The sequence below is a fragment of the Pelophylax lessonae genome, assembly GCF_965119305.1.
Source record: "Pelophylax lessonae genome assembly, chromosome: 8".
Lineage (NCBI taxonomy): Eukaryota > Metazoa > Chordata > Amphibia > Anura > Ranidae > Pelophylax > Pelophylax lessonae.
Window position 1 is genome coordinate 163698248 of NC_138775.1, and position 288358 is coordinate 163986605.

Here is a 288358-nt window from a genome sequence, read left to right on the forward strand (position 1 = left end):
ATCTGACTACATTGTCAGGATTCGGATGCACAGCCAGGGGTGGCAGTAAATCCATTGCTCAGCCGCCCATGTAAAAGAGTCCTTAGGCTGCATTAACACTTTGCATTTCCTGAACAAAGTGCATGGGAAACTCACATACTGCTTGTGGTGCCATTAATTGTTAATGGCACTCCAAAAAAAAGTTAGCAGACCCACGGTTTGTCATGTGGCAAACTTGCAAAGCTGCATGCCTGAAAATGTTCTAGACCTTCTATGGTGTGTTTGTCAAATGTAGGGCAGCCAATTCAAGTGAATGGGCTTCCCTATGTGTAAAACAACAAGCTAAAAAAAAAATGTGAGCAGGCACATGCATTCCTGCAATGGTGTGAATGGGACCTCAGGGTGGCTTATAGAAATGGCTTGGTGGAGATGTGCATCAGCTGGAATTCTGAACTTTATTCACCCCCCCCCCCCCCTCTTTCTCACCTCGTTTCAGCAGAAGCACTACAACATTAAAACTCTGCAGCCACTGCAGGACAGGTTACAGTACTCACAGATCATGGTGAGGTCAGGAGAGCAGAGTTCAGGATTCAGAAAGGAGGAGGAGCAGGCAAAAAAATATCTTACCTCACTCAATCTTTCCTCGTTGCAGGAGAACACCAACGATCACAAGGGGAGGGGAGGGGGAGTTTCAGGACCCAGCAGTGTAATGATTTCAAGGCAAAAGAAGAGAGAGACAGCTGTCCCTGCTGCTCCAAAATCGGGATGCAGCCCGAGAACAAAGCCAGCATGGGACAGCTTGTTAAATAAGGGGACTGGAGTACATGGGCCATGAGTAATGTATAGAGTACAGCAAGGGCCATGAGTAATGTAGAGAGTACAGGGACCATGAGTAATGTATAGATTACAGGGGCCATGAGTAATGTATAGATTACAGGGGCCATGAGTAATCCATAGAGTACAGGGGCCATGAGTAGTGTATAGAGTATAGGGGCCATGAGTAATGTATAGAGTACAGCAGGGGCCATGAGTAATGTATAGAGTACAGGGGCCATGAGTAATGTAGAGAGTACAGGGGCCATGAGTAATGTAGAGAGTACAGGGACCATGAGTAATGTATAGATTACAGGGGCCATGAGTAATCCATAGAGTACAGGGGCCATGAGTAGTGTATAGAGTATAGGGGCCATGAGTAATGTATAGAGTACAGCAGGGGCCATGAGTAATGTATAGAGTACAGGGGCCATGAGTAATGTAGAGAGTACAGGGGCCATGGGTAATGTATAGAGTACATGGGCCATGAGTAATGTATAGAGTACAGGGGCCATGAGTAATGTATAGAGTACAGGGGCCATGAGTAATGTATAGAGTACAGGGGCCATGAGTAATGTATAGAGTACAGGGGCCATGAGTAGTGTATAGAGTACAGGGGCAATGAGTAGTGTACAGAGTACAGGGGCCATGAGTAGTGTACTGGGTTCAGTGTATTGGGTGTTATTCATGATGACAACATTGCCACCCTTGTCCGCCTGTTTAATTGTGATCGATTGATTTTCTGATCATTTATTCATAGCCTGTCTTTGTTGAAATGTAATATTTGGCTTGGGGGATGGCCGAACATTGAGTTTTTCAACCTCCTTCGAAACCAACTTTACAAAGGCGGCAATGTTGGCATTCAACGTTTTAGGGTACTTGTCTGATTTCTTCTTTAATAGTGATGTCTGAAAAGTGGGGGTTGGTTGGTTAGAGTCGATCCCTGCTAGTAGTGATGGTAAATCTACACGATCAAGTAGATCGTCGTTTTCTTCGAGTAACGATATGAGAGTATCAAGGATGGGATCTTTTTTGGTCTTAGATGTCTCAGTGAGACTTTCTTTGTCAAATATGGGTTTGAAGTTTCATTTACAGGCAAACAGGTGTAGATCTTTAATAAAATCAAATTTATCCAACTTGGTGCTTGGACAGAAGCTGAGGCCTTTAGAAAGAACCTCAACTTCGTCCATGGATAATTTGTAACTTGAAAGATTAATAATTGACAAATCAAGATCGGATGTATTGGTGGAAGGGGTGAGCAGCAAGTTCAATTGTGTGGCATTTGAGGAGATGGTAAGGTGGTTGGAGTGAAGTTTGGGGCTTGCTGGTGAATTAACTCTAAAGACTTATGCCTTAGGCTTACTAATGCACCTAGAGAAGGTGGAGTCAGATGCAGGAAAGCTTTTATGAGAGCCCCAGGCAGAACAAACAGGGTATCCAAGGTGTGGATCGACGCAGTGGCTGCAAGATAACTTCACACTGTGTGTACTACATCAATCAATGTACAGAGATCTTTTTGGGGTGCTTTGAAACATGACAAAGAAGGCAGGATGATGTGTTTATTAAAGTGGAAGGAAGAGACCACCTTAGAGAGAAATGAGGCTCAGGCCTCAAAACTACCTTATACTAAAAAGAACCCTTGCTTGTTCTTAAAGACAAGGTTGCCAGATCTGGGACCTATCTCACGTATCAACGTGATTGCCACAAGATAAATGACCTTACGAGTAAGCTTGGCCAAGGTAATATACTAAATGAGCTCATAAGAGAGGCTTCCATAGAGCCGACAGGACCAAATAAATATCCCAAGGTGAGGCAGGTGTACAGTCGGAGTGTGTTGCCTCTGAACAAAGACCTTTACCAGGGAACATGTGATCAGCAGTTTCTGAAAGATAACGGTCAATAGATAGAATTGACCCTTCAGGATGCGCAAGTTTAAATGTTGCTTCAGCCCTGACTAAAAGGACAGGACACCTCCCATGAAGTATCTAGAGTGAAGCTTCTGTGGCTCACAGCATTTAAAGTAAGCCTTTCAAGTGTGAAACATAGAAACATAGAATGTGTCGGCAGATAAGAACCATTTGGCCCATCTAGTCTGCCCAATATATCTGAATCCTATGAATAGTCCCTGGCCCTATCTTATATGAAGGATACCCTTATGCCTATCCCATGCATGCTTAAACTCCTTCACTGTATTTGCAGCTACCACTTCTGCAGGAAGGTTATTCCATGCATCCACTACTTTCTCAGTAAAGTAATACTTCCTCATATTACTTTTAAACCTTTGCCCCTCTAATTTAAAACTGTGTCCTCTTGTGGTAGTTTTTCTTCTTTTAAATATGCTCTCCTCCTTTACCGAGTTGATTCCCTTTATGTATTTAAAAGTTTCTATCATATCCCCTCTGTCTCTTCTTTCTTCCAAGCTATACATGTTAAGGTCCTTTAACCTTTCCTGGTAAGTTTTTTCCTGCAATCCATGTACTAGTTTAGTAGCTCTTCTCTGAACTCTCTCTAGAGTATCTATATCCTTCTGGAGATATGGCCTCCAGTACTGCGCACAATACTCCAAGTGAGGTCTCACCAGTGTTCTGTACAGCGGCATAAGCACTTCTCTCTTTCTACTGCTTATACCTCTCCCTATACATCCAAGCATTCTGCTGGCATTTCGTGCTGCTCTATTACATTGTCTTCCCACCTTTAAGTCTTCTGAAATAATTACTCCTAAATCCCTTTCCTCAGATACTGAGGTCAGGACTGTGTCAAATATTCTATATTCTGCCCTTGGGTTTTTACGCCCCAGGTGCATTATCTTGCACTTATCCACATTAAATTTCAGTTGCCAGAGTTCTAACCATTCTTCTAGTTTTCCTAAATCCTTTTCCATTTGGCGTTTCCCTCCAGGAACATCAACCCTGTTACATATCTTTGTGTCATCAGCAAAAAGACAAAACTTACCATCGAGGCCTTTTGCAATATCACTTATGAAGATATTAAACAAAATTGGTCCCAGTACAGATCCCTGAGGTACCCCACTGGTAACATGACCTTGTTCTGAATGTTCTCCATTGACTACAACCCTCTGTTGTCTGTCACTCAGCCACTGCCTAATCCACTCAACAATATGGGAGTCCATGCTCAATGACTGCAGTTTATTGATAAGTCTTCTATGTGGGACAGTGTCTCATCAGGACCCTGTGACTTATTTGTCTTCACTTTAGACAGCAATCTTAGAACGTCTTCCTCTGTAAAGACACATGCATCAAACGATTCATTAGTCATCCTTTCAAGTGGAGGTCCTTCTCCTTCTTTTTCTTCTGTAAAAACTGAACAGAAGTATTCATTAAGGCAGTCGGCTAGCCCTTTATTCTCTTCTACATACCTTCCATCCTTTGTTTTTAATTTAGTTATTCCTTGTTTTAATTTCCTTTTTTCATTTATATATCTGAAGAATGTCTTATCCCCCTTTTTCATAGACTGAGCTAGTTTTTCTTTTGCCTGCGCTTTAGAAGTTCTTATAACTTGCTTGGCCTCTTTCTGCCTAATCTTGTAGATTTCCTTATCTTCATTGCTCTGGGTTTTTTTATAATTACAAAATGCTAGCTTTTTATTTTTAATGATTTGGGCCACTTCTGCTGAGTACCACAGTGGTCTCTTCCTTTTTTTGCTTTTACTGACAAGTCTAATGCAATTTTCTGTTGCCTTCAATAATGCACCTTTTAAGTAGTCCCATTTCTCCTGGACTCCATGTAATCCGTTCCAGTCTGATAAGGACTCATTTATGACTAATTTCATTTTTGAAAAGTCTGTTTTTCTAAAATCTAAAACTTTTGTTTTTGTGTGGTGTGACTCTTTCACAGTTCTTATATTAAACCACACTGACTGGTGATCACTAGATCCCAAGGTTTCGCCTACAATGACATCATATACCGAATCCCCATTTGTGAATACCAAATCCAAAACGGCCTCCCTCCGGGTTGGCTGCTCAACCACTTGTTGCAGAGACAACCCCAGTAGGGAATTTAGAATATCTGTACTCCTGGTAGAACTTGCTATTTTGGTTTTCCAGTTTATATCTGGAAGATTGAAATCTCCCATAATGATAACTTCTCCTTTCATTGTCATTTTAGCTATTTCTTCAACTAGTAGATCATCTAGTTCTTTAACTTGACCAGGATCTTGCGAGAGATTAATTTCCTAGCTTTAACTCCTCCTAGGGCTTGGGCTTTTCAGCAGCAGGAGTGCGTTTCTCAGATTTACAAGGCCACCACCTGGTCTTCTGGTCCCATTTGTAAAATGTTATCAGGTGTATGTAAAGACTTCAGCTGACGCCAGCTTCGTACAAGTAATATACATATGTTCAAACATAGCCGTGTTGAAGCGTACAGAACCAAAATACATTAGGCGAGTGAGAAAGATGATTACAGTGCAGCAATATAACAATGCCAGACAGTAAAAAAAATAAACATCAGATCTACTTTCGTCATTAAAGGACATTAAAAAGCAGTACGATCCTCAGAAGCGTTCAAAGACTACAGTAGATCCACACTCAGTATGGAACATCTCACAGCAGAGCAATGCTAGATAATGAGTAATGTAAACAAGGAGATAACTGAAAATAAACTATTCTCACTAAGAAACCCAAAAAAGAAGGGGCTTACAACACATTGGGAAAAGACATGGATCACATAAGGGGAGGACAAAGGGGTCAAGAGGTGAGGGAAGGAGTATCCAGGAAAGGGGGACTAGGAAGGGCAGGGCAAGGGTCAGGGGAAGACAGTAGGAGCCAGCAGGCAAAGCCGGCCGGGCGCCTACCACAGAGCAGCAAGGGGAAAGAGGGGGGGGAGCAGGCAGAAATAGAGAGGGAAAGAGGTCCGATGGATCCCGTGCAAGGTGTCGGCCGCATAGATCGGGTGGGTCAGCAATCGGCCCCCTGCAGCGCTCTGCCATCATCCGACAGGACAAACTCATTCCAGCAGCCCCACGTAGCTGTATAGAGTTCCCTCCTGCCCTGCGAGGTCAGTACCAGGTCCTCAAAGTCGTTAATCTGCTTGATTCTAGACAACCAGAGCCGCGTGGACGGCGGAGCAGTGGACTTCCAGCATGTGCCTATGCAGGCCTTCACCGCATTAAAGAGGTGGCGTAGAATCGATTTTTTGTAGCGGTCCGGTTGAAGAGAGGAGCAGTGGAGGAGAAAGAGCGCCGGGTCATCCCGGAGAACATAGTCGGTCATCCGCTGGGATACCTCTCTCACCTGTCTCCAGAAGTCGCTCAACAAGGGGCAGCTCCAGAAAACATGGAGCATTGTCCCATGGTCTGACACCGCCAACATCTGTCCGATGCCTCCGGGAAGAAACCCGCTACTCTCGTTGGAGTATAGTACCAGTGTGTCAACACCTTATAGTTGACCTCCTGGAGGCGAGTACAGATTGAGAACTTCAGGGAGAAGTGGATAATATTCTGATGCTGAGATAGTGAGAAAGTCCTTTGCAGCTCCTTCTCCCATTTCAGGATGCCGGGCAGAACAAAGTCATCTCTGGGTCCCGAGAGCAAGGCATAGATTTGAGATAAAGCGTGTGGAAGAGGGGTATCGCATGAAAAGAGGGCTTCCAATGTAGTCAGTGGCTTCTCAAAGGAGGAGCGAGAACCCAGTTCTCGAAAGAAATGCAGGAGCTGGAGAGCCTGCCAGCGTGAGAGCATGAAGGGACCGTTAGCCGCCGTCAGCTGTATAAAGGAAGGCCAGGCCACACCAGAGCCGAAGTGGGACACCCGGAAGCGTCCCGTCTCCAGCAAGGTACGGAAACGTCCGCCACCACAGCCCGACGGGAAGGCTTGGTTCCCCAGAATCGGGAACATAGGTGAGGCCACCCTTCAGGAGTCATCTAAGGCTAGGGCCGCAGCACAGACCCTGAGGGTCGGGCCGATCAAGGAGTGTCGTCGGACCTCCATCGGTACCGAGCCGACATGCCACGGGGCGCCCGGGAGGTGCACAGGACATTGGGACATCTCAAGAGTCGTCTACAATTTCAGGGTAGAGTGTCTGCACCAGTCCACCAGTCTATTCAAATGGGTAGCCTGGTAGTACCGTCGGACATCAGGGGCCGCCACCCCACCGTAAGCCTTAGGCATCGTGAGTATCTTCCCCCGAAGCCTGGGGCGAAGGCCAGCCCAAATAAATCTGGTGAAAACTGCATTCACCTGTTTAAAGAAGGCCGCAGGGATCAACACCGGCAAGGCCTGAAACAGAAATAAATACTTCGGCAGGATAGACATTTTAAGGATACTGCAACGCCCAAACCAGGAGTGCAGGCCGGAGGACCACTTGTCCAGAAGAGCACGCGTGGCAGCTAGGAGAGGCGGAAAGTTCAGCTGGAACACATTAGCTGGGTCAGGCGGCAGAAGGGTCCCCAAGTACTTCAGGGCCGACGAAGTCCACTTAAAAGAAAAGCTGTGGCTAAGGGTGTCCAAAAGTCGGGCGGGTAGAGAGATCCCCATCGCCTCAGACTTAGTGTAGTTGATCTTGAGGTGCGAGACTGCACCGTATAGTTCAAATTCAAACAGGTTAGGTAGGGAGATCAAGGGGTTGGTCAGGGAAAAAAAGATCATCGGCGTAAGCCGAGACCTTATATGAGGTGGAGCCCACTGAGAGTCCAGAGATATCAGCATTGAGGCGGACCCTAGACAGGAAAGGCTCCAGGGAAAGGGCGAACAGTAAGGGCGGGCTCCCAGAGTTTTTACCAAGGTCCTGGCCTTCATCCTTCAGCGAGGTTATCTACATTGTGGGATATCTGGACGATCTCCTGTTGCATGCAGTCTCACATTCGGATCTGCTGGACAATGTTCCCATCACCATCCAAACCCTTCAAGAATTCGGGTGGACAATCAATGTCACCAAATCTGCCCTGACTCCGTCTGTGCAGGTCACTTATCTGGGGCTGATCCTCTACTCTGCTCTGGCAGGGGTCTTCCTTCCCTTGGACAAGCTTCAGAAGTTGCAAAGGGTGGTCTGGTTCCTGATGGAGGCCAATCAGTCCTCCTTGCGGGCTTGCATGAGGGCTCTGGGTCTGATGGTTTGGACCTTCGAAGCGGTCCTATTTGCTCAGGCTCATACGAGACAGTTGCAGAAAGAGATTCTGTCAAAATGGAACAGAGATCCTCGGTCATTGGACCAGAAGATTCGGTTGAGCCATCTCATGAGGTCGGCTCTCTCTTGGTGGCTCCAGTCACCTGTCCTGTGCCAGGGCAAGTCCTTACTGCCAGTGTTTTGGACGGTGGTTAGCACAGACGACAGCCTGTTGGCTGGGGTGAAGTGCTGGGGAAGGTCTGTGCCCAGGGGCCTTGGGTGACGGAAGAGTCTTCCTTGTCAATCAATATTCTGGAGCGGACGGCGATCAAGCTCTGCCTGCTTCCCTGGATGAGACGGTTATGCGGCTCTCCAGTTTGGGTCCAGTCGGACAATTCCACGGCCGGAGTGCCTTGGCGGCCAAAGAGGTGGCCGAGATTCTGGTGTGGGCAGAACACAATGTTTCGGCTCTCTCCGCAGTCCACGTCCCAGGTGTGGAGAATTGGCAGGCGTTTCGTCTCCTGTGTGCCCGATGGAGGACTCCGAAGGTGGATCTGTTTGCGTCTCACCTCAACAGGAAAGTTCAGAGGTTTTGTGGACAGGTCTCAGGATCCTCTAGCTGATGCCACAGACGCTCTGATGGCTCCTTGGTGTCAGTATCGCCTGATATATGCCTTCCCTCCGCTGGGTCTCCTGACGCAGAGCTAGTAAAAATGCTCGTGGATCCTCCATGGCGTCTTTCTCTGTGGGAAGATCTACTATCTCAAGGACCGATCTTCCATCCTGCTTTACGGTCCCTGATTTTAACGGCTTGGCTGTTGAAAGCAAGGTGTTGAGGGATAGAGGTCTATCTGATTTGGTAATTCCTACCCTTTTGAAGGCCAGGAAGTAGACATCTAGGAAGATCTATCATCGTATGTGGAAATCGTACATTTCTTGGTGTGAATCACTGCAGCTGCACCCTCGCTTGTTTTCTATAGCTAGGGTTTTGGCCCTTTTTACAAAAAGGGGTTGAGCAGCGCTTGGCGTTGGGTACGATCAAGAGCCAGGTTTCGGCCTTGGCCATTTACTTCCAACATCCGTTGGCTACTCATGTATTTTAGTTTGCACCTTCATTTAGGGGGTGCATCATTTGGCCCCTCCGAGGAGATCCCCGTTACCGCCGTGGGATCTTAATCTGGTTTTGTCTGTTCTTCAAAAGCCTCCTTTTGAGAATATTAGGACAATTTCTCTTCTCTCTTTGTCGCAGAAAGGTTGACTTCCTAGTGGCTATCACTTCTGCTCTCAGAGTCTCTTGAGTTGGGGGCGCTGTCCTGTCGTTCGCCTTATTTGGTGGTCCACAGGGATAAAGTGGTCCTCCGACCTAATCCGTCTTTTCTCCCTAAGGTGGTGTCGGATTTTCATCTTAATGAGGACATTGTGTTGCCTTTCTTATGTCCTAAGCCTAAACATCCCAAGGAGATTACCTTGCCCTCTCTGGATGTAGTTCGGGCAATAAGGGTTTATCTGATGGTTACGGAGTCCTTCAGGAAGTCGGACTCTCTCCATGTCCTTCCGGGCGGTCCTCGCAAAGGTTTAGCTGCGTCCACTGTGACCATTTCGAGATGAATCAGGCAGACGGTTGTTCAGGCTTATTCAGTCAAGGGTCAGGTTCCTCCATTCCCTGTGAAGGCACATTCTGCTGGAGCGCCTCTTGGGCTTTTTGCCATCAGGCCTCTGTTGTACAAGTTTGCAAGGCAGGGACTTGGGTCATCTGTGCACACCTTTACAAAATCTTACAAGGTGGATTTGTTGACATTTTCGGATGCCTCTTTTGGCTGCAAGGTTTTGCAGGCTGCTGATTCATAAGAGAATGTTTTTTTGTTATTCTCTTAGGGGTCTTTTACCTGGGTGAGCTTCTGTTTGGTTGAGCTCTATGTTGCCTGGTTGGCTAGGTTTAGCCTCTTGGAGTTGACGTTACTGTCTGGTTGCGTTTTTCCCACCCTTCATGCCTATACTGCTTTGGGACGTCCTAATCAGCTCATGAAGATGAGGCTGCATCTGTCAATGGATGATAGAGAAAATACGATTTTTGTAAGATCTTACCGTAAAAATTTTCTCTGATGTCCATGGACAGACGCAGCACTCGCCCCTCTGTTTGGGGTTGGTTCTTTTGTCTTCACTGCTTTAAAACTAAACTGATGTGCTGGGCTGTGGCAGTGGGGGATATGCCTGGAGGGACAGTCCCTAGGGCGTGTACATTCAAAATTGCCTACCTAGACTACTCCCGATGTGAGGAGCATAACCCACTCAGCTCATGGAGACAAAGCTGTGTCTGTTGATGGACAGAGAAAAAGATTTTACGGTAAGATCTTACAAAAATCGTATTTTTTTTTCTTCTTTTATTATTTTCTGTATAAACTATGGCCCTCCAGCTGTTGCAGAACTACAAGTCCCATGAGGCATTGTAAAACTCTGATATTCACAGACATGGCTAGGCATGATGGAAATTGTAGTTCCTGAACAACTGGAGGGCCATGAAGACCCCCTGTCCTAGATCGTTACGGTCTTCCCAGTCTGGCCAGCGCGCGCAACCCAACGTTAGCTCTGCGCTAGGTTGGCCACGACATAGCCCTACTGGATGGGGACTGGCCAGTGAGTGAAACACCTCATGAGGATGCATAGCCCTGGTCACGACCTGAGTCGCAGCGTACCTCTGGCCGCAGCACCCCCATTCCAAGATGGTGCGGTGGACTGCCTGGAGTGGTGAGTAGTGTCCCCCCTCTCCTCTGGGAGAAATGTTGGGGGTGGACGCGGGTCCTTTCCTCGGGTTGGTAGCCCCCCTATGTGACCTTTCTTCCCATCTGGTATCCCCCCATTAGCGGGGTTCCCCTACACGCCACCCTCACCTACCCCCCTTAGTCCCTTCTCCCCGGGGTGGCCTGGCTACTTCAGATACAGGGGCGTGCGGTGTTGGGCTTGGGGGGAGGGAGCATGCATGTCAGGGTGGGGGTTCCTGCTGTAGTCCGCCAGGGGGCCCTAAGTACCTGGAGGGCCATTGGGGGTCCTGGGTGCCGCACCACCATTTTACTGTGGATGTTCTGAAGCTTTGGTGGGCAAGTTTGTGTAGCCCAGCGGCCATGTTTTCAGAGTTTCACATTGAAATCAATATGGCTGCCATTTTCTTGTAGTCTGTAAAGCAGCGGTGGGCCTCTAGTGGCAGTGACGGCGCTTCCTCCTTCTCTCTGATTGACGCTCTGCAGCCTTCCCTAAGTTGGTGGTGGTGGCGAGTCCTTGCAGGTGTACAGCTCCCTCTTTCTGGTATAGCAGCGCCGCTGGTGCGCTGGCACTTGTAGGGACTTGCGGGTGACCACTGGGTTAACCATGGAGTCCCTCAAGCATGCGTCACCACCTGACCCACTCTTGGAAGCTGTGGGACCCTCTGGATCTCAGTCTGCCATGATAGTGGTCCTGCAGTAACTTGTGTCAAAAGTAGATATGGCCCTTCCAAAGCGGCCTAGCAAGAAGTGCCCCCACCCTCACCTGTATCCTCTGCCACTCTTTAAATTCTGAGGTGGATTTGGCCGTTGCGGACGCAAGTCAACCCACTGGGTCTGAGTCCACGCACCCTGAGTGCTCTGACAGTGAAGATGAGTCCTCTTCCACTACAGCCGCCCATGAAAAGATGCTTGTGGAGACACCGATTGTATCAGTGCAGGAAACTTTAAAATTGGAGGACACCGCTAATGCTGCATCGGTGCAATTTGGTACCCGCAGACCATCCAAGGTTACTAAGGTGTTCTCCTTTCCTGCCTATTTTGACGAGATTGTCGCAAGTCAGTGGGGATCCCCGAAACGCAAACTATGAAACCGGTCCGATACCTTTACCCGTGGCAGGTTCAGGGTTGAGGCCAGTGTTTACCATCACCTTGGTCTCCCAGACCTTAATGAAAAGGGCAAAGCCTCTGCGCCAGGATTTGAAAGGGAATTAACATCCCCCTGAGCTGGCGGATCAGTTGATATAGGGGTTACAGTATATCTGTGATGCCTCTCTGGATGCGGCCCCTTTGGCCTGTAGAGTGTCTGTGACAGCTGTGACCCTTTGCCGCATGATTTGGCTGAAATACTGGTCTGCGGACCAGACTTCCAAAAAGGTGTTGACAGATCTCTCTTTTGTAGGAGACTGCCTGTTCGGAGCTTCTATGTAAGAAATCATTCAAGGTCTTACGGGAGGTAAGAGTACTCCGCTTCCACAGGTTGCAAAGAGCCTCGTTGTAAACGTGGTCCCTTCTTCTTGGCTCACAAACAGGCCTTTTGTCCCGCGGGCTCACAGGACAAGGGACAAAAATCCACCTGTTACTTTGTGGGAGGTTCCAAGAGGTCCTGGGCTGGTAACTCAAAAGCGGGTTCCACTTGTCCCACAGACAAGCCCTCCTCTGCCTGAAGGGGCATCTTCACCCGTACCTGGGGTGGCCGGGCGTCTTTGCTTATTTCCAGACCCGTGGATCTCTTTCACTCAAGACAAATGGGTCCACGAGTTGATTCGGTCCGGTTACATGATTGAGTTTCGGGCCTTGCCTCCGGCAAGGTTCTTCCCTTCCAGCTTGCGCCTGTCCCCGGATCGGCTGCAGAGCGGTGCAGGATCTGCTATCACAGGGAGTAATTGTGCCGGTTCCAGAGTTGGAACGTTTTCAGGGATTTTATTCAAATCGGTTTACTGTTCCCAGGCAGAAAGGCAAAGTCCGTCCAATTTTGGACCTCAAGGCCCTGAATCGCTTTGTGCGGGTTCAGAAATTTCGGATGGAGTTCATTCGCACGGTGGTGGCATCCCTTCATCAAGGGGATTTTCTGGCCTCTATTGATATCAAGGACGCTTACCTTCATATCCGTAAATAAGTCGGGCACCAGCGTTTTCTTCGCTTTGCCGTGGGAGAAGAGCATTATCAATTTGTGGCGTTACCCTTTGGTCTCATCTAAGCTCCTCAGGTGTTCACCAAAGTGTTGGCCCTGGTGTTAGCCTTGCTCAGGCAGAGGGGGATCCCGGTACTGGGGTACCTGGACAATCTCCTTCTGCGAGCAGAGTTTCCATCTGTCTTAACAGACGATCTGGACATCACTGTGCGAACTCTGCAAGAGTTCGTCTGGACACTGAACTTTCAGAAATCATCTCTGTCCAACAACCTGGACTACCTGGGCCTGACTTCGGAAAAACACCCTGGCTGAGGCTGAATCCAGAGGCGAAACTACTGAAGTTGCAGCATGCGATTCGGCTCCTGTTGTCCAACTGTTGGTCGTCTCTCAGGACTTTCATACAAGTGCTGGGCTTGATGGTCTCCACCTTTGAGGCCGTTCCGTTTGCTCAGCTCCATACCTGGCATCTGCAAAAGGAGATGCTGGCCAAATGGGACAAGAATCTCTGGACAATCTGATCCTGTTGAGCCAGAGTGCGAGGAGATCCTTGATTTGGTGGCTCCGTTCCCCGATGCTTTGACAGGGGAAGTCCTTTCTTCCCCCAGTACTGGACAGTGGTTTCCATGGACACCAGCCTGTCTGGATAGGGAGGTGTCTTGGGCACAGATTCGGCTCAAGGGGTTTGGACTCGGGAGGAGTCTAGTCTGCCGATCAATATCCTGGAGATTCGGCCGATCAGGCTTTGCCTGTCCCTGTGGACAGATCGTCTGCAGGGGTGCCCAGGAAGGATTCAATCAGACAATGCCACAGCTGTGGCATATGTAAATCATCAAGGGGGCACCAAAGGTGCCCTAGCGGACAGAGAAGTAGCTGCCTTTCTAAGGTGGGCAGAACGATATGTTCCAGCCCTCTCTGCTGTGCACATTCCAGAGGTGGAAAATTGGCAGGCGGATGACCTCAGTTGACAGGCGTTGGACCTGGGCAAATGGTCTCTTCACCAGGAAGTGTTTCATCAACTGTGTCTCCGGTGGGGGATTCCTGATGTGGACCTGTTGGCCTCTCGTCTCACCTGGAAGGTTCAGAGGTTTGTGGAAAGATCTGGAGATCCTTCGGCCGATGCTCTGGTGGCCCCTTTGCGTCAGTATCATCTGATTTACGCTTTTCCTCCACTACAGCTTCTGCCGAGACTTCTGCGCAGAATCAAGGCAGAAGGGATTCCAGTCATTCTGGTGGTCTTGGTACGCAGGCCTCGTAAGGCTGGTAGCCAATGTTCCTTTGAGACTCCCTCTCAGAGATCTTTTGTCTCAAGGGCCGATCTTCCATCCTGCTTTACGGTCGCTGGTTGTCGGATTCGGTGATTCCTACACTGTTAAAAGCTATAAAATCTACTTCTAGGAAGATTTATCATCGAGTCTGGAGGGCGTATATTTCTTGGTGTGAGTCTCGGGGGGGTTTCTCCCAGTTCATTTTCGGTGTTCCGTCTGCTGGAGTTTCTACAACAGGGTGTAGATCAGCAATTGGCTCTAGGCACCATCAAGGGCCAGATTTCCACCTTGGAAATCTTTTTCCAACGGCCGTGGTTGCAAATTCTTTGGTTCACACTTTCGTCCAGGGGGCTCGCCACTTGGCTCCTCCGGTAAAGTCCCTGGTACCTTCTTGGGACCTCAAACTGGTACTGTCGGTCCTTCAAAAACTGCCTTTTTAAAATATTTGTGAACTTCCCCTGCTTACTCTGTGACAGAAGGTGGACTTCTTGGTGGCTTTTACTTCTGCAAGCAGGGTGTCAGAGGGGGCTGCATTGTCCTGTTGGTCACCTTACCTGGTGGTTCACAGGGACAAAGTGGAGCTGCGTCCCTGTCCATCGTTCCTTCCTAAGGTCATCTCGGATTTCCACTTGAATGAAGACATTGTGTTGCCTTCTTTGTGCCCTAAGCCAAAACATTTTAAAGAAATTGCTTTTTAAAGAAATTGCTTTACATTCCCTGTATGTGGTTCGGGCAATCAGGGTGTACCTGGCTGCGACTGAGTCGATTCAGAAATCGGATTCCTTGTTTGTCCTTACGGATGGATCTCGTAAGGGGCAGGCCACATCTGCTGCGACTATTTCCAGATGGATCAGGCAGACGGTGGTGCAGGCCTATTCCATTAAGGGTCAGGATCCTCCTTTCCCTTTTAAGGTGCATTCTACAAGGGCGCTTTGTGCCTCCTGGGCCTTCCATCATCAGGCATCAGTGGTCCAGGTGTGCAAGGCGGCCACATGGTCGTCTGTGCATACATTCAAACCATTTTACAAGGTGGATGTACTCGCATCTGCGGATGCTGCGTTCGGCTGCAAAGTTTTTCAGGTTGCTGTTGCAGAGGCTTCTGCCTCTTGAGGGTGTATTTTTTTTGGTTGGTGAGCTCCAGTTGTTCCTGCTTGAGCTCCTGGTTTAATTGGTTGGGTATGTTTAGCCCTTTTGGAAATTATGTGCAGTGCTGTGTTTTTCCCACCCCTCACGTTGACACTTCTTTGAGACGTCCCAAGGGTCAAAGAAGATATGGAGCTGTGTTCGTCAATGAAAAAAAAGAGAAAACTTGATTTTTTTATTACTGTAAAATCCTTTTCTCTGATGTTCATTGACGGACATCTGTTGAGTTGGGTATGTATTTTTTCTGACACTGCTTGTTATAAAACTAAAGTCCTATAGCAGGAAGTGGGGAGTATACCCTCCCCCCCAGGACTGCCATAGGGGTGTAGTTAAATTTGTTTCCTCCTAGTCCTACTCCTACGGAGAGCAGCATAACCCAAGGGTCAAAGAAGATATGGCGCAATAAAAAGAATTTTTCAAAAAAAAAAAAAAAAGAAGATATGGAGCTGTATCAGTCAACGAACATCAGAGAAAACTGGATTTTTGACTTACCGTAAAATCCTTTTCTCTTAAGCTCAGTGACAGACGCGGATTCCATATCTTGATATCCGTAGGGTATTGCTGCCCCCTACAAGAGTAGAACACTAGGCAGAAAAAAAGTTCTGGCTACACCTACGGGCAGTCCCAGGGGGTATACCCTCTCTCTCCCTGCTATAGGATGTCAGTTGTGTAACAAAGCAGTGTCCGAGAACCATACCAACCCAACTCAAAATAGAGGGGCAGGTACTGCCTCTGTCAATGAGCTTAAGAGAAAAGGATTTTACAGCAAGTCAAAATTCCAGTTTTCTCTGTCGCTCATTGACAGACGCAGATTCCATATCTTGATATCCATAGGGACGTCCCAAAGCAGTGCCATAAATGAAGGGTGGGATAACAGAAGAAACCAATCCAGAAGGCCAAAACAGAGCCAACCAGAAAGAACAGAGGACTCATCAAAACAAGATGAGACCCACCTGAAAAAAAACAGAACCCCTGAGGTAGACCAAGGGTCCCCTAGAAATCCGTTTAGGCATCCCGGGGGGGGGGGGGGGGCGTTTCGGACGGACCCACTCTTTTTTAATGATATCGTCAAAGCATGTGGGAAAAGGAAAAACCTTTGTCATCCTGGAGGGCTTGTGAGTGCCAAAGGCAACCTGCGTATCAGTCGCAACCGCATCCTCCAGCTTTAGGGTCTCCCGAACAGACACATTTAGCGCGTCCACCAGCGCCTTGTCTTGCGCGACAGCAGAGGCAGAAAGGTAATCCTCACTATCAAAGGAGACGGGGCGCGAGACAGCAGCCCCAGAGGGGAGACCTGCATCAGCAGCAACTGGCTCAGAATCTGAGGCATCAGACGAGACAGGGGTAGGCGGAGATCGTTTTTTAGCCCCCCGCCCCTGAAAGGCCACCTCCACCTGGGACACAAAGGACTCCAGGACCGCCAAAAGTGCATCAATGGTGAGCTGGGAACCGGAGGGCCCTGCGGCCACCTCGAGGGGATCAGGTGGGGACACATGTGCAGCAGGGTCCATGGTACACCAGAAGAACCCGTCAGCAAACTTTGACAAAACTGAATTTTTTTTTTAAATGTCTCCCAGCGCTACAACGCCCCCCAGTGGCCAGGCAGCGTGCCTAGAGACATTTAGGGCCTGCCCACACTCGTAGGCCGGCTGGGGTGACCACTGGATCTCAACATCCAGCCCGTCGCCCAGATCTGGCATAATTGCTTGTAGATCTCACAGGAACAAACTGGAGAAAAAAAGCTAGCTAAAAAAAGAATTATCTAAAAAAAACTTGCCAGGACCAGAGATCCCAGCAAGGAACTTGGGTCCTTACTCCTGACTAGGCAGAAAAAAACTGACATCCTATAGCAGGGAGAGAGAGGGTATACCCCCTGGGACTGCCCATAGGTGTAGCCAGAACTTTTTTTCTGCCTAGTGTCCTACTCCTGTAGGGGGCAGCAATACCCTACGGATATCAAGCTATGGAATCTGCATCTGTCAATGAGCGACAGAGAAAAGGATTTTATGGTAAGACAAAAATCCAGTTTTTCTGCTACTAGACGTGCTTAGTCTGATGACCAGCATCATTTAACCCACTTCCCCTGAGCAAAGATAGTCTTGGACCTGCTGCAGGCACATCTAACACTGCTGCTTTCTCTTCCAATCGGCATGATTCTTGTTATCGCATGAACTCACTGGCTCCTTGTGCTGCTGCTTGCCATTTCACTCCAGCCCTGCTGTACAAGAGCTCCAAAGAGGCTGATACTAGATTAAATTCAAGTACTTACACTGCTGGCTTTAACAAAATACATTTCTTAATCTTGCTTTAAAGAATACAGGATAGTATTCTGGAACCACGGGTTATGCCGCTGCCATCAGGAGTGTAGTCGATGTAAGGACAGCCCTGTATAATCCCTCCCACTGCAGCAAGTTTTTTTTTTTTTTTTTCCCTCTCATGTCCTTAGTAGAACAGATGTTTTCTCTTTATGAAATTTGCTTTCTGCTACATAGCCACTGAGGCTCATTTTTACGCCTTCCAGATTGGTTATGCCTTGGCGGACTGTACCTAGGCCCTGCTGGGAAGAATGTGGGGCTGGCCTTTAATATTGCTCCACCACGTGCGACAATATAAATGCACTTACCAGAGCCCCAAGGACCAATAAAGCCTTTTATCAATATTTAAAATGTAAAATTTCTTCAACAGTAATCAAACACTTCTCCAGTGGTGATGTTCTCCCATCAGGCAAAAAGCCCCAACTGTCAGGAAATTAACAAATAACAAGGTGATCGTGCAACACCTTTTAAGAAATGACCATAAAAACAACCAATATAAAATCTGCTTACATTAAAATCTGTCCAGACCGGCACCAGCTTAATTAGCCTGCACAATGCCACTGGCAATCTAAAATTCGATCCAGAGGACCGTTTGCCCCGCCATTACCTTTTGGTACCGGCATGCGTTTCACCAAAAACTGGATATGGAGTAAATGGGTATTCACGTCAACAGGTAGCAACCCGATCTCTATGCATTTCACCTATAAAGGCATCATCAGGAAATCCCTGATGGGAATGAAAGGAACATAGAGGAGCCTTTGAGCGCTACGCGTGAGGTGCCTGGTGACATAATCACGCTAGGACTAGGTGGAGCTGTGTATGCAGAGCATTGTATTGTGAAATGCTTGTTTTTTTGAAGTGGGAGTGGACTCTTATATGGAAATACTTTTTATTAATGATTTGCACTATGGTTCTTTCCTTTTGCCTCCTATATGATTGACGCCACGCTGAGAGCCACGGATTTGGAGTGTACAGCCAGTGGGAGCGGTGCCACTTATAACACTGCAAAGGGCATATAGACCTCCTTTAATTAGAGGTCAATTCAAGCAGGTGAGGAGACACCCATAGTGAAGGGCACTGTGGTGATCAGAGGCAATTACTGAAGAGTTTCTGGTGTATAGGACTGCAATTTTTTTTTCACGGACATTATTTATTGATGGATTGTATATCTATTTAAAAGAAGAGGGACTCACGTAAATTCATTTTATATAGATGATTTTTACACTGTTTTCAGATATTTATTTATGCACTATAATTTGAATGCACTTTATTAACCACTTAAGCCCCGGAGGATTTGGCTGCTAAACGACCAGGGGGTATTTTGCGATTCGGCACTGCGTGACTTTAACGGACAATTGCGCGGTCGTGCGACGCTGTACCTAAACGAATTTGACGTCCTTTTTTTCCCACAAACAGAGCTTTCTTTTGGTGGTATTTGATCACCTGTGCGCTTTTTACTTTTTGCGCTATAAACAAAAAAAAGGAGCGTAAATTTTGCAAAAATAACAATATTTTTCACATTTTTTTATATGAAATTCCCCCCAAAAAAAATGTAAAAATCAAAATTTTTTAACATTTTCGGCCAATTTGTTTTATCCTACCTATGTTTGGTAAAAAAAAAAAAAAAAAAAAAAAAAAAAAAATCGCAAAAAGCGTATTTTTATTGGTTTGCGCAAAAGTTATCGCGTTTACTAACAAAGGGAAAGATTTTTGTCATTTTTGTTGTTTTTTTTTTAACGCGTAATGGCGGCGATCTGCGATTTTTTTGCGGTACTGCGACATTGCGGCGGACAGATCGGACCCTTGACTGACATTGACACTTTTGGGGTTACCAGTGACATTTCTACAGTAATCAGTGCTATACATATGCACTGTTGTTAAAGATTACCAGAAAACGTCCCAAATGAACCAAAACTAGTAACAGTAGCGCAGATAGAAAAATAAAGTAATAATATTCCTCCACACACAATAGTATTGGATAAATAAAGTCTCTTTAAATATCGTGTGTAAAGTCTCTTAAAAGTAATCTCCACTGCTTTGGATAAAATCGTGAGATTAAAGGGTCACCACCACACAAATCCTTCACCCTGGTGCTCAATGGGGGGGGGGGGGGGGGGGGGTGGCAACTCACCAGATCATGTGGCCCTCCTATTCTCATAGGAAGGGCTGAAAGGCATAACACAAAATTCTCCTCCGATCAAATGACCTCCACACGATCCTGTCTCTCCCTGCAGGGACTCCTCTCTCCTCTCAATGATTCAACAATGCACCGTGTTGTAAAGGCAAAAGAGAGGGGGACACCCACTAGTGTGATATTGTTTCAACTCCACATTTATTCACACAAAAAGATCCAAATAAAATGTACTCACAAACAAACGCAATATAAAAGCCTCCAATGATAAACTCATATGGGAAGTATCTCAGTACAACCACTTGGAACTTGCAGGGATGGCTCACCCTCTCCACGCTGATGTACCAAGCTGCACTGTCCTCCGTGGTAGCTCCGATCACTTCCGGTCGCCGTAAGGTTCACTCCCTGACATGTTTCGTCATAACCGACTTGTTCACAGGGGCGTTGGGGTTACCAGTGACATTTCTACAGTAATCAGTGCTATACATATGCACTGTTACTGTAAAAATACACTGGTAGTGAAGGGGTTAACTTTATTTGGGAGGGAGGGGCTGTGTGTGTCCCTAGGGGCGTGCTTTCTACTGTGATTGGCTGTGGCTTGAGCTGTAAGGACACTGATCAACGGATCTACATAGTAGATCCGTCTGATCAGTGTTTTTACACCGAGGAGAATGACAGGTGGCTTGTTTACACAAGCCGCCTGACTTTCTCCTTCTCCCCCGACGATCGCCGAGTGACCGGCGGACATCGGGTCCGCCAGTCACACGCGCGGGGGGGGGGGGGGGGTCCGTGACCGCACGGGAGCGCGCTCGCTCCCCAGACCCTCCCAGGCTAGTGACGTTAATTAACGTCACTCTGCCTGGCCGGGGCTGACCGCCGCAGTAAATCTACTTGCGGCGGTCGGCAAGCGGTTAAAGAAGAGCGCTGCACTTTTTTTGTGACTATTTAAAAAAATCATGCTACACCAAAAACGCATGTTACTGCAGTACCATGTGTTTTAGCAGGGGCAAATGTAGGCACGTTTGTTAGATGTGTGGGGGTGTCATTAAGAATTATTGGCACCCACACTCCTCTGAAAAAGGCAGCACATTTTTTTTGCATGTGTTACCACACTGCACTTGGTGTGAACAAGCAGTAAAATGTCCAGGAGAGAAAGTTTACTGGTCTGTAAATCTCTCCGCCCCCAGCACAAACAATGCTCCCAAATCCTACCTCCTTTCTTTTCACTAGAACTGAATGGTATGATCAATCCCAGCATAGATCATACAGTCAGGTCCATAAATATTGGGACATCGACACAATTCTAATCTTTTTGGATTTGAAATTAAAAACAAGATGTGCTTTGACTGCAGACTTTCAGCTTTAATTTGAGGGTATTTACATCCAAATCAGGTACACGGTGTAGGAATTACAACAGTTTGTATATGTGCCTCCCACTTTTTAAGGGACCAAAAGTAATGGGACAACTCGGGGTGTTCGAATTGTCGGGTGTTCGCCCTGCCGTACGCCCTGCAATGCACTGCGCACTACAAAGCTTTGCCCAATCAGGGCGCAGTGAATAGCAGGTTGTTGAGGAGGGGGGCCGGGAAGCTGGCCACGGCGTCCTTAACCGATGAGTCATCAGCTGTCAATGGGCTTTCCCCTCTGACAGCAGAATAAAAAAAAAAGAAAAGTGAAAATAAAATGGCGTGGGGTCCCTCTCAGTCCAAACCAGGCCCTTCGGGTCTGGTATGGAGTTTAAGAGGAACCCCCACGCCACAATTTTAAAAACGGCATGGGATCACCCCAAATCCATCCCAGACACTTACCTGAGCACGCAGCCTGGCAGGGGCATATCCCCGGCTGGTGAAGGTGTGTCTGTGCGATCTGTCCTTCAAGGTTTTTTCAGACGTACCACTGTTCAGGGGACTTCCTGGCTACATAAACCTGGTAGATACTCCTGGCCAGTCAAAGGGTTTTAGGACCTGCTTCTCCTCCATGTTCTGACTGGGAGAAGCAGACAAAATCCTCAGTCTCTTCCATGGGCCATAATCAGTGGGTAGAAAGCTAGACCATAGTCCCCTCCAAAAGCTCTTGTCCTGTTTGGGTCTGTAACAGGGCGTCAGTGTCTTACCTGCCCACCAGGCTGGTCCCACTTCGCCTATCACAGTGGACATACGCCAGAATGGGTTTTAGGGTCTGGGTTCCACACGGAAAGACCATGGCTGTGTAAAGCACCCTGCAGCTAACTACACACATTGCACAAACTGCAGAGGTGAGCACCTGTGCAGGATCAAATGCCGAAGCAACATTACAGGCTTTTCACATAAGCTCCTGGTACCTCTCCAACTGATCCAGATCCACTGCTTCAATTGTACTAAAAGCCTGGTGAGTTGATTGGAGAATCCAAAGATAAACTAGGAAGCTAGTTAAGCTAAGAGTGATTTGACTAAGGGAGAGGAGGTCCTTTACTTTAGGACAGTAGCAAAAAAACTGAGGACTAAGAGTAGAGTAGGGTTATATGTGTTCTCAAAAGTGTGGTGTCCAATCAAAAAGCCAATGTCCAATCACCTGATAGTATAAGCCTTTAACCCAGGGTCTATAAATACTCCTTTTCCTGTATTGTACCAATTAAATATAAGCATTTTGTACTCGGTAAAAACTTTTGGGAGTCTGCTGAAGGACTTAAACTCGCCCCCCCCCCCCCCCATTTAAGATCATGCTCTCAATATGGCTTTATTTTCTATGAAACTCTAGCGTGCTCAGTGATACCTGTTAAATATGCGCTTGTTGGCGTGCACATATGCATCACAAGAGCACATATTATGTGTATGTGTGAGGGTCCTTTAGGACTTTTTGAAAATTGTTTAAAACATTTTATTTCCCTTAACTTTTTTTGCTATCCCAAAGGTGGATGACAAGCCCTATGTGATAGCATTGTGCAGTGGACAGGTTCTCTTTATTTAGACATCAAGGTTGCTCAGACCACAGATGCTTCCTCTGCACTGTCCTCAAGACAAAAATAATCTCCAGTCTCCTAGCTCATCCACAAACGGCCAGGATCTGCCGAGTCTGAATCCAGAAGTTCTCAGGGAGGAGCACTTTTAGGTTCACTGCACAGTGAAATTGGGGATCCACAGTTTCTTACTCACTTACCATTATATATGTGCTTCTAGTAGTCCCAGGCTCCCAGGAGAGATAAATAAACCACAGGAACCAAGAGTGTGCCAGAGGGCTACCACCTTTGCATGAAACAGAACTCGGGTCACTTCTACATAAAAGAACAGAGAGCAGATTGCCAAGACACACACACACACACTTGGCAGTCAAAGGGTTGAGAGCTGGTTCACACCACAGAAATGCAGTCTGGATGCGTTTTGGTGCGTTTTTGATGCATTTTTCAATGTGTTCCAGTATGATTTTCCCCCAAAGCTTCCAGTTTTGTTTTTGCTGCAATGTGGCTTGGTACATTTTTGATGCATTCTGGTGCATTTTTATTGCATTGTGCCGCATTTCAATGCAGTTCCTTGCAGAAAATAAATGAAGCTTATTTACTTTTGTTGACTGTACTGGAAAGCATGACAAAACTTTGTGGCATATCCCACACTACCTTATAGGTATATAGGTATTTGGCTTGTCTTGCAATGGTTTCGCTGCATACAACCTAATAGTGTTCCCTAATGTGAATCAAATAATGAGAGTGTGTGTTGTTGCGCCTAAGCATAGGCGCAAGAACACACACTCTCATTAACTGTACTGGAACGCACTGCAGTGTAGTGAACTTTACCAATTAAAATCCATGTAACCTACTGATACAGAAAAAAAAATGCACTGGACTGCATGTGGTGTGAACCAGCACTGAAGGTTTTAACAAAACTGCTTTAATAAGTTTTGTAGCTTGGTGTACACATATGGATGTTACAAAAGCTAAAGTCTACATGAACACTTTTTTACCTATTGCACAATTGTGATAGTTGCAGTCCCACTGTGAAGATAAAATACACAAGTACCTGAGTAGACAAAACTAATGTGTAATGCTTCATATAATAAATGGTCACACTTTTACAGAACTTGTCCATACCTAGAAACTGAAATAATGTATCTTTAACGTCTTTATTCATACTGCAGCACAATTACAAAGTAACATTTCCACATGGAACAATATGTAAAAAATATCTGCATACAGTGCACAGAGTATTTAGTATGTTAAAAGAACAGAAACAATATTTTCACTTTATATCAAATAAATAAAACATTCCTAAAATTGATTTAGGATTTTTTTTTTTTTTTTTAATTTAACAAAAATAAAAATATACAGTATGAACAGAATAGTCTAGAAATATTAGCATTTACATTAGTGAGTACAACTTTCAGATTCTTTTTCTACCATACACAAGTAGTCCTGGGGTGGTAGAAAAAGACTGTTAAACACAACACAAAGTGCAATATCCAAGTTGGTTTTTGCTCTGAAAATGAAATAAAGTGTTCCATGCTAATGTGCCATGCTGTAATACACAGAACTCTCTCTGGCACCTAAAGGGTTATATGTGTAATTTATGAACACAGTGACATTTAACCCCATCACTGCCTTTTAATATATTACTGGCCATTTAGCAAGCAGATGGAGTGCAGAGCAATCTGGTTTGTGTTGCATATATTTTTAGGTTTAAAAAACAAAACAAAAAAAAGTAAAACAACAATATAAACACTGAATAATCTAGCAGCATGTCACCCACAATAAAATGAAGCATACTGTATATTAGTGCTGAGCATCTTGATTTGCCTGGCCGGATGTTATTTGTACGTTACGGTTACGGCAATTTAACTGCTACTAGCTTAGAAGGACCTGTAAGCAGACACGGATAGCAGAGCTATAGGTCTGGATCCAGTGCATTAAAACGGATTTAGACAAACAATGTAATATTAATACCATGGTAAAAAAAAACAAAAAAAAAACAAAAAAAAAAAAAACAAGATTTTCTAGTTTTAGATCAGAGTTTTCAGTAAAATTAATTGTCCATTTTAACCCATGATTGCCATATCGTGCAACACCATGAAAGTCGCTTGTACATAAGATAACTTTACCCATCTGCAATCACACAGCATAAAACAACACATTCATAATGAAAATAGATTGCTCTTTGAGGATTGGCTCATTATTAAAGGGGACCAGCTAAAATCAGGGCAGAATTTACTTTAGGTCGACCTGTCAAAAACCCAAACAATTCAGAGCATAGAATGAAAAAAATTACATAGGCATGGGTTGCCCTCATTAGAAACTGCCAGCAAAATGCTCCATAGAAGATCAAAATTTAAGGTAGCTGAACCTCTATTTACATCTCAATTTCTCCTGTAAAAGCTGAGCTTAACCTCAACCCCATTCCTACTGGTCCTTTAACAAGACATGCGATCTTACTGAGCAATAAGAAGGCATGGGATGGGTGAAATGAAGGGTCAAGCTCAATCTTTGTAGTAAAAATATAAATTCAGCTGCCTAGAATGGTCGAATCTACTCATTATTTTGATGGCCGATCTCCACTTATGCATTTTTTCCACATGCGATCAAACTGAATTATCAAGGCTGGTGACAGGAACACTTTAAACTTTTTAACTTTGGTATTTTCAGAAGAAAAACAAAAAAAAAAAAAAACAATCCAGCAATTATGTGTGAATGCTTAGTACATTTAATAAAATAGAAGATCTTTTCTCCTTTAAAGGGCCACTAAACCTAATACATAACTTGCCTCGCATAAAGAAGCCATAATAACATTTTCAAATGTACCTAGAATCACCTAAATATGTACAGAACGTAGGATATTTCATGCTTTATTAACATGTTTTGTGTAGGTCGAAGTAGCCAATTATTAGAGATGTCAGAATGGGGAGAAGCTATTTTTAAACCCTTTATCATCGGAATTTTGTGATTTTTTTCAGCTATGACAAGTTTCTGAATGTTTTTTCAATTGTATGTTCTGTATAGTATTTTCATACGATTTTGTTTGTACTCTGCTTACTGATCTTTAAAGGGCACAAAGTGCAGGTTTTGATACACAGCGGAGAACGATCATGTCACTACTGATCAAGAGGTTCCCCTGATGGGGCACAGATGTCTTGATAACTGTGGACATTATATGGCCAGGTAGGAAACAGCTCACCATCTTTCCTTTGTTGTATTATATTATTATAAAACTTGGTAGGGTCCCAGCCTGTCCTAGGCCCAAAGGAAAGCATGTTGGTCAGCTGGAAAAAGCATTATAACAAATGATTGCCATAATATAGATTACAGCTTCACTGCTCAAACAATACGAGCCCATGCAAACTGTTGCCATGAACTGCGGTATGTTACCCTTGAATTAACGAGGTATTTTTCCATTTTAACGTGCGATGCATGAAGGCAGCAATGCCATTCACAGGCTAGCAATGCACAAATTGTAAATGAACATGCAGCATTATTTACAATGCAGCACCCACAACGAAAAGACAGTTCAGATCTCTGTGGTGCAGTATGTCTAGTGCAAGTGTGTTTTCAAATGAATGGCCCCACAAAGCTTGGTGTTTTGTTTGTTAAATTGCTTTGCAGAAACATATTTTACAGCACATTTCTGCAACACAATAATGTATATGGGCCCTAAAGGCAACCTGTACTCTGGGAAACATGGAGCATGACCTTTCCAGAAATGCATCCCATTTCTGTCCCTGGCTTCAATGCTTCTATTTACTGACTTGGAACAAGCATGCAGCAAGTAAAGTCTGAGTGAAAACAAAAATATTAATCTGCATACAGTATGGCAGCCAGGCAACTAGAATTTTTGAACAAGTGGTCAGCAATGGCAGCCTACATACTACTCTCAGCACAGGTTATCTTGTTTCATTACAGGGTATGTTCTCCACACAGGATAGGCTTTTTTTTATCCTCTAATCTCTATGAAGTTCTTTAGAAATACTAAGTGGCACCAAACCAGCAGACATACTATGCCATCAGGCGAAATATGGAAGCTGACCTCCTAAAAATGATAGCTGCTTTCATGTCTATCTTCAGAATTTTTGGGTCACTGAACTGGGACAAGCATTCAGATTAGAGAGTGTAATGTCAGAATTGCTAACCGGCATATTTGTTCTAGGTAAGTACTGAAGCCACCGGCTCAAAACAGCCTGCGAACTCTCAGAAGCAGAGGTCAACAGCAAGGTCTCTTTCAGTGCAACCCCTCTGAAAAGCAAGCTGCAGTAAGCACTTTTCAGAGGATGACTGACCGGCGATATGTCACCTTTTAGAGACTGTTTTAATCCTCAAAAGGCTGCAGAACAATGACGCAGCCAAGCACATTACGCACAGTTGTAGAGCGGTTGTACCTGGTAACATTATCTTGAATGTGTCACATATGGCAGCGGTACTGCTGCCCCCCCCCCCTAATGTGACAAGAGGGTTTCATTTTTGTCTGAGCATGCATACAACCCTGAGCAACTGCATGTCTTTGTTCAGGGGGGCAGTTGGGGGACATTATATCCACGGTTCTGGCTGTTATCTTTCCCTGTCCACACGTCTAAACGAGCCCCAACAGTCCCTATACTTCCTCAGGTACAGTTTTCCTTCAATTGTCAGCAGGTGGCAACTGTCAAATTTTAATGGAATCTGACAGGACAGAACAAAAAGAACTGGGATTTTTAAAGGTGCATGTGTGGATGCGTCATCCTTATACTTCCTTCACTACTGTGATTCACCAACCCAAAACAACAGATGTCACACATAATTGACTGCCTTCCAGTTCAGTGACTGAGCAATAAGTGAAGAAAGGATATCCGTATATGAGGGGACCATAATGTATTTAGTGCATACTAGCATTGGTCATACCTTTTACTAAAATAGATTACTATAGGGAAAATGCTACAGGACCTTCTGCAGTAAAATCAATATGACCTTTTCTGCTGCCAGAGAGGTGAGAAGGTAATACAAATGAATTAATCAACTAGATAATAGAATAATTGACAATATTTAAAATGTGATTTTGCTCTCCTTTTAAAGTAAAGAAAAATATGTTTCCTGCCACAGTGCAACCATGTCCTTTTGCAGCTTGTTTTGAGAGAGGAGCTAGAAAGTCAGCATAACATCCCATCCACCAGAATATGGAGGCTTGTGACAACATGCTTCACCTCTGCAGATCCTTCATTTCATTTCCACTAAAAGCATGCTGGTACTAAGAGTTGCTGCTGGGTACAAGCATAGAATGACACACCTCTCTGGCAGCTTCGGCGTTAAACCAATAAAAGCAAAACCATTGCAACCAGATAGGAAATGTGACATTAGCCTCTTTGAAGACAGCCATGTGATACTTTCATAAGTCTATGACTAAGGATTGTAAGTCCATAAGGATACAGTCCGATCAGCTGATGATGAAAGGAAGGAGAGATCTTGTGTATGCCAGCGGCACTGGATCACCTTGTCTTTGTGCTCCCCCACTTCAATGATTGGAAGAGGCTTCGTAAGGTCACCTGCAAAAAAATGAGGTAAAGTAAACCAAGGTAAGAAACAATAAAACATCTCAGAATTTACTCTTAAAGCAGATCTGCCACAAATCTTGGCAATTTAAATCTATAAATGAGGAAATAGGTTAAAAAAAATGTAAGTGTTACTAAACCAAGGACCCTGGATTTACACTATCTGGTCTCCCCACAGTACACAGAACATGACAATGTAATAGTTTTAGTACATATAAACTGCTAAATTCTTGTGACTATCAGTGTCTGGTTTTCATTCTCCTATGATTGTCCTATGAGGATGCAGGACCCCTGACCCTCTGTCTGGACAGTGCTGATCACATGCAGTCTCCCAAAAAAAAAAAAAAACTCTAGCTATACACACCAAACTGAGCATGTGCAGCTTGTCCCCTAGCCTCTGTACTATCCAGAGATGGTTTAGGACAGGGCTCGACAAACCCCAGGCACCAGGTCCCATTGGCGACTAGAATTAGCGGCCTGGTGCCTGAGCTACACTGCAGCAGGTGTCTTTTCCCAGACATCCCAAGTCTCCCGCATGCAGGCTGTGGCTCCTCGACACCCGGCAAGTGATATCCAAGCTCTCTGTTTCAACTGTCAAAACAGAGCCGATGCCTACTATATAGGTTCTGGCTCCGTCCTTTCACAGGCAGAGTGATATCAAATGCACTCCGCCTGTGAGGAGACTGAGATACAGGAAGCATCAGCCCTGCATGCTTCCTCCAGCGCCGCTCCTCACACTCTCTGCCAGCAATACCAGCCAGCAGTAGCCACCAGCAGTACCAGCCAACAGTAACTACCAGCAGTACCCACCAGCAGTACCAGCCACCCGTGAACCAGCCAGCAGGAAGTCACATGCGCTAGGGTTGCAACTAGCCCCCAGCACATAACTGTAAATATCCCAGCATGTGCAGTGTTTCTGACTCTTACCACCATGACCACTTCAAATCACTGAAGTGGTCATGGTGGTTGAGTGTTCCTTTAATCTCTCTCAGAAGAATTAAACCTCTGTATGCGGATTCCATTTAATTTGATCATCCTCTAGTTGTGTTAAATTGGTGGGGGGGCGCTGAGTGCCACCTCCCTGAAATGAGTTTGCCACCTCCCTAATATGAGTTTTTGCAGATTGGGATGTCTGTTGTCCCCATGCAGCCCCCACACGCAGGTGCGCAGACTAAGATGCCGCACTGGCCGGTTATTGAGGCTGCGGCTTTGCGGCCTGCTGTAGGGAGATGCTTACATTGGGGAACTGGCGCCCTCTTTGGTGGCCAGGGCTGCAACAATCAGTCACTGGCGGCGCTGAGGGTTTCCCCTGCCTGTTTTCTCTGCTCGGTGAAGAGGTTGAAGTTGTTGAGGGCTTGATCTAGCATCCGGTCCTTACCAGTGAGTGGACAGGGAGTGTGAGGCAGCTGGTCGGGACAGCCTCCGTTCCATTTACAACCCCACAAAGATGGACACAGTTCTATTATTTCATTTTTTTTTTTCCATTAAAATTCATTTTTTATTCTCTCCCTGTCATGCCACACAGCTGAAGGCCCCTTTCACATAGGCTGTCTGATAAGGTCTGCCTGTCAGTTTTTGAGGCAGACCTGATCAGACCCTCCAGTCTACTCTATAGAGTGGTGGATGTCTGCTGACAACCACTGCCATCCGATCCTGTTGGCCAAAAACAGACGGATGGTGGTCCTACTTTCCATCCGTCCGATGGATCGAATCAGATGGCATTGGATTGAAATGGACAGGCAATCCATTTCCATCTGACTGCCCCATAGAGGAAAGTGTGACTGTGTCCATGTTCGCTCTGCATAGCAAAGGGGAAAAGACCTGTCATCAACCTGCTCAGTGGGGATTAGCGGAGAAATCCCTGCTGAGCAAGCGGATTCTGCTTAGCGGAGATGCACGTGTGAAAGGGGTCTAAGGTGGTATGAGTTACTGGATCTCCTATCGCCTCCAACTTGCTGCACTGTCCTTCCCTAGTGAGCCACTGCCCATCACACCATCAAGCCAAGTACACACGGGCCGCAGGCCGGGGCAACATCAGCCGGTTCATTAAACTGGCCACTATTTGGCCCGTGTGTATGGCAGCCAGAGATTCGGCATTCGCGAAACAAAACTGGCTCCTAACTTTTTTAGCTGGCTCCTAGATTTCAAGCAAATTTGTCAAGCCCTGGTTTAGGGGCCCTGGAAGCAGGAGAGGATCAGAGGACAAAGGATCAGCCTTTTTACACAATGCACAGGATTATTCCCTTAGGTTCTGCCGTGAGTATAACAAGCGTGCTTTACTACATATACAGACTGATTTTACTGTTGTGCATTTAATAACACTTTAGCTAAGGTTACCATCAGTGAAAAACTGGAACTTGTGGTTTATATGTAAAATCATTTTCTTGGAGTACATCGCAGGAAACAGCGACTATAAATTCTTTTTGTTATTTTATAAACAGTACAAAAACAAAAATCCGACAGACATTCAAAATAGTCTGAGCATTAGGTGACTAATAATAAAATAAACAAAGCTTCAGCACAAAAGGCACAAAACCCAATACAGCTCAGAGGTTACATGAGTAAATGAACAATACATCTTTCCCATCTTTTACAGGTACGTATGATACTCTGCAATTCCTTATCCCGACCTTATTGGTCTTCTTAAAAAAAACGCCACACCAAGGAGACAACACTGGCGCTGACCATGATTGGATTGTCAGCGCCAGTGTAGGCAAGCTGCATTAAAAGGGGGAAAATTTCTGACTTGAGACAATTGGACAATGCCAGATCGAAACGCATATACAGTGAACATAACTGTAGACACATATTTATCCAGTCAAAACAATATATCTCATGAACAGAAGCAAAGACTTTCCAACTACTCCCATATTAAATAGGACATTGTAGAGGTACTCTTTGTCCATCCGCTCCATACCTTCTTGAATTTATTGGGTATACCCCTACTGGCATAGGTAGGCTTATAAAAGGGAAATGCTTTATTTACAAACCCCTTCCATGCCTGCCTAGCATAGAAAAATAACAGTCAGCAGTGTACGTACTCCTCTATTTGGAGCATCTAGCAAACCCAAGAGACACACTTCAATACTGGGCCTAATGCAGAGAGTAGAAACCTCCTCAATGCATTCTGCCACTTCCAGCCAAAACTTCTGTATGGCCACACATTCCCAGAATATATGAATGAAATGCGCTCCCAATGAGGTGCACCACCAACAACAGGATGACTGGGATGGAAAAATTCTAGCCAATCTGGCTGGGGTAAGGTAAATACGATGAAGAAATTAAAATTTAATTAGATGATCTCTAGCTGAGTCCCAGTCATCACTGTACATCTGGGGAAATACCCTTTCCCAAGCTGTTCTGCAAGGTTCAAGGATGTGCATCTCTAAACAACTGCTTATACATATTAGACAATGCCTTACCCAAAGAATGATTTCTAAGCATAGTTTAATATCACTCTCTTGCAATGTAATTGGTGAGGTACCAAATAGTGAATTGTAAGCATGTTGCAATTGTAAGTATCTAAACAGATGGGAGTTCGGTAGATTGATTGTGGATTTCATGACATAAAACTGTAGAAGTGTGCCATTCTTAACTACATCTGCTACCCTCTTAATACCATATTTGGTCCATATAATGGGATCTGGGAATTTAAACAAGTGTGGAAACTGAGGGTTATTCCACAATGGGGCATGAGGTGATATTGCCTGTGTGCTTCCAGAGCCTGCCCTGTCTGCTACCACCCAAGCTCTAATGATTCCTCTCATAGAATTAGTATGGGGTAAAGGGGCACTGAAGCCTCTGAGCAGGAGATGGGGACAGAGCCTCGTAGGAGCCCACTACGCAGCTTCCAGTGCAACTGCCGCATCATCCTCTGGGAGGGTCAGCCACCGATGTGAGAACACTAGTTGTCCTGCCAGGTAATAGCGAAAGAAGTTTGGCACCGCAAAACCCCCTTGCTTCCATGGTTGTTGGAGAACCTGTAATTTAATCCTGGGATTTCCTCTATTCCATAAAGAAAGTGGAGACCAGCCTATCAATGTTCTGGAATATATACCTCGGAATACACACCGGTGAATTACGGAATATATACAGGAATAATGGCAGGAACTTCATCTTTAATAGGTTAACTTTTCCAAAAAGTGTCAAGGGTAGATTTTGCCACATTTCAATGTCTGTATTAGAGGAGTCACGTTCAAGGTAACAAAATCGGAGACTGAATAAGAAATACGAATGCCCAGGTATTTAACTCTGTCTACCCGCTGTAAAGGACAATTAGCCACAACCCCGCCGGGCGAAGAAGGCACCTTTAAAGAAAGAATTTGAGATTTACTCCAATTCACTTTTAACCCGGAGAAGCCAAGCAAAAGAATTCAAAATGGATAACGCCACAGTCAAAGTCCCTCAAAAACAGTACCATATCGTCTGCATATAATGCTACCTTTTCTGTCAGGCTTCCAACCCTTTTCCCCCGGGTGAGGCCCCCAGTGCAATAGCCAGAGGCTCGATTAGCGGGGGGAAAAAGTCCAGGGGAATTTGGACACCCTTGTTTGGTACCCCGTCTAACCAGGAAGAACTCAGAGGTCAGACCATTGAGTTTATTGGCTGCAGTCGGGTTATGATATAAAATATATTTATCCACTGTCTGAACTTGGGACCAAACCCATAAGCCTCTAACACTGTGGACATATATTGCCAATCTATTGAATCAAAGGCTTTTTCCAGATCCAGAAAAACAAGAACCCCTCCGCTGGATACCTCCTGCCCTAGTTGCCTATGCCTAAAACCCTGCACAGATTAATATCCGTGGCTTTTTTCAGCATGAAGCCCATCTGGTCAGGGAAGATTAAATGCTTCAGGACAGGCATGAGTCTATTAGTTAGCAATTTAGTGAGGATTTTGAAATCTAGATTAAGTAAAGTGATAGGCCTATAAGAAGAGCATTTAGTAAGATCCTTGTCTGGTTTGGCCAACAACCCTATGTGTGCCTCATAAAAGGAGGAGGAGAGGGAGTTAGTTTCAAAGCACTCTGCATATAGCTTCAGTGATCTTGGAGAGAGAACTTTCGCATAATGTTTATACCATTCTATCGGTAATCCATCTGGACCAGGCGCCTTCCCCATTCGGAAAGGAACATATTGGACGCATCACCTCCTCCTCCCTAAATGGGGCTTCTAAGTGTCCCTGATCTATTTAGGTATTAAAGGTAGACTCAAGGGATTTATAACAGCCAACAGGTCCTCTATAGCATAAGGGGGAATAGGCAAGTAAAGATCTCTGTAAAAAAAGAAAAAAAAAAAAAAGACAAATGTCTGTAAAATGTCCTCTCTGTCTGTAAGTAATGAACTAGATTAAGAGGAAATTCATTAAATTACTGTCTCAGAGTTATCCTGATCTGTTAGTAATGCTAGCAACTTCCCATTTTTATCTCCCTATTCAAAATACCGTTCCACACCCCTTTTCTTGGAGCAGTGGGTTATGTCCTGGTAGTGAAGATGCAAATCTCTCCAAGCAACTTGCAATTCTGCCAGGGTATCAGGAGAAGGAGTATTGGCATGTGCCTTTGCACATTCTTGTTCCTTGTCCTGCAGGGTTGCCAGCATGTGGTTATGTTCCTCCCTTGCTGCCTTAATAGCAGATATATATTATCCCTCTGAAAGAGGCCTTGAAAGCGTACTATTCAATCTGACCCATAACTGACCCCTCACTTATCTGCCAGAACGAATCTATGTGTGGTTTAAATCTTTCCTCCACCATAGGTTCCCCCACCCATCTAGGGGACAGTCTCCAAGACCTCTTTGACCCATGGCCCCCAATCTGTAAGGTAATCTGAAGCGGGGTGTGGTCCGATACTCCCCCAGGAAGGTAAGTAGCATCCTGCACCATGCATAATAGATCCTCATTGGCAAAAGCCAAATCTATTCTGGATGAAGAGTGAAACACAGGGGGATATTTATGAGTAACCTCTGTCCATGGGGTGCTTCCACCTCCATATTTCAGTGAAGCCAGCTGTCTCTGTCCACTGAGATAAATCAACTGCAATCAACAGCCTGTAAGGGGAATGAGGTGCTAGCTTTCCCAACATTTCATATAGAATGACACTGGAAAATGGAGGAGGAATATTCATCTTCACCAGCGCCAGACGATGGGAATGAATTTCAATAATCACCATTGCATTGCGACCCTGAGGATTGGTTATCACTGTGTCTATAGAGCAAGGCAGAGACTTCTGAAGCAAAATCGAAACCCCTATGGCATACGAAGAGAATGTAGCATGTATGGCACACTGGATCCAAGGACGGCGCATAGCCAGTATTTTATTTCCTGTCAAATGAGTCTCCTGCAGAAAAATGATTTGAGGGCGGTGTGATTTTATGTATTTAAACACTAGAGGCATTTATATTTTGAGTTGAGACCCCTGACATTCCAGGAGAAAACCCTAATATTTACAGATATACCCGCAGGTCCTAAAATAACCACTAGATGGGGGCATAATACCTCCGTAGATCCTCAGAGCCATACCGTGCCACCGGTCATGCTAAAGCATTTCTCTACATAAGAAGGTAGTGTCCAGAGAAGGGTAAGAGAGTGCACAAAACGTGAATGCACCCTTCTCCAATAGAGTGTCAAAAACTGGGAAAAAAAAAATAACACAAAAACAATAGAAAAATTGCAACTTAAGTGAAAAAAAATTCCCCAACTGAAAAAGTGTCATTCCCTGTCTCACCAGCATAACAAACATGGTATATCAAAACTGGCTGGAGGCCTGAACTGTTCCGCTTCGGAGTCAGTGCATGTACGCCACAGAAGATAAATGGGAGGAATGCAAAGTTCTAGGGTCTGTTCGCTCCAAGACTCTAAAGAAGAACTCAGATCCCGCATTAGGTGTTGTAACAGAAGATTTAGGTAAGCTGCATCAAAAAGGGGGAACATTTCTGACTTGACACATAACATGGAGCTTGAGGGATAGCTCCGTTGCAGGCCCTCGCAAGACAACACCCCTCCTCTAACAGCCGTCAAAGGAGGGCCCTGACAGTAATGAGGAATATAGCTGCAAAGTGCATGAGGATCAAGCAAGGGTATCTAGCCATTTAGAGGCATCTCACGGTTTCTCAAAGAACTTCACCGATCCCATATGCTCCACACGTAACTTACTCGGGTACAGCATGCCATATGTGAGCCCCCTTCTCCCTCAGCCGTTTCCTGACATTCACAAATGTTTTCCGACACCTCTAAAGCTCGGGAGAGAAATCGGGAAAGAAATCAGGAAAGAAATGCAGGGTGGTATTTTCATATTTAAGCTGCGGTTGTTTCCCTGCTTCAGCTAGGATGAGGTCTCGATTGCGATAATTGAGGAATCGCACCAGTAACTGTCTGGGTGGTGCTCCCTTTGGCCTAGGCCCCGCCGGAACCCTGTGTGTACGCTCCACTATGTTATGAAGAAGATATTTGGGTCAGATTAAGGATGTCCTTGAAAAACCCCTCTGCAAAAACAGCAGGATTAGCCCCCTCAGAGTCCTCTGGGAGGCCCACCACTCTCACATTATTCCTGCGCAGGCGGTTTTCAGCATCCTTTGATCTCGCCATTAGGAATTTCTATGTGTTTTGTAGCTCAGATGTTGTGCCTGGAAGTGCCAGCAGCATCCTCAATTTCCTATATGCGAGCCTCTGACGCTGAAACCCTCCCTCTAAATTTGTTCTGGTCTTGTCTGATGAGGCTGCACTCAGGGTAGTTTTACTAGCCTCTATAGCAGGGGTGGGGAACCTGCGGCCTGCAAGATCATTGCGTCCGGGCCCCCCGCCCCCCCCCCCAACCTGTGCCGCTGAGCCTGTGTATGATGTCAGAACGGAGCCAATGTTTTCCTAATAGTTCTGGCTCGGTCCTGACAGTGTGAGTCACAGGCGAAGTGATATCGAGTGCACTCTGCCTGCCTGTGAGGAGACAGGAGACCATAAGCATCTGCTTTTTCTTCATCCAGCGCGGTGCTGCTCTTCTCTAGTCAGCATTTTCCGCCAGAAACGCACACACACAGCAGTACCCAGAGTATTACCACCCAGAAGTACTAGCCTGAACCAGCAGTAGCCAGAGCATTACCACCTGAAGTACCAGCCTGAGCAAGCAGTAGCCAGAGCATTACCACCTGAAGTGCTAGCCTGAGCCAGCAATACCCAGAGCATTACCACCCAGACGTACAAGCTTGAGCCAGCAGTACCCACAGCAGTGCCATCCAGCAGTACCAGCCTGAGTCAACAGTACCCATAGCAGTACCATCCAGCAGTATCAACCTGAGCCAGCAGTACCAGCCTAAGCCAGCAGTTCCCGCAGAATTAACACCCAGCAGTAGCAGCCTGAGCCAGCAGTACCCACAGCAGTACCAGCCTGAGCCAGCAGTACCCACAGCAGTACCATCCAGCAGTACCAGCCTGAGCCCCCAGTACCCACAGCAGTACCATCCAGCAGTACCCATAGCAGTACCAGCCAGCAGTACCCACAGCACAGTACCAGCAAGCAGCACTAGCCTAAGCCAGCAGTACCCACAACAGTACCAACCAGCAGTGTACCAGCCTGAGCCAGCAGTACAAGCAAGCAGTACCAGCCAGCAGTGTACCAGCCTGAGCCAGCAGTACCAGCCAGCAGTGCCCACAGCAGTACCAGCCAGTAGTACCCACAGCACAGTACCAGCCTGAGCCAGCAGTACCCACAGCTGTACCAGCCAGCAGTGTACCAGCCTTCTTTTCAAAACTTACCATTGCAAAGAGTTGACTGAGCTCCAGACTGACCGATGCAAACCTGGAAAACCAGTTGCGAGTAGCAACATCATCAATATCAGCTAACATCACACACACCTCACCAAAGAGAAGCAGTTCCAGCCATCACATTAGGGGTGAGTTAACTAAATGTTTGACCAAATAGAACAGGCAAATTTTTAAGTTGATCATTTTGTACGCCCCCTGAATGATGTTACAAAAATCCAAATGGCCCTTGGCAGAAAAAAGGTTCCCCACCCCTGCTCTATAGCATCCAGGATGACCGCAGTGGAGGAGTCACTCTCCGGAGGTCCGGAAACCGTAGACTGTTAGGGGTCTCCCATGTCAGATGCCATATCCAGAAACAGACTCCACAGATTCGCTCTCGCTGCCTCTGCCTGGTCAGCCTCAGGAAGTAAAATGGCCGCTGCACGTGTCTCTGTTGCTGAACTCCGAGACCTAGGAGGCAGCGGTTTCTTGGCGGATATCCTTTCGGATGGCATAGGGAGATCAGGGGGAATCCCCTACCTGGTTATCAGCAGCCCACATGGTAGGATATCGCTCAGGAGTGAAGGATGGATCAGGATTCTGTGGCGCAGCTCACTGGGACGTTCTACATGACCTTCTACATATGGACACGCCCCTCTACTACGTACAACTATGTTAGAATATACATCACAGGGCACAGGGTATCTTCATATCTACTTGGGATGTCACAAAACACTGAACATGATGAGTGGGAAACACAGCAACAAGGCCAACAATCCTAAGCCCAAGGCTACTTTGTCAAGAGATTTACAATATCATACCTTATTAACCATGTACGTGCAATCAGAATCACTGTAAGGACCTCCTCCCTATCCTGCCGGTGAAGAAGCTGCAGTAGAGAAAATGCATATATATCCAGGAGAACTAATTCCAAGGAATAACCAGGGAATCCACGACAAACACCCAAGGATCCCTGGTTTAGCATGCAAAACCTGTCCAACTTGTTAAATCTGAACACCACTACATCTACATCCAGCATCTCCCAAAATCTCTGCTAAAACCTCAGAGTGAAGGGCCCACTCTCCTTGGTTCAGCTGTTGAAGAGTGAGAAAGTCTCCTGCCAATTGTCCACACTAGGAATGTGTACAGCAGAAGAGGCTGGAACATGAGGTTCTGCCCAGGACAAGACCAGACCTGCTTATTTCTTTTTTCTCCCTCCTTGATGGTGGATACTGAAGGCAAATATACCAGTGTAGGAGAGCCAGACAAATAGCCCTAAGTTGTCGGATCTTGATGGGCAACTTCCACTCCTCCCACAATCATAATTTCCTGAACCAAGAGGTTCTCCAGAACACCTCCCTAACCCAACAAACTGGTATCCATCAAAACCTTTGGAACCATTGGAAGGAAAGATTTTCCAGCATCTGCATGGAAGTTCACCATTCCAGAGTCAACTTTGTCTTGGGAGTCAGATGCATTGCCAGATTCAACGACTTCTGATGCTTGTCCCATACCGACAGGATATTGAGTTGAAGAGTCCAGGAGTGAAACTCAGCATACAGGACTTCATCAAAGGCAACAATCATCTTCCCCAGCACCCTCATGCAGACATGAATCAAAAGGACTTTCCAGCGACCTCAAAGACTCCACCTGGGATCAAGGAAACAGGCATTTTTACTGCGAAACCACAGCACGTTTGCCTGTATTGTGTCGAAGACTAAGCTAGTTTAGTGTTGGGACCCTTACTTTTTTGGCCTATCTATAAATGATAAAGAGTTTAGGATTATAGGAAACCATTTCTGTGTTTGCAGATGACACAACACTATGTAGTGGAATTACGTCCTTACAGGTTATCTCCAACCTACAAGCAGACCTTAATGCACTGTTTAACTGGGCATCTATGTGGCAAATGAGGTTTAACCCTTTCGCTGCCAGGTCTGTACATCGCATGGACAGCCGGGGGGGGTCCAAAACACATTGTGTGATGACTCCTGCCTGTCAGATGGAAGCATTCGGCCGCTGCGTTGCTGCCCTGTTGCTTCCACACACTCCCGGTAATGGCACCACCATCCTGCCATGTATCTCAGGTTCCGCTTGCCCATCTGCGGGCCTGGGACCGACATAGCAGGTGGCACTGGTAAAAGGAAGGGAGCAGAATAAACACGTCCTCTCTCCTTCCTTTCTTGTTGCTGACCTGGAAAGCGACGTGTTTGACATCAATTCCGAGTCCGCCTCTCTGTGTACCCAGCCAGCAAACCCAGAAAAGAATGTAGGGCAATGCGATCGGAGTGAGAGCAATAATTCTAGCACCAGACCTCCTTTTTAACGCTACACTGATGACCTATAAAGAGCTTTTAAAGTGTCGGCTATGGAAATAATAGGGTACTGAAGTTTGTTGCTATTTCATGAGCGCACACAAATTTAAGGTTTGACATGTTGGGTATCTATTTACTTGGTGCAACTCCATTTTTTATACCCCCCACCCCCCAAAAAAAATAGGAGTAATTTATTGAATTTGTGTTAAAATTAACTTAACTGTATTTTTTACTGAAATTATTTGTTTCCCAGACCTTTGCGGTAATATTGCGTAAACAAAAAATTGGAGCTACCACTATTTTATTCTCCGAGGTGTCTGTTTTCGGAAAATATATAATGTTTTTTTTTTTTTTTAAGCATGTGTGCAAAAAAAAAAAAAATATGCAAAAACGTCTCTGGCAGCGAAAGGGTTAATGTTGATATAGGTAAAGGGGGCTAAAACATGTATGTATCATACTTTTTATGGGGAGTATATGGTCAATAAGGATTTAGGTGTTCTGGTAGATCATAAACCTAAAAGAGACGTATGGACTTATAATGCAGCCCTGCGCGCTCCCAGCACAAAAAAAGTGTTTACATAGGATTGCATATATGCAGGCCCTTGGCGTTAAAGTCCACCCACCAAGAGGTGGCATATAGGCGTAAGAAAGCTCAGTTGATTTTAAAAAAAAAAAAATCATAAAAAAGGAGATTGATGCATTCCTAAATTTATTTTTCCCCCACTGAAGCAATATGGACCATGCTTTAGGGTTTTTTTTCCCCTCTGGATCGACTGTGGGTATAGGATTCTGTATATGGAGGTTTTCTATTTATTATTTATTTGTTTGGGATGTCCTTGGATGCCTTTACCCAAAAGGTGATTGTGGATAAAACAAGGCAAAATTACCAGTTTAAGACCGACAACCCAGCCATAGGATCCACATCATATGGACAGACATGTTGCCCACCCTGAAATGCTGCCGTATGGAGTCTTTCAAGCCATCCAACTGAGAAGGTTCCCAGAAAACCCTTCAACTAGAGGATTGTGCGCCTGAAACTGAAGGATTGTGCGCCTGAAACTGAAGAAAATACCAGATAAGAGCAGGGATTCAGAACTAATCTGACCTTTAAAGGGAACCATTTCAGATCAAAGGCAAAATATGCATGGGGTTCCCCCCACTGGAAAGGGGGACTATAGAGCAGACCCTATCGTCCCCCCCTCACCTCTTTGCATGTACAGTGCCATGGGTTGCTGCAGGTTAATAGGCATGTAACACCAGGAAAGGGAACAGCTACCCAGCTGAGAAGGCTGAAAATGACTGGCACCTATGTGGAAAGTCACCCCACTTCACAAAGACAGGAATGAAAAACTGTCCAAAGGAAATCAAAATGGCCGCTGTGCAGACCCGTAAGTTGACATCATCACACATTATCTGCTAGGGCAGTGTATCACTTTGAAGTGCACACAAACAGACCAGGTGCCCCAAACACAGGAGGACACAGGGAACTGCCACACATGGTACCGCGTCACAGCCCCAGGCCCAATCTTCATCTCCCACAGTGGGCACTGCCCCACAGGGCCTTCAGGGAGCAGTCTTCCCCTCAGGGCATCACTGTATAGCACGCAGCCAGCAAGTTCACCAGAAAACCGGTACCCCAGAGATGCCCACAGGGATCTAGTGCTGAACAGCAACCTTACAGGCGATCCCTTCTCCTGCATGTGAGTTCCAGGTATTTTCCCTCTTGGCCCCAGGGCTGTAGGTGACAGATCTGCATTAAGCCTTCCCATTCCCATTCCCAGTAAGAGTGTGCAGAACAGGCAATGAAAACAGGAGAAATGAATCTTCAGAGAGATTTCACAGGTACATCCATCACCGAAGGACAAAAAACTGGCTTAGCTGAGCTTTGATGGGATGGGTGTGCCTGGGCAGGGAAACCTGCTTTTTCTTTCGGACAGTGTTCATTCACCTGATATCCAGCATATCCCAAGTAGTCAAGATTAAGACATGCATATCAAAATGATTGCTTTATCAATAGAAATAAACAGCTTAAAGCGGAGTTCCACCCATTTTTAATAGGTTGGAATACATAGCTGTATGTAATCCCCTTTAAAACGGCTTTTACCAATGGAAACTTTTTATTTTTTTTTTTGCTAGTAAGTACCTTAATTTCGGCATTATTGCTCCTCTCCTCACTTCCTGGTCCGATCGGCGATGACGTCATTCGGCGATCCGCAGTGTCTGCTGGGATGTATTCTATTCCAGAAATCTCGGAGTAGCTGTATCTGTACTGAGCCGTGCCTGCCCCGCCTCCGCCCCGCCTCCTCTCATTGAGTTGCATTGTATGAATGTATTAAGGCCGTTCTCTGCCCCGCCTCCGCCCCGCCTCCTCTTACAAATCAATGAGAGGAGGCGGGGCAGAGGCGGGGCAGAGAACAGCCTTAATACATTCATACAATGCAACTCAATGAGAGGAGGCGGGGCGGAGGCGGGGCAGAGAACAGCCTTAATACATTCATACAATGCAACTCAATTAGAGGAGGCGAGGCGGAGGCGGGGCGGAGGCGGGGCAGGCACGGCTCAGTACAGATACAGCTATTGCGAGATTTCTGGAATAGAATACATCCCAGCAGACACTGCGGATCGCCAAATGACGTCATCGCCGATCGGACCAGGAAGTGAGGTGAGGAGGAATAAAGCCGAAATTAAGGTATTTACTAGCAAAAAAAAAAAAAAAAAGTTTCCATTGGTAAAAGCCATTTTAAAGGGGATTACATAGATCTAAAGTTCCAAAAATGGGTGGAACTCCACTTTAAGATAGGTTTGTTTTTCCAATTAAAACAGAGATGCTGCCTGCCCACACCCTCTATTCAGCCATCTTACTGGTCAATAAACAACCAATCACTAAGGTGACCAGCAGGAAAAGGGTAGGGCCAAGTCTGCCTTTGTTTCAGCAAGGAAGCCTTGCTACTCCACTACAGGAAGCATACTTATCACATTGGCTGAATATACAGTACATTTCCTCTCAAATCGGATCAGGCCTGTCATGATTTGTTCACTCCAGACTCTGCATCACCTGAGGAATATACACAATGCTGGATTAGTGGACCCTCATTCTGTTTGGCAGTCCTGGAATTGTAGGCTTCTAGTCCAACCAGGATAATACTAGCATGGAGTTTGTATCCCTCACCCCTTTTTGTGTGGGTTTCCTCTGAGCGCTTCCTTACTACAAACACAAATATATTAGCATGTCAATTGGTGGAGACCAGTCAGATATTTGCAGATTGATAAGGATATTCTATGCACTTCAAGATCTGTAAACTATGTTGGTGCTACATTGATGTGGCTTGTAAATCACACTCGCCATGCAGTGGAGTACACTTAGCACCATCCTAGACGCAGCATTCAGTAATCGTGTTATGTCATTTCCGAGCACATATCAAACTTACATTATTGCCCAATAACAAATAGGACGCTGATCACATAGGCATTAAACTGCTGCAACAGGAAAATAATTATAATAAAGAGACTTGCACCTACCTTGTAAATCTGTCACTTTAATTTTCATATCATAAGAACCAGTAAGCAAATAGTGAGCTCCAGGAGAGAAGCGAACAGAGCGAACATCGCTGGAATGGGGGTGATAACTCTGTACCATACGACCTCCTCTTATATCATACAGCATACAGCTTGAGTCCTCTTGTCCTGTGGCAAGCAGTCTTCCACTAGGGTCCACAGCCACTGAGGCCACAGCACTCCCTGCCAAAAGGGACATAACCACTAATTCATTACATAGCAGCAAAGCCAAGAGACAGAAAACCCCTCAAAAAAAAACAATAACCGTTCTTTGAAATTTCTAAAAAGCATTAAAAAGCACAGAAACATATTGCATGAGTTACGAAGGAACAAACTACAGCGCTGGATTACATGTAACATCCTATTCCATATGAAACCGTGTATTTTTAGGATTAGAATGTTTTTTTTTTTTTTTAGGAAATATCAAAAGCTATTTATAGACACTGTAGAGGGAACAGAGAACTACTTTTGGCTTATTGGGAAAGTGGTTTACATGATCTATAAACTCAAACCCTAGTCCAACCTTTTATTTTGTTTTAAAATAAATAGAAGGGAATGGTTAAAGCCCCTGAATGGTTTTTACTGCTGACTGTCCCTAATGAGGAGATTTCCTTCTACTTCCTGGCAATACAGGAAGTGAGTGGAAAAGTCTCCAACAGGGACACAGATAAAAACACATTTTTTAGTAAGGTAAGGAAGGGTTACGGTTAAACTTCTGACAATGGTTTCATTGCTGCCTGTGCTTGTCCTGGTGAAAATTGAACACACACTTTTTTGTATGGGTGTCACAGGGACAGAAAGCAAGGGAAATTTTAGCAGGGGAGTCACAAACAGAAAGAAAACCAGGAATTAATTTTAAATCTTCCCCACTCTGTCAGAAACCTGAACAGAAAAAAAAATACTGTACCTGTTCCGTGGAACGTAGTTCCAATTACTCTAACACAGCTTGGTACACGCAAGTCCCAGAATCGCACAGTTTTGTCCTGGGATCCAGACGCAATCATCCACCCACTCCAAGTGTAAAGTGCCAGAATATGCCCTGAAACAAAAACAGCTCGTTTAAAGGAAACTTATTGACGAAGCATGACGAATATAGGCAAGTATGTTAAAGAGGTTTTAAAGAATAAAGATTTTTTACCTTAATGCATTCTCTGCAGGTACCCTAATGCATTCAGAGTACAGCTCCTCCCCCAGCCCCCCACTTTCCTTATACTTATCTTAGTCTGATCTCGGTTCTGCGCTGTGCACAAGAGCAGCGGCTCTCTCCCTCCTCATAGGCGCAGGGACAATGTCAATAACAGCCAGTGAGAACGGAGTGGGAGGTAGAAACAGGCAGCACTTTGTGTGTCAATGGAGTGGGCCCGCACAAGTGCCCCCATACAAGCAGCTTGCTATGGTGGGCACTGGGCAGGAAGGAGCAAAGAACGTCGGCAGGGGACCTGAGAAGAGGAGCATCTGGGATGCTCTGTGCAGTGGTTAGCATGACGCTTGTTATAAAAAAAAAAAAAAAAAAGTATATATATATATATATATATATATATATATATATATATATATATATATATACACACACACACACACACACACATATGTATATATATATATATATATATATATATATATATTGTATAATTTGTTTTAAAACAAATCCATACATGGAGCAACCATATTTGGTTGTGGCCCTAAGAAACAATGGAGAGCGTTACTCCAAGCACAGACCTGCTCACGGATATAGAAATACGGGACAACTTAGGAAACAGTGACCATAGGTCAATTGGTTTCAGTATTAATTACAGTAATAGGAAACACAAGGGTAATATAAGGACACTGAATTTCAAAAGAGCCAATTTCCCTAAACTGCGCTCGCTGCTAGAAAATATCAAATGGGATAGAACCCTGGGAACAAAGAACACGGAGGAAAAATGGGAGTGCTTCAAGAGCATACTTAACAGGGGGATTGGCCAGTGCATTCCACAGGGAAATAAATTTAAAAGAGCAAAACTAAACCCTGGGTGGCTAAACTCCAACATAAAAATGTATATTAGTGCTAAAGAAAAGGCCTTCAAAAAATACAAGATTGAGGGGTCATTGGCAGCATTTAAGCATTACAAAGAGTGCAATAAGAAATGTAAAGATGAAATCAGGGCGGCTAAAATAGAACATGAGAGACATATAGCGGAGGAGAGTAAAAAGAACCCCAAGAAGTTCTTTAAGTATATAAACAGTAGGAAAGCGAGGCCAGAACACATTGGCCCCATAAAAAATGATAAAGGAAATATGGCCACTGAGGACAGGGAAAAGGCGGAAGTGTTAAATAATTTCTTCTCTTCAGTCTTCACAAAAGAATCGGGGGGCTACACGAACCTTGCTTGTAAGGCCGAACTAAATAATACACCCCAGGAAGTGCCGCCATGGCTAACAGAAGATAGACTTAGAGCTAAACTAGAGAAACTTAACATAAATAAATCCCCGGGACCGGATGGCTTGCACCCGAGGGTTCTTAATGAGCTCAGCCAGGTGATTGCCAGACCATTATTCTTGATCTTTAAGGATAGTTTACAGACGGGTATGGTGCCAGCTGATTGGAAAAAAGCCAACGTGGTACCAATATTTAAAAAGGGGCCGAGATATATCCCGGGTAACTATAGGCCGGTCAGCCTAACATCAGTAGTCTGCAAAATTTTGGAGGGGATGTTAAGGGACCACATACAAGACGTTAGTAATGAAAACGGTATTATAAGTAGAAATCAGCATGGATTCATGAAAAATCGTTCGTGCCAAACCAATCTATTAACCTTCTACGATGAAGTGAGCTGCCACCTAGATAAAGGAAAGCCTGTGGATGTGGTGTATCTGGACTTTGCAAAGGCCTTCGACACCGTTCCCCACAAACGCTTACTGTACAAACTAAGGAAGGTAGGTATGGACCATAAGGTGAGTACCTGGATAGAGAACTGGCTCCAGGGGAGAGTACAGAAGGTGGTGATTAATGGGGAGTACTCGGATTGGGCGGGTGTGGAAAGTGGGGTCCCCCAGGGTTCTGTCCTGGGACCAATCCTGTTTAATTTATTCATAAATGATCCAGAGGAGGGGATATCTAGTACAATCTCAGTATTTGCAGATGATACTAAACTGGGCTTGCCAATATCTTCTATGCAGGATGTGGAAACCTTGCAAGCGGACCTGAAAAAAATAACGGGGTGGGCAACTACATGGCAGATGATATTTAATGTTGAAAAATGTAAAGTAATGCACTTGGGGGCCAGAAACCAGAAAGCAAGCTACTCACTAGGGGGGGAACCTCTGGGTGAGTCTAGGATGGAAAAGGACTTGGGGGTACTGGTAGACAACAAGCTTGGCAGTGGCATGCAATGCCAAGCCACCGCAAGCAAAGCCAACAGAATACTGGGATGTATAAAAAAGGGGATTCACTCCAGAAATAAATGGATTTTTGTAAAATCTTACCGTAAAATCCTTTTCTCTTAGCTCATTGACAGACGTAGTCCTCGGTGATACAGCACCTTCGGGTTATGTTGCCTCCACAGGAGTAGGACTAGACAGAAAATAAAATGCTCTGGCCACACCCTAGGGGCAGTCCCCGAGGGTATATCCTCTCTCTCTCTGCCACAGCAAATCAGTTATGTCACAAAAGCAGTGTTTAGAGAATTTAACCCAACCCAACTCAAAAACAGAGGGGCGGGTACTACGTCTGTCAATGAGCTAAGAGAAAAGGATTTTACGGTAAGATTTTACAAAAATCCATTTTTCTCTATCGCTCATTGACAGACGTAGTCCTCGGTGATACAGCACCTTCGGGACGTCCCAGAGCAGTATCACAAATGAGGGGTGGGAAAATGGAAATCAAATCCAAATCTAGAAGGCCCAACCGGTGCCAACTAGAAGTTTACAGTGCTCATCCTTAATGATGAGACTCAACAAAAAAAAAAAAATTTTCAAACAGAAAAAACCCTCGAGGTAGACCACCGGTCTCCTCAAATTGCGGCCTGCAAAACCTTGCGGCCAAATGAGGCATCCGCCGATGCCATCACATCAATTTTATAAAATTTTGTAAAAGGTATGTACTGACGACCAGGTGGCCGCCTTACATACCTGGACCACTGACGCCTGATGGCGAAAGGCCCAGGAAGTACTGAGCGCTCGAGTGGAGTGCGCCCTAACAGGGAACAGAGGACTCTGACCCTTAATAGAATAAGCCCGTACCACCGTCTGTCTAATCCATTTGGCAATAGTCGCGGCAGATGCAGGCAACCCCTTTCTGGGGCCATCCGTGATCACAAAAAGTGAATCCGTCTTACGGAACGATTCCGTAGCCTTCAGGTATACCCTGATTGCCCGAACCACATCCAAGGTATGCAACGCATGTTCCCGATGATGATTGGGCTGAGTACACAAGGAAGGTAGTACAATATCTTCATTCAGATGAAAATCTGAAACCACCTTAGGAAGAAAGGATGGCTTAGGATGGAGTACTACCTTATCCCTATGAATCACCAAGTATGGGGACTGGCATGATAAAGCAGCCAGTTCTGACACCCTGCGTGCAGAAGTGATAGCCACCAAGAAGGCCACCTTCTGGGATAAAGTAAGCAAGGGAATCTCCCTGATGTTTTCAAAAGGAGGTTTCTGTAGAACCGACAAAACCAAATTAAGATCCCAGGGCGGTAAGGGCGCGGACTGGTGGAGCCAGGTGCCGCACCCCCTGGATGAAATTCCGCACCAAGGACTTGGTAGCTAAAGGTTTCTGAAAGAAGATTGCTAATGCTGAAACTTGACCCTTGATGGTGCTCAAGGCTAGCTTCTGCTCAACCCCTTTTTGCAAAAAGGCCAATATTCGAGTCACCGAATAGGTACGTGGAGGAAATCCTAAAGATTCGCACCACGCGATATAAGTCTTCCATGTGTGATAATAGACTCTGCTGGAAGTCGCTTTCCTTGCTTTAATAAGGGTAGGAATGACTGAAGCTGACAACCCTCTGTCCTTCAGTACTTGGGTCTCAATGGCCAGGCCATTAAAACCAGCGACTGTAAAACACAATGGTAGATTGGTCCTCGAGACCGCAGATACTCCCTGAGACGCAGTTCCCACGGAACGTCCGCGACTAGCAAGTCCAAGTCGGCCAGGCCGGCTTGACGAGGCCAGCCTAGAATTTCTAGGACCACTGGCACTGACGGGATTTGAACCAGGCGTCCCTAGAGCTATCTGGCCCCGACCATCCGACAAAGTCTGGTCGTTTTCTGTTCCCACACATTTATCCGACACCTGATTCCTATCAGGAATGGTGATCTCTCCTGGTTGAATCTCAGGGACCGAAGTCACCCGGCTAGAGGCTTCTTGGTCTGTCTGGTCAACCAGATCCGATTCCTGTGGGGAATTGAGACTAATCTTAGGAAAAGGTAAAGAAAAAGATCTGTTCAGGGAACGGTGACTACCGCTCCCTGTAGTACTTAAATGTTGGAAGGGAAGAATCGCACCGGTAGTAGTAGTCGATGCTCGATCTAATGTCCTGAATACCGGTGAAAACGTCCCCCCACCCTCAACCCGGGTGGGGGCGCACCTTCAGGCTGTGTAATCCTTTGCTTCGGGTTTGGCTGAGTCGGTCCTCTGTTTGTCCGACCAGCCTTTCTTGAACCCTCCTGGAGGAGTCTTGCCTTTCCCGCTTGTTCCAGCCGGGCGTGCGAACCCTTTATGGGCGGTAAAGAAAGGTCCTCGCTTGTTGCGAGGTCCCTTAGCTTTAGCAGCCTGTGGCAAGAAAGTGCTCTTGCCCCCAGTGGCATCCTTAATGATTTCATCTAGGGTGGCCCCAAATAGGCGATTCCCCTGAAAAGGAAGATTCGTCAAGGTCTTTTTGGAACCTAGGTCAGCTGACCAGCATTTTAACCACAGCACATGTCTGAGGATTACCGCTGACATAGATGCATGCCCTAATAGGGGGGTAGCATCCAAGGCTGCGTCACAGACAAACTGTAGCCCTTGTATAATCTGTTCCATCAAATCAGATGTTCCCTGGGGAATATCTTTTCCCCTAAGGTCTTGGCGTACCAATCTCGCCCATTCCGTTAGTGTCTGGGAAACTAGACCAATAACAATTACTGGTCTAAATGCTGACCCTATCAGGGAGAAGATAGTGCGGGACTCCGCTTCCATCTTTCGATCCACCGGATCCTTAAAGGACGAAGTGTACTCCACTGGGATAACCGTGGCTTTATTCAGCCTGGAAATAAGTGGATCCACCACTGGTGGTACCGTCCATTTCTTAATGAGGGATTCCTCAAACGGATAGCGTCTAGCAATACACTTGGAAATAGTAAAGGTACGCTTAGAATGCTCCCATTCTCCTTTAATTTTATTACCAAAACACTTGGGTACAGGAAAAACCTTCACCGTTTTGATGGGCTTGTTAGTACCAAAGGGAATCTCTGTTTCAGTTGCCTCTGCCGGTAAAACCTCAAGTCTTAAGGTTTCCCGCACCGCCACAACTAGTGCGTCCACCAATGCTTCTTCCTGAATTATGGCGGCAGAATGAACGTCCTCCTCACTGTCTGAGGGAGCTTTACCTGAGATAACAGCCCTTGCAGAGGGACCTGCAGCTGAAGTGACCATCTCTGAATCTGAGTCAGAGGTGTCAGATAATATAGGGGTAGGCGGGGGTCGCTTTCTTGACCCCCGTCCCTGACAGGCCGCCTCCACCCGAGCCACCATAGACTCCAAAACTGCTGTAAATGCATCCATACTCTGTGCACCGGCGGGTCCCGTGGCCCCCTCGAGGGAAACAGGTGGGGGTACTTGTGTGGCAGGGTCCATGATTATTCCAGTAACTACCCGGAAAATACAATCCAAACTTAAATAAAAAACTTTTTTTGTTTTTTTTTTCAGACCCCCAGCGCCACAAAAGCCCCTCAGTGTTACCTGCTAGGGATCCCTATCGATCGAGAGAGAGAGAGATAGACCCCCAGGCTCACCACTTGATGCTCAGAGTTCACTGCAACAGGTTACAGCGCTGTCTTCACAAACAGGAAGTCTTTTGGCTGGCTGCCCGGGAAGAAAGGAGGCGGCTCCGCCCCTCTGCACGCCTTCCGGCGCCTCCCCTAGCTCCACGAGGTGTTTGAGTCACCTCAAACATGGCCGCCCCCATGCTGCAGACACGAGGCTACGCCAAAATGGCGGCCTCGTGCGATCTACGGTGGTCTGATACAGCATAGCGGCGTCCTGCAGAGTAACTAGGCATTGTAAAATCTTTCTCTCATGGAGATCAGTTTGACCGGCGGTACCGAACCCTGGCGGAACCGCGTGGCCGTCGGGAGACCTGCTTCAGCTGGAGGAATGACCTGGCAAGCCGCATACCTGTCCTGTGGCTTCTGACAGGTAGGATACTTTTAGTAACACAGTAAGATTCCAGTGCTGCCACATATTACAATTATTTAAACATACTTTGTAATTAGATTGTCAGCTCCCAAACCAAGCCTGCTGGCTTTTTGTACACACAAATCACACTCAATATAGGGGGATCTGTGCTATGTTATAGGATAGAGGGGAACCCATCCTTACCATTACAGAGAGGGGCCCGCGTTCACCACAAGACCCGTCAGGGGGAAAAGGGGAACATACTACTCACCATACCGGAACCAGGCGGGCGCCAACTCCTGACAGTACCCCTCTCCACCGAGGTAGGAGGGCTGTCGACCAATACGGACGCCGTGACTCATGGTCTTTGGCGTTTCAGCGAGACGTTTAACTCGCAGGGTCAGTCCCCGTCCAGTGGGACTATGTCGCGGCCGACCCAGCGCGGAGCTATGGCCTGCACGCGCTCGTAGGCTGAACTGGGGTGACCACTGGATCTCAACATCCAGCCCGTCGCCCAGTTCAGCTTTCTTGATTGAAGATCTCACAGGAACACTGGAGAAAAAAAGCTGTCTAAAAATCTTTTCTAAGAAAAAAATCCTGCCAGGACCGAAGATCCCAGCAAGGTATCTAGGTCCTTACTCCTAGCTAGACAGAAAAAAACTGATTTGCTGTGGCAGAGAGAGAGAGGATATACCCTCGGGGACTGCCCCTAGGGTGTGGCCAGAGCATTTTATTTCCTGTCTAGTCCTACTCCTGTGGAGGCAACATAACCCGAAGGTGCTGTATCACCGAGGACTACGTCTGTCAATGAGCGATAGAGAAAAAGAGATTAATCTCCCACTCTACAAGACTCTGGTCCGGCCACATCTGGAGTATGCTGTCCAGTTCTGAGCACCGGTCCTCAGGAAGGATGTGCTGGAACTGGAGAAAGTCCAGAGAAGGGCAACAAAAATAATTAGGGGAATGGAGGACATCAGCTATGAGGAAAGACTACAAGCACTGAACCTATTCTCTCTGGAGAAGAGACGATTGAGGGGGGATATGATATCAATGTACAAATACTGTACTGGTGACCCGAGCATAAGGAACAAACTATTCAGAGAAAGGAGATACAATAAGACACGTGGCCACTCACTAAAACTAGAGGAAAGGCGGTTTAACCTTAAAGTGCGTAAGGGGTTCTTCACTGTAAGAGCGGTAAGGATGTGGAATTCTCTTCCACAAGCAGTCGTATCAGCAGGGAGCATTGATAGTTTAAAAAAACTATTAGATGGACACCTTAAAGACCACAACATACAGGGGTATACAATGTACGGTTAAAAGCGGACACACACACACACACATATCATAGGTTGAACTGGATGGACTGATGTCTTTTTTCAACCTCACTAACTATGTAACTATGTAACAAACATGCAACAATTCAGCGGCTTCAATGCTGCTGGGTGCCAGCATCCAATAGGGCTTTTCCAGCCTGCCGAAAAGGATTATCAAAAAGAACAGGGAAACACACACCAGTTGCCAGCCCAATCACCAAGGGTAGAAAAACGGCTTCAGCTTGTCTTATCCCAAGCCACGTCCCCAACGTGTTTCACCCTCCCACGAGCTAATCATAGAGGGTTCATTCATACACAGCCCAGTTCAAGTACCATCTGCATAAATCATGTAAGGGTGCAGGCCAAAGGTTTTCTGTAGTGACCATTAATAACACGAACATTGAAAATTAAACATGTTAGAACATTTCTGTACAATTGTGCATTAAATGATTTCTGTGGGAAAAGGGGAAATAATATGCCAGCAAGCGTATACTGCATTGATTGAGCTGAAAATGATTGCGGTGTGATCTGCTTCCATCCTTGGCCCGGTCAGATTGCAAAAAGAAAGAAGGGGGATTGCCAGAATCACCAGGTATTTAAAGGAAAATTAAGGAATAAAATGAGAACTATGTTACTGTAACAAGGTTTTGCCTGTTAGGACAATAAGATGACACAATCATGTGCCCAGCTTATCAGTGAATTATTTCCAAACAAATCTTTGACTGCAAAAGATGTACAAATACTCTTCTGGCTAGAACTCTCAAATAATGAATTAAAAATAATGTCCTGTGTGTCACGTATACCTGTGTGTCCACTTAACGCATGCAGTCCCTGTCCCCGCTGGCAGTCTGTGGTGTAGATATTACAGTCTCCAGCTCCTGCACTGATCAGAATGGCGCCTCCACTCTCTGGACCTTCCATAAATGCCAAGTCTCTGATTGTACCATCGTGCATGCTGAATTCCAAGTCTGGACCTGAGGAAGCAAAACAGCAGAAAAGTTATGGAAAGTGTGAAGAGCTGACACTGATAAAGCACAGATTGATATTTAGTGAATATCACACAATATAGTGAGCTAAACTGTTACATTATAGCATTAATCGGGAAGGCATCAGTTTTCACAATGGTAACAGGCATACTGGTTTAAATAAGGAAAACCTGTCATGAGCTAATTTACAGTGGCTAAAATTGCTGAAAAAAATTGCGTAAGTGATTTTGCGCCAGATATGTTTCTTCCAATGAATATTGGGTGTTGTACCCAACACCTACTGACTGCTGCATTTGTGATGTGTACCAGTGATACAACTCAGTCATCCATGATATTAATAGTCAACCGCGCTAGTCTTAAAGATACACAAATTCCAATCACCTAAAAATAGATTGTGTATAAAGTGCTCAGTGCCTTTTCAATCCCACAATTGTGTAGTGCAAAAACAATAACTTATTACAACACTCTACATTAATAAAAACAAACGTAACAAGTAAATTAAAATCTCATTAAACAATTTGAAAAGTCCCAGGTAAATAACCGTCCCGCTGTGTAGGTGCTCTTTAACACAAATAACTTTGATGCTTGATCCACTTTGTGCATATAGTGCCTCGAGAGATAGTTAGTCAATAAATTCTGGTGAATGCAATTCCATGTAGAGCACTATATGCACAAAGTGGATCCAGCACTAAAATTATTTGTGTTAAAAAGCACCTGCACAACGGAACGTTTATTTACCTGGGACTTTAAATGAGATTTTAATTTACATTTTTTTTTATTATTATAGAGTGCGGTAATAATTGAATGTTTTTGCACAAAACAATTGTGGGATTGAAAAGTCACGGAGCACTTTATATGCAGTCTATTGTTCGGTGATTTGAATTTGTGTATCTTAAAGACTAGTGCAGTTGACTATTATTATCGCGCATAACATTGCTGAATACCTTTCAAAGAGGTCAATTGCTTGGCTATCATGGCAACTCTTTGGTTTCAGTTCTTGGAGCCATTAACCAGAAATGGGTATACCAATCCAAAAGAAGGGAGAAAGTCAACAATCCCTAGCTGAACACTTGTTTCAGATCAGTAATCTAAAAGGACTGAAGCCAGAGGGTTTAGCATGACAGCTAGGAAACTATATTTTCAATAGGGAAGCTCATCAGCAGTAGTCTCCATTTTTTCATGACAGCTTTCTTTTAATAGCGAAAGACCAGTAACCCACAGCAACCAATCTGATTCATCCTTCAGTTAACAGATACAGTAAATAGAAATCTGCTTGCTATAGGTTAACGCACTTCAGATTCACAATAACTTACTGAACATCTACATTTTTTTTCTGAGGCATAACTACTGAAATTCAAATGACCTTACCGGTTGCATTGCAGGTCTCTGCATTAAACGGAAGGACTTTAACATATTTGTCATTAGAACCTGTAGCAAGCAGCTGCCCACAGGGGCTCCATGCAACACAATAGATTGATCCTTTATGATGCTTGTTTCTTTTGAATCGAACAACTGGTTGTGCAGGGCCATTTGGAGGACTTGAAAGGGTAAAAAAAAGAAAGAAAAAAAAAAAAAAGACTGATTTCTGAGAAGCACCAAATTTAGTAAAAGAACAAAACAGTTCCTGTAACCAGTACTGTGCACTGCATCCTAATGCATCCCATTCTTACCTGCTGGCATCAATGACATCAGGATATGCACAGACTCTCAGTGTTTTCGCATTAGATCCAACAGCATACAGTGACCCACTAGGGTGGAAAGCTACAGCGCGAATTGCCTGTGTGTCCTCCAAAGTGTTGAGACAGAAAAACTGCTGTTTTTGTTTGCCATCCGGCTATAAAATGGAAACATAACTCTGAAGTTAGATTATGGTATCATTTAATTTAGGGATACCAAACAGCAACACAGTACTTGCAGCAAGCAAACAGATCTTACCTTCTCTCTCTCTCAGGAAAATAAAAAAGATTTCTGGTTGTTGTGAATTATTGCACATTTTGCCTTATTAAATAAAGCACACTACATACACATTTATAAGACCATGTGATAATTGAACAGCTGTCATGGGTAATAGCTGCATTCATTTTTTTTCTCAGGCTTTTTCTCCTTTATTTTCACCTGATGATCATGCCAGTAATACACTTTCAGTTCTTGGGTAACAATCCTCACTCACAGTACTGTACCTGTTGTCATCCTAAGACTACAAAACATGTGCCCTATCCTCTCCTCCAGAACACAATGTAGTCAGAAACAGCTGGGAACAATGTAACTGATACAATTCATCAGCACAATTCATCAGCACAGGCAGATAGCATAGAAATCTAACAGCTCACAAGAATTCTAACAGGATCTACAACTTGTTCAATGGTATATTTAACAGAAAAGGGAGAAAATAGGTTAATTATTAGGATTTACATACACTTTAATCTAGGACTCATTTACAATTTTGCAATGTGTTAACTTGTTATATTTTGCATCAACGGGCATTGAAATAAAGTAAGGAATGGCCTGACAATGCACAAAAAAAAAATCCTGAAAAGCAGACAAGTACAAAAATGTACTCTACAATGTGCTTTGGGCACTTCGTCACAGTGTGACCAGTGCCCACTGTCTTAATGCACTGGAGTGACATTCAAAATGAATGGCATTGCAATGCATGTAACATGCTGGCAAGAGTTACCGTAGCACAACAGTAAAAACTGACCCTTAAAGGGATGGTAAAGTCGTTTTTTTTTTTTTTTTCAAATAACAAACATGTTATACTTACCCACTCTATGCAATTGGTTTTCCTCTTCTTCTCAGGTCCCTCTTCGGGTCTCTTGGCCCCTCCCTCCTACTGAGTGCCCCCACAACAAGCAGCTTGCCCTGTGCCCTCTCCTGATTGGCTGGCTGACTTTGATTGACAGCAGCGGGAGCCAATCGTGCCACACTGCTGTCTCAGCCAATGAGAAGGGGAGTTCTGCGCAGCTGAGAAACTTCTACATCATCACTAGATAAAGATAGGCTCAGTTAAGTATTAGGGGGGCTGCAGCACACAGAAGTTTTTTTTTTTATCCTAATGCACAGAATGCATTAAAGGAGTTGTAAAGTCAGAAGGTTTTTTAATCTTAACCATTTGCCCGCCGGTCATGTTGACCGTACTGCAGCAAAGTGGCTCGATATCGCCCAGCGACGTAGACCTACGTCGCTGGACTCCTCCCCTTGTGGGCGGAGGCTCGCTCCCGCTGTATTCAGTCACAGCGGGAGTCGGGCCAGGGGAGGAGCGGCGGTGATCAAAAAAAAAAAATCGCAGATCGCCGCCATTACTAGTTAAAACAAAAAAAAAACCAACAATAAAAATGACATAAATTTCCCATAGTTAGTAGCTGCGATAACTTTTGCGGAAACCAATCAAAATACGCTTATTGCGATTTTTTTTTTTACCAAAAATATGTAGCAGAAAACAAATTGGCCTAAAATGTTAAAAAATTTAGATTTTTACATTTTTTGGGGGGGGGGGGGGGGATTTCATATAAAAAAAATGTGAAAAATATTGTTATTTTTTCAAAATTGTCGCTCTTTTTTTGTTTATAGCGCAAAAAGTAAAAAAACGCACAGGGGATCAAATACCACCAAAAGAAAGCTCTATTTGTGGGGAAAAAAAGGACATAAATTTAATTTGGATACAGCATCGCACGACCGCGCAATTGTCTGTTAAAGTAACGTAGTGACGAATCGCAAAATATGGCCTGGTCAGGAATGGGGTAAAATCTTCCGGTCTTAAAGCGGTTAAAAAAACGCTCATTGAGAATTTTTTTTGTCAAAGACATGTAGCTAAATACATTTTGGCTTAAATATATGACAAAAATTGAATATATTGGATATTTTTTAACTGTCAAAGTAGAAAAATATTGTTATTTTTTCAAAAGTGTCGCTTTTTTTTATTAATATCGCAAAAAATGAAAATCGCACAGGTGATCAAATACCACCAAAAGAAAGCTCTGTTTGTGGGAAAATAAGGACGTAAATTTTGTTTGGGTACGGCGTTGCATGACCGCGAAATTGTCAGTTAAAGTCGCACAGTGCCGAATTGCAAAAAGTGGCCTGGACGTAGGACAGCAAAATCCTCCGGTGGTAAAGTGGTTAATGCACTTTATGCATTAAGATAAAAAGCCTTCTGTGTGTAGCAGCCTCCCCAGCACCCCCTAATACTTACCTGAGGTCCCTCTCTGTCCAGCAATGTTTACGAGTCCCTCAGCCGTCCGGGACTCTCCCGCTCTCGCGGCTGTTAAAGTCAGTTAGTCAATCAGGAGAGAGAGTGGATGGGGCCGAATGGCAGCTCCTTGTCTGAATTGGCTGACTCGGATGGCTGCTTGGCTCGGGTTCCCCCATAGCAAGCTGCATGCTGTGGGGCACGCGATAGGAGGGAGGGGCCAGGAGCAGCAAAAATGGCCTGGAGAAAAGGAGGATCTGTGCTGCTCTGTGCAAAACCAACTGCACAGAGGAGGTGGGTATAACACACTTGTTGTTTTTTTTTTTTTAAAATAAGACTTTACAATCAATCACTTTAAGATAAAAAAAAAACAAAAAACATTCTGCCTTAACAATCCCTTTAAGGTTTTCGAGACCCTTCTTGCAAGTCTGTGAAGGAGTCACCAAACCTGAAGCAAACCTCATTTTGCAATTCCTTTTCCCTGTTCCTGCCAGGCCAATTATTTTGCATTTTTCTAGGACATGAAAAAACGCATATTCATAACTTGAAAACATATTTAAAAATATATTTTCTGAAAACATAGGACATATAAAATAAAAAAGGTCTTACTTTAGATTTTTTTGGTTTACAATGTTTGTATAGCCATTTCTGAAATCTTTATATTCAATTAAAAAAAATTAATACAATGTCCACATCTTCAATAAACACTCACATTGTCCCCCAGCAGGCTTTAATGCTGGGAGGTAGTGAGACTTCCCGATCATGTGATTGGCTCCTGTAGCAGTTTCATGAGCAGGAGCCCATCCCGCTAGCTCCCAATCAGAAGCTCCGACCGAGATCAGTTGATGATGGCGTGCTAGGAGCTGTAGTGACCGTACTCTCCGCACACAACCTCAGGCTGCCATGGACACAAATGTGCAGCAGCTGGATACTAAAGCCCACCTTTTCTGCTATCGCATATGTGTGTTACGCTGTATGAATACGACGCTGAGCACTTGCACTCAACTTCTTTGGTTGACCATGGCGAGGCCTGTTCTGAGTGGAACCTGTCCTGTTATACCGCTGTATGGTCTTGGCCAACGTACTGTAGCTCCATTTCAGTGTCTTGGCAATCTTCTTATAGCCTAGGCCAGTGATGGCGAACCTTGGCACCCCAGATGTTTTAGAACTACATTTCCCATTATACACAACTACACTGTAGAGTGCATGAGCATCATGGGAAATGTAGTTCCAAAACATCTGGGGTGCCAAGGTTTGCCATCACTGGCCTAGGCCATCTTTATGTAGAGCAACAATATTTTTTTTTTTTAGATCCTCAGAGAGTTCTTTGTCATGTTGAACTTTCAGTGACCAGTGTGAGAGTGAGAGTAATAATACTAGTAGTAATAACACACCTGCACTCCTTACACACCTGAGACCTTGTAACACTAATGAGTCACATGACACAGGAGGGAAAATGGCTTATTGGGCCCAAATTGGAAATTTTCACTTAGGGGTGTACTCACTTTTGTTGCCAGCAGTTTAGACATTAATGGCTGTATGTTGAGTTATTTTGAAAGGACAGCAAATTTACACTGTTATACAAGCTGTACACTCACTACTTTACATTACAAGTTTCATTTCTTCAGGGTTGTCACATTAAAAGATATAATAAAATATCCACAAAAATGTGAGGACTGTACTCCCTTTTGTGAGATACTGTATACATATATATTTTTTTCATTAGTTAGGCTTCATTCACACCTGAGCGTATCATTTTCAGGTTTTTGGGCGTTTTTCAGGCAGGCATTGACATCTAACAAAAACGCTTGTAATCTGCCAAAAAAGAAGCTCATGTACTTTGAGCTTCAGACGACAAAACGCTCATATGTGAACAGGGGCCATTGAAAAAAATGGGATTTTGCTTGTTGGGCGTTTTGAGACTTCAGAAATAAGCGTTTTAGGAGCTGAAAAACACTCAGGTGTGAACCGGGCCTTAATGTCCTCCATTTCATAGTACATGGACAGTGACAGGTACTTTTTAAGACAACAGGGGTCTATTTTATTAATACTTCGGATGCATTTACTCCACAGAAATGTAATCTGCACACTTTTATATATAACCTCCCAAGGCTGTAGCTGTAATTGCTCCTATGAGTTGTTATAGTTTAAGTATCTCACAATTCTACCCTCTTACAGATCAGTTTAAATTATGCTCCTTTCACTCCACTGCAAATGCTGCTTTATTTGCTGGACTCACTTTCAAATGGCTTGACAGTACCATTATTACATGACTACAAATACATGCATTTCGTTTTCAGTTGTTTCTAAGACATCATGCCTAAATAAGAGAACTAGGGATTTCCCAAACGTACACCAAAATAGTGCCTAGATGGTAAAACAGTACTCTGCAGTACTTTGGTAGAGGGAACAAATCAAGAAACAAAAATAGATCTGCTGCCCATATATTTCCATTGGGGTTACCATCCTTTATCTTCAAGACACCTTGGTTAGAAATATGGAAGCTACTAATGCTTGTTGTAAGATGCAAACCCTGGATCTGTCATTTGTATCCTTGCTTCAGTATTTAGTGATTCCTTTACTTGGAACAAGCTTGCAGCCAAATCAGAATCAGGACACCTCCCCAGATTACCGTTATCATTGCAGGGACTTCAAGCAAAAATAATAACAGCTGGGGAGCTTGTACCCCTAAAAGCAATGACCGCATCATTACAATAATAGGGAAAAAAAAAAACCTAACACACTTGATGTTACAAATGTGTAAAAAGCAGTTTCTAATTTACTCACAAAGACATTAAAGCCAGCCATAGATGGGTCAGTTTTTTCATTCAGACTGATCCAGTTCCCTCATCCGCATATTCGAGCTGGATGGGGGAATTTTTCCTGATGTGTCACTGTATTCTGACAGCGGAGAGAGTCATCCACAGATCAGAGCTGAAGTATATAGCCTGAAGTGCTGATTGAGAGGAAATTTTCCAGCAGAAGTTGATTAGTAGATCGACTTCTGTACAACCACAGTAACTATACATGGATCGGAATACGGCTGGTCCCTGCTGAACTGGCCGGATTTTGATACATCTATAGTTAACTTAAAGTAAAGGGAGACTAAAGTCTCTAATTTCAAAGAGCATTTCAGAATGGAATGTGCAGTTACCTCTGAACTTTTCCTTGATCCAGCACTTGCAGGTTCTTCAAATTGTCCCAGCTCTCCTGCGCTACAAAATAAATCAGTCAAAAGTTAATACAACGGGTAATCTCTAAAAAAAAAAATAATGGGATTTTTGACTTACCATAAAATCAATTTCTCTGATGTTCTTTGACGGACACAGCTCCTGTCATTCTTGACCATTGGGTTATGCTGCCCCCTACAGGAGTAGGACACAAGGCAGAAAAAACTTCTGGCTACACTCATGGGCAGTCCCAGGGGGTATACTCGCTCTCCCTGCTATAGGTCACTCAGTTTTGTTACAAGCAGTGTCAGGAGAATTATAACTCCACAGAGGGGTGGGTGCTGTGTCAATCAATGAACGTTAGAGAAATGGATTTTACGGTAAGTCCAAAATCCGTTTTTCTTCTTCGTTCATGGACGGACACAGCTCCTGATCCTGTTGACCATTGGGACGTCCCAAAGCAGTGTCAAACATGATGGGAAAAGCAAGAAAAAATTCCCAAGGTTAGAACATAGCCAACCAGTTAACAGGAGCTTAACCAAAACAACTGGAGCCCACATGAAAAACAGTAAACCCCCAAAGAGGGAAAAAGCCCTCCAAACAGCAGCCTGCAAAACCTTGCGGCCAAAAGAGGCATCCGCAGATGCCAACACATCCACTTTATAAAATGTTGTGAAAGTAAGGACTGACGACCAAGTAGCTGCCTTGCACACCTGCTTTACTGACACCTGATGACGGAAGCCTCCTGTCATTCTTATCCATTGGGATATCCCAAAGCAGTGTCAAATATGAGGGGTGAGAAATTGCAAAAAATTCCCAAGGCTACACATTAGCCAACCAGACAAACGCAACCAAAAATAACTGGAGCCCACCTTAAAAAACCAATACACCCTCAAAGAGGATCAGGTCCTCTTAAATGGCAGCCTGCAAAACCTTGCAGCCAAAAGGAAGCATCCGCAGATGCCAACACATCCACTTTATAAAACTTTGTAAAAGTGTGCATCGACGACCAGGGGGCCGCCTTGCAAACCTGCATCACTGACGCTTGATGACGGAAGGCCCAGGAGGCACTAAACGAAGCGATCTAGTAGAGTGCGCCTTGACAGGGAAAGGAGGAACCTGACCCCTGATGGAAAAAGCCTGAACCACCATCTGTCTGATCCATCTGGAAATGGTTGCAGAAGAAGCGGACAACCCTTTGCGAGGTCCATCCGTGAGCACAAATAGAGTCTGACTTCCTGAAAGACTCTGTAGCTGGCAGGTACACCCTTATTGCCCAGACCACATCCAAGGCATGCAACGCAATTTACTTAGGATGTTTAGGCCTGGGACACAGGGAAGGCAACACAATGTCTTCATTCAAATGAAAGTCAGAGACCACCTTAGGAAGGAATGAAGGTCAGGGGCGAAGCATCACGTTATCTTTGTGAATCACCAAATAAGGTGGACAGGATAACGCCACCAGTTCTGATACCCTGTGCACACAAAAATGATAGCCACCAAAAAGGCCCCTATCTGGGACAGCGTAAGCAGGGAAATCATCCGAATAATTTCAAAGGGAGACTTCTGTAGAGCTGAAAGCACCAAATTAAGATCCTAAGCCCACACTGGAGGAACCAAATGCCAGGCACCCTGAAGAAAAGTACACACCAAGGAGTGTGTGGCCAAAGGTCATTGGGAGAAAAAAAACTCCAAGGCCGATGCCTGGCCTCTGATGGTACTCAAGGCCAATTTCTGTTCAACCCCCCATTGAAGGAAGGTTAAGATCTGAGCCACCGAGAAGGAGCGAGGATGAACCCCAAGAGACTTTACACCACGCAATGCACGTCTTCCACATACAATGGTAGATCTTCCTAGAAGTAGATTTCCTAGCTTTTAACAATGTAGGAATCACTGACTCAGACAAACCTCTATCTTTTAGCACCTGGCATTCAACAGCCAAGCTGTCAAAGTCAGCGACTGTAAAGCAGGATGGAAGATCGGTCCTTGGGACAGCAGATCCTCCCTGAGAGGAAGCTTCCAAGGGACGTTGGCGACTAGCCGCGCTAGATTGGCGTACCAAGCCCAGCGAGGCCAGTCCGGAGCAACTAAGATGATCGGAATCCCTTCTGTCTCGATCCTGCGTAGGAGTCTGGGCAGAAGCTTCAGAGGAGGGAAGGCATAGATCCGATGATACTGATCCCACGGGGCAACCAGCGCTTCTGTGGCATCTGCCAGAGGATCACTTGACCGGGCCACAAACCTCTGCACCTTTCTGTTGAGCCAAGATGCCAACAGATCCACCTTGGGAGTGCCCCACTGGAGACAACTGATGAAACATTTCCGGATGAAGGGACCACTCCCCTTGGTCCAACGCCTGCTGACTGAGGTAATCCACCTGCCAATTTTCCATCCCGGGAATGTGCACAACGGAGAGGGCTGGAATGAACCTTTCTGCCAACTTTTCTGCGCTTCTCGTGCCCTCTTGGCCGTGGCCTATGTCACGCACCGTGGCATTGTCCGATTAAATGCCCACTGGGCATCCCTGGAGGCGATCCGTTCAATGACACAGACAGTCTGGTCTCATCGCTCGGAGTGCCAGGACATTGATAGTTAGTCTGGACTCTTTCAGTGTCCAGATCCCCTGAGCAGAATTCTTGCCGAGGACGCCTGCCCAGCCAGAAAGGCTGGCATGCGTGGTGACTACTGTCAAATACAAGGGGAGGAAGGATTTGTCCAGCCAAAGCCACCATATCAGGGATTCCTTCAATCCCTGGCTCAGCTGGATCTGATTGTCCAGAGACTGCGAAGTCTTGTCCCATTGGGTCAGAATCTCCCTTTGCAGGGACCTCATATGGAACTGTGCAAACAGAACCACCTCGAAGGTAGATACCATCAGGCCTAGCACCCGCATGCAAGTATAGAGGGATGACCATCTGTTGGACAGCAGGAGGCGAATTGCAGCCTGCAATTTCTGGAGTTTGTCCAGAGGAAGGAGCACTCTGGCTATGGCCGAGTCCAGAGTCGGGACCAAATAGGCCAGCTTCATGGACGGAATCAGGGCAGACTTCTGAAGATTCAGAATCCAGCCGAACTCCCGCAGAGTTCGTATTGTGATCTCCAGCTTCTCCACCAAAGCAGAGGTAGACCGCTCGCAGAAGGGCATCATGCAAGTAGCCCAGTACCGCAATCCTCCGTTGGCGTAGCAAGGTTAGCACCGGAGGCAACACTTTTGTGACCCGAGGAGGGGAGGCGGAACCAAAGGGTAATGCCATAAACTGAGAATGCTCCTCTCCTACAGCAAAGCGGAGAAAACGCTGGTGACTGGCACAAATTGGAATGTGAAGATAGGCATCCTCTATAGAGGCGAGGAAATCCCCCTGACTCAGGGATGCCACCACCATTCGAATTGATAACATTCTGAACTTCTGTACCCGCACAAAGCAGTTCAGCACCTTGAGGTCCAGGATAGGACGCACTTTGCCTTCCTTCCTGGGGACTGGGAACAGGTTTGAGTAAAAACCCTGAAAACATTCCGAAGTCAGAACCGAGACGATCAGCCCTCGAAGGAACAGATCTTGTACTGCCCCAAACAAACCCTACCACCGATCCGTGGACAGGCGCAGGTTGGAAGGAAAAAACCTTGCCAAGCAGACAAGAGCGAGACTCAATCTTGTAACCGGACTGAATGACTGTGTACCCACTTGACTTGAACCAGCGAGGTCCATGGGTCCGGAAACCAGCGAAGACATCCCCCCACCATCCCCCATACGGGTGACTGCACACCTTCATGCAGAAGGAGCCTTGTCAGTCGACCCTGAGGGACGAAAAAAATTTCCTATGAGCTGAGAAGGAAGGTCCACGTCTATGATGAGGTTCCTTTCGCTTAGTAACCTGTGGAAGAAAGGTACTCTTCTCTTCCCCCCCCCCCCCCCACTCCTGTGAGACTTTTAATGATGTCATCCAGGGTAGCACTTTTTAGAAGTGTAGTCCACAGACAAGCATTTGAGCCAAAAGACACGCCGAAAGACCACCGCCAAAACAGATGGGCTAGCCATCTTCCACCAGAATCATGGATGCCTTTTTTAATCTGGAAACTGGAGGGTCCACCACCGGTGGCACATTCCACTTCTTTGGAAGGGACTCCCCATAGGGGTAACGCTTAGTAAAGCACTTAGGAACCCCACTGGGACGTTTTGGTTGTCCCCACTCTTTAGCGAAAATTCTGTCAAAAATAGGCTGGAAAAGGGAACACCTTTGCCGCTCTAGATAGCTTGTGAGTGCCGAAAGGTAGCTTCAGCTGCGTCCTCCATCTTCAAGGTCTCACGCATAGATTCAATCAGTGCATCTACGAGCGCCCTTTTTTTTGTGCGCGGTCACAGAGGTGGAGGAATCACCTTCACTATCAGAGGATTCCAGGTGCGTGGTCGCAGACCCAATAGAGTGACCCACGTCCGCGGCAGCCAAATCGCTAAATCAGATTCAAGATTTGAAGAGACAGATGAGGCAGGGTAAAGCGAGGGGCGCTTTTTGCTAGACCGATGCCCGCAAGCCGCCTCCACCCGGTACACAAGGGACTCCAGTGAGTGCATGGATGGAAGGTTGGGACCCGGAGGGCCCCGCAGCCTCAGAGAGGGGATCAGGTGGGGAAACGTGCCCTAAAGACTCCATGAGTCACCAGGGAGACCCCACAAAAAGAGTAACACACTGCTAAGGGACTTGGCTTTGGGGGAAGGGGGGGTGTGCCTGCAGGAAGGAGGGGAACCCGGGGGTCCGACCGTCCCCAGGAGGGGCCCACATCCACCCCAAAACCCTCCAGGGGTAGTGGGGGGGACAGCTACTCACCATACCAGGTGGGCACCACTTCAAACAGATCCTCCTCTCCAAAATGGGGGGGGGGAGCTGTTGGCCAGGAGGAACGCTGCTACTCAGGCATGTGACCTTGCAAGCCATTTACCTCGCAGGGACAGCCCCCGTCTAGTTGACCTAGCGCGAGCTGAGGCCTGCGCGCGCTCGCTGGTCAGACTGGGGTGACCACTGGATCTAGATTATCCAGCCCATCACCCAGTCCAGCAGTTGATTGCAGATCTCACAGGAAAAATCCAGGAAGAAAAAAAAATTTGCCAGGTCCAAAGATCCCAGCAAGGAACTAGGTCCTATACTAGCAACTAGTGGCTATAGCAGGGAGAGGGAGTATACACCCCCCCCTGTTTTTTTTCTGCCTAGTGTAATACTCCTGTAGGGGGCAGCATAACCCAATGGTCAAGAATGATAGCTGTATATATATATATAACTGCAGTTTAAAAAAGGTTTTCCTGAGACCTGTGAAAAAAAATCTTCTCACTGCAAAATATTCAAGGTTTACACATGTGCCCTAAATGATTCCATATCTTGGAACAATATACAATGGCCTACACTGTTCTAGTTCAGTACAAGCCAATCTTTAACTATCAGGCTAATGTGAAAACAGAGAATTTTTAGGGTCACCATATACATTACAATCTGTCAAGAGAGAGGGAAAAAAATGTCAACACAGGATGACACTGTGGACACTTCAAAATAGCATCTGCCACGTCCTAATCAAAATATGTATGGGGAGAATAGAGGCAAATGGACTTTATTGGCACCAACACTCGGACACTAGTGTCATAAAATGGAATATTTTATTATGAAATAATTAAAAAACATATATATACAAATATGTGTGTCACCACAAGTGTAAAACATAAAGACGTAACAAAAATCAAATAATACAGCACGCAATTTAAAAAGCACATATATTCTAAATTGCTGAAGCCTCTATCACTGCCTTATGGACAGATATTACCATACTTTAACTTGTATAGATCAAAGATGCTAAAATGGCCCTCTGGCTATTTCCAATGTAGTAAATTAAAGCTCTTTAGGTGAATCCATCGGCGGTGAAAATTTTCACCGCCGATGGATTCACCTAAAGAGCTTTAATTTACTACATTGGAAATAGCCAGCGGGCCATTTTAGCATCTTTGATCTATACAAGTTAAAGTATGGTAATATCTGTCCATAAGGCGGTGATAGAGGCTTCGGCAATTTAGAATATATGTGCTTTTTAAATTGCGTGCTGTATTATTTGATTTTTGTTACGTCTTTATGTTTTAGACTTGTGGTGACACACATATTTGTATATATATGTTTTTTAATTATTTCATAATAAAATATTCCATTTTTTGACACTAGTGTCCGAGTGTTGGTGCCAATAAAGTCCATTTGCCTCTATTCTCCCCATACATACATTACAATCTGACCATACAATCAACTTTGGATGTATCAAACACTATGCAATATGAGGACCTGCCTAAACCATCTTGTAGTACCATACAGTATCTCACAAAAGTGAGTACACCCCTCACATTTTTGTAAATATTTTATTATATCTTTTCATGTGCTAACACTGCAGAAATGACACTTTGCCACAATGTAAAGTAGTGAGTGTACAGCTTGTATAACAGTGTAAATTTGCTGTCCCCTCAAAATAACTCAACACACAGTCATTAATGTCTAAACCGCTGGCAACAAAAGTGAGTACACCCCTAAGTGAAAATGTCCAAATTGGGCCCATTTAGCCATTTTCCCTCCCCAATGTCATGTGACTTGTTAGTGTTACAAGGTCTCAGGTGTGAATGGGGAGCAGGCGTGTTAAATTTGATGTTTTCGCTCTCACTCTCTCATGCTGGTCACTGGAAGTTCAACATGGCACCTCATGGCAGTGTGAATCTGAAAAAAAGAATTGTTGCTCTACAAAAAGACGGCCTAGGCTATAAGAAGATTACCAAGACCCTGAAACTGAGCTGCAGCATGGTGGTCAAGACCATACAGCGGTTAACAGGACAGGTTCCACACAGAACAGGTCTTGCCATGGTCAACCAAAGAAGTTGGGTGCATGTGCTCAGCGTCATATCCAGAGGTTGTCTTTGGGAAATAGATGTATGAGTGCTGCCAGCATTGCTGCAGAGATTGAAGGGGTGGGGGGTCAGCCTGTCAGTGCTCAGATCATACACCACACACTGCATCAAATTAATCTGCATGGCTGCCGTCCCAGAAGGAGGCCTCTTCTAAAGATGATGCACAAGAAAGCCCGCAAACAGCTTGCTGAAGACAAGCAGACTAAGAACATGGATTACTGGAACCATGTCCTGTGGTCTGATGAAACCAAGATGAACGTATTTGGGTCAGATGGTGTCAAGCGTGTGTGGCGGCAACCGGGTGAGGAGTACAAAGACAAGTGTGTCTTGCCTATAGTCAAGCATGGTGGTGGGAGTGTCATTGACTGGGGCTGAATGAATGCTGCCAGCACTGGGGAGCTACAGCTCATTGAGGGAGCCATGAATGCCAACATGTACTGTGACTGAAGCAGAGCATGATCCCCTCCCTTCAGAGACTGGGCCGCAGGGCAGTATTCCAGGAGTATTCCAACATGATAACGACCCCAAACACACCTCCAAGACAACCACGGCCTTGCTAAAGAAGCTGAGGGTAAAGGTGATTGACTGCCCGACTGCGCAGGTGAAGTGCAATGGAGTCCTCTCAGATTCCTTCTCGATCTCCAATGGCACTCGCCAGGGGTGCACCCTCTCCCCCCTGCTTTTCGCCCTGTCCCTGGATCCTTTTCTCTGTAGGGTGAGGGCGAATTCGGACATCACCGGACTTACAATGGGGGAGTTTGAGTGTAAGGTCTCTGCGTACGCAGACGACATGATGTTCTCCTTATCTAACCCTGTCATTTCTGCGCCTAACCTTCTTAAGGAATTGGCGCTGTATGGTACACATGCAAACCTTAAGATCAACTTCAGTAAGTCAGAGGCAATGGGAGTCGCTATCCCCCCGACCTTAATGGCCACCGTCTCTTCCTCACTGCCTTTCCGCTGGACCAGGGGGGCGCTTACCTACCTGGGCACCCGCATGGCACCGACCATCTCGAAACTTTACGACCTTAATTTTGCCCCTTTACTAGTTACGGTCCGCCAACTCCTCGAGTCCTGGTCAACCGGCCTTCATTCATGGTTTGGGAGGTGCAATCTGCTGAAGATGTCGGTCCTTCCCAAAGTGTTGTACCTGCTTCAGGCTCTCCCGATTAAACTACCGTCCGCCTTCTTTAGACAACTGCACTCCCTGTTCATACGGTTCATTTGGGCTTCGGGCTCCCCACGATTATCCCGGGCACTTTTGACGTTGCCCAAACATTGTGGTGGCCTGGCCCTGCCTGATGTACACAAGTACTACCAGGCGACGCATCTCGGCCGCCTCCTGGACTGGCGCAGGTACTCTGCCAGTAAGTTATGGGTCGGCTTGGAACTGGCGCAATCAACGATACCCCTGGGGGGCACCCCCCGGTGTAAGGGACACTGGCCGCCCGCTCTCTTGTCCCACCCTACGATTGGGGTTACCCTCTCTGTTCTGGCACCGGTCCTCCTCCACCCCATTTCTTCAGCCACTTCTCCGCTATTCCCGATTTTGGGAAATCCGGCGTTTCCACCGGGCCTGATGGGTCGAGCCTTCCAAACACTGGTGGAACGCGATAGGAGAGTGGCATCTCACTTTACATGCCCTGGCGGTTGGCCCTCCATAGCGGAGCTATCGGACCCTGCAGGGCGCTTTGCCCTCACTTTTTGGCCAGCGGTGCAACTACACCACTTCCTCCTATCCCTACCTGAACCGGACCTCTTCAACCGGGAATTGACCCCTTATGAGGTGTTATGTGAGGGTGAGGGGATGCTCCCACACACGCTGTCTCAGGCCTATCGCCTCCTAATTTCTCCGGTGGAGGATTTCACCCCTCCCTTCCTCTCCAAGTGGGAACAGGATCTCCAGATTTCCCTCTCACCAACGCAGAAGCTCAACGTCTGCACCATTGCTCTGAAGACGCCGACCTGTACCAAACTGCAGGAATCCAACTATAAGTTGCTCACCAGGTGGTACAGGGTCCCTTCCCATCTGAGCAAAATTTTTCCAGGGACCTCAGATACCTGCTGGCGCTGTCAGGAAGACAGGGGTACCCTGCTTCACGTATTCTGGTCCTGCCCGAAACTGCGAGATTTTTGGTCCGCGGTGGGCTCCCTGTTGCGGGACCTCACCGAACATACTATCCCGGACTCACCGGAGTTTTTTCTCTTGCAACGAACCAGCATCCCACTGAGGAAATATATTGTGCCCCATGTCCTTTGTGCAGCAAAGTCCTGCATCCCGCTGTACTGGAAAACCTCCCGATCGCCCACCATCAAGGACTGCATGCAGAGGTTAGTCGAGGTAAATAGAATGGAGGATCTGACTCTCACGGCACTCCACCAACGTGAGAAATATGAGAAGGTTTGGGGATACTGGAAGGTCTTCGTCCCCTCTGAGCAGGGGAAGTCTTTGTTGGGCTCCTGAACCCGGACGGGGGATCTGTCCAAGGAGGGAGCGGTACCTAGTGCGGAGCGGTTCCCCCCCACCCTTCCCTTTGCCTCCCTGTGGCTGTGCGTTTGTCCCCCCACTGCCTATCCACCCTTTTCTCTTTCTTGTTCTCCCTTCTTTTCTCTTTTGTTATCTTGGTCTTACTATCTGAGCCTTATGCTGGAAATATGCTGCGCAGACGCTGAGTCTGTACTAGTCAATACCACTTACCTAGTGTTGACGCAAAACACCATCGAGTACCTCAACGGGGGCCTAGTGCTCCGGACAATTGTTTTGAATTTGTCGATGCTTACATGATGCTCTTATTTTCTTTCTGTTGATGTTTCAGTTTATGTCTTGACCTTTGTACTGGCAGCACGCTCACGCGTGCTTACTGCCCACTTACTTGTTGTTTACCTTCGTGCTCTGCATATTTTGGTTACATTACACTGTATTGTACTGATTTTATGGTTCAACCTTTACAATAAAAATCATATTTGAAAAAAAAAAGGTGATTGACTGGCCAAGCATGTCTCCAGACCTAAACCATATCGAGCATCTGTGGGGCATCCTCAAATGGAAGGTGGCGGAGTGCAAGGTCTCGAACATCCACCAGCTCTGTGATGTCGTCATGGAGGAGTGGAAGAGGACTCCAGTGGCAACCTGTGAAGCTCTGATGAACTCCATGCCCAAGAGGGTTAAGGCAGTGCTGGAAAATAATGGTGGCCACACAAAATATTAACACATTTTTGGCCCAATTTGGACATTTTGACTTAGGGGTGTACTCACTTTTGTTAACAGCGATATAGACATTAATGGCTGCGTGTTGAGTTATTTTGAGGGGACAGCAAATGTACACTGTTATACAAGCTGAACACTCTTTACATTGTAGCAAAGTGTAATTTCTTTAGTGTTGTCACATGAAAAGATATAATAAAATATTTACAAAAATGTGAGGGGTGTACGCACTTTTGTGAAATACTGTAGTTGTTAGTATATCTGAAGGAAATTGTAAAATCAGAATAGAATGTGGGTGGTGAAATTTTTTTTATGTCACAGTATTTGCTCGGCGGTTTTTCAAACGCAAATTTATGCGAAAAAAAAAATGCACTTCAATGAATTTTAGTGCAAACAAACACAATACCCCTTTTTTGGTTAAATATAAAGGATGAAGTTATCCTGAGTAAATAGGTACTTACATGCCATGCTTTAAAACTGCGCAAGACCGTGACACGGTGCTAAACTACGGCACCTAAAAATCTCTATAGGCAACACTTTAAAAGCCTCTACAGGTTACCAGTTCAGAGTTACACAGGAGGTCTAGCACTAGCATTATTGCTCGCACGATGTTTGCGGCGATACCTCACATGTGTGGTGTGAACACCCTTTGCATATGTGTGTGGGACCTAATGATGTGCTTAAGCATTGGAGCGGATGGGTTTGGGGCGCTTTAACATTTTTTTTTTAATTTTTATACTGTCTCTTTACACTTTTTTTTTTTTTTTTTCAGTCGATTTTATCGCCATTACAAGCTATGGACAAAATCCCCTGTGATAGCATGGGCAGTGACAGGTACTCTTTACTGAGACATCTGCAGTCTATTAGCCCCCAGGTCTCTCCTCTGCCCTTAAAGGAGTTGTAAAGTCTCAAGGTTTTTCACCTTAATGCACTCTATGCATTAAGGTGAAAAACCTTCTTGGTTGCAGCTGCCCCCCAGACCCCACGTTATTCTTACCTGCACGTTCCAGCGATGAGCACGAGCCCAGCAGCTCCAGCTGCTGTCTTGGATCCCCATTGGATAGATGGATAGCAGCAGGAGCAATTTTCCTTTGCACAGAGCAGGTAGGTATAACATGTTTAAAAAAAAAAAAAAAAAAAAACCTTTACAATCACTTTAAAGGCATCTGATCAAACCAAGATTGATGCTTTCACAAGCCAGAAACAGCTGGTTTCTGGGCCAAACCAAAAAAGACAAAAATTCTTGTCGCTTCCAGTTTCCCAATTTTACCACACGTAAAATGTATCTGCTAGGGTCGGTTTTAGATTAAAGAGAATCGTTGGCCAAAAACAGATACTGGGATTTACCTTAAAACTTTCCATTTTGTAGACATTCAAAATACCAGAGACTCCTGCTGGGCACTGCCAACTTGGATAGAAAGCCAGCAGCCATAGCAGACTCAGAGGTGTCACTCAAATTACACTATACAATTCTCCTTCACTCCTTACCTGGCAACTACATAAGAGACCATGTAAAGAGTTGATGGAAAGAGCACTTGCAGAAGAGGAAAAGGATATGGCATGCAAGAAGGAAGAGGGCTGTGCTAGGAAACTGACTCTTCCAAAAGTAAACCCCCTTTTTTTTTTTTTTTGGAAGTTTAATGGCACACTGCAAATTAATAAAATAATCTATTGTGTTTATTTAGAGTACTTGATTTTACCGTGTGTTTATCCAGAATTTTTAAGTTGGTAAAAGTCTTTTAAAAACGACAAAAATCACTTTCTACAGTTGTGTACACAATTTCAAATCTGGAAACAGACTCATGATTTCACTGACCCAACACTTCCAAAAACGGGCGATTCCTCTGGGAATGGGATGTGGTTAGTGGCTCCTAGCTTGTGAGGAGTACTGGTACTGATGCTCTGTCCATCAGGCTGTAGATTTCTAAGCAAAGAAGTCGACACTGGAGGTGTGTGTCCATTGGTGGCTGAAGAGCTGCCTTCTCTGGGACCATTGTGCTGTTTAGTCTTTGGTTGAATGTCCTCACTCAGAGGCTCCATCCCCACATTCAATTCCCCTAACTTCTTGATTGATCTTAAAAAGGAATACAAAAAAAAATAAAAAGACAAAAATGTATTAGGGCACACACAAATGTTCTAAAAATTAGAGTGCTCTCTTAAACATTATATGCCATGCTATGTATACATTTCTACCTTTACATGTTTTAAAACAACCCTGTCTGACATGATTATGGTTTTGTACAGCAAAGACATAAAAAGCTGTTTTGACATTTTACATTCATGTATTACAATCAAAGCCTTGCAGTTATACCGTCAATAGGATAGCTGAAAATTGTACATAGTTAGCCCAAACATAGCTCTCTCCCTGCCAAAACATGATGACTGCACCCAATCTCAATTCTGTATTACAGTATAATATTAATCCAGACACTGGCAAACTTCATAGAAATGCTTTTTTTTTTTGTTTTATCTGATCATTAATATATGGCCAAACACAGCAACAAATGTCTAAGAACCTATGGGATGAAAACATGGCTTACTAAATACCTGAGTGTTTGGAACAATTTTATCATAAAATTACCTATTAAGAAATTGCTCTGTGAGATTCTGTGGATGCTCGGCCTCCTCTGTTTGGTTCACTCCCCCTTCAAAAAGCATTTGCTGGTACAGCTGTCTTTGTTGCTCCTTCTGCTCCAGGTGTTGCTGGTAACGTAGTTTCTGCCGGTAATATTCTTCAAACTGGTCTGTGGAATCCCGAAGCTAACATATACCAAAAAAAAAAAGTCTGAACAATCTGTCTGGCTTGTTCTTTGTAAATTGTGACCAGAGAAGTTCTGTATTCTCACAAAGATACATTTAATCTCAGGGCTAAAAGGTGTCACCTGAATGATGAACATATGCTCGGATACGGTTATTCTGACTCTAGGATCTCGGCACAGAGACTACAGGCTCAGGATGAGGGGAGAATGCAAAAAAACAGAAAGCAAGGTATAGGTGTACAGGAAGCTTACCTGAGAGTGGACAACCAAGTAGAACACTTGGGGAAGAAGCATGGTGGGGAAGTTAGAAATGTTACCAGTAAAATGGTCTAAAGTAAAATACGATTGTATATTCCATTCACCATCTCATGAAAAACTAGAGAAGGAACATACCTCATTTCTGTCTGGCCTCTTTGGCTCCTCAAGGACAGCAGCACTCTCCTGGTCTTTTTCAGAACTTGGGTTTTGGCACAAAGTCTCGCTGCTGTTCAGAATCTCTTTTTCCTGTGGGGTATCACTCCTAATAAAAAACAGAGAAAAACTCCTTAGCAGTTACTTTTCATTTCTTTTTCCAGGAATGTACAACCTTTCTCTTTTTGTCCCCAATAAAGACAGACCCCAACAGGAACACCAACACTTTACTCCTGGGACCTTATGTGGGTTCCCAAGCCCCAAATTACCTACCTGTATCATTTTTTGAAAAAATAAATAAAAACTCTGTAGAGGCATGTGGGGAATAAAGGTGGGCATCACAAAAAAACTTGACATGAAACTATTATAGTACTGGCACACAATTATACAGTTATTTTGCAGTAATGACCTGTCAAAATTGCCTGTATTATAACAGCAAATAAAAGATAATTTGGTTATTACCTGAACATCTAAGGTTAGCTCCATAACCTAGTATCAGAACTAACAGTGGACTATTGACACCTACACAATTAACCCTTTCAATGAAATCAGTCCATGTCAGCGTTTTGTGAGTGTGCACACCCAATTGTCTGGAAGTTTAGTGAAGTCACTGCTATGCGGCTTTATATTTCATGGTGACTAGAACCAACACTCCTGTGCTGATAAGGACCAAAGGCTGAAAAGGTACAACCTGCAGATCAGTGTTCCTTCTCCACCAAGGTTGTAAGATGCCTTATGCATCCAAAAAACAAGTCATTCGACCTCTAGGTTTGACATGACCAAAAAAGTTTATTCTATTATCAGTGGATGAGAAAAGTCAATATGGGCTTCTTCACACCTGTCAAACGCAGGTCTCTGTAAACCATGGGTGTCCAACCTTTTAGCTTCTCTGGGCCACATTGAGTGTAGAGAAATTTTCTCGGGTCGCATATTAAATATATATACCATAGTTAAGATATATACCGTAAGTAATAAAATGTCGCCGCCCCCCCCCCCCCCCCCACTGATTTAACACAACTAGAGGATGATCAAATGAAATGGAATCAGTATACAGAGTGTGGCAAACACAGCCACTGCATATTGTCCTTCATGTATGCATTAGGTTTATTGCATGTGTATACATTTAAGAACCAAGGGCTTGGAATGTAATGCTACAGCCCTTCTCCCCCCACCCCCCCCTCCTGTTTCGGTGTCTAAGTGTGTGGATTCATGACAGACAATGGTCTGAGTTGGAGACATCTCTCCGCAGGGGGTGTGTATTAGGACTGCCTGTTTCAAATGTACAAATGTTCAGTTCTCATTGGTTGGTCTATGTTCCCTTCCCCCCTTCTGTGGCAAGGCTAAGGGGAGTTTCCCTAACTGTATGTAAAACTGTATGTCTTGGAATGTAATAAACAGTTTAAGCTCTGCATGGTTAACCCTCAACACCTGTGTGGATTATCTCGTGATTGAGAGGTTACGGGCTGGGTATGGCTTCTGCGCAGGCTGTGGGTGTGTTTGGAGGACAGGAGACAGTTTCGGCGGATGTGCCCAGCTGGGGTACAAAGATCCGCCACATTGGTTGGCAGCGGTGCGATGTCTCCTGCAGCTCAGGACATCCAAACCACCACCAGGATTCAAGATCTGGGCAGCTGCCGAGGAGTGATACGGGCACCAGCCAGCATGAGAGCGGAGTTCGGGAGGAGGCTGCAAGGCATGCGGAAGCACCATCGGGGACCAGCGACAGAGCACACCAGGCTCGGCTGGGAGGATGTGATCCGCCGACAACTCTGGCATGAGGCGCTAAGCCACGAGCGGCACCATCAGGGGAAGATCCTTCCCTCCTCCACAGAGATGTACCGGACGCAGTACTGTGCGCGAGAGGTGTTCCTGAGGGAACGACCGCGAGATGAAGGGAAGACGGAGCTCGGCAGATTGGTCCAGGAGGAAATGAGGCTGGACGCCAGCTACAGAGCCCTCCGGTGGTTCGCGGCTCAACTGTGGCCAGGTACAGCAGATGGCAGCCCGACAGAAGGCGTTGGCTATGGCGGCGCGAGGCTGCTACATCAAAAAATGTATGGAGACCCAGACTTTGGGAGCGATGAGGAGTGGCGGCTGGAACACATTCTGGATTCCGAGATGAGGTGCTGGACCTCCCCGACGAGGCGTGTGACCTGGAGGAATTGGAGTTCCTGATTGAGCAGGAATGGGAGCTCGAGATTGCCTACAAGCGGCTGTTTGACGGTGATCAGCAGCCTGGCATGGCTTCTGTTGCCTGGGACTGTCCGAGAGAAATAGCAGACAGTCACAAAGATGAGAAGCAAATGGGGCCAGGGGTGACCCTGCGTTTTCCCGTACTAACTGCAATGGAAGAAGCAGCGATGATACAGAGGGCATTGCGAGCGCTAGAATGCCAAAACGCACCGGAGGTCCCCCAGGCAGCGAGACAAGCTAATAGCATGAAGGCCTCAGAAGGGGGAGTTGAGACCGGCGCTGGAAGGCTGGGAAATGGTGATCAGCAGCAAGTCCAGAGTATCTCATCTGGTGCCCCAGCAGAAGCACTGGCTACAGGGTGGAGTGCCCCTGGCATCTGCCCAGCATCAGAAAAAGAGTTGGATTCGGAGAGTCTGAGAGAGGATCTGCGTGAGCTGTTTTCCCAACAGCAGATATCCCCACTGGGAGTAGAGGAAGCAATTCTTCCTCCCCAACAATTGGACACTACCCCAATGTTCATCCCCCCAGCAGAAGCGCTGGCTACAGGGCAGAGTGCCGCTGGCCTCTGCCCACCCTCAGATTTAGATCCAGGGAGTCCGAGGGATGACCTCAGTGAGCCGATTCCCCAGCACTTGGACACTACCCCAGTGGTTATCCCCCCAGCAGAAGCGCTGGCTACAGGAGAGAGCGCTGATGGTCTCTGCCCAGCATCAGAACCAGAGATGAAGAATCTGGGAGACAGTCCCTGCAAGATACCTTCTCAGCGGCTGGTAACTACACCAGGAGAAAAGCAAGTAGCTTTTTCTCCCCAAATGCATAGCCCTACCAGCCTACATTCCCTACCAGCGGAAGCGTTGGCATCAGGACAGAGGATTATTCAGCTCCCCCCAATATCTGCAACCCTGCCCTGGATCAGAGGAGTGCAGACAGCTGTTCCCACTCTGCAGCAGCTGTTTTTATTCATGGGAGACCCTATGTGCAATTTTGCTCCCCAGCGCCGTACTTTTACTTTTCCTGGTTGCCTGGAGTGGAAGTTTGTGACTAACGCAGGTCCAGACCAGTTGAGGGTCAGGAACCTCGTTAGTCTGTTTTTAACAGGGGAGAAATGTGACAGAACCCACTGTCACTGTGTGTTTTGGAGGGGACTGTGCGCCAGCCTCCTACCGACAGACTATGGGCCAGAAGATACTGGAGTTTGGCGCTGCAGCCTTTTGACTTTACCATCCACTACTGCCCTGGGAAGCAAAACGCCAACGCCGACGTATTATCCAGGCAAACAGACATTGACAAATGATCCGTGAGTACACCCCGGACATCCCCAAGCCGATCCGTTAGGATCAGACTGTGTATGCCGGCTTGGTTCTGGGGGAGCAGTGTGGCAAACACAGCCACTGCATATTGTCCTTCATGTATGCATTATGTTTATTGCATGTGTATACATTTAAGAACCAAGGGTTTTGAATGTAATGCTACAGCCCTTCTCCCCCCATCCCCCCCCTCCTGTTTCTGTGTCTAAGTGTGTGGATTGATGACAGACAATGGTCTGAGTTGGAGACATCTCTCCGCAGGGGGTGTGTATTAAGACTGCCTGTTTCAAATGTACAAATGTTCAGTTCTCATTGGTTGGTCTATGTTCCCTTCCCCCCTTCTGTGGCAAGGCTAAGCGGAGTTTCCCTAACTGTATGTAAAACTGTATGTCTTGGAATGTAATAAACAGTTTAAGCTCTGCATGGTTAACCCTCAACACCTGTGTGGATTGTCTCGTGATTGAGAGGTTACGGGCTGGGTATGGCTTCTGCGCAGGCTGTGGGTGCGTTTGGAGGACAGGAGACAGTTTCGGCGGATGTGCCCAGCTGGGGTACAAAGATCCGTCACACAGAGGTTTACTTCTTCTGAGCGATAATAAAGGAACACTCTAACCACCATGACCACTTCAGTGATTTGAAGTTGTCATGGTGGTAGGAGTCAGAAACACTGCACATGTTCCCCCTCCCCCCTCTGAGGCAGCCTCTGCCTACCGTTAGTTGGAAGCTGCTTTGGCCGTGCCCCCGACCTGACTTCCCTCCTCCCCAGCAGAAAAAAAAATTGTGGGGGGGCAGTGGGCCGCATTGCCTGAGGTTCCGGGCCGCAGGTTGGACATGCCTGCTGTAAACGAACAAACAGTTCAAACCACAATGCTGGTATGTGCAATTTTTTTATTTCTTTACAGAAAATTATGTGCACTTTTTTTTATTTCTGTACAAATTACAAATGCAGCATGCAATTGGTAAGGATGAAAGGAAGAAACCGCTGTGGAAAGAAGAGAGGGATTAGGCTAAGTTAACATGTAGGCGTTTTGGGACGTTTTTGGGGAGTTTTTCTGCTCTAGGATCAGCTCAAAAAACGCCCAACAAGACAAATCCTATTCATTTCAATGGTCCCTGTTCACATCTGAGCATTTTGACGGTTTAAGCAAAACACCCAACGCTCAAAAAAAGTACGAGCTTCTTTTTGGGCAGATTACAGGAGTTTTTATTTTTTTCCATTGGTTACTAGTTAACCTAAAAACGCCTGCACAAAAACGCCTGTAAAACGCCTGTAAAACGTCTGAAAAAACGCCCATAAAAACGCCTGTAAATAGCAACGCCAAGATGTGAACGTAGGCTTCAAGAGAAGTTTGAATTCCTTGTGTAGCACAAAGGCTTTTTTTTTTTTTTTTTTTACAGGTTAAAGCTACAAACGGAAGCAAAACTTGTGAGGGACAGTAGCCAGGAGAATGTCCCTTATAAGTTTGAAGGGTGGTTACCAAGGTGGGGAACAATGTGAACACCCTGTAGAAGGGAGAGGCAAGGGGTCTTTGGAAAAAAAAAAAAAAAAAAAAATCGCTAAGGCAGAGATTTCACCCTTGATGGTACTCAAGGCCAAAAATTTTGTTTCAGACCAGACTGGAGAAACAGGATTTGTCCCATGGAATATATCTTAGTATTCCAATGTCCTTTGGAAAAAGTCACAGGAAGTTAGAAAACGCGCCATCATGGAGCATAGTGACGTCATCATGCACCAGGAATGAGCTGGCTGGATACAAGCTAATAGAGATGCTGTAGCCTTATCCTTAAGGGGGGCATGTACCTCTAAATATCTTTACTTGTTTTTAAAGTGGTGCACTACTGTTGATTAGCGCACCAGCATTTTGAGTGCATTTTAGAGTTTTAATAAATAGCTCATGTTTTTTTTTAAGAGGTAAAACACTGTAGTTTCTATTATTTTTGAGCAGTTTTGGATACTGAAGAGATTCCTTGGGTGATTCCATACCACTGACCACATTGGAGGAAACATCCGGAAGAAGCAACTACATTTCTGAGCGGGTAATGAAACCCCTAAAGGGGAATGTGCGCAGTGACCTATATTAGGTCTGGGTATTAAGGTGAGTGCAAAGAGTGATTGGTGGCAGGATCCACTGAAGAGTGATCACATTGGTGAATATTTGATCAAGATAGCAAATTATGATATATAAATTGCATACCAGATTTTTAAAATTGTAGTAGTGGTGGAAACCTCTCACTTGAACAGCGGACATACAGTAGGTATAAAAAAAGAATCCCCCACTCTTTAAAATAATCACGTTTTGTTGCTTTGCAGCCTGGAATTAAGACAGAAACTGTTTTTTGTTTTATCCAGCTGTAGTTACTCAGTTCAACTTATGACATCCAAGTGAAAGATAGAACACCAAAACATCAAAAAAAAAAAAATTCAAAAACAGAATTACTGAGTTGGAAAAAGTACCACCCCCCCCCCCCATTCTTAAAATGACTTGTAAACTTAAATTAGGTGTAGCTAATTTTCTCAATGGCACACAAAGCCATTTGACCTAACTGATCAGCGCTGTGGTCAATTTGATTAGCTTAGCATTAAAAGAGCTTTCCTGGAGAATTTCAGTCCCTGATAGTGCAACTGAAGCAAAAAATAGACTATGGGTAGCAAGGCACTGTCACGGGGATCTCCAGGATAAAGTTGTTGACAGGCATAAGTCAGACGATGGATACAAAAGAATTTCAAAGGCTTTATAAATGCCTAGAAGCACAGTGAAGTCTATTATTACTAAGTGGAAGGTATTTGGTACAACACAGACCCTCCCCGGATCAGGACGCCACTCCAAACTGGATGAAAGAGCCAGGAGGAAACTAGTAAGAAAGGCTAGCAAGAGACCTACAGCAACTCTGAAGCAGTTGCAGGAATTTATGACAGAGTAGTCATTGTGTGCATCTGACAACAATAACACAAATTCTCCACAAATGTGGGCTTGTAAGAGTTGCAAAAAAAAAAAAAAAAAGGTACCCCTTAAGAAAGGCCACATGCAATCACGACTGAGCTCTGCCAAAACGCATCTTGTAGGTTCTGGAGCCACATGGAAAAAGGTGTTATGGTCAGAGGAGAATAAAAATGAATGATTTGGCCGCAACACCAAACAATATGTTTGGCGGAAATCCAATACAGCTCACTATCTAAGTAACTGGATTTTTGTCTTACCATAAAATCCTTTTTTTTGAGGTTCACTGACCGATATAGCTCCATATCTTCAGACCACTGGGCTTTTACACTGCTCTCTCTTCAGGAGTAGGACTAGGCAGAAATCTGTTTGGTTACGCCCCTGGGACAGTCCCAGAGGGTATACCATCACTTCCTGCTATAGAATTTAAGTCTGTAACAAGCTGTGTCAGAAGAACATATAACACAACTCAACAGCTGAGGTGGAAACAGGAAGTGCACGGAAGCAGTGTGGGAGGAGCAAGCAGCAGCAGCTGCGAGGAGAGCTGTGTGGAGGAGAGCGTGGAGGAGAGCCGGGTGACACGTGCGGGGGAGCCGCACTAGGTCACTAGAAGCCGGCGCGGGTGCAGGGGACCAGGACAGAGAGCGGCGGCTGCGGGACCGGGACGGTAAGCGGCGGCTGCGGGACCGGGACAAAGAGCGGCGGGACCGGGACTTGAAAGCTGCGGCGGTGGAGGATGGACACCGCACAGTATTGAGGAGGCAAGTGTTCCCGGAAGCAGGGGAGGAGGAGCAGCGGCGACTGGTGAGTATCTCTGCAGCTGGGTCATTATTCTTTGTGACGGTGCTTGGGATTGTGACTGACTAACAGACCTGTGACTGACTGACCATAGGGATCTGTGACTGACTGACCACTTAGGGATCTGTGACTGACTAACAGACCTGTGACTGACTGACCATAGGGATCTGTGACTGACTGACCACTTAGGGATCTGTGACTGACTGACCTTGCTTGCGACCTTCAGCGACTGACAGACTGCTCTGCGACTGACAGACTGCTCTGCGACTGGCAAACTGCGACTGACTCTGCGACTGACTCTGCGAATCTTGCGACTGGTGAGTATATTTGCAACTGGTGAGTATATTTGCAACTGGTGAGTATCTTGCGACTGGTGAGTATCTTGCGACTGGTGAGTATCTTGCGACTGGTGAGTATCTTGCGACTGGTGAGTATCTTGCGGGAGAGATTCTTTGCGACTGGTGAGTATCTTTGCAACTGGTGAGTATCTTTGCGACTGGTGAGTATCTTGCGGGAGAGATTCTTTGCAACTGGTGAGTATCTTTGCAACTGGTGAGTATCTTTGCAACTGGTGAGTATCCTTGCGTCTGTGCTATCTTTGCGACTGGTGAGTATCTTTGCGTCTGTGCTATCTTTGCGACTGGTGAGTATCCTTGCTTCTGTGCTATCTTTGCGACTGGTGAGTATCTTTGAGTCTGTGCTATCTTTGCGACTGGTAAGTATCTTAGCGACTGGTTAGTTTATTAGAGACTGGTGAGTACCCCAGGTTTAGTACTAGGGAAGTTAGAGGTAGGGTAGGTAAGGAAGAGCAGGTCGTTAACATTATCCCCATAGAGTAGTGGGTAATAATGTCCGACAGGATTGGGGGTGCCACTCAGTGCACTTCTTGCGGCATGTATGCGTTCCTTGATGATCCAATCGAGGACGAATACTGCTGTGCGAGATGTGAGCAACTGGTTGCTCTGGAAGCCCACATCGTGGATCTAAAGAACACAGTGACAAGACTGCGTGGCATCTACAACCTGGAAAGGAGCTTGGACTTTACCCATCAGGCGCTGGCAGGGGTCAGCATAGAGGAGGGAGGAATGGAGGAGACGCAAGCAGCAGAGGTACGCAGCTGGGTGACTGTTAGGAATGTTAGGGGGAGGAGTGTCAGGGAGGCCAGTCCTGAGTTGATAGACCCCAACATGTTTGCCGAGTTGCAGGTTGAGGGGGATATCAACTCAGGGGTGGCAGTGCTGGAGCATGCGCCCTCCCCCAGCTGCCAGGGGGGGGTCGGCTCCAGGAAGAAGGGGGGCCGTAACTCAGGAAAGGTTAGAAAGGTTGTGGTAGTGGGGGACTCAATTATCAAGAGGACAGAGAGGGCAATCTGTAAAAAAGATCTTGTGAACCGAACAGTATGTTGTTTACCGGGCGCCCGCGTTCGGCATATCGCAGATCTGGCAGACAGATTGTTGTGCGGGGCTGGGGATGACCCAGCGGTCATGGTGCATGTGGGCACTAATGACAAAGTTAAAGGTAGGTGGAGGATCCTTAAGAACGATTTCAGGGACTTAGGTAATAGATTGAGGAAAAGGACCTCCAAGGTGGTTTTCTCTGAAATACTGCCTGTACCTCGAGCCACACAGGAGAGGCAGAAGGAGATTAGGGAACTTAACAAGTGGCTGAGGAACTGGTGTAGGAAGGAGGGGTTTGGGTTCCTGGAGAACTGGGCTGACTTCTCAGTCGGCTACCGGCTCTTTAGTAAGGATGGGCTGCACCTTAATGGGGGCGGTACAGCTCTTTTGGGGAGAAAGATGGCCACCAAGTTGGAGGAGCTTTTAAACTAGGAGACGGGGGGGAGGGCTCAGAAGTAGAGTCAGTTAGGAGGGAGCAAAGGACTGAAGGCAGTTGTAGGGTCAGCAGCGACAGTAGGTCCACAACGTCTATTGGTAGGTCTGTGCGGGAGAACCGCAGACCAAACAGGAATAAACATAACCAATCACGTTTAACTTCCGTAAAACTAAGAGGGGTATATGCTAATGCCAGGAGCCTAGCTAATAAAATGGATGAGTTGGAAATGTTAGTACATGAGGAGGACATAGACCTAGTGGGAATAACGGAGACTTGGTTCGACCCCTCACATGACTGGCTGGCAAATATCCAAGGGTATTCAGTGTACCGGAAGGATAGGGTAGGAAAAAGAGGGGGAGGGGTATGTCTCTACGTCAAGAATAATGTAAGGGTGATAGAGAGGAGTGACATTACGGAAGGGATGAGTATGGAGTTAGAATCCGTATGGGTAGAACTCCATAGGGAAGGAGAAAAGGGAAAAGTAATTGTGGGGGTTTGCTATAGGCCACCTAAACAAGGGGAGGAGGTAGAGCTGGAATTTTTAGCACTTTTGGGTAAAGTGGCAAAGCTAGGATCAGTCATCATATTGGGGGACTTCAATTATCCTGACATTGACTGGGGAGAGGGGACTACACACTCACATAAGGGCCGTCAATTCACGGAAACCTTACTGGATAATTACATGTCACAGTTGGTGGACTCCCCTACCAGAGAAAACACAATCCTGGATCTATTGATCACTAATGACCCAGACCTAATCTCGGAGGTAGGAGTCCAGGACAACCTGGGCTCTAGCGATCACAGGATGATCACATTTAGCGTAAATAACAATATAGCAAGGCAAGTGGGGAACATAAGAACCCTTAACTTCAGAAGGGCAAACTTTCCAAAATTGTACTTGTTGATGGAAAGGGTAAACTGGGACCGAACCCTGGGATCCCTGACCACAGAGGAAAAATGGGAATGCTTTAGGAACATATTAAGCAAAGGCATCTTGCAGTGCATTCCTATGGGAAATAAATTTAGAAGGGACAAAGCCAAACCTGGCTGGCTAAACCGGAGCGTTAAAAAACTTATTAGGGGAAAAAAATTGGCCTTCAGGAAATATAAATCAGAGGGCACAGTATTGGCTTTCGACCAATACAAGGAGGCAAATAGGAAGTGTAAACACAAAATCAAGATGGCTAAAATAGACTTTGAGAGACAAATAGCGGAGGATAGCAAAAAAAACCCAAATAAATTCTTTAAGTATATCAACAGCAAAAAAACTAGGGCAGAGCATATTGCACACATAATTAACAATGATGGGAGGATGGTTACAGAGGACACTGAAAAAGCAACCGTACTGAATGCTTTTTTCTCATCAGTCTTTACACAGGAATTGGAGGGGTACACTGACCATGACTGTATAGTCAGTAGTAATACACAGGACTTGCCACTATGGCTAACAGAGGGGGAAATCAGGGAAAGGCTGGATAAACTCAACACAAACAAATCACCAGGCCCGGATGGCGTACATCCGAGAGTACTCAAGGAACTCAGTAAGGTTATATCCAGACCACTGTTCCTGATCTTTGCGGACAGTATTAGGACAGGAGATGTACCAGGGGAGTGGAGGAAAGCTAACGTGATTCCGATATTCAAAAAGGGTCAGAGGCATATACCGGGAAATTATAGGCCTGTCAGTCTGACATCAGTAGTATGTAAACTTCTGGAGGGGATGATAAGGGACTATATCGTAGAGTTTGCTAAGGACAACAGCATCATCAGTAGTAACCAGCACGGGTTTACAAATGGGCGTTCTTGTCAAACCAATCTCTTAACATTCTACGAGGAGGTGAGCTGTGAGCTAGATAGGGGCAGACCAGTGGATGTGGTGTACCTAGATTTTGCTAAGGCGTTTGATACAGTTCCCCATAAGCGCTTAATTTATAAAATAAGGTCTGCAGGTATCGACAGCAGGGTTTGCTCTTGGATACGGAACTGGCTAAAAGGGCGTGTCCAAAGGGTGGTAATAAACAGCGCGTACTCAGACTGGTCTGAGGTAGTAAGCGGGGTCCCCCAAGGCTCAGTCCTAGGACCAACCTTGTTCAATTTATTCATAAACAGCATTGAGGACGGGATCAGTAGTTCAATATCAGTTTTTGCAGATGACACAAAATTAGGCAGGACAATAACAGCACAGCATGAAGCAGATATCCTACAGAATGACCTGGACAAAATAACGGAGTGGGCAAATACATGGCAAATGAGGTTTAACGTGGAGAAATGTAAGGTTTTACACTTGGGGACTAGAAACATAAAAGCACAATACACGTTAGGAGGGGAACCCTTGGGAGAATCAAAAATGGAGAAGGATCTGGGAGTCTTGGTTGATGATAGACTAGGCAACAGCATGCAATGTCAAGCGGCAGCTGCCAAGGCTAGCAGAATATTAGCATGCATAAAGAAAGGGATGTATTCCAGAGATAAGACTATAATCCTTCCACTTTATAAAACTCTGGTCCGACCTCATCTGGAGTATTCGGTCCAGTTCTGGTCACCAGTCCTCAAAAGGGATGTGTTGGAGCTGGAGAGAGTCCAGAGAAGGGCAACTAAACTAATTAGGGGATTGGAGGACCTTGATTATGAGGAGCGTCTGCAATCGCTTGATTTATTCTCCCTGGAGAAGAGACGCCTGAACAATGATAGCAATTTTTAAATATCTAAATGGGGATCTAGGCTTAGAAAAAAAGCTGTTCAGTCGAAGGGATTGCATGAGAACTCGGGGGCATACAATGCGTTTAGAGGAGAAGCGTTTTAACCTCAGGCAACGTGGGGGGTTCTTTACTGTTAGGGCTACAAGATTGTGGAATTCTCTACCACATGAGGTGGTTTCTGCGGGTAGTATGGTGGCTTTCAAAAGACTCTTAGACGTACATCTCAAGGATCAGAACATTCAGGGGTATGCAAGATGATTACAGCCACACACATCTACACAGGTTGAACTGGATGGACTTTTGTCTTTATTCAACCTCACCAACTATGTAACTATGTAACAGAGGGGGGGGGGGGGGGTGCTGTTCTGTCAGAGAAAAGGATTTTGCGATAAAGACAAAAATCCAGTTTTCTATTTCACTCCCTGACGGACACAGCTCCATATCTTCAGACCATTGGGATGTCCCAAAGCAGTGTCAATATAAGGGGTGGGGAAAAAAAACACAACAATACACAGAATTCCCAACAAGGCTAAACATATAAAACAGGAGCTCCACGTAGCAGCCTTGTAAACCTGAACCACTGACACCAGATGACGGAGGGCCCAGGAGGCCTAAGCATCCTAGTAGAATGTGCTTTAACAGGGAAAGGAGGAGCCTGACCCTTAATGCAGGGCTCGACAAATTTGCTATGAATCTAGGAGCCAGCTAAAAAAGTTAGGAGCCAGTTTTTTTTTTGGTAGCGTGGGTTGTCAGGGCAAGTAATTTGCGCCCCCTAACTCACTTACAGCAGAGTGGTCAGTCAATAACTCCAATGTAACGCATTACGTCAAGGTTATGGGCTGGCCAGAAAGAATGACATTAAAAACCTGTTATAGGGGAAACTCCTTTTTATGCTAATGCATCATGACTGCGGCATGTAAAATACCCTCATCTGCTGCCTATTGTAGCTTAAAGTGGAGTTCCACCCTATTTTTATACTTACCTCCATCTTCTCGCTCCGGGTCACCTGAAAAAGAAATGGATAATCGCATATTTTTTTTTTTTTTTACTTACCTCGTAGCGAAGAAAAAATACTTACCTTACTTCCTTCTTCCTCCTTCCTCGGCCGCGGCCCGTCGTCACTTCCTGGCTCTGCAATGATTCCTGGGAGCTGAACGTCATAGCTCCCAGGAATCATTGCGCCTGCACCGGCCCCGACGTCACTTCCGGGTCGCGCGCGTCATCCCCTTCTAAACAGCTTCTGGGCATGCCCAGAAGCTGTAGAGGGATGATGCGCGCGACCCGGAAGTGACGTCGGGGCCGGCGCAGAGCATCGTGGGACCAAAGAAGGCGGAAGAGGACGCAGAAGAGGATCTCGCTGGCTTCAAGCTGCCCACATCTGAGATGGCAGCGCTGGACAAGACGTTTGCAAGGTAAGTATTTGTCCTAACAGGTAAGTGCAACCCGGGACAGATCAGAGGCTAGCCATTGTGGAATGCACTAGCCCTGACTGTCCCGGGGGTATTAAAAAAAAAAAAAAAAAAAATCCAGGGTGGAACTCCGCTTTAAGGGTGGCTGTTGGTGGGTGGCAAAAACATGTCTTTACAGCACCCAACTGCACATCTAAATAAAGCCTTTGTGACATTTTAAATAAAACAAACACAGAAAAGGATGAAAGAAGTATTCCAGCGCTGCTGATCTTCTGTTGCCTCTTTGCAGCTACTTCCTGCCTGTGTGTCCCCCTGTGGTGATTGTTGATAATACACAGGGCTTTATCAGAGGACATAAAAAGATAATTTTAAAGCATGCCAGCCTCATCTCCCCTCCTCCACCTCACAGCACACCTTAAACAACTTTGCACTATTAGAACAGCGGCTCAGTGTGTCACAGCATGGAAACATGAACACACACACAGGCAGCCCCCGTGCTCTATCCTCCACCAGAACTCTCCCCCCCCTCCCTCATAGAAGTTACTGTGACAGTCTGCCTGCTAGGTCAGGTAAAGGGCACACAGGCTGCCGGGTCCCCCTCCTCCTCCTCACTCTTCTCCAAGGTCTGAACTCCCGCTGTGGTCCCTGGGGGGAGGAAGACCAGCCTGATAAGGACGCTACGGGCAGCAGAAGAGAGCTCAGAGAGCAGCCATTCCGGACTGTGCTCTGGCAGAGGAGAGGAGGCCCGCCCCCTCCCCTCTCATGTTACACACAGCCGGACTTCAGATTACTGCACGGCTCCAGGGAAAACACGGAGACCAGGGAGGGGGGAGAGCGAAGCATCGGCTGCCTGACACTCTGAGCTACGTGTCCGGGCAGTCAGTCAGGAGTTGCAGAGAGTGGGCTGGCCGCAAATCAGGAGCCAGGACGCGGTTTCTGGTCGCCATGGCGACCTGGCGACCGGGGTTTGTCGAACCCTGCCTTAATGGAATAGGACTGCACCACAGTCTGCCTGATCCACCTGGAAATGGTCGCAGCAGATGTGGCCTGTCCCTTACAAGGTCCATCTGAAAGAACAAATAAGGAGTTGGATTTTCAAATCGGTTCAGTCACCGCCAGGTACACCCGAATAGCCCTCACCACATCCAAGGAATGTAAGGCAATCTCTTTAGGATGTATCGGCTTAGGACAGGGACGGTAACACAATATCCTCATTTAAATGAAACCCTGAGACAACCTTGGGAAGGAACACCTGGCAGGATCGCAACACCACTTTGTCCCTATGAATCATCAGGTAAGGTGACCGACAGGACAACGCAGCCAACTCCGACACCCGACGCGTGGAAGTAATAGCTACTAAGAAAGCCACCTTCTGCGACAGAGTAAGCAGAGGAAGTTCTTGAATATTCTTAAAAGGAGGCTTTTGAAGCACTAACAGCACGAAATTAAGATCCCACGGAGGCACCAGATGGTGAACTGCACAAAAGTGTGAACCAAGGACTTGGCCGCTAATGGCCTTTGGGGAAAAAAAAAAACCAGCCAAGGTGGAAATCTCGCCCTTGATGGTGCCCAGAGCCAAACGTTGTTCTACACCTAATTGTAGAAACTCCAACAAGCAAGACACAGAAAAGGAGCGGGGAGAAACCCCCCCCCCCCCCCAGACTCACACCAAGTAATGTACGCCTTCCAAACTCTATGATAAACCTTCCTGGAAGTAGATTTCTTAGTTTTTACCAATGTAGGAATCACTGACTCAGACAGCCCTCTGTCCTTGAGCACCTGGCTTTTAAAAGCCAGGCCGTTAAAGCCAGCGACCCTAAAGCAGGATGGGTGATTGGTCCCCTAGACAGAAAATCTCCCCTGAGAGGAAGATTCCAAGGGACATCTGCTACCTGTCTTACCAGGCTTGTGTACCAAGACCGGCGAGGCCAGTCTTGTGCCACCAGAATGACTAAAACCCTTCTACCTCAATTCTGTGTAGCAGTCTTGACAGAAGATGTATTGGAGGAAAGGCATAAATCAGATGATACTGACCCCCAAGGGGCCATCAGGGCATCTGCGGCATCGACCACAGGATCCCGAGACCTTGACACAAACCTCTGCACCTTCCTATTGAGACTAGAGGCCAGCAGGTCCACATTGGGGGTCCCCCACCGAAGACACAGTTGATTAAATACTTCCGAGTGAAGAGTCCATTCTCCCGGATCCAACGTCTGCCGACTGAGATAGTCCACTTGCCAATTCTCTCCCCCTGGAATATGCACAGCAGAGAGGGCTGGAACATATAGTTCTGCCCACCTCAAGATACCAGCCACTTCCTGGGCCACCAGGGCACTCTTTGTGCACCCTTGATGATTGACATATGCCACCAGCTGTAGCATTGTCCGATTGTATCCGCACAGGACGTCCCTGTAGACGATTCGTCCACCCACAGACAAAGCCTGATCGCCGGAATTTCCAGCATGTTGATCAGCAGTCTGGACTCCTCCCGAGTCTAGACACCTCAGGCCAACACACACTCCCAAGACACCTCCCCATTCGGACACAGACTGGCATCCGTGGTGATTACAGTCCAATACAGGGGAAGGAGGGATTTTCCCCAGACGCAGGGCCGGGGGAGCGGACCCACCATAGAAGAGACTCCCTCGAACCCTGACTCAACAGAATTAGATTGTCCAATGACAGCAGATCCTTGTTCCATTTGGTCACAATTTCTCTTTGCAGAGGTCTGGTGTGGAACTGCGCAAACGGAACTGCCTCGAAGGTGGAAACCATCAGACCAAGCATTTGCATGCAAGTCCTGAGTGATGACCGAGGATTGGACAACAGGAGCTGAACCGCATTCTGTAGCTTCAGAAGTTTCGCCTGAGGAAGAAACACCCAGGCTGACACTGAGGCCAGTGTCAGACCCAAGTAGTCCAGCCTGGTGGACGAAGTCGATTTCTGAAAATTTAGTGTCCATCCAAATCTGTAGAGTTTGCACAGTAATGTCCAAGTTGGCTTCTAGAGCCGAGGAAGACTCTGCACTTAACAGCAGATCATGCAAATAACCCAGTGCCGCAATCCCTTTCTGCCATAGCAGGGCCAGAACTGGGGCCAAAACCTTTGTGAACACCAGAGGAGCTGAGGCGAGACCAAAAGGTAACGCCACAAATTGATTGTGCTTCTCGCCCACAGCAAAACAAAGAAAACGCTGATGCCCGACATATATTGGAATATGAAGGTAAGCGTTCTTGAGATCGGTAGAAGCCAGAAAATCTCCTTGATGAAGTAAAGGTACTACCATGCGGATGGATTCCATCCGAAATTTCTGAGCCCGCACAAGTGGTTCAGAGCCTTGAGATCCAAGATTGGATGAACCTTGCCTTCCTTCCTGGGAACAGGTTTGAATAAAAACCCTGAAACCGTTCCGACTCTGGAACCAGCACAATAACTCCTTGTGCTAACAGGTCCTGCTCTGTATAGGCCCTGTAGCTGTTCGTGAGACAGGCATAAGTTGGAAGGAAAGAACCTTGCTGAAGGCAAGGACCAAAACTTGATCTTGTAACTGAACTGAATCAGTTCTTGGACCCAGTTGTCCTGAATGAGCATGGTCCATGATTCCGAAAAAAGACGAAGACGTCCCCCAACCCCGGATGCGGGTGAGGGTGCCCCCCTTCAGGCTGGTGAAGGCTTGTCAGCGGAACCAGAAGTGCCCACTTTGGACTTACCATTCCAGGGTCTCATGGAGCATCCCGCAAAGTTACGGGTGGCCGCTTGTGAGCCGAGAAGAAAGGACCAAGTTTACGATGAGGTTCCTTGCCCCGAGCAACCTGTGAAAACAATGTGCTCTTACCTCACGTTAGACCCTTAATGATCTCTTCGACAGAGGCACCGAACAAACGGTCACCTACAAAAGAAAGATCAGTCAGCACCTTTTTAGAAGCCTGGTCGTCTGACCAGTACTTCAACTATATCATGCGGCAAAGAATCACCCACTTAAAGCCCTGGACATCATATGACGTCAGCTGTAAGGAAATGGTTAATCTCTATGTGGAAACCAAAAACATGGCCGCTGGACTACACAAACATGGCCACTGAAGCCAGGAATAAAGAATCCACGGCAAAATGGAGGCACGATGCAGCGCTGCACAGGACCCTGGACCTCAGGGAAAGAGACAGACCCCACGAGAGGACCCCCTCCCCACAACACCCCAGTATGGACACCTCCAAGCAACACCCACCCACTACTTCTTTGGCCCAGCACCAGACAAGCCCCCCTACCTAAATGCACCCATGCCCCCACAAAAGGACCAGGGGGAAACAGGGGGCAGATGAGGGCACCTATGCAAGGGGAACCCCACTTAGAAGAAGGGGGGAAAAGCATGAGGGGGAGGAAGGACACAGGAGGGGCGTACCATCTTCAGGGATGGCCTGCAACCACCCTAATAATTCTGTAAGAAAGGAGGGGGGACACTACTCACCATACCACGATCACCAGGCGGGCGCCACTCCCAGCAGTCCACCGCACCATCATAGAATGTGGGTGCTGCGGCCCTGAGGTACGCTGCGACTCTGATCGTGACTGCTGTCGTGACCAGAGCTATGCGACCTCGGGGGTGTTTCACTCGCCTCCATCCAGTGGGGCTATGTTGCGGCCAACCTAGCGCAGAGCTAATAGTTGGGCCGCGCTCGCAGGCCAGACTGGCAAGGCCATAAGGATGTAGAATATCCAGTGCGTTGCCCAGTCTGGCTGTTGATTATAGTTCCCACAGGAACAAGATGAGTATAGTTCCCACAGGAACAAGAGGAGTATAGTTCCCACAGGAACAAGAGGAGTATAGTTCCCACAGGAACAAGAGGAGTATAGTTCCCACAGGAACAAGAGGAGTGTAGTTCCCACAGGAACAAGATGAGTGTAGTTCACACAGGAACAAGATGAGTGTAGTTCACACAGGAACAAGATGAGTGTAGTTCACACAGGAACAAGATGAGTGTAGTTCACACAGGAACAAGATGAGTGTAGTTCACACAGGAACAAGATGAGTGTAGTTCACACAGGAACAAGATGAGTGTAGTTCACAAAGGAACAAGATGAGTGTAGTTCACACAGGAACAAGATGAGTGTAGTTCACACAGGAACAAGATGAATGTAGTTCACACAGGAACAAGATGAGTGTAGTTCACACAGGAACAAAAAATAATAAAGAAAAAGTAAAAAATTCAATATGAAAAAGGAAAAAATGCCAGGAGCACAGATCCCAGCAGGGAGCCAGGTCCTTACTCCTGACTAGGCAGAAAAAAAACTTAAGTCCTATAGCAGGAAATTATAGTTTACCCTCCGGGACTGCCCCAGGGGCATAACCAAAAAGGTTTCCGCCTAGTCCTACTCCTGAAGAGAGCAGCCTTAAAGCGGAGTTCCACCCTAAAATTAAACTTACCTCCATCTTCATGCCCGGGGTCACCTGAAAAACAAATGGATAAATCTCAATTTTTTTTTATACTTACCTGGTTTAGAAGAAAATATACTTACCTTACTTCCTCTTCCTCCCCTCGGCGGCCACGGCGATTCATCACTTCCTGGCTTGCAATGATTCCTGGGAGCTGAACGTCATCGCTCCCAGGAATCAATGCGCCTGCACCGGCTCCGACGTCAGTTCCGGTGCAGGCACCGTCATACCTTGCTAAACAGCTTCTGGGCATGCCCAGAAGCTGTGCAGGGATGACGCTGCGGCACCGGAAGTGACGGCAGAGCCGGTGCAGTGCATCGTGGGACCGAAGAAGACGGAAGAGGACGCAGAAGAGGATAGCGCAAGCTTCAAGCTGCCCACACCTGAGATGGCAGCGCTGGACAATATTTTTTCAAGGTAAGTATTTCTTCTAAAAGGTAAGTGCAACCCGGGACAGATCAGGGGCTAGCAATTGTGGAATGTACTAGCCCTGACTGTCCCAGGGGTATTTTTATTAAAAAAAGTATTCCCAGGGTAGAACTCCGCTTTAAGGCCCCTTTCACACTTGTGCGACTTCAAGGTCGCGAAATTGTACCGCGATTTTCCAGCGACTTTGATGCAAGTTTGACTGGGCTTGAATGTCTTTGGCCTTAAAACGCTTCAAAATCGTGCCAAAGTAGTGCAGGGACTACTTTGAAGTCGGTGCGACTTCAAGTCCCACAGATATGAATGGTACTCATTGGAAATAATGGAGAACGACTTGTCATGCGATTTTGCAGTCCGAAATCGCATGACAAGTCGCACAAGTGTGAAAGGAGCCTAAAGCCCAATGGTCTGAAGATATGGGGTTGTGTCAGTCAGTGAACGAAAGAGAAAACACCATTCCTACAGTAAAGCATAGAGGTGGTAGTATCCAGTTATGGGGGTGTTTCTCTGTAGCAGGGACTTGACGGGGCAAAATACTGTCAACTTATTGAGGTATTGAGGAAAATCTGCTGCCCTATGCCAGAAAGTCGTCACTGGGAAGAAGGTTTACCTTTCAACATGACAATGACCCAAAGTACACAGCAAAAATGACCACACAGTGGTTGAAGGTGAAAAAGGTGAATGTCCTTGCATGGCCTACTCAGAGTCCAGACTTATATTGGAACCATAGGCATTTTTTTTTTTCCATTTCTGATAGAGCAAGGGAGAATAACTGGATTTTTGACTTACCGTAAAATCCTTTTCTCTTAAGTTCATTGACGGACGCAGTTCTCTCGGATTCATATCAATAGGGTAATATTGCCCCCTACAGGAGTAGGACACTAGGCAGAAGTTCTGGCTACGCCTATGGGCAGTCCCGGAGGGTACATCCTCTCTCTTCCTGCATAGGATGTCAGTTTCGTATCAAAGCAGTGTCAGAAAGTAATACCAACCCAACTCAAAATAGAGGGGCGGGTACTGCGTCCGTCAATGAACTTAAGAGATTAAGGATTTTACGGTAAGTCAAAAATCCAGTTTTCTCTATCGTTCATTGACGGAGGCAGTGCTCTCTGATTCATATCAGTAGGGACGTCCCAAAGCAGTGCCATAAAATGAGGGGTGGTAACAGCAAAAAAGAACAAGTCCTCAAGGCCAAACATAGCCGACCAGGCAACATAGGACTCATCAGAACAAAAGATGAGGCCCACCTGAAAACAAACAGTAAACACCCTCAAGGAAGGCCAAAAGCCCTCTAAACAGCAGCCAGCAAAAAACCTTGCTGCCGAAAAGAGGCATCTGCAGATGCCAGCACATCCACCTTGTAAAACGTGGCAAAGGTGGGAACAAATGACCAGGTAGTCGTCTTGCAACCTGAAGCATAGATGCCTGTATGGCAAAAAGCCCAGGAAGCACTAGACGCCCAAGTAGAAAGTGACATCCTATGCAGGAAGAGAGAGGGTGTACCCTCCAGGACTGCCCATAGGCGTAGCCAGAACTTTAGTGCCTAGTGTCCTACTCCTGTAGGGGGCAGTATTACCCTTCTGATATGAATCAGAGAGAACTGTATCCATCAATGAACGAGAGAGAAAGGATTGTTGATTTAACCACTTGCCGACTGCCTAACGCAGATCTACGTCGGTAGTCAGCCCCTCACAGGCAAAGCCGCCGGAGGCCCGCTCCCGCGCGGTCACACACCCCCCTGCGCGTGTGACCGGCGGACCTGATGTCCGCCAGTCACTCTGCGATCGTCGGGGGAGAGGGAGAAAGTCAGGCGGCTTGTGTAAACAAGCTGCCTGTCATTCTCCCCTGTGTATGAAGGATGATCATACGGTTCTACTATGTAGAACCGTTGATCACTGTTCATACATCTGAAGCCACAGCCAATCACAGTAGAAAGCACGCCCTTAGGGACACACATAGCCCCTCCCTTTCAAAAAAAGTTAACCCCTTCACTGACAGTGTATTTTTACAGTAACAGTGCATATGTATAGCACTGATTACTGTAGAAATGTCACTGGTAACCCCAAAAGTGTCAAAAAAAGTCAGTCAAGGGTCCGATCTGTCCGCCGCAATGTCGCAGCACCGCAAAAAAAAAAAAAAAAAAATCGCAGATCGCCGCCATTACGCGTTAAAAAAAAAACAACAAAAATGACAAAAATCTTTCCCTTTGTTAGTAAACGCGATAACTTTTGCGCAAACCAATCAAAATACGCTTTTTGCGATTTTTTTTACCAAACATAGGTAGCATAAAACAAAATTGGCCGAAAATGTTAAAAAATGTTGATTTTTACATTTTTTTGGGGGGAATTTCATATAAAAAAAATGTGAAAAATATTGCTATTTTTGCAAAATTTATGCTCTTTTTTTGTTTATAGCGCATGATCAAAAAATCGCACAGGTGATCAAATACCACCAAAAGAAAGCTCTGTTTGTGGGGAAAAAAAGGATGCCAAATTCGTTTAGATACAGTATCGCACGACCGCGCAATTGTCCGTTAAAGTCACGCAGTGCCGAATCACAAAATACCCCCTGGTCAGGAAGGGGGTAAAATCTTCCGGGGCTTAAGTGGTTAAAAAAACAAACCAACAATTATACAGATGTCCATGTTCCTTGCACCCAAGGATCACGTTACCATTTTTGGGGGTTCATAATCATAAAAACAAAATACAGTGAATATGGGGACTGTCATGGAAATGGTTGATGAACAAAACTAAACTGCAGATCTCTAGAAAAAGCTTTCAATAAAAATATTTTATAAAGTCTTCATCAACTTAAACATTTGCTACAATGTTATTTATGCCCTATAATGCCACATCAAAAAAGTTGTTGTATACCTTTCAGATGATTCTTCATAGATGCTGTGACAGTCTGAGCTCTCCAACATTAAGCTGCGGCTGAGGTTTTGTACTCCAGGATAATGGAAGTTGGCAAACGAGTGGGACATTGGAGAGGTTTTGCTTGTAGGGTCACCTGATCTTTTATCATGACTGCTCAGTCCACATGTCAGTCCATCTAAGGCTGGGTTCAAAGAGCGAGACATATAGGCATCGGCAGATTGTGGACGTCTCATTGGTGAAGAGGGGTAAGGGGAAAGCTTGCTGATGAGCGGAGTAAGAAGGTCAGCATACCCAGCCTTGCTGGGCTTCATAAGCTTGTCAACATGGATATTCAGGGTCTTTTGTTCAAAGGCACAAGAAAACACACTAGGGGGCAAGTTCTGAAGCCAAGATAAAAGACTTAAGTCCAGATCATCACATCCATTACCACAGAGAAGGTCTATTCCAAGTAGAACCTCACTCTCCGTAATCTCTTCACCGGTGGCCTTGCTCTGGCAGAACTCCACACAACATTCATAGAGCAAGCCCTTCATAATGAGCTGAAACAAACGATTATTACTGGCTTTGAATCCAGCCTCACTTAGTTTACGATCAGCTGGGATAAACTCTGCTACCATAGCACAAGCCTCCTCAAAACAGTGCACTCGTGCCGTGCTAGGATTCCAGTCCTTGAACTCTGCGTGGTTTGTGAGCCTTGGAAGAGTTAGCAGAAGACACAATTTACTGTAATCATCTTTGGAAGGGCAATATTCTTCAAGGGCATGAAGGCATTTCACAGCTTCTTGCATTGTAAATTCAAGCTGTAACAAGAACAAAACACCAATGTTTAGGTTCTGTTCATTTACAAATATATTTGAATTCTCACAAATTCCATAAACCTACTGTACATCAGAAGACCTACATTGATAGATAAATATATTGTTTTCCTTGTGAATAAGCAACCACTTAAAATTTATATTAAAAAAGGACAAATGCACTCTATATCTTTTTAAATGATTTCTCATAACCCACAAGTAACTTGGTAAATACAAAAGAAAATGTTACTATTATTAAACAGGAATATTATACTGCAAAAGATTGGGCAGAGTTTTATAAAATAAAGGCAGACAGAACAGTTACAATATAATTCAATAAAAAAGGAATCAGAGAGGCCGGCTCATTGGAGCTTACAATCTAAGAGGGAAGGGAGGACAAGTGATACAAAAGTTATTAACTGTAGGAGATGAGCTGATGGCGAAAGCAAAAAAATATCAGAATATCAATTAGAAGCAGAAAAGGCTGTTCTAAAAAGATGGGTTTTCAGGGATCGCCTTACAGATTGGGGTACGGAGTTCCAGGGGATGAGAGAAGCTATGGAGAAGTCCTGGATGAAAAATTGTCTTTTATTAGTATCAAAAAATATAAAAAACACATGAATAAACTATTATATGGGGTACATCATATCCAATAGTGTATCTCACAGAACAATCATAATATCGGATGTGGGTCAATCTGAGGCTGGATCTACGCATTTCGCCCAAGGATGGGGGCTTCTTCAGGATCCCATAACAGACACCACTAGAAACATAAAATAGAGTCAAACAAATCTCAATATATAACATTTATATTGTTTGTTTTATTGACATCATAGAAGTATCAAAATAGTGACATATGCATATACATCAAAAACACACAATCACATTCAAGACGAAAAAAGTCAAGATTCTGGACAATCAATATACACAAAAAGAAAAAAAAAAAAACAAAAAAAAAAAAAACCACACACACACACACACACACACACACACACACACACACACACACACACACACACACACAAAATAACCCCACCCAAGGAGCGATGATCAAAAACCCAAAAGAGATAAAGACTGGAGGAGCGAGATAGACAACCAAAAAAACATCATCTGTATATAAATCCCCAATATAAGAAAGTATACAGTGCCTTGCGAAAGTATTCGGCCCCCTTGAACTTTGCGACCTTTTGCCACATGTCAGGCTTCAAACATAAAGATATAAAACTGTAATTTTTTGTGAGGAATCAACAACAAGTGGGACAAAATCATGAAGTGGAACTAAATTTATTGGATATTTCAAACTTTAACAAATAAAAAACTGAAAAATTGGGTGTGCAAAATTATTCAGCCCCTTTACTTTCAGTGCAGCAAACTCTCTCCAGAGGTTCAGTGAGGATCTCTGAATGATCCAATGTTGACCTAAATGAATAATGATGATAAATAGAATCCACCTGTGTGTAATCAAGTCTCCGTATAAATGCACCTGCACTGTGATATTCTCAGAGGTCCGTTTAAAGCGCAGAGAGCATCATGAAGAACAAGGAACACACCAGGCAGGTCCGAGATACTGTTTGGAGAAGTTTAAAGCCGGATTTGGCTACAAAAAGATTTCCCAAGCTTTAAACATCCCAAGGAGCACTGTGCAAGGGATAATATTGAAATAGAAGGAGAATCAGACCACTGCAAATCTACGAAGACCTGGCCGTCCCTCTAAACTTTCAGCTCATACAAGGAGAAGACTGATCAGAGATGCAGCAAAGAGGCCCATGATCACTCTGGATGAACTGCAGAGATCTACAGCTGAGGTGGGAGACTCTGTCCATAGGACAACAATCAGTCGTATACTGCACAAATCTGGCCTTTATGGAAGAGTGGCAAGAAGAAAGCCATTTCTTAAAGATATCCATAAAAAGTGTTGTATAAAGTTTGCCACAAGCCACCTGGGAGACACACCAAACATGTGGAAGAAGGTGCTCTGGTCAGATGAAACCAAAATCGAACTTTTTGGCAACAATGCAAAACATTATGTTTGGCGTAAAAGCAACACAGCTCATCACCCTGAACACACCATCCCCACTGTCAAACATGGTGGTGGCAGCATCATGGTTTGGGCCGGCTTTTCTTCAGCAGGGACAGGGAAGATGGTTAAAATTGATGGGAAGATGGATGGAGCCAAATACAGGACCATTCTGGAAGAAAACCTGATGGAGTCTGCAAAAGACCTGAGACTGGGACGGAGATTTGTCTTCCAACAAGACAATGATCCAAAACATAAAGCAAAATCTACAATGGAATAGTTCACAAATAAACATATCCAGGTGTTAGAATGGCCAAGTCAAAGTGCAGACCTGAATCCAAGCGCGAATCCGTGGAAAGAACTGAAAACTGCTGTTCACAAACGCTCTCCATCCAACCTCACGGAGCTTGAGCTGTTTTGCAAGGAAAAAAAAGCCACGCTAGTGACCCAAAACAAGAAACTAAAAATGATAGTCTCTAAAAAAACAATTACAAATAGGTACATAAGGTGAAGTCATTCACACATGTAGCAACACATGTACATAGGATACACCATCAGCTTAACAAATGGAGTCCATACATAAGCAGTGATAACAATAAATATGAATGTTGCAATGAAAATATATGTCATTTAGGTCAAAGACCATAAAGTTCTTAATTATGAGGTAGGTAAAGTCCCAGAAAGGAATGCCCAAAATGGTGAATAAAAGGAAATCCAATGGGTTAACACCTCAGTGCTGCACACAGGTAGCACACTTATCTCCTTACCAGATGGAAGAAATGATAAACATACAATGATATTCCACACAGCGCTCCTTAGGCAAGATCACAACAGCCAGAGCCTCCAGATAGCCAGAATGATGATGATACCAATAGCGTTCACAGAGTAGGACTCAGTGCATGTGCAAGAAAAAAGGGGGACTGGATAGTGTGATATCGTTCAGACTCTTTATTCGTTAAACATTAAAAACATACTCACATAATTAGAGAAATAAAACGCTTGTCAAACATGTAAAGCCGGCCGGCTCTCGTACAGCCCGTTCCTCCGGGCAGCGTAGTGACGTCACATGTGTTGCTACATGTGTGAATGACTTCACCTTAGGTACCTATTTGTAATTGTTTTTTTAGAGACTATCATTTTTAGTTTCTGGTTTTGAGTCACTAGCACGGCTTTTTTCCCTATTTGTCGTTTTTGGTGCTGTCTCACCTGAAGCTGCAGCTTTCCATATTGTATTAGCACGGTTATCTCCTTTACACTGTTTTACAAGGAGGAATAGGCAAAAATTTCAGTCTCTCGATGTGCAAAACTGATAGAGACATACCCCAAGCGACTTACAGCTGTAATCGCAGCAAAAGGTGGTGCTACAAAGTATTAACTTAAGGGGGCTGAATAATTTTGCACGCCCAATTTTTCAGTTTTTTATTTGTTAAAAAAGTTAGAAATATCCAATAAATTTCGTTCCACTTCATGATTGTGTCCCAATTGTTGTTGATTCTTCACAAAAAGTAACAGTTTTATATCTTTATGTTTGAAGCCTGAAATGTGGCAAAAGTTCGCAAAGTTCAAGGGGGCCGAATACTATCGCAAGGCACTGTATAATATAAACAAAAATATAATACCTTAGGTGATAGATAAGAAAGAGAATTATAGCCCTGGCCGGCAATACTTTCATCAGGTGAGAAAAAAGGATATACTACAATAAAAAAGTGGGTGTAAAAAACAGTGTTAGAGGAAAAAACACTCCGCTGACAAACAAATCACTCTATTGACACTATTGGTTGTCTATCTCGCTCCCCCAGTCTTTATCTCTTTTGGGTTTTAATCATTGCTCCTTGGGTGGGGTTATTTTGTGTGTGGGTTTTTTTTTTTTTTTGTGTATGTTGATTGTCCAGAATCTTGACTTTTTTCGTCTTGAACGTGATCGTGTGTGTTTTTGATGTATATGCATATGTCACTATTTTGATACTTATATGATGTCAATTAAATATAAATGTTCTATATTAAGATTTGTTTGACTGTATTTTATGCTTCTAGTGGTGTCTATTACATCTGATATGGGGTCCTGAAGAAGCCCCCATCCTTGGGCGAAATGCGTAGATCCAGCCTCAGATTGACCCACATCTGATATTATGATTGTTCTGTGAGATACACTATTGGATATGATGTACCCCATATCATAGTTTATTCATGTGTTTTTTTTATTTTTTGATACTAATAAAAGACAATTTTTTAATGTTGGTTTATACGCTTGTTTATGCCAGACACTATTGAAATCCCTCTTTTTTCATCCCTGACTCTCCCTCTTTGGGGTTTAAGGGTGAATGCTCCTCCCATCAGTATTTTGATCATTTTTCAGTGGGTGAGCGTAAGCCAATGGAGTGATCGGCAAAGAGGGGTTCTAGTCTAAAAAAAAAAATATCTTTATTTAGTTTTCTTTAGTTTTGAATAGAGCAGGGAGAAGTTACAATGGTAGTAATGGAGCAGCATAAAGTTTTAGCAATCAATACATTGGCCCCCCTCCCCCCGGGCATAGTTGGAATAAGTGCAGTGTATGTGCCACAGATGGCTGTTTAAGGGCAATCACCTTAGACTCAATAAGATGTGTCCCCTGGAAAAAATAATAATATGGGGTTTATATTGCTGTATATGATAAAGACTAGAGATCTCTTCATTTTTGAGTTAAGACCCCTAGCATTCCAGGAGATGATTAGAGTTTGTAGCTCCATCTTATTGGTGGTATAAACAACATGAAAAAATATAGGCGGAACCCTGAAATCAAGGTTGACAAGTGGTCATGCATGCCATTCTCTAGCAGTGCAGTCTTGCACCTATGTACCGCAAGTTCAATACGCAACACAGGCAGAAAAACAAAAAACAAAGCATAACAAAAAAATAAAAATAACCCTTCAAAAGCATACACACAATAGAACAATCCCTATCCACCTGACTTATAATCCCCAACTGATTACGAGCATAACCCCTATAAAATATTAACAAAATGGAGGAAATATTCTCTCATCCAGAGGACAAAAAACAGTTCAGTACAAGATTACTGCATAGTACTCCGCTGCCCGAGCTATGGTATGGGAGTTTCTAGCCATGGTTGCAATGTGGCAGGGTAGTTCCTGTAGTGTAACCGTTTGTAGGAGAGCATCAAAGAAGGGAAAGGAAAGAAGGATCTGGATGTAGTATGACACCCTTCATAGGCCACAAGGTTGTAAAGCAGGAAAAAACAGAGGGTTAAACCGAGAAAACAGGACACAGGACTGGATGCCAAAAGGAGTCAAGCCACTAATCCCCTTCCGCTGGGGTTGCAAAAAATAGAGCTTTGCCTTTATCAAATGAACCCTCGCGGGGTAGAACAAGCAATAGGGGAGATGTTTATCTCTCAAGCTCTTCTTTATCCCTTGAAATGGGTCTCTGTTTCAGCGTTGCAGCTGAGAAATCCAGGCAGATAGTGATGACAATAATATTGTAGGTCAAATCTGGCAAATCACGAGCCTTCCACAATGCCACATCCCAATCATAAAAATACAAAATTTTCGCCAGCAGTGGCCTTGGGGAACCCCTGGCAGGGAGGCTCTCAGAGCGATCTGATGAGCTCTCTTGAAGGAGAAGAGAGGGGAGAAGGTGGCTGCCCCCAAGGCAGTCTTCATCCACTTCGTAAGGAATTGCTCAGGGTTTTTGCCCTCTGAGCCCTACGAAATGCAGGTTATTCCCAGTCTCCTAATTTAGCTGCATGCATCTTTTTATCCTCCAGAACTTTGAATGATGCAGAAAGAGGGTATAGATCATGCTCCACCGTGTTGATTCTCTGCATTAGAAACTCTTGCGCAGCTTATGCATGTCATCCTTCAGGACTGTCTATCTAGGTGGTAAGGGAGGCCTGACAGGATTTTATGGTCGTCATGATCCGATCAACTTTGGTACATTCAACCTGCCCATGGTTCGAATCAGTTCAACAGGAACTGGCCAAGATTTGTACAGCCTATGGCTGGCTTAAGTACATGCAGACAAGAAGTGGCAGCAGGAGGTCATCAGTGAAATAAAAACAAAATAATTTTTAACATACACAATGCTTTATCAACCTAACATCCACTCAATTAGGGTTTACATGATGCACATTAAGGCCCCTTTCACACTTGTGCGACTTGTCCTGCGACTTGGGACTACAAAGTCACATGACAAGTCATACCCCATGATTTCCAATTAGTACGGTTTATATCTGTGTGACTTCAAGTCACAACGACTTCAAAGTAGTCCCTGCACTATTTTGGTCCAACCTTGATGCGTTTTGAGGTCCATAGACCTAAAAATTACACAGGCATTGCTTCAAGTCCAGTCAAGATTGCCGCAAATAGAGTGACTTCCCAAAAGACTCCGTAGCTGCCAGGTACACCCTAATTGCCTGGACCACATCCAAGACATGCAAGGCAATTTCCTTCAGAAGTTTAGGCCTGGGACATAGGGAAGGCAACACAATATCTTCATTCAAATGACAGTCAGAGACTACCTTAGGAAGAAATGAGGGACAGAGGCAAAGCATCACCTTAGCCCTGTGAAGCACCATAAGGTGAAAGACAGGATAGCACCATAAAGGTAAAAGACAGGATAACGCCAACAATGCAAACACCGTGCATGCAGAGGTGATAGCCACCAAAGAAGGCCACCTTCTAGGGCAGCGTAAGCAGGGAAACCTCCCAAATATTTTCAAAGAGAAGCTTTAGTAGAGCTGAAAGCACCACATTAAGATTTCAGGGCGGCAACGAGGCCCACACTGAAGGAACCAAATGTCGGACACCCTGAAGAAAGGGTACGCACCAGGGAGTCTGGTCAAAGGTCGTTGGAAAAAGACCGCCAAAACCCGATACCTGGCCCATGATGGTACTAAAGGCTAATTTGTGTTCAACCCCCCCCCCCCCCATTGAAGGAAGGTTAGGATATGATCCACCGAGAAGGGGCGAGGATGAACCCCAAGAGACTCACACCAGGGAATGTACGTCTTCCATGCAAGATGGTAGATCTTCCTAGAGGCAGATTTCCTAGCTTTTAACAGCGCAGGAATCATATATTCACCAAACCTCCACCCTTCAGCACCTGGTGTTCAACAACCAAGCCGTTAAAAAGCCAGCGACTGTAAAACAGGACGGAAGATTGGTTCTTGGGACAGCAGATCCTCCCTGAGAGAAAGTCCCCAAGGAGCATTGGCAACCAGCCGTACCAGACCGGCATACCAAGACCGGCGAGGTCAGCCTGGAGCCACTAGAATGAGCGGAACGGAATCCCTTCTGCCTGAATCCTGCACAGGAGTTGCGGGAGAAGTTTCAGAGGGGTGGAACAAATCAGTCAGCCCACCTTAGAATGCCAGCTATTACCGAGCTGCCAGGACACTTCATGTGCCCCCCCCCTGGTGATTGACATAGACCATGGCCGTGGCATTGTCAGAATGAATTAGTACTGGACACCCCTAAAGACGATTGTCCAATAAGCCAGACAAGTCTAATCGCTCTGAGTTCCAGTATACTAATCGGCAGTCTGGGCTCTACCACAGTCCAGACCCCCTGAGCACGTCTGCGGAGGACACCTCCCCACCCGGACGGACTGGCATCTGCAGGGCCAGCCGTCCAGTACAGGAGGAGAAGGATTTTTACTGTCGAAGTGCCAGAGAGTGAAGCCAACACTAAAGACCATGGATCCTTGACCCATTTCACCAGAATCTCTTTAGAAGAGATTTTGTGTGGAACTGTGCAAACAGACCACCACAAGGGTGGACACCATCAGGCCCAGCACACGCATCCAAGCCTGGAGGGATGACTGTTTGCTGAACAACAGAAGTTGAATTGCCTCCTGCAATGTCTGGAGTTTTTTCCAAGGAAGAAACACTCTGGCTGAGGCCGATTCCAAAGTCAGACACAGATAGGTCATTTTTTGTGAACAGAATGAAAGCAGAACTCCTGAATGTTCAGGATCCCACCGAACTCAGAATTCGCAGAGCAATCTCCAGTAGTCCATCAGAGCAGTCGGAGACTCTGCTCACAGAAGATCATCCAGGTACCCCAGTACCACGATCCCCCACTGACTCAAACAATGCCAGCACCGGGGCCAACACTCCTGTGAAGACCCGAGGTGCGGCGGGTGAGACCAAAAGGTCAGCGCCATAAACTGATAATGTTCCCATCCACGGCAAAACAGAGGAAGCGCTGGCGACCAGCACATAATAGAATGTGCAGGTAGGCGCCCTTGAGGTCGATAGATGTGACATCCCCCTGATGTAGGGACGCCACCATGTGAATCGACTCTGTACTCGCACAAAGCAGCTTAGCACCTCGAGGTGCAGAATTGGATGTACCGTGCCTTCCTTCCTGGGGACTGTAAAGAGGTTTGAGAAAAAACCCTTGAAAATGTTCCGAAGTCGGAACCGGAATAATCACCCCTTGAAATAAGTCTTGCACTGCCCCAAAGAGACCCTGTAAGTGATCTGGGGACAAGTGCAGGTTGAAAGGGAAAAAAGCTTTTCGGAGGCCAAGCCCAAACTTGATCTCGTAGCCTGATCGAATAACTTTGTGGACCCACATGTCCTTTACCAGGGAGGTCCATGGATCTGGAAATATCAGCAATGCCGTCCCCCCACCCCAGATACAGGTGAGGGCGCCCCTTCATGCAGAGGCAGCCTTGTCCACAGGTCTGGAAGAACCCGCTCATGGCTTGCCAGACCAAGTCCTCTTGGAACCTCTGGTGGAGGCCCTGACTTTTGATCCCTTGTCTTGAGAGACGAAGAGGCAGCTTAGGAGTGAGGAGAATGTCCCACGCTACTTGCCCTTGGTCTGAAGAAGAAGAGAACTCTTTCCCCCTGTAGGACCCTTAAAGTTACCCAAGGAAGCTCCAAATAGGCGATCCCCCACAAGAGGGAGATCAGATAAGGCCTTCTAAGAAGTCTAGTCCGCAGACCAGCATTTCAGCCAGACAATATGCAGAAGGACCACTGCTGATACAGACAGCCTAGAAATCAAAGGAGCCACATACAAAGAGGCATCACAGACAAATTAGCCCCTGGACCAACCAGTCCACCAGCTCCACAAAGACAGAGGGAAGCTATTCCGCCTCCAAGTCTCGGCGTATAAGCTAAGCCCACTCGGTCAGAGTTTGCGACACCAGGGCAATAGTATTTACTAGCCTAATTGCCAAACCAGCCACAGCGCACATATGGTGAGCCAGAGCATCTGCCATCTTATTAGCTGGACCTGTAAAGGTCGGGGATTCCTCATCCGGGATGAAGGTAACTCAATTTGACCTCAAAACCGGCGAGTTCACTACAGGTGGGACCAACCACCATTTACGCAGTAAATCCTCATAAGGATACCGCAAGCAAAAAAACGCCTAACCGCCACTGCATTTTGGACAACCCCACTGTTTTGTGACAATGTTGTCAAGGTAAGCGGAAAGAGGAACACCGTCGCCTTTTTGGAGGGCCTGTTGCTGCCAAAGAGAACCGGTGCCTCCGACGCCGCAACAGCCGCAACCTCCATTTTTAAAGTTTCGAAAGACCCACAGTGACTGAAATTTTAGAGGGGCTGGGGGGAAAGGAGCGGAACCCGGGGGTCCAACCATCCCAGGGAGGGGCCAACGTCCACCCCAAAACCCTCCAGGAGTAGTGGAGGGGGGGGCAGCTACTTACCACACTAGGAACAGGGCGGGCACCGCTCCGGACAGGACACCGCTCCATCGTAATGTGGGTGCTGTCAGCCAGGAGAAAACTCTGCGACTCAGGTCGAAGCCAGTTCATATGCATCCTCACAAGATGTTAGACTCACAGGCCAGCCCCGTCCAGTGGGGCTATGTCGCGGATGACCTAGCGCAGAGCTGCAGTCTGCACACGCTCGCTGGTCTGACTGGGGGGACTCTAAGGATCTAGATTATCCAGTTTGTCATCCCATCTGGCACTTGATTGTAGTTCTCACAGGAACAAAATAATAAAGAGGGGAAAAAAAAATTCCATTTATAATGAAAAAAATGCCAGGACCTGAGATCCCAGCAAGGAGCTAGGTCCTTACTCCTGACTAGGCAGAAAAAAAAAAACAAAGTGCCCATAGCTGAGAGTGGGTGTATACCCCCTTTGACTGCCCATAGCTTTTTCCTGCCTAGTGTCCCACTCCTGTAGGGGGTACTATAACCCAATGGTTAAGAAGAATCAGGAGCTCTGTCTGCCAATGAACGAAAGAGAAACTTTTTTCCATGATCACAATGTGGTTTGGGTAAGCTGACAAGTGCTCCATTGATTTATGCATCCGGAAAGTATTCACAGTACTTCCCTTTTTGCACATTTTATTATGTTACAGCCTTATTGCAAAATGGATTAAAGTCATTATTTTTCTCAAAATTCTACAAACAATACCCCATAATGGCAACATGAAAGAAGTTTATTTGAAATCTTTGCAAATTTATTAAACATAAAAACAAAAAAAAAAATCACATGTACATAAGTATTCACAGCCTTTGCTCAATACTTTGTTAAAGCACCTTTGGCACCAATTACAGCCTCAAGTATTTTTAAGTATGATGCTACAAGCTTGGCACACCTATTTTTGGGCAGTTTCTCCCATTCTTCTTTGCAGAACCTCTCAAGCTCCATCAGGTTGGATGGAGAGCATCGGTGCACAGCCATTTTAATCTGGTTCAAGTCGGGGCTCTGGCTGGGCTACTCAAGGACATTCACAGAGTTGTCCCATAGCCACTCCTTTGTTATCTTGGCTGTGTGCTTAGGGTCGTTGTCCTGTCCTTCGCCCCAGTCTGAGGTCCAGAGTTCTCTGGAGCAGATTTTCATCAAGGATGTCTCTGTACATTGCTGCATTCATCTTTCCCGTGATCCTGACTAGTCTCCCAGTTCCTGCCGCTGCAAAAACCTCCCCACTGCATGATGCTGCCACCACCATGCTTCACTGTAGGGATGGTATTGACCAGGTGTAGATATATACACACACACACACACACACACACACACACACAGTGTTTCCCCGAAAATAAGACCAGGTCTTATATTAATTTTGGCACCAAAAGACACAGGTGGGCTTATTTTTGGTCTTATCATGTAATGTGCTGTCTTCTCTCCCTGCCTGTCAGGAATCCCCTGTGTAAACATAGTAAAAGTGTTTGTAATCCACTCTATTACAGTTTTATATAATGTCCAGTGTGTTTCTGTAATATAAGTGCGTGAAATACCTTCGGTACAGCGCCACTCAGCGCTCAGCTGATCTCACTCTGCTCTCCTCATCTCCCAGCTGTCAGCAGGGGATCTCAGCCACTCCCCTCTGCAGTGTCCAGAGCTGGTCACGGAAGCGCGGAGTATATTATTGTGTGAAATACCTTTGGTACAGCGCCGCTCGGCGCTCAGCTGATCTCCATCTCTTCCCCCCCGCTGACAGCTGGGGGTCACGGAAGCGCCGAGCAGCGCTTTAACAAAGGTATTTCACACAATTATAATATAATACTCGGCGCTTCTGTGACCTGCTCTGGGCACTGCAGAGGGGAGGGGCTGAAATCCCCGCTGACAGCTGGGAGAAGAGAAGGAGAGCAGCGGGAGGATCAGCTGAGCGCCAAACCGAAGGTATTTCACACAATTATGTTACAGAAACACACTGGACATTATATAAAACAATAATAGAGTGGATTCTAGGATTTTACAAACACTAAACTAGGGGTTATTTTTGGGGTAGGGCTTATATTGCAGCCCTCCCCGAAAATAACAGTAGGTCTTATTTTCAGGGAAACACTGTATATATTCTTTATATATATATATATATATTTTTTTTTTTTTTTTTTCCCAAGTTGCAGTTCATTAAGCAAAATATAAATAGCTTACAGCCTTCTTGTACAATGACCTTAGCTAATGCTACAGTTCTATTTCAGCAAAGCAACTGTCCTGCTGGTGAAGAGATGTTAACAAGCTTTCTGAGTGTTGGTAAACATTTTTTTTTTCTGTTGCAAAGTTTCTTCAACTGGACAACCTGCTAATAAACAGCAGTTTCTGCTGCAGGCCGACAACACGACAACACTAAGCAACTGCCTCACAATCGGCAGCAATGTTTTCAGTCTGCCATTCCACTCTTTAAGTTGGCTGTTGATCTGCCTATCAGATCAGACCTGAGCGCACAAGGCAAGCTGACAACGCTGCTGCTAAACCAGTGTCTTTGCATAGTCACTCTGCACCTGGAAGCGCTGTCACTGGCAGGATCTCCGGATAATGAACTTTGCAACAGATTTACAAAAAAAAAAAAACTAGTTACCTAAGATGACTGTTTACAGGGGTCTTCAAACTATGGCTCTCCAGTTGTTTAGGAACTACAATTCCCATCATGCCTAGTCATGTCTGTGAATGCAAGACTTTTACAATGCCTCATGGGACGTGTAGTTCAGCAACAGCTGGAGGGCTGTAGTTTTGAGGATTCCTGCTGTATGCAGTGAGGCATAATGCCATACTAAAAATACACATACACCATGTGCAGCAGCTTAAATCATTTAAAATTAGATAGGCAGTAAAAAAAAAAAACAACATTCATAATACTTTCTGTAAAATATATAGTTCTAGTTTTGTTTCCTTTGAATATGTTACCTCTTTTGCTAGATTGTATTAATATTGTTGTTTTAGCCATTTTTTTCCCAGCAAATTCCACTAACTAGAGGAAATTGCAAATGAGGAGAGATTCCACTTTGAGAAACTGAACACTGCTCAATGCAGGAGAGAGACATGACAGAGGAATTTTAGATTTACAAGTATAAACAAGGGGCTTCCTTTCCTTTTCAGAGTAATCTCTTCCCTCCACTATCCAGCTTAACATTTATTCACTTCTAGGGTCTCTTCCGTCAGACAGAGTGTAGGAAAACTGACTGCAGTTGCAAATGGGAGCAATAAATCGTATCATGATTATAAGCATTAAAAAGGTAAGCATGTATTTATTAGCGCATTGTAGGTTTAGCCCTTATACTGAAGTCTCCTATAATGAGGACCTTTTTATTGTGCAGCTCTCCCAGACATAAAAAAAAGCCCTCTATAGAGAACATAATAGGACATAGCCCCCCTGAGGGGGAGGCCGCTTGCCGTGACGCGGATGCGTAGAGTACCCTTGTCAAAACAGTAATGGCCGCTACACTGTCACTAAAATTAGGCGCCACCCGGTTCAAGGGAGGCGCCAGGCTGACCATATAGGCCAGCAGGCCGTAGGCCATGGCATAAATTTCAGTGGAGGCCTAGCCACGTTTGCCCGAATTCACATTTCGGCAGATGCCCAGGGAGAGATTTGGGGGCTTCAGTTAAACGCACTGAGGCTGCCCCCCCCCCCCCCCAACGACGGTGCCCAAAGCGGCCGCGTGGCCCATTAGGCCATGACCCAGCAGGCCGCCAGCCACGGCCTAAATTTTGAGGGCGCCCAGCCACCAGGACACGAGTCCCAGCCAAGCGGACCACCCAGAGCAAAGGGGGGGGGGAGAGAAGGTAGATGGCCATCAGCAGCTGTCAGCAAAAGACCCACAGTGACTGTTTAGAGGGGCTTGGGGGGGGGGGTGGAGGGGAGCCCGGCGGCTGACCTAGTGCAGAACTGAGGTCAGTTCGCGCTCGCTGGCTGGACTGGGGAAATGGGATCTAGAATATCCAGTCTGTCACCCAGTCCAGCAGATGATTGTAGTTCTCACAGGAACAGAAAATAATAAAAGCAAAAGATTCCATTTAAAAAAAAAAAATGCTAGGAACAAAGATCCCAGCAAGGAACTAGGTCCTTACTTCTGACTAGGCAGAAAAAAACTAAAGACCTATAGCAGGAAGTGGGAGTATACCCCCTGGGACTGCCCTATGGGTGTAGTCAAACTTTTTTCCACCTAGTGTCCTATTCCTGTAGGGGGCAGCATAAACCCAAGGGTCAAGAAAATATGGAGCTGTGTCTGTCATTTAACAAAAGAGAAAACTAGTATTTCATTGCATTATAAATTATTTAAAAAAAATTCCTGCTGTTGACTTTATTTCATTTTTAGTCATGGTGGATAGCCCCGTATAAATCCTAAGCAACCCTGTGATTATGAAAAGAGGAGTCTCATAAAAACAAAATGGCACAGATGAGGGATTAAGTTTCCATAGATCATGGCATCATCGCCCTGCTTTTTTACTTAAAGCAGAAAAACAATTCTCTATAGTACAAAATCTCAGTTAAACTGGAAACTTTTCTGCAAATCTCATCAACTGTGCATTACAGTAATCTACTTTTCCTTTCTGGTGCTATTTATTTTTTTTTTTTACATGTTTCACGATGACAGAGAAATCACTAGACTCGAATAGCTGTGCTTGAACAATTTACTGCTGTTGCTGAACTTTAGAGCCTTATATTTTGTATTCATTATTTGTTTGCTTTTGCAATGCATAAAACATGAACTGAATGGGTAAAGTAGATGCAGAGGACACAAAAGAATAGAGCATTCTTTAGACAACTAAAAATAAAGCACTCCAGTTTTACTGCATCACAGGAGCACACATAATGGTGTTAACAGCACAACTTAAATGTGCTTAAATGTGCTTAAATGCACTTTTCAGATATGCAAATCCACAACAAAGCTCACTAAATCACATATAGCGTGAAATAGCTAACACATCTCTTAAAGTGTGAGTAAACTCTCCTGCTATAATAAGGCTTATCTATAGGTAAGATAAATATCTCCTGAACGAGCATCGTGATGTCACCAGCACATGCGCTCTGAAGGAACGGCATACCTGTGCTCTTTCTTCAGAGTCCTGTGCCATAAACAGCGCCCCCCTCCGACGCATGCATGGGAGTGACATCATCACGGCTCGTCCAATCAAAGGACTGGAGCCCGCCAACCTGGAAGAAAGACCAGAGGAAAATGGAAGCCCTGTCAGTGTTGACAGTGCGCCGCTGGAGGGCTTTGTTTTAAGGCAAGTTTCACGTAATGTGCTAGGACAGTGTTTCTCAACCTTTTTTCAGTCAAGGCATCCTCTAAAATTATGGACAGTCTTGAGGCAACCCATTCTAAAAACGTAAAAAACTATTCTAATAGTTTTACAAAAAACATCAAGATCCACACACGTAGGACACCCAACGTTAGCAGTAATTTATTCTTCCAAATCCTATACACTTTTGCAGACTGCTACTGACCAGTATTCCAATGTTTCTCTTCCCCCTTAGTTTTTCTCCATCACTCAGTGTTGACAGAGAGGGGCAGGGGAGGGTCAAACAAGGATGCTGTGCAGACAATCAACATCCTCCTTATTAACTGGTGACATAATTTGTCCTTAGGACGGCGGCGGCTAGAAGATCAGAATGGTGCACAATAAAAACCTGTGGCTTTGTGTAATTAAAATGCAGGCTTCATCCAACTGCTGGCTTGTACACAATTTTCAAACTCCAGCAGGGATGTAGAGAAGAATCTTGATAAAAGAAAAAAAAAAAAAAACATAGAAGAAAACAGATAACAACAAGCATTTGTTGAAAAAAAAAAAAAAAGCAAAGCTATAGAGTAGACATTAAAACTGAAACATGCAATAGTAGGAGGGGTTATTCTGAGCTGGCCCAGTTTTTTTTTATATGCTAATGTCAAATCCACCTGTAGGTGGCAAAATTCTTAATATTGTTATACAAGATTTAGATAGTATAGCGCCAACAGTTATGCAGCGTTTTACAACATAAGGGCAGACAGTGCAATTATAATACAGTTTAAGTTAATAGGAATCAGAATAGCCTGAAGCTTAAAGACTTTGTTTCCTCCAATAGATGACAAAGAAATATATTTTTTAAAATGAATTCCATATTTTACAGTTACATTGGTCCAGCTTAATAGCTGGAAGTCACTGTAGTACACTCTACTACACGGATCCCCACTATCTTCTGTGTCCTGTGCCAAGTGACTGTTTTAGTGCATTGTGAACACAGTAGGCAGCCTGCTCCAGCACGAAATGTAGTATGCCATGTGTAGTGCTTTGATAAAAATAACCCAAATCCATGTATATTATTTAGCCTGCCTGAAAGGTATTGAGTCTACAATTTATGGTGTGTATATACAGTGCCTTGCGAAAGTATTCGGCCCCCTTGAACTTTGACACCTTTTGCCACATTTCAGGCTTCAAACATAAAGATATAAAACTGTAATTTTTTGTGAAGAATCAACAAGTGGGACACAATCATTAAGTGGAACGAAATTTATTGTATATTTCAAACTTTAACAAATAAAAAGTGGAAAAATTGGGCGTGCAAAATTATTCAGCCCCCTTAAGTTAATACTTTGTAGTGCCACCTTTTGCTGCGATTACAGCTGTAAGTCACTTGGGGTATGTCTCTATCAGTTTTGCACATCGAGAGACTGACATTTTTGCCCATTCCTCCTTGCAAAACAGCTCGAGCTCAGTGAGGTTGGATGGAGAGCGTTTGTGAACAGCAGTTTTCAGTTCTTTCTACAGATTCTCGATTGGATTCAGGTCTGGACTTTGACTTGGCCATTCTAACACCTGGATATGTTTATTTGTGAACCATTCCATTGTAGATTTTGCTTTATGTTTTGGATCATTGTCTTGTTGGAAGACAAATCTCCGTCCCAGTCTCAGGTCTTTTGCAGACTCCATCAGGTTTTCTTCCAGAATGGTCCTGTATTTGGCTCCATCCATCTTCCCATCAATTTTAATCATCTTCCCTGTCCCTGCTGAAGAAAAGCAGGCCCAAACCATGATGCTGCCACCACCATGTTTGACAGTGGTGATGGTGTGTTCAGGGTGATTGGCGGTGTTGCTTTTACGCCAAACATAACGTTTTGCATTGTTGCCAAAAAATTTGATTTTGGTTTCATCTGACCAGAGCACCTTCTTCCACATGTTTGGTGTGTCTCCCAGGTGGCTTGTGGCAAACTTTAAACAACACTTTTTATGGATATCTTTAAGAAATGGCTTTCTTCTTGCCACTCTTCCATAAAGGCCAGATTTGTGCAGTATACGACTGATTGTTGTCCTATGGACAGAGTCTCGCACCTCAGCTGTAGATCTCTGCAGTTCATCCAGAGTGATCATGGGCCTCTTGGCTGCATCTCTGATCAGTCTTCTCCTTGTATGAGCTGAAAGTTTAGAGGAACGGCCAGGTCTTCGTAGATTTGCAGTGGTCTGATACTCCTTCCATTTCAATATTATCGCTTGCACAGTGCTCCTTGGGATGTTTAAAGCTTGGGAAATCTTTTTGCATCCAAATCCGGCTTTAAACTTCTCCACAACAGTATCTCGAACCTGCCTGGTGTGTTCCTTGTTCTTCATGATGCTCTCTGTGCTTTAAACGGACCTCTGAGACAATCACAGTGCAGGTGCATTTATACGGAGACTTAATTACACACAGGTGGATTCTATTTAACATCATTAGTCATTTTGGTCAACATTGGATCATTCAGAGATCCTCACTGAACTTCTGGAGAGAGTTTGCTGCACTCAAAGTAAAGGGGCTGAATAATTTTGCACGCCCAATTTTTCAGTTTTTCATTTGTTAACAAAGTTTGAAATATCCAATAAATTTCGTTCCACTTCATGATTGTGTCCCACTTGTTGTTGATTCTTCACAAAAAAATTACAGTTTTATATCTTTATGTTTGAAGCCTGAAATGTGGCAAAAGGTCACAAAGTTCAAGGGGGCTGAATACTTTCGCAAGGCACTGTGTGTGTATATATATATATATATATATATATATATATATATATATATATATATATATGCCAGGACACTACAAATATCCACCACATGACCCCTCTTTAGACAGTCCAAGGTATTTAGTAAGAGGTATGGCAAGTTTTTAGAAGTTTTAAATTTTCTCACATTTTTTTTTTTTTTTACATACTGTCCCCGGTGGAGTACATCGTCATCATATAACTAGTGTGGGAGTGATCAGGGATATGGACTGGTGAGTAAAAAAAAAATAAAACCTTTTTTGTTCAACTTTTTTTTGTTTTATCACTGTAATAGCAATCGCTTGAACGGTTATGAGTGGCTTTTATTCATAACTCATGATTTACTATTGCATTGCTGTGACTGACCACAGCTATCATATGGTACCATGTGACCACCGGAGACCAAATCACAGATCGCACACAGGAATAAACAATGATGTCATTAATAGATTCCATTCATGGATGTTGTTTACTAGGAGCAATGCAATCACAGCGACCCGATACCAAGCACCGTAATCCACTGTGTCCAGACTGGTGGACTGCACGCCCCAGGACAGGCACGCAGTGAGCATGAGCAGGACTACGTATTTGTACGTTGCATTGCCTGTTCAAGCCGTCGGCTAGCAGTAAAATCACTGTTGGCCAGTAGGCAAGTGGTTAAAGCAGTATTACACTTTTGGATTGTATTTTCTTTATTATTATTATATTTACATCCTTCCCACATTGAGAACATTTGTGTAGATGGAGTTGTAATGATGGAAATGAGATTCTTTATGAAATAACTAGTTATTCTTACCCAGATGTTTTTTTTTTTTTATATGAGAGATCTGGAGAAAATGTGACCTAACCTAATTTGAGGTCCATCGTATCTGGTGAGTGGGCCTTTCTGAAGGTGGTGGGGGGTAACACAGTTGAAGCACATTTGATGTGCAGTTTAGAAAAAACAAGTGGGGCTATGGATAATTTAGGTTAAAAGTCAGAATCTACAGTACTTGTACTGTTTTCCCATAGCTGGGTTAGGTTCTTCTTTAAGGATGAATAGCTCCGCAATAGAAGGATCTCTGTTAACTGGTCAAAAAGTGAACTTGCCCCCCATTTTATCCACCACTTTTCTGGACATCTTTTTAAGCCACCTTCTCACATTTCATATCTGCAAAATGATTCTAAATGTGCAATGAACAACCAGGCAAAAGACAGCCCTACCTGGCTACTCCAACACCCCAAAGCAGCACATCCTCAGTATCCTATGAAACTGCAACTTCCCAATCCACCTTGCTATAGAAATTCAAGGAATCAGGTTTCGTAGGATTGTGTCCCCTTTCACACAACATTCAGTTGCAGAAACACCAACTGTTTACAATCATAAAAAGACTGTGTACTTCATTGATCTCTTTTCTATATTCTATAGCATTCTAGAGTACATAGCTGTGAACCTAAGCTATGTAAAGATTATTCTTTGCGTTTATACAAGCTACAAACTAGAGCTGACAGATGCAGCCTTGCAAACTATATCATTGCTAAAAACAAGCATTGTTGCGCTTCTCTCTCTGACAGAATGCTGCATAATCTGCTAACTTCATATTTCCATGAAGGAAAACCTACTAAAGGATGTAGGGTACACCCACACACGGAATTAATATCTTACATGCTGTGGTTCCTCTTCTGCTGACATTGCATTGTTCACACAAAGTGCTTCCAAAAACTTCTGCTTCAGGACTATATATCGAAACCTGTACAGGACAATGGGAGAAGTATTAAAATGTAATCCTGGGTCTCTGATTTTATTTATGCAGTCAGGTAACATCACCCTACAACACATATTTAGACTATGTTTTATCAGTCACAATGATAAAATTCACCTTTTCTTGTCAAACTTTTCCATGCACTCCAGAGGCTGGATAAACTGAAGGACTTCATCCCACTGTCCATCAAGAATCAGCTGTCTAGAAATTAACATGAAATATACATATAAAAATCACTATTCACTGGAGAAAAAGAACACCATACACAATCAATTAAAAAATACATTTTTTATCTTGAGCAGGCCTGCATCAGAGATAAAAAAAAGAGAAATTCAGAAGTTTGTAAGAACAATTCTTATACATACAACAACCCCATACAAAAAAATGGTCACTTCCCCCACCTATAACTGGTTTTAACAGCAAGGAGCACTGGAAGGGCAAACACATGTCAAAAAAAGCCAAGGAGTTTCCAGTCACAACTTACCAACCAGCCTATGACCAACCAAACTAACCTGTCTAACAGTATAGATTAAAAACAGGGGTTTAGTTGCACACATTTGCAAATACATGCATAAGCTGCAGGCCACGGCAAGGCACCGTGATACCTGCAGACGCTAACTCTACCTTTAAAGAGTCTCCACAGTGAGAGAACATGTATTCTGATGGATAGATGGAGGACAGGTGACTGGAGGGAGCCCACCCCTCAAATTGTGACTGGAAACGCCTTGGCTTTTTTTGACATACAACAACCCCATAGCAGCAGAACCTATAAAAGTTATAAAAATCAAACACAGAAATTAGATGACATTGACACATTAGAAAATTAGTCAAATGATCCCTTGTATTCTCCCGACAGGTTCTTCATATACAATAAGGGTGTACAGTTAAATGCATTTCCAGAGTCGCGCTGAATGAATGAATATCCATATAAAACAAACCATAAGTGATAAAAAAAAATTAAAAAAACGTTCATATTAGTGAAATGATTTTCAAGGTGACAGTATTCTGGTCAGTGCATCACCACTCTCCCCCACCAGGAATGTGTAATCATTTGAAGTACCTCCATCAATACAGATAAAATGCTTGCTTACCAGCTCACACAGACCTCCTATTACGGAAGGTCAGTGACACTTGTGGCTACACACCCAGCTAGGGGAATTTTGATGCCCTCTGAGGATCCTCTCAAAACATGGATGCAAACCGTCCAGATATTATTTTCATAGGCCGTCCCCAAAATTTAAAAAGCTCCACATAGTGTAAAAAGTTAAACACTTTATTTGGAAAGCTAAAAATTACACTAATGTCAAAAATGGTTAAAATTCGTCTTAGTATCAATCTCATCAGCCAGTGATACAGCAGCAACCCGTCCTTTCAGGACTTGTGGAATGCGATGAGGTCAGAACATCACTCTGCCCTACGAGCTTCATCATATGGTGACATTGTCCAGGGCATGGGCGGCGTACTGCATCATTGCGTGCTAAATACACTAAAAATTACCTAAGCCTCGATCGGAGTCTCATACGACCAATAAAATCTTTAATGTGGGACCAGACCTCAAACAAGGCTTCAAATCTGACCCTATACAGCAGCGTAAACTAAAAAGTAAAAGTTATTGCGAATAAAACGAAACCACTCCTTTCCCAAAGGTGCCACAAGGAAAGGGATAGCGGGCACAGCCACAGCACCCACACACCATTCCAGTATACACCCAAGTTAAACTCAGAGTTTAACTTGGGTGTATACTTGAATGGTGCAAGGGTGCTGTGGCAGTGTCCGCTGTCGCTTTCCTCTGGGCACCTTTGGGAAAGGAGTGGTATAGGTTTACTCGCAATAAGAGTAAAGAGAGTAAAGACAAGAATACTCTCACTTTGAAAATGTCTTTTTTTATCACTTATGGTTTGTTTTACATGAATAATTATTCATGCAGAGCAACTCTGTAAATGTTTTTTGCTGAGAGTTGCTGCTTTGATAATTGATGTATTAATTGGTTACTTTATTTATATTAGTGCAGTTTTTCTTTTTCTAAGGATGTACAGTTGACTGCGACTAGGCGCTTGAAACATTTCAGAGGCTCGGTGCCCATTCACACTAGGGCGACTCACGAGGCGACTTGTGTCGCCCCAGGTCGCTTGACATAACCAAAGCAATGTAATTCAATCAGTGCCGTCTTAATTGCCGCTACTAAGGTCGCTCCGACTTCAGAAAAGGGTCCGGTACTACTTTGAGGCGACCAGTGATCCGACCTGTCCCATATACTTCAATGGGAGTCGCCTCCTTATCTTAATTGAAGCGACCTGTGGTCCGACTTGTCATCCGACTTTGCAAAAAAATGGTATTGAACAAGAAAAGAGCATAATTTTTATTAAAACATGAATATGTCTTCTGTCAACCTGGCCGTTTTTCTTGCAGGGATTTATCGGGCATTTTTTTAGGCAGGCATGTCATTTTTTGTATTTAGTGTCTGGGGGGTCTAAAAAGTGTACCTGTCAAGTTTCAGCTCTGTAGCATGTCCAGAACCCCTAAAAAACAGCATTTTTCTTATAATTTTTAGTAGAAAACTAATGCAGTGTCTTTCCAGCTGTCTTTTTTTCTTTCTGGCATTTATCGGGCATTTTTTTAGGCAGGCATGTCATTTTTTGTATTTAGTGTCTGGGGGGTCTAAAAAGTGTACCTGTCAAGTTTCAGCTCTGTAGCATGTCCAGAACCCCCAAAAACAGCATTTTTCTTATATTTTCAGTAATACGTCTTCTCTGCGGCTGGCTTTTTTTCTTGCAGGCATTTAGCGGGCATTTTTTTAGGCAGGCATGTCATTTTTTGTATTTAGTGTCTGGGGGGGTCTAAAAAATGTACCTGTCAAGTTTCAGCTCTGTAGCATGTCCAAAACCCCTAAAAAAAGCATTTTTCTTAAAAAGGAAATATGTAAAAAAAAAAAAAACAGGAAAAAGGAAATTAGGTCACAAAACATCATATTGTGATTGGCCAAATAAAAAGTTGCCTCGCGCTGAAGTCGCGCTGGAAGCGACACTACTTTTGTGGTCGCGGCAGTGTGAACCGGCACTCAGTGGCTCCTGTTTTCTGATATTTATATACATCTAGCCAAAACATATCATCACGCAGGCAACTTCAAACACAGGGTGCATATGTACATGGACCACAGTGTTTAAATCTGCACTGAAAGAAAAAACAAAAACAAAAGAAATATAGGGTCCTGGCTGAAATAGTTCCAGTCCAAAAGGTAATAAGCAAATTCAGATATATCATCATTTATTTTAGTTTAAATAACAGGTAACAGATGGGTATTATTGTGTATGGCTGGGGTCAAGTAGACCGTTCTCTCAATTGTCAGTGTCAGCATATCCAGCATAAACAATTAATCACTGCCTCATCTTAACAGGAAATTTAATGGGAAACGTTCTGATCCTGTCACATGAGAGGACTGCATGAGGCGAATTTTGGAGAGGATCCTCTCATCTGTAATAAATAAAATGTTAGAATATATATATTTATTCTCCACACAGTTGTGCTTAAAGGTTTGCATAACCTGGCAGAAATCATGAAATTTTGGCATCAATATTGAAAATATGACGGGAAAAAAAATAAAATGTATATATATATATATATATATATATATATATATACATACACACACATACATACATACATACATACATATACACAAAATCAATCGTTATATATAAAGTGAAGAGATTAAGGGGTAGGTGAAGACTCCTTAAATATGCAAAGAAAAGTCCAAACGTGCTGGTGAAAAAAAAAACAGTCCAAATAAATCCACACGGAAATGATAGTGATTTGAAGCTTGTCCGTGATCCAGAGACGCTGTAGAAATTACCTGCATTTGGTGTTGTGGACATCTTCACATTCAGCCTGTGTATGACCCACTTACTGTAGAGTAATTTGGGTCCATACAATCTGGTGAGAACATTTGAGTATCTGTGGTGTGGGACCTTTTTCTTCAAGTCACTATTATTTCCGTGTGGATTTATTTGGACTGTTTTTTTTCACCAGCACATTTGGACTTTTCTTTGCATATTTATTTAAGGAGTCTTCACCTACCCCTTAATCTCTTCACTTTATATATAACAATTGATTTTGTATGTGTGTGTGTATATATAAATATATATATTTTGATAATTTTGTCTTTGATAGCGCTGCGCTGTTTATTTATTTATTTTTACACCACCTAATCCTGTCCGCCTAAAACAGATGGATGGTGGTCCTATTTTCCATCCATCCAGTGAATCGGATGGAAATTGACAAGCAGTACGTTTTCATCCAATTTCCCCATAGAGGAGAGGACTGTGTCCGTGTTCACTCTGGATAGCAGAACAGACAGGTCATCCGCCTGCTCAGTGGGGATTAGCGGAAAAATCCCAGCTGAGCAAGCGGATTCCGCTTAGTGGAGGCGCCCGTATGAAAGGGGCCGAAGTTGGCATGAGTTACTGGTTCACTGGACCTCCTATCGCCCCTAACTTGCTGCACTGTCCTTGCCTAGTGAGCTGCTGCCCATGACACTATCAAGCGAAGTACACACAGGCCGAATGCCAGGCAACTTTGGCCGGTTCAATAAAAGCTTGCTGCCAATTGGCCCGTGTGTATGGCAGCCGGTATGACAGAAGCCAACCGTTAGGCATGCTGGAAGAAAAAACTGGCTCCTAACTTTTTTAGCTGGCTCCTAGATTCCGAACAAATTTGTCAAGCCCTGGGGTATCTTTTTTTTTTTTTTATATATATCCTTTTGTTAACCATCTTTATAAAAGGTCTATTACCTTGTTATGCAGGTCTTATGACGCTACTTTTCTTTCCAATCTTTTTTATTTAAATTTACGAAAGAACGTACAAAATTCCAGCTCATCAGCAGCTGTTCACAATAATGAGCAAAAGCTTTACAACAGAAAACAATATGATCAAACCGGAGTTCTGCATGGGAAATCACAATTGAAAGTCCTCAATGCAGAGATCAACAAATGCGGGAAGTCCAGTGCCAGGTGAAACCAAACAGAACTCCCATAAAGTGTCCAAGCTTAGTATAAAGCTCAATGCAGCCAATAATTGGCCCTGAAGATTTCCCAGAGACTTAAAGAGGGAGTTTAAGAAAAGAGAGGAGAGAAAGGAGGAAAAACCGGGATAGTGGAAGCGAGCATCGGAACCGATTCTGCCGGAGATCCTTGTTGGGTTAGCTAGTGGCACCCGTGTTTTATCCAAGGGTCCCATGTTTTCTCAAATATCAGCATATCATGTAATCTAGCAGACAGGTATTCACTGATCAGGATCCATGACCTCTTGGCCTTTAGTAACTCAAGAGGGATTGTGGAAATCTCCCACAATCTGGCAATAGTGATTCTCGCGGCCATAAAGATAAATGCTATTATTCTTTTTGTGGGCATCGGGGCTCACTCCACTGGATGGCCAAGTAATACCTGTTTTGCAGTTTTAACCACTTAAGCCCCGGAAGATTTGGCTGCTAAAGGACCAGGGTTTTTTTTGCGATTTTTTACTGCGTGACTTTAACGGACAATTGCGCGGTCGTGCGACGCTGTACCTAAACGAATTTGACGTCCTTTTTTTCCCACAAACAGAGCTTTCTTTTGGTGGTATTTGATCACCTGTGCGATTTTTTGATCACGCGCTATAAACAAAAAAAGAGCGTAAATTTTGCAAAAATAACAATATTTTTCACATTTTTTTATATGAAATTCCCCAAAAAAAAAGTAAAAATCAAAATTTTTTAACATTTTTCGGCCAATTTGTTTTATGCTACCTATGTTTGGTAAAAACAATCGCAAAAAGCGTATTTTGATTGGTTTGCGCAAAAGTTATCGCGTTTACTAACAAAGGGAAACATTTTTGTCATTTTTGGTGTTTTTTTTTTTTAACGCGTAATGGCGGCGATCTGCGATTTTTTTTTCGGTACTGCGACATTGCGGCGGACAGATCGGACCCTTGACTGACATTTTTGACACTTTTGGGGGTACCAGTGACATTACTGCAGTAATCAGTGCTATACATATGCACTGTTACTGCAAAAATGACACTGGCAGGGAAGGGGTTAACTTTATTGGACAGGGAGGGGTTAAGTGTGTCCTAGGGGCGTGATTCTAACTGTGTAGGGACATTCCTATTGGTGTAAAAGCAAAGATCAACCGTTCTACATAGTAGAACGGTCAGATCTTCACTTTTACACAGGGAGAACTGACAGGCAGGTGGTTTACACAAGCTGCTCTGTCTTTCTCCCTTCACAGGAGCGATCGCAGTGTGACTGGCGGACATCGAGTCCGCCGGTCACACGCACTGACTTGTCTGTAAACGAGCCGCGGCGGGCGCGCGCCTCGGCGGGCGCGCGCCCGCCCGCGATAGGCTCGCAAGTCAGTGACAGGCGAGTGACGTACCGATACGTCACTCTGCCTGGCCGGGGCTGACCGCCGCAGTATATAGTCGTGCGGCGGTCGGCAACCGGTTAAAGGGACTGACACCAGTAAGAGTAAATGGAAATTATAGGTGTAAATCCAAATCTTTGACTTTGACATGTCCACCATATGCGTTATGCCCTACCCTTCTGACCACATAGTTACATAGTAACATAGTTACATAGTTAGTGAGGTTGAAAAAAGACATCAGTCCATCCAGTTCAACCTATGATGTGTGTGTGTGTTTGTTTTTAACCGTACATTGTATACCCCTGTATGTTGTGGTCTTTAAGGTGTCCATCTAATAGTTTTTTGAAACTATCAATGCTCCCTGCTGATACGACTGCTTGTGGAAGAGAATTCCACATCCTTACCGCTCTTACAGTGAAGAACCCCTTACGCACCACAACCTCTAAAACAGTGGAGGGAGGCTTCTGGGACCCACTTGGCCACTCTAGCTCGAACCATATACCACCGTAGAAGCACCTTGTAGTTAGCTTCGATCAGTGAGGTGTTAATTATTGTTTTCGCTGTGTGTTGTGCCAGCCTGTGCCATTCTGCTAGTTCTAGTGTTTCCCTGGTATCTCGCTCTCATCGGTCCATGTAAGGAAGCTTAGCATCTGCAGAAATCAGCATATCATAAACCTTAGAAATATAACCTGAAAGTTTGTCAATGCCCTTGCATAAATATTCCATAGAAGTTGCAGTGGAAAGATCAGCCCTCTTCTTCAAAGAGGATATAAAGTGGGCTATCTGAGCATGCAGAGTCTTTTGACAGTTCTTTTCTGCTCCCCATGACTCAGTACAGGCCCGGACCAGGAACAAAAAATAGGCCCGGGCATTTTGGACTGAGCAGCCCAGGAGAGCGGGGGGGGGGGGGGTCGTGACTGGGGCGTAGCGTTCGTCGGGATGGTTGATGACAGGATTTAATGTTCCAGGATGTGTGGATTCGATTACGGTACCTTTTTTAGTCTAATCTGATAGATTGGGTCCAATTTAGATCAGAGCTGCCATATGATGCTGTTTTTTGTCTTACTTTAAATCCTGTTTTGATGGTTGATTCCTAAAAATTGTATGAAACAGCACAAGATGAGGGTTACTCTAATCAAGGGGTAGACAACCTTTTTGGGCACAGTGTGCCGAAAAATGTTTTCAAAGAAATTGGAGTGCCAGATACATAAAAAACAACTGTCAACTTCATATAAAGTAACTGCTGTAAACCACTTGAATAATAGTAAGAAATCAAGTGAGCTTTGCTGGCACTATGTGGGGGGTCCTGCCCCTCACAAACAGCTGTAGGCCCAACCCTCCCCTGTTCTCCAGCTGTTCACTCCTGGACAGGAGGAGCGGCTTTTACTAGAACCGTTCACCTTCATGTTCCTGGGATTGAGGAGATGGGACTGGAGGAGGAGGACATGGGATTGAGGAGATGGGACTGTAGGAGGAGGACATGGGATGCAGGAGGACATGGGACTGGAGGAGGAGGACATGGGACTGGAGGAGGAGGACATGGGATGCAGGAGGACATGGGATGCAGGAGGACGAGGACATGGGATGCAGGAGGACAGGGGACTGGAGGAGGAGGACATGGGATTGAGGAGGAGGACATGGGATTCAGGAGGACATGGGACTGGAGGAGGAGGACATGGGATGCAGGAGAACATGGGACTGGAGGAGGAGGACATGGGATGCAGGAGGACATGGGATGCAGGAGGACATGGGACTGGAGGAGGAGGACATGGGATGCAGGAGGACATGGGACGCAGGAGGACATGGGACTGGAGGAGGAGGACATGGGATGCAGGAGGACATGGGATGCAGGAGGACGAGGACATGGGACTGGAGGAGGACATGGGATGCAGGAGGACATGAGACTGGAGGAGGAGGACATGGGATGCAGGAGGACATGGGACTGGAGGAGGAAATGGGATGCAGGAGGACATGGGACTGGAGGAGGACATGGGACTGGAGGAGGACATGGGATGCAGGAGGACGAGGACATGGGACATAGCTATGCCTGCAACAAAGCCACTTCCAGACCAGTCTGCATGTCATTTCTCACTCAGGATGGGTTGATGTCAATGTCAATCACAGTGAAACCACCCCTGCATTATCTATGAGGACCGGTGGTGTTGTGTTTGGAAATTGTGCTGCTGGCCTGCAGTGCTGCCCTTTCCTTACCTTTTTGTTGTTGCTGTTGCAGCAGGCCTTGGCTCGTGTGGTCGTGGGTGGGTGCCTGGGTGCGGTGGTGTTGTTGTCTCATCGACAGTGACTCACTGACTCCACTCTAGAGTCCAGACTCCTCCAGTCAGCGATTCCAGTCCACTCCGAGTCCACACTCAGTCAGACAGACAGACTGTCTGTGTCACGCGGTTCGGTGCTTCTTCCAAGTTCCCGCTTGTTCCCGACAAGTTCAACAAGGCAAGCAGGGGCCCCTCTAGCTCCACCCCCGGCCTTAAGTCTCAGAGTCACCTGACGGTTCACGGTCCCACCCCCTCCTGAGCTACGCAGCTATGCTGGATGCCGCTGCGGAGCTTAGGAGTGGGGAGTCAGGGACAGCGGCGGCCGGTGGGTGGCCAGATTGCTGTAATGCGGCCCAGACTCTCCGCAGAATCGGCCGCGGAGAGGCCAGCACTGGGGAGTGGGGAGTCAGGGACAGCGGGCGGCCTAATTGTGGTAATGCGGCCCAGACTCTCCGCGGAATCGGCCGCGGAGAGGCCAGCAGCAGCAACGGCCGGAACACACACAGTGACTGACACACTGTCAGATCATGGCGGAGGCCTCGGCCCACCGGGCATATGCCCGCTCTGCCCAATGGCCAGTCCGGCCCTGGCTCAGTATCTAGCCTGCTCAGTGCCACCCATGTGAGAGCTAACAAACTCATTGACTATATATACGCAGACGCTAGTCGCAATTTAAAAAGCCAAAAATGTGTGAAAAATGGATTTTTGTAAGAACTTACCGTAAAATCCTTTTCTCTTAAGCTCATTGACAGACGTAGTCTTCTTGATTCTCAAGAGCTGGGTTATGTTGTCTCCGCAGGAGTAGGCAGAATGACAAAACGTTCTGGCTCCACCCTAGGGGCAGTCCCTGAGGGTATATCCTCCCTCTCTCTGCTACAGGGAATCAGTTCTGTTTAAAGCAGTACAGAGAATTTAACCCAACCCAACTCAATGATAGAGGGGCGGGTACTACGTCTGTCAATGAGCTTAAGAGAAAAGGATTTTACGGTAAGTTCTTACAAAAATCCATTTTTCTCTATCGCTCATTGACAGACGTAGTCTTCTTGATTCTCAAGAGCTGGGACATCCAGAAGCAGTGCCACAAATGAGGGGTGGGATTGACAAAATCAAATCCAATCTAGAAGGCCCAACCGGTGCCAAACTAGAAGTTTTAAAGGCTCATTATAAACAAAGAATGAGACTAAAGAAAAATTTTCCAACGGAAAAAAACCCTCGAGGTAGACCACTGGTCTCCTCAAATTGCGGCCTGCAAAACCTTGCGGCCAAATGAGGCATCAGACGATGCCATAACATCAACTTTATAATGTTTAGAAAAGGTATGCACCGACGACCAGGTAGCCGCCTTGCACACCTGGACCACTGACGCCTGATGGCGAAAGGCCCAAGACGCACTGAAGTGCCCGAGTGGAGTGCGCCTTAACAGGGAACGGGGGCTCCTGACCCTTAATAGAATAAGCCTGCACTACCGTCTGTCTGATCCATCTGGAAATGGTCGCGGCAGATGCAGGCAACCCCTTTTTGGGTCCATCTGGGATCACAAAAAGTGAATCCGTCTTGCGAAACGAGTCTGTCGTTTTCAAGTATACCCTGATCGCCCGGACCACATCCAAGGAGTGTAAAGCAAACTCCCGAGGATGACTGGGCTTAGGACACAGGGAAGGTAATACAATTTCTTCATTCAGATGAAATTCTGAAACCACTTTTGGTAGGAAGGATGGATTCGGACGAAGAACCACCTTATCTCTATGAACCACCAGATATGGTGAACGACAAGATAATGCGGCCAGTTCTGACACCCTGCGTGCAGAAGTAATAGCCACCAAGAAGGCCACCTTCTGGGACAACGTGGGTAGAGGAATCTCCCTAATATCTTCAAAGGGAGGTTTCTGAAGAACCGACAACACTAAATTAAGATCCCAGGGGGGTAACGGCGCGTGCACTGGCGGAGCCAGATGTCGCACCCCCTGGATGAAATTCCGCACCAAGGAATGAGTAGCCAAAGGCTTCTGAAAGAAGATGGCTAATGCTGAGACCTGACCCTTGATAGTACTCAAGGCCAGTTTCTGCTCAACCCCTTGTTGCAGAAAAGCCAATATTCGACTAATCGAATAAGACCGAGGACGGAACCCCAAAGGTTCACACCATGCAATGTAGGACTTCCATGTGCGATGATAAATCTTTCTGGAAGTCGCTTTCCTTGCTTCAACTAGAGTAGGAATAACTGAAGCTGACAAACCTTTGTCCTTCAGCACCTGGGTCTCAATAGCCAGGCCGTTAAAGCCAGCGATCGTAAAGCAGGATGGAAGATCGGTCCCTGAGACAGTAGATCCTCTCTGAGAGGAAGTCTCCATGGGACGTCCGCCACCAGTCTGACCATGTCGGCATACCAAGCTCGACGAGGCCAGTCCGGAGCTACCAGGATTACTGGGATTCCTTCCTCCTCTACCCTGCGAAGAAGTCTTGGCAGTAACGCGAGAGGAGGGAAGGCATATATTAGCTGGTATTGCCCCCACGGGGCGATCAGTGCGTCTGCGGTTTCTGCTAGAGGATCGCGGGAGCGAGCCACGAATCTCTGAACTTTCCTGTTGAATCGTGATGCCAACAGATCCACATCCGGGGTGCCCCACCGTAGGCACAACTGGTGGAAAACGTCTGGATGGAGGGACCATTCCCCCTGATCCAGGGTCTGACGGCTGAGATAATCTGCCTGCCAATTCTCCACCCCCGGAATGAACACCGCAGAGATTGCTGGAACAAATCGTTCCGCCCAGCGAAGAATGCAAGCCACTTCTTTGGCCGCTCGGACACTCTTGGTGCCCCCCTGATGATTGACATAAGCCACGGCCGTGGCATTGTCCGACTGGATCCGAACCGGGCTGCCCTGGAGCTGCTCGGTCCAGTGAATCAGACAAAGTCTGATCGCTCTCAGTTCCAATACATTTATCGGTAACCTGGATTCTTCCGGGGACCAAAGTCCCTGGACAGATAACCGACCAAGAATTCCTCCCCATCCGGATAGACTGGCATCCGTGGTCACTATCGTCCAATATATTGGCAGAAATGACTTTCCCTGGCTGAGCATTGGAGACCGAAGCCACCAAACCAGAGACTCTCTGGTCTGTTTGCTCAATCGTATCTGATTGTCCAGGGATTCCGGATTCCGATTCCATCTGAGAAGAATCTCTTGCTGAAGAATTCGGGTATGGGACTGGGCAAATGGGACTGCTTCGAATGAAGCCACCATCAACCCCAGAACCCTCATGCAAGTCCGAAGGGAAGACCAGCTGTTGGACAGTAACAACTGGACTGCTGATTGAATCTTTCGGAGTTTCCCTACCGGAAGGAAAACTCTTGTCCTGACTGTGTCTAGAATTAGACCCAGATATTCGAGCCTCTGGGTGGGAACCAGAAATGACTTTTGCTGGTTCACTAGCCACCCCGAATTCCTGTAAAGAAATCATAGTAATTTCTATGTTTTGTAGCAAGGTCTGAGGAGACTCTGCATGAAGCAGAAGATCGTCTAGGTAACCTAGAATCGATATACCTCTTTGGCGCAGAAGTGCCAACATTGGGGCCAACACCTTTGTGAAGACCCGCGGAGCCGTGGCGAGACCGAAAGGTAACGCCACAAACTGATAGTGGTTCTCCTCTACGGAAAAGCGTAGAAAACGCTGATGTCCTGCGAAAATGGGAATGTGAAGATAGGCGTCCTTGATGTCTATGGACGCTAGGACATCCCCTGGATGCAGGAAGGCTGCTACCGTGCGAATGGACTCCATTCTGAATCTTCTTATGTTGACGAAAGAATTGAGTGCTCTTAAGTCCAGAATTGGACGCACTTTGCCCTCTTTCCTGGGTATTGTAAACAGGTTTGAATAAAACCCTTGAAACCGTTCTGTCCAAGGAACGTGGACTACCACTCCTTGTTGTAGTAAATCTGTGACTGCTCTCCGCAGATCTTCTAAACGATCTGCGGATAGACGGATATTGGAAGGGAAGAATCGCGCCGGTGGGAGAGATCGAAACTCGATCTTGTACCCTGACCTTATGACTTCGCAAACCCATTTGTCCGGGATTCTGGAAAGCCATGGATCCGGGAACCGGCGAAGACGTCCCCCCACCCCAGTTATGGGTGGGGGCGCACCTTCAGGCTTTGGATGGTTTATCTTCAGGTCTGGAGGGGGCGGGCTTTTGCTTGCCCGACCAACGACCCCTGACGCCTCCTGTAGGAGCTTTGGAGGACTTAGTTTTTTCACCCGCTGGACGAAAAAACCTCTTGTGAGCAGAAAAAGAAGGCCCTCGTCTTTGACGAGTTCCTCTACCTTTAAAATTTTGCGGTAAAAAGGTGCTTTTTCCACCGGTGAGATCCTTAATGATCTCATCTAAGTTGGCTCCAAATAGACGCTCTCCTGAAAAGGGGATATTAGCCAATGCTTTTTTGGAACCTTGGTCGGCTAACCAACCTTTTAGCCACAGTGTACGCCTGAGAACCACTGCTGAGACTGATGCTCGCGCCATTAATGGAGTGGCGTCTAACGCCGCATCACATACAAACTGTAACCCCTGTATCATTTGTTCCAACAAATCTGATACCGCCTGAGGGACTTCTTCTAAGTCCCGGCGTAACCACTTGGTCCATTCAGTTACAGCCTGCGAAACCAGACCAATAGCAATTATTGGTCTGAAAGCTGATCCAATCAAGGAAAACATGGTGCGAGACATAGCTTCTATCTTGCGATCCACTGGATCTTTAAAAGACGGAGCGTCTTCTAAAGGAATAACCGTGGCTTTATTCAATCTAGCAATAAGTGAATCCACCACAGGTGGTTCTGTCCATTTCTTAATAAGGGTTTCCTCAAACGGATAACGCCTGTCAATGCGTTTAGAAATATTAAAAGTGCGTTTTGGCAGACGCCATTCTTCTTCGATTGGATTGCCAAAACATTTGGGCAATGGAAAAACCTTCGCCACTTTGATGCACTTTTTAGTCCCAAAAGGGATCTCAGTTTCAGCTATTTCTGATGGAATACCCTGTAACCTTAAAGTCTCTTGAACAGATACAATGAGTGCGTTTACCAACGCTTCCTCTCGGGCTATGGCGGATGCCGAAACATCCTCCTCACTGTCTGAAGAGACAGGACCCGAGACACCAATACCAGATGAAGTACCTGCAACTGCAGAGATAGGCTCAGAGTCTGAATCCGAAGTTTCAGATAATAAGGGGTTAGGCGGGGGTCGCTTTCTTGCGCCCTGTCCCTGACAAGCCAATTCCACCCGGGACACAAAAGTTTCCATAATAGCTGACAAAGATTCAATAGTCAATGGGGTGCTGGAGGATCCCGCAGACCCCTCGAGGGGATCCGGAGGAGATACATGAGTGGCAGGGTCCATGCTAATACAGGACACCTTACCAGCAAAAACAAAAAAACTTTTTCTTTTTTTTTTTTTTTTTTTTTTTTTTTTTTTTGTGTGTCTCCCCCTCAGAGTACCTGCTTCTCGATCCCAGAGAGAGAGAGAGGGACCCCCAAGGCTCACCAACCGATGCAGTGCAGTTTCCAACAAACTGCAGTCAGCGTCTGTCTTACACAGACTGGAAGGAGCTGTTTGCTTTTTCCCGGGCAGAAGGCGTGGCTCCGCCCCCTGTGTACGCCTTCCGGCGTTCCCAGCCCTCCACGAGGTAGCTGGGCTCACAAAACATGGCCGCCCCCATAGAGGAGACATAAGACTCCAAAAACATGGCGGCCGGCGTGACCTGAGGACATACATGCATCCGGTCTACGGCAAAATGGCGGCGGACCGCCGATATCGTCTTCCCAGCACATCCACCTGCACTCTGCTAAGAGGTGACATATGGATCTACAGAGATACACTGCACATAAGGTAGGATTATACCTCCTATGTCTGCTGTAATGTTACAGTCTGCTGGGTAGAGTGTTAGCTCTTGAACCAAGTCCACTTCCCACAAACACATGCTGTATTACAAGGGGGACTAGTAAGTATCAGATATATACTGACCATATATGGAGGGGCCCATAATATATACTGCCTCATAATGAGGAAAAAAAGGGAACGTTTACTCACCATACCGAACCGACAGGCACCCTCTCTTCACAATACCCTCTCCACCGGGGTGGGGGTTTTGTGGACGCCTCGACTCTCTGGTACCTGGCATCCAAGCGAGCTTTTAACTCGCAAAGTCAGTCCCTTTACTGGGACTCCGTCACGGCCGACTCAGCGCACTGGTCTGCACGCGCTCTTAGGCAGAAACCGGGGTGACCACTGGATCTCAACATCCAGCCCGTCGCCCGGCCCCGCATACTTACTTGAATATGTCGCGGCCGACCAAGCGCAATGCCATGGTCTGCACGCGCTCGTAGGCCGGCTGGGGTGACCACAAGTGTCGCCCAGTCCGGCATTTTTGCTTGAAGATCTCACAGGAAAAAACACTGGAGAAAACTACCTAAAAAATGTCTTTTTCTTAAAGAAAAAAAGTCTTGCCAGGACCAAAAGATCCCAGCAAGGAACTTAGGTCCTTACTCCTGACTAGACAGAAAAAAACTGATTCCCTGTAGCAGAGAGAGGGAGGATATACCCTCAGGGACTGCCCCTAGGGTGGAGCCAGAACGTTTTGTCATTCTGCCTAGTCCTACTCCTGCGGAGACAACATAACCCAGCTCTTGAGAATCAAGAAGACTACGTCTGTCAATGAGCGATAGAGAAATTAAACTTTAGTGGCCATTTTAACCTGTGCATGTCTGTACCAAGGCAAAACATTCCAGGTTTTGTAAACTTTTGATCATGGCCATTAGGGTGATTTCTGTTATGATTTAAAAAAGGAGCCTCACTATTTGATAATAAAACGGCTTCATATGATCGCTATCCTTTAAATCAGGGGTCTCCACAACCCGGCCTGCTGGCCATATCCGGCCCGCTTGTATGTTTTCTCAAGCCTATAGCTCACTCAGACACTGCACTGATGTTAAGGGGGGGGGGGGGGAGGGTTGGGGAGACAATGAGGAAGACACTGATGGGGGACTTTCTTGTAACGGTGGACTCTAACGGGGACTCTCCTAGAAGGGGGACTCCGATTTTAGATTCTGATAGAAGGGTAAACTCTAAAGTCCTTTCCTTGTTCAGGTATCTTATTAAATTTTTGTACAATCCTTTCTAAATAACTGATTTTGTTTTTTTTTCTGGCCTGCGAATATTTGTAAAATCTACAATATGGTCCTTGTGCTGAATAGTTTGGAGGCCCCTGCTTTAAAATAAGAGTATATATATATATATATATATATATATATATATATATATATATATATATATATATATATATATATATATATATATATATATATATATATATATATATATATATATTTTTTTTTTTTTTGATAATTTTGTCTTTGACAGCGCTGCGCTGTTTATTTATTTTTATGCTGTCACAATCTATGTCGGTTGGAGTGCTAGCTGCTTTTTCCACTTTCACAGTATTTATAATTTATATTTGTTAGCGCAGTTTGACACACATTTTAGGATTAGGTGGTGGCAGGTTTCAGTGGACATGTGTCCGCTGATATTCGCCGTTCCATAGAGGAATCTGGAGGGTCCAATCAGGTCCGCCTGAAAAACTGACAGGCCGACCTGTTTGGACAGTCCATAAGAAAGAAGCCTTCGGCTGTGTCATGACAGGGAGAGAATGAAAAATAATAAAACATTAATGAAAAAAAAAAAATGGTTTCCATCTTTGTGGGGGTGTAAATGGAACAAAGGCCATTCCAACCAGCTGCCCCACATTCCCTGTCCATTCACTGTTAAGGACAGGGCGCCAGATCAAGCCCGCAAAACCTTCAACCGCTTCTCCTCTTAGAAAGGAGATGGGCGGGCAGTGAGAACAGATAGGGGAAATCCTCAGCGCCGTTAGTGACTGCTTGTCGCAGCCCAGGCAACCACAAGAGGGCACCAGTTCCCGACGCAAGCATCTCGCTCTAGCAGGACGCAAATCCGCGGCCTCAATTACTGGCAGGCGTGGCATCTTATAGTCCGCGCACCCAGCGCGACCTGGCACCTGGGGTTTGTCGAGCCCAGAGATATCCAAAGCCTTGGATATGCCTATCTGTACTGTTCAATCACTTATTAAGAAGTGGAAAATTCCGGGATCTCTTGAAACAAAGCCAAGGTCAGGTAGACCAAGAAAGATTGCAGTCAAACTGCCAGAGGAGTCGTTTGAGATACAAAGAAAAAACCACAGGTAACCTCAAGAGAAATACAGGCTGCTCCAGAAAAAGACAGTGTGGTTGTTTCAAGGAGCACAATACAACAATACTTGAACAAAAATGAACTGCATTGTTGAGTTGCCAGAAAGAAGCCTTTACTGTGCGCCTTTGCCACAAAAAGCCCCAGTTACAATATGCCCGACAATGCCTTGACACGTCTCGCAGCTTCTGGCACACTGGAGTGACAAGCCCAAAATAAATATTTATGGTCAGAACTTTAAGCTCTATGTTTAGAGAGGGGTCAACAAGGCCTATAGGAACAAGAATACCATCCCCACTTTAAAGCATGGTGGTGGCTCACTGATGTTTTGGTGTTGTGTGAGCTGAAAAGACACAGAGAATTCTTGTGAAAATTGATGGCAAGATGAATGCAGCATCTTATCAGAAAATACTGGCAGACAGTTTGCATTCTCTATGAAAGCTGTGCATTGGATGCTCCTTGACTTTCAGGAGAAAAATGACCCTAAGGTCAAGGCCAAGGTGACCCTCCAGAGGTTACAGGAGAAAAAGATTAAGGTTCTGGAGTGGCCGTCACAGTCTCCTGACCTTTAATGTCATTGAGTCACTCTGGGGAGATCTCAGACATGCAGTTCATGCAAGACGACCAAAGACACTACAGGATCTAGAGGCATCTTGCCAAGATGAATGGGCAGCTACACCACCTGCAAGAATTCAAGGCCTCAGACAACTATTACAAAAGACTGCACACTATCAATGATGCTAAAGGCAATACACAGTATTAGGGACTAAGGGTATGTAGACATTTGAACAGAAGTGGTTTCATTTGTTGCCGTGTTTTGTTTTAGGATTGTGCCATTCTGTTATGACCTACAGTTGAATATTAATCACATAAGAGATACAAGAAATGTGTTTTTCCGGCTAACTCATGTTTTATTCTGGTACATACTGTAGTGTATTTCTTTTCGTACATCATGAGACACAGAGCCATAAATCATAACATATGGGTTATATAGCCACCTACAAGCGAAGGACACTGGCAACCAACTAGAAATGATGCCCCCTATTTAACCCCTCCCACACAAGATGTACCTCCGTTTTTTCGCCAGTGTCTAAAGGTGATTGTCACTGTGCAGAGTCTCTCCACATTTCTCTTCAAGGACGAAAGAAGATATGCTACATACCCCGATCAAAGATCACTGAATTTAAGGGGTTAGCTATCAGATCCATCTAAAACAGTCAATGAGTCTCGGGAGCCTCGGGAAGCAGATATGAGATTTTGCCTGTAATGCGGTCCTTCTCAGGCACTGGACCCTGGGGTCCAGACCCTTGGAATACCAAACCCCAAAAGGCTCTCCTTGCAGGGTGCTCTACAGGTCCAAGGCCGTTGCCCCCACCATATCTAATGGTTGTTAAACTGCAATATGTGTTAGGGATCGGCCGATATATCGAAGGCCGATATGCACTTTCCCTGATAAATCGGAATCTGCCTCGGAGGTTATCGATATCGTTGCGACGTCATTGCGTATGTTGCACCACGCGCCTCCGCGCACTGGGACTGCTTCTGCCTTCTAAGGCCGCCTCCCGCAGCCTCGTCTGGAGTCGGGGAGCCTCGGGACAGTGAGTGTACAGTGCAAACAGTGTGTTTAACACAGTCACCACATACATACACCCACCCAACCACAGCTGCCCGGTGCCAGCAAGCCACCTACAGGCCTGTACCAGCCACCCACCCACCCACCACAGGGTGCCAGCCAGCCACCACAGGGTGCCAGGCAGCCAGCCACCCACCCACCACAGGGTGCCAGGCAGCCAGCCACCCACCCACCACAGGGTGCCAGCCTCCCACCACAGGGTGCCAGCCAGCCACCCACCACAGGGTGCCAGCCAGCCAGCCACCCACCACAGGGTGCCAGGCAGCCAGCCAGCCACCCACCACAGGGAGCCAGCCACCCACCCACCACAGGGTGCCAGCCAGCCACCCACCACCACAGGTTGCCAGCCAGACAGTTATTTTTTTAAGCCTATATTCTATTTCAGTAGTGTCTTTCAAAATTCTAATTTTATATAGTACTAGTGTCCACTCCACTCCAATCCATTCCACTGTCTAGCTTTTGTCTAGCAGTTTTGCACTGACTGTGCTGCAGTCAGTGCAAAACTGCTAGAAAAAAAAAAAAGACAGTGGATTTTAGTCAGTGGACTACTGCTGCAGTAGTGCGCTACTCACTGCTGCAATGATTTTAAATCACTACTGCAGTCACTGCAGTAGTGCTTTAAAATTGCAGTGAGTGAATGAGTGTACTACTGCAGCAGTAGTCCACTCCACTGACTCCCCACTGTGTAGCTTTTTTTCTAGCAGTTTTGCACTGACTGCAGTTAGTGATTTAAAATCATTGCAGTGAGTGCAATACTGCAGCAGTAGTCCACTGACTCCTCCAATCCACTGTCTAGCTGTTTGTTGTTGTCCAGCGTTTTTTCTAGCAGTTTGATTTGCACTGACAGCAGTAGTGATTTAAAATCATTGCAGTGAGTGCACTACTGCAGCGGTAGTCCACTGACTCCAATCCACTGTCTAGCTGTTTGTCTAGCTTTTTTTTCTACCAGCTTTGCCCTGACTGCACTGCAGTAGTGATTTAAAATTATTGCAGTGAGTGAGTGCACTACTGCGGCAGTTTATGCATCATTCACAATCAGATGATGTGAAACTGATGTCCCCGCAAGTGCGGTTTTCCTATCAGTTTTCATGCAGTTAAGGTGTGAAGAACTAGCCCTTAATGTAAAAAAATGTTAATAAACAAACATTAACATGTTCAACAGATTTGTGTCGAAAATTGTGTTTATTTTGCAAAACTTTTAATGTTCAAAATATCTGCCCATATCGGCTGGTACCGATATGCAATGGCCAAAATATCGGTATCGGCAACGAAAAACCGATATCGGTCGATCCCTAATATATATTACATTTTTGATTTAATAACGGCTGAGTGAGCATATTACATTCTGTGTCCTATAACACTCAGCACTTCTAATTATAAATTACATAGTGGTTGTAAAGCCACCTAATGTCCCTACAATCTGCTGTTTTAGGTAACAATATCTGCTCCACTGCATGTCTTATTATAAAAAAGCCGATATCTACCGTATTTCACAGCGTCTCCCGGCGCTCAGGTGACCAGCCGGCTCTCTCCTCTCCCCGTCTGACAGCTGCAGCGGGAGGGGCCGAAAACGCCCGCTGATGTCAGCCGGGAGGAGAGCCTGTCTTGTGAGCCCTGGGAGGTGCTCTGAAATATAGTAGATAACTGGATTTTTGACTTACCGTAAAATCCTTTTCTCTTAAGTTCATTGACGGACGCAGTTCTCTCTGATTCATATCAGTAGCCTACTGATATGAATCAGAGAGAACTGCGTCCGTCAATGAACAATAGAGAAATCGGCTTTTTATAAATAAAGGACATACAGTGAGGCAGATATTGTTACCTAACAGAGTGGATTGTGGGGACAAAACTGTTATGAAAGCAGAGGGAGGGGAGGATCAGGAAGTGGACGGAACTGACAAGCAGGAAAAGGAGGGAGGAGAGAACACAAGGGGAGAGAACACAGGAGAGTTGCGGATGACAGAGGCAGAGAAAACTGATTATGATGTCAGGGCTCATCAGCAGTGATAAACCGTGGTCAGTTTACAGGGGGGAGGGCAGAACCAGGCAGGATCAGCCTGGTAATTTAGGCAAAATGAACACAGCACAGGCACTAGGCTGTATAACATGCTTTATGCAAACTGGTTCAACTTTTTTTTTCTTTTTAGGGATACAAACACTTTAAATCCAAAAGGTATTGTAGAAGAAAAAAAAAAAAAAAAGGATCAAGGAAAACAGTACAGAGAAAGTTCATGTTCATTATGTACCATACATAAAATTCCAATACCCAATTAAACTTGGACTGTGGTAACATACATGAGAAAAAGTATTGCAACATACCTGAGAAAAAGCATGTCATCAGAATAGAGCCCATTTATCACCCCACTCTCCTTCTCCAGGGCCAGCATGCTGATGTGCAGCTTCTTGGCATGGAGAAAGTCCAAAATCAGCTTCGTTATCTCTACTTCTTTAACATTTACAGTTTCCTCGGCCGTCATCGTGATGGTCTGGGGGGGGGGGGGGGACAAAAAAAAAGAATATTGTTTACCTCTATGGCAATGTTTCTGAACAAATCAATTTACTGTAAACAAAGCTAGTAAAAGGAAAAAAAAAATAACATACCATTTATGAAAAGCACTACAGACTGCTGTTTCAAACAAAGAGTAATTAAGTAAAGAAGTATGCCCACTGTGCAAGATGATGAACAAATGTAGTTCTATATGATTATATCGGTTTATATAAAGCTCTGCATAAACACACCAGCCATCAGTTACATGACAGGTAACATGAGCTGTTACAGTCTAGAGAAGCCATGCACACCCTGTTGCTACCTCTCACAAAATGCTTACACAGTGTCTACACCTTGGGTGTGAGCAGAGATGAAGTAACTCCACGTATACGCTTAAGCTTCTTTCAGAAATTATCAGCAACGATTACTGGTATATTTCATCTTTGCATAGCCAAGAAGACGCTCAAACCAAAATTCTTTACAAAAAAATAGATTTTAAAATGACCATTTTTCCAACTGTATGGAGAGTCAAGTAGGAGCATAGAGACAATTAAAGCTGAAATCCAGGATAAGCACATATTGTCTAAACACAAAAGGCACGTATATTCTTACTTGAATCTTGATGTGGGTTGTATTTCTTTCAGATCTGTGCAGTAATCCAGCATAAAGCAACTACTGCACTTTGCCTCTCCCTGTAATAAAGACCGGTCACTGCTACCCCTGCTGTAGTTTTCTGCAGACAGCCTATAGTGTGCGAATGTTTTGGGTCCCTCCCACAGCTCACAGTACTGTACAATGATGATGATACAGCTACTTTTACAAGGTAATATTTGGGCTTGCAAATGCATATGGTGGATATATAAAGTAAATTTAGATTCTTTGTGGCTAGTGAAGAACATATTTCAATTAAAGTTTTTGTGTCTGGAGTTCAGCTTTAAAATAACCACAATACAAAAGTAGAAAGTAAGGTATTTAATAAAGAAAAAAGTTCATATTTCGTGGCAGCTGGCCACCTGTCACAGGAAAATGACAGGAGCCGCCATTAATTCTTTAACCACTTTACCTCCGCTCACATGGAGGCTACTGCGGCAAAGTGCCGCGATCCCGTCCAGCGACGTAGACCTACGTCGCTGGACTCCGCCCCTTGTGGGCGGCGCTCGCGCACCGCCGGAGGCTCGCTCCCGCTGTGTTCATTCACAGCGGGAGTCGGGCCAGCGGAGGAGCAGCGGCGATTGCCGCTGCTCTGCCCCGATCGTCGGGGATCGAGTCTGGAGATCCGCCCGCTGTGTGTAAACACAGCGGGCGGATCTCCATAGTGACAGGGACTGACAGATCGGAGTGTTCAGCATAGCTGGACATCCGATCTGTCCTTCTGTCACACAGTCACCTCCCCCCCCACACGTCAGTAAGCACCAGGCATACATTAACCCCTTCCTCTCCAATAAAATTAACCCCTTTCCTGCCAGTGTCATTTTTACAGTAACAGTGCATATATATAGCACTGATTACTGCAGTAATGTCACTGGTACCCCCAAAAGTGTAAAAAATGTCAGTCAAGGGTCCGATCTGTCCGCCGCAATGTCGCAGTCCCGCAAAAAAAAAAATCGCAGATCACCGCCATTACGCGTTAAATAAAAAAACACCAAAAATGACAGAAATCTTTCCCTTAGTTAGTAAACGCAATAACTTTTGCGCAAACCAATCAAAATACGCTTATTGCGATTTTTTTTACTAAACATAGGTAGCAGAAAACAAATTGGCCAAAAATTTAAAAAAAATTTGATTTTTACATTTTTTGGGGGGGAATTTCATATAAAAAAATGTGAAAAATATTGTTATTTTTTCAAAATAAACGCTCTTTTTTTGTTTATAGCGCAAAAAGTAAAAATCGCACAGGTGATCAAATACCACCAAAAGAAAGCTCTGTTTGTGGGGAAAAAAGGACGTAAATTTCGTTTGGGTACGGCGTCGCACGACCGCGCAATTGTCAGTTAAAGTCGCACAGCGCCGAATCACAAAAAGTGGCCTGGACGGAAGACAGCAAAATCCTCCGGTGGTAAAGTGGTTAAACAAAGATCCTGAATATGAATATTTTAGCCACTTAAAGACCAAGCCCTTTCTGGCACTTTTTGGTTTACAAGTTTAAATCATTTATTTTTTTTGCTAGAAAATAACTTAGAACCCCCAAACATATAAATATATATTCTTTTTTTTTTTAGGGGCGATCCTAGGAAATAAAAAGGTGATTGTTGCAATTTTTTATGTCACACAATATTTGCGCAGCGGTTTTTTAAATGCAATTTTTTTGGGAAAGAATACATTTTAATGAAAAAAGAAAAAAAAAAAAAACACAACACAAAAATATATATTGAAATTTTTTGTATAATCTATAAGAGGATGTAACGCCGAGTAAACAGATACCCAACATGTAATACTTTCAAGGAATGGCGACAAACTACAGTACTTAAAAATCTCCATAGGTGATGCTTTAAACACTTTTACAGGTTAGCTGCTTAGAGTTAGGAGGTCTAGTGCTAGAATTATTGGTCTCGTTCCAATATTTGCGGCGATACCTCACGTGTGGTGCGAACACTGGACTTACATATGCACGGGAGCAAGAAGGGCATGGGGCGCTTTTTTTTTATTTTTTTGTGGATTTTTTTTTTGTATTTATTTAATATATACAGTGGGTACGGAAAGTATTCAGACCCCCTTAAATTTTTTACTCTTTGTTATATTGCAGCCATTTGCTAAAATCATTTAAGTTCATTCTTCTTCCTCATGAATGTACACATAGCACCCCATACTGACAGAAAAACACAGAATTGTTGACATTGTTGCAGATTTATTAAAAAAGAAAAACTGAAATATCACATGGTCCTAAGTATTCAGACCCTTTGCTGTGACACTCATATATTTAACTCAGGTGCTTTCCATTTCTTCTGATCATCCTTGAGATGGTTCTACACCTTCATTTGAGTCCAGCTGTGTTTGATTATACTGATTGGACTTGATTAGGAAAGCCGGACACCTGTCTATATAAGACCTTCCAGATCACAATGCATGTGATCGGCAAATGAGAATCATGAGGTCAAAGGAACTGCCTGAAGAGCTCAGAGACAGAATTGTGGCAAGGCACAGATCTGGCCAAGGTTACAAAAAGATTTCTGCTGCACTTAAGGTTCCTAAGAGCACAGTGGCCTCCATAATCCTCAAATGGAAGACGTTTGGGACGACCAGAACCCTTCCTAGAGCTGGCCGTCCGGCCAAAATGAGCTATCGGGGGAGAAGAGCCTTGGTGAGAGAGGTAAAGAAGAACCCAAAGATCACTGTGGCTGAGCTCCAGAGATGCAGTCAGGAGATGGGAGAAAGTTGTAGAAAGTCAACCATCACTGCAGCCCTCCACCAGTCGGGGCTTTATGGCAGAGTGGCCCGACGGAAGCCTCTCCTCAGTGTAAGACACATGAAAGCCCGCATGGAGTTTGCTAAAAAACACCTGAAGGACTCCAAGATGGTGAGAAATAAGATTCTCTGGTCTGATGAGACCAAAATAGAACTTTTTGGCCTTAATTCTAAGCGGTATGTGTGGAGAAAACCAGGCACTGCTCATCACCTGTCCAATACAGTCCCAACAGTGAAGCATGGTGGTGGCAGCATCATGCTGTGGGGGTGTTTTTCAGCTGCAGGAACAGGACGACTGGTAGCAATCGAGGGAAAGATGAATGCGGCCAAGTACAGGGATATCCTGGACAAAAACCTTCTCCAGAGTTCTCTGGACCTCAGACTGGGCCGAAGGTTTACCTTCCAACAAGACAATGACCCTAAGCACACAGCTAAAATAACGAAGGAGTGGCTTCACAACAACTCCGTGACTGTTCTTGAATGGCCCAGCCAGAGCCCTGACTTAAACCCAATTGAGCATCTCTGGAGAGACCTAAAAATGGCTGTCCACCAACGTTTACCATCCAACCTGACAGAACTGGAGAGGATCTGCAAGGAGGAATGGCAGAGGATTCCCAAATCCAGGTGTGAAAGACTTGTTGCATCTTTCCCAAAAAGACTCCTGGCTGTATTAGATCAAAAGGGGGCTTCTACTAAATACTGAGCAAAGGGTCTGAATACTTAGGACCATGTGATATTTCAGTTTTTCTTTTTTAATAAATCTGCAACAATGTCAACAATTCTGTGTTTTTCTGTCAGTATGGGGTGCTATGTGTACATTCATGAGGAAGAAGAATGAACTTAAATGATTTTAGCAAATGGCTGCAATATAACAAAGAGTGAAAAATTTAAGGGGGTCTGAATACTTTCCGTACCCACTGTATATATATATATATATATATATATATATATATATACACACACACACACACACACACACACACACAAATACATATATTTTAGCACTTTTTTTCCTTTTACAAGGAATGTAAACATCCCTTGTAATAGAAAGGATGACAGGTCCTCTTTATGAAGAGATATAGGGTCAAAAAGACCCCAAATCTCTTCTTTACCTTCAAAAGCGAAAAATATTTTTGATCTTTTTTGATTTTTGATCTTTTGCTCTAAAAGAAAAAAAAATGGTTTACTTCCACCCTGTACCGGAAATGATATCATGACGTCGCTCTGGTCCCATCAAGGCGATCAAAGACTCTACTTTACTCTTTAATCACCTCTGTGACCAGCCGGCAGGACCGTCAGATCGTTTCTCTGCCGACACAGCGGAAACGATAATTCCTAAAAACATCAGCCCTCCTGCTGCTTCTGAAAGCATTCCAGCGGCGCTCGGAGGGCTTTTCAAGAGAAAGCCAGTCGCCAGCTGAAAAAAACAATGCCGGGGTTATTCCTGGAAAACTGCTTGCAAACCGCAACATATATACAGTATATATAAGTATTGCGGTCAGTACGTGGTTAAATAAGTAGCACATATTTTATCTCAGTGCTTGTTCCAGGTCACTTACTCAGAAAGCATTTAAGCAAATGCATTAGCCAGTAAACTAAAAATCTCAAAAGGAGAGGTCAACAATTGCATAAAAGCCTTCATAAAATTCTCCCACTACAGGTGTATTTTAAAACACAGAGGGAGAGGGAGATTTACTAAAACTGGTGCACACAGATTCTGATGCAGCTATGTATAGTAACCAATCAGCTTCCAACTTCAGCTTGTTCAATTAAGCCCCGACACTTAGCCTTCATTCACACTTGTGCAACTTGTCATGCAACTTTGGACACTAAAGTCGCATGAAAAATAGTACTCCATGTTCTTCAATGACAACCATTCAAATATGTGCAACTTAAAGTGGCAGAGACTTTAAAAAGGGTCCTGCACTACTTTGGTCCAATGTAAACCCTCAAAAGATGCCTTAAAGTCACACCTGAATGTTAAACATACGACAGTTGTGCAACAGTTGTCCATTACCATCGGTCAATGCCAAAGTTGCATCCAAGTGGAAATCATCCAAAGTAGCGTCAAAGTTGCACTCCAACGTCGCATGACTTTGGATTCATACAAGTGTGAATGGAGCCTAAATCCTAGAAGCGGATTGGCTACTATGCCCAGCGGCACCAGATTCTGTGTGCTCCGTTTTATTAAATAAGAGCTGGGCTCACTTCCTATGCTTCCACTGGAGTCCACTGACTGTGGAGGAAGTGAAACACAGAGGTACACACATCATACCTAGAGTGCCCCACTAATATTAGCTCAATACCATGCTCTTTATCCACTTAAGCCCCGGAAGATTTTACCCCCTTCCTGACCAGGGCCTATTTTGCGATTCGGCACTGCGTGACTTTAATGGTCAATTGCGCGGTCGTGCGACGCTGCACCTAAACTAATTTGGCATCCTTTTTTTCCCACAAACAGAGCTTTCTTTTAAAGGAGTTAACTGTATTGGAGAGGGAGGGGTTAAGTGTGTCCTAGGGGCATGTTTCTAACTGTGGATTGGCTGTGGCTTGCTGTGTAAGAACAGTGATCAATGGTCCTACATAGTAGAACCGTTTGATCACCATTCATACACAGGGAGAACTGACAGGCGGCTTTGTTTACACTAGCCGCCTGCCTTTCTCCTGCTGTCACGGACGAACGCGAGTGCCCGGCGGACATCGGGTCCGCCTGGCACACGCGCGCGGGGGGGGGGTGGTTGTGACCGAGCGGGAGCGCGCATCCGGCGGCGCACGCTCGCTCCCAAAACCCTTACAGGCTAGAGACGTAGCCCTACGTCGCTTTGTCTGTGAGGGGCTGACTGCCGACGTAAATAGTCGTGCGGCAGTCGGCAAGTGGTTAACTTTAATGTAAAATCTTTTAATTGCAAAATTTCCAACCACTGTACCATAACCCTTTACTGTGGCCATTACAGTCAGTGCACTTCAACATTTTACAGCAAAATCCTCAATAATAGCACATTAACCATCATCAATGTACTGTACAGCTTTTTGTCTGTTTTTTCCTATCACTACACATTAACCTTTTCAGTGCACCTACTTTCAACTTTTATAAGCTCTTTATTGTGCAAGTTCCTTGAAAAAGTATTCATACACCTTGAAAGTGTCTACTATTTGTCATGTTACAACTAGTGTTGAGCGAACACGGACTGTATTATTCGTGTTCGTACCGAATAATTGGATTTTTTGTACCCGAACACGGACACGGACACTTTACTGTATGTTCGGGTAAAAATCCGTGTTCGGTCGTTTTATTTCCGGGTTTTGCATGCTTTGGCGCTCTTTTCATGGCGGGCTTTCAACAGCCAATCAACAATCGTTTAACTGGTGTGCCTTAAGCCATCCCAGCCATGCCTGCAAATGTCTCAGTAGCTGTGATTGGCCGTCTGAAGCATGTGACCAAGTCTTTATAAGTTCGAGGCAGCCGCAGCGGCGTCATTATGCTGCTTATATCAGGGACAGAGCACACATCAACGTGCTGGCTGCTGATTAGGGAAAGATAGGCAGGAAAAAACCATTTGTGTCCGGATAGAATTGAGGGACAGGTCGGAGTGTTTAGGCAGGGCGAGTTGTAGGCATTTTAGGGATAGAGTCTGCTGAATTATAGGGTCAGTGTCTTCTACAAACTACAATCGATATTGCTGTGTGGGGGGTGGGGTGAATCTGCACTCAATCCTGATCTACGATCTCTTCTCAATCCTGTTAGGGACAGAGTCTGCTGAATTTTAGGGAAACTGTGTTCTACAAACTACAATCGATATTGCTGTGTGGTGTGGGATTGGAGATAGGCAGGTGTCAGTGATCCACATCCATTTTTCTGTGTGTGAGCTGCAGTGAACACAATCTTTTTGGGCTGCAGTGAACACAATCTTTTTGGGCTGCAGTGAACACAATCTTTTTGGGCTGCAGTGAACACAATCTTTTTGGGCTGCAGTGAACACAATCTTTTTGGGGTGCAGTGAACACAATCTTTTTGGGGTGCAGTGAACAAAATCTTTTTGGGGTGCAGTGAACACAATCCTTTTTGGTGTGCAGTGAACACAATCTTTGTGGGGTGCAGTGAACAAAATCCTTTGTGGGGTGCAGTGAACACAATCTTTTTGGGGTGCAGTGAACAAAATCCTTTTTGGGGTGCAGTGAACAACATCCTTTTTGGGGTGCAGTGAACACAATCTTTTTGGGGTGCAGTGAACAAAATCCTTTGTGGGGTGCAGTGAACACAATCTTTTTGGGGTGCAGTGAACACAATCTTTTTGGGGTGGAGTGAACAACATCCTTTTTGGGGTGCAGTGAACAAAATCCTTTTTGGGGTGCAGTGAACAAAATCATTTTTGGGGTGCAGTGAACAAAATCATTTTTGGGGTGCAGTGAACACAATCTTTGTGGGGTGCAGTGAACACAATCTTTTTGGGGTGGAGTGAACAACATCCTTTTTGGGGTGCAGTGAACAACATCCTTTTTGGGGTGCAGTGAACACAATCTTTTTGGGGTGCAGTGAACACAATCTTTGTGGGGTACAGTGAACAGAATCTTTGTGGGGTGCAGTGAACACAATCTTTGGGGGGTACAGTGAACACAATCTTTGTGAGGTGCAGTGAACACAATCTTTGTGGGGTGCAGTGAACACAATCATTGTGGGGTGCAGTGAACTCAATCTTTGTGGGGTACAGTGAACACAATCTCATACTTCTGAAGGTTTGAGGGTGCTGCCTGTTCCATACTCCCCCTACTCCTCATCTAGCCTTTTAGGGGTACAAACAATAGTAATTGGGGCCTAGTGTGGTTGTGTACGTGTGATATACATACACTTTTTTGGGATCATATTTTCTATTCCGCTATTTAATCAAAAACCTTTGGGGATCAGTTAAATTGGGGGATAGTCTGTGTTGGTACGTGTGAGAGAGATCCACCTTTCCAAGTTGTTGGGGTTCATCTCATACTTCTGAAGGTTTGAGGGTGCTGCCTGTTCCATACTCCCCCTACTCCTAGCCTTTTAGGGGTACAAACAATAGTAATTGGGGCCTAGTGTGGTTGTGTACGTGTGATATACATACACTTTTTTGGGATCATATTTTCTATTCCGCTATTTAATCAAAAACCTTTGGGGATCAGTTAAATTGGGGGATAGTCTGTGTTGGTACGTGTGAGAGAGATCCACCTTTCCAAGTTGTTGGGGTTCATCTCATACTTCTGAAGGTTTAAGGGTGCTGCCTGTTCCATACTCCCCCTACTCCTAGCCTTTTAGGGGTACAAACAATAGTAATTGGGGCCTAGTGTGGTTGTGTACGTGTGATATACATACACTTTTTTGGGATCATATTTTCTATTCCGCTATTTAATCAAAAACCTTTGGGGATCAGTTAAATTGGGGGATAGTCTGTGTTGGTACGTGTGAGAGAGATCCACCTTTCCAAGTTGTTGGGGTTCATCTCATACTTCTGAAGGTTTGAGGGTGCTGCCTGTTCCATACTCCCCCTACTCCTAGCCTTTTAGGGGTACAAACAATAGTAATTGGGGCCTAGTGTGGTTGTGTACGTGTGATATACATACACTTTTTTGGGATCATATTTTCTATTCCGCTATTTAATCAAAAACCTTTGGGGATCAGTTAAATTGGGGGATAGTCTGTGTTGGTACGTGTGAGAGAGATCCACCTTTCCAAGTTGTTGGGGTTCATCTCATACTTCTGAAGGTTTGAGGGTGCTGCCTGTTCCATACTCCCCCTACTCCTAGCCTTTTAGGGGTACAAACAATAGTAATTGGGGCCTAGTGTGGTTGTGTACGTGTGATATACATACACTTTTTTTGGATCATATTTTCTATTCCGCTATTTAATCAAAAACCTTTGGGGATCAGTTAAATTGGGGGATAGTCTGTGTTGGTACGTGTGAGAGAGATCCACCTTTCCAAGTTGTTGGGGTTCATCTCATACTTCTGAAGGTTTGAGGGTGCTGCCTGTTCCATACTCCCCCTACTCCTAGCCTTTTAGGGGTACAAACAATAGTAATTGGGGCCTAGTGTGGTTGTGTACGTGTGATATACATACACTTTTTTGGGATCATATTTTCTATTCCGCTATTTAATCAAAAACCTTTGGGGATCAGTTAAATTGGGGGATAGTCTGTGTTGGTACGTGTGAGAGAGATCCACCTTTCCAAGTTGTTGGGGTTCATCTCATACTTCTGAAGGTTTGAGGGTGCTGCCTGTTCCATACTCCCCCTACTCCTCATCTAGCCTTTTAGGGGTACAAACAATAGTAATTGGGGCCCAGTGTGGTTGTGTACGTGTGATATACATACACTTTTTCGGGATCATATTTTCTATTCCGCTATTTAATCAAAAACCTTTGGGGATCAGTTAAATTGGGGGATAGTCTGTGTCGGTACGTGTGAGAGAGATCCACCTTTCCAAGTTGTTGGGGTTCATCTCATACTTCTGAAGGTTTGAGGGTGCTGCCTGTTCCATACCCCCCCTACTCCTCATCTAGCCTTTTAGGGGTACAAACAATAGTAATTGGGGCCTAGTGTGGTTGTGTACGTGCGAGATACATACACTTTTTTTGATCATATTTCCTATTCCGCTATTCAATAAAAACCTTTGAGGATCAATTGAATTGCGGGATAGTCTGTGTCGGTACGTGTGAGAGAGATCCACCTTTCCAAGTTGTTGGGGTTCATCTCATACTTCTGAAGGTTTGAGGGTGCTGCCTGTTCCATACTCCCCCTACTCCTCATCTAGCCTTTTAGGGGTACAAACAATAGTAATTGGGGCCTAGTGTGGTTGTGTACGTGTGATATACATACACTTTTTTTGGATCATATTTTCTATTCCGCTATTTAATCAAAAACCTTTGGGGATCAGTTAAATTGGGGGATAGTCTGTGTTGGTACGTGTGAGAGAGATCCACCTTTCCAAGTTGTTGGGGTTCATCTCATACTTCTGAAGGTTTGAGGGTGCTGCCTGTTCCATACTCCCCCTACTCCTCATCTAGCCTTTTAGGGGTACAAACAATAGTAATTGGGGCCCAGTGTGGTTGTGTACGTGTGATATACATACACTTTTTTGGGATCATATTTTCTATTCCGCTATTTAATCAAAAACCTTTGGGGATCAGTTAAATTGGGGGATAGTCTGTGTCGGTACGTGTGAGAGAGATCCACCTTTCCAAGTTGTTGGGGTTCATCTCATACTTCTGAAGGTTTGAGGGTGCTGCCTGTTCCATACCCCCCCTACTCCTCATCTAGCCTTTTAGGGGTACAAACAATAGTAATTGGGGCCTAGTGTGGTTGTGTACGTGTGATATACATACACTTTTTTTGGATCATATTTTCTATTCCGCTATTTAATCAAAAACCTTTGGGGATCAGTTAAATTGGGGGATAGTCTGTGTCGGTACGTGTGAGAGAGATCCACCTTTCCAAGTTGTTGGGGTTCATCTCATACTTCTGAAGGTTTGAGGGTGCTGCCTGTTCCATACTCCCCCTACTCCTCATCTAGCCTTTTAGGGGTACAAACAATAGTAATTGGGGCCTAGTGTGGTTGTGTACGTGCGAGATACATACACTTTTTTTGATCATATTTCCTATTCCGCTATTCAATAAAAACCTTTGAGGATCAATTGAATTGCGGGATAGTCTGTGTCTGTACGTGTGAGAGAGATCCACCTTTCCAAGTTGTTGGGGTTCATCTCATACTTCTGAAGGTTTGAGGGTGCTGCCTGTTCCATACTCCCCCTACTCCTCATCTAGCCTTTTAGGGGTACAAACAATAGTAATTGGGGCCCAGTGTGGTTGTGTACGTGTGATATACATACACTTTTTTGGGATCATATTTCCTATTCCGCTATTCAATAAAAACCTTTGAGGATCAATTGAATTGCGGGATAGTCTGTGTCGGTACGTGTGAGAGAGATCCACCTTTCCAAGTTGTTGGGGTTCATCTCATACTTCTGAAGGTTTGAGGGTGCTGCCTGTTCCATACTCCCCCTACTCCTCATCTAGCCTTTTAGGGGTACAAACAATAGTAATTGGGGCCTAGTGTGGTTGTGTACGTGTGATATACATACACTTTTTTTGGATCATATTTTCTATTCCGCTATTTAATCAAAAACCTTTGGGGATCAGTTAAATTGGGGGATAGTCTGTGTTGGTACGTGTGAGGAAGATCCACCTTTCCAAGTTGTTGGGGTTCATCTCATACTTCTGAAGGTTTGAGGGTGCTGCCTGTTCCATACTCCCCCTACTCCTCATCTAGCCTTTTAGGGGTACAAACAATAGTAATTGGGGCCCAGTGTGGTTGTGTACGTGTGATATACATACACTTTTTTGGGATCATATTTTCTATTCCGCTATTTAATCAAAAACCTTTGGGGATCAGTTAAATTGGGGGATAGTCTGTGTCGGTACGTGTGAGAGAGATCCACCTTTCCAAGTTGTTGGGGTTCATCTCATACTTCTGAAGGTTTGAGGGTGCTGCCTGTTCCATACCCCCCCTACTCCTCATCTAGCCTTTTAGGGGTACAAACAATAGTAATTGGGGCCTAGTGTGGTTGTGTACGTGTGATATACATACACTTTTTTTGGATCATATTTTCTATTCCGCTATTTAATCAAAAACCTTTGGGGATCAGTTAAATTGGGGGATAGTCTGTGTCGGTACGTGTGAGAGAGATCCACCTTTCCAAGTTGTTGGGGTTCATCTCATACTTCTGAAGGTTTGAGGGTGCTGCCTGTTCCATACCCCCCCTACTCCTCATCTAGCCTTTTAGGGGTACAAACAATAGTAATTGGGGCCTAGTGTGGTTGTGTACGTGCGAGATACATACACTTTTTTTGATCATATTTCCTATTCCGCTATTCAATAAAAACCTTTGAGGATCAATTGAATTGCGGGATAGTCTGTGTCGGTACGTGTGAGAGAGATCCACCTTTCCAAGTTGTTGGGGTTCATCTCATACTTCTGAAGGTTTGAGGGTGCTGCCTGTTCCATACTCCCCCTACTCCTCATCTAGCCTTTTAGGGGTACAAACAATAGTAATTGGGGCCCAGTGTGGTTGTGTACGTGTGATATACATACACTTTTTTGGGATCATATTTTCTATTCCGCTATTTAATCAAAAACCTTTGGGGATCAGTTAAATTGGGGGATAGTCTGTGTCGGTACATGTGAGAGAGATCCACCTTTCCAAGTTGTTGGGGTTCATCTCATACTTCTGAAGGTTTGAGGGTGCTGCCTGTTCCATACCCCCCCTACTCCTCATCTAGCCTTTTAGGGGTACAAACAATAGTAATTGGGGCCTAGTGTGGTTGTGTACGTGTGATATACATACACTTTTTTTGGATCATATTTTCTATTCCGCTATTTAATCAAAAACCTTTGGGGATCAGTTAAATTGGGGGATAGTCTGTGTCGGTACGTGTGAGAGAGATCCACCTTTCCAAGTTGTTGGGGTTCATCTCATACTTCTGAAGGTTTGAGGGTGCTGCCTGTTCCATACCCCCCCTACTCCTCATCTAGCCTTTTAGGGGTACAAACAATAGTAATTGGGGCCTAGTGTGGTTGTGTACGTGCGAGATACATACACTTTTTTTGATCATATTTCCTATTCCGCTATTCAATAAAAACCTTTGAGGATCAATTGAATTGCGGGATAGTCTGTGTCGGTACGTGTGAGAGAGATCCACCTTTCCAAGTTGTTGGGGTTCATCTCATACTTCTGAAGGTTTGAGGGTGCTGCCTGTTCCATACTCCCCCTACTCCTCATCTAGCCTTTTAGGGGTACAAACAATAGTAATTGGGGCCCAGTGTGGTTGTGTACGTGTGATATACATACACTTTTTTTGGATCATATTTTCTATTCCGCTATTTAATTTAACTGGGCCTCCATGCGAGACCTGTGTGCCTTGTTGCGCTGTTTTGAGTACTCCACCAACATGGCCAGTGGCAATGACGCCGTTCTCAGCTTAACTATCCCACTTCTATGCCTCCTTGAAAAAACAATTCGGGCGATGATGGAAGAGGATGTGGCACAGGATGAGGAGGAGGAGGAGGATGAAGAGGTAACATTTCCAAGGCTTTCAGGGCAGTCATTCGCAAGGGGCTCCGAGGGTGGGTTCCTGCACACGCAAACGCCAGGGACGCAATTGTCCAGCAGGGGCACAGTTCTGGAGGATGAGGAGGATGAGGAGGAGGAGGAGCTGGAGGAGGAGATGGAACCATGTTCACAGCAGGGTGGCACCCAGGCCAGCTCATGGCCATCACTGGTGCGTGGCTGGGGGGATACAGAGGACACGGACGATACACCTCCCACAGAGGACAGCCTTTCGTTGCCTCTGGGCAGCCTGGCACACATGAGCGATTACATGCTGCAGTGTCTCCACAACGACCGCCGAGTTGCCCACATTCTAACTTGTGCTGATTACTGGGTGGCCACGCTGCTGGATCCCCGTTACAAGGACAACGTACCGTCCTTAATTCACTCACTGGAGCGCGATCGCAAGATGCGCGAGTACAAGCGCACGCTGGTAGACGCCATGCTGCTGGCATTCCCATCTGACAGCGGGGCCACAGTGGAAGCACAAGGCAGAGGAGGAGGAGGAGGAGGTCGCCAACGCAACCAGGGCACCGCCAGCACCTCAGAAGGCAGGGTTAGCATGGCCGAAATGTGGAAAAGCTTTGTCAGCACGCCACAACAAACAGCAGCACCAGCAGCTCAGATGGAACGTCTTAGCAGGAGGCAGCATTTTACCAACATGGTGGAGCAGTATGTGTGCACACGCCTACATGTAGTGAATGACGGGTCTGCCCCCTTCAACTTCTGGGTCTCCAAATTGGGCACATGGCTTGAGCTTGCCCTTTACGCCTTGGAGGTGCTGGCGTGCCCTGCAGCCAGTGTATTATCTGAACGGGTATTTAGCACGGCTGGGGGCGTTATAACAGACAAGCGCAGCCGCCTGTCCAGAGACAATGTGGACAAGCTCACGTTCATTAAAATGAACCAGGCATGGATCCCACGGGACTTTTCCGTACCTTATGCAGAATAGCAATGGATACCGACCTTACCCACCCATTGTTCCATTTTTGCTCTTTCTCACTCTTTTGGGGTGTACCCTCATTTAAAATTTTTGAAAAGAAGCAGTGTTGGCTACCTCGTCCTCCTCCTCAGGGCCAGATTAATGTAGGGGCTATTGGAGCTGCAGCTCCAGGCCCCTACCTTTTATATAGGCCCCGGGTTGGCCATATTCACTGTTACCGCTCTTCTGTCACTTGTAAACACAGAAGTCTGGCTTCTATGCTCGCTTCCCCAGGCAGCACCCTCAGAACCTCCCCACACAGCGTGAAGGCCGGACAAGGAGGGACAGTTGGCGATGCATGGATGTGTTTATGGGCTTCAGAGACAGCATCCCATGTTGAATTAGGCATGCATGGCTGCACCCTTCCTCCTCTGGGTGCATGGCAAGGCACGGCCCTTAAGGCCCTTCAAAATCCTCAGCACCAAGCCCATGATGCTGTTAATCCGGCCCTGGTCCTCCTCCACCGCCGCTTCCACCTACACCGCCCATAGGTGTGCGCAGCCTATTGCATTAAGGTGTGCACCCCAAAGTTGAAATACACATGCATGTGTTTGCCAGCAGGGAGAGTAATGTATCGGGGCCATGTACCTGTAGGCAAGGAGAAATAGAGCAGAGCAGGTCCCAGGGAGATCTTTCCCATCTCCTCACTGGCAATGCTATGTGCCCTAGGTGATTAGGGTGTGCCCAGGCACACCCAGCACACCCTGTGCGCACGCCTATGTCACCGCCACATCCACCACCACCTCAACCTCCCTCCTACTCCATATGGGCCTCGTCCTTCAGAGATGAAGAAGAACATTGTTTTATTTTTCTGTTTTTTTTTTGTTGTTTTAAGTTATTTCCCTATCCACATTTGTTTGCAGAGCACTTGCCATGCTCTTAATTACGTTTTGCTGCCATTTGCAGCACTCTAGCCCTTTCCTTTGGTGTTTTAGAGCCATTTTAGTGCCTTAAAGTTCGGGTCCCCATTGACTTCAATGGGGTTCGGTGTCCGGGAAAAGTTCGGTAAAAGTCCGGGACACGGACCCGGACTTTTTTTTAAAGTTCGGCCGAACCCGTCGAACACGGACATCTAGGTGTTCGCTCAACCCTAGTTACAACCAAAAACAAATGTATTTTATTGAAATTTTATGTGATAGACCAACACAAAGCGGAACATAATTGTGAAGTGGAAGGAAAAATGATAAATGGTTTCCAAAATTTTTTACAATTAAATATCTAAAATGTGTGGTGTAAAATTTGTATTCATCCCCCTTTAGCCCTCGTTCACACTGAGGGCTGGTTTGATTTCAAACCTGCATGTTAGTGCAAGTACGAAGGCGATTTGACAGACATCCGTGTGGGTTCCTACAGAGGTCTATTGTAATTGGCCCCAAAGTTGTCAAAAGTGGTGCAGAAACTACTCTTCGGAATCAGTGCGGCGTCGCAAAGTCGGTGTTGAAATAGGCTCCGATTTGACATGTCAAATCTCATGTCAAATCAGCTGATGTGACTGGGGTTTACTCCGATAGCCCTAAGGCCCCTTTCACACAGGCGGACCGTTCAGATCCGCCTGTCCGTTTTTTTGACGGATCTGAACGGTCCCCCCATGCATTCCTATGGGGCATCGGATGTCAGCGGAGACATGTCCGCTGACATCCGACCCGATCCGATCCGTCAAATCTGGACGGATGGAAACCCTATTTTCCATCCGTCCAGCGGATCGGATCGGGTGAGAACGGACTGACGGTCCGTTGACATCCGATTTTCCCCATAGAGATGCATGGGGAACTGTCAGCTGTGTCTCCGCACACAGCGCGGAGACACAGCTGTCCTCCTGCTGCTCAGCGGGGGATCGGCGGCTCGATCCCCCGCTGAGAAAAACGGACTCCGTCCAACGGACGGAGTGTGTGAAAGGGGCCCAACTGAAATCTAGTTGCCTTCAGAAGTCACCTAATTAGTAGAGTCCACCTGTGTGTAATTTAAGCTCAGTATAAATACAGCTATTCTGCGAGGCCCTCAGAGGTTTGTTAGAGAACCTTAGTGACCAAACAGCATCATGGAGCACTGTTCAATCCATCATCTGAAAATGAAGAGTACGGCAGAACTGCAAACCTACCAAGACATGGCCGTCCACCTAAACCGACAAGCTGGGCAAGGAGAGCATTAATCAGAGAAGCAGCCAAGAGGCCCAGAGTAACTCAGGAGGAGCTGCAGAGATCCAAAGCTCAGGTAGGAGAATCTGTCCACGGGACAATTATAAGTCATGCACTTCACAAATCTGGCCTTTATGGAAAGTGGCAAGAAAAAAAAGCCATAAAAAAGCCATAAGAAGCCCATTTGCAGTTTGCAAGAAGTCATGTGGGGGACACAGCAAACATGTGGAAGAAGGTTTTCTGGTAAGTTGAGCCCAAAATTGAACTTTTTGGCCTAAATGCAAAACGCTATGTGTGGCGGAAAACTAACACTGCACATCATTCTGAACACACCATCCCCACCGTAAAACATGGTGGTGGCAGCATCATGTTGTGGGGATGCTTTTCTTCAGCAGGGACAGGGAAGCTGGTCAGAGTTTGATGGGAAGATGGATGGAGCCAAATACAGGGCAATCTTAGAAGAAAATCTGTTTGAGTCTGCAAAAGACTTGAGGCTGGGGCAGAGGTTTACCTCCAAGCAGGATAACGACCCTAACAATGGAGTGGCTACGTTTCCATTAGTGCGACTCCAACTTTGCACTCTCAGGATCAAAGTCGCATTAAAGTAGTGCAGGCTTCTTTTCAAAGTCTCTGATTTTTAAAGTCCCATAGATGGGAACGGGTGCCATTAAAATCAATGGGCTGCGACTTGTCCTCCAATTTGCATGACATGTGAAAGAACATTGCTTTCTATTGAGCAGTGCGGTCCGACTCAAGTGCGAATTCAGGTCCACTGACTTCTATGGGAGCGCTTCTAAAATCGCACATGTCATTCAGTTGTGAACAGGATAAAATCCTGACCTGATCCTAATGTAAACCTGACCAGATATTGATGCAAACCTGACGCGATCCTGATAAAAGACCTGACCTGAAATGCTGAACTACTTTGTCAATTAGCTGTGAAAATGAAGCTCCAATTCGCACCACACATATGTGAACCCAACCTAACTATGGGTTACATCACTTCCGAGCTGTTAGCTGTCTCCTACACACGGCATCTGCCGCTGGAGGCCGGTCCGGATCGGCTTTAGAAAAGTGATCTATAGCGAGTTTTGCCTTACAGGGTTAGATAGGTTAGTCCTAGAATGTGACTGCAAGTAGATTTAGAGATAGTTAGGTTTAGGCTGAGCTACTACTTTAAAAAACACAATTCACTAAACTATAGACAATATAGTCCACTTTGCTTAGTTTTATAGTCTCTACTGTGCAATATAAAATTCTCACTGTTGAGCTTCAAATGCATTTTAGCACCTTAGTCAGCAGTATACATAGTCAACATACACACCACTAAATAAACGGTGCTGTATGTTATATACTCTGCACTACTCTATTTTATACACTGATGTACATGACATACAAGTCATTGCTCAGCTATATACAGTATGTTATATACTCCACACTACAGTCTATGCTGTGCATTATAAATCTTACACTGCACTACGCTGCTTCTCAACAAGAGGTACATATGTGAACACCTGACAGTACCTTCCACTTCTCATTACAGTTTTTAGTTGTTAGTTGACAGTAAACCTTATACAGTGAATATAAAAAGTCTACACACCCCCGTTAAAATGTCAGGTTTCTGTGATGTAAAAAAAAAAATAGAAAAAGATCACCTCAGAACTTTTTCCACCTTTAATATGACCTATAAACTGTACAACTCAAAAAAAAAAAAACAAAAAACTGAAATCCTCTTTTTTTTTTTTTTTGGGGGGGGGGGGGGGGGAGGGGGTGATGTAGCTGTGTTCAGAATTAAGCAATCACATTCAAACTCATGTTAAATAGAAGTCAGTACAAACCTGCCATCATTTAACCGCTTGCCGACCGCCGCAAATAAATTTACTGCGGCGGTCAGCCCCTGCCAGGCAGAGTGACGTTAATTAACGTCACTAGCCTGGGAGGGTCTGGGGAGCGAGCGCGCGCCGCCGGAGGCGCGCTCCCGCGCAGTCACGTACCCCCCCGCGCGTGTGACCGGCGGACCCGATGTCCGCCGCTCACTCGGCGATCGTCGGGGGAGAGGGAGAAAGTCAGGCAGCTAGTGTAAACAAGCTGCCTGTCATTCTCCTCGGTGTTAAAACACTGATCAGACAGATCAGACAAATCTACTATTTTTTGTTTATAGCGCAAAAAGTAAAAATCGCACAGGTGATCAAATACCACCAAAAGAAAGCTCTTTTTGTGGGAAAAAAAGGACGTCAAATTTGTTTAGGTACAGCGTTGCACGACCGCGCAATTGTCCGTTAAAGTCACGCAGTGCCGAATCGCAAAATACCCCCTGGTCGTTTAGCAGGAAAATCCTCCGGGGCTTAAGTGGTTAAAGTGCCTCTGATTAACTCCAAATAAGGTTCAGCTGTTCTACTAGGTCTTTCCTGACATTTTCTTAGTCGCATCCTACAGCAAAAGCCATGGTCTGCACAGAGCTTCCAAAGCATCAGAGGGATCTCATTGTTAACGGGTATCAGTCAGGAGAAGGGTATAATTCCTAAGGCATTATATATGCCATGAAACATTATGAAGACAGTCATAATCAAGTGGAGAAAATACGGCACAACAGTGATTGCCAAGAACTGGGCATCCCTCCAAAATTTGATAAAAAGACGAGCAGAAGAACTGGTCAGGGAGGCTGGCAAGAGGCCTACAGCAACATTAAAGGAGCTGCTGGAATATCTGAAAAGTACTGGCTGTGTATTCTTCATATGTCTGGGCTATGGGGTAGAGTGGCAAGATAGAAAGCCTTTTCTTAAAAAGAAAAGCATCCAAGTCCGTCTAAAATTTGCAAAAACACATCTGAAGTCTATCAAAAGTATGTGGGAAAGTGTGGTATGGTCTGATAAAACCAAGGTTGAATTTTATGGCCATAATTCCCAAAAATATGTTTGTGTAAAAACAACACTGCACATCAAATATACACCATACCTACAGTGAAGCATGGTGGTGGCAGCATCATGCTTTGGGGATGTTTTTCTCCAGCTGGAACAGGGGCCTTAGTCAAGGTAGAGGGAATTATAAACAGTTCCAAACACCAATCAATATTGGCACAAAACCTTCAGTCCCCGTTCACACTGGGGCGACCTGTGAGGCGATCTGGTTGCCTCACAGGTCGCCGTAGGTCGCCTTCCATAGGGAAGCTGCGGACCCGTTCTAATAGGAGCGACACAAGTCGCTCCGACTTAGAAAAAGGGTCCGGAGCTTCTTTGGGGCGACCCGGAGCGACCGTCATAGACTTCAATGTTATGAAGTCCGTGCCCGCCGCTCCGAGGTCGCGGGGCGAGCAGCGTGCCGCGACCTCGGAGGTCGCCCCGGGAAGTAGCGTCGCTGCTATGTGAACGGGGCCTCAGGCTTCTGCTAGAAAGCTAAACATAAGGAGGAACTTCGTTTTTCAGCATGACAATGACCCAGAGCATACATCCAAATCAACAAAGAAATGGCTTCACCAGAAGAAGAAAAACTTTTGGAATGGCCCAGACCTGAATCTGATTGAAATTATGTGGGGTGATCTGAAGAGGGCTGTACACAAGAGATGCCCTCGCAATCTGACCGATCTGGAGTGTTTTTGCAATGAAAAGTGGGCAAATATTGCCAATTCAAGATGTGCCATGCTGATAGACTCATACCCAAAAAGACTGAGTGCTGTAAAAACAAACAAACGGTGCTTCAACAAAGTATTAGTTTGCGCACATTTATGCAACTATATTATTTTAGTTCTTTATTTTTACTTCCCTCCACCTAAAAGATTTTAGTTTTTTGTTCAAATGAGTTGTACAGTTTATAGATCACATTAACCAAAAGAAAGCTCTGTTTAAGCCCCGGAAGATTTTACCCCCTTCCTGACCAGGGGGTATTTTGCGATTCGGCACTGCGTGACTTTAACGCACAATTGCGTGGTCGTGCGACGCTGTACCCAAAGTAATTTGATGTCCTTTTTTTCCCCACAGAGATTTCTTTTGGTGGTATTTGATCACATGTGCGATTTTTTGATCATGCGCTATAAACAAAAAAAGAGCGACAATTTTGCAAAAATAACAATATTTTTCACATTTTTTAATATGAAATTCCCCCCCAAAAAAAATGTAAAAATCAAAATTTTTTTAAATTTTTGGCCAATTTGTTTTCTGCTACCTATGTTTGGTAAAAAAAAAAAAAAAAAAAAAAACCACAATAAGCGTATTTTGATTGGTTTGCGCAAAAGTTATTGCGTTTACTAACTAAGGGAAAGATTTAACGCGTAATGGCGGTGATCTGCGATTTTTTTTGCAGTACTGCTACATTGCGGCGGACAGATCGGACCCTTGACTGACATTTTTGACACTTTTGGGGGTACCAGTGACATTACTACAGTAATCAGTGCTATACATATGCACTGTTACTGTAAAAATGACACTGGGAGGGAAGGGGTTAACTTTAGTGGAGAGGGAGGGGTTAAGTGTGTCCCTAGGGGCGTGATTCTAACTGTCATTGGATGTGGCTAGTGGTGTAATAGCACAGATCAATGGTCCTACATAGCAGGACCGAGTGATCTGTGCTTTTACACAGGAGAGAGTGAAAGGCGGCTTTGTTTACATTAGCCGCCTGCCTTTCTCCCTCTCTACCAGACGATCGCGAGTGACCGGCGGACATCGGGTCCGCCGGTCACACGCGCCGGCTTCGTCGGGTACGAGCGGGGGCGGGAGCGCGCCTCCGGCGGCGCACGCTCGCCCCCTATTTGCTCCCAGGCTAGTGACGTACCGGAACGTCACTTTGCCTGGGAGGGGCTGACCGCCGCCGTATACAGTCGGGCGGCGGTCGGCAAGTGGTTAAAAGGTGGAAAAAGTTCTAAAGTGATTTATCTTTGTCTCTTTTTTAAAAGCTGACATTTTACCAGGGGTGTGCAGACTTTTTGAATCCACTGTATATAAATTCAGTGAGTATTATGTAGCTATTTTAAGATAAAAGGAAAAACATTTCTGCACAATTGCGGCGTACAGGTAGTAAATTCACCCAAGCCAAAGGATGTTTGAAATGAGGTAAACCACAGTGCAGGATATTCAATAAACACTGTCTTTAGCAAGGAAGTACAAAATTTAATAAACTTGACAAAAACTACTTTTTTTTTTTTACTACAACACCCTCTAGAACTGCCTCTCAGGCTTTTTACCACAGAGAAAACATTGAAATAGTTTTAAGGAAACCATTGTACAGCTCACAGTACAATGGTGCGATCAGTAGGCTATAGTTTACAAAAAAAGATGACAGACAAAGAATGGGATTTCAGGAAGTTTTCTGCTCTCCATTCCTTCCCCACTCCACTACTTTCACTATGTGGCATGCATATTCCAGGAGGCACTGGGAAAACTGCATGCCATTCCATTAACTAAAAGAGAAGGGGCGGGCCTAGCGGTGCATCATCAGGAGGCTGTGCCTGAACCTGGAAGAGCCAGCAGCCTTCCAAAGACATCATAGGGGAACATGGCCATGGGGACGCAAGCGGTGACTGCAGAGAAGAGGATTTCAGCAGACCAATGCAGGAACCGCAGGGTGGGCGAGTGTCTGAACTGTGAGGAACCCACCATAATGTAAGTAAAGTAAAGAAGAAGAATGAGGGTGCTTAGCTTAAATTTCACTATAACTAATCCTCTTCAATAATAATCCTTAAAGAATTAATAATGGCCATAAAAACAGGCAGTGAAAACTGTGGTGACGCTTTACAGTGGTGGCCAGTGTACACAGTAGATCAGTCTGTAACTGTTCTCAAGAAATCCCAAGCAACCACAAGAGGAACCCTGTCTGCAGAATGCTGCTCTGGAATCTGCCATCTTAGGGCCCATTCACACTAGGAACTGTACAACGTTCCTGTGAGATTCACATGCATTTTTGTGTAGTGCATTTTCAGTTCAATTCATTCTGAATGGGCTAAAATCGCACCGCACCAAAAAGTGCATGCACTTTTTGAAATGCACGGCAACAATGCGTACCATGCAATTCGAAGCAGGCAAACGCACTGCGTTGCGACCTGTGTTTGGGTTGTTAGCTTTGAACTGATCCCCACAGCTATTCAAAGCAAACTCCCCCATCCATATCTTCATGCTTTATTATGCTGAGGAATCCCTTTTAAAGTGGTAGTAAATTTATCCACTGACATCCGTATTTACATAGAGATACATTATGTCCGTTTTTCATCCGCAAACGGATGGGATGAAAAACGGACATACCTAACGCCCATGTGAAAGAGCCCTTACAGAGGAGATCTAGTACTAAAATGAATGCTCTCCCTCTGACTTTCGCGGTGATACCTCACACGTGTGGTTTGAACACTGTTTACATATGTGGGAATGTCCTACATATGCGTTTACCACTTTTTACAACTTTTTTTCTATTTTTTTGTTTAAATTTGTTTTTTTTTTGTTTTTTTACACTGAAAAAACTTTTGATCACTTTTTATTCCAAATACAAGGAATGTAAACCTTAAAATGTCCTTGTTTTCATTGGGCCGGAACCAGAAGTGACGTCACAACATCAGTTAGGTCCTCCTAGGCCATAGAGATAAGTGGAGGCCATGTTTCCTCCACTCATCTCTGTGACAGCAGCAATTGCAGCGTACAGGTAGTAAATTCACCCAAGCCAAAGGATGTTTGAAGTGAGGTAAACCACAATAGAGGATATTCAATAAACACTGGCTTTTACAGGGAAGTACATAATTTAATAAACTTGACAAAAACTACATCTAGAACAGCCCCTCAGAGTTTTTACCACACAGAAAACACTGAAATAGTTTTCAGCAGGTGTCAGGAAACCCATTGTACAGCTCACAGTACAATGGTGTTATCAGCAGGTTAGAGTGTACAAAAAAAAAGACAAAGAATGGGATTTCAGGAAGTTTTCTGCTCTCCGTTCTGTCCCCACTCCACTACTGTCACTATGTGGCATGCATATTCCAGAAGGCACTGGGAACGGTTTACCTTTTTTTTTTTTTTTACACTGTCGTACTGTAACATGTTAAAAAAATATTTTGAGCACTTTTATTCCTAACACAAGGACATTAATAATTAGCAATAATAAACATGAATTGTGATAAAAATAAGCTGTCACATGTCCTCTTTATGGAGAAATATGGGGTCAATGAGACCCCACATCTCTCCTCTACAATGAAAATAATTACGGTAGATAAAAATAACAACATTGATCTAATGCTTATAAAGAAAAAATAAATGTCCTTGTTCACATTGGGCCGGAACCAGAAGGGACATCATGACGTCACCTAGGTCCTCCTAGACCATAGAGATGAGTGGAGGCAATGTTTCCTCCGCTTATCTCTGTGACCAGCCCCTGCAATCGCTGGATTGGTTTTCAGGCATCTCGATCCACCAGGTAAACAGCAAACCACCGGGGAGCAGCGTGAAGGGGGAGGGGGGGATCTCTCCTGCCACTTCCCGAAGAGTTTCAGCGGCGAATCTGCTGCTCAGATCACATTTAGTGGTTAAAGAATCGCCAGCTGAAAAAAACAATAATGGGGTTATGGTATACTGCTGCAGCCATAAGCCCAGTATTCCACCTCCTACCGAGGACATCTTTTGACTATGGCCTGATAAAGAGGTGGTTAATCACATCATTGCTACATAAACAAAAAAGACTGAAAATTGAGAAAAATAACCTCTTTTCATTTCTGTTAAGAAATTTTGCAAATAAGTAATTTTTCTTCTTCACTTAAGTGCGGTGAGGAGGCTGCACTGGTGGGCACTGATGAGGCGGCATTGATAGGTTGCAATGATATGGTGCACTGAGAAGATGGCATTGATGGGCACTGATAGTCAGCCCTGATTATCAGTGTAAATGTCCCATCACAGGATAGCTGAATATCGGCTTTTCTTTCCTCACACAGTGACATTGCTGAGGAAAGAAAAATATCAACAACAGGCATTTGTTTACAACTGATCGGCTGTGATTGGACACAGTTGATCACATGGTAAAGGGTCGCTGTGATTGGCCCTTCACCTCAATCTGTGATCAGCTGTATCCGAATCACAGAGTACGCCCTGGGGGCGAGCGGGGATCTCGGAGGACATCAATAGATGCTCTCCCAGAACTGGACGACCGTTCAGTCGCGACTTTTAGCTATAGCGCAGTAAGCAAGTGGGGGGCAGATGCGGATGGCTGACAAAAGCCCAGGCACCAGAACACAATTTCTAGTCGCCATGGTGACCTGGCACCTGGGATTTGTCGAGCCCTGTATTAAGTATTTTATTGATTTTTTTAATAGGTTTTGATACAAACAAAATAAAGCATATATTAGTTTTCCATTGTACAATGTGCATAGTATCAGGTGGGTTAGAAATAGATTCACAAGCAATAAAAACAATTGTGCAATAAAACATAATATAAACTAGTGCCGAGTGGCAGGTCTTGAGAGTAAAATGAGTGGGAGCAGGAAAGGGGAATAAATTAAAATACCTATGCAAAGGCGGCTGGGTTAGGTCATCAATGACTATCTCTTAGTGTGGCTCCCCCAGAAATGGGGAACTGCAGCATGCACTGACGACGTTCAAAACTTTTTTTGGGTGGGGGGTGTTAGTGAAGCGGGGCAAGAAATTGGACTGTGTAGTAGAGCCTCGTATAAATTTTGCATTTACCCCTTATGATAGGGTTTCAGGATTTTCCTTGATCATACCTTTTGATGTTTGTCCAGTTCTGAATGGACTATACATATTTTTGGAAGGATTTTATGTATTTAAAGGCCAAGTCAGAGCACAAAAAAGAAAAAACAAATCCTTGCAGTAGGACCACACAAGGGTTAAATGCTTGTTAAAGCCCAACTCCAGGCACATAAACAATTATCCCTGTGCCCCCCCGCCCTTTCTCCTCCAGTGGAAAAGGATCCTGACATCACCAGGACCAAAATAGGGTCCATAATTATGCAATGGACACAATGACGCTGGAACATGGGGGAGTGCCACCTGCTGGGGTCAGGTAAGTAACAGTTTCTCCTCTCTTCCAGACAAAACAAGCTATTAACCCCCTGCAGTGCGGGTGCAGTCTCACTTCAAGGGATAATTTTACATTTTTTCAAGCTTTAAAGTAGAGCTATAGGCAATACATTTTTTTTTTCTTTTTTGGAGGGTTATAATCCACCTGATTTTTTTCGCCGTGTCCCATTGGGGAGATTTCCCCCTTCACTTCCTGTCCCATAACTAGACAGGAAGTGCAAGGAAATCCATGCAAAGAAGGAAGAAATTTACCTAGTATGTGATCCGACACTTCCAGGTCTGGGGTGCGCGCACCCGCCGCCGCTGACCCGCTCCGCTGTGACTGGACACAGCAGGAGCCAATCAGCGGGTCCGGCAGCCTCGATGTCCACCGGGACCGGCTGATAGTTCAGGAGAAAGGCAGAACAGAGGTCTGCCTATGTAAACAAGGCAGGCCACCGTTCTGCGAAAGGGGAATGTACTGATCCTGTGTTCCTACTAAGCAGGAACAAGGATCTTTACATTCCCAAAGTCAAATCACATCCCCCACAGTTAGTAAGCACTCCCAGGGAACACATTAAACCCTTTGATCTCCCCTGTTAACCCCTTCCCTGCCAGTGTCATTACAACTGTGACAGTGCATATTTGTTAACACTGATCACTGTATTGGTGACACTGGTCCCCCAAAAGTGTCAGTTAGGTGCCCGATTTGTCCCCCTATAAGTTGCTGATCGCCGCTATTACTATAAACAAAAAGATATTATATATATTATATATATATATATATTACATACACCATAGTTTGTAGACACTATAACTTTTGTATAAAAATCGATTAATTTACACGTATTGGGATTTTTTTCACCAAAAAATATGTAGCAGAATACATACTGGCCTAAAGTGATGAAGAAAGTAGATTTTTTACATTTTTTTATTGGGTATGTTTAATAGCAGAAAGAAAGAAATATTGTTTTTAATATTTTTTCAAAATTGTCGGCCTTTAAAAACCGCAGATGAGATCAAATACCACCAAAAGAAAGCTCTATTTGTGGGAAAAAAAAAAAAGGAGATGAAAAATGTGTTTTGGTACTACGTCGCATGACCGCACCGCTGTCAGTTAACGTAACAATGCCATATCACAAAAAAATGGCCTGGTCATGAAAGTAGGTAAACCTTCTGGAGCTGTAGTGTTTAAATGCAGGGCTCGACAAACCCCCAAGCGCAAGTTTGCAATGGCGACTAGAAAATGCGGTCTGGCTCCTGGGTTGTTGTCAGCCCCTAGCATGGGGGGGGCACTGCTGAGCGGCCAGCTGATGCCAGGGGTGGGGAGTGGCAGCGCCATGAGGATGGCACTGAACTTCGGGTTAAGGCAGATGCGGGGCTGCAGTGTAGTAGGAGGTGAGGGTCAGAGCTGAGCTGACAGGGGCCGAGCGGAGCCACAGGCAGGAAGCCTCTTGTGAAGCGCTCTCCTCCCTCCCGCTGGGTGCGGGTCTATTGATCTGTCTGGGGTACTTTCCGCAGCAGGAGCAGGTAGCTCTGAACCCTGAGCCAGTCACCATCTTGCAGGGAAACCCTCGGGCGCTCAGGTCCCCCCCCCCCCCCCCAGGTGGGATTAAAGTCTGGTCTGCGCATGACACATTGGTGCCCCACCGGTGCCCATCAGTGAAGCCTCATCACCGCACGTTAGTGAAGAAAAAATACTAACTTGCAAAATGGTATAACAAATTTAAGAAGAAGGTTTTTTTTTTTGTTTTGTTTACAAATTTCAGTCTTTTTTTCATGTTTTTAGTAAAAAATAAAAACCCCAGTGGTGATTAAAAATACCACTAGAAGAAAGCTCCATATGTCTGAAAAAATGATAAAAATTTAATTTGGGTACAGTAATGCATGACTCATGTGAAGTTTCCTCTCTAAGGAGCTCCGAACCACGGTCTCACTTCTGTCACCTCCACATACAATGCAAGGTAACAGAACTTTATTGTATGCAATGACACAGATAGACCACCAATAGATGGGAGCTTCGGGGGAAAAGGGGACAGCACTCCCTAGACATAACAAGCCTTTGCAGTGTGGAAGGCCCCACTGTAAGAATAGATTTTTTTCTATTTCCCAGAATTGGCCTTTAAAGTGATTGTTAAGTCTCTTTAAAAAAAAAAAAAAAAAAAAAACATGTTATACTTACCTGCTCTGTGCAGTTGGTTTTGCACAGAGCAGCCCAGATTCTCCTCTTCTCAGGTCCCTCCCTCCTGTTGAGTGCCCCCACAGCAAGAAGCTTGCTATGGGGGCACCCAAGCCGAGTCACAGCTCCCTGCTGCCACATGGCCCTGCCCCCTCTCTCCCGATTGGCTGAATGACTCTGATTTACATAAGTGGGAGCCAATTGGGCCACGCTGCTGTCTTAGCCAATGAGGAGAGCAGTCCCGAGCAGCTGAGAAACTCCTGCAACATCACTGGATAAAAAAAAGCTCAGATAAGAATTAGGGGTGGTGATAAAAAAAAAAAAAAAAAATGTCATACTTCCCCCTCCTTTGTGCAGTTTGTTTTGCCCAGAGCAGCCTGGATACTCTTGGGTCCCTCTTCGGCTCGCCTGGCCTCTCCATCCGTTTGAGTGCCCACACAGCAAGAAGCCCATTCAGACACGAAGCTGTGGTTCAGCCCCACCCCCTTGCTCTTCTGAATGGCTACCTGACTTTGATTGACAGCAGTGGGAGCCAATGGCTGGTGTGTCCTAGCCAATAAGGGTGGGATTGCCGGACGGCTGAGACAGTGGTGGACATCGCTGGATCAAGTGGGGGCTCAGGTAAGCATTAGGAGGGGCTGAGGGGGGGGGCTGCATAGAATGCAAGAAGATAAAAAAAAAAACCTTCTGCCTTTCAACTCCTTTAATGCAAAAAAAACATTAAGATATAAAAAACCTTCTGCCTACAGTCCCTTTAAGCCCCAACACCAGAGTGGGAAAAGTTTTGAAACTCGGTTTTCAAATGCAGTAAACAGTTCCCCCTCACTTCCTGTTCTGATACGGATTACCTAGACAGGGGGTTGAGGGAAAAAGCCCTTTCCTACACTTCTAAAATTTGTCGCTGAACCCAGGTATCCCCCACTTACTTTTTGTCGGCACCATCAAACAGACAGGACATAACAAAATCATATTGAATTAAGTTCCAACACGATTACAATATCCATACAAAAACATGGAAATGCCAAAAGTAAAGAAAAAAAATAGTACATTTCTTTAAATACATTTTATCAGACAAACAGAGTGATAGTAAATAAAGTGTCAGCCTAAAGCACCATACACACGATCAAAATATATCTTACAAAAAATACTGCTCTCAACAGGATCGTACGATAATCTGATCATTAGTACACAGCTTTTGTCTGAAAATTTTCAAAAGGGACAAACACAAAAATGTTTCTTGTACAACACCAGATTGTACAATTTTCATTTAATCAGTCAATTTTTTATCCGAAAAATACAACACAAATACAGTACATCACTTCCGAATTTTTATTCTGTCGTACGAGAATTTTCGTACTTTAGCAACCTATTTGTTTTCGATATGCAGACTAGCATACCAAAAAATAAATAAACATTCATCTGATAATCTCATCGTGTGTGCTAGGCTTAGGAGTGATTGTAAAGTCTTGTTTTTTTTTTAAAAAACAAACAACTTATACTTGCTTTCTCTGTGCAGTTGGTTTTGCACAGAGCAGCCCAGATCCTCCTCTTCTCGGGGTCCCTCTTTGCTGCTCCTGGCCCCTCCCTCCTATCGAGTGCCCCATAGCAAGCTGCTTGCTTACTATTCAGACACGGAGCTGCCGTTTGGCCTAGCCCCTCTCTCTCCTTATTGGCTACCTGACTTTGACAGCCACGGGAGCCAATGGCGCCACTGCTGTGTCCAGTCAATCAGGAGGGAGAGACCCGAATGGCAGAGGGACTCGTGGACATTGCTAGACAGAGATGGGGCTCAAGTGAGAATTAGGGGGGCTGAGGGGGGCTGCTACCCACAGAAGGCTTTTTATCTTAATACAAAGAATGCTATATGATATACAATGTCAAAAAAGACACCTTCCCAGAACTGGACAACCGCGCTGTAGTTGTCTTTCAGCTATAGCGCGGTGGGCGATTGGGAGGCAGATACGGACGGCTGACAAAAGCCTAGGCGCCAGGATGTCATTTCTAGTCACCACGGTGACCTGGCACCTGTTGAGCCTTGTGTATAATAATAATTTCCAAAATATTGAATGAAATAAATGCCACAACCTGATAGTTTTAAAGTCGAATAGTTAACTTATATAGCAACACAGCACATTAGTTGTATTAACATGATAACAAGATGATACACTATTACATATGGGCAAAATAACAGATGTAGGATTATAAATTCAGTGGATCAGCGAGGTGCCCATATTGCATTGTGCGTTACACTGAAGGGCATGCTAAGCTTCAATTTGGAAAAAGGTAATACAAGCAAATTGTACGGAACAGTGAATTGGGTGTTTCTGGGTCCATCTGCAGCAAATTCATGACAAATGGCACACTTGCATAGCAAACCTGTGCAGTTAGACAGAGTGGAACTACAGTTTATAGATTATGAAATTTCAATTTTGGTAGGGCAAAAAACCCATAGATCAACTGTACTGTATACACACTGCAAGGTGTTAAACTATTGTAGATCCTGAAAAGATATGGCAGCCTTTCCCAGCTAGGGATCTCGCTGCGGTTTCTAGGGGTTCTATGAGCACTCATTTTGGCTGACAGCTAAGAAAAATATAAAAATAAAAATCACTGGTGTTAGTGGTTAGTTATCTGTAAGGACGTTGTTCCCACTATCAGTGTCATGTGGCTCTTCCCCCACTGACTACTACTGTAGTGTAAGAGATTCCTTCTTACAATGACCACTAATGTCCGCCAGTCACTCGGCGATCGCCGCTGCAGAGGGAGAAAGTCAGGCAGCTAGTGTAAACAAGCCGCCTGTCATTCTCCCCTGTGTAGAAACAGTGATCACACGGTTCTACTATGTAGGACCGTTGATCACTGTTTCTACAGCTCAAGCCACAGCCAATCACAGTTAGAATCACGCCCCTAGGGACACACACCACCCCTCCCTCTCAAATAAAGTTAACCCCTTCACTACCAGTGTCATTTTGCAGTAACAGTGCATATGTATAGCACTGATTACTGCAGTAATGTCACTGGTAACCCCAAAAGTGTCAAAAATGTCAGTCAAGGGTCCGATCTGTCCGCCGCAATGTCGCAAAAAAAAAAAAAAAAAAAAACGCAGACCGCCGCCATTACGCGTTAAAAAAACAAAAATGACAAAAATCTTTCCCTTTGTTAGTAAACGCAATAACTTTTTGCGCAAACCAATCAAAATACGCTTTTTGCGATTTTTTTTTTACCAAACATATGTAGCATAAAACAAACATTTTTTTTGGGGAATTTCATATAAAAAAATGTGAAAAATATTGCTATTGTTTATAGCGCATGATCAAAAAAAAAAAAAAAAAAAAAAAAGAAAAATCACACAGGTGATCAAATACCACCAAAAGAAAGCTCTGTTTGTGGGGAAAAAAAGGACGTCAAATTTGTTTAGGTACAGCGTGCAATTGTCCGTTAAAGTCACGCAGTGCCGAATCGCAAAATAGGCCCTGGTCAGGAAGGGGGTAAAATCTTCCGGGGCTTAAGTGGTTAATAGCAGTGTATCCCTGAAGCCTGAAGGTTAGCTCAAGGGTTCCTGAATGGTAACAAAGGTTGAGAAAGTCCGTACTATACTGCTACACGTCTTGTTCATGTCCTTTCTAAAACCGCAGAGTGGGTGAGTTTGCTTTTATGATGATAGTCTGATCGTTCAAAGAATTAGGCTAAAACACAGGTACTACTTTTCACATAAACAGATAGAACTCCTATGCAGGGGATGCCTGTAATTTGACCTCAAGATCTCTGCAGAGCACCAGGAAACAAAGTGAGCCAATCACATGAGATGAGATATCAGGGAAGAAAGGTACACAAAAAGTATCCTTACCAACAACAGACCAATGAATAACACAGACCTCAACAGCTCAATTGTTTTATTGCTGTGGAAAAAATAACACCACCAAGACAAGTCAAGCTCTCAGAAGCTGCTTGGAATTGCATTACAACCACATTCATGGAAAGGCACTGAATGGAATGTGTCATTGAAGCTGCAGCCGCATGACATCAACAAGGCTAAGCATCAAGCCGCTCTTTCACAGCTACTTAGCAGCTAAACAGGGAAGGGGTGACCACAGACATGAAGGTTTTTCTCTAAATATATTAAATAAATATATGTAAGACATTCTGTTCACAAATACCTGAGAAATTCTTCACCTAAAGCACTTTAAACAGAACTATGCTTTGTAGCAGCAGATTTGCTTGGCTTGCATACGTCACAACATAGAAACATTCCTCAAAGAAGAATTTTATCATGTTACATACATTTCTATACATTTAAAGCTACAGTATATACTGCAAATTAACCCCCTGTGAAATCTACTTTCTTTAAATACATAGTGGAAGAATGCATTAAGGTAAAAAGCATTCACACTAGAGCCACTTTATTACAGCTTTAAAGTAGAGCTACAGGCATTTTTACAGTGATGTAGGGTTATAACATCTGATATTTTTCCCATCGGTGTCCTAATATGGAGATTTACCTTCACTTCCTGTCCCATAGCCAAAACAGGAAGTCACTACAAATTAGAGTAATCTCTTGGTGCCCCCAAGTCACCAGGACTAGTATCCCAGTTGGAAGATTTCCGCTCTATTACTTTTCTGGGGACAAACCATAATTTGGGATTTTCTTTTGCTTTTACACTTAGGCTGGGTTCACACCGCAGCACAAAGTGGCTCGTGCCAGGGATCTGGTGTGTCCCTGTTAACCGTTTCAGGTCCAATTTCAGTCCGAATTAGGACCTGAAACAGACCAAAAGACGCACAAGATTCCTGTGCAATTCACACCGGAGCCTTTCTGGAGATATGTGAACCAGGTCCATAGAGGGCCGATCACAATCTCCTGACATGCAAATTGCATGCGGGGAAAACAGCATGCAATTAGCAATAGTGTGAACCCAGCCTAAATGATAATGATAAACAGGATAAATAAGGAGGGTGAATCTTCCTACACTAATATTGGAGCTGCATGATTCTGGATAAAATGAGAATCACAATTTTTTTACTTAGAATAACGACCACAATCCTCGCACGATTCTCGTACAATTCTCAGTGTAACATCATCTTTCACATTATACAAAAAAATTGGGCTAACTTTACAGTTTCGTTTTTTTTTTTTTTTAATTGAAGTGTCTTTTTTCCAAAAAAATTGCTTTTGAAAGACCGCTGCGCAAATACAAGGCAACATAAAATATTGCAACAACTGCCATTTTATTCTCTAGGGTCTCTTAAAAAAATATATACATAATGTTTGGGGGTTCTAAGTAACTTTCTAGGCAAAAAATTCAGATTTTAACTTGTGAGCAACGGATGTCAGAAAAAGGCTGGGTTTAAGTGGTTAAACTGACATCCCCCTGAGGAAGACACGTAGTCCCTCATGCCGTTACGCGTAAGGGAGGGGCGAAGGCTACGTCAGTGAACGCTGTGAGAGGAACACTGAGAACAAGCAGCTGAACAGGATCATCAGTCCACTCACCCCCATTGTCTGCAAAGATTGGTAAGCACCTAATAAATGTGAGCATTACTCTCTTTTTAAATAAAATTGCTCTAAATCAACAATACTTGCACTATGGAGATAACGGAATTTTTGTAAAATCTTACCTGTAAAATTCCTTTCTCCGAGTCCTCCGACAGTCGCCGCCTCTTCATATTCGTCACTATGGGGTTATTGACCTTTGCTCCGTAGGAGTAGCTAGGCAACAGAATATGTTAATATCAAAGCTTTTAGCATACCCCACCCCTAGGGGGTGGTCCCCTCAGTCAATACCCTCCTGCTTCCTGCATTCCTACCTCAGTTTCAGTAGCATAGCAGTAGAGTACATAAACAAACCCCAAAAGAGGGGCGGGGGCGGCGACTGTCGGAGGACTCAGAGAAAGGAATTTTACAGGTAAGATTTTACAAAAATTCAGTTTTCTCTTACGTCCTCCGACAGTCGCCGCCTCTTCATATTCGTCACTATGGGGACGTCCCAAAGCAGTGTAGACATGAGGGGTGGGAGAAAAATCGCAGCCGCGCCCAAGGCAACGCAGTACCCACATCAGAAAAAAAGGAACCTTACCAAAGGAAGGAAACCAACTGGGCAACATGAAAAAAACTTGCTCAACAGGAGCAACAACCCAGGAAAACAAATAACCTAGGGATAAAAACATCCCAACAGCCAAGGGTCCAAAAAAACCCTTGCGGCCAAAGGAAGCATCTGCCGATGCCTGAACATCCACTTTGTAGAATTTTGAGAAGGTGTGAACGGACAACCAAGTCGCCGCCTTACACACCTGGGCCACAGAAGCCCGATGATGACATGCCCAAGACGTACTCCGAGATCTGGTAGAGTGCGCCTTCACAGGCATGGGGGGAACTTTTCCCTTCAAAGCATAGGCCTGTTCAATGGCCTGTCTGATCCATTTGGCGATGGTAGAAGCCGACGCCGCCATGCCCTTCCGAGGCCCCTCTGGAAGGACAAATAGAGAATCCGTCTTGCGAAAGGATTCAGTCGATGACAGGTAAACCCTGATCGCCCGAACAACATCCAAGGAATGCAAAGCCACCTCCTTTGGATGTTTAGGCTTCGCGCAAAGCGAAGGCAAGACAATGTCCTCATTGAGGTGAAATTCCGAAATCCTTTTCGGAAGGAAAGATGGGTTAGGTCGCAAGACCACCTTATCCAAGTGAACCACCAAATACGGAGATCTGCAGGACAAAGCTGCCAGCTCCGACACTCTGCGAGCCGAAGTGATCGCCACCAAAAAGGCACAACATAGACAACGAGATCTCCCTGATCTTTTCAAAGGGAGCATGTTGCAACACGGACAGAACAAGGTTCAAGTCAGATGGAGGTAAAGGCTCCCTCCTAGGAGGGACCAGATGCCGCACCCCTTGAACAAAGGTGCTAACCAAAGAATTAGACGCCACAGGGCATTGAAAGAGAACGGCCAGCGCAGAAATCTGACCCTTAATAGTGGCCAACGCCAAACGCTGGTCCACGCCTGTTTGAAGGAAAGCCAACACTCTTGATACCGAGTATGAGCGAGGGGAATACCCCCTGGACTCACACCAAGCAAAATAGGCCTTCCAAGTACGGTAGTAAACCTTCCCCGAAGAGGTCTTTCTAGCCTTGATCAAAGTGTGAATGACCTCAGGGGAGAGACCCCTATCCTTCAGGATCTCGGTTTCAACAGTCAGGCCGTCAAAGCCAGCGACTGTAAAGCAGGATGGAAGATCGGCCCTTGAGACAGGAGATCTCCTCGAAGAGGCAGACGCCACGGAGCGTCGACCGCCAGATTCACGAGATCTGCATACCAAGACCGGCGAGGCGAGTCTGGCGCCACCAGAATCACCGTGTGCGGTTCCGAGGCCAACCTGCGAAGGAACTTGGATAGTAGCTGAATCGGTGGAAAGGCATACATCAGACGATACTGATGCCAGGGAGCCACTAACGCGTCCGACGCGTCTGCCCGAGGATCGCGCGTCCTTGCCACGAACCTTACCACCTTGTTGTTTAGACGAGACGCGAACAGGTCCACATCTGGTGAGCCCCACTTCGCGCACAACATCTGGAAGACATCCGGGTGAAGGGACCATTCCCCCTGGTCCAGGGCCTGGCGACTCAGATAATCCGCCTGCCAGTTCTCCACCCCCGGAATGTGAACCGCCGTTATCGCCGGGACGTGCGTCTCCGCCCAAGACAGAATGTCGGCCACTTCCCGAGCCGCTCGGGCACTCCTGGTGCCCCCTTGGTGGTTGATGTAGGCCACCGCTGTAGCATTGTCCGTCTGCACCCGAACCGGACGGCCCTGCAGCCTGTCCGTCCAACGCCGAAGGCAGAGATTTATCGCTCGCAATTCCAGAATGTTGATTGGAAGGGAGGATTCCTCCTCCGACCAAGTACCCTGGGCGGACAGAACGCCCAGAACACCACCCCAGCCCGACAGGCTGGCATCCGTGGTGATCACCGTCCACGAGAAAGGGCATAAGGACTTGCCCCCCCGACACCGCCGGGGACTGGAGCCACCACAGAAGGTCCCTTCTGGTGCGATGGCTCAATGAAATCTGGAGATCCAGAGATTGCGGTCGCCCGTCCCACCTGGTCAGAATCTCCCTTTGGAGACCCCGCGTGTGAAACTGGGCGAAGGGAATCGCCTCGAAAGCTGAGACCATCAATCCCAGACACCTCATGCACGTCCGGAGGGACGAGCACTGCACGTCCCTGAGGGACCTGACTTCTTCCTGAAGCTTCCTGAGCTTGTCTTCCGGTAGGAAGACCTTCGCCTGAACAGAGTCCAAGATCATTCCCAGGTAGGGAAGACGAACCGACGGACAGGGATTTCGGAAAATTTATCGTCCAACCAAGCTCCTGTAGAGTCTGCACCGTGACGGACAGGTCGTTCACCAGACCCTGACTGGTCGCAGACCGAACCAGAATGTCGTCCAGATACCCCAGAACTGAGATGCCCTGGGCTCTCAATAAAGCCAGAACCGGCGCAAGCACCTTGGTGAAAACCCGCGGAGCCAAAGCGAGACCAAAAGGGTAACGCCACGAATTGGTAGTGATCCTCCGCAATGGCGAATCGAAGGCACCTCTGGTGACCCTCGAAAATGGGGATGTGAAGATACGCATCCTTCAGATCGATGGACGCCATGAATTCCCCCGGAACCAGGGCAGCCACCACTGATCGCAGGGATTCCATGCGGAACTTGCGAACCCGCACAAAGCGGTTCAGAATTTTCAAGTCCAGAATCGGACGTACCTTGCCCTCCTTTCTGGGCACAGTGAACAGATTAGAATAGAACCCCCGAAATCTGTGCCGATGAGGCACCGGAACCACCACTCCCTGAGCCCGCAGGTCCCGCACCGCCAGGTGCAGATCCCGCAAGCGCTCCGGAGACAGCTGAAGATTTGAGGGAAAAAATCTGCTCGCCGGCCGAGATAGAAACTCGATCTTGTATCCAGATCGAACGATTTCCTGAACCCACCTGTCCCAAATGCGGGCCAGCCAGGGTTGAAGAAAACCAAGCAAACGTCCCCCCACCCCAGAACTGGGTGAGGGCGCCCCTTCAGGCCGCATTGTTATGGGCAGCGGACCCGGACTGGCCGGACTTCTGCTTACCTGTCCACAGCTTTTTCTGGGAACCTTGGCCCTTGAAGGGCTTGCCCTTATAGTGCGACCGAAAGGCACGAAAGGACCCCTGAGAGGGTCTAAACGAGGTATTCTTCTTACCGCGAACAAACTTAGTCTTGTGAGTCTGGGGCAAGAGAGTGCTCTTACCCCCAGAAATACCCTTTATCAGAGTATCCAAAGATTCGCCAAAAAGGCGAGAGCCCGCGTAGTTGGTCAACAGACCAACATTTCAGCCATATCAGGCGACGGTTCAACACCGCCACACTTTGGAGACGCGCAGCCAAAGGGACCAAATCCAAGTCCGCATCACACAAATACATGACACCCTGATGAATCTGATCTACCATAGCCAATGTTGACGGCGGGGCAGAGTCAGCCACCAGGGTGCGCCTGAGCACCTGCGTCCAATCTGCAATAGCCTGGGCTGCCATAATGGAAGCAAAAATCGGCTTCAGCATAGAGCCCGCAACCGTATAAGAGTGACGGGCCAGAGACTCCAATCTCCTGTCCGTAGGGTCCCGGAAAGCCGGGGTATCCTCAGCAGGAATCGCAGTGGATTTATTCAAAATCGCCACTGCGTGATCCACCTGAGGCGGCACACACCAACGCTCATCAGTGGCGGGAGTAAAAGGATAACGCAGCTTGAACCTACTCGGCACAGCAAAAGGCTTCTTCAAATTGCGCCATTGCTCATCAACAGCGCGCTGAAATTCCGTAGAGCAAGGAAAAACCTGCGATGTTTTGCGCTCTCTTTGCGTCCCGTAAGAGGACATCAAAACAGGAGGACACGGTTCATCCTGTAAATGCAGCGTTTGCTTGATAGAAGCAACCAACTCATCCATGAGTGCAAGCTCTTCAGACGAGCCAGGGGGAGAATTATCAACCCCTTCCACCTCAGCCTCCCCGTCAGACCCCACAAAGTCTAGGGATGAGTGAGACCCTGAGAAGGGCACTCCAGCCATAGCAGCCCCATCGCCCTCTGAATCAGAGGAAATTGACACTCTGGGCCTTTTTGTGGATCGATCAGCCACCAGCATCTGCACCTGAGCAGCTAAGTTAGCCACAATAGTAGCCAGATCAGCCCCCTCGGGGGAAGCAGCAGCCCCTTGGCCCCCTACCAAGGTGGGGGGAAACTTGCTTTCCTGAGAATCCATGCCCCAGTAGACTTAAGAAAAAAAGGAGTACTGCCCCTGTAAGATCGCGGCGAACGTAGCCCACCGCACTCACTGAATACACTGACCCCCACAGGGATAGGTATACTAGGCAAGGAATACAGGAATATGGAAAGGTAAAACCTGGAGAGATCACACAGGCTGCTGCACAGATCGCTGTCCCAGAGGAAAAGGAAGTGATGCAAGACTGACCGCCCCTATGAAGCCTATGTAAGGCTACACAAACATGGCCGCTGGCTGAGGCTCCATAGGCAGATACAGAACAGCGCTGACATGAGGCCTGAGCGATCGCAGCCAAAATGGCGGCGCTTGGCGCCAAAAACGCCGCTCTTTTAACACAGGACCGGCCACCATAGCTCGCTGTAAAAAAATGGCGGACCGCAGCAGCGGTCGCCGCACAGTATGCCCAAAAATGTTGCACAAGCATGTCACACACAGCATACAGCATGTCTCACAGAAAACTCAGCCTGTTACACGGAGCAGAGCAGGAGAGCCCCCCCCCCCCTCTTCAGCCCACAGAAAGGCAGCTATTACTGACAGGGAGCTCAACGTTTTTATACAGACATGCAGGGTCCCACAGTCCCAGACTGACACCCAAAACAGACAGGTCCCCACACAGAATACACTTACCATCCGGATGGCGTGGGGAGCCCGCACAAGTGATCGAACCGCTGCACTAAGGACAGGGAGAGTCGCAGCCAGGACGCAGTGGAACTGCGGTGCGAAACCGCAAATGGCGTCCGGTGAGGTAGCCACCTCACCGCAGCATCCCTGCAGCGAACAGGGATGGGTCGTTCATACATGCCAGGGAAACCTGAGCTGAACGCTCGATGGCAGGCTGGGAAGCCACTGGCCCTGAACCCCGGATAACCAGGGAGGCCAGCCCGAGACCCAGCTCCGCACGATCATCTTCATCCAAAGAAACTAAACTAGTGCTGAAAAATAACAGCTAAGTAAAGAAGAGAAAACCCTTGAAATAAAATCAAAGAGAGAATAGAGGCTGAGACTGAAATCCCAGCACAGGATAAGCCTGCTAACTCCTGAGCTAGACAATTGAAACTGAGGTAGGAATGCAGGAAGCAGGAGTGTATTGACTGAGGGGACCACCCCCTAGGGGTGGGGTATGCTAAAAGCTTTGATATTAACATATTCTGTTGCCTAGCTACTCCTACGGAGCAAAGGTCAATAACCCCATAGTGACGAATATGAAGAGGCGGCGACTGTCGGAGGACGTAAGAGAAATGTTTTTTCCCCATATATGTGAGCAGTTAAAACATTAAAACAGTCAAGTCGGGAGCCGGAATAGTGAAGGAGAGAACCCCTTCGGCATCCGTGGGGATTGCTTGAGGCTTTATTTGACCAAGCTTAGCTGCGAGGTCACACATCTTAAAAGGTGAGAGACCCACCCAGAGGGGGGAGCACAAGTGTCATGTCAGCGCTGTTCCGGATGGCGTGGGGAGCCCGCACAAGTGATCGAACCGCTGCACTAAGGACAGGGAGAGTCGCAGCCAGGACGCAGTGGAACTGCGGTGCGAAACCGCAAATGGCGTCCGGTGAGGTAGCCACCTCACCGCAGCATCCCTGCAGCGAACAGGGATGGGTCGTTCATACATGCCAGGGAAACCTGAGCTGAACGCTCGATGGCAGGCTGGGAAGCCACTGGCCCTGAACCCCGGATAACCAGGGAGGCCAGCCCGAGACCCAGCTCCGCACGATCATCTTCATCCAAAGAAACTAAACTAGTGCTGAAAAATAACAGCTAAGTAAAGAAGAGAAAACCCTTGAAATAAAATCAAAGAGAGAATAGAGGCTGAGACTGAAATCCCAGCACAGGATAAGCCTGCTAACTCCTGAGCTAGACAATTGAAACTGAGGTAGGAATGCAGGAAGCAGGAGTGTATTGACTGAGGGGACCACCCCCTAGGGGTGGGGTATGCTAAAAGCTTTGATATTAACATATTCTGTTGCCTAGCTACTCCTACGGAGCAAAGGTCAATAACCCCATAGTGACGAATATGAAGAGGAGGCGACTGTCGGAGGACGTAAGAGAAATGTTTTTTCCCCATATATGTGAGCAGTTAAAACATTAAAACAGTCAAGTCGGGAGCCGGAATAGTGAAGGAGAGAACCCCTTCGGCATCCGTGGGGATTGCTTGAGGCTTTATTTGACCAAGCTTAGCTGCGAGGTCACACATCTTAAAAGGTGAGAGACCCACCCAGAGGGGGGAGCACAAGTGTGGAGGTGACACAATAATCAACATCCCTGGAAACAGTTCTCACAGATTTTTTATATATCTTTGATTTCCATTTTTTATTACAAGCACTGGTGTTTGGCATTTGTTTATCATCTTAATATCACGGGTATTTTATCTTCAAATCACAGACAATTATCATTTGTATTTAAGCACATTAATATTAACTATAATTATTCACTTTGATTTTATCATTGTATCTTCATACTTTATATAGTAATATATATTATATTTATGGGAAGTTATTTTCACATGAAATAAGGATATTATTTGCACATTGTGGATTTTGATATAGATTGCGCAGCACTTTGTTTAAATTTTATTTTATTGGGTAAACTGACCTCATTTACAGACGGAAGTTCATCCCTTTGATCTAAAAGAACCAAATGATACATGTCAGGGCTTGACAAATTGGCTTTGAATTTAGGAGCCAGCAAAAAAAGTTAGGAGACAGTTTTTTGAATCTGCTGCCCAGAACTTCATGTCCGGGGCGTCCGGCAATAAGAATTGCTCACTGCCAAGAAAAAAAAAAAATGAAAAAGGTGGCACTGACGGCAATGATGATGTGGCACTAGCATGCATCACTGATGAGACTGCGCTGATAAGCACTGATGAGGCTGCGCTGATAAGCTGCACTGACAGGCGGCACTCCCCGTCCAGTCAGCGGCAGTAAGGAAAGGGCGACTGATCAAGCCCAGCTGTCAACTTGGGAAGATGATGTCGGATGTGGACAGGCAGTGAGAGCAAGCTATGCTCATCACAGCACCATCCACTAGAGGGCTCCTGTTTTCACATAGTAGGATGTATCCTGTTCCAGCAAGCCACAGCCTCAATTATTGGCCAGCCCGACCCTAGTCTGTGCACCCACGGGTGGGCAACATGGGAGGATCCCGACCATGTAATGACATTGGACCACTGACCAGAGCTTGGATGTGTGCAGCCAACATTTAGAGTCTGTCACCCTAACACCTGCCCTTTTGACCACTTCTAACCGAGGGTCAAATGTTCTGGTAAGGAGATATTTTCTTCAGAGCACGTGGTGTTGTATCGTCTGTGGACCAGATTTATTTCTTGGTGCTGGATTCTCCTCCATCTTTTGTTGATTGGTTTCATCAAAGGGGAAAATCTATTTATTTGCTGTGGACTTATGGACTGTTCTTGGGGCTGACCTTTGGCTTTCTATAGGCACAGATATATGAATTTTTCCTCCTTGCCATCATTTCTATGTGTTTTCATATATGTGGCGCTGTACACCTTATTTTTATTTCATTTAAAGTAACGCAGCGCCGAATCGCAAAAATTGCCTGGTCATTAAGGGGGAAAATCTTCCGGTCCAGAAGTGGTTAACAAGAATCTTCACAGCAGGATCACTGGGTATTAGAAAGTTGCGGGTTTAGAAAAAAAAAATATATATATAATTTGAAATTCTATCAAAGCTTATATGAAATTTTAGTGATTGGGTTTACACATACCCTAATCTTTATTCCCATCCAAGCAAACTAGTACATATAGTTTAAAGTAAATATTTGTATAAAGAGCAGCTTTAAGCAACACTGGTTGCTATGTAATAAGTTATGAAGAGAAAGAGATGGTCAAATCGTTTTGCAATGTAAAGAGAAAGGCTTAACAACGTAACAACTAAAAAAAGTAAACAAACAGCTTAGCAATGTAACGTTCATTTTGCTAATTTTAGAATACATAAATTTAGCACAATAAAGAATGGAAACTGTGACTGCCCTGCCTTGTCTTCTCACTGTTTCTGATCAGTTTTTAATTAAAACCACATTTTTATTATATAAATAAGAGACATAGTTGAGCAGTATTATTTTAAAGGTATATAAAAAACCCAAACAAGAACATCTAAAATTACAGCTGAAATTGAATCGGTTTACATTTTTGCTTTCACGACCTCACGGAGCCTCCTGTCCTGTTGCCAGGCTCCTAATCATGTGACCACTGTGACAGCCATTAGGAAGCCTGTCCTGGCCTAGTTAAAGCAGAACTAAACCCTCCTATCCTTTACTACCAAGGAAGCTGCCATCTTAGCCTCCGTTTGATCTGCAGTTGCCATGGTGCTGCACATTTGATTCGCTGAGAGCAACTGTGATGGCTATCATTCATGGCATGCTTTGAATGTAGCGGTTATTTATTTTATTTATAACAACAGGTACTTACATAGTGTCGTCAATTTACGCAGCGTTTTACACCTATATTGTACATTCGCCTAAGTCCCTTCCCTCAAGGAGCTAACAATCTAAGGTCCCTAACCCACATTCATACATACTGGGGCCAATTTAGACAGGAGCTAATTAACCAACCAGCATGTATTTGCAGTGTTGGAGGAAACCAAAGTACCAGGAGGAAACCCACACAGACACAGGAGGAACATATTAATTCCAGGCAGATACAGCCATCGTTAGAATTTGAACCAACGACCATAGTGCTGCTGTCTTGGGAAACTGTTCAATCAATCAGTTTAGTTCTGCTTTAAAGTGGAACTAAACTCTGCAAAATACTCATCTCAACCGTCCAGCAATGTGACAGATACATAACCCGCCAACAACGGTCATCTTCTCCTCGGGTTACTGTAGCCTCTTGATAGGCCAGTGAGGGGTGACGTCATCTTGTGCATGTGCATGCCAGTCAGTCATTCCAGCACAGCCAGAGTGGGCAGGGAATACACAATGAGGTGTGCATATATTAGAAGATTGTGAGCAGACAAACAAGTGTGTCTTACTATAGAAGAGCTATAGCATCAGAACATGTTTCTTATACACTAAAGGGATGACTGCTCGCAATTTTTAAAATTTTAGTTTTAGTCCCACCTTAAAGGGCTGCTGGGAAGGGGGTTAAATGTACTTCTTGTGTTTACATTTATTTATATGCGTTCAGAGCAGCTAACCTGCCCCTAGACATGCAGATTTCTAATTTTTCTGAACATAGCTACAATGTGAATCAGGGCCCAATCTAAGGGGTGCGCTATGCACCCCCCCCAGATTTTAGCTGTAGCTGTGTGCAAGGGGTAACTGATGGGGACCCCTGATGCAAGGGGACACTGATGGGGGCATCTGATCATACATAAGGGGGCACTCTGCTGAGGTCAACTGATGCAAGGGGGCACTCTGCTGAGGACAACTGATGCAAGGGGGCACTCTGCTGAGGACAACTGATGCAAGGGGGCACTCTCGAGGACAACTGATGCAAGGGGGCACTCTGATAGGGACATCTGATATAAGGGGGCACTCTGATAGGGACATCTGATATAAGGGGGCACTCTGATAGGGACATCTGATATAAGGGGGCACGGGTTCTGTTTATTCATCCTAAATCAAATAATAAATGAATACAATACATATGAATATTATTATAATATTACGGGAATTATATGACGCCAACAGCGTCTCCCAGGTGGCGACACTGTGTGACAGACGGTCAGTGACTCACACACAGCGTTAACATTATGCCACCTGACTGCTGTACTGCATCCCCAGATCACACAGGCTGGGTCAGGTCCTGATGTGAATTATATCATTTGCAATCAAGGTTTTAGAAACATCCTATAAATGCATGCATATCATTGGCAGTGTGAATAAGGCTGGGTTTACATCCTCTTCAACAACTCAGTAGAGATCCCCCCCCATGGGTTGTCAGACAAACATGAATGCAGCGTATGTTCATTTGCAGTCTCCTTCCAAGCCGCTAATTTATTTGCAGGTTTTCACCAGCAGATGGGATGGGAAGAGAAGCCTCCCATTTCAATGGGCACAGGAAGGCTAATTTCCACCATACTCTATAAATAATGGATGAGGCCGATCCACCCACCTGGGGCACTAGGAGGGTGGGGTAGGAAGACTTGAGGCATGATGAGGGAAGAAGAAGCAGCCTTGTGGAGCTCATGTAACAAAGGAAATGACATGTATATTTTTCCATAAGGGGGGGGGGGGGGGGATTCTTCCATCCCATCACACCCCTTAGGAAGGCGGGTTCCCAGCTGGCAGTCAGCCCCCTCATCCTTCCAGATAAATGGAGAGCAGACGGCTGCCTGGGTTCCTCCCAGTACAGGCCAATGGAATGATGTGAGCCCTCAGACACCGGACGCGTCCACTCAGCACCGACACAATAGGGAGGTGTGTGTGGAGGAATGGATAATGACACACACCATAAACATACATGAGCCCCCCCTGAGAATACATCACATGTACCCATTTCCACAACAAGCCACCAGTCACTGCAACTCTTCTAGCATTTTCTACAGGTCTGGGCGTGATGAGGGGAGCCGGTGGGCTTCTATAGACACAGCCCAGCCTATGGATGGACAGACCCCTCCCGGTGAGATACCTGTTCTCCCATGTGCCGCTCTCCTCACTGGACGCAGTGGGTACCGCGTAGCCGATAATATACTCTCTTAGTCCCCGGTATGTGACTCTCCTGGCTCAGCCCCCGGTGCCCGGGCCGCCGTCACTACAGCCGCCACACTCCCTCTGCGTCTCCAGTCTCAGGTTGCGGTTGTCAAGCGGATCCGCCGGTACCCAATCAGAATCCGCAACGTGAGGACCCCGAGCTGAGCTGTCTGCATATGTGCCTGCTAGCGACCGGCGCTACCCAGTCTTCGTACAGACTGATAGGCGAGGAGGATGTTCGCAGTTAGTGATGGAGTATACTGTATGTATCCACGCCTGAAGAATGTTTCCTGCTATACAGTTTATAGTATAAGTGTCCAGACAAACACCTTTTTTCTTAGCTTAGGATATAGTGGGGAAGCAATAGAACTCCTGTCCAGTGTTGCCAACCCCCCAAAGTGAAGTTTACTGAGAGGACGCTAACATTTCCAAAAAGCACCAATTTTTTACTGGCAAAAATCACGACATTTACTGACAGAACCACATGTTTTTACTGATACTGCAAAAAAGTACACAAAATGTCAGTTTTCTCTGCTAAACAGTGCAAACATCAATATTTAAAGAGGTTGTAAACCCATGAAACTTTTTTTAATTTTTTGCTGCAACCGTAAAGAGAAACCCATAATGAGCTAGTATGCATCGCATACTAGCTCATTATGAAATACTTACCTAAGAACGAGCCCCGCCGTGCCGCCCGCTTACCTGTATGACGGGCGACATGTTCAGTCGCTCGTCCTCCGGGATCGCGGCATCCGGCCATCTGATTGGCTGGAGCCGCAGTGACGTCACTCCCGTGCACAGCACGGGGCTCTGAAGAAACGGCACCAGCGGCCGTTCCTTCAGAGCGCATGCGCCAGTGGCGTCACTGGCTGCATGTAAGGTAAATATCTCCTGAACGGTGCATGTTTAGGAGATATTTACAGTACCTATAGGTAAGCCTTAATATAGGCTTACCTATAGGTACAAGTTGTAGAGGAGGGTTTACTTCCTCTTTAAGCTTCACTGCTCAACAAAAAATTAAAGGAACACTTTGAAAACACATCAGATCTCAATGGCGAAAAATATCATGCTGGATATCTATACTGATATGGACTGGGTAATGTGTTAGGAATTAAAGGATGCCTCATTGTTTGAGGAAAATTTAAATTATCATCCTACAGAGGGCTGAATTCAAAGACACCCCGAAAATCAAACTTTATGCAGCAGGTTAGTCCATTTTGCTGAAATTTCATTGTAGCAACTCAGAATGGTACTCAGTAGTTTGTATGGCCCCCACGTGCTTGTATGTGTGCCTGACAATTTCGGGGCATGCTCCTAATGACACGACGGATGGTGTCCTGGGGTATTTCCTCCCAGATCTGGACCAGGGCACCACTGAGCTCCTAAACTGAGGTGCAACCTGGTGGCGTAAGATGGACCAAAACATAATGCCCCACAAGTGTATTTTTGGATTTAGGGCAGCCGAGCGTGGGGGCCATTCAAAGATGTCGATTCCTTCATCCTCCAGGAACTGACTGCATACTCTCGCCACATGAGGCCGGGCATTTTTGTGCACCAGGAGGAACTCAGGACCCACTGCACCAGCGTAGGGCCTGACAATGGGTCCAGAGAATTCATCCCGATATCTAATGACAGTCAGGGTGCCATTATCTAGCCTACAGAGGTCTGTGCATCACTCCATGCATATGCCTCTCCAGACCATCACTAACTCACCAAACGGGTCACCCTGAACGATGTTACAGGCAGCATAACGTTCTCCACAGCTGGTGAACTTGCTCTGATCTGTTAAAAGCACAGGGAGCTAGTGGCGGACCTGCCAATTCTGGTGTTCAATGGCAAATGCCAATCAAGGTCCATGGTGCCTGGCCGTGAGCATAGAGCCCACTAGAGGACATTGGGCCACCCTCATGAAATCAGTTTCTGATTGTTTGGTCAGAGACATTCACACCATTAGCCTGCTGGAGGTCATTTTGTAGGGCTCTGGCAGTGCTCATTCTGTTCCTCCTTGCACAAAGGAGCAGATACCAGTCCTGCTGATGGGTTAAAGACCTTGTTTGGCCCTGTTTAGCTCTCCTAGCATAACTGCCTATCTCCTGGAATCTCCTCCATGCTCTTGAGACTGTGGTGGGGGACATAGCAAACCCTCTGGCAATGGCACGTATTGATGTGCCATCCTAGAGGAGTAGAAATGCCTGTGCAACCTCTATAGGGGCCAGGTATCGCCTGATGCTTCCATTAGTTACACTGACCCTAGCCAAATGCAAAACTAGTGAAAAACAATCAGAAAAGATGAGTAGGGAAAAAATGTCAGTGGCCTTCACCATTCCTGTTTTGGAGGTTGTCTCATTGTTGCCCATCGAGTGCACCTGTTGTTAATTTCTTTAACACCAATGAAGCCTTTACCTGTAAAACCATTCTGTTTTGGAGGTCGTCTCATTGTTGCCCATCTAGTACCCCTGTTTTTCATTAACACCAAAGCAGCTGAAACTGAATAACAACCCCCTCTGATACTTAACTGACCAGATAAATATCCCAGTGAGTTTAACTGACTTGATGCTATAATCTGGTTAAAAAGTGTTCCTTTAATTTTTTTGAGCAGTGTATAAACATGTAACTGGTGCTATTAGCAATATGTTTAAGTTAAACAAAAGTCAAGCACCATATTTCTCCCTTTGCATAAAGGTCAGGTTAATTTAACTCAGCCAGCAAATAATTCCCCCATATATCACAGTCTGCAGGATTCCCACTTACAGTGCAAGGGAACTCTTTTATATAAAGGGGAACGCTGCTGTAATAGGGGGTGGGGCTTTGGTAACTAGAGACCACCTTTTTATCAGAGTCCACTGCGTTTCCCTTTACATCAGAGTCTGCAGGATTCTCCCTTACAGTGCAAGGGAACTCTTATGTAAAGGGGAATGCTACAGATTGTGATCTAAGGGTGAACTCTGATGTAAATGGGGGGCTCTGGTGGCTAGAGACCACCTTATATCAGAGTCTACTGCATTCCCCTTTACTTTAGAGCTCCCACTTACATCAGGGTCTGCAGCGTGGCCCTTCACATCAGAGTTCCCCTTTACATCAAGGTCCACAGAGTTTCCTCTTGCACGGTAAGGGGAACTCTTGCAGACTTTGATGTAAAGGGGAATGCCGGGGACTGGTGACCAAAGACCACCTTCCACAGAGTGAAAGTACTAAGGTAAGGGGGGGTCTGGGTTATTGATATAAGGGGAAACCTTTTTATAAGTGCCCCCTTACATTTTCGTATTCACCCCCCCCCCCCCCCCCTTACATCAGTGACCCCTTCAGACTGGCCTGACGACGCTGTCACTAACTTTTCTCTCAGATGCACTGTGCAGTCAGATGGCCCTTTCTGGGCTCCAGCATGGTGGCTCTGGTTTTATCCTATAGTCTCCTCTCCACAGTCCACACACGTCTGACTCCTCCCATGATCCCCATCCCGGCGTCGCTTTCACTCTTGACTCCACTCTCCCCATCAGAGACTGCAGGCATGATACAAGACAAGAGATAGTCAGAGATTGCGGACATGATACAAGAAATGGTTAGAGGCTGCAGACATGATACAAGAAATGGTTAGAGGCTGTTGACATGATACAAGAGATGGTTAGAGGCTGTGGACATAATACAAGAGATGGTTAGAGGCTGTGGACATGATAAAAGGAATGGTTCAAGGCTGCGTACATGAGACAGGAGGTGATTAGAGGCTGCATACATGAGACAGGAGGTGATTAGAGGCTGCAAACATTATACAGGAGGTGGTTAGAGGCTGTGGACATAATGCAGATGGTGGTTAGAGGCTGCGGACCTGATACAGGTGATAGTAAGAGGCTGTGGACATAATACAAGAAATGGTTCAAGGCTGCGAACATGATACAGGAGGTGGTTAGAGGCTGCGGACATGATACAGGAGGTGGTTGGAGGCTGCAGACATGATGCAGGAGGTGGTCAGAGGCTGCAGGCAGGATACAGAAGGTGGTTAGAGGCTGCAGACCTGATACAGGCAGTGGTTAGAAGCTACGGACATGATACAGGAGGTGGATAGAGGCTGTGGACATGATACAAGAGATGGTTGGAGGCTGCAGACATGATGCAAGGAGATATTCAGAGATTGCAGATATGATACAAGAAATGTATAGAAAAATAAGCCGCGCTGCGTGAAGTGGGTAAACAAAAAATTAATGTCCAAACAAAAATCAATGTCCCATATAACAACTTGATTGACGCTGAAAGCATAGATCACACTCCACGGTCTCTGTAGGAAATGTGCTTACCGGATAGCCACTAAAAGTCTGCAAATTCATATGCTGAGATATAGTCACAGATCCGGGAGATGGGAGTTGTCAGAGTCCTCAGCGAATATTGTGAATAATATGGAAAAGAAAAAACTTACATAGTGTGATACCGTAATTTATATAAAGTTTCCACCACCAATGAGGAATCCCTATCAATCGTGCAGCAGCTCACCAAATGAATAATGAGTAAAACGTGAATAGCCCAGTGTAAAGAGAGGAATGTGGAACAAACCACCACCAATTGTGAAGCCTCTTACCGAAAAATAAATCAAATGAGCAAATAGGTAAATCCAGATCGCCAAGAAACCAGAAACGTCACTCAAAAGCCCTATTGGCCTCTTACCAGATGACAAATAATCCAAGCAGTAGATCTAATAACGCTTTCCCATCATACGTGAAGCTCCGGGACCAACAGCATCATTGGTGTTAACTATAAACTCAGTACCAAGATGTAGCCCGAGTGAAAGAAAAAGCGCCAATAGTGTAATAAAATAATAACTGGTTTATTAATTAAAAAGAAGAACACTCACAAGCATAGTAGATAAAATCGCGATGGATGGGTGCCGCCGGCCGGACGGCAAAGCGCATCCGCTCCTAGGATAACTTCCGGGATGACGTCAGCACGCCGCGACCTGACGGCGTTTCGTCCAAGAAGACGTTATCAAAGGTACGGACGGCGTGCTGACTCCATCTCTTATAGAATATACCTGATTATGATACCCAGAAGTGTTTGACCAATTCCGCCCTGAAGCTGTGAACCGGACATCCAATGACCGGAACTAGGGTAGATCTGTCTCACCATTTTAGTTAAGGGCACATATCAACTTCACTAACCCGGAATGTCCCATATTAAGGGCAAATATATTTAAAGGTATAGCAGGCCTATTTGGCACAGCCGATGTGAAATAAAAAATTGCTAAACCATAAATGTAAGCAGAATAAACATAAGGGCATATATGGGCATTGTGTGTAACTGTATCGTCTTGCGCTCAGATACGCTGAGACCGCAAAAATAATTGACCGTATTGTGTACAATTGAGTCAAACTGTAGCAGAATAAGTTCAAACTCTAACCGGGGATCAACATCATAAATATAAACCAAATGCTAAATGTTACAAATACATTGAACAGTTGAAATTGTATCCCCAATAAATGAATATATGACCATAAATGATTAATACCATGCAACAAAGTATGATAGCCATCATATAATGTGTCATCAGTTGTACTTAATAAACACCATAATGTATGATATATATAATTTTAGGGGAGAAGGATAATTGATCTACATCTAGTGTTTAAACCAATGTGACAAATTCCCAAGGGTTGAACACACTAAACAAATCTGGCCAATTTGTTTATGGCCCAATGGGAGGAGGACGTCATCTATGCATATCACCGCCCACAGATTCTTCTGTGGGCTAGGTATATCGATGACGTCCTCCTCCTATGGGACGGTACATATGATGACCTATCCTCATTTTTGGATGATCTTAATTCTAATGATAGAGGTATACATTTAAATTATGAATGTAGTCAATTAGGTGTTAATTTTTTGGACTTGAATATTTCCATCAGGGATGGACAATTTGTCACCTCCACCCATTTCAAGTCCACCGACAGGAATTCCTATATTCCTGTCGAGAGTTGCCACCATGCTCCTTGGTTGCGAGCTATCCCCAAGGGACAATACCTTCGCATTAGACGGAATTGTTCCGATATACGTGACTTTGATAGACAGGCACAAACATTAACTACAAGATTCCTGGATAAGGGATATAATGAGGAGTTCCTTCAACATGCTCTGTCTGAAGTGAGATCAATTGACAGACAGGCTTTGTTGAGTAAATCTAGGAGGCAGGATCAGACAGATCCCTTTACTCTGCCATTTGTGACCACATACTCTAGTCAACATATGACCATAAAGAATTTGGTCGCTCGTCATTGGCATATATTAAACAATGATCTGGTGCTTCGTGAAAACTTACCTATTAAACCTAAGGTGGTTTTTAGGGGGGTCCCCTCTTTGAGGGACAAAGTTTCTCCCAATATCTTAGAACTCCCTGTCCCCAAACCCAGTTTTTTGCAACAACTTACGGGATACTATAGGTGCAACCGTTGTCAAATTTGTACCCTTAGTTCCAATAAACGGAGAAGAGTTCAAGAATTTGTATCCAATAGTACAGGACGTAAGCATAATATAGAGCCTTTTATATCATGCACAACTACTGGGGTTGTCTACCTACTGCAGTGTCCTTGTGGACACCAATATATAGGCAGGACAAAACGCCCACTTAACGTAAGATTAAATGAACATGTGGCAAATATAAGGAAGGGCTTCCCCAAACACTCAGTATCCAAACACTATGCAGCAGTACATAATAAAGATCCTAGACACACCCTTTTTTTTGGGCATAGATCGCTTTGTGCCACATTGGAGGGGTGAACCTCTTGTGAGGGGCATCTCAAAACTTGAGATGTCCTGGATACACCGTGTAAAATGCTATGTGCCATATGGCCTTAATGTTGATGTTGAGGTTAATGCTTTTTTGGATAATTCTTAATTTTTTAATTTTTTTAATTTTTTCCTTTAAATGCATATTTCTTTTTATTATTTTTATTATGTGTATAATTCAGTGTGTTCAACCCTTGGGAATTTGTCACATTGGTTTAAACACTAGATGTAGATCAATTATCCTTCTCCCTTAAAATTATATATATCATACATTATGGTGTTTATTAAGTACAACTGATGACACATTATATGATGGCTATCATACTTTGTTGCATGGTATTAATCATTTATGGTCATATATTCATTTATTGGGGATACAATTTCAACTGTTCAATGTATTTGTAACATTTAGCATTTGGTTTATATTTATGATGTTGATCCCCGGTTAGAGTTTGAACTTATTCCGCTACAGTTTGACTCAATTGTACACAATACGGTCAATTATTTTTGCGGTCTCAGCGTATCTGAGCGCAAGACGATACAGTTACACACAATGCCCATATATGCCCTTATGTTTATTCTGCTTACATTTATGGTTTAGCAATTTTTTATTTCACATCGGCTGTGCCAAATAGGCCTGCTATACCTTTAAATATATTTGCCCTTAATATGGGACATTCCGGGTTAGTGAAGTTGATATGTGCCCTTAACTAAAATGGTGAGACAGATCTACCCTAGTTCCGGTCATTGGATGTCCGGTTCACAGCTTCAGGGCGGAATTGGTCAAACACTTCCGGGTATCATAATCAGGTATATTCTATAAGAGATGGCGTCAGCACGCCGTCCGTACCTTTGATAGCGTCTTCTTGGACGAAACGCCGTCAGGTCGCGGCGTGCTGACGTCATCCTGGAAGTTATCCTAGGAGCGGATGCGCTTTGCCGTCCGGCCGGCGGCACCCATCCATCGCGATTTTATCTACTATGCTTGTGAGTGTTCTTCTTTTTAATTAATAAACCAGTTATTATTTTATTACACTATTGGCGCTTTTTCTTTCACTCGGGCTACATCTTGGTACTGAGTTTATAGTTAACACCAATGATGCTGTTGGTCCCGGAGCTTCACGTATGATGGGAAAGCGTTATTAGATCTACTGCTTGGATTATTTGTCATCTGGTAAGAGGCCAATAGGGCTTTTGAGTGACGTTTCTGGTTTCTTGGCGATCTGGATTTACCTATTTGCTCATTTGATTTATTTTTCGGTAAGAGGCTTCACAATTGGTGGTGGTTTATTCCACATTCCTCTCTTTACACTGGGCTATTCACGTTTTACTCATTATTCATTTGGTGAGCTGCTGCACGATTGATAGGGATTCCTCATTGGTGGTGGAAACTTTATATAAATTACGGTATCACACTATGTAAGTTTTTTCTTTTCCATATTATTCACAATATTCGCTGAGGACTCTGACAACTCCCATCTCCCGGATCTGTGACTATATCTCAGCATATGAATTTGCAGACTTTTAGTGGCTATCCGGTAAGTACATTTCCTACAGAGACCGTGGAGTGTGATCTATGCTTTCAGCGTCAATCAAGTTGTTATATGGGACATTGATTTTTGTTTGGACATTAATTTTTTGTTTACCCACTTCACGCAGCGCGGCTTATTTTTCTATACATTATTTGAGGGTGTGGTCGCACTTGAAGTCACTGCTCTTTATATATTATTCACTTTAGCGCGGTTATTTTTCTCTTTTTATTCTTTTCTCTTTTTATGATACAAGAAATGGTTCAAGGCTGTGGACGTGATACAGGAGCTGGTACAAGGCTGCGGACATGATACAGGAGGTAGTTAGAGGCTGCAAGCAGGATACAGAAGATGGTTAGAGGATGGGGACATGATACAGGAGGTGGTTAGAGGCTGACAGAAAATTTGTTATTCTTACTGTAATTTTCCTTTCCTGGATCCTCCCCATGTCAGCCTACCATGGGTCAGCTCCGCCCCCTCTGACCCCTCCAGGACTACATTTTTCTTAGCCTATAAAAGGCGGCTGTCTGCCTAAGGACGTGTTCATAATATCCCACCTCGCAACGGAAAAAAATACAGGGAGGGAACCTCCGCTGACATGGGGAGGATCCAGGAAAGGAAAATCATGGTAAGTAAGTTAACAATTTTCCATATTCCTGGACCTTCCCATGTTAGCCTACCATGGGACATAACTAGTAATCATCTCAAGGGAGGGAGGTAAATTTAAGAAAAAACACAAAGAGTCCATCACTTGATGCTGCTACTATATTTAATGGCCAACAGCCGCTGAAATAACAGTAGAACCAAAAGCTTCCGAAGACGGAAAAGACACAGTCACTCTGTAATGACGGATGAATGTATTAGGTCCAGCTCCAGCTTGCTCCAGCTTGCTGCCCTGCATACTACTTCAGGCGAAAACGAACGGAAACTTGGTACTGGTCTGAGCACCACTCTATCTTGGAAAAACAAACAATATGGCTCCCTAGCGGAGAAGACACATCATTCAGAGACTCTTCTGGCCAAGGCAATGGCCGTCAGGAAAACCGTCCTTAAGGTCAAATGAAACAAGAAACAGGAGGAAACCAGATCAAATGGAGGCACCAACAGAGCTTTCAAGACCAAAGACAAGTCCCATTTAGGAAAAAACACTTTCACTGGAGGTCTTATTTTAATGGCCGCTTTTAAGAACCAGATTACCAAAGGATCCAATGCCCATCTTCTATTTGTCAGGGCTGACAAGGCAGAAACCTGGACCTTTAAGGAATTGTAGGCTAATCCTTTGTCTAGGCCATACTGTAGGAGCTCCAAAATATTTGACACCGAAGGAAACCCGGAATCCCAAACCTTCTCTGCGGCAAAAGACAAAAAAGCCTTCCAAACCTGGTGACAAGTTGAATTTGTTGACTTTTTCCGAGCTTGCAACAAAGTATCCAGAACTCGATCCGAAAGATCCAGACCCTTCAAAGATCCCCCTTCAATCTCCACGCCATCAACTTTAGCCTTCCAGGGTTTGGATGATAGATTCCGTTTTGCAGAAGGAGATCCCGGTAAACAGGTAGAGGTATTGGAGGACCGTTCTTCATTTTCCAGGCTAGTGGAAACCATGGCCTTTTGGGCCAGAAAGGAAAAATTACTATGGCTGCCACCTTCTCTTGACGAATCTTCAACAAGACCTTGAGAACCAGCGGAAGCGGAGGGAACACATATACCAGAGGTAAACTCCATTGCTTGGAGAAGGCATCCTGACCACAGGCTTGCGAATGCCAGAGTCGGGAGAAGAAGCTGATAATTCTCCACCGAGGCCAAAAGATCTATCTATGGCGTCCCCCAGACTTCGAAGATCCTGCATAAATATCTGGGATTTAGGCTCAACTCGTTGTGGTCTATGAATCTTCGACTCAAACGATCCGCCAGCACATTCTCGGTCCCCAGAAGGTAGGCTGCTGTAAGAGAGGTAATGTTCCTCTCTGCCCACAGAAAAATTTGGCAAGCCACCTGAAGAAGCGGCCGACTCCTGGTGCCACCTTGACGAGTTATGTAAGCCACGGTGGTTCTGTTGTCTGATAGGACCTTGACTGCCTGACCTTGCAGCACAGGCTGGAACGCTAGCAGAGCACGCCGAACGGCTTCCAACTCCAACAGATTTGAACTGTGGTAGCTTTGTGTTTTCTATCGACCTTGAACCTGCTTTCCTTGACAGTGAGCTCCCCAGCCCAACATACTGGCATCCGTTGTCACCACTACCGGCTCCAGGGACTTGAGCGGTACACCTGAGATAGATTTCGGAAAATTCTCCAGCCACCAGTCCAATGACCAAATTATCAGCCCCGGCAAACATATCCTCTGAAACAAGTGGCAATCCCATTAGAGAAGGAAATTGTATTGAAACCTCCTTCTTGCTACCTGGCCCAGGGGACCACTGTGATCGTGGAGGACAGAAGGCCGAGATAATACATACATTCCTTTCAGAAAAGACCTGGACATCACCTGCTTCATCCGTATTTGAACTTCCTGAACTTTCTTCTGGGGAAGATGAATACAACCCCGTACCATATTGAACTGCACCCCAAGATATTCTAACACCTGGGTCGGACACACCTGACTCTTCTGAAGATTGATCAACCACTCGAAATGAGACAGTATCTTGCAAGCTAGGGCCACATGCCCCTGAAGGAGAGCTTTGGAAGGCCCCAAAAGTAACATGTCGTCCAGGTAATGGAAGATTTGGATGTCTTTGATCCTTAGAATTGCGATGGCTGCTGACAGCATCTTCGAGAATGTTCGGGAGCTGTGCAGAGACAGAACTGGAGACAATGAAACTGTAAATGCCACCCTTCTACTGCAAATCTGAGGAAGCAATGGTGATCTGCATGTATGGGAACATGCAGGTAAACATCTGCCAGATCAATGAAGGCCATCCAGTCTCCTTCCTTTACAACCAAAATAATGGTTTCCAATGACTCCATCTTGAAACGTGGAACTCTCATGAAGGAATTAAAAAATCTTCGTTCCAAGACCATCCTGAAACCTCCTGATGCTTTTACTACCAATAAGAGAGGAGAATAATTTCCTTGACCCCATTCTTGACTCGGAACCGACACAATGGCCTCTGCTGCCAACAACTCCTTTATGTACACTCGCAAGCAATGCATCTTCTCTGGACAGGCTGAAAGTCGGGTTTTCAAGAAAATGGCTTGAGGAGGTCTTGCCGTGAACTCTAGTCGATAACCTTTGTGAATGATAGACAGGATCCAAGTATCTTGCACCTCGTCTGCCCAGACTCCTCCGAAACAAGCTAGTCTTGCTCCAACCTGAGGGGACTGGATGGAATCACCTTCAGAATGCTTTTTCCGATCCCTTCAGGGCCTGATTAGGCTTGGACTGAGAGCATTTCGGGAAAGACGAACCAACCCCCTTCCACTGTCTGAAGTAAAGGTTTTCCTGGCCTATAGGAACTAGCTTCTCTAAAACCCTCCTTAGCCCTTCTGGAGAAGCAAAAAGGCTGGCGCTGCCTTCTTCCCTCCTGAGGAATCAGACCCGACTTGCTGCCCGAAACACGCTGAATTGCTGACTCTAAAGGCTTGCCGAAGAGAAGTTTCCGGTCAAAAGGGACCAAACAAAGACTATGTTTAGAAGCATTATCCGCTGACCAGTGTTTCAACCATAAAGCTCTACGAGCTGTGACGGAATGGGCCATCATCTTGGCGGGAACCAAAGAGAACTCAAATACATGAGATTCTGGCTCAATCTCCTATTCTGAAGAATAAGAGTCTTTCTCCCAATCTGAGTTGATATGGATTGAGGCTTCGGGATCTGAATCCCCCGAAGTAGAAGATAAAGTGGGGCAAGCTGGGTTCTTTGAAACGCTTTTCAAACAATCTTTGACAGCTACCTTAATATAGGATTTCACCTGTCGTGCATCCGCCGCATTGTCTCGCACAGTTTCCTTGAAGCAAGAAACGCAAAGAAGCTTCCCTGGTAGAACCTAGGCCGAACAAGCCCAACAGGCCTTTTCATCTGGCAGGTCCTTTCCATCCAGTCTTCAGTGCTAAAAAGGCAGGCAGTGACCAACAGGGCAGCTGGACAGCAAAAGCAGGATAAGAACCATAAACTGAAAGCCAATGCTTAGATAGCATAGGGAGAATCACAGACTCACCAGGACAGCGGCAGCAGAATCAGCAGAGCTGAAGCACACGGGCTGGAATGTACAACGAGTGAAGACTGACACCTGAAGGCAAGAAGGGGAGAAGGAGATCCGCCCTTATATAGAGACAGCCGCAATCAGCGGCGAGCATCCCGGCGGTTGCTAGGCAACCCCCCTGCTGCTGAGCGGGCCCTCCTCCGCCACGTCACCGCCTGACAAGCCACCCAGACAGACAAACACATGCGGCGCCTGCCGCGGAACTACAGGTTCCATCCAGCCAGTCCATAAAAACAGGTACACTCCAGGGGGACCCATCATAAAAACAAAACGAACAGTAATTTATACTGTCAGTCTGCATACATTCTAAAAGTTATTTAAACTGCATAGCCGCAAGTCCCAGCACCAAGGACACCAACCACGTCGGGAGATTTACAGCCCATACAGGGGGGGATGGGGGGTATCTTATGACACTGGAGATTCTGAACCCGAGCAGGGCAATACAACCTGTTAAGGAAGGGGAAAAAATAAAAAATAATCTTTCCTTTTTTTAAAAAAAAGGCGTCTGGAGCGAGGACGAAAAAAGAACACGTCCTTAGGCAGACAGCCGCCTTTTATAGGCTAAGAAAAGGGTAGTCCTGGAGGGGTCAGAGGGGGCGGAGCTGACCCATGGTAGGCTGACATGGGGTGGTCCAGGAAACAGGAGGTAGTTAGAGGATGCGGACATGATACAAGAGCTAGTTTAAGGCTGCGGACATGATACAGGAGGTGATTAGAGGCTGCGGACATGATAAAGGAGGTGGTTGGAGGCTGCGGACATGATACAGGAGATAGCCAGAGATTGTGAACATCTGTGATTCTTTAAAATCTCACTACTGCCATTCTTGTCTGGTAACTGCTGTGCCTCCTGGACATCACATAGATATAGCAGCCATGGATGGATGGATGTTGCAGGGGTCTGGTCTACAGGACTCAGTGTGGCTGTGCCCACAATGGCATGGTGGGAGTCTCTTTCCAGCAGCCATCCATCCATGACTGCTGGATAGAGACTCCCACCACTCCACTGTGAGTACAGCCACACTGAGTCCTGGAGACCGGACCCCTGCACCATCCATCATGGATGGTGCAGGGGTCCGGCCTTTGGTACTCCGTGTGGCCATGCTTACAGTGGCATGGTGGTGGGAGTCCCCACAGGCTCCAGTCATGGTGTGGGGCCAGGATCCAGGCTCCAGGTCGGGTGGTGTGCCTGCTGATATGCTGCTGAGACAGTCGAGACCGAGTGCTGAACGCTATCCATTCAAAAAAGGTGCCTGGCGGCACTATTACGTCACTGACTCACCACACATGCGCTCACCCGTCTGAAAATGGCCAAACATGTACAGTATCTCACAAAAGTGAGTACACCCCTCACATTTTTGCAAATATTTTATTATATCTTTTAATGTGACAACACTGAAGAAATGACACTTTGCTATAATTGTAAAGTAGTGAGTGTACAGCTTGTATAGCAGTGTAAATTTGCTGTCCCCTCAAAATAACTCAACACACAGCCATTAATGTCGAAACTGCTGGCAACAAAAGTTAGTACACCCCTAAGTTGTCCAAATTGATGATCGTGTAACTTTTTTACAATATTCTAATTTTCTGAGATACAGAATTTTGGGTTTTTCACTTGCTGTAAGCTATAATCATCAAAATTAAAATAAAGAAATGCTTGAAATATATCACTCTGTGTGTAATGAATCTATAAAATATGTGAGTTTCACTTTTTGAATTGAATTACTGAAATATATTAACTTTTTGATGATATTCAAATTTTTTGAGATGCACATGTATATACTGTATTTATCTGTGTATATACAGTATGTATATCAAGGGAGCATGAAACAGGCTGCTAGTACCATAGCTCTAAACTGTCCCTTATGTGGAAGGACTGTCCCTCCTTTTAAACCAAATCCCTCTGTCTTTTGTGCAGCCTCAGTTGACCCTCTTTTTGGTCTGATGTGTACATCTCTATACAGAATGTACTATTTTACTGCCAAAAATGTTATGCTGAACTAAACTTTTTATCCAATCTCTATATCAGCCTTTCTCAACCTTTTCAACACAGAGGAACCCTTGAAATAAATTTCTGGTCTCTGGGAACCCCTGCTAAAAATTAAAAAAGAATGCTCCTTACTCTTGTCATCATTGGGAATAATTACCCCCTTACAGATAGCTAAAAGGAACAATGGTGTCATTGGAAACTTATCTGAGAGGCAGAAATTGCCCATTGCTCAAGGAACCCATAGCAACCTCAGGAGGAACCTTAGGGTTCCACAGAACCTTGGCTGAGAAAACCTGCTCTATATTGTTATTTTGAAATACCAAAATAAAGGAAAAACAGGGGTCCAAATACCAGTTGTGTGGTTTAGCCAATCATTTTCTGCATTTTAGACCTTTATGGTCCGTGTAATTGGAGCTGTGGCAGGGACGTGGCCTTTGACTACATACTGTGTGCTAAAAGATGTCCCTTTTAATCATTGTAGAAAGTTGGGAGAAATGCAGAACACCTGCATCGGCATTGCCAAAGACTTCCTGCCAACTGTCCTATACTAGCAGAAAACAACAAGAGAAGGGCGCACCGACCTTGTGCATTACCACTTAAACGTTTATTAAAATCAAAGAAGGGTAGCGTACAATATACTCACAAACGTAGCATATGAACAAGCATATAGGAAATGAGCACCGCTCACTTCCAGGACACTTCTCTACTGCTGGATAGCATGTGGCTTACAAGTTTCGAGGGAGGACCCTCTTCCTCAGAGCCAAAATCGCCACTCTGACTTTGGCTCTGAGGAAGAGGGTCCTCCCTCGAAACGCGTAAGACACATCAGGTTTTGAGGACGCCATCACGCTATCCAGCAGTAGAGAAGTGTCCTGGAAGCGAGCGGTGCCCATTTCCTATATGCCTGTTCATATGCTACGTTTGTGAGTATATTGTACGCTACCCTTCTTTGATTTTAATAAACTTTTAAGTGGTAATGCACAAGGTCGGTGCGCCCTTCTCTTGTTGTTTTCTTGTAGTGCCTTTTGGATACCCTTGGGCCTGCGGGGGGCAGCAAGACCACTTCATTTGTGTCATAAAACCGCCTAGAAGATTCACCTTCCCGCATATCACTTGAGCGCAGGAGAGATATTGTTGTCCTATACTAGCATCAGGGGCTGAAGGAGGGTGGGCAGTGCATGAGGGAAGGGTAGTAGCCTGTTTATCGTCCACTCTCTTTACTTGTGCAGCTGGAGTGACCCTGTGACTGGCTGTGGCACTGCTCCAAGTAACACAATTGGCTGTTTTGTAAACATTTAGTAAGTGCTTACTAAGTTGTGGGTGACTTAATAGAAACTGAGGTTTGAACCCCCGGGCACCTGCCAGGTGCTAGGCTCCTGCCTATGGTACCTTGTGGGTGATTTAGCTCTGTAAAGAATGGGTAAAGAGGTTTAAATAGAAACACAGCAAACTTAGTTGATTTTGAACAGAAGCCACAATTACATACAGGGGTCCTGTAGGGCCTTGACAAGTGTGTCACTGCACATAGGAAGGAAGAAGTTGGAGATCTGAAGCAAAAATTTTGTTGTATAGGAGAGATAGAAACTTTAGGTTTGATTTACTAAAACTGGAGAGGGCAAAATCTGGTGCAGCTGTGCATTGTAGCCAATCAGCTTCTAACTTCAGCTTGTTCAATTAAGATTTGACATAAAAAAAAAAGGCTGATTGTTCTGTGCAGATTTTGCATTCTCAAGTTTTAGTAAATCAGTTCATTCGTCTTGTAGCAGGGAGACTGCATCCTTTCCAAGGCATCTAAATGTTGTAAAGTGATAAAATCAAAAAAGCTGTGATGGTGGGAAGGTACCACATCCTATATTGTCAACAGGGCTGGCGACCTAGGCAACCGCCTAGAGCACAACTTAGCAGGGAGCGCCGGCATCCTGCACCCGGAATCAGTAATGGACCGAATAAGGCTTTCCTATGGGGAGGTCTAATACGCGTGCCCGGCCATTGCCACGCATGCACATTAGGTCTCCCGTTGGCGGGGGAGGAGAGTAGGCGGAGCCTGACCCAGTGCCGAGGTAAGTCACTGAAGGGGTTTTAACCCCTTAAAGCGGTAGTATCCCGCTTTTTGACACTTTTACCTACAGGTAAGCCTATAATAAGGCTTACCTGTAGGTACAAATAATATCTCCTAAACCGGCATGGTTTAGGAGATATTTACAGTGCATGCAGCCGCTCTCGCGAGCGGCGCATGTGCTCTGAAGGTCCGGGGAGACCTTCAATTAATTTGCCGGGAGCTTGCCGGAAAATCACTCCCGCGCGCATGCGCGGGAGTAGGCTTGTGACGGTATCAGATTTTCATGCTGCGATTAATTGATTAAGGTTTTGCCACGGTATACGGTATTATCACGGTATTCTATTATTAAATTTAAATTATTAAATTTCCACCTCACTTCAATTTCATTGCTGAATTTAGGGGCTTTGGTTCACTTATGCACATTATTATATAGTCAGTCAGTACAGACTCTGTGAACCAGGCCTAAAATAGGTCATCAAGCAGTGTCTGGCCTAACTGGTGATAACTGGTCCTGGCGCTCGGCTCCGATCCGATGGCCTGGTCATTAAGAGGGCAAATCCTTGTGGTCAAGAAGTGGTTAAACCTGAAGGAGGTGTTGTTTATAAATTACTTTACTATCGCTTTAGGCCTGGTTCACATGTATGCGGGTTGGTGGTTCACATGTATGCGGGTTGGCAGTTCACATGTATGCGGGTTGGCGGCCCACATTTGCACAGGCATAGCAGCCCATTGATTTGAACGGGCTGCTATGCCCTCATTTTCCGCAGAAAAAAGGTGCATGCAGCATTTTTTTTAAATCCAGTGGCCTTGAAATCCATCCTGCTTTTGCACCATGCGACTAACCTGCAGTTCCTGCTCTGGCAAGCTTTCTGCATTTTTTGTATACGTGGGCACGGCATTTAAAAACAGTTTGCGTGTGCAGCAATGGCAGGTAAGTCGCATGGTGCAAAAGAAGGATGGATTTCATGGCCACTGCATTTTTTTTAAATTCTGCATGCACCTTTCTTCAGCTGAAAACGCAGGCATAGCACCATTCACATCAATGGGCTGCTATGCCTGTGCAAATGTGGGCCCCCAACCCACATACATGTGAACCAGGCCTAAAGCAATAGTAAAGTCATTAATTGGTTAAACCTGCAGGGGGACCGGTGTTTTTATCTATTAATGACTTTACTATTGCTTTAGGCCTGGTTCACATGTATGCGGGTTGGTGGTTCACATGTATGCGGGTTGGGGGCCCACATTTGCACAGGCATAGCAGCCCATTGATGTGAATGGGCTTGAGCTGCTATGCCTGTGTTTTCAGCTGAAAAAAGGTGCATGCAGAATTCAAAAAAATGCAGTGGCCATGAAATCCATCCTTCTTTTGCACTTTGCAAGGCCACTGAATTTAAAAAAAATGCTGCATGTGCCTTTTTTCTGCGGAAAATGAGGGCATAGCAGCCCGTTCAAATCAATGGGCTGCTATGCCTGTGCAAATGTGAACCGCCAACCCGCATACATGTGAACCGCCAACCCGCATACATGTGAACCACCAACCCGCATACACAGGCCCGGACTGGAACAAAAAATAGGCCCGGGCATTTTGGACTGAGCAGCCCGCGAGGGGGGGGGGGCGTGGCGTTCGTCGGGATGGTTGATGACAGGATTTAATGTTCCAGGATGTGTGGATTTGATTACGGTACCTTTTTTAGTTTAATCTTCAATTTAGATCAGAGCTGCTATATGATGCTGTTTATTTTGTCTTACTTTAAATCCTGTTTTGATGGTTGAGTCCTAAAAATAGTATGAAGCAGATCAGTCCCAATTCCTGCACCTTCACACATCAAATCACCCCAATTCCTGCACTATCATACCATAGATCACCCCAATTCCTGCACCTTCACACCTCAGATCAGCCCCTGGTAGGCTGGCACCGGCAGCAACAATTTTATTCAAATCGGGATTTATTCTGCAAATAGGCTGACCTGGCACTGGCAGGCATAGTACTAAACTAGTACTATGCCTGGCTGCCAGTGCCAGACAATTTGCAGAAGAAATCCTGATTTATTTGAATAAAATTGTTGCTGCCAGTGCCAGTCCAGCCTATCTGCAAAAGAAATCCCTAAGTAGAAGTCACTCCTCTCTCCAGTCCTCCACTTACCTTAGGTGTGCTGTGCGGTGTGGCTGCAGAGTGTTCCCGCTGGACATAGTACAGGAGATGGTCAGAGACTGCAAACATGATACAAGAGATGGTCAGAGACTGAGGACATGATACAGAAGATGGTCAGAGACTGAGGACATGATACAGGAGATGGTCAGAGACTGAGGACATGATACATGAGATGGTCAGAGACTGAGGACATGATACATGAGATGGTCAGAGACTGAGGACATGATACATGAGATGGTCAGAGACTGAGGACATGATACATGAGATGGTCAGAGACTGAGGACATGATACATGAGATGGTCAGAGACTGAGGACATGATACATGAGATGGTCAGAGACTGAGGACATGATACATGAGATGGTAAGAGACTGAGGACATGATACATGAGATGGTAAGAGACTGAGGACATGATAGAGGAGATGGTCAGAGACTGAGGACATGATAGAGGAGATGGTCAGAGACTGAGGACATGATAGAGGAGATGGTCAGAGACTGAGGACATGATAGAGGAGATGGTCAGAGACTGAGGACATGATAGAGGAGATGGTCAGAGACTGAGGACATGATAGAGGAGATGGTCAGAGACTGAGGACATGATAGAGGAGATGGTCAGAGACTGAGGACATGATAGAGGAGATGGTCAGAGACTGAGGACATGATAGAGGAGATGGTCAGAGACTGAGGACATGATAGAGGAGATGGTCAGAGACTGAGGACATGATAGAGGAGATGGTCAGAGACTGAGGACATGATAGAGGAGATGGTCAGAGACTGAGGACATGATAGAGGAGATGGTCAGAGACTGAGGACATGATACATGAGATGGTCAGAGACTGAGGACATGATAGAGGAGATGGTCAGAGACTGAGGACATGATAGAGGAGATGGTCAGAGACTGAGGACATGATACAAGAGATGGTCAGAGACTGCGGACATGATACAGGAGATGGTCAGAGACTGCGGACATGATACAGGAGATGGTCAGAGACTGCGGACATGATACAAGAGATGGTCAGAGACTGAGGACATGATACATGAGATGGTCAGAGACTGAGGACATGATAGAGGAGATGGTCAGAGACTGAGGACACGATAGAGGAGATGGTCAGAGACTGAGGACACGATAGAGGAGATGGTCAGAGACTGAGGACACGATAGAGGAGATGGTCAGAGACTGAGGACACGATAGAGGAGATGGTCAGAGACTGAGGACATGATAGAGGAGATGGTCAGAGACTGAGGACATGATAGAGGAGATGGTCAGAGACTGAGGACATGATAGAGGAGATGGTCAGAGACTGAGGACATGATAGAGGAGATGGTCAGAGACTGAGGACATGATACAAGAGATGGTCAGAGACTGCGGACATGATACAGGAGATGGTCAGAGACTGAGGACATGATACAGGAGATGGTCAGAGACTGAGGACATGATACAGGAGATGGTCAGAGACTGAGGACATGATACAAGAGATGGTCAGAGACTGAGGACATGATACAGGAGATGGTCAGAGACTGCGGACATGATACAGGAGATGGTCAGAGACTGCGGACATGATAGAGGAGATGGTCAGAGACTGCGGACATGATACAAGAGATGGTCAGAGACTGCGGACATGATACAAGAGATGGTCAGAGACTGAGGACATGATACATGAGATGGTCAGAGACTGCGGACATGATACAAGAGATGGTCAGAGACTGAGGACATGATACATGAGATGGTCAGAGACTGAGGACATGATACATGAGATGGTCAGAGACTGAGGACATGATACATGAGATGGTCAGAGACTGAGGACATGATACATGAGATGGTCAGAGACTGAGGACATGATACATGAGATGGTCAGAGACTGAGGACATGATACATGAGATGGTCAGAGACTGAGGACATGATAGAGGAGATGGTCAGAGACTGAGGACATGATAGAGGAGATGGTCAGAGACTGAGGACATGATACATGAGATGGTCAGAGACTGAGGACATGATAGAGGAGATGGTCAGAGACTGAGGACATGATAGAGGAGATGGTCAGAGACTGAGGACATGATAGAGGAGATGGTCAGAGACTGAGGACATGATAGAGGAGATGGTCAGAGACTGAGGACATGATAGAGGAGATGGTCAGAGACTGAGGACATGATAGAGGAGATGGTCAGAGACTGAGGACATGATACATGAGATGGTCAGAGACTGAGGACATGATACATGAGATGGTCAGAGACTGCGGACATGATACAGGAGATGGTCAGAGACTGAGGACATGATAGAGGAGATGGTCAGAGACTGAGGACATGATAGAGGAGATGGTCAGAGACTGAGGACATGATACAAGAGATGGTCAGAGACTGCGGACATGATACAGGAGATGGTCAGAGACTGCGGACATGATACAGGAGATGGTCAGAGACTGAGGACATGATAGAGGAGATGGTCAGAGACTGAGGACATGATAGAGGAGATGGTCAGAGACTGAGGACATGATAGAGGAGATGGTCAGAGACTGAGGACATGATAGAGGAGATGGTCAGAGACTGAGGACATGATAGAGGAGATGGTCAGAGACTGAGGACATGATAGAGGAGATGGTCAGAGACTGAGGACATGATACATGAGATGGTCAGAGACTGAGGACATGATACATGAGATGGTCAGAGACTGAGGACATGATACATGAGATGGTCAGAGACTGAGGACATGATAGAGGAGATGGTCAGAGACTGAGGACATGATAGTGGAGATGGTCAGAGACTGAGGACATGATACAAGAGATGGTCAGAGACTGCGGACATGATACAGGAGATGGTCAGAGACTGCGGACATGATACAGGAGATGGTCAGAGACTGCGGACATGATACAAGAGATGGTCAGAGACTGAGGACATGATACATGAGATGGTCAGAGACTGAGGACATGATAGAGGAGATGGTCAGAGACTGAGGACATGATAGAGGAGATGGTCAGAGACTGAGGACACGATAGAGGAGATGGTCAGAGACTGAGGACACGATAGAGGAGATGGTCAGAGACTGAGGACATGATAGAGGAGATGGTCAGAGACTGAGGACATGATAGAGGAGATGGTCAGAGACTGAGGACATGATAGAGGAGATGGTCAGAGACTGAGGACATGATAGTGGAGATGGTCAGAGACTGAGGACATGATACAAGAGATGGTCAGAGACTGCGGACATGATACAGGAGATGGTCAGAGACTGCGGACATGATACAGGAGATGGTCAGAGACTGAGGACATGATAGAGGAGATGGTCAGAGACTGAGGACATGATAGAGGAGATGGTCAGAGACTGAGGACATGATAGAGGAGATGGTCAGAGACTGAGGACATGATAGAGGAGATGGTCAGAGACTGAGGACATGATAGAGGAGATGGTCAGAGACTGAGGACATGATAGAGGAGATGGTCAGAGACTGAGGACATGATACATGAGATGGTCAGAGACTGAGGACATGATACATGAGATGGTCAGAGACTGAGGACATGATACATGAGATGGTCAGAGACTGAGGACATGATAGAGGAGATGGTCAGAGACTGAGGACACGATAGAGGAGATGGTCAGAGACTGAGGACATGATAGAGGAGATGGTCAGAGACTGAGGACATGATACAGGAGATGGTCAGAGACTGAGGACATGATAGAGGAGATGGTCAGAGACTGAGGACATGATAGTGGAGATGGTCAGAGACTGAGGACATGATACAAGAGATGGTCAGAGACTGCGGACATGATACAGGAGATGGTCAGAGACTGCGGACATGATACAGGAGATGGTCAGAGACTGAGGACATGATAGAGGAGATGGTCAGAGACTGAGGACATGATAGAGGAGATGGTCAGAGACTGAGGACATGATAGAGGAGATGGTCAGAGACTGAGGACATGATAGAGGAGATGGTCAGAGACTGAGGACATGATAGAGGAGATGGTCAGAGACTGAGGACATGATAGTGGAGATGGTCAGAGACTGAGGACATGATACAAGAGATGGTCAGAGACTGCGGACATGATACAGGAGATGGTCAGAGACTGCGGACATGATACAGGAGATGGTCAGAGACTGCGGACATGATACAAGAGATGGTCAGAGACTGAGGACATGATACATGAGATGGTCAGAGACTGAGGACATGATAGAGGAGATGGTCAGAGACTGAGGACATGATAGAGGAGATGGTCAGAGACTGAGGACACGATAGAGGAGATGGTCAGAGACTGAGGACACGATAGAGGAGATGGTCAGAGACTGAGGACATGATAGAGGAGATGGTCAGAGACTGAGGACATGATAGAGGAGATGGTCAGAGACTGAGGACATGATACAAGAGATGGTCAGAGACTGCGGACATGATACAGGAGATGGTCAGAGACTGAGGACATGATACAGGAGATGGTCAGAGACTGAGGACATGATACAAGAGATGGTCAGAGACTGAGGACATGATACAGGAGATGGTCAGAGACTGCGGACATGATACAGGAGATGGTCAGAGACTGCGGACATGATACAAGAGATGGTCAGAGACTGCGGACATGATAGAGGAGATGGTCAGAGACTGCGGACATGATACAAGAGATGGTCAGAGACTGCGGACATGATACAAGAGATGGTCAGAGACTGCGGACATGATACAGGAGATGGTCAGAGACTGCGGACATGATAGAGGAGATAGTCAGAGACTGCGGACATGATACCTGAGAGACTGCAGATCTGATACAAGAGAAGGTCAGAGACTGCAGACATGATAGAAGATAGGACACTAGGGGGGCCGGAGAGCACAGGGAAAGCAGATAGCGCTGAAGGGCAGGGGGGGGGGGACTGGAGAGAAGTAAGGAAGGCGCAGGGTGTGGATAGCACTGGGGGGGGGGGGCAGGGAAAACCAGGGGGATGGAGAGCACAGGGTAGGGGGACTGGAGAGCACTGGGGGGGGGGAACTGGAAATCACTTGGCCAGGGAGCACAGGGGGGTGGAGAGCATTAGGGGAGCCAGAAAGCATAGGGGGAGATGAAAAGCACTGTGGGGACTTGAAGAGCAGGGGGGGCTGAAGAGCAGGGGGGGGGGGCTGAAGAGCAGGGGGGGGGCTGAAGAGCAGGGGGGGGTCTGAAGAGCAGGGGGGGGGGGGCTGAAGAGCAGGGGGGGGGCTGAAGAGCAGGGGGGGGTCTGAAGAGCAGGGGGGGGCTGAAGAGCAGGGGGGGGGGCTGAAGAGCAGGGGGGGGGCTGAAGAGCAGGGGGGGCTGAAGAGCAGGGGGGGGGCTGAAGAGCAGGGGGGGGGGCTGAATAGCAGGGGGGGCTGAAGAGCACAAGGGGGGGCTAAGAGCAGGGGGGGAGGGTTAAGATCACTGGGGGGGGGCAGTAAAATAAGTTGAATAGGAGGGGGATGGGACAGCTCGGCTGCATATAGAGAAATTGATATTTCTCCTGCAGCCACAGAATGCCTGCAGAAGGGAGGAGGAGAATCAGGCATCCATCCAGAGGCAGCAGGAGGAGGAAGAGGGAAACATCAAATCCTCTATATGAAGCCGCCCCATCCCCCTCCTATTCAGTAGCAGACAGTACACACGGCCGGTGACACCAGGGCTGCACAGCACTGAAGACACTGGCGTCGTGAGGAGCCGCACTTACCTTCTCTCTCCGGCCCGTCGCTGCCCCCGCGAGCAGCCCGGAGTCAGAGTGAAGGAGCTGCCATCTGCAGCTGATTGCTTCCATGGCCGATCCTTCGAGTGCGGGCTGTGCTGCTGGCCGCGCCGGGCAGAACACCGGCTGCGGCGGGAAGGAACACACATACGAACTTCTCTTCACTTCCGGCTCCCTAGCCAATCAGCCTCCTGCTCATGGGGGTGTGACTCACAGCAGAAGGCTGATTGGCCGCGGAGCCGGTGTAGCTGGCAAGAACACCGGCCGCGGCCGCCGCAGTGAGGGAAAATGACAGTCTGGCTTCTTTACATTCTACTGTGAGGAGTCGGACTAAGTGAGAGCGGGCGCCGCGGCCCACCGGGATTATGCCCGGTCCGCCCGATGGTCAGTCCGGCCCTGCGCATACATGTGAACCAGGCCTAAAGCAATAGTAAAGTCATTAATAGATAAAAACACCGGTCCTCCTGCAGGTTTAACCACTTCTGGATCGCAAGGATTTGCCCCTTTAAAGACCAGGCCATCGGATCAGAGCGCCAGGACCAGTCATCACCAGGTAGGCCAGACACTGCTTGATGGCTATATAATAATGTAATGTGGGCTGCTATGCGTGTGTGTGTGTGTATATTAGACCTGCACGATTCTGGCCAAAATGAGAATCACGATTTTTTAGCTTGGAATAAAGATCGCGATTCTCTGTGTAACAAAAAAAAAAAATTGGGATAACTTTACTGTTACGTTTTTTTTTTTTTTATTCATTAAAGTCTATTAATTGCGTTTGAAAGACTGCTGCGCAAATACAGTGTGACATAAAATAATACAACAATCGCCATTTTATTCTGTAGGGTCTCTGCTAAAAAAATATATAAAATGTTTGGGGGTTCTAAGTACTTTTCTAGCAAAAAAAAAACTGATTTTAACTTGCAAGCAACAAGTGTCAGAAAAAGATCCAGTCTTTAAGAGGTTAAACTTCCTTTCTCCCTGGCAGAGGGAAGGAAAAGATACAAATGTAATCATTTTTGTTTATAGTTAGAAAACTTAATGCTGAAAGGGGTTAGCTGTGTGAGTGAATGAGTCATCCAGCTCACTGAAATGTATCAATTCACAAGTCAGGCAGACTTGACAGAGAAACTCGGTATTTTAAAAATGCCACAATAGTGGCTATGCAATACCGCGATATATCGAATTACCGAAAACCGGCATATGTCTACGCGGGAGTGACGTCATCGCGGCTCCGGCCAATCATCGCTTCGTTCTAAGGTAAGTTACACATAATGGGCTAGTATGCGATGCATACTAGCCCATTATGCCTTTGTCTTGCAGGTTTTTTTTTTTTTTTTTCCCCTAGGGTTTACAACTGCTTTAAGCATCTTGGGATGGGGGGTGGGAGAGCATATGGAGGGGCGGCAATTTTTATTTTGCCTAGGGCAGCAAAAATCCTTGCATCGGCCCTGAATGTCAATATATTTAAACAAAAAGGAAAAATGGATTGTTAGGGCACCATATAAACAAACCCAAAAATTGATTAAAAAACATTTATTGCATATAGCCATTAAATAATCAATTAAAATGCTCCTCTGTAGAATATGTTCACACCTCCATTACTCCATTATAGGCCTCTCCATATGCACAGCTTATAACCTTAGTGATAACCACAATATCTGTAATCACTTCATCAAGGGTACATTCACAAAGTTGTTCCTCTGCTTTACGCTTTTCCCAGCTTTGGGGAGCTGCTTCAAGAAGAGTTATATAGAAGTAAATTCGAAAATGATTAAAAAACAAATCATAAACGCAAAACTATTTATTTATTGTGAATCATTCATAGACGTGATTTTTTATTAATGACAAAGTCTTTGCAAACCTGGCCACTTCCTGGGTGCAGGAGAGCATATTTAAACATCCTCCTACTCCTGCTGCTTTTGCATGGCCTTTAGGGCGTGCCAGGGAAAGCTCTGTGTATGGCATATTTGGGTACAGGCCAATGAAATTGTTACCATTCACAGCGATCACACTTACAAAAAAAAACTGCATGTTGCAGCTTTTGATCTCTTTCCTCTCACAGTGATCGGCAGAGTGTAAAAAATAAAAAATATCACAGTCACCAGAGCAGTGCAGTTTCACAATGTCACTATGTCACATTTAGGGATGGGCCAAACACCCCCCTGTTCAGTTCGCACCACAACATCTCGAACAGGGAAAAAGTTTTAGCGAACATGCAAACTCTATTAAAGTCTATGGGACACTTGGGGACATGCATCAATGCAAATTTTTTCTTTTTAAAACAATTGTTTTTAAAGGAGCAGTGATTTTAATGATGCTTAAAGTGAAACAATAAAAATTAAAAATTCCTTTAAATATCGTGCCCTGGGGGGGTCCCCTCAATGTGCCTGTAAAGTGGCGCATCTGTACAATGTATGGAGCCTGCTGCAGCAATACTGACATTTCTAAAGTAAAAAATGTAATTTAACCTGATTATGGCCATCTGATTATGTCAGAATTTCTGTGCTAAAAGCGGTACATTGTTTTGCATGGAAATATGATTTTTATTTTAGGCCTGTAATTCTTAGGAATAACCCACTTAAATCTGTCTAAACAAGAGTCTAGTAGACATCCCAGGTATGATAATGTTTGAAACACGAAATCATAAATTATAATGTAATAATAATAAATTTAATCAAATTCATTGTTTTAGAAGTGGAGATATTTAATTATGAGGGACAATCTGTACTCGGGGGCGCTGCCTGATCCGTATCGCAAGTCCGCACATCGCTGAGCTCAGTCGCAGAATCGTCGCTGTTGTCATTTTTAGTACCTGATGATGAATTTTCCCACGAATCGCTATCACTCAGTTCTTCAAATAATTCAAAGAACATCCAGAATGTAAGAGCCACACACTAATAGTGGTCTTCCGCACTGCAAACTGAATAAGCATTGGTGACCTGGGTAAAATATAATATGGAGGTATGCATCTTTATGTCGATTTAAAGCTAAATAGTCCTTCAGGTGGAGGACTGAGAGCCTTTAAGTCCAGGATGGACTGAACTCCATGCAATTTCAGACCTATAAAGAAGATGGAAAAGAAACCTCTGAATCTTTCCACACATGGAACTGAAAATATTGCTCTGTGTCAAAGGAGTCCATTGAGGAGCCCATTGACAGCTAACCACAGCTTTGCCAAACTTTGGGGGTCAGACAAGAGTTTCTTTAATTAATTCATCTTCTGCTATAATTTTGCAAACCCAAATCACTGAAATATGTCCAATACAGAAATTAGTGAGCAGCAGCAGATGTCCCTCTATCTTTTGAGTAACCAGTAGGGCTAGACCCTTATGCTGAGGTGGATATGCTAGCTGAACTGACATGCTTAAAAGCTTTGGGACACTTGTTTGTGTTCCCTTAGGTAATGAAAAGCGTGCCTGTCTCCTTGGACTTAACCTTCTTAGCGGTATTCCCGAGCGTGGCTCGGGGTTAAATTTCAGAGCCAAAAGCGGTAACCCGGAGCCACACTCGGAGTACCGCCAGAAGCATCGCTGGATCCTGTAAGCAGGGTTACTTACCTTGTCACCGGGATCCAGCGATGTATGCTGGCGGTGTCTAGCGGCGGTTCTTCCTCCCGATCGTCTCCGTGCCCCGGCTTCCGTCTCCTGCGACGTGACGTTCGCAGGGGGGTGGAACCGGTGGCAAATTCAAATGTAAAACACACTGATACTATTCAAAATAAAAAAAAAATCACATTAGATTGCCCCCCAGTGCCCTTTCCTGCAGTTTTACTGTACTTTTTATGTATATATATATATATATATATACGTATATATATATATATATATATAATAAATGTATACAGTTGGTTTGGGCTGCTCATTCACAAGAATTACATGCAAAATAATGGTACCGCTTTCAGCACCTAAAATACAAAAGAATCATACCGCCAGGGAGGTTAAATCCTTGTACTATCTGACTCGTGAATCTAGTCACATTCTGACTATTGGTATTGGGGTGATTAGGGCTGTAGTCCAGCTCACTGCATATACTGTAGTCCTGTGGAGTAGTTTGCAGGAATGCTGTAAATAGGTTACACCCACTTTTTGTATCAAGTGTGAGCCTTTCTAAGAAGCCAGGAACGGATTCAGTAAAGAAAAACAAGATGCCCTTTCAAAATGACAGCCTTGGTAATTTAGGCCTAGTATGTAAACACTGTGTGCTAAGCCTCTTGTGGCCTAGAAATGCCAGACTACCACCCTAAATTGCCAAAGGTCGGAGGCTGTAACCCATGGCTAAGGAAGGAACTCTGCCCATAATTCACAACAGAGTGCAGTGTAAATGCAGCCCACAGCATAGTACAATTTAGCAAAGTAACAAACAGCATAATAAGCACAGCCACCTGCACCGTCTCTAACCCATGAGCAGTGAGACCAACATCTACACTAGCAGGCAGTGTTTGCATGTACTATATTCACTCACTGTAGTAATTTACTAAGTGAAAAATTATATGTGATTGATAAACAAAGAGGAGGAACCCCCCAATGGGACTTTAGAGGTCTTCAAAAGTAATCCACTGCTATTTAGTGCCGGTTCACACTTCGGCGTTTGCGGAGATTGCATGTAATTTGGAGCGCACTGCTCCTAATTACATGCAATCTCATGTGCGGATGCAAGTTCAGCCATACACTTTGTATGGCTGAATTCGCACTGTATTCGCACCAAACACGCACATGAGGCTTTTTTTGAGCCGCATCAGAATCGGATCGCACAGTGGTTCACACTTGTGTGATCCGATTCTGTGCGAATTTGCAGATCGCACAGCGATATGCGATTGTAACTGGGGGTGTCATTAACTTTTAATCGACACCCCCTGCGTATCGCATATGGCAGTGTGAACTGCCAGAGGTGCGGATGCGATGCGGGAACACGCTGCATATTCGCAGCGTTCCCACATCGCACAAGTGTGAACCGAGCCTGCAATGAGAAAAGTATATTTGTATAAAAAATATAATTTTATTTACAAAACATTGTATCGACAAAACAATAACCATACGGTTTACTCATGGTTACATTGTACCTGGTTATCACATGATGTTATCATTTTAGGGCTAGTCACCCATTTTGATGTCTATGTATTTATTGTACATTTTGTTTTGTCAATACAATTTTTTGTAAATAAAATTATACTTTTTATACAAATATACTTTTCTCATTGCTTAAATAGCAGTGGATTACTTTTAAAGACCTCTAAAGTCCCATTGGGGGGTTCCTCCTCTTTGTTCCTTTTTTCAGGATGTGGTCTCACCATTAAACTCCTTATTCCTCCAACCAGCCAGTGGCGTAGCGTGGGGGGTGCAGGGGGGGCGGGCCGCACCGGGCGCAACATCTGGGGGGGGGCGCATCCGCAATGTCACTCTGTCTGTCTGATTTTAACATACACAGTTCACACAGTTCACATTGGCCGAAAGGCGAACGCATGCCATTGGCAATGAAAGGGGGCATGCTGGTGATTCTGCAATGAAAGGGGGCAGGCTGGTCTCTCTGCATTGAATGGGGGCACGCTGGTCATTCTGCATTGAAAGGGGGCACGCTGGTCACTCTGCATTGAAAGGGGGCACGCTGGTCATTCTGCATTGAAAGGGGGCATGCTGGTCATTCTGCATTGAAAGGGGGCATGCTGGTCATTCTGCATTGAAAGGCGGCATGCTGATCATTCTGCATTGAAAGGGGGCACGCTGGTCTCTCTGCATTGAATGGGGGCACGCTGGTCATTCTGCATTGAATGGGGGAACTCTGGTCTCTCTGCATTGAAAGGGGGCATGCTGGTCATTCAAACTTGTATTTAGATGCATTTTACTTTAATTACATCAGTATTTTCATAACAAACAATACATGTTCTTAGGGAGTAAGGGTTTCTTTAACTAATCTAGTGGAAGAGACTCGAGTGCTAAAATCCCGCGGGTTAGGGGGCGCAAATTACTTGCCTTGCCCCAGGTGCTGACAACCCACGCTACGCCACTGCAACCAGCCCCTTATTTACATGCGATTGATACTTCTTGTTTACTGACAACATACTGCTTTTATTGGAGATAAAAAAAAACACATTTTAGGGAAACAAATGCTGGGCAATAAAAAGCCAATAATGTATTTCTTAGTTTACAAGAATTTTTGTGACTTACCTTTAAATTCCTTATGTTGGAGTACAGTGGAGGACACAGGTCTGTAGTTGTAGACCATAGTTTATATGCAGGCTACCTTCAGGTGATTGGACACTGGCAAAAAACTTTGCTAGTGCATGCTTATATAACCCCACCCACACTGTCAAACGCCATTTTTTTTTAGCAAGCCATATGGAGTGACCGCAGGAAACATAAGAAGGTCCAGTGTCCTCTACAGCAGGGGTCCCCAACCCCCGAGTCACAGACCAGTGCCAGTCCATGGCCTGTTTGGGGCTGGGCTGCATTGCAGGGGGGTTGGCAGCAGGCAAGCGGGGCTTGATCTTTATTGGCGGCCGCTCGAATTGCTGCCTGGCTCTTGTCTGTCCCCTGGCAGAGGGGGCCACACAGCAGGGGGTTAGCAGAAGGCGTGAGGGAGTGAAGCTCTGCCTCCTGTCAATCAGTTGTGGCTACTCTCCTCCTTCTGACGCCCTCCCCGACACAATGAACACATACAGGATATAGGTCTTAGGAAAACCCCTTTTCTCTCAGGTGTAAGGTGAGGAGAGATAAATAGATACATTGACACCTAGCGTCTCATCCATATACACAGTGAAACCTCCTGCAACAACTATACAAGACACCGAAGACCCCCTATGATCTGAGGTGGAGCTCTGTGCAGTGATCCACTCACTGAAAATGTTTTCATAGGAGTCTCTGTACAGTTAAACCTCTCTGCTAATGATCTGTAAATAGAGAAGATTTAGCAGAGAGGTTTGACTTCACAGAGATTCCAATTAAAACACTATCACTGAGTGTCAACCATATCACCCAGGCCCCATTACCACCAAATCTGGCCTGGCTCATCCACCAGGAATGTGCCTGTCTGGACTGGTCTCTGGACCTGTGTCCTAAATCACCAGTCTGTGTATACCAGCAGCAAACTTATCCTAGTATTTAGGCTGCACCTGATACTGGCTGCTGGGAGGGTAATTATTCCCTTCCTTGATGAAGATCAGTGATTCGGTGTCTAATTAACAAGATTCGGCTGGATGTACCTTGTGAGGTGCCTCCATCTCTATATTACATGCAAAAAATACAAAGTTTTGCCTGTTGGACTTTAGATGAGGCGCAACACAAGCCAATGCAAATAGGAATGTCAGGCCGTTAGGACAGTCCAACACAACCTCCAAGGTGATGGGTAAAGAAAGAAGTGTTTATGTATGTTAATGTGCGCAAAATAAAAATTTAAATCACCTATTCCAATCAACTGTAGCACTGTCCCTGTAGGGCTTGCTGTGTGATAACTTCTTGGGTCTCCCTTTGATTACCTGCAGACAGTCACTAGGGGATTTTCACACATCCATCCTTACTCCCGCTTGCTCATTACTCAAAAAACAATCCAGGGTATTTGGTTTTGTATTTATTGTGGAACTTGGATGGGAGAAGGGAATAGTGGGATACTCCAACTAAACTATTCACAGTAGATAAGGGCAACTCTCACTTGGCCTCATCAGGTTATTTGTAGAAGCAGGCACACTACTTTAACCATGCTGCCACTTGTATGGATGAATTAAGTCCCCTTGCTCTATTTAGCAGCAGACATGATGCAACTACTTTATCTTCAGGACACCATCTGGCATCCCCTTGTCTGACACCTGTCCGCTGACTTTTCCACTGAAGGGATGGCCCTCACATGACAGGCCCCATGACACAGATCTGTACTCACTTTAGGCAGAATCAGATCCTTTCCAGTGCCTACCTTCCAGTCAGCTCTGCAGGACCTCTAGGTTCAGCTCCTATCTGACTTTCAGGCCCTCAGGTTAACCACCCGAGACCGCATTGGCAGCTTCTACAGTGCCGGGGCAGCTGCCCCCTCCCTCTGGGACCCCGCTCTACAGCCAAAGACTTTGAGCACATGTTCACTTGGCATTTATACAGTCACCCAGCATACACCGAAGCACTTTCCTCTGCCAATTACCAGAGCTGTAACAATGCCTGTGCCCTCACTGTGACCTCAGGTTTCCTCCCACTTTCCAATATACCTACCTATTGGACCAGTGTGAAACATTTCAGACAAGCTGAGCTGCACCTGAGCACCATGAGCAGACCCTACCAATGGATCCTGCTCTCTGGTAGGCAGAGAGCAATATAATATATTTACCTGACAATCTCTCTAGTAAGCAGAAAGACCCAAAAACTATACTCTCTCTTCTAACACCTATTTAGGAGGGTACTACATAAATATTAGCACAATTATTATAAAAGTGACCCACATAACTATAATATAAAGAATCTGCATTGATACTTTTGTTAATGTGCTGTAAGGTTTAAGTACAGCTTGGTGCCTGTTTGCACTGCTGGTCCCTTCTGGATCTTACACCCACAGCTCCCGGGTCAGACGTCCCTGGTGGCTGCTGTTGGAATTTGAGCATGTGATATCCTGCAGCTTTGTAAGTATGGGTCCCCACGTTTTGAATTAATGTAATACATTTTTTTACTACCATTGTTATACATTCTTAACCACTTGCCGACTGCTCACATGGAGCGTACTGCGGCAAAGTGGCTCTATATCGTCCAGCGACATAGACCTACGTCGCTGGACTCCTCCCCTTGTGGGTGGCGCGCGCACGCCGCCGGAGGCTCGCTCCTGCTGTATTCAGACACAGCGGGGGTTGGGCCAGGGGAGGAGTGGCGGTGATCACCGCCGCTCTTCCCCGATCGTCGGCGATCGAGTGAGGAGATCTGCCCGCTTATGTAAACAAAGCGGGCGGATCTCCTAAGTGACAGGCAGGGACAGATTACAGGATTCAGCATAGCTGAACCTGCGATCTGTGCCTGTGTCACACATTCCCCTCCCCCCACACACGTCAGTAAGCACCAGGCATATATTTAACCCCTTAATCACCAATAAAGTTAACCCCTTCCCTGCCAGTGTCATTATTACAGTAATAGTGCATATTTATAGCACTGATTACTGTAGTAATGTCACTGGTACCCCCAAAAGTGTCAAAAATGTCAGTTAGGGGTCCGATCTGTCCGCCGCAATGTCACAGTCCCGCAAAAAAAAAAATCGCAGATCGCCGCCATTACTAGTTAAAAAAAAAACAATAAAAATGACATAAATTTCCCGTAGTTAGTAGCTGCGATAACTTTTGCCCAAACCAATCAATCGCTTATTGCGATTTTTTTACCAAAAATATGTAGCAGAAAACAAATTGGCCTAAAATGTTAAAAAATTTAGATTTTTACATTTTTTTGGGGGGAATTTCATATAAAAAAATTTGAAAAACATGTTATTTTTTCAAAATTGTCGCTCTTTTTTTGTTTAACAGCAAAGCGGGCTCTTTGGCTCCGCCCCTGGGTGGCCAACTCAGCATCCAAGCAGGTCTGGTGCCGTATTCCCTTTGAGGGCTCCTCCCTCTTTGGGAATAAGCTGGATGATACTATAACTCGGGCTACGGGTGGCAAGTCTGGTTTTCTCCCTCAGGATCGACGCCTTCTCAATCCAAAGAAGGGACAGCCCAGGAGGTATGTTCCGGATCGTGCCAGAGAAGCATGCACCTACAGGCATGGCAGAGAGTTCGGTCGCAATTGGAGGTCAAGACAATCCTCCTCTCGGAAGCCTTTGAAGAGTGTCCCTTCTGGTGACCGTGAAGCTACGAAGTCCTTTTGAGATTGGGCCCGCTCAGGCATGTCGGGCGGGGGCTCGGTTGCTACACTTCCGACATGTCTGGGCGGCCTCAATCTGGGACCCCTGGACTGTCCGGACAGTCTCATTCGGGCACAAGTGGGTTTTCAGCGAAGCACCCAGGTCAAGATTCCTTCCTACCGCCCTGCCATCCTCAGAAGAGAAGCGCCAGGTACTTCTTTTCTACGTAGAGTGTCTGGTGTCTCAAGGGGCTGTCATTTCCGTGCCAGAGCCCGAGCGCGGCCAGGGAATTTATTCCCTGCTTTTTCTGGTCCAGAAGAAAAACGGCTCATGGAGACCCGTAATCGACCTGACCTTCCTGAATCAATATATCAGAAGGGATAGATTCAAGTTGGAGGCACTTCTATCTATCCAACAGGCGGTCCAACCAGCAGACTTGGTGTCCATAGATCTAAAGGATGCATATTTTCATGTCCCTGTTGCAGAGGATTTTCAGAAGTACCTCCGGTTTGCCGTGGGTCACTCGCACCTGCAATTCACTTGTCTCCTCTTCGGGCTTTCCACATCTCCACAGACTTTTTCAAAATTCTTGTTGGCTGTGGTAGCTCAATTGAGGGCAACAGGCATCCGTCTTCATCATTATTTGGACGATCTGCTCCTTTTATCCCAAGACAGAGATCAGTTGTTGGAGAACCTAAATCAAGTTGTGTCCACCCTTCAGACTTTCGGTTGGCTGCTGAATTTGGAGAAGAGCCATTTAATTCCCACCCAGTCCCTCGTCTATCTCGGGGCTTTGTTCAATACAGCGAGAGCGACAGTGTCTCTTCCGGAAGAGAAAGTCTCAGTGGTCCGGGACCACTTCTCACCTCCAAGCTCATCAATGCTTGAAGATCATTGGGACCATGGTCGCGGTGGCTCCCATGGTGAAGTGGGCATTATGGAGAATGAGACCCTTCCAGAAAGGCTTCCTTAAACAGTGGGACACTTGGCATCTGGATCAGTCCATCTTCCTGACCCCGGCCATGAGGGCGGGTCTTCCCTGGTGGCTGCATCGGGAACATCTACTGAGTTGCCATTCTCTCGTGCCAAACTCAGACGCCAGCAGCACAGGATGGGGTGCTCATTGCCTCTCAGAGGTGGCTCAGGGCAGGTGGAACTTTTCCTCTTGGTGAATAGCTTCCAACATTCTGGAGCTTTGGGCAGCCTTTCGAGCACTGCAAGCATTTTGCCACTTGACAGAAGGGCTTCCGGTGATGCTCAGGCTGGACATCACCTCGGCGGTCGCTTACATAAGGAAGCAAGGAGGAACACGCAGTTGGTCCTTGCTGCGAGTGGTGGAACCAATCATGACCTGGGCACAGAAGAACTTGGCAGTATATGTTCCGGGAGTCCAAAATGTCCAAGCCGACTTACTATTTAGTGTGCAGTTGGACAACGAGTGGTCTCTCCATGAAGAAGTCTTCAGGTGGATCCTGACCCTGGGATTCTCCCCAGAGGTCGACCTCTTTGCCTCCCCTTGCAACCGCAAGTTGCAGAGGTACTATTTGAGGTTCAGGGACCCCCAGGCTCTCGGGGTGGACGCTCTCACGGATCAATGGAGGTTCCGCAGAGACTATGCCTTCCCTCCAGTCCCTGCAGTTTCTCCGGAGACTCAGGTCAGAGGCAGTGGAGATAGTGGCGGTGATACCATTCTGGCCCAACATACCTTGGTTCCCTCTTCTAACACTCCTTAGTGTTCGGGATCCGATCCCGCTGCCCCTCAGGCCAGATCTGCTGTCTCAAGGCTCCATACTTCATCCTTGTCCAGCTCGGCTACATCTGAAGGCTTGACTATTGAGAGGGGAAAGTTACAGGCTTTAGGGTGTCCTGAAGAAGCTATTTCTACACTTCTGAGTGTACGAAAGGATCTGGTCAAGATTCTACTCACATCTGGCTGCTAGGTCCGATCCTTGTTCCTCCATCAAAATTCAGGATGTGTTGAGCTTTCTGCAGTCTGGTCTAGACCTTCCGCTTTCAGTTAGCTCGCTTAGAGTCCAGGTATCCGCTATTTCAGCTTTTACTGGCATCTCTTGGGCTAGCCATACTCTGGTACGACTGTTTTTCAAGGGGGCAGTAAGACCCCAGAAGAAGCCAAGATTTCCCAAATGGGATCTCCCTTTAGTTCTGGACTTTCTGTCACATCGCATCTGCAATACAGCTGAACCTCTTACCATCAAGGAGTTGACGTTGGTGACCGCTTTCCAGGTAGCCATTACATCTGCAAAGAGAGTCTCTTCCTAACTTTTTTTCCAAACAGGGTAGTCCTAATCCCTATGTTGGAAGCAAGACCAAAGGTTAACTCTGTCTTTCACGAGAACTCAGAAATAGTTTTGCCTACCTTTTAGGCAGGATCCGCTGGATGTGGATAATTGCCTCAAGCAATATTTGGAAGCTATGGTTCCCTTCCGGCAGTCAGAGTACCTGTTTATCACCTACAGTGGGAAGAACAAGGGACTATGGGCTTCTTCGAGGTCTATCTCTTCATGGATCATCCAAGCTATTCAATGGGCTTACAGGGCTAAGGGCTTAACTCCTCCAGTGGCGGTTACGGCTCTCTCGACTCTGAGTATTTCCACTTCCTGGGCAGTCTCCAGACATGTCGCTCCTTAAATGATTTATAGAGCAGCGTCCTGGTCTTCCATAAATACCTTTATGTCTCATTACTGTGTTGAACCGGCGGCTTTCTTCTGTTAATTTTAGTTTACAAGTCCTGTTGGTTGACAGAGTTAATTAAACTTTTGTTCAGCACCTGCCCACCCTGTTTGTGTACGGCGAGTTATTTCCCGATACGTATGCTGCCATGGAGTCTGTCAGGAAAACAGAAAATTGATATCAAATACTTACCGTAATTTTCCTTTCCTGATGGACTCCATGGCAGCAGGAGTTCCCTCCCAGTTTCTATGGAGGATAGTTACAGAACACGTGTGCTGAACAGGTGCAAAGATTTATGGGAGTGGATGTCCTATAGGGTAGGTTTGGAGGCGGGACTAAACCTGATAGGTATACTGCCATGGAGTCCATCAGGAAAGGAAAATTACGGTAAGTATTTGATATCAATTTTCCTTTTTTCATCCGTCCAGATTTGACGGATCGGATGTCAGTGGACATGTCTCTGCTGACATCCGATGCCCCATAGAGATGCATGGGGCATCCGTTCAGATCCACCAAAAAAACGGACAGGCGGATCTGAACGGTCCGCCTGTGTGAAAGGGGCCTTACAGAACACTGAAGCCACCAACAATTAGATTGGCTACATCTGGGAATTGGGAAGTATCTGGTCTCAGCATTTGCTAATCACTGAAGATGCATTCGAAGGAGGTTTTGTGCTATGCATTGCTAGTGACAGTGGAATGGGAATATTGTTGTCAAATTTTGAAGGAGCAGACTAGGAACAGTTGTTGGAATGCATCTGTCTGACTCATTCTCTTGTCGATCAAGGCAGAGTTTTGTTTGGTGAGGTTGGCTTTGTCTTGTATTTCTAAAGGTGGTAATGACTTTTCTCCTCCTTTTAGTGTGTCTCAGGTGGAATCTTTGGTGTGGCTACTGAAAGATGAGAAGCCCTACTTTTTTGAACATTAGTATAGGCCAGGGAATCCTAGCATTGAGACATGTGCTGCAATAGGGAATTGTGAGCTCCAAATGATGCAACTCTTCAGGAATCTGCCCAGTGGGGATCCCAGTCAGCTTTCAGGCCCCAGCCATGGGGCGCATAGCCAGTTACCAGACCCAGGTGCCACACCATCCAGCGGTTTGAAGAACTCTGGCCTGAAAGGCACTGATTAGGGGAAACCTTTTCGGACTTATCCTGCTTCCACATGGACATTCAAGCTCAAGGCAAAGTGGGGCACCTGGATGCTGTTCCTCTAGGGGAGGGGGAAACTGTCAGGAACTAGGTTACCTGCTGGTGGCACTGTTTTCCCTGGAGCTGAAGGGCGCAGTTCTGATGGCCACCAGCTGTGTCTCCCAGTAGCCAACTTTTCCTAGTAATTAGGCTGCACCTGATACTGGCTGCTGAGATTATATTTAATCCCTTCCTTGATGAAGATCAGTGTTCTACCTGTGAGTTGCGCCCCTGCCTGATCCTGTGCCTTGTATCCTGTGACCTGCTTCCAGTTCACTGCACCCTTCACCCAGTACCCTGCTCAGTTCTCCTGGTTTCCTGTCCCAGCCCTGTTCATTCAAGCTCCCTCCATTATGTACATAGCATTTGTAGTTGGGTTGTTGTCTTGGAGTTGCTGCAGTATCACGTTTACATTGTTTATGTTTTGTTGGTGTTATTTATGTAATAAACTTTATCATACTTGGTCTTGTTACCTATTTTTTTTTAGGTGTAGCCTACTGATCTGGTCTTCCCTGCTGGGTACCTGCATTTGGTACCCCTTACAGTGCTTGTGTACAATGTCCATCTAGGCAAATTTGTGCTAGGAGAGTCAACGGAACCCTTTCCACCTGTATCTTGGGCAACAGTCAGAGAATGTTTATGGGACGGAAGGCATAGATTGGGTGGAATGGAGTCCATAGGATAACCAGAGCATCCAATGTGAAAGCCAGAAGATTCCTTATCCTGGTTACAAATCTGTGCATTTTTTTGTTGAATCTGGAGGCCAGGATGTCCACATCTGGTTACCCGCACCTGTGGCATTAATTCTGGAAGTTCTTGAGGTGCAGAGACCATTCCACTGGGTTTATGTGTTGACAGTTAAGGAAGTCCACCTGCCAACTGTCCACACCAGGGATGTGGATGGCAGGGCTGAAGTATGACCCTCCCATAACCAGGAAAACTGGCATCTGTTGTAGCCACATTCTGGGATTTGGTAAGGAATAATTTTCTAGATTCCAGTGCAAGAGATCCAATATGCCAGCGAGAGAATTTTCTGGCTGAATAGGACAGTCCTGAAAATGAGAATGTTAAGTTAAAGAGTCCTTGAGTGAAACTGGGCAAAAGGGAATGCTTTGAAGGAAGCTACCATAAGCCCCAGAGCCTTCATGCAGATGCAAACAGAGGGGTTCTTTTGGATCTGAGGGTCTGCATGTGGCACCTTAAGGTGGCAATCTTGTCTGAATGAAAGAAAATCCTGGCCTGGGTGTCCCAAGATTAGACCCAGGTAATTCCGGTGGTATGAGGGTTGGAGAGCAGACTTCAAAAAGTTAATTACCAGCAGAAAATTTAAATGATTTCAGTAATCCTTTGGATATTGGCTAGTAAAAGTCGTGTTGTGAGGAGTCCTTCGGTAGAGGGTTGTCCAATGATCCTGTTATATGGGTGTCCTGGGTCCGCAGAAGAGCACAAAGTGTGGCACAGTGCTGGCTGGTCTCCCCCAGCAAAGCAAAGAAAGCATTGGCATGGAGGGAAGATAGGGATTTGTAGAAAGGCATCTTTTATGTCCACTGGTGCCATAAATCCCAGTTGTCTAAGAGAATCAGTGACAGATCAGTGAATAGGTTTGAATAAAAACCTTTAGAACCTTTCCTTCTAAAGTGGTTCTAAAGGCTGAAGGTTTTTTTTTACTTTAATGCATTCTCTGCATTAAGCCAAAAAACCTTCTGAATGCAGCTCCCCCTCCAGCCCCGGTTAGACTTACCTGAGACCTAGCTCGATCCAGCTATGTGCACGAGTGCAGCGTCTCTTTCTCGCTCTTCTTAAAGGCTTAGAACCATTGGCTCTGGTTGATGTCAATCATAACAAATGAGGGACCCGGGCGGGGCTGAGCCACACTCCATTTGTCTATGGAAGCACTAGGCGGGGGAAAGGTAGGGGAAAGAGCCAGGAACACCAGCGGTGGACCTAAGAAGAGGAGGAGGATCAGAGCTACTCTGTGCAGTTGTTTTTTTGCAAAATCATTGCACAGAGCAAGTAAGTATAACATGTTTATCAAAAAAAGGGGTTTACAATCACTTTAACCACTTCCCGCCCGCCCTATAGCAGAATGATGGCGGGATTGTGGTTGCATTATCCTGATCGGACGTGACGGCGGCAGAGCGGCGATGGGTGATGCGAGGTATCACACTGAAGCCTAGTACACACGCAACGATTATCGGCCGACGGATCGTCCGTCTTTTGTCCAGAGTGGTGTTTTGTTGGTTGGAATGTGCCTAGACTGCACACTAATTTTCTCGCCCGACAAAATTCTACTTCAGAAGTGATGTCATGTGTTGGTTTGCTTTCTTTGTGTTCTTACTTCTCTGAGCATGCCCAGTCTTGCTCATTAGATTTTTCCCTGTCGAAATCTGTACTGACTGCACGAAAATCGGCCGTGTTTTGACGGCAGACAAAAAATTTTATAGCCTGCACACCAGATTTTTTTCGGCCGAAAAGTCGGAGTCAGTTGTCGGAAGCATCATACTAACAAGCCGAAAATCGGCAGATCGGTCGCCGGACGAAAATTCCCTGCCGATTTTCGACGCGTGTGTACGATGCTTTACTCCCTGCATCTCCGCACTCGGTAAAGAGCCTACTGACGTCCAATCACGGCTGGTCACATACTAAACAGGAAGAGCCGTTGATCAGCTTTCCTCAGTACGTGCCTGACAAGCACGAGTAAAGGATCGCCGATCGGCGGCTCCTCTGAGGGGGGGGGGGGTCGGCACTGGTAATCAGATCATTGATTACCAGTGCAGACCCTCGGGGGGGGGGGGGGTGTGCCACTCGAACCACCAGGGATGCCCACCCATGACCCCAGGGATGCCCACTATGGCCACCAGGGATGGCAATCAGGGCTCAAGGAGCCTCCATTGCCCTCCCTTCAGTGCTGCCCGCCAGTGCCCTCCCCATCAGTGCTGCCCACCAGTGCCCATCATCCCTATCTATCAGTGCTGCCCACCAGTGCCGCCTATCAGTGCCCATCAATGCCGCCTATCAGTGCCCACCAATGCTGCATATCAGTGCTACCTATCAGTGCCACCCCATCAGTGCCTGTCAGGGCAGTCTCATCAGTGCTCATCAGTGCAGGAAAAAACGTATTTATTTACAAAATTGTATAACAAACTTTTTCAAACTTTTCAATCTTTTTTTTATTTGTTTAGCAAAAAAGAAAAAAAACTTGCGGGGATCAAATAGCACCAAAAGAAAGCTCTATTTGTGGGGGGAAAATGACAGATTTGGTTTAGGTACAGTGTTGCATGACCGCGCATTTGTCATTCAAAATGCAACAGCGCTAAAAGCTGAAAATTGGCCTGGGCAGGAAGGGGGGGGGGGGGGGAAGTGCCCTGTATTGAAGTGGTTAAAGTGTTTGTAACCTAAAAAAAAAAAAAAATATGGAGGTCCTGTTCCCTTATAGCAGAATAAACAGCACAGTGCTTGTGGTGTCTAATCTGCCCTTCTTCAAACTGTAAAAAACCTGGCTAATCCTGCCACTTCCTGTGTCCCCCTCTCTGTAATGACCAGGATAATCATGGCATCTGAGCCCTGAACATTATGGTCAGTTTACGCCCCGCCGTCATCTGCAGCTCTCCTCTTTATCCCTCCCCTGTCTGCCTGTCGGCTCCTGTGTCTCTGTCTCCATCCCCCCTCCTGCCACTATTAGTAGACATAAAATATTAGAAATTGTCACTGCCAGCCCCTCTATTATATGTTGTCATAACACAAAGGGTTAGTGTTTTTTTTTTTTATTATTAAGGCTTGGTTCACATATATGCGATGCGGGAAGGCTGCGAATTCGCAGCCTGTTCCCGCATCGCACACGCACCCCCGGCAGTTCACACTGCCATATGCGATACGCTGGGGGTGTCAATGTAATCTTAACGACACCCCCAGTTTGATCGCATATCGCAGTGCGATCGTGCAGTTCGCACAGGATCGGATCGCACAAGTGTGAACCGCTGTGCGATCCGATCCTGATGCGGCAGCAAAAATGCCTCCTGTGCGTGTTTGCTGCGGGTGCGATGCGAATTTAGCCATACAAACTGTATGGCTAAACTCGCACCGCACAGCTGTTCGCATGTAATGTCGGAGCAGTGCGCTCCGACATTACATGCGAACCCCGCACACGCAGAAGTGTGAACCGGGGCTTAAACAAAGCTTGTAAATACAGTATTTCAGAAATGTGAGTACACCCCTAACAATTTTGTAAATATTTTATTATATCTTTTAATGTGACATCACTGAAGAAATTACACTTTGCTATAATGTAAAGTAGTGCGTGTACAGCTTATATAACTGTAAATTTGCTGTCCCCTCAAAATAACTCAGCACACAGCCATTAATGTCTAAACCGCTGGCAACAAAAGTAAGTACACTCCTAGGTGGAAATGCCCAAATTGGGCTTCACAGGTTGCCACTTGAGTCCTCTTCCACTCCTCCTCCATGACGACATCACAGGGCTGGTGGATGTTAGAGTCCTTGCACTTCTCCACCTTCCGTTTGAGGATGCCCCACAGATGCTCAAAAGGGTTTAGGTCTGGAGACATGCTTGGCCAGCTTTTTTAGCAAGGCAGTGGTCACCTTGGAGGTGTGTTTGGGGTTGTTATGTTGGAATACTGCCCTGCTGCCCAGTTTCCAAAGGGAGGGGATCATACTCTGCTTCAGTGTGTCACAATACATGTTGGCATTCATGGTTTCCTCAATGTACTGTAGCTCCCCAGTTCCAGCAGTACTCATGCAGCCCCAGACCATGACAGTTCCACCACCATGCTTGCCTGTCAGCAAGACACACTAGTCTTTGTACTCCTCACCTGGTTACTCCGACACAAGCTTGACACCATCTGAACCAAATAGGTTAATCTTGGTCTCATCAGACCACAGGACATGGTTCTAGTAATCCATGTCCTTGGTCTGCTTGTCTTCAAACTGTTTGTGGGATTTCTTGTGCATCATCATTAGAAGAGGCTTCCTTCTGAGATGACAGCCATGCAGGCCAATTTGATGCAGTGTGCGGCGTCTGAGCACTGCCAGGCTGACCCCCCCCACCCCCACCCCTTCAACCTCTGCAGCAATGCTGGCAGCACTTATAGGTTTATTTCCCAAAGACAACCTCTGGATAGGATACTGAGCACATGCACTCAGCTTCTTTGGTCGACCATGGTGAGGCCTGTTCTGAGTGGAACCTGTCCTGTTAAACCGCTGCCGCTCAGTTTCAGGGTCTTGGCAATCTTCTTTTAGCCTAGGCCATCGTTATGTAGAGCAACAATTCTTTTTTTTAGATCCTCAGAGTTCTTTGCCATGAGGTGCCATGTTGAACTTCCAGTGGCCAGTATGAGGGAGTGAGAGCGATAACAAATTTAACACACCTGCTCCCTATTCACACCTGAGACCTTGTAACACTAACGAGTCACATGACACCGGGGAGGGAAAATGGATAATTGGGCCCTATTTGGACATTTTTACTTGTCCAAAGCGGTTGAGACATTAATGGCTGTGTGTTGTTATTTTTAGGGGACAACAAATTTACACTGTTATACAAGATGTACTAATACATATATAGCCACTACAACCCAGATGCTGACCATGTGGCCTTGGCTGCGTCTCTGTAGCAGAAGGGAGCAGGAAGTGCAGCAAACATGATGTTCACTTTTTTGGCCAAAATGGCGGGTGGAAGTGCATTAGTTAGAAGGTGTGTTGCAACTATGTCAGCATCCCATGACTGCCACATTTTAAGATAAAATGAAAATACTTATGGACCCAAAGACCAATACAAAGGGATGTAACACAATAAAATGAATAACTCCTCCAACCTGCATCTATGCATATGCTTGTGTGCTAAGCTCTGCAGGTTGTCTATAGACAGTCTATATTACAGGGAAATCTTGTATAACCTTGTCCATGTTGCTGGGCATATAAGAGGTCCAGATTTCACCCATCACGGTGGGCATACCCACAAAGGAGTATTCAGGGTCTAGAAACCGGAGATGGACCACAGTCCTTGACCTGTGTAGCGCCCTGTGGTTAGCTACATTGACTGCAATGATTGTTTTTTTTTTTTGTCTTGGAGGATTCAAAGATGGGGATAAATTGGTGCAATATCAATAGCCTATGTCACAAGATGCCAATAGAATGGTAGCTGAAGCAAAATACTTAACCATTTAAGGTGTCAGTTTAGGGTAATGGCACATAAAGTTAGTAACTCTGGGACTCCAATTTTTTTTTATGTAATCTTTATTTTATTTAAATAGATGGGTAACAAAAAGTGAACATTTACATGAAAATAATTTAGTGCCAGTGTCAGAAACCACATATATTCAGTGTCACATATATTATCCCATTATCTGGTATGCGTGGGAAGGAAGGGGGAGAGGGGAAAGAGGGTGGGAGATGGTAGTTCCGAACGGGCAATCTTAAGTATATCCTAGAACATGAATGCTGACATTCTGGGCCCTTCTATGGAGAAAACATAACTCCACATTGCCTTCTGTGAAAAGTTTGTAACCAGGTGAAGACAGCACAGACCTGGCTCTGCCGCCAAACTGCAGATGTGGCAGCGGGACCGGTGGCCTCCATCCACGGAGTCTGGCCATTAAATGTGCCCACAAAGTCACCATGAAGGAGCTGTCACAGTGAGGCAAGGGTCCAACCATGCCAGGCACCAGGAGCGTATGTACTGGAAAAAACACCCTCCCTGTATGGTTAGTAGGGTGAACATTCCCTGTCCCCATGAAGAAAGGAAGTGGGTGAAGGGGAGACAAAACTCCGCATACACTAACAACAATCGGTATATGTAATTCGTATATAGTTCCCATTGCATCCGTGTTAGGTGAGTCAAAGGGCTCCCCCATCAAGGAGACAATGTTAAAAAAAAAAAAAAAAAGTTAGGTTCTGTGGTTCATCTGGACAAGTTGTAGAAATAAAGGGTCTGCATGCACAAGCAATGTAATATCTAAACTGGAGGTGACTAAATGTATCCCTGCAACATCTTGCTTCCATGGTGCCCAGATGGAATCAAAGCAGTCACTTCCTTCTTTACAGGTGGCTATCCATTCCTCAGCCTCCATGATTGCAGTCACCCTCCGGACCCATTCCCTACGGCTAGGCACTTGCGCACTCTTCCAATATAATCGATATAAGGGGCCTAGCTGCGTTGAGCATTTGAGGGAGGGCACTGCATTTATATTTTGTTATGGGGATTGTGGGGACATGGAGCAAGAAGGGGGCTGGCAATAGTGGAAGGTCAATCTCTAGAATATATTGTATACTATCCCTAATTTTTGTCCAAAATGGTTTAATCAAGGGGCAGTCCCACCATGCATGCAGTAAAGAGCCCCACTTGCCACATCTTCGCCAGCAGAGATCTGAGGCTGAGGGGTACATTCGAGTCAGATTTGCTAGTACCCGATATCAGGGGACTCCAATTTAAACCCAGTTTTCAACGTGGAGACATGCATTCCCAGACAATAGCTACTAGAAAATAAAAAAAGATATTTGCATTTACCAATAATACCACCAAAGTTCTAAAAAAAAAAAAAAAAATACCTTTACCTGTGCAATAACTCAAACATTTTATTTCATGTGACATGCTTTTATTGAAATAAAATAACTACAATTTACCATGAAAATTAGCATTATGACAATATTTTACAACTTAGCATCATAAAAAAAAAAAAATAATGGTTGCATTGCTAAACTCAAGTTGAAATTTAAGCACACAATAGTCTATAGAACAATCAACAGTACTCCATCCAACTGAAATTAAATAGCTCATTTAACTTCAAACAGCCAAATAAATGAAATGTAACAGTCAGATAAAAATATCTCAATACGAAACTTTAGAGAGAGATACAATGTTGTTGGTGAAAATATATTTTAATTAAAACATTTGATGGACATATGAAAAACTGCTGCAAAAATGTTAAAACACCCAAAAGAGAATATGTTCATTAGGCTCATTCAGTAAAAAGGTGCACAAACATAATGATGTTCAAAGTGAGTGAGCCACACAGACCTGAAAACCAACTCCTCCTCGTCACCTAAGTTGGGTTATTACACCTTCCACATCATCAATGTTCTGTGCAGTGCCTTACTGAATGCGCTCAATCCTGCATCCTGTTCAGAAAAAAATCCTGAATGGAAAACATTTATATAGCTGTATGTCTAACAAGACCGGTATAAACACAAATCAAGTGTAAGATTTTACTAATCATTCTTTACAAATGTATACACTTTTTGCATCACATTGAAGTCAAACTGAAACAGGTTTATTCCATGTAAACACACAATGTGAGTGTTACCCTGCACTGGGTGTCAAATAAATAACCCCCGCTAAACAACATCCATCATATATGCACAGTGGAGGCAGCAACACTGTCAGCAGACCTGATCTGGCCAATTACTAGAACCTCTTCCTGGTCGACTGGTTTCAGGAGACATAATCTATCACCCGAGTTTTCCCAGCTGATAACTATAGTGCACCCAAGATAAGGCTGGCACCATGGTAGTATGCACACTCAGTGAGTACAAGCATGCGTGTGGCATACACTATTTGGAAGTCATATCCCATTTCTATGGACATCTTAAGGAAATAAGTTCACTGAGGCTCCCTTAGAAATAAATTTACAACGTTTTAACCAAAGAAATAGATTATTTGCTCATTGCTAGGGTCAATACAGACACCTTAATTCTAGATCTATTTTATATACCAGACCCTTAGTTTTAGAATATCATAAACATTTATTTAACCAACCAAAAAGAAGTTGATTGGGTTGGGTTTAGGGTAGATCAACAATTCTTTTATTTAGTTTTGGAATGAGAAACATGATTCCCTGTCAATTTTTTATTATGGTCTGTGTCTTGCCACCCTTCCTGTCACAGGGGCCACCAGGGCATTGTTAAAAGTCAAACTTCTGGCTCCCTGTCTCTCAAGTGCATTTTTTATACATTCCTATAGAGAATTTGTAGGGGCTTGAGACAGGGTAATTTGCCCCCCCTGGTGGATTTCCCACAGAAATATATAGAGAATGCATTACAGAGATGGGAAACAGAAGTTCTACTTATAACAATGCGTTGCAGATTACTAGGACAGGAAGGGAAGACATCCTCAATGGGAACACACACAGTAATAAAAACTCAACAGACTATCTACCTCTTCCACACTCAACATGGCTGGAGGTTTACGTTAATTGAGAGTGAAAAAAAAAAAAAATGTGCATTAAAATACCTTTATTGCCATCTCTGAAATTAAAAATAATAATTTTTTCATCCTCTAAGTTCCCAAAAGTTCAGGGTGCTGGTGGGACAGCATGAATATTGAAAGCCAAATGGTAAGATAATTGGCAAGTGTATAGAAAAGTTAATATGCAGTGAATTTGTGACTCAACTGGAAAAGTAAAGTCATACTAGAAATCTATGTCAAATGGCTATCGCTGTTGGGTTTTAGTTTTTTTTTTAAATTAAACAGTGATGACCATTTGACATACTGTTTATACACTTTAATACATTTACAAACTTATATGAAAAGTTGCCTTAGAAATTTAAAGGAAAATGGGAAAGGACATTTTTGATGTTCTATTTACTAGCCATTTCTAGCTACTCTGCCTAAGAATACATGCAGCTGCATGTATAAGCTAGATCACCACAAAAGTTTGTATCATGAAGATATCCTGCACAAATAAACCCAACTAGATGCACTCAAGACTTTCCATACAAAGTCCAAGACACCTTTCACACAGGCGATCTGATCAGGTCCACCTGTCAGTTTTTCAGGCGGACCTGATCAGAAGGTCCATGCATTCCTATGGATTTGTGACCATTTAAACCTGCCTACCTTCATGTATGAAAAGCAAAACCGAAAGGGATTTGTCCTCTTCCATTTAGGTGGATCAGAGCAGAAGTGAGTCAGATGTACACCGACAGCAGAGTCCGTTTACTCCTAGCCACCCATAGAGCACAGCCAACTCTGTCTGCTCTGCAGAAGCGGAGAGGACACAGATGTGTCACGCACCTGTTATTCTCCAATCAGCAGGTGATTTGAGAGCTGATCCCTTGCTGATCATAACGGAATCCGCCCCATGTGAAAGGGGCTCAAACTAGCTCATTTCGTAAAAGCATCTGTGTTGGAAGCCAGTAGTAAGCTTTTAGGTTGTGGTTGATGCATTACTTTAGTGTCATTAAAACAGGTATTATACAGTTACTAATAATTATTCAGATACTTATATCAGTTGGAGTAAACGTGGTGAACTTAATGTCAAAGGTCTGTGTCATACAGTACATCTCCATATCCTATTCAATGTCAAACACTTCTCAATCCCATTAGCCTTTAACGCCCTCTAAACAGACTGATGAATATTAATTAATGTGGCCAATACTGCAAAGGAGGAGTAAGATCAGATATCTGGCTGTATCTATTCTCAAAGTAACACTATCAAACAAATCAGGGCAGTAAACAAGCAGCAACTCCTGGCATGTCCCAGGTGAACTGTAACAGTTACTGTAAAATTATCAAATAAATGACAAGTACACAAAGATTCAGTCTCCATCATTCTTGGCAACAGTACACGAGGCCCACAACCAGTATCTGCACAATTCCCCAATATATATATATAATTTTTACATAATAATATACAAGCTCGTTCAATAAGACAGTATACAAAGGCAATGATCATGTTTGATTTCATGTAACCCATAGCAACCAAAATACCTACATTCAGTAAGAGACATGATTTTTGATTGGATGCCATAAATTACTGGATGTTGTGCATCATCACTGCGTTTTGTACTATCCTGCTGAAAAAAGTATAATAGTGTCTATTCATTGGAAATTTTAATATCATTTACAGGCACTATAACACAGACTCATGACTTTTTTGCAGCCATTCCAAGTTCTGTCTACCTTTGGATTTACTAAAAGCCAGTTAGCATTATTAACTGACAGTCCGGTTAAAATATACATAGACATTAACTGGGTCTAACAACCCATTCTAAGCTTTGCATATTTAACACTTCAACATCGGTTTCTTGTATCTGACAGTCTGACAAAAATCATGTATTGCTGTTGGAAGCTCCAATGGTTCTAAAATAAAAGCAAAGTACATATACAGTATAGTAAACCGGCAGTGAGCATTAAATGTGTTTTGAAAAATGTTTAAAAAAAAGAAAAGAAATGGTTTTAATACTTTAAAACTGGAGAATTGCAGTATATTGTAGATACTAATACATTTATGTAAAGGAATGTATCTGTATTTCTTAAACAGAAATATTGGCTTACAGGATATTGAAATGATCAACTCTAAAAGGGCATCTTCTACCCCTAGGGACAGACCTTAGATTAGCAGTAGGACTAAAAACAATCACGTCCAGCAGGGGAAAGATATTTTGTGATATTGTCACATACATTTGTCAGATTTGGTATTTTGATATGCATATAAAATATTGTTTTCTTACAAAAAGCAAGCAGGATGGCCATATTTGATTTAGTGTTTGCTGAGATCCATCCATGGTTATCCTTCGATCCATCAGTAGGTAATATGAACAAATGTGCACACTTAGGTCAACTACTGAAACCCACTAAATTGCTGTTATAGGGTAAAAATATTTCCCAGCCTCAAGCAGACCATACATTATACAATCAGATTACAGAATCTCATTTCGCTGTATGTGATATGAGGAGAAACCTAAACTGTCCATTACATTAGTATCAAATCAGGCAGGCTCCAGCATTACATAGTTGATGGTAGAATCAAATTGTCTAGTGTATGGTCAGTTGTAGGGTACTCTGAAGACAGCCTAATCTTCTTACAATCTAGTCAGACAATATAGGCATCGGATGCCTACATATACCTCAGCATGGAAGCAGGAAAAAAAAAAAAAAAAAACATTCAACGTATTTTATTTTAAAGGCGCCACATAGTGAGAATTTATGTGGTCAAGTCCAAAAAGTTAAAATATTTGCCCTTAGTTCTATTAGTGCTTTGGAATTTACATTCATCAATAAAATGCTTGATATTTCTAAAAGTCAACTACTTCCATTTATGTTGAGGATTTGGTGAGTTGATTCCTCCCGTAGTTTTTTAAAATCACTGTAAGGCAAGATCTGTGTGTGCAGCTATGTGTCCTTCTGCTTATCCTTGCTAGTGGTGATTACGGCTGGATTCCCCTTTTTGGACATCAGGGAAAACCTAACTGAAAAGCTTGCTCCATCACCTTACTGTCCTATGGCTGCGGTTAGGCAACACTGATAGTTGGAAGGGAAGGATTTTGACACAGCAATCCCTCTGTTATAAGAAATGAGAAAGAAATTCAATTGGCCAGAAACACTGAAATCTCAGTTTTGGGAGGAGGTATCTTGTGGATACCCTCAGTGTGAAATTCCATCTTCTTCTGTATTACATAGAAAAGTTGTGAGCCAAAACATTTAAGGGGCTACCTATAGGAATGATAAAAACGGCAGCAGACGTAGCTTAATTCCCTTAAGAAAATGTCACCAGTAGTACCTACGGCAATCCTAAGTCAGGCAGATTCGTTTTTTTTTTCAAAATTCATCATGTTGAGAATGCCAATACTTTTCCAAAATACTATATGGAAAGAGACATTTTAGTTGAAACATAAATAGCTGATCACACCAATGCTAAGTGGGCTAAATGATTCACAGTGGCACCAAGATCACATCTTCTGTCATTTTTCAGCCACAGTTAGGTGGTAATTTCTGAGAATAAAGTGCATGCCCCTTCCTCATACAAGAGAATATTTACTACTGGGTACATATGAAATACACATTGATGTGTTTAGAATGCATAGCATCTCATTCAAAAGGTGGCAGCCTGATTAAATTAGGCAACACAAAAGGCATTGAAAAGTGAAATAAATGGCATTCATGAGTGCTTTCACCTATACCTCTGTAAAAAACTTGAAAAAAGGTAAATAATGTTTTGATTTTTCCAGCATGCAGTTTTTTTAGTGATTAACACCACCAGAAACACATCCTTAAGTGCAGACCCCCTTTAACGTTCCCCTCTAAGGTGCATGGTCATTTGTCTAGGGTATTTATACAATATCAACTAGGTTCAGAAGTGCCATCATTCATATTATCACTGTGGTGCACAAGACCAAATCCAAAAAAACACCGGGAAGGTGATACCTACTCCAAATACTGATCTTTTGTGTGGCTGTAAATCTCATAAGAGCTCCCTAGCAACACTAAATGCCAAATGGGGCTAAAATGACATCTTTCTATCTAGAACATGTAGTCAGTAAAATAAATTTATATCAGTAACACATGCAAAATAAGGTGTGGTGTGAATATCAAAATTTCTCTGAGATTTATGTCTGACAATGAGGGTAACACAGTAGCAGTCTTAAAATGGAAGAATACTTTTGTAATACTAGCCAATATTATAATACTGGCCAAGTGTCTGGCAGGAGAATGGAAGCCAACTTTAATGTAATGTATAGTGTTATGTGCTAAATCCACTCCCCAAACTCAAGCATAAGAGGAAACGCTAATGACCATATCATTTTTCTGCTATGCAGACAGCTTTTAATAGTCAAACATGATTTGTGTGTAAAATATGATAAAGATAGCCTACAATACTTCCTATAACTGCAGTCATACCTAGTTTTAAAAACCTGAATAAAAATACAGACAATCACACTTTTCTTTCATCCTTGAAAGTGCATACACTGAACAAGACAAGATGGCGGCTTCCTGTCTTGCAGCCTTAGTGTTATTATTTGCCGTCTAATACTCTTATCACTTATAACACTGTTTACTCTTTCTTTTCCATGGAAGTCAGATGTAATGGCTGGTGTCTCCCAATACGTTTAGCATATGTATATTTGTCCATGTAGAGATTCTACTGGTAAATTGAGTGGCATATCTGTCTCCCAAGAGTAGCCATGGTGTGTCACTCCAATTCATCCAGCAGTGTTCACCTCAGTGACTTCACCATGGAGGACAGCCTTACCTTCCAAACATACAGATAAAGTGAATTGCAATGAAGTACTTTGAAATGCTAAACTCCACTAAAATCTTACAAATTATGTGTAGATATTAAAGTGACAGCAGCAAAAGGTTAAGACTATTTTTTTTCTCTGTGTGAAGGCTCTGGTTCTACATCTAATATAAAATTTTAAACTAAACAAAATGAAAAAAAAAAAAAAAATGTAGTAAAATGACACAAGTAGTAGAAAAACATATACAGTCACTTTCAGTCATGTCATTTGAATAAAAATTGCAGCGCATAAATGATTACACTATGCACAATGCATTCTGGGAATGTCAGCCAAGAGAGAGTACTTAAATATTCAGTTCTTTGTAACACTTTTACCCTAAAAACAAGTATAATATTAGTGATGCTTTTATCCAAACACATGCTTACTGGCTTTACAATTTTGAGGTAAGCTGGTCCATTTCTTGAGCCTCTCACTGCCAAAGAGCTCAGCAACCCTTTCTGAGGAGTAGACTGTGACCCATTCTGGCAGTAAACGGTTAACCTTTTAAACTGGTTACACACTTCCCCAATCAGCAAAACAGAAATCAAATCCAATTGAATCATTGAGCTCAACATCACCTTGCACACACTCAAACATAATTAAAAAAAAAAGAAAATAAAAAACATATAAGGCTGGAGATGTCAAGTCATTCCACTCATCGACGATGGACAAATGTCAGTGCTTCATTGTCAAAAGTTAAAACCGCACGTGCGTTTTAAATTCAAATAAACATACAGCTTACCCTCCCATATACGCAAATGAAAAAGTTTTGTGATAAATAACCTCCCTCCCACATCCCTTTTCTTTCCCCACCCTTGCCCACCCCTTGTCAATACTGTCCTACATTCCAGTTGTGTGTAGACAGCCATAAGAAGAGTCTGTGTTCATCCAAGAGTCTCATTGGCAATAAGTAATGACTCATGTCATCAAAATGTCAGGTGGGTCTTTTCTTTGCCTGTCATTGCTATGCCTTGGGAGAGAGGAGTTTTTTTGGGGTGGCAGGTCTCTTAGCCTGCCATAGATGGCTGTGGATGGTCACGGCATCAACACTAGCAGACATGGTTTTGGCTGGAATGTGGCTGAACTGCTTGCGATCAGAATTGTACTTGTAGAGGCCGTCAATCATTTTCCGGGATATGGAGCGTGGCCCAATTCCCACCAGCTTATTAATCTCTTCCATTTCTGGATAGTAGGTGTACACTGATCGAAACTGGCATCCTGAGTCTCGGAAGAGGATCAGAAAATTATGAGCGTTTGATTTTTCCATTTCCTGTAATAGTAACATAAAAAGGTGAAGTTAGGCTAAAATATCCTAACATAACTGCTGACAACAAAAGAGTCTACACAAGTATAAAAACTGCAGGCTCATCCCTATATAATTGCAAACAAAGGGTGATCAGCATATGAGATATCGGGCAAAGGAGATATTGATAAGGACCCACTGGGTCAAAAAGCATTGTTCACTCATGGAACGCAAAACTCTGACACTGCTATGCATTATTCTTAATAGATAAATATAACCTTTGACCAACCTGTTGAGGAGCCTTTTTTCCCCACTTTCCCCTATAATATATATATATAATCCAGCCTAAAGCCGGCCATGGACAGGTAGAAAAGAACAGAGGTGAAATTTATGGCAAAGCAACTAAAAAGCGATATTAAACCCAGAAGAAAACAAATGGATTTTTGACTTACCATAAAATCCATTTCTCTGATGTTCATTGACAGACACAGCTCCTGATATTCATAACCATTGGATTATACTGCCCCCTACAGTAGTAGGACACTATCAGAAAAAGAATCTGGCTACGCCTATAGGCAGTCCCAGGGGGTATACTCCCACTCCCTGCTACAGGTACTCAGTTTAGTTACAAGCAGTGTCAAAGGAATTACAACTCCACAGAGCGGTTGGTGCTGTGTCCATCAATGAACATCAGAGAAATTGATTTTACAGCAAGTCAAAAATCCCATTCTCTTTCGTTCATTGACAGACACAGCTCCGGATCTTCATAACCATTGGGACGTCCCAAATCAGTGTTAAACAAGAGGGGTGGGAACAGCAGAAAAATTCCCCAAGGCTAAAACAGTAGCCAACCAGGCAACAGGAGCTCAACCAAAACAACTGGAGCCCACCAAAAAAAAAAAATACACCCTTGAAGAGGTTTAGGTCCTCTAAACAGCAACAGCTTGCAAATCCTTGTGGGCAAAGTAAGCATCCGCAGATGCAAACGTATCCACTTTATAAAACTTTGTGAAAGTGTCCACCGACGACCAGGTGGCCGCCTTGCAAGCCTGCATCACTGAAGCCTAATGATGGAAAGCCCAGGAGGCACTAAGCGCCTGAGTAGAGTGTGCCTTAACAGGGAAAGGAGGAACCTGACCCATGATGGAATAGGCCTGATCCATCTGGAAATGGTCGCAGAGGAAGCGGACAACCCTTTCCGAGGTCCATCCGTGAGCACAAATAGTGAGAGTCTGATTTGAAAGACTCCGTGGCTGCCAGGTACACCCTAATTGCCCGAACCACATCCAACTCATGCAAGGCAATTTCCTTCAGATGTGTAGGCCCGGGACACAGAGAAGGCAACACAATGTCTTCATTGAAATGAAAATCAGAGATAACCTTTGGAAGGAACGACGGACAGGGGCGAAGAACTACCTTATCTCTGTGAATTACCAGGTAAGGTGAATGACAGGATAACGCCGCCAGTTCTGATACCCTGTGCGCAGAGGTAATAGCCACCAAATAAGCCACCTTCTGAGACAGTGTAAGCAAGGGAATCTCCCGATGATTCTCAAAGGGAGGCTTCTGGAGGACCGAAAGCACAAAATTGAGGTCTCAAGACTGCACTGGAGGAACCAAATGTAGGACACCCTGAAGAAAGGTATGCACCAGGGAATGTGTGGCCAATGGTCGCTGGAAGAAGACCTCCAAAGTCGATACCTGGCCCACAACTCAAGGCCAATTTTTGTTCACCCCCCACACACACACTCCCGTTGAAGGAAGGTCAAGATCCAAACCATCAAAAAAGGAGCGATGATAAACCATAAGAGACTCACACCATACAATGTACGTCTTCCACGTACTATGGTAGATCTTCATAGAAGTAGATATCCTAGCTTTTAACAGCGCAGGAATCGCCGATTCAGATAAACCTCTATCCTTCAGCACCTAGCGTTCAGCAGCCAAGCCGTCAAAGCCAGTGACTGTAAAGCAGGATGAAAGATTGGTCCTTGGGACAGCAGATCCTCCCTGATAGGAAGCTTCCAAGGAACGTCGGCGACCAGCTGCACCAGATTGGCGTACCAAGCCTGGCGAAGCCAGTCCGGAGCCACTAAGATGACCAGAATCCCTTCTGCCTCGATCCTGCATAGATGTCTTGGCAGAGGCTTGAGAGGAAGGAAGGTATAAATCATGACCCCACTGGGCCACCAGCGCATCTGTGTGGCGTCCGCCAAAGGATCCCGTGACTAAGCCACAAACCTCTGCACTTTTCTGTTGAGCCGAGACACCAACAGATCCACCTCGGGGATGGCCCACCAGAGACACAACTGATGAAACACCTCCGGATGCAGGGACCGTTCCCCTTGGTCAAACGCCTTCCGACTGAGGTAATCCGCCTGCCAGTTTTCCACCCCGGGAATGTGTACAGTGGAGAGGGCTGGAACGAACCATTCTGCCTACCTTACAATGCTGGCTACCTCCAGAGCTGCCAGGACACTTCTTGTGTCCCCCTGTTGATTGACATAAGCCACGGCTGTGGCAATGTCCGATTGAATGCGCACTGGGCATCCCTGAACACGATCGGTCCAATGGTCCAGACACAGTCTGATCACGCAGAGTTCCAAGACATTGATCGGTAGTCGGGACTCTTCCAGTGTACAGAATGATTTCCGAGGATGCCTTCCCAGCTGGATAGGCTGGCATCCATGGTGACCACTGTCAAATACAAGGGGAGAAAGGATTTGCCCGGGCGAAACACCGGAGAACAAAGCCACCATGTCAGGGACTCCTTGGTTCCCTAACTCAGCTGGATCTGGTTGTCCAGAGACTGCAGAGTCTTGTCCCATTTGGCCAGAATCTCCCTTTGCAGGGACCTCATATGGAACTGTGCAAACAGAACCGCCTCGAAAGTCGACACCATCAGGCGTCTGGAGATGAACTGAAGCCTGCAAGTTCTGGAGTTTGTCCAGAGAAAGGAGCACTCTGGTTAAGGCCAAGTCCAGAGTCAGACCCAGATAGTCCAGCTTTGTGGATGGAACCAGAGCAGACTTCTGAAAATTCAGAATCCAGCCGAACTCCCGCAGAGTTTGTATGGTGATCTCCAGGTTTTCCACCAGAGCAGTAGGAGACTCCGCTCGCAGAGGGATGTTGTCCAAGTAACTCAGTACCGCGATCCCCCGTTGGCGTAACAAAGCTAGCACCGGTGCGAACACTTTTGTGAATGCTAATTCGATCTTGTAGCTGGATCAAATGACTTTGTAGACCCACTTGTCTTGTACCACGGAAGACCACGGGTCCGGAAACCAGCGAAGATGCCCCCCCACCCCCGATTTGGGTGAGGGCGCACCTTCATGCTGAAGGAGCCTTGTCCATGGGTCTGAAGAAGCCCGCTCTTGGCTTGCTAGACCAGGTTCTTTTGGATCCCCCAGAGGCGGCCCTGAAAGGCTTCGAGCCCTTGTTAATCGACCCTGAGGGACAAAAAAACTTCCTATTAAACGATTATGGGGGAAGGGGGGGCTTGGGACTTTAAATGAGACTCCTGACCACCGGAGTCTCCATCCCTGTTTGCATGAAAGCAAAAAAGCAAAGTTGGGACTTTAAATGAGGTGGGACCAGACCAAAATAGACATATATGTAATGAAAGGGACACAGGATAATGTAAAATCGTATGTTTATTGGCAGTCTATAGACCAGATACTAATATAGCCAAATATTCACTGAAACCGTGTAGCCCATGGTAATGGGGTACACCTAAATGAAACAAAGGTAAGTATACAAGGTCCAAGACAGAGGTACATGGTAATACATTATTATCCTGGTACATACAAATAGGTACATAGAGCATTGCGATGAGTCCCGTCCGCTTCCTGTCCCTCCTCCTTTCCTTCCCTCCCCCCGACCTTGTTGGGCGGGGTCTATGTTGGGAGGCTGGGTGGCGGCCGCAGCTCATCGGCGCCACGCATTCCCGTGCGGGATATGACGTCACATTGTGGCGCCCATGTCCTGTCACGTGGTTGTCCATCTTGCGCACAAATGCGGAGGCTCCACTGACGGATCTGTCGGCTTCATACAGTTGTGCACCAGTGTGACGCTGGGTGCAATCCCAGCCTTTGCGCCTGCCCAGGTACCTATCACCCTTTTCAGTTTCCTACACTTATCTTTCTGTACACCCTTCTGGCATACTTCTTTGGTCTTGCCTATCCACATTATCACATGTATATCCTTTGAGGATCTTATCTTGGATATCTCCCTTTCATTATTAATTCAGTTGTTCACTACTTTTTCTTTATCACACCCTTCATTATCTGGTGGTCCACTATATTATATATATTATTCTTTACACCATAAGTGGTTTACTTACACATTCCCTTATTGCTTGGTGGCTCTTTGCATTACCTTACAATCATCACTGGCTATACTTTCCTTGTTCCCTTGGCTCCTCTGGATCTCATTACCAGCTCCCTTGTATAATTATTATTATTATTTCACTATTATTCTCATATACCTATATTACCCCTATTCATCCTACAGATGGATACTTTACTATCATTGGAGGCTATATTACGACCCCTTCTGGAGGATCTCACTTTACTTAGCACTTATTGGTATTACTGTGCGGCGCACGCAGGCTTTGCCCCCTCAGTTCCCGGGTGAGACCAATTCCCTGGACTTCACGCCACCCCAGTGTTAGCTTTACCCCCCCAACAGGTTTACTTAGTTCTACTTGTTTATTATTTTTATTTTATTTCAATTTACTTATTCATGTATATTTTCTATAGACCTTGCAACATGCCTACTCCTGACGAAGTGATATTTTTTCACGAAACGCGTTGAGTTCAACACAGGCTATGTCAGCTTTTAAAGTTATTGTTGTTATACTGTGCATTAATGACCCCTTTTTTTATGCTCTATGTACCTATTTGTATGTACCAGGATAATAATGTATTACCACGTACCTCTGTCTTGGACCTTGTATACTTACCTTTGTTTCATTTAGGTGTACCCCATTACCATGGGCTACACGGTTTCAGTGAATATTTGGCTATATTAGTATCTGGTCTATAGACTGCCAATAAACATACGATTTTACATTATCCTGTGTCCCTTTCATTACATATATGTCTATTTTGGTCTGGTCCCACCTCATTTAAAGTCCCAACTTTGCTTTTGCTTTTTTGCTTCCTATTAAACGAGAAGGAGGATATGGGCTGACACCGGTTTACTAATGCCCTATGATGAGTCATAGTCGTTTCTAACCTTGTTCAGTGTCAGCGGATCTTGCTTGTCTCAGTAAAGTTAGCCTAGGAAGAGCTTCCTCTACTTCCCTCATCAGATCGCTGGACTCGGCAATCTCATCAGGCCAAGTGTACATAATGTGGTTCTTCCGGACTGAAACCACTTGCCAGACTGGGGTGACCACTGGATCTAGATTATCCAGCCCGTTGCCCATTCCAGCAGTTGTTAGTAGATCTCATAGGAAAAATCCAGGAGAAAAAAATTGTCCATCTAAAAATTTTTTACCAGGACCAAAGATCCCAGCAAGGAACTAGATCCTTACTCCTGACTAGGCAAAAAAATGAGTGACTATAGCAGAGAAAAGAAGTATACCCCCTGGGACTGCCCATCAGGGTAGACAGAATTGTTTTCTACCTAGTGTCCTATTCCTGAAGGGGGCAGCATAATACAATGGTCAAGAATGACAGGAGCTGTGTCCGTCAATGAACAAAAAAGAGAAATAAAGTGTTGAGGTTATAAACTCTTTAAGCTACCAAAGATCCCACAGTGTCACAAGAGTGAACGTGAGTGAACCCCCTGAAAAAAGGCCTTCACCAAAAAGTGAGAGGTCTGGAACAAAAAGGCCAAGACCAGACCTTTAAAGTACTCAATACCGATTTCTCGTCCAGGCCCAATGAAAATCCAGCAAGTGTCCCAGAAATTTGGCAAAGGCAGAATTTTCTCTACTCACACCAATGAAAGTATGCCTTCCAAGTACGGTGATGCGCTTTGCAAGAGGTCTCTCTCCCCTCTCCCACAGGATGTGGGGCTTCAACAGCCATGCTGCTAAAGCCAGTGACCATGAAGCTGGAAGGAAGATAGATCCTTGAGAAAGGAGATCTGGTCAGTTCAAAAGAGGCCAAGAAGGTTCAGCCAGCATATAAATTCTGTTTAAGAACCAAATTCTCCTTTGGCAGTTTGTAGCTGCCAAAATTACAAGCAGCCTTTTAACTTTGATCCTATAAAGCAGACAAGGTAGCAGCTGCAGAGGGGAAAAGGCATAGATCAACTGGAATTGATCTTTGAAGTCACCAGAGCATCCACTGCAAATGCTTACAGATCCCGCATTCTGGCCAAAAATACAGTGCTTTGCAAAAGTATTCGGCCCCCTTGAACTTTGCGACCTTTTGCCACATTTCAGGCTTCAAACATAAAGATATAAAACTATTTTTTTGTGAAGAATCAACAACAAGTGGGACACAATCATGAAGTGGAACGAAATTTATTGGATATTTCAAACTTTGTTAACAAATAAAAAAATGAAAAATTGGGCGTGCAAAATTATTCAGCCCCTTTACTTTCAGCGCAGCAAACTCTCTCCAGAAGTTCAGTGAGGATCTCTGAATGATCCAATGTTGACCTAAATGACTAATGATGATAAATAGAATCCACCTGTGTGTAATCAATCTCCGTATAAATACACCTGCACTGTGATGGTCTCAGAGGTCTGTTTAAAGCGCAGAGAGCATCATGAAGAACAAGGAACACACCAGGCAGGTCCGAGATACTGTTGTGGAGAAGTTTAAAGCTGGATTTGGATACAAAAAGATTTCCCAAGCTTTAAACATCCCAAGGAGCACTGTGCAAGCGATAATATTGAAATGGGAGTATCAGACCACTGCAAATCTACGAAGACCAGGCCGTCCCTCTAAACTTTCAGCTCATACAAGGAGAAGACTGATCAGAGATGCAGCCAAGAGGCCCATGATCACTCTGGATGAACTGCAGAGATCTACAGCTGAGGTGGGAGACTCTGTCCATAGGACAACAATCAGTCGTATACTGCACAAATCTGGCCTTTATGGAAGAGTGGCAAGAAGAAAGACATTTCTTAAAGATATCCATAAAAAGTGTCGTTTAAAGTTTGCCACAAGCCACCTGGGAGACACACCAAACATGTGGAAGAAGGTGCTCTGGTCAGATGAAACCAAAATCAAACTTTTTGGCAACAATGCAAAACGTTATGTTTGGCGTAAAAGCAACGCAGCTCATCACCCTGAACACACCATCCCCACTGTCAAACATGGTGGTGGCAGCATCATGGTTTGGGCCTGCTTTTCTTCAGCAGGGAAAGGGAAGATGGTTAAAATTGATGGGAAGATGAATGGAGCCAAATACAGGACCATTCTGGAAGAAAACCTGATGGAGTCTGCAAAAGACCTGAGACTGGGACGGAGATTTGTCTCCAACAAGACAATGATCCAAAACATAAAGCAAAATCTATAATGGAATGGTTCACAAATAAACATATCCAGGTGTTAGAATGGCCAAGTCAAAGTCCAGACCTGAATCCAATCGAGAATCTGTGGAAAGAACTGAAAACTGCTGTTCACAAACGCTCTCCTTCCAACCTCACTGAGCTCGAGCTGTTTTGCAAGGAGGAATGGGCAAAAATGTCAGTCTCTCGATGTGCAAAACTGATAGAGACATACCCCAAGCGACTTACAGCTGTAATCGCAGCAAAAGGTGGCGCTACAAAGTATTAACTTAAGGGGGCTGAATAATTTTGCACGCCCAATTTTTCAGTTTTTTATTTGTTAACAAAATTTGAAATATCCAATAAATTTCGTTCCACTTCATGACTGTGTCCCACTTGTTGATTCTTAACAAAAAATTACAGTTTTATATCTTTATGTTTGAAGCCTGAAATGTGGCAAAAGGTCGCAAAGTTCAAGGGGGCCGAATACTTTCGCAAGGCACTGTATGTCAAGCTTCTTGTTGAATCTAGATGCCAGAAGGTTCACATCTGGAGTCCCTGCCAATGACTGCCAAGATCTTTGTGAAAACTTCAAGAGACATGGCCATGGCTAGCCCGAAGGGAAGGGCTACAATCTAAAATCACTGATACTCCAATGCAAAGCACAGAAAATGCTGAAATGGAGGGAAGATTGGTATGTGTAAGTATGCATCCTTCATATAAATAGAGGCCATGAATTCTCCTGTATGCAGAACATCTTTGACTGATCTCATGGATTCCATTCAGAACTTTGTGACCTTCAAAAAAAAAGTTCAAGGATTTGATGCGCAGAATGGGCCTGACATCCCTGTTCATTTTGGGAACGATGAACAGGCTGGAGTAGAACTTTGGAACAGGGGTCACAAATGCCAACAACAGAAGATGAGCTCTGTGCAAGGGGGGGGGGGGGGGGTTGCGGGGCTGGGTACAAAGCTCCTAAGAGGTAGAAGCATAGGGAAAACCAATTTTTTTTTTCTCCCCCGAGGCCCCGTTTGCCAGTAGAGATCCTCATTTTCTATTTGCTCGGCAAGAGGGTATTTTTACCCCCTGAAACCTTGAGGTAAGTATCCAATACCTCCCTAAAGAGGCTTTCATCCTCAAAAGGCATCCAAGTCCAATCTTTTCATACAGATGGGCTCAGCCGACCAACATTTCAACCAAAGAATTCTCAGCAAGAGGATTGGAGGAGCATATTGCACATTCCATCCACACAGTAGCAAAGACGGACGATCTATGTGGACAGCTTTACCCTGGATGCCTGCATACTTAGATGTGCCTCTTTTAATCATCAACCATGCCAGTTGCTAAATGTTGAGCCTTCCCTAAATGTAACCATATTGCTAAACTTAGAGGCGCCTCTCTTCTTTTTATACTCTCTAGTTCCTGCTGGATTTTGCTTCTAATCCCCTTGTAGAGGCCGCCATTTGGGGATGGACATTTTATGGTTACACAACCTATCACATTGCTATAATCTTTTTATATGGACTATAAACTGAAGGACTAATGAAAAAATGGCTGTGGAATGAATCATCTGAGTTTCCATTATTTATGGGGAAATTTCTTTTGATATAAGAGTGCTTTGGATTACATGCATGTTTCCGGAACTAATTATGCTCACAATCCAAGGTTTTACTGTACATAAAAACAACAGTTTTCTAGTTCTCTCCTGCTAGCCCATATTGATCTAGGAATCCTTTGTCATGTATTAAATGTTTATTTGTAACGCAAAAATTTTGATAGACAGGTAAATGGACAAACATATCTAGTGTCAGTTTAAAACTTTTGAAGCTTAAAAAGTGTGTGTGTGGGGGGAGTGGTAGATTTAAAATCCATGAATGTAGCATTCAAAAGAAAAATAATCATTACAGGAGAATCTGCCTGATGTATGGATTATTACTTACATGGAATGATTAAACACCTGTGAACGTTTGGTGAATGTCACCCTAACTGCTTCATTAATATCTTAATATTTTTATTTTATTATATTATCAATTATTCAATCAAATCTATCAGATTAGTGTGGGGCAAGACAAACTATACTTCAACAAAATAAGGCCTGTGTCTAACTGCGATCTTACAAAAAATAAACATGCTATATTACTTCCTGGCTTATCAAACATCTTCTACATACTGACCTCCAATATCTTGTTCTTTTGACCTTCATTCACTTTGCCAGCCAGGCAACAGTGAGAGATGGCATTCTGGATGATATATTTATTGGATTTAGCACTGGGCTCTTTGTATAATTTTGGTCCTGTGGGCAAGAGATAACCAGTGTTAACTGAGCATGTAGAGCAGTTAATATAGTAGAACAGAAAGGGTAAACCAGCAAACTCTGGGTATACACACATTCCTCACCTGTATACTCTGTTGCTGATGCTACTGAAGAAGTAGTAGAGGCATTCTCCCAATCTTTTTCACCATTACGGCTGCCACAGCGGCCAGGAGACAAAAAACCCTCGACAGACTCCGACCTAAATGGGCTGAATAACAAAATAACAGTTAGGAATGTAAGTAGAAAGTGCAATCCTTTTCATTTTATTTTTGCAGTGTAAGCTTTATGAGTAAGCACATAAGAAAAACCAATCAATCAATCTTTGTCACACTTTCTTCTAGAAATATTATTTTGGAATGATAAAAGGAAAAAAAAAATCACTTAAAAAAAATCAATATTTTAATAGATGCTTGTAGTGAAATCACAGGTTGAATCTGCAAGTTTATTTTATACATTTTATAAAAAAAATAAATGAATAAAAAAATAAAGCCACCAAAAGCATTGTTTGCCCCATCTCATTTATATACAGTAAGAAACAATCAAGCTACTGTGGGTGACAGCAACGGGAGCCAATGGCTCCCCGCTGCTGTCTCAGCCAATGAGGACGGAGAGTCCCTGGCAGCTGAGACTCTCGTGCAATATCGCTGGATCGAGATGGGGCTCAGGTAAGTATTAGGGGGGGCTTCTGCACACAGAATGTTTTTTTTTATCTTAATGCATAGAATGCATTTAAATAAAAAAACCTTCTGACTTTAGAACCACTATAATGGTACTGTACAATCCAGAAGTGTCAGATAAAAATCTTTGAGCAAGTGTAGCTCTTTAAAAGAACAATAATCAATAGCATGGGGGCCAGGATAGGTAAGTATTCTTTCCTTTGCAGAGAGGCCAATGTTTCAACCTTTTTTAAGCTAGCAACAGAGTCTCTTAACCACTTCCCGCCCGCCCTATAGGCAATTGACAGCGGGAAGGTGGTTACATTATCCTGACCCACCGTCATATGACGTTGTGCAGGATAATGCGCTCTGCACGCCCCCGATCTCGGTAAAGAGCCTACCCCTCTTTACCATGTGACCAGCTGTGTCCAATCACATCGGGTCACATAGTAAATAGGAAGAGCCGTTGATCGGCTTTCCTCAGTTCGTGCCCAACAGGCACAAGAAGAGGAGAGCCAATCCGCGGCTCTCCTGATAAGGGGGTGGGGGGTCTGCACTGGTAATCAGAGCATTGATTTTACCAGTGCAGACCCTTGGGGGGGGTGCCACTAGAGCCACCAGGGATGCCCACCCATGGCCACCAGGGATGCCCACCATAGCCACCAGGGATGCCCACCATAGCCACCAGGGATGGCAATCAGGGCTCAGGAAGCCTGCCAGTGGTGCCCTCCCCATCAGTGCTGCCCATCATTGCAATCTATCAGTGCTGCCCACCAGTGCCCTTCATTGCCATCTACCAGTGCCGCCCACCAGTGCCCATTAGTGCCGCCTATCAGTGCCCATCAGTGCTGCACATTAGTGCCACCCCATTAGTGCCTGTCAGTGCGGCCTAATCAGTGCAGGAAAAAAATGTATCTATTTACAAAATTTTTTAACAAACAAAAAAACGTTTTTTTTTTTTTTTTCTCAAACTTTTCTGTCTTTTATTTGTTTAGCAAAAAGAAAAAAACCTTGCGGTGATCAAATACCACCACAAGAAAGCTCTATTTGTGGGGAAAAAAAATGACATAAATTTGGTTTAGGTACAGTGTTGCATGACTGCACAATTGTCATTCAAAATGCAACAGCGTTAAAGCTGAAAATTGGCCTGGGCAGGAAGGGTGTGTAACTGCCCTGTATAGAAGTGGTTACACTTAGAAGATCAATTCCGACTCTGCAACCACCTTTTCCATGTCTTCCAGGTCTTCCCATTGTACAAGGTGGTCACAAACTACACGTTTGGACTGCATATATGGTTCAAAGTCTATCCTTGCTTCTCTGTCTGCTCACACGTGTAAAACTTGGGTCTTTTGTAGCCAGGTAAATGCAGAATGCTTGTAACTTAACCACTTTGCCACGGAGTACTGTAGTACTACTGCGGCAAAGTGGCTCGTTATCGTCTGACGACGTAGACCTACGTCGTCAGACACTCCCCCTTGTGGGCGGCGCTCGCGCGCCGCCGGAGGCTCGCTCCCGCGCCGCCGGAGGCTCGCTCCCGCTGTATTCAGTCACAGCGGGAATCGGGCCAGGGGAGGAGCAGCGGCGATAGCCGCTGCTCTGCCCCAATCGTCAGGGAGCTAGTGTGGAGATCCGCCCGCCTGTGTAAACACAAGCGGGCGGATCTCCCAAGTGACAGGGAGTGACAGATCGGAGTGTTCAGCATAGCTGAACACTCCGATCTGTCCCTGGCTCACACAGTCACCTCCCCCCCCACACGTCAGTAAGCACCAGGCATACATTAACCCCTCCCTCTCCAATAAAATTAACCCCTTCCCTGCCAGTGTCATTTTTACAGTAACAGTGCATATATATAGCACTGATTACTGCAGTAATGTCAGTGGTACCCCCAAAAGTGTCAAAAATGTCAGTCAAGGGTCCGATCTGTCCGCCGCAATGTCGCAGTCCCGCAAAAAAAAAAAAAAAAAAATCGCAGATCGCCGCCATTACGGGTTAAAAAAAAAACCACCATAAATGACAGAAATCTTTCCCTTTGTTAGTAAACGCAATAACTTTTGCGCAAACCAATCAAAATACGCTTATTGTGAATTTTTTTACCAAACATAGGTAGCAGAAAACAAATTGGCCAAAAATTTAAAAAAATTTTGATTTTTACATTTTTTTGGGGGGAATTTCATATAAAAAAATTTGAAAAATATTGTTATTTTTTCCAAATTTACGCTCTTTTTTTGTTTATAGCGCAAAAAGTAAAAATCGCACAGGTGATCAAATACCACCAAAAGAAAGCTCTGTTTGTGGGAAAAAAAGGACGTAAATTTCGTTTGGGTATGGCGTTGCACGACCGCGCAATTGTCAGTTAAAGTCGCACAGCGCCGAATCGCAAAAAGTGGCCCAGACGTAAGACAGCAAAATGCTCTAGTGGTAAAGTGGTTAAAAGGCTTTGGAGGTGCTGTGGAGTTTCAATCAGCATTTGCAGTCCCATAAGCTTGTTTAGAGAGAAAAGCAGATCTATAATCAAATAACAGCCCTTATGTTATTTGTAGGCCAGCTTTGTCCTACTAAAAGTATTTTACATACTTCTCTAGCACAACTCGCTATTACGTAGTTTTATTGCAATACTTACATCTAGCAAATATTTGTCCATTTACTTCACTTCCAACTAATTTCTACCTTCTAAAAAATGTTGGCCAATATTAACGTGACGGCAAAAAAGACAACTCTTTTTTTCAGTTATGTTTATAGACAGGAATCCCGACAATAAACAGACTACTGCTAACAGGGTCTCGTACAGTTTGTTAGTAAATGTACACCTAATTACATTATAAAATAAAGCCAAACACAAATATGGGGCAAATATTTTCTGTCCTTTAGAATAATTTATTATATTGCAGAGTTCCCATCCCTACGGCTACGTTCACATCTTGGCGTTGCCATTTACAGGCGTTTTTTAGGCGTTTTTAGGTTGACAAGTGACCAATGGAATAAAATAAAAATGCCTGTAATCTGCCCAAAAAGAAGCTCATGTACTTTTTTGAGTGTTGGGCGTTTTGCTTTAAACTTCAAAACGCTCAGATGTGAACAGGGGCCATTGAAATTAATAGAATTTATCTTGTTGGGCGTTTTTTGAGCTGATCCTAGAGCAGAAAAACGCCCCAAAATGCCTACATGTTAACTTAGCCTACAATATGCACTTCTAACACTTGTAGATTAATTTAAATAGAAATGGATATTGACAGTAAAGCATACTAACAGAGGTGTTTTACCCCCAAAAAGCTTCTACTGCGAAAGACTGTTACCTTGGCGTTCTTTTCTCAGAGTTCACACTTTCATTGTCACCTGCACTCAGGGAAGCCAAGGAAAAAGCAGACACTGCACAAGAGAAGAAAATGCCATTAAACTCACATAATATAAAAAACCTTATACTATCATTGACCTTATAATGAACATAAAGTATACCTGTGGCCAGGACATAGACATTCAAGTATTTTTGTATTCTTAAAAAGTTATAACCCCCATCATTTTGTGTCCTATTAGGGAGATTTCTCCTCATTTCCTATCCCATAGCCAAAACAGGAAGTGAGAGAGGGAAATCCCTGCAAATTAAGGGAATCCCTTGGGGGCCCCCAGGTCACCAGAACTAGCGTCCCCCATTGATAGATTTCCCCTCTATTACTCTTCAGAGGACAACCCAAAATATGGGATTTTTTTTAATTTTCACTGTTAACCGGTTGCCGACCGCCGCAAGTACATATACTGCGGCGGTCAGCCCCGGCCAGGCAAAGTGACGTACTGGTACGTCACTAGCCTGGGAGCCAATAGCGGGCGGGCGCGCGCTGCCGGAGGCGCGCTCCTGCCTCAGCTCGTTCACATCGGGTCCGCCGGTCACTCGTGATCGTCCGCTGTGAAGGGAGAAAGGCAGGCGGCTAGTGTAAACAAAGCCGCCTGTCATTCTCCCCTGTGTAAAAGCACTGATCGAACGGTCCTGCTATGTAGGACCGTTGATCTGTGCTTTTACACACACAGCCACATCCCTGCACAGTAAGAAGCACGCCCCTAGGGACACACATAGTCACTGCATCTCAAATAAAGTTAACCCCTTCCCTGCCGGTGTCATTTTTACAGTAACAGTGCATATGTATAGCACTGATTACTGTAGTAATGTCACTGGTACCCCCAAAAGTGTCAAAAATGTCAGTCAAGGGTCCGATCTGTCCGTCGCAATGTCGAAGTCCCGCAAAAAAAAAAAAAAAACGCAGATCGCCGCCATTACTCGTTAAAAAAAAAAAAAACAACAAAAATGACAAAAATCTTCCCCTTAGTTAGTAAACGCATTAACTTTTGCGCAAACCAATCAAAATACGCTTATTGTGATTTTTTTTTTACCAAACATATGTAGCAGAAAACAAATTGGCCGAAAATTTTAAAAAATTTGGATTTTTACATTTTTTTTGGGAATAAAAATGTGAAAAATATTGTTTTTTGCAAAATTGTAGCTCTTTTTTTGATTATAGCGCATGATCAAAAAATCTCACAGGTGATCAAATACCACCAAAAGAAAGCTCTGTTTGTGGGGAAAAAAAGGACGTCAAATTCGTTTAGGTACAGCGTTGCACGCCCGCGCAATTGTCCGTTAAAGTCACACAGTGCCGAATTGCAAAATACCCCCTGGTCAGAAAGGGGGTAAAATCTTCCGGGGCTTAAGTGGTTAATGATAATGGTAAACATGAAAATTGGGGGAAGGGGAAATCTGCCTAACAGGGGCACAGGCAGCAATAGAAACTGACAGGTATTCTAATTCCTCGTACTCTTTTCACAACCAAAAAAAAATAAAAAACATTGCCTTTAGTAATACTTTAAAACCTAACTCTATGTTTTGGTGAACTTCAAAGAGTTTGCTTGGACCAAGCTGGCCCAAACAAACTATTTTCTTCACATGCAGCGGCGGTCAGTGCTGTATAAACTGTATGTAGCCTCAGCATTGTGTTCCAGCAGCAGAAAATACACTTCGTGTTCTGTTGCCAAGCAAAACTGAGTCGGGCTGTGTGCTGCTAAGTCATTCAGAGGAAGCCTTCCATTTTAGAAGTGTTCTCTGATTGACCGGGATTATGACATCATCTACCCGCCTCTCCACCTCAGCCAGAGGATGCCTTGTATTCATTCAGTAAATGCAAAGCTACCTGTGAAGGCTGCTCAGCCCGACTCCATTTTGACCCGGGAGCGGGACTGGAAGATCATGTCCCGCTGCCCAAAAACAGCGATGTATACAATAGGTAGCTGAGACTTCATACAGTTCATAAATCTTATTCTCATTCAAAATATCTAAGCCTGCTGCAATGCGAGATAAGAACTGGAAAGGAAATGCATTTTCCATGCCTTATACCAGTGTTTCTCAACCTTCTTTCAGTCAAGGCACCCTTTAAAATTATGGACAATCTCGAGGCACCCTCCAAAATGCTGGACAGTCTTGAGGCACCCTATTCTAAAATGTAAAAATTATTCTAATCGTTATACATAATGCAGAAACATCAATACATGTAGGACATTAGAGGCGATTTATTCTTCCAAAGCAAATACACTGTTGCAAACTGGTACCGACTAGTATTCCAGTGTTTCTCTTCTCCCTCAGTTTTTCTCCATCACTTAGCTAATGTTACCCCAAAGCTGATTGAGAGAGTCAGGAGAGGGTCAAACAAGGAAGATATGCAGGCAACGGACATCCTCATCATCAACTGATGAGGTCATTGGGTACTAGAAGGTTATAATGGTGCACAATGAAAAGCTGTGGCTTTATGTAACTAAAAGGCAGGTTTCATCCACCCACTGGCTTGTATACAAATTTTAGGTGATTTTTAGGCCAAGGCACCCCTGAAGAAACCTCAAGGCACCCCAGGGTGGCTGAGCACTTTGGCTGAAAAAGGCTGCCTTATACAGTACCTGTAACAAAAGTGAAGTGAGTGGCCTCAGGTGATTTACAGAAAATAAACTGTTTATCTACAGTTATCTTTCCCCTATATCCAAAGTGCACAATTTACACAGGATCTCTAAGCTCTGAAAGCAGGGGGCGGAGAGCTTAAGTTACATCAGTAAGGGGAGCTCTGAGACCTGATTGGAGGGAAGGGACACACCTCTCTTCAAAAACCACACACGAACAGAGCTAAGGCTATCAGTCAGTTTAAGTTTCCTTCCTGTCACCATATTTAAAGTTCACCTTTGCGAACATGCTACCTGTTTTTAGGGTAACAAATACACACTACAGAGCAGGGGTGTGCAAACTTTTTTCAAAGAGGGCCAGATTTGATGAAGTGAACATGCGTGAGGGCCGACCATTTTGTGCGGTGACCCAATGCAGTGGAGCGAGTGCCTAATTCTCGTATGGTTGTCCTGACAACTTTTCAATGTTCTATTTACCACATTGGCATCATTCATGACTATTATTGCTGCCATCAGTAATCATCGATGGGTTTATATAGTGCTTATATGTGGTTAACCCTTCTGTGACTGATACTTTTGAACATCCCTCCTTGTGTGTTTTGTTCCCACACAGCTGCTACTTGACCCCCTGGTGTTATGCCAATTGTCATGGAGAGGGCGCTGGTCCTGTCATACTAGCGCCAGGTTTGTGTTTTTTAGTGCTCCCTAATCAGACTAAGTCCGAGGCCATATTAAGCAAGGGATATAAAGCGGGCAGGGGCGGGCGGTGGGTGTTAACAATAGTGTATTCACAAGTAACAGGAAAAGCTGGAATTGGATGCAGCGGGCCGGGATGGACCATCATTTGAGTATAAGTAATTCAAAACACACATATATATATATATATATATATATATATATATATATATATATATATATATATATATATATATATACACACACATATAGCATATATAAGAGGATGTATAAAATTAATGGGAAAAGAACTAATATGGCATACGACGTGCAGTCCCGCAGCGTTTAAAGATCCAGGGATCCCAGGGGCCGTACTACTGCTATAGAGGGATATGCTTTGTTTATATTTCATGTCTGAGGTTTACAACCACTTTAAACAACAAATCATTCATTTTTCAATATAGAGGAAATTCATAAGACACATTCTAAATATAATGTGCACATATTTTGAAGCTCAGTCCTAAATGGATTTCCTCCATAAAGTCTCCATTCTTCTGCAATCTCTAAGTGCCGGGTCACACTTGTGCGATGCGGGAAGGCTGCGAATTCGCAGCCTGGTCCCGCATCCCAAACGCACATATGGCAGTTCACACTGCCATATGCAATACGCTGGGGGTGTCAATGAAATGTTAACGACACCCCCAGTTTGATCGCATATCGCAGTGCGATCTGACAGTTCGCACAGGATCGGATCGCACAAGTGTGAACCACTGTGCGATCCGATCCTGATGCGGCTGAAAAAATGCCTCGTGCGAGTTTTGTGCGGGTGCAGTGCGAATTTAGCCATACAAAGTGTATGGCTGAATTCGCACTGCACATCCGATCGCATGTAATGAAGGAGCAGTGCGCTCCGATATTACATGCGATCGCCGCACACGCGGAAGTGTGAACCGGCACTAATAGCTGGATCTTTTGATCGTATAAAGAACTTCATATGAAGAACTGACAGTATTCTTGACACAGGGCACACAGACTCTCCCTCCCAGAACAGGGAACCGGGAAGGGATATCAAGAGGAAGGGGCCCCTCAGGACCACCACCCACGCACTATATCTGCATGCTGTCAAATTAATACGTCAAGATTCGTCACTTGGACCCATAGTCAGCCATGCCAAAAAATAAGCTAGCCTAAAACCTAAATGTTTACCAGTCTGGTAAACATTATAAATGTTATACTGATAACCCAAATTGCTCAAAAACCCTGGAAATGCAATATCTCTCAGGCTAGCACCTCTTAACGTGATCAAGGAATACCCAGTATAAACAGTTGGCTCTGCCTAAGGGGCACTCAGATCCAGGAAGGAATGCCCAGGTAATTCTCCATATATTGAATACTTAAAGCACAACTACAGCCTGAAGGGTTAAAAATAAAAAGTTTATTCTGCTGTGTTAGGTTCCCTTGCTATTACTAACAGGACAGTACGACAAACTCAGAATTAATTTCAGAAGTAATAGATAATATACATAAATTCTGAGATTAGTCACTGCAAAGAGCCCTGTTACTCCTTCTGAGCCTAGCTTTAGTACATCACATAAGAGACCAAAAGTACAGAATAAAAAAAAAAAGTGTATTATGTTACACTGTTAACACCAGGACCCTGCATTCACTATGTCTGGTCTCCCACAGTACACAGAACATGTGCGATGTATGCAAAAGTTTTAGTAACCATAAACTGCTAAATACCTTTTCTCATCAGCAGTTAGAGCAGTCTTGTGACTTCTATCAGTGTCTGATTAAAGCTTCTAGGAGCAGTTTAAAATTCTCACATGATTGTCCTATGAGGCTGCAGGACCCCTGACCCTCTGTCTGGACAGTGCTGATTGGCCCTTTGTGAATCATATGCACTCCCCCAAGAAAAAAAAAAGATCTCTAGCAACATACACCAAACTGAGCATATGCAGCTTGCCCCCAAGGCTCTGTTCTATCAGGAAATGGTTTGGGGACTGTGGAAGAAGGGGAGGATCAGAGAAGACAAGATCAAACAGCCTTTTCACACAATGCAGATGAGTAACCCTTTAGGTTACACAGTGAGTATAACGAGCATGCTTTACTGATTTCACGGTTGCGGGTTTCGTAACACTTAAAAAAAAAAAAGGATAACTTCACCTTTCTACAAAAAATATTAAATACACATCTTGTCGCAGGTAAATAAAATGTGCATTTCTTATTTTTTTTTGTAGTAGGAGGTAAAATCGAGCAGAGAATGCAGGACTGGAAACAAGTTACGTGTTCACCCTAAAATCAGGTGGAGCAAGTAACATGTTCACAAAGGTGAACTTATCCTTTAACCGATTGCCAACCGCCGCAAGTACATATACTGCGGCGGTCAGCCCCGTGCAGGCAAAGTGACGTACCCGTATGTCAATCACCTGCGAGCCAATAGGGGGCGAGCGCGTGCCGCCGGAGGCGCGCTCCCGCCCCCGCTCGCTCACTGGGATCCCCGCACATGTGACCGGCGGACCCGATGTCCGCCGGTCACTTGCGATCGTCAGTTACAGAGGGAGAAAGGCAGGCAGCTAATGTAAACAAAGCCGCCTGTCATTCTCCCTTGTGTAACAGCAAAGATCATATGGTCCTGCTATGTAGGATCGTAGATCTCTGCTGTTACATGAAAAGCCACATCCTGCACAGCAAGAATCACGCCTCTAGGGACACACTTAACCCCTCCTTCTCCAGTAAAGTTAACCTCTTCCCTGCCAGTGTCATTTTTACAGTAACAGTGAATATGTATAGCACTGATTACTGTAGTAATGTCACTGGTACCCCCAAAAGTGTCAAAAATGTCAGTCAAGGGTCCGATCTGTCTGCTGCAATGTCGCAGTCCCGCAAAAAAAAAAAAAAAATCGCAGATCGCCGCCATTATTCGTTAAAAAAAAAAAAACAATAAAAATGGCAAAAATCTTTCCCTTAGTAAACGCAATAACTTTTGCGCGAACCAATCAAAATACGCTTATTGGGATTTTTTTTTTACCAAACATATATAGCAGGAAACAAATTGGCCTAAAATGTTAAAAAATTTAGATTTTTACATTTTTTTGGGGGAATTTCATATAAAAAAAATGTGAAAAATATTGTTATTTTTGCAAAATTGTCGCGTTTTTTTGTTTATAGCGCATGATCAAAAAATCGCACAGGTGATCAAATACCACCAAAAGAAAGCTCTGTTTGTGGGAAAAAAAGGACATCAATTTCATTTGGGTACAGCGTCGCACGACCGCGCAATTGTCCGTTAAAGTCATGCAATGCCGAATCGCAAAATACCCCCTGGTCAGGAAGGGGGTAAAATCTTCCGGGGCTTAAGTGGTTAACATTAACATTAGCATTATGTAATTAACAAGAAAAAAAATTACTAAAGTATTCCTAAGGTTGGGAAACATTTTAGCATACCTCTTAGTTCATATAGTACTTAGACCTTCTCTGCTCAGTGAATTTAGGCTTTTAAACACCTCAATAGCATAGCTTACTATCTCAGTTTATGTACCTGGAGGGCCCCCAGTAGGTGTTCTAGGCGATTCAGCCTGATGGTCTCTATGGATAGATTTAGGTCGAGGCTTTTTAGGCCTGCCAAGGTTCATTCGAGGTTTTATTACAGAATCCATGTCTTGCATTAACTTGAGCTGCTTCCTACGCATGTATTCCTGTTTGATATACTCCCGTCTGGCCTTCTCATCTTCCTTCTTATTGCGCTCTTCTTCCGACTTTCGCCTGTAGAAATAAAAGCTTTGGTCACCAATGGAACTGTATAAATAATGACCAACTCAACAGTATATATTACAATAGGAAGAAGGGTTAAGGTGCATCCAAACCTGAGAACACATCTTTATACAAAATATATTGCAGCTTACCAATCCCTAGATGTGATGGCTGCAATAGCTTTTAATTTTCCTTTAGCTGCATTTGGTGATCCTGCCAGTAACACACACTTCTTGTCCTATAGAGGAGCCGTGCTGTCACACTAGAACAGGAAGTGTGTTAGGACTAAAGAACATGTCCCCCCCCCTCCCCTCATCTCATCTCCATGAGGGGTGTTGTGTAGTCCACAGAGGACTGGGAACAGATAACAGAACAGGGACAAAGGCAATTATAAAAGGTAACAAGATTTCTGCAAGGATCAATAGGTTTTTTTTCTTCATTTATTGAACAGGTATAACAATACACTTTAGATTTTTATTTCACAGGAAGCAAATATGAGAAGTACACTGTTTAACTGTACATACAGTTTAAGTCCATACACAAAGCAAAAATTGATAATAAAAAATAAATAAATACACATCATTTTGCCTTGCAGATTAAAAAAATAATGTGCATTTATTATTATATTTACTAGGAGCCTGCAAAGCATTGTACCTGCGATCAGCAGATTGCGCATGAAATGCAGGACTCCCGCAGACTGTCTGTGAAAGGGGTAACCAGGGATGGAGGCACTTTGCCTACAGGCTGGTGCTTCATGTAAAGTCCCACCGTGCGATTTTCGTGCGTTTTTGGTGGATGCAGTCTAATTTGACCCCAGTTTTTTCATATACAGGGATGGAGACCATAGCATGACCTGCTTGTCTCATGTAAAGTCCCAAATATTTTATGAAATTAGGGATGGAGGCACTGAGCTATACAGGCAAATTGCCTCATATAAAGTCCCAATCTGTGTTTTACACTGCATCCACCAAGGGGTTGGAGGTGTATGCTTCTCAGCTGGTCGTTTTCAGTTTTGTACCATCTTAAGAACATTGCTATTAGAGTTCTGAGATACTAGACCAGTCATGGATGGAGGTGGGTTGGGGGGAGTTTGGGCTGCTCCCTCTCACCTGCCTCCTATCCATCCATTAGCAGCCATGTGCTCCCAGAGCGGAGACACTCAAATTTAAAAGTGTTAGGACTGCAGATAAAACAGGGTGCCGTGTCGTGGCTCTGCAGCTTACACATGCGTTTTCAAATGCGTGTCAACTAAAACCCCGTTCTTTATTTATATCGAGACAGCTCTACTTGGTTGGTGGCAGACTGGAGGGTGAGTACATCAGACTGGGGGCTGGCTGGCTTCCATGCACCTCTCTTAATCCTTTTCAATTTGTTTTTTCCGATACAGGGATGGAGACGCTGGGCATACCTGCTGGTGTCTCACTTAAAGTCCCACATAGCCCACATTGTCCGTGAAAGGGGTTTGCTCATACATCGTACAGACAGGCAGTTGCACAATATCAGGAAGAAACCATGAACTATCTTGAGCGCTCAACATCGCCCATGCAGTTCTCCCATTCACAGAACTCTGAATGAATGATTCGGCTAGGTGGTCAGAGCCCTGCACAGACGCGGTTTTTAAAAAATTGTGACAGCGAGTGCGGGGAGAGGATCCCCAGCTCACTGTCACTAGAACGGTGGTTTGGGGAGAGGCTGTAGCAGTGGGAACATGTTACATTTTCCACCCTGAACATGGGTAGAATGTTTCCAAAGGTGAACTTCTCCTTTGAATGTGGTTAAGCCAGCCAAAACTTTAGGTTTTTATGTCGTTTTCGGTTTAAAAATAACATGGAAGGGTTAAAGCTTCTGTTTTATATTGCTCGGTGCATCCCTGTTGTGGAGGTTTCCTCTCACATTCTAACCCATGACCCTGTGCCAGGAGGGGATAACAACCCAAATGCTGCTCCTATACTTCTATCTTCAGAAATTTACTCTGTACTTAGCACTTGAAGACTGGCACTAAGGCTTGCTTTGAAAGAGGACACGGGCAGAGCGAAGCAGGGTGCAGGAGCACTTGTCATGATATGCAATACTAGCACATTATGGCAAACTCACGGAGTTTGCCTTCCTCCCGCAATGACCGCTCTGCACTCTCTTTACTCCTGCATTCAGTATCTTCCTTCTTCAGCACTTGCACAAGTAAAGTATATCACCACAGTACGCAGCAAAAACACACATTGAACTATGCACGCACCACAGCTAATGTACAAGAAAAAAAAAAAAATTGCTAGCAATTAGGTAAAGGAGTTTGCTTTATTTTTTTTATTTTGGCAGAACAGACATACAAAGACTTTTCTACTAAAAAAAACCCTCACCTACTAGCAATTTGTTTTCAACATCCGTACCATTTTAACCACTTTACCTCCGCTTACATGGAGGCTACTGCGGCAAAGTGCCGCGATCCCGTCCAGCGACGTAGACCTACGTCGCTGGACTCCGCCCCTTGTGGGCGGCGCTCGCGCGCCGCCGGAGGCTCGCTCCCGCTGTGTTCATTCACAGCGGGAGTCGGGCCAGCGGAGGAGCAGCGGCGATTGCCGCTGCTCTGCCCCGATCGTCGGGGATCGAGTCTGGAGATCCGCCCGCTGTATGTAAACACAGCAGGCGGATCTCCATAGTGACAGGGACTGACAGATCGGAGTGTTCAGCATAGCTGGACATCCGATCTGTCCTTCTGTCACACAGTCACCTCCCCCCCCACACGTCAGTAAGCACCAGGCATACATTAACCCCTCCCTCTCCAATAAAATTAACCCCTTCCCTGCCAGTGTCATTTTTACAGTAACAGTGCATATATATAGCACTGATTACTGTAGAAATGTCACTGGTACCCCCAAAAGTGTCAAAAAGGTCAGTCAAGGGTCCGATCTGTCCGCCGCAATGTCGCAGTCCCGCAAAAAAAAATCGCAGATCACCGCCATTACGCGTTAAAAAAAAACACCAAAAATGACAGAAATCTTTCCCTTAGTTAGTAAACGCAAAAATTTTTGCGCAAACCAATCAAAATACACTTATTGCGATTTTTTTTTTACTAAACATAGGTAGCAGAAAACAAATTGGCCAAAAATTTAAAAAAAATTTCATTTTTACATTTTTTTGGGGGGGAATTTTATATAAAAAAATGTGAAAAATATTGTTATTTTTTCAAAATAAACGCTCTTTTTTTGTTTATAGCGCAAAAAGTAAAAATTGCACAGGTGATCAAATACCACCAAAAGAAAGCTCTGTTTGTGGGAAAAAAAGGACGTAAATTTCGTTTGGGTACGGTGTCGCACGACCGCGCAATTGTCAGTTAAAGTCGCACAGTGCCGAATCGCAAAAAGTGGCCTGGACGGAAGACAGCAAAATCCTCCGGTGGTAAAGTGGTTAAAGGTTTCAAGAAATCTGACCAAAACCTGTCAAATGTTTTGGAAATGCTAGCTCATGCTCATTGAATTAGCATTTCCCAGCAAAGAAAAAACAATGCCTATGAGTTTAGGGAACCAAAGAAAGCAACACATGAATAGATAGCATAAAGTAAATATTCTCCAGCTCAGGGATACTTGAAAGCTTAAAGAGGAGCTCTAGTCTCTTAAGTGAAAATTAAAGTCAGCAGCTACAAAAACTGTAGTTGCTGACTTTTAATAAACAGCCACTTACCTGTCCCATGAAACAGCGGTGTGCTCACCCCAGCCGTTTTCTCCATGTCCTCCCTCACCAGCATCTTTACCATGGGCACCCGGCTGTGACAGATTGCATCTTCACAGCTGGGTGCCCACTGTGAATATGCGAGCGGCGCTGCACTCTATGACTGGGAGCGGTCTTCTGGGACCTGTCATGTGTCTCAGTAGACTTTGGGGGGGGATGGAGACCTACCATCTAGGTGATCAGATTACAAGTGGGAGCGGGTACCTGTCAAAATCGGGTACCTTCCTCCCCAAAAGCTCCATTTCACACACAGGAGTGGGGGAGGAGGCCTTAAAGCAGACCTTCCCCTTTTGGATGGCGCTCTGCTTTAACTCCAGTCAACACTTAATTTCAGGTACTGGAATGTCTATTGATGAAATGGCATACCTAAGGTGTTTGTGTTTCATTCATTATTTAATTTATTATTCTGAAATCTTTGGTGCTCTGAGAATATTATGCATGCTTATGCAGTTCCTATCCCTGTCTATTGTAGCCCAAGCCATAGAGTAAGTAGAGAACTAAATCATAGCCAGAGTCACCCAATCAGATTCTTCTATATTGGGGTGCTGAATCTGGCAGCAATTGCTTGCGATATGTGTGATAAAAAAAAATCTCCTGACCTTAGGGCATTCTGCAGTGTTCAATGGATAGTATCAGTATTTCACTAACTTTATTTGCATGAATTGGCCTATTTTAATAGAATAGACACCATCAGAGGTTTTCAGAAATTCTCAGTAGTCCACTATCCTTTACACTGTAGCATAGGTTACCCGCAAGGGTCTCTAAGGGCTTTGAGGTTACCATAAGGAAAGAGCTATGTTTTATCAAGAAATATACAAAGTATAGAGAAGCTTATAGTTTTTTGTTATGTTGTATAGCAATGATATTTTTTTTCCCCAACACTGTCCAAGGTAAGGTTTACACTATTGCAGGTGCAGGAAGGTGTGGAAATCGTATGCCTTTTTAGCACCCGCAGCCAAAATGTGCCGCAAAAAGCGGCTCCACGCATTGGAAAATGTGCCATGCCTTTAAGTGCATGACACCGTCTTGAGGCTGCGGTGTTTATTTAGGAATGACGGACAGGGGCGAAGAACCACCTTATCCCCGTTAATCACCAGGTAAGGTAAACGACAGGATAACGCCGCCAGTTCCAACACCCTGCGTGCAGATGTCATAGTCACTAAAAAGGCCACCTTCTGGGACAACGTAAGCAGAGGAATCTCCTGAATATTTTCAAAATGAGGCTTCTGCAGAGCTGAAAGCACCAAATTAAGATCCCAAGGCGGCAATGGTGCCCGCACTGGAGGAACCAAATGTCGGACACCCTGAAGAAAGGTACGCACCAGGGAGTGTGTGGCCAAAGGACATTGGAAGAAGATCGCCAAGGCCAACACTTGGTCCTTGATGGTACTCAAGGCCAATTTCTGTTCAACCTCCCGTTGAAGGAAGGTTAAAATCTGAGCCACCGAGAAGGAGCGAGGAACCCCAAGAGACTCAACACCACGCAATGTACGTCTTCCACGTACAATGGTAGATCTTTCTAGAAGTAGATTTCCTAGCTTTCAACAGGGTAGGAATCACTGACTCAGATAAACCCCTACACTACAGCACCTGACATTCAATAGCCAAGCCGCCAAAGCCAGCGACTAAAGCAGGATGGAAGATCGGCCCTTGGGACAGAAGATCCTCCCTGAGAGGAAGCTTCCAAGGAACGTCGGCGACCAGTCGCACCAGATCCGCATACAAAGCCCGGCGAGGTCAGTCAGGACCCAGTAAGATGACCAGAATCTGTTCTGCCGAGAAGTCTGGGCAGAAGCTTGAGAGGAGAGAAATCAGCCGATACTGACCCCACTGGGCCACTAGCATGTCCGTGGCGTCTGCCAGAGGATCCCTTGACCGAGCTATAAACCTCTGCACCTTTCTGTTGAGCCGAGACACCAACAGATCCACCTTGGGGGTGCCCCACCAGAGACACAGCTGATGAAACACCTCTGGATGAAGGGGCCACTTCCCTTGGTCCAACGCCTGCTGACTGAGATAATGCGCCTGACAATTTTCCACCCCGGGAATGTGTACGGTGGAGAGGGCTGGAACAAACTGTTCCGCCAACCTGATTCCCAGCTACTTCCACACCTCTCAGGACACTTCTTGTGCCCCCTTGATTATTGACATAAGCCACGGCTGTGGCATTGTCCGATTGAATGTGCACTGGACAACCCTGAAGGTGATCCGTCCAATGATCCAGACACTATCTGATCGCTTGGAGTTCCAAGACATTGATCTGTAGTCTGGACTCTTCCAGCGTCCAGATCCCCTGAGAAGAATTTTTGCCGAGGACGCCTCCCCAGCCAGACAGGCTGGCATTGGTGGTGACCATTGTCCAATACATGGGAAGGAAGGATTTTCCCAGGCGAAGTGCCAGAGAACGAAGCCTCCATATCAAGGACTTCCTCGTTCCCCGACTCAGCTGGATCTGATTTTCCAGAGACTGGGGAGTCTTGTCCCATTTGGTCAGAATCTCCCTTTGCAGGGACCTGGTATGGAACTGTGCAAACGGAACCGCCTTGAAAATCGACACCATAAAGCCCAGCACCCGCATGCAAGTCCAGAGGGACGACCATCTGTTGGACAGCAGGAGGAAAATTGCAGCCTGCAATTTCTGGAGTTTATAAAAAAGAGAGAAAAGGAGGCTCAAACACCTGGTGCATTACCCTTGGACACCTTTAAAAGTTTTATTAAAAATCCAAACACATACTCACAGACATGAAGAACATATATCGCATAGAATGAGTCCACCACATGTGGAGGTAATCGTCCCTATCGTTGGATCGTTGACGCGTTTCGGGAGACACTCCCTTCTTCAGAGTCCATCTTTCAGCAAAGTTAGATTTATACTGGAAGTGCCATGCGAGCCGACACCAGTATCTCCTCCCACCTCCACCCTACCCCCCGTGTGTACTGGGCGGGACAAAAAACAACAACAAAGGAAGCAAATCTAACAGCAAATGGGAGAGAGAAAAAAATTATATAAAAAAATTTAGAAAATGATAAATCATTTTATATCAAAAAGATATTCAATCACATTAAATGAAATATGTAATTAGTTCATATCCCAAGCTTGATTTATAATGATCACTTGGTGCATGGCCTGCCTGTTTGTTTGTCCACGTTTGTCAGGGGTTTGTTCATGCCCCTGGAAGTGACGCATAGAGGGCCCGAAGCGCAGGAAGTGCAGCATGCATTTCGGGTCCTGGAAGTCACCGCACACAGAGGAGACAGCCCAGCGGTGGCCAGAATGCATCAGATAGCGGTTTGGGGGACACCGACTGGAACATACTAATATACAGATGAGCGGGATAAACGTTGGAGTGACACCTAGAGGAGCCCCCCTCCATACATGAGAGAGGACATGGGGTAAATGGAATACATATTGTAGGCCTGGTCAGAGCAATGTCTTCCCCCATGACGCTCCTGCTATATGCTTTCAACACTGTCTGTATATCATCCAACATAAAAGGATTATTATTACATACAGTGATCATTCTGCATCAAGCTTGGGATATGAACCAATTACATATTTCATTTCATTTAATGTGATCGAATATCTTTCGATATAAAATGATTATCATTTTCTAAATAATTTTTATATAATGAATTGTTTTTTTTTCTTTTTCTCTCCCATTTGCTGTTAGATTTGCTTCCTTTGTTGTTGTTTTTTGCCCCGCCCGGTACACATGGGAGGAGGGTGGGGGTGGGAGGAGAGATGGGTGTTGGCTCGCATGGCACGTCCAGTATAAATCTAACCTTGCTGAAAGATGGACTAGCTCTGAAGAAGGGAGCGTTTCTCCCGAAACACGTCAGCGGTCCATCGATAGGGACGATTACCTCCAAATGTGGTGGACTCATTCTATGCGATATATGTTCTTCATGTCTGTGAGTATGTTTTTGGCCTTTTAATAAAAGTTTTAAAGGTGTCCAAGGGTAATGCACAAGGTGTTTGCGCCTCCTTTTCTCTCTTTTTTATGCACTGCGCCTCCTTTTCTCTCTTTTTTATGCACTTCTGATTGGAGTTCCCCGCCTGAGAGCAGCACGCCTGTTATTCCCATTGGAGTGAGCGCTTGGGTGTTAAAGTTGATTGGATATCGAATTTCTGGATATCGAATTTCTGGAGTTTGTCCAGAGGAAGGAGCACTCTGGCTAAGGCCGAGTCCAGAGTCAGGCCCAGATAGTCCAGCTTTGTGGACGGAGACAGAGCAGACTTCTGAAAGCTCAGAATCCAGCCTAACTCCTGCAGAGTTCGTATTGTGATTTCAAGGTTGTCGACCAGAGCAGAGGGAGACTCCGCTCGCAGAAGAAAATCAGACAAGTAGCCCAGTACAGTGATCCCCAGTTGGCATAGCAAGCCTAGCACTGGCACTAACACTTTTGTGAAGACCTAAGGAGCAGAGGCAAGACCAAAGGTTAACGCCACAAACTGATAATGCTCCTTTCAGACCAAAGCGGATAAAACGCTGGTGACTGGCACATATTGGAATGTGAAGGTAGGCATCCTTGATATCTATAGGAAATCCCAAACTAGATGAGATAATATAGCGCTTGCTGATGTATGCAGGGAACCGTGGGAGTGGATTTGCAATAAAATACCCTAAAAACTCAAACTCTAAAAAGGCTGTAACCTTAAAACATAAATATCATAAAAGTAAATATAATCAACTAAATAATGTGCCAATATCAAGTCCAACAAATCACAATAAAGATAAAGTGCTGAGTGAAATTCAAAAATAGTTCATAAGTGACTCAGTGATGGGTATTCCAAAAAAGTGCCAAAAAGGAAAAAAGTGCAAGTGCTCACAAACATTCACAAGCGGGCTCTGCACAGCGTTTTTTTTATCTTTTGCCAGCTTTGTCAGCTTTTTAACTTAATAAACCTATTTTAATGGTACTGCACCATCCGGAGCCTGTCCTTTTTGTTCCCTGAATTTTATTTGGAGGACCGTGAGGAACCCTTTTACCCGATCCGGGGGATTCCGGCCCGAGAGGGATAGGAGCCCAGCAGTTACCATCGTTCTGACCTGGAGGGTCACTAAAGCATTATTGGTCTCTTTGCCGTAAGGCAGTTGAGACCCACCGTATCTGGTGAGTTTATATCTTACCTCTTACCATCTGCATGATTGGATTTCCTGGTCCATTGGAGGATCCAGCACCAAGCACTTGCACTTTTTTCCTTTTTGGCACTTTTTTGGAATACCCATCACTGAGTCACTTATGAACTATTTTTGAATTTCACTAAGCACTTTATCTTTATTGTGATTTGTTGGACTTGATATTGGCACATTATTTAGTTGATTATATTTACTTTTATGATATTTATGTTTTAAGGTTACAGCCTTTTTAGAGTTTTAGAGTTTTTAGGGTATTTTATTGCAAATCCACTCCCACGGTTCCCTGCATACATCAGCAAGCGCTATATTATCTCATCTAGTTTGGGATTTCCTATACATTCACTTTGCACTTTATAGCAGCTGCTCATCCTACATATTTTATAAAATCTATATAGTAGCCACATTACCTATTTTATTAGGCACTCCTAGGCGCGAGGAATATATTCTATTGAATATATACTTTTGCAGCATCCTTGATATCTACAGAGGTGAGAAAATCCCCTGGACGCAGGGATGCCACCACCGTTCGAATGGACTCTATTCTAAACTTCTGTACCAGCACAAAGCAGTTTAGCGTCTTGAGGTCCAGGATTTGACTCACTTTGCCTTCCTTCCTGGTTTGAGTAAAAACCCTGAAAACGTTCCGAAGTCGGAACCGGGACAATCACCCCTTGAAGGAACAGATCTTGTACTGACCCAAACAGGCCCTGTAAGCAGTCTGGGGACAGGCGCAAGTTGGAAGGAAAAAAACTTGCTGGGCGACAAGAGGGAAACTCGATCTTGTAGCCGGACCAAATGACTTTGTGGTCCCACTTTTCTCGCACTAGGGAAGTCCACAAGTCCTGGAAAACCACAAAGACGTTCCCCCACCCCAGATACGGGTGAGGGTGCACCTTCATGCTAAAGAAGACCTGTCCACGGGTCTGGAAAAGCCCAATCTTGGCTTTGCCAGACCAAGTTTGTTTGGATCCTCCTTAAGAGGCCTCCTTGAAAGGCTTTGAGCCCTTGTCAGTCGACCTTGAGGGACAAAAAAAAAAAACTTATGAGCTGAAAAGGAGGGCCCACGTCTATGACGAGGTTCCTTGCCCTTAGTAGCCTGCAGAATAATAGTACTCTTCCCCCCTGTGAGACCTTTAAATTATGTCATCCAGGGTAGCTCCAAACTGGTGATCTCCTTGGAAAGGAACAGCAGTCAAGCCCTTTTTTTAAGCCTGATCTGCAGACCAGCACTTGAGCCAAAAGACATGCCGGAGGACCACTGCCAAAACAGAGAGACGAGCCATCAGGGGAGCCACATCCAAAGAGGCATCACAGATAAACTGCAGCCCCTGGACTAGCTGGTCTGCCAGCTCAGCAAAAGCAGGGGAGAGCTGTTACCCCTCCAGGTCATGGTGTAAGCGCTTAGCCCACTCGGTCAAAGTTTGCGATACTAGGGCAATGGTGAATACCAGCCTCATTGCCGAACCAGCCAGACTGTACATATGGTGGGCTACAGCCTCCGCCTTCCAGTCAGCCGGATCCTTAAAGCCTGGGGACTCTTCAACCAGAACCATGGTTGCCTTGTTTAATCTGGAAACCAGAGGGTCCACCACCGGCGGCACAGTCCACTTCCTAAGAAGGGACTCCTCATAGGGATAACGCCTATTAAAGCTCTTAGGGAACCCACGGGGACGCATTGGTCATCACCACTATTTAGCGACAATTCTGTCAAAATAGGCAGGGAAAGGAAACACCTTTGCCGCTCTGGATTCCAAAGGGTACCTGCGTCTCCATTGCAGCTTCAGCTGCGCCCTCCATCTTTAGGGTCTCACGTAAAGATACAATCTGTGCATCCGCAGCACCCTTTCGTGGAGACGTGGAGAAATCATCACTATCAGAAGGATTCCAGGCATGTTGTTGCAGATCCAAGCAGGGTGACCCACGTTCGCGGCAGCCGAATCAGATTCAGGATCTGATAAGAAGATGAAGCAGGGTAAGGCAGGGGGCACTTTTTGTTAGCCCGTCGCCTGAAAGCCACCTCCACCCGGGAAACAAAGGACTCCAGGACCGCCGTCAGTGCATCGATGGATGGTTGGGACTCGGAGGACCCCACAGCCTCAGAGAGGGGATCAGCTGGGGAGATGTGCTCCAAAGACTCAATGCGTCACCAGGGGGACTCCATAAAAAAAGGTGTAACACACTGCAAGGGACAACCCCAACTGCGCAGGCAGCACCATCCAGTCGCCAGGCACAAAGCACCAGCAATCCTCAGCAGAGAGGGAGAGGACCGCCACCAGACTCACCACCCGCAGAAACAAGCACCTGCAGCCTCCAGGATAATCTGCACTACACGTGCTGCGATCAGGAAGCAAAATGATCCAGGAGTCAGCACCAGTGGATGAGGAGGGGCTCCCACCGCTGAATTCACCGCCCACAGGGCTCCACTGTCATGGTTGCCTCGATTTTCAATGGCAAACAGCAAAATGACCGCCGAACTACACAAACATTGCCGCCATGTATAGGACACACAGGCTACAACAAAATGGCGGCCCTGCGCGGCACCACGAGGCATACAGGGACCCAGGATTGGGAGACCAGGCCTCAAGGATAAATCCAGGCAGGGCAGGGGGGTCCTGGCAGGAGCCCCCACCAGGTACAACCCCCTCCCACAGCACAGTCGATCGTCTGGTTACTGATGGTGCACCCCCTGGCCCACAACACCAGTCAGCGCCCTGCCCCCACCCTAGGAAAGTGGCCAGACCACCCAAACAGCCCCAGCGTATGTGGAGGGGCGGGGGCAGAATGAGGGACTCTGCGGAGGGATGTCTGCGTGAAGGAGGGGAACCCGGGGGTCTGACCATTCCAAGGAGGGGCCCACATTCACCCCAAAACCCTCCAGGGGAGACAGCTACTCACTATACCAGGAACCAGGCGGGCACCGCTCCGGACAGAACCCCTCTCCATCTAAATGGGGGCTGTTGGCCAGGAGGAACGCTGCGACTCAGGCCGAGACCTGGTCGTATGTGACCTCGCAAGCTGTTTAACTCGCAAGCCAGCCCCCGTCCAGTGGGGCTGTCATGGCCGTCCTAGCCTGGAGCTGAGGTCTGCGCACACTCTCTGGCCAGACTGGGATGACCACTAGATCTAGTTATCCAGCCCGTCGCCCAGTCCAGCAATTGATTGTAGATCTCACAGGAAAAATCCAGGAGGAAAAAATTTCCTATCTAAAAAATTTTGCCAGGACCAAAGTTCCCAGCAATGAACTAGGTCCTTACTTCTGACTAGGCAGAAAAAAACTGAGTGGCTATAGCATAGAGAGGGAGTATACCCCCTGGGACTGCCCATGGGTATAGCCAGAATTTTCTTTCTGCCTAGTGTCCTACTCCTGTAGAGGGCAGTATAACCCAATGGTTTTGAATACCAAGAGCTGTGTCCGTCAATGAACAAAAGAGAAACATTTTTTTTTCCCCCTGCATTTTACACAGGTACAGCAGTCCATCTTAGTGAACAGGCTGCTGTGCCCACGCAAATGAGAGCCCCACCACCGGCAGTAGTGTGAGAGGAAATCTCTCCAAAGTGAGAGAAATACCCTTTTACATCATTACAGCAACAAGTGCCCCCAAAGAAAAATGTCCTCTATTGTTCCAGTGACTTAGAATTCTGGATTTTGCCTACTTTCATCACTAGTGACAATAGTCACTAGTTACATAGTTACAGTCCGGTCCATAAATATTGGGACATTGACACAATTCTAATCTTTTTTTAAATAAAAACAAACACAATGTGCTTTAACTGCAGACTTTCAGCTTTAATTTGAGGGTATTTACATCCAAATCAGGTGAACGGTGTATGAATAACAAATTACAACAGTTTGTATATGTGCCTCCCACTTTTTAAGGGACCAAAAGTAATGGGACAAATTAACATTCCTAAATCAAACTTTCACTTTTTAATACTTGGTTGCAAATCCTTTGCAGTCGATTACAGCCTGAAGTCTGGAATGCATAGACATCACCAGACACTGGGTTTCATCCCTGGTGATGCTCTGCCAGGCCTCTACTGCAACTGTCTTCAGTTCCTGCTTGTTCTTGGGCCATTTTTCCTTCAGTTTTGTCTTCAGCAAGTGAAATGCATGCTCAATCAGATTCAGGTCAGGTGCTTGAATTGGTCATTGCATAACATTCCACTTCTTTCTCTTATAAAAACTCTTTGGTTGCTTTCGCAGTATGCTTCGGGTCATTGTCCATCTGCACTGTGAAGCGTTGTACAATGAGTTCTGAAGCATTTGGCTGAATATGAGCAGATAATATTGCTCGAAACACTTCAGAATTCATCCTGCTGTTTTTGTCGGCAGTCACATCATCAACAAATACAAGAGAACCAGTTCCATTGGCAGCCATACATGTCCACGCCATTACACTACCACCACCATGCTTCACCGATGAGGTGGTATGCTTTGGATGATGAGCAATTCCTTTCCTTCTCCATACTCTTCCTATCACTTTGGTACAAGTAGATCTTGGTCTCACCCGTCCACAGGATGTTGTTCCAGAACTGTAAAGGCTTTTTTTAGATGTTGTTTGGCAAACTCTAGACTGGCCTTTCTGTTTTTGAGGCTCACCAATGGTTTACATCTTGTGGTGAACCCTCTGTATTCACTGAACTGAAGTTTTCTCATGATTGTTGACATTGATACACATACACCTACCTCCTGGAGAGTGTTCTTGATCTGGCCAACTGTTGTGAAGAGTGTTTTCTTCACCAGGGAAAGAATTCTTCGGTCATCCACCACAGTTGTTTTCTGTGGTCTTCCGGGTCTTTAGGTGTTGCTGAGCTCACCGGTGCGTTCTTTCTTTTTAAGAATGTTCCAAACAGTTGATTTGGCCACACCTAATGTTTTTGCTATCTCTCTAAAGGGTTTGTTTTGTTTTTTCAGCATAATGATGGCTTGCTTCACTGATAGTGACAACTCTTTGGATCTCATATTGAGAGTTGACAGCATCAGATTCCAAATGCAAATATCACATTTGAAATGAACTCTGGACCTTTTATGTGCTCCTTAAATGGGATAATGAGGGAATAACACACACCTGGCAATGGAATAGCTGAGCAGCCAATTGTCCCATTACTTTTGGTCTATTAAAAAGTGGGAGGCACATATACAAACTGTTGTAATTCCTACACCTTTCACCTGATTTGGATGAAAATACCATCAAATTAAAGCTGAAAATCTGCAGTTAAAGCACATCTTGTTTGTTTCATTTCAAATCCATTGTGGTGGTGTATAGAGCCAAAAAGATTAGAATTGTGTAGATGTCCCAATAGTTATTGACCTGACTGTACATAGTTTGTGAGGTTGAAAAACGATATCAGTCCACCCAGTTCAACCTATGATGTGCGTGTGTGTTTGATGTTAACCCTACATTGTATACCCCTTTATGATGTGGTCTTTAAGGTGCCCATCCAATAGTTTTTTGAAGCTATTGATGCTTCCTGCTGATACTACTGCTTGTGGAAGAGAATTCCACATCCTTACTGCTCTGGCAGTAAAGAACCCCTTACGTATTTTAAAGGTTAAACCGTTTTTCCTCTAGTTTTAATGAGTGGCCACGTGTCTTATTGTATTCCCTTTCTCTGAAAAGTTTGTTCCTTATGCTAGGGTTATCACCAGTACAGTATTTGTACATTGATATCATATCCCCCCTCAAGCGTCTTCTCCAGAGAGAATAAGTTCAGTGCTTGTAGTCTTTCCTCATAGCGGATGCCCTTCATTTCCCTAATTATGTTTGTTGCCCTTCTCTGGACTCTCTCCAGCTCCAGCACATCCTTCCTGAGGACCGGTGCTCAGAACTGGACAGCATATTCCAGGTGTGGCCGGACCAGAGTCTTGTTGAGTGGAAGAATAATCCCTTAATTTCTGGAGTGAATCCCCTTTTTTATACATCCCAGTATTTTGTTGGCTTTGCTTGCAGCGGCTTGGCATTGCATGCCACTGCCAAGCCTGTTGTCCATTAGGACCCCCAGGTCATTTTCCATCTTAGATTCACCCAGAGGTTCCCCCCCAGTGAGTAGCTTACTTTCGTGTTTCTGACGCCCAAGTGCATTTCTTTACATTTTTTAACAATAAACCTCATCTGCCATGTAGTTGCCCACCCCATTATTTTGTTCAGGTCCGTTTGTAAGGTTTCCACATCCTGCATCGAAGAGATTGGCATGCTTAATTTAGTATCATCCGCAAATACCAAGATTGTGCTAGATATCCCCTCCTCTAGGTCGTTTAAGAATAAATTAAACAGGATACAGAGAGACAAAAATATAAACCCCAACTGCAATAAAATGGCACCTGTCCACACACTGCTCATATAGTGAGTTCCTCTTAGTAAAGATTAGGATTAAGCCGGGCAGAACATGTTGGGAGGGGGTTCTCCCATGGGTAGGAGACCAAGCTGAAGCCATTTTTTACTAAGAGAAGCTCACTATATGTCGAGGCAATGTGCAGACAGGCACCCTTTTATTGTTGTACTCTTTGATGTGCCCGACAAACCAGTACTCAACCCGATCAGCACCAGAAAACATTGTGGCCTGCAACTCCCAACTCATTTGGCAGGACTGGCGTTCCCCAACTTCTACCTATATTACTTGGCATCCCAACTAGTTCCCATTCATGATTGGCTGCATCCGGTTTCTGCTAATGCTTGTACCACTACAGAGGGGGCTATTGCCTCCTCCCTATAAACTCTCCATAATGTTATCTATAGGGGCTGTGTTTCAGATTGTCTGGGCACATCGCTTCTACATACACCCCTATCCCTGTTCCAGTATATAGTAGCTAAAATTTCCAGGGGTTTGTTGTCAGCATCCTCCAATAATCCCTTGTGGTTTAATCCTAACTTTAAGGAACTATGTTCCATACCTGACCCACAAAGATGGTATTCTAAAAGGGTCAAATACTTATGTCATTTGTATACCCCACAGGGGTTCAAATCCTTCTACCAAATACACATGGACTTCGATCTGCCACGTACATACCTATTCTACTACTATCAACTCAGACATGCAGTGCCTGCGCAATGTGGGTTCTTTGGATAACCCAATTCAGGTTCCACCCCTGGAGAAAATGTTGAGACGCCCAGACTCTACTAAACTTCTTTCCACTTATTATACCGCCCTCATTGCTGACTCCTACTTTAAATTCCAGGCTGCACACGCCAGATGGGCTTCCATGGATATATCTTTCACGGAGTGGGACTGGTCTCAGTTCAGTGATATATATGGTACCTTTGTCAATTCTTCTAGAGATCATGTTATACAACTAAAGTCTTCCACCACTCCCATTTTACTTCTGCCAGACTATTTAAAATGGGGTTATCTCCCCCAGCCAAATGCTTCAGGGTCTGTAGTCAAGATGCTGATTTTCGCCACAGTTTCTGGACATGCCCTATAGTTTGGGAATTCTGGATAGATATAAATCACTTTATCTGCTCTGCATTGGGCCTACCAAATATTCTAAACCCCAAGAATTGTCTTTTGGGTATTTTCGGTGATTTGACCATTCATTTTCATGCTAGGAGACTGCTTTGTAGCCTTTATTTTTATGCAAAGAAGTCCCTCCTACTGTCTTGGTAAGGATCGTTATCTCTAACAAGATCCCTTTGGCTGAAATTAGCCAATGACTCTCTCCCACTGTACAAAGTCACTTTTGAAAATCGGAAAAGAGTTAAAACATTTCACAAACTTTGGGATCGATGGTTAGCTAATCCCTTGACTCTCATCCCTGAATTCCAATGAGGATATGTCCCTACCTCACTTTGCTAGTTATACACCACACACTGACAAATGATATACTTGCCTACAATAAAACTTTAGATGGAACTCTATAACTTGTAAAATCAATGCCTATAAGATACGTATGAGAATTCTGCAAATACTGTTTATGGTTTGCTTTTTTGTAAATTGTTTTGTGCTGTTTTTTTTTTTTTTTTCTTCCTGTATGTCTTTTTTTTTTTTATTAATTTAATAAATAGATCTTTAAGAAGAAAAAAAAAAAGAAAACTTTGTGACCAGTCGGCTGGGATAACAGTTTGGGGCATTTAAGCAGTATTCATTTTATTTGTTTTTTTTATGAAACCTAACGGGGTGGATAATTCTACTCTACACTAACCAAAGCTTAAAAAAAATAAAGTTTTGGCTGCAGATGCATTTTAATACTTAACGTAGGTAGGAGCCGTTTTTTTTTTTTTTTTGCTAAGCATTTACCACATGTAAGGGTCCTCTGCACTTACCTGGCCTCCTCTTTCTTCATCTCTTGCTCCATTTCCTGCTCCAGTTTCTTCTGATGATTTTCACGCTCTCTCCGCAGTCTCTTCTCCAGTAGAGCTGCACGTTTGGCAGCCATATCATTTTCCTCTTGGCGATCATCCTATGGCATAGTAACAACTGTTTTATGAACCCATACAGCTCTCAAAAAAGAAATGGTTCACATTTACTGTACTACAAAAACCACACCAGTTTTACATATTCAACATATGCTAAACAAATGTAAAAGGTCTCCTTGCATGAAAACTTCCATACATTCATGGAGGATACACATTCATATCCTTGATCCCTTTCTTATTTTACTTATGGAGCATGGTGGCTACATAGTTAGCACTCTTGCCTCGTATCACTGAGGATCTGCTTCAGTTTCTGGCAGGGACACTGTCGTTCATTCCACACCTGTGTGGGGTTTCTCGTACAATTCCAAAACATTCCAAAGAATAAAATTACACAAAAACACAAGATAGATATACATATAGATATATTTATATATATATATATATATATATATATATATATATATATACATACATACACACTATTATACACATACACACACACACACACACACACACACAATCTCACAAAAGTGAGTACACCCCTCACATATTTGTAATTATTTTAATATATCTTTTCACGTGACAACACTGAAGAAATTACACTTTGCTACAGTGTAAAGTAGTGAGTGTACAGCTTGTATAACAGTGTAAATTTGCTGTCCCCTCAAAATAACTCAACACACAGCCATTAATGTTTAAACCGCTGGCAACAAAAGTGAGTACAGCCCTAAGTGAACATGTCCAAATTGCACCCAACTAGCCATTTTCCTTCCTAGGGGTCATGTGATTTGTTCGCGTTAGGTCTCAGGTGTGAATGGGGAGCAAGTGTGTTCAATTTGATGTTATCACTCTCACTCTCTCATACTGGTCACTGGAAGTTCAACATGGCACCTCAGGCAAAGAACTCTGAGGATCTGAAAAAAAGAATGATTGCTCTACATAAAGATGGCCAAGGCTATAAGAAAATTGCCAAGACCCTGAAACTGAGCTGGAGCACGATGGCCAAGACCATACATCGCTTTAACAGTACAGGTTCCACTCAGAACAGGCCTCGCCATGGCTCCCAGAAGGAAGCCTCTTCTAAAGAAGATGCACAAGAAAGTCCATTAACAGTTTGCTGAAGACAAGCAGACTAAGGACATGGATTACTGGAACCATGTCCTGTGGACTGATGAGACCAAAATAAACTTATTTGGGTCAGATGGTGTCAAGCTTGTGTGGCGGCATCCAGGTGAGGAGTACAAAGACAAATGTGTCTTGTCTACAGTCAAGCATGGTGGTGGGAGTGTCATGGTCTGGGGCTGCTTGAGTGCTGCCGGCACTGGGGAGCTACAGTTCATTGATGGAACCATGATACCAACATGTACTGTGACATACTGAATCAGAGCATGATCCCCTCCCTTCGGACACTGGGCCCCAGGGCAGTATTCCAGTATGATAATGACCCAAAATACACCTCCAAGACGACTACTGCCTTGCTAAAGAAGCTGAGGGTAAAGGTGATGGACTGGCCAAGCATGTCTCCAGACCTAAACCCTATTGAGCATCTGTGGGGCATCATCAAACGGAAGGTGGAGGAGAGCAAGGTCTCCGACATCCACCAGCTCTGTGATGTCATCATGGAGGAGTGGAAGAGGACTCCAGTCGCAACCTGTGAAGCTCTGGTGAACTCCATGCCCAAGAGAGTTAAGGCAGTGCTGGAAAATAATGGTGGCCGCACACAATATTGGCACTTTGGGCCCAATTTGGACATTTCCAATTAGGGGTGTACTCACTTTTGTTGCCAGACATTAATGGCTGTGTGTTGAGTTATTTTGAGGGGACAGCAAATTTACACTGTTATACAAGCTCTACACTCACTGCTTTACATTGTAGCAAAGTGTAATTTTCGATGCATCCGATGATGACAACACATCTACTTTGTAGAATTTTGTGAAGGTGTGCACAGACGACCAAATTGCCACCTTGCAAATTCGTGTTACGGACGCCTGATGGCGAAAAGCCCAAGAGGCACTCAGCACCCTAGTAGAATGGGCCTTCACAGGGAAAGGTGGAACCTGACCCTTAATTGAATAAGCCTGTACAACCTGAATATGGTTGCAGCAGGCGCAGCCAATCCCTTTCAGAGGTCCTTCCGTGAGGACAAAGAGTCTGACTTCCTGAAAGGCTCCATAAATGGCAGGTAAACCCTAACTGCCTGAAACAAGTCCAAAGAATGCAATGCAATTTCCTTGGGATGCTTGGGCTTAGGACAGGGTGAAGGCAGCACAATGTCTTCATTCAAATGTAAATCAGAAACCACCTTCGGAAGAAACAACTGATTAGGTCCAGATAAGATAAGGTGAACGGTAGGATTGCGCCGCCAATTCAGACACTCTGCGAGCAGAGGTAATAGCCACCAAGAAGGCTACCTTCTGTGACAGTGTAAGCAGAGGAATCTCCTTAATGTTTTCAAAGGGAGGTTTTTGAAGAACAGACAGCACCAAGTTAAGGTCAAATGGATGTAACGGGACCATATCGGAGGAGCCATATGGCAAACTCCTTGAATAAAAGTGCGAATCAAGGAATACGTAGCTAAAGGGCATTGGTAAAACGCCAAAGCCGACTCCTGGCCTTTAATAGTACCCAAGGCCAACTGCTGTTCAACCCCTCTTTGGAGAAAAGCCCAAATACTGGCCACTGAAAAGGAGCGTGGATGCACCTTAAGCAATTCACACCATGAGATGTACAATTTCCACGTACGATGATAAATCTTCCTGGAGGTAGATTTTCTAGCCTTCAACAGTGTAGGAATCACTGAGTCAGAAAGACACCTATCCTTCAATACCTTGCTTTCAACAGCCACGCCGTTAAAGCCAGTGACTGTAAAGCAGGAAGGAAGATCGGCCCTTGAGACAGCAGATCTTCCCTGAGAGGAAGTCTTCGAGGAGCATCGGCGACCAACCTTACCAGATCTGCGTTCCACGACCGGCGATGCCAGTCTGGGGCCACCAGAATTCCTCCACCTCTATTCTGCGCAGAAGCCTCGGCAGAAATTTCAGCAGAGGAAACGCATAGATCAGCCGATACTGACCACAAGGAGCAACCAGTGCGTCTGTGGCGTCGGCCGAAGGATCCTGGGGCCTGTGATTGACAGATCGCCCACCAGAACAGAGTGGGAGTCTGCTCTTAAAAGAGGAGATCGTCCAGATACCCTAGTACCGCAAGCCCCCGCTGTCACAGTAATGTCAATACAGGAGACAACAGACCCTTGGGGCGGAGGCGAGACCAAAGGGTAACGCCACAAATTGATAATGTTCATCTCCTACCGCGAAGCGAAGAAAACACTGGTGTCCAGCGTAAATAGGGATGTGCAGGTATGCGTCCTTGATATCAATAGAGGCCAAGAAGTCCCATTGGTGGAGGGACGCCACTACCGCGCAAACGGACTCCATTCGAAACCTCTGTACCCGCATGAAGCGATTCAGAGCCTTGAGGTCCAGAGTTGGACGCACTTTCCCTTCTTTTCTGGGAACAGTAAACAGGTTTGAATAACACCCTTGAAAGCGTTCCCAAGAGAGAACCGGCACAATCACCCTTTGCGACAGCAGATCTTGTACCACCTCTCATAGATCCCTTAACCGATCTGAAGATAGGTGTAGATTAGACAGGAATAATCTTTCGGACCCGTACAGGTCAGTTCGTGGACCCATTTGTCCTGAATCAAGGAGGTCTATGGTTCTGAAAAGAAACAAAGATGTGTGTGAGGGTGTCTCTTCATGCAGAAGGAGGTTTGTTTGCAGATCTGGAAGGGCCTGCTCCCAGCTTACCCGAGCACGTCTTCTTGGAACCCCCAGTTGATCTAAATGGCTTAGATCCTTTCTCTTGCGTGCCGGGGGGCACAAAAGGGCCGCCTGTGTGCTGTGAAATAAGGACCCCATCTATTACGCGGTGACTTGCCCTTAGCCGATTGGGGAAGAAGATTACTCTTCCCACCTGTGAGTCCTTTGATTAGTTTATCCAAGGAAGACCCAAATAAGCGGTCCCCCATAAAGGAGAGATCTGATAGAGCCTTTTTGGAAGCCTGGTCAGCAGACCAGATTTTTAGCCACACCATGCGTCTAATGGCTACCCCTACCACGGATACTCTGGCTACAAGAGGGGCCGCATCTAAAGACACATCACATATAAACAGTAGGGCTTGGACCATCTGGTCCGTTAGCTCTGCCACCAGAGGAAGCTGTTCTGCTTCCAAGTCACGTTTTAGTAGCTTTGCCCATTCCATCATGGTCTGGGACACCAGAGTGAAAGCGAAGACTGGTCTAAGTATTGAGCCTGTTATCACATGTAAGTGGCAAGACAGAGTCTCAATCCTTCTATCCACAGGGTCTTTAAAAGACAGCAGACTCCTCCACCGGGACACAGTAGATTTGTTTAGTCTGGAGACTGGATGGTCCACCTTCGGTGGAACGATCCATTTATTGGTTACAGCATCTGCGAAGGGACAGCGCCTCTTAAAGCGCTTCGGCACCACTAAGACGTGTTTGAGGCGCCCCCACTGTTCAGAGACAATTTTGCCAAAAGGTTCCGGAAAAGGGAAAACCTTGCTCGACTTAGGGGATTTGCGTATGCCAAATGACACCTGCGTTCCTGATGCTGCAGAATCGTCTGCCATTTTTAGAGTTTCCCGCACTGACACTATAAGTGCCTCCACCAGCGCATTTTCCCGCACGGCAGCAGATGAGGATAGTTCGTCCTCACCATCAGAGTGCGATGAAGCAGAACCCTCAGGGTAGCACGCATCTGTGGCAGCCAAATCAACCTCAGAGTCCAAGGATACAGGAGAGGGCATTGGGCGCTTTTTACTAGTTGTCTTCTTTAAGACCAAATCCACTTTTGAAACCAGGTTTTAGAAACCGCCGTTGAAAGCAGACAGGGGTTGCGACCCCGAGGTCCCCGCAACCCCAAGGAGGGGATCAGCAGGTGAAACTTGCTCCTGGGACTCCATGTGGACCCGGAGAGCGCAGTGTCACTTTAAGAAAACTGCGACAAAAACTGCCCCACACCACTGCACCAGTGGTACTATAAGCCCCTGTTACGAAAGTTCTGCAAAAAGCAGGGTGAGAGAGCGACCTACAGGGACCCCCAATAGACTCACCACCACCCGATATCAAGGATAGCAGAGTTGGTCTTAAATGTGCAGAAACAATCCTTACATGAAGAGGAAATACCTGGGTCAGCACTACAGTAAAGGCCCAGCCACTCCCTGCTGTACAGCGTTTACGGACTCCGAGAAAATGACTGCCCAATGCATTTCAATGGGGATACCACAACAAAATGGCAGCCCATGCAATTCAATAGGGACTTCAAAAATATGGCCGCTGAACAATCTAAGAGAAAATGGCAGCATCCATGGCATGCAGTCTCCAGGATCCCCTGAGGGGTCCAGTAATCATTTGGCATCAGGGGAACCCTGGCCGGAAACCCCACCAGGAATAACAACCCCCCCAACAGATCACGCAATAGCGGCATTGTTTTTTTTTTAACAGAAACTAAGAAAAATGTGTTTTGTTTTAAAAGTTTTTTGTATTATTCAGTTTATATAGCAAAAAATAAAAAACCCAGTGGCGAATAAATACCACCAAAAAATAGCTGTGTCTAAAAATAAATAATATATATATATATATATATATATATATATATATATATATATATATATATATATATATATATATATAAATAATTTGGGTAGTTGTCATTCAAAGTGTGACTGCGATGAAACCTGAAAATTGGCCTGTCCAGGAAAGAGGTAATTACATTATATGAAGGCACAACTTTTTTTTTTTTAGTTTTGGATAGAGTGGAGAGGAATTCTAACACCCATCAGGATTTTATAGCTGTCTGTGCCATGTTACGGAGATTCATCTGGTCTTTTTGGCCTGTGTACCATTATCACCAAGAGTGAAAGTGAAAAATTCCCACATTTTGGGTTGTCACCAGAACATAATTGAGGGGAAATCTTATGGGGACACTAGTTCTGACAACCCTGGTATCAAATATGGATTCTCTAAGTTTGGAAGAATTTCCTCTCACTTCCTGCATTGGCATTGGAACAAAAAGTGAAGGAAAATCTCCTCAATGGGACACATGGGGAAAAAAAACAAAACTGACAGGGGCTAGAATGCTCTCTTAGGCTACCCAAAATAGGAAAAAAGGGCTTTTCTTTTAGTTACATTTTTTCGTTTTAAGATATTGTATTAGACAGGCTACCCTGTGTCACTCATATCACTTCTCTATATAGAATGCTTTGTCCCTCTGTCAACTCTGTACTCCTCTAGATTTCTGTTACTCAGTTATCATTCACCACTTTTTTTACCCACACAACCACTTGCAAAGGGGATCGACAACACATACACTGCTAAAAACAAAGATCTTTTTCAGTGTTTTGCAGATTAACAAAAGAAAAAAAAAGAAGGTTACATTATATAGATACATCACCCCTACTTTGAGACAGAACAATGCTGTGGCAGCAGAAATTTGAAGCCTGATACTGCTGATCTCTCCTGGAAATGCTAATTGCCTACTGGTCTTGTTGCCAAGTGGCTTCAATACTTTTCCAGTAACCCAAACCCAGAACAAGTATGTAAATATTGTGGCCTGACTTTGCAAGCTCTAGGCTTGTTTTAGGTTAGTAGTTCTTGATGTCACAGGACCAGTACAGCTACCAAACACCTAGTATTTTTAAACAAAGTCAACAATGACTAACCTTTCAATTTCTCTATGCGCGTTATAAAAACAACACTACAACAGATTTCTCCAACATGTAAAAGGACAAGAGATATGAACACAAGAAATATATTTAAAAAGAAAGCTTACTAACCTTAAAAAAGAAGCCACAGCAAACTTTCTGGTCTTCAGTGATAAGATCTTTCTCAGGTTCCATTTCATTTCCTTCAGGTGCCTCATCTGGGGGCTGTAACTTTGAGAGTGGGACTTCAATCAGACTTGCATTTTTGGAGGTGGAGAAGCTTCTCTGACTGAATGTTTCATCATTTGGTGTTACACATACAGTTTCTACAATAGGTTGGGATAATACTTCCGACACGGTTGATTCAATTGGTTTTTTCTTTACTCCTACACGTTTCTCAAAAGTCTGATCAGTATCCCATTCCTTCTCAGAATCCTCATTTCTGGAAATGTCACTAGCAGTTTCCAGATCATCCCTAGCCTCATGTTCTTGTAAATTAGGATTGTGATCATCTCCAAAGCATACAAATGATCTTGTCTGGGTCTGGCTTGGAGAAAACCTTCGCAGACGAGGAAGACTATCTACAGATTGTGGAGGTGTTAAAGTACGGTTTAAAGGGGTTATTTTAAGTTCATTGGGTCGAGGAGTTCTCTGGGGCTTTGAAGAGAAGGACACAGTCCTTTTAACTGAAGCCTGGGGTGATCTGTGAGTTTGGCGCGGTGACTCCATAGTAAAACAAGGGACTGGAGACCATGTAACGGAGGGTTTTGTGGCTGGTTTCATTTCTCGCGGTAACTGCTCTCGCGGTAACTGCTTTTGTGGAGAAGGTTGAGGTGGAGAGATAACCCAGGCCTGTTTCTCCCTCATCTGCATCAACATGTCCTGCTGCAAAGCTAATCTCTGCATTTCCTGTTGAAGAAAGTTCAATGAGGAATTTAGTTTTTCAATAGATCGTGTATATTCCACTACATCCACCTCAGTCATGTTTTCCTCACTTGGACTTGGAAGATTCCAAGATTTTTCAGTATCTACAGGCGTTGTTGGGGATTTTGGCCATCTAGGTGATTCATCACTATTTACTTTTAGTCTTACACGCTTTCCATTAGAAGTTCTTGGTTCCTTGGTTTCAGATGTTTCTTGAGTGACCTTTTCATTTTCTAAACATCCTGCTTCCTCTTGTAAGGGAGAGATCCCATCTCCCTTCTTTTTAACCACTGTGAGAAATGCAGTTCTACCCATTTTTTGCCTCTGGCGAGTAAATGCCGCCTCTACTTTCTTCTTCTGTGCTTCAATAGCCCTTCTTTTTTCCTCCAATTTCATTCTCAGCTGGACAACTTCAGATGCCAACAGTTGTGTAGTGTCTTTGCCCTGTGGCAGAGAGTTTTCCTCTTGTATTTGGCCAAATGCAACCACCTGAGGTATGTTTAATTCCGAACCTTCAGGGGTAGTTTTTTGGGAACTGCTTCCACTACTCCTGCCATCTGCATTATTCCGTTTTCTAAACTTCTGCTCTGCAAAGCTGGTCATTTTGATTCCGGAACTCGAAGAGGCCGAACTGCCTGCCTGCGATTTGCCACTTACTGAGCTAGGACAGGGACTAACTGCTTCTCTAAGATTGGAGTTCAGATTAACATAGTCCTGGTGAACTTTCAAAGGGTCATCCATGTCAGAATCTAAACTTACAGTATAATCTTTCAAAGAAGAATCTTCATCCATGGTTTCTGGAATATCTTCTGAAGGAACATGAATTCCAGTATCTACTTCTGTATTGTCAGTAACATCACTTAATGCTTCTTTTTTCTCAAAGAGGTCTATATTAGGGTCTGTAAGACCTTGTGGAGATAGTTGCAGACCTAAATTTACATCATTGCTATGAAGAAAAAAGCCATTGTTCATCTGATCTCCTATAACAGAAGTCTTTTCTGGGTTGTGAATGATTTCAAGTGCTTCTTCTATGCTTGGGGGTTCTACCTGAGAGTCCAGCTGATCTACATTAACCCAATTTTCAACAGGTCCATTTGGCCTTCTGTTTTGATCACTATCATCAGAGTCCAACTGGCTGCTGGTTGGTGACAAATCATTATGGTTTTGTGGAGTATGAATCCATTCTTCACTAATGCCAACTGACTCCCCTTGGCCATTAATTGGTTGGAAGGAAAGATTTTTACGGATGTGTCTGGGTACCCGAGTGAGACTGAGAGAAAAGCCTTCATTACTAATTGACCTCCGGATTGGTCTGCTTGGGGTTGTGACTTTCATTCCATCCTCTTTATCAAAAGATATGTCAAAAGATACACCATGCACCGAAGATCTAAAATGGGAAACATATTTGAAAGATCATAAGCCTTTCAGGTAAAAGGTGAACTACAGCTGTATGACAGAACTGGCATGCATCATTCTTCAGGAAGAAGGCAAGTCAAATGTTAACCTGGGAGGAAACACCAAGTACAAAGTTATCCTGGACTTTTAAGTATAATGGCAGAGTAATCTGATTGCATTAACTGATATGTACAGTGGAAAATTGGACCTCCTGTTTCTGAAACATGTTTTAGGTTATATATCTAAAAAGATTTTCCTTTCCTACTTTGTATGCTTAGATAAAGTTAGCTTACCAAGGGAGTAATATCTGAAGGATGTACATCAGTCTGTGAAAATGCTATTAACATGGAGTAAATAGATTCAATATTTTCTCCATCATCCTCAGACAATTTAGAGACTCTGACTGGAAACAGGATACATTTCAAATGTGTTCAGCACTTTGTATTGTATTAGCATGTAAATTCAGTTTTCAGTAAAATAAAAAAAAAAAAGTTGAAATGAAACTGGGGTAAAATATTTTCCAAATGATGAGAGACTGTGTCCCATGGTCAGTGACACTGAGTATCTCATAATGACCACTGTTTATACACACTCAAAAAAAAACATTTATAACTTCACAAAAAAATAAACATTTATTTTCACCTAGGTAAATGCAGCATTGTTCCGATGCTGCATCTGGCCCCCGCCACTTCTAAGACCACTGATCGCTCAGTTCTCCCCTCCACTCTAAGACAGCTGCTCGCGCCCCCTCCACAGCCCAGTGCTCTAGTGCTGTCCTCACCCCCACTACCCCTTTACATTCCTGTCCTAACCCCACTATCCCCTTTACATTCCTGTCCTCACCTACACTACCCCTTTACATTCCTGTCCTAACCCCACTATCCCCTTTACATTCCTGTCCTCACCTACACTACCCCTTTACATTCCTGTCCTCACATCCACTACCCCTTTACATTCCTGTCCTCACATCCACTACCCCTTTACATTCCTGTCCTCACATCCACTACCCCTTTACATTCCTGTCCTCACATCCACTACCCCTTTACATTCCTGTCCTCATCTCCACTACCTCTTTACATTCCTGTCTCCACCTGCACTACCCCTTTACATTCCTGTCCTAACCCCACTATCCCCTTTACATTCCTGTCCTCACCTCCACTACCCCTTTACATTCCTGTCCTCACTTCCACTACCCCTTTACATTCCTGTCCTCACATCCACTACCCCTTTACATTCCTGTCCTCACATCCACTACCCCTTTACATTCCTGTCCTCACATCCACTACCCCTTTACATTCCTGTCCTCATCTCCACTACCTCTTTACATTCCTGTCTCCACCTGCACTACCCCTTTACATTCCTGTCCCCACCTCCACTACCCCTTTACATTCCTGTCCTCATCCCACTACCCCTTTACATTCTTGTCCTTCCACTACCCCTTTACATTCCTGTCCTCGCCTCCACTGCCCCTTTACATTCCTGTCTCCACCTGCACTACCCCTTTACATTCCTGTTCCCACCCTCCACTACCCCTTTGCATTCCTGTCCCCACCCTCCACTACCCCTTTCCATTCCTGCCCTCACCGCCACTACCCCTTTCCATTCCTGTCCTCACTCCTTGCCACACCATTTTGTGTCCTCACAGCCACTACCCCTTGACATTCTTGTCCTCAGCCCCCCCCCACCCCTTTACAATCCTTTTCTCAGCTCCCCCACCCCTTTACATTCCTGTCCTCAGCCCCCCCCCATCCCTTTACATTCCTGTCCTCAGCCCCCCCTACCCCTTTACATCCCTGTCCTCAGCCCCCCCTACCCCTTTACATCCCTGTCCTCAGCACCCCTACCCCTTTACATTCATGTCCTCAGCCCCGGCACCCCTTTACATTCCTGTCCTCAGCCCCCGCTACCCCTTTACATTCCTGTCCTAAGCCCCCACTACCCCTTTACATTCCTGTCCTCAGCTCCCCCCCATCCTCAGATGCCTGTCCTCGGCCCCTCTTCACAGCACCCTCGGCTTCCTCCACATCATTCATAGCAGTAACAGTTCTCTTTAATGTCCTACCTACACAAGGAGGAAGGCACGTTAGTCTAGAGCGGACACTGGCAGCAGGACATCTCTGCATGGACAACCGGAGGCATGAGGCATACCTCAGAAGCAGGACAGCTCTGAAAGGAGGGCAGGATCTGCACAACTTTTCCTGGTAACTAGCTTGTGATTGATTGCTAGCAACCAATCACCTGCTAGTTAACTTGAAGTCCTGTCCTTCAGCCGGAACTGTACTGCCTCCGATATCAGCCTCAAGCCTTCCGCCGTCCATGCAAAGCTTGATGAGGATGACAGCAGTTAGGATGGCTGAGCAGGTTCCTAAATGGCAGGACCGCGGCAGGTCCGAATAGAACCGTGACTCGGGCCATTTAGTGATGACTGGTATAAAGCATAAACAGTAGATAACACTCTGGAGACTCTCCACGGGTAGGTCATTCTCACTTCCGGGTACTTACATCTCACGCTATTACACTCGCCCAAAAAATAATGCACAGTTCCATAGTGTAATCTCGTCCATAAAAATTGATTGAGAAAGACCGTACCCCTGTTTAAAAACACCCGGAAGTGAGAAGGACCTACCTGCGTAGAGTCCCCCAAGTGTTATCTACCGCTTATGCTTCATATATACCTTGTTGATTGTAAAGGGAGTGGGACTCACTTGTGGCGGTCTTGGTGACAGTCATCACTCATTGGAGCCGTTTCTTTCTGGAGACTCACTTGATTCATGCACAGGGGACTGTGTGTCAATTAGATTGCTATGTACTTGTTATGTGTAGTGTGACTGAGTACAGACACTGATTGACACTTAATATTGCATGTCAGTTTTTAGGATGAACCCATATACATATAAATTCATTTGAATTTTTCAAATTTTTTACCGCTTTTCTTTGGGCCATGTTCCAACCTGTCCATCCACATAGGACATAGATGACGATCTTCGAATGGCAGCTGAAAATGCAAATATTGAAACAAAAAAGTGTTACATGTATTTGAATGTGTTCTCAAATATTTAAATCTCAAAGTAACCATTCTGTTTCTTCCCTTCACACACACACACCGTTAACACCTAATTAATCTAAAGCTCTTCATACACAGCAATCTAGTCATTTGAAATGAGATAATCAGGCCTCAGCGCATTTCTTTGGTCATATAAGCCTATCCATCTTTTAGTGACGTGTTTCTCAACCTTTTTTCAGTCACCATTTTTAATTCTGCACAATCTCGAGGCACCCCATTCTAAAATTTAAAAAAATAAATTGATAGTTTTACATAATGCAGCAACACCCATATGCGTAGGACACCCAACATTAGCGGTGAATTTTTTTCTTCCCTAACAAACAACTTTACACACTGGTACTAGTATACTAGTATACTGGTACTAGTATTACAATGTTTCTCTTCCTCACTCAGATGTGACCCCAGTCCTGATAGAGAGGGGCAGGGGAGAGTCAGGGCAGGGGCAAACAAGGGTGCTGTGCAGGTGCCCAATGTTCTCCTTATCAACTAATGATGTCATTGGTTGTTAGGACACTGGCGGCTTGAAGGTTGTAATGTTGCACAAGGAAAGCCTGTGGCTTCAATAGGCAGGCTTGATCCGCCTGCTGGCTTGTATACAACTTGTGGGCAGTTTCTAGGCATTTTGCCAAGGCACCCTGGTTGAAAAAGGTTGGTTTAGTGCATCCGAAAATCTAAACTCATTACTGCCACGAGTCAGCAGCACCTGTACCCCAGTTTCCTTCTCTATGTATAAAGACAAAATGAAAAAAAAAAAACATCTAGAACACATTTCCAAATGGGCAGTGAGCCTAAAAAATCAATCTGACTGGGGTGTTTATAAGACAGATATTCTAGAACTAGCTGATCTGCAAACAAATTCATCAAGCTGGATCCCTACCTTGACCAGGTGATGATGGTACATCTGGTGGGTTTCTGAAAAAGAACAGTGGCAATTAGACGTTTTGTTAAAAGGAGATGCAGCACATTTTTCTTCTTTTAAAATATTCTAGTTCTTGTGTGATTTCTATGCTAATAAAAAAATACAAAGGATCAAGGGCTGTATGTGATTTGGGAGTGATGAATACCGTTATCACTGAGAAGGTGGTATTCTGTTAGGACCATCAAAATGGGAACATTAGTACACCTCCATACCCCACAATGATGCCATTGTACAGAACTTTTCAGCTCATTAGGTGTAAAGGCTTCACTAAACCTCAGTGGCAGTTAGGTATATGGAAATTCTGATACAGCAGATGCAGTAGGGTTTGTCAATGCCCTCTCTTAAAGGCCTGGCATGCAAAACACAGCATTGCTCAGAAAACCTCATGAAACCAAGGAAACATTTCTCTCTACCAACACTATGGGTCTGTTTGCATATATTGCTCCGCAGAGTTTGCCATAGTGTTTACGCCACACTGCACTTGTATTTTACGAGTCATTAAAAAAAGGAGGACTGAGCATTGTCTGGAGTCAGTGGTTATCCCCCTGTCCTCCCCTTACTTTCTTCTTCTCAATTCCCTCTTCCTTCTTCTTCCTTTCTTCTCTCTAATTCTGTTATTTATGCACCTTTTTACTGCTGATCCAAAAGGAGTTCCATAATATAGGGTTCCTCCTCCACCTGCCCCGAAGCTTACACTGAGGTATTTTACATCTTGTCAAGTTCGGTTTTTTTTTTTTTAAAGATTTTATTATCAAAAAAATAAGGATCACAGACAAAAATTATGTATATTTGAAACAAGACATATTGACATTAGACATTCACAGGACCGACCAAAGGGCCAGCACCTCAAAACATAGAAGATCCCATCTGGGGCCTTACACTAGACACCTTATTACCATGAGTCGGATATATATATATATATATATTTTTTTTTTTTTAAACAAAGAAAATATATAGCCTATTAGTAATAAAATAAGATAATACCATAACTACCCCTCCTCCTCCCCTCCCCACCCCAAGATCCCATATGAACAAGGAGGCAACAGGCCTCATCCTTTGGATATACCAACTGTGTACAATAACCATTGGGCAGATGCAGACCGGGCAAGCCCCATTAATCAGACAGTGAGTAGCACTTAACCCCTAACCTTGGTAAAGGCCTATCAAGATACCTTATTCATGCAGCAGCATCTCCCCCACCCCCATGTATGCATCTAAATTATCCTTCTCTCCCCCCAGAGTGTCCTTAGAGTCCACCCAACGAAACCACACCTTACTGAACTTTTTGGGGGAACCTCATGCCTCACATGTCATACGGTATAGCAGAATTTCATCATTTATTACTTTCATCCACATCCTTAACGTCTATTTTTCCATAGACGTCCACCTCCTTGGTATAAGCTTCTGTACACCAAGATAAAGAATTCTAAGAATTAGTTGGGTATATACATCCAACTCCTCTTGTTCAAAAATTCCCAAGAGTCATCACAAGGGGGAGCATATGTTAGGAAGAGCAAATTTATTAGCTATAAACTGTCACTGTAGACCACAGAAGCCTTATCTTTGTACACTCCCACACCATATGAAAAAAAATTCCCTTCAGCACTCAGGCATTATGACAGGTTGCAGAGTCTCTATTATGCATGTGGAACAACCTTACTGGTGTATAATACATCTGATGAAGAAACCTAAGCTGAATCATCCTATCGGCTGAAGAGGTAACAGTGGTGAGGTAAGTGTCAAGCACCTCCTGCCACAACTCTTCCGATAACTCCGCTGCAAAAGCCAGCCATCTAGTCCTTGCTCGTGCTATCAACCTAGGATACCCGGGTCCTAATGCTAGGTAATATCTGAAATCCTCTTGGTTGGATAAGGGTCCAGCCAAGTTATACATTTAATTAAAAAGTTGGATACCTAGCTAATCCCACACAACTTGAACAATTTTATTGGCCACAGAAATCCCTGCCTAATTTTCATTTGAAATCCACTTACTATTTTACTCATTTTTTGGCTCACTTCCCACTGTAACATTGTATATTGTACATCCCATTGGTGCCTATTCTTTTATACTGCATGCTCCAATACTTTTCATTTGTTTATTTTTTTTTAAACAGAAAAGCAGTGTGATGGTTGTAGCAAGGGTATACCTATGCTGTAAAAATCGGCCCCTACTCTAGAGGGTGCTGTTTTAAATTAGAGGGGCAAAGGTTTAAAAGTAATATGAGGAAGTATTACTTTACTGAGAGAGTAGTGGATGCATGGAATAACCTTCCTGCAGAAGTGGTAGCTGCAAATACAGTGAAGGAGTTTAAGCATGCATGGGATAGGCATAAGGCTATCCTTCATATAAGATAGGGCCAGGGACTATTCATAGGATTCAGATATATTGGGCAGACTAGATGGGCCAAATGGTTCTTATCTGCCGACACATTCTATGTTTCTATGCTATACATGCTGACCAGAACTGCTAGCTTTGTGCTAATAAGGCGCAGAAAGCCAATGCAGTACTGTTGACAGGGGGAGCTTATTCAGTAATTAAATTAAAAAAAAAAGGGAGTAGCAGGAGATCAAAGGAAAGGTGAGAATATCCTGCAGGGAGGGGGTATTTATTTATTTTAGGTACTATTATTATATTATAGCGCCGTCAATTTGCGCAGCACTATACATATGTATGATACGTTCACATCAGTCCCTGCCCTCGAGGAGCTTACAATCTAAGGTCCCAAACGCACATTCATACTAGAGTCAATTTAGACACTAAGGAAAACCTATTGCTTTGCCTTACATGGTAAATGTACAGGTTTGCTTTAAGGGCAAGCTGCCCATTTAGCAGGACGAAAGACTAACACACACAGCCAAGGCTACATTTGAGTGGTTTAAAAGCAAGATCCATAATGTTATAAAATGGCCCTCTTCAAAGATGAAGGCCAATGCCATGTTTTAATGTTACAAAATGTGGAAACCTCCACAGGGGTGAATAATTTGTGTGATGTTCTTTTTCAATCCCTTTAAAAAGCATATACAGTATATGTGATGTGTACCTGGCATTTGAGGAACTTCCAAGTGTATGCCTCCTGTTAAAGTGCGATGATTTTGAAGACAACTTAAAGGGG

General features: G+C 45.0%; 2 protein-coding genes across 3 annotated transcripts in view; both read right to left on the reverse strand.

Moving 5' to 3' along the window:
• Positions 1-27238: 27238 nt before the first annotated feature.
• On the reverse strand, positions 27239-181078 carry WDR47 (WD repeat domain 47). The gene is made up of 15 exons (XM_082264966.1): positions 180879-181078; positions 136014-136180; positions 115258-115341; positions 115044-115128; positions 94897-95699; positions 72973-73099; positions 72402-72580; positions 71637-71894; positions 59680-59740; positions 54007-54170; positions 53705-53874; positions 52154-52324; positions 43579-43710; positions 42636-42854; positions 27239-28059 (listed from the first exon to the last, which is right to left on the reverse strand). The coding sequence occupies exons 1-15, from the start codon at positions 180888-180890 to the stop codon at positions 27917-27919; spliced, it is 2775 nt and encodes a 924-aa protein (XP_082121092.1). The 5' UTR covers positions 180891-181078; the 3' UTR covers positions 27239-27916.
• Positions 181079-232106: 51028 nt separating this feature from the next.
• The window catches only part of CAMSAP2 (calmodulin regulated spectrin associated protein family member 2), a 172699-nt gene continuing 116447 nt past the window's right edge, over positions 232107-288358 (reverse strand). For both annotated transcript variants that reach the window (XM_082264771.1, XM_082264770.1), the window contains 10 exons: positions 288287-288358; positions 285204-285238; positions 284188-284257; positions 279076-281254; positions 272124-272260; positions 254787-255010; positions 247936-248008; positions 244070-244194; positions 243847-243965; positions 232107-234246 (listed from right to left, as the gene is read on the reverse strand). The exon at positions 288287-288358 is cut by the window's right edge and continues 1 nt beyond it. In XM_082264771.1, the coding sequence (XP_082120897.1) occupies positions 233941-234246; positions 243847-243965; positions 244070-244194; positions 247936-248008; positions 254787-255010; positions 272124-272260; positions 279076-281254; positions 284188-284257; positions 285204-285238; positions 288287-288358 (3340 nt within the window). In that variant the 3' untranslated portion in view covers positions 232107-233940. The remainder of the gene's footprint in view (positions 234247-243846; positions 243966-244069; positions 244195-247935; positions 248009-254786; positions 255011-272123; positions 272261-279075; positions 281255-284187; positions 284258-285203; positions 285239-288286) is intronic.

Bases quoted from the DNA above. Each gene is read 5' to 3' on its own strand.
- WDR47 (XM_082264966.1), bottom strand. The intron at 72,581-72,972 runs GTATGTTCCTTC...GGTATATGTTAG, and splicing joins AGAGGCCAGACAGAAATGAG to CTTCGGGATTCCACAGACCA. The intron at 43,711-52,153 runs GTATACGTGACA...TTTTTGTTTCAG, and splicing joins TGCGTTAAGTGGACACACAG to GGCATATTCTGGCACTTTAC.